We start from the raw sequence: 288,358 nt of genomic DNA on the forward strand, positions 1-288,358 counted from the left end.
GAAGTTTTCATTTCATTTAATTGAAATACTTAAAATTCTTGTAACAATTGCTAAAACATTAACTTTTCAATGCCCAACCTAAACTGATTGTGTAACATTTGTACATGTGGTGTGCATTTGGAAAAAAACCAACATTTAAGTCCTTGTATTTTGAACTAAGTATTGTTTTTTCATAACAATACAATGCATGTGCCTTTTCATGATAATTATGTATTTGTTAGAATTTAGACATTCTTTGTACATTCAACAAGGATAACTTAGTAACCCTTTCTTAGATTCGAGATATTGCAACTGCCATTAATGTTTCCTTGTATTGAATTGCTTTTCATCTTGCTTTTATTGGATTTTTGTTTAATGACTGTGGAATTTTGGTAAAAATTTTCAATAATTTTTTTAATTTTTTTAGATGGTAAATTTGTACAATGTGTTTTGTATGGTGCTACCGGTATTGCTAATGATGAGACCACAGTCATTATCTGTATATATTTGTTCTTGTATATGTGTTTTATTTTTTTTTTATGTCATTTTTTTGGGAGGAGGGGGTCATTGAGTAGATACATAGCTCAGATGTTGAAGAAAGACAAACATTAGTTTTGGTTTTCTAATGTCATTTTAGTGAACATTTTTAAAATTTAGTTACTTGGCTCTTTGAGTATACAATGTCTTTTGTATGGTGCCAGATGAATTTTGCTCAGTATTGATAATGAGGAGACCAAACTCATTATGTGTATATGCTCAGGATTGATTATGATAACACACTCAATATGTGTATATGCTCAGGATTGATAATGATAAGATCACTCTCATTATGTGTATATGCTCAGGATTTATAATGATAAAACTCTCATTATGTGTACATGCTCAGGATTAATGATAATGAGATCACTCTCATTATGTGCATATGCTCAGGATTGATAATGATGAGATCTTAGTCATTATGTGTATATATATTGTTGTCTTTGTTCGTTTTTTTTTTTGGTAGATATGTAGGTAACAAGTTGATGATAAAAACATTGTCTACTTCTGTACATTTTTATATTTGTCCTTTTCTTTTAATTCATGAATTTAGTTTTCCAAGTCCCATACATGTAAAAAAGACTCAATTTGTATTTTTAAAGGTTAACTGCATGTTCAAGAGATTTTTTTATTTGTTCTCTCAATACAAAGTTATACAGGTTACATACATGAACCAATAACAAATATAATGTAATTGCCTGAACTAAGTACTTGTTTGTAAAATGGCAACTATGTCCTCTTATTACATGAACAAACTAATCTCTACTAAATCTACAAATAAAACATATTGTAAAACAGAAATTCATTTTTATTTTGAATCTTAACCATGCCTTTGAAAACAGTGTAATTTTGCCCTCTTCATCCACAAGAAACTACTTGCTTGAATTTAACAGAAAAAATGTAAAAAAAAAAAAAAAAAAAAAAAAAAAAAAAAAAAAAAAAAGAATTTCTTCACATTTACTCCAATATATGTGATTCTGCCATTTTTTTTGACTTGCATTTTTTCTGTTTGATTACTATGAAGATAATTTTGTAAATAAACTGTTTAAAAAATCCTTTGTTGTAGTTTTTCTCCTTGTTGCAAGGTTAAAAGTAATAATATGGAAAACTTACCTCTCTTGGCAATTATTAAATGCAGTATGTCAAGTTGAATAATTAGTACAAGATCTACAGCTGTAGCTAAGTGTGTTCTCTACTTGAACAAAAAGTCTCTTAATATTTATTTCCCTTGTGTTGCACCAAGCACACATTATTGTTAAAAGTCTCTTTTACAACCGTTTTGATACCCTCTACAAATTAAACATTTCATTGAAGTGTAATTTGTAACCTTAAAGCCCGGCTTTCAGTACTTTCAGTACTTTGATTTTTAATAAAGTTTATTACATAACTAATTAATATATATCTTATTAATATTTTTGTAATCGATGAAGTAGTATATTGGATTATTCAATGTGTGATACGTTTGTTAATGTCTCTTCAAGAAGTCATGTACGAATGCTGGTGAACCCGGCACATGGTGAACTCGGCACCGAGAATAGTGAACTCGGCATCCGGTAAACTCGGCACCTGGTAAACTTGGCACCTGGTAAACTCGGCATCTGGTGAATTCGGCATTTGCATAGTATTCATTTATCTTTTTGTTTCTAGACACACATTTTTGAAAAAAAAACATTTATTACACAATGTATACGACTGTATCTTTATCATGGAAATGTCTGTTTATAAAGAAAGGTGAGTTTTTCAATGTAACTTACTTACGACCACATTTATCAACAGATACGAAATAATTCACTAGCAACTGGCTTAACATATATTTTGAATTGAATGAATTGATATAAATTATGTAAGAATTAATCTTTCTAAATACGAAAATTTTATGAACATTTGCACATTTGGTTGTTATATGACCAGTTTAGGTTCATCTTGGCGCGATGTTCTTCACATTCATCAATGAGCATATCAGAGGCGCTCCCAAGCTAATTACGGAGAAAATAGGCCTAGTTAAAAGATGAATTGAGGCAATTAATCCATATAACCATATTATTGCTAAATGTAGTAAAAAAAATTTTCAATAATTACTATAGGCAGAAATAATTAAAGGAGACAGATTGAATATTAGAAATGAATATTTTGTGGTTTTTAAATCATTTTCTTATCATGTCCTTAATTTCTTGCATTGTAGTATGTTTACTACATTTTTTTATCATTAAAGAGCAACCTTTTCACTTGCCACTGAAATTATTGATACTGTGTGAACTATACTATTGCTTGTAGTTGTATATTCAATTAACTCATTTATAAGTTTGTCTAATTTAATTCATTAAAATCCTTTCAAGAACAACAACGATTATTATATTCTTAGCTACATCCATCTTTTATTCATTATGAATTTTAAACATAGGCACAACGAATAACAAAAACAGTAATAGAAATTTTGATTTAAAAAAAAAACTCAATAAAACAAATCAATATATTTTAAATGCAGTGACAATAACAAACATACTTAATAAGTTAAAGACATTTTTACATTACAAGATGTACATTTCACAAAGGGGCACAGCTGTCGGTATCACGATATCTGAACGAATCACATATTCAAAGCTGGTGGTCCATAAATAGAAGCACAGCCCTTTAACAGTTCACTCGCAGTGATCGATCTTTCACAGTAGTTGTTCCACAGTTTGAAGACAGGACCTTCTACCTGTGATGTCCTCTTCCTTTGGAATCTCTGCATATTCCCGTCAGTTACCATCTTCATCTGCACTTTCAGATACCATCTTCATCTGCACTGTGATGTTGGTCGCTTCCCGATGCAGAACAAGAAGATGGTAAAAGGGAACCGATCCCTTGGTGGCAACACTGGTGTTAAGGCGGTTGTACCATCCCTCCACATCATTGTTCGCCCGGATGGACGTCATGAACACACTCCAGTGATGGATCTTGAAGAATGAATCCACGTCCTGTAGACATCCATGGACAACAGCATTGCCATACCAAATTGCTAAAAACCAATTGCTAACATATTGTACCTAAGAAATGCTATCTGTGCTGTTTACAAAATGTATCAGATAAATACTGAATTATTAATTAAGTTTTACCTGTAGGAATTGCATTCAAGTGCATTAGAATTTACATTTACCTGACGTCCGTGATCCTGGACTTTCCTAAATACTGCCTGTGTCCAGTGGAACACACAGCCTTGGATGGGTGTTCCAGGGAACCGGTCCTTTAAGGCCTTCCACAGTGCTGCTTCAAAATCTGCAACAAATCCCTCCAAAGCAATGCTTTCTGGGAGTTAATGGTCAATGAACCGCAGCACCTGCAACATGCAAAGAAAATATATAGCCTCAACTTTTAAGGTGTGTATTTAATTATATTGTGTATTGTTATAGAAAAAAATACATATTGTCATCTTTTGAAGCCATGGTGGGAACTCTGCATAGCTCTATCCGGGTAGAAGAGCGTAAATATTGGTTTTGCAGAAAGTACAATCAGAGACATTACCTGGTAGTCAGTGGCGTAGCTGCCGTTAGGCACTTAAGGCACGTGCCTACACATCATTTTAAGACCAAAAATTAAAAATGTTAAAATATCACATTTAATTTTTAAAAAAAGCACACGGCAAATATCTTTCTTTTCCCTATTTCAAAACTCTGATTGTTTGAGGTCACAAATATGTGACATCGATGATGCTAATTATTGCGCAGTCAATCAGTGAAAAACATGTCGGGCAATAAACCAAAAGTAAGACCACTGGATGAAATGTTCAAAATCATATTCATAGATCGAGTCATATTGCGATCTCAACTATCATTGTCAAATTTGCGCTAATAAAAATGGACGCCTTGACTTCGTGTAACATCATGTACGACTTAAAAAAAAAAACCAAAGCAATATTTCTGTTTTCTTATTACTATCAAAATTTAAAATAACCATTACAACTGTTTTTGAATCATGACATTCAATTACAAAGTCTTAATGATTTCCCTTTAACAGTAAACTAAACTATAGAGACAGATAATAGCTTTAGCGTAAGAAGATGGGTGGAGAAGGCGTGTAAAACCTATGCACGGACGGAAAAGATACTGAAAAATTTAAATATCAATAAATCTGATATTTTTAAAAAATATATTCAAAACAATAAATATTTAACATATCCTCGATTTTTAACCTTTTTAAAATATGTTCAATACTTGGACTTTGTTGACTCAAACAGGCGTATACGTATATCAAAACTTCCAAAAGTGTCATTTTTTTACAACTTCAAGATCTTTTCTTTTTTATACCGAGTCTCTGCTCCATAATTTTCTCATAGTCTAAATAAGGTTTTATGGAAAACAAACCGATTTCAATCAACAAAAACGTGGAGAGATGACCCACTATACAATAAAAATTTCATTTTGTATCTCAGCAATTGAACGTTTTGAAAAAATAATTCGTCCGTAAATTCGTGGCCAAAGTTCAAGGCACTCGTAATATTTAAACAACCTTTTTTGTTGTGTGTGAAATTGCTCAGAGGTTAGAGCACCAGACATTAGCTAACCTTATATAAGAAGGGTTTTTATGTTGTGGGTTCGATTCCACCAAAATTTATGGTAATTTTTTTTCTTTCTATCGTTTGTTAAACATAATAAAAACTGAATTTATTTAGAAATTGTGCTTTTGCAAACTTGTATTATCATAAATTTGAATTGATTTAATTGATTAAATAAATTCAAAATTGTATTTTACGATGAAACCGAATGGGCATTTGTCCTATCTTATTTCCCCATCTTCTTCCCGCCATTCACTTTGATAACGCTTAAAAAAAGACTGCTGGTGAAAGCAATGTTGGATTGTATTAAAGGGACTTGGACACGATTTGACTAAAAATTTTCAAATTTTATTTTTCCATTTTCAATGTTTATACTGATAAATATAGAAGTTTATAATGCTATGTCAAAATTTCAAAGTCAAATATCAAGTTATAAGCAAGATACAGAGTTTATAATTCTTTGTTTTATAAACAAAGCTCGAATATTGTCATTTTTATATATGTGTTGTATTTGCGTAGGTTTCAATCAAATGTATCTATTTTTGTTTATAATAGTATTTATGAAGATACTGAACAAGTTTAAAATGTTTTTTACATGTCATTTTGTCTAAGAAATGGTAATTCTCTACATGACATTTTTGTAAACAACTTTAAGACTCGAGCTTTGTTTACATAACAATCAATTCTTACCTTTGTATCTCGCTTGTATCTTGACTTCAACAATCAATATTTTGGTCAATCATTTAAAATGCACCAGTAAACCATTTTGTACACAAAAAATAAAAATAAAATTTTTGATCTTAAATCGTGTCCAAGTCCCTTTAAAAATGTTTTTGCCTTTTTACTACGAAAAAATCGTTTAAAAAACTCAAAATTGTAAGTGCCTTAAATTTGTTCCTGTGTGTTGTATAAAACATGAAATCCGTTTTCCGACGGGGGGCTTCGCCCCCCTGAACCCCCTACCAGGGCGCTGCCCTGGACCCGCTGACCCCTCGCCGTATTTGGTGCCTATACTTCATTCTAGCTCTAGCTACGCCACTGGTAGTAATCCTCCTGGCTATTTCCTGACAACCTGCTTAATGTGCTGCCCAGACTTTACAAATCCGTGGATGGAAAACATCTGCTTCCAGGGGTGGTTCACACAGCGGAAGGTGCCGTCCATACACCAGGTCTTTGCTTCAGCCAGAAGATCCAGCTGCCTCTCGGTGAAGAAGCTCAGATGTCTTCTGTCCCCAACCAATAGGTCCCGGCGCAGGATTCCTGGAGCATGCCTCTCAAAGAAGTCCATCTAACTGCAAAAAATAGTTGATTCATGAACATATTATTTAAATATTGGTTAATTTGATTGGCTTGCAGCCAACCTGGGGATTTTTGGTATATAGAGCATAAACTATTCCAAGTGATGTAACAATTAATAAATTCAATTTCACCTTGTGGTGAAAGATAAAAGTAGAAGATATGTCTTGCCTGACCTTAATTGAGTAAAGCATATAATTATTGGATAACATTGGTTATGATTTTCTCAATGTAACCCACCTCTTCATGCAGGTCAGATGGGTCTTTGGGTCTGTCCATCTGTCGAACTCTGTTGGCGGTTCTAACCAGGTACCCTGGGTTTGGCCTGCTGCCAGCTGGTGCTGATATATCTCCATTGGTCGTGATGGCTTTTTCCACAATGGACGAACTTCTCTCCTCAAATTTAGCTTGCCCTGTTTGACCTTGTCGATGTAAATCTACTTCCTCCCGAATCCAATCAGGTAAGTCTTTTCTCAGAGGAGGAGTTTTTACAAAATCTTTTATATTTAATTTTTGTGTTATTTTCTTCTTTGATTTACTCTTTGCTTTACTCTTTCTAGGTTGAGCAATTCTCTCTTTACTCAGATTCCATTTCAACAAGTGACGAATGATCACCCCACCTAAAAATCCAGCACCTCCTCGTTTCAAAATCGCTTTTAATCTATTATCATCATTGACATGTTTATTAGCAATGACGCTCAAATCTTCTCGATGTTTATCGATAAAACGTTGAGTCTGCTTATCAATAGGAATAGTCCCTTTCAGCAAATTCTTAGCCCCAATCAAAAACCATTTCAATAAAGTCTTACGACTTAACTCGATGATCTCTTGTCTCTTTTCTGGATCTTTTTCTCCCTGCAAAAGTTTCAGAAGTCTCAAAATTTTCTTTTGTCCTGCCATGGTGTTCCAAGTCAAAATGATATAAATCGTACGTCACCTTTTATTTATATTTCTCTTGGCATGTACACCACTAAATTCTCAAACATTTGACTTCTCAATCTCAATTCATCGGGAGTCTGTGAACTCAAATCTACTAACAGATATCCGTGAGGGATGCGAGTAGCATCTAAATAAGCCGACATTAAATTAGGCATATCTATTTGTCGACTCAAAACCGTGATTTGAGATTTGTCTCTGGGATTTTTAAACAATACCATATAATGAGTATTCAAACTAATCGTCCGGTGTTGAACGGCTCGATCAAATACATTCTGAGTAATGTAAATCACACTGGTGTTACGGTGATGAGCTTTGCGAGAAAACCAATCGACAATAGATTCGATGGCTTTCCCTCCAATCATATCATCATAAATTAAAAGGTGACGAAGACTAAAATCACTCACTAATTCCTCGTCGTTTTCTGGTATATCGCGAATAAACTTAACTTGATCTTTTAAACTTTCATAGGCCGGTTGCCATTCTCGATAACACCAAACTATTCTGTCTGGGGGAGGGGAGATCCAATGTTTATTTAATATTAAGTTTTTTACAAATTCTGTTTTCCCCGATTTTGAAGGACCCGCTACCACCATAGTAAATTCGTGTTTCAATTGACAAGGAGAGAGTGAATCGTAAGAATACATGATTGGGTATGAAGGAAATGTGACTGGTGTTTCATATTTTATTTCTATTGTACTGTACTAGATAGCATCTTTTCGAAAAATATGGGTGGCCCTGAAAAGGGCCGTTGGGGCTAGATGGAATTAGCCTGCCTGGAACTGCTGGATGGTGCTGCTGGTCTAAAACTCTCCCCGGAATCGACACATCGGGCAAGGGTTGATGGACTGGTATACGCCGACAACGCATATACAGCATACACGCATTGTGCCACAGTTCTGACACCTGATCTGGAGATGTTCGTTCTCCCCGTAACAGATCACACACTCTCCAGTAATCTCCTTCTCTGCCTTGATTGCCCAGCTCGGAATGATCGTCAGGTGACTGCGGTCATCGATGGGAAGCCGGCCGTGCTGATACAGCTCCAGAAATATGTCCGGAGACGGGGTCCTGGATGCCGGAAGGTTGGCAAGAGGCGGAGACGGGTCCCTGGGAGCTGGAGAGGGAGTCCTGGGAGGCTGAGGTGACGGAGTCCTGGGAGGCTGGGGCACCGGCGGAGGTCCAGGAAAGGTTCGCACCATGGGTGGAGGACTTTCAATGTTCGGGATAAAATCCCGGAGCAGGTTCCTGGCACGGACAAAGGCGGACTCCTGAGATGGAATAAGTGCACGGGGTCTAAAATCCGCCAACGGGTTTCTGGCACGGGGTCTTCCTCGTCCAACTGGATAGGGGCCTCCTCTACCACGTCCTACAGCTCGGGGTGGAGATGGCGCTCTCCTCCGGATTGGTGTCCTTTGAGGCTGCGGAGTGGGCTGGAGGGGCGGATTGGCTGGTGAAAAGGGCCCCGCTGGTCTAGCTGGCTGATTGTCCGGGCAGTCCACGGGCTAAGCGTACTGGTGGTCCTGCCGTGCCACAAAGTAGGACCGGTCGCAATGCAGCCTGTTTGGTGAAAATGGCGGCGGCGAGGGAGGGATCCTCTTCGTTGGCGTATCCGTCGGAGAATAGGCCTTCGAAGGATCCGGACTGGCTGGCGACTCTGGAACCGCTGGTGGACTCACCGGAACTGCGATGATCGCGGGCCTGGGGCTGGCACCAAAGTTGGGCGGTGGCGGTCTGGCAGGGGGCACAATAGCCGGTCTAGGGCTCCTGGCATCGGGTACCATCCTCCGCTGAACATTCTCTGGCAACTCGCTGACCATGATGGGGCTGGGCCGGTAAAACTCTCCATCAGAGGGGTCCTGGGGATTGGCTTCATCTTCAAAGAGATGCAGCGGTCGAAAACAAACCCGTTCGTACTGCTGCCGGACCGGGTTCCTTTGGTAGTCCCATAACTCTATCACTTGTCTGGTGAACAAGCGAGGGTAGCTATGGCTAACAGGCACTGTAGTGTTCATCGTTGAAAAGCTTCGTGCAAGTACTAGGTAACTAGTGAAGTGCGGGGATAGAGAACGCGGCTATTTACGATAAGAAGGCGGAGCTTAACAAAAGGGGCGGAGTTTCAATCCAACTAAATGACAGTTGTCTAGGAAATCAGAGTTCACAATAGTTCATGTACCTTGAAATCGACAGTTTCAGCACGCGCTGTGACTGTGACGTCATATCATTGGTTTTAACTCTTTTGTACTCAAGATACACCATAGAAAAAAACAATTTTTTTGGTAAATTAATTTTTATTAATACCAACATAATAACTCAAATACAAACACATTTTAACTCAGAACACAAAACATATTAAATCAACTTCAATTTCTTTTCAATTTTCTTAATCAAACGTCCAGGCAATTTTATGCGTCTTGTTATAGCACTAGAAAGTTCGTAACCGTTGTAAGGAGTACGCCAAAACCAGGTATACAATTCATAGCGTTTTCTTAAAAGCGGATCAAGGAGATGGCTCATCTCTTCAATACGCCGTTCAAATCGAATCCGGTCTACTGCAGCGGTCATCCATTCGCTCGTCCGATCCTCGTTAGGAACTTCGTAAATTTTCAATTCAGGATCAAATCTTACTTTTTTTATTGGCTCTCTTGTTTTAGCACATCCACGTCCGGGACAACGGCTTCTTCGTCCATGGGTCGAGCGTTCTCGCTCTCGTCCTCTACAATCAAACATTGAGGCATGTCCAAATTTCTCTTTAGTTTCATGTACGCAAACTCCAGAGCCGCAATTTTCATTTGATCGATCTGCCGAATTATGTGAGTACATTCTCTTCCTTTTCGGGTAAACATTCTCTTCATACAATTCCAACTCTGATATTCTTTTAGAGTCACCCCGGTTAATTTCTGTAGCAACCCTGGTTTGGCTCCCTCCGCAAACCAATAAATCGTCGTTAATCTTCCGGGATTCGGGTTTTCCGCAACCATTATCAGTACTTTCTGAAGCCATCTCAGGTTGTCGATTTGTTTGCTCATCTCCACGATCTGTTTCAACTTCTGTCGTTTCTCCCCGGTCGCCAACGCGTTCCATTTCGTCACCAACAAATACCCTTCAAAGGAAAATGAAGCAATATCAGACATCATAATTGCTCTAGTATCATTCTCTGATTTTTAAAATGATAAAAAACTCTCTATTATATACCCTCAGACAAACATGTTTACGAACTTTTCTCAAGGCCACTACACACCTGCAGGTGTTTACGTCAAACTCACAGATGTTTTTTTTAGGTCAAACAGCTGCAGAGATTTTAACAATAACAACTTCAGTCATGTAAACAACAAGGGTATATAAGACAGGCCTTTTTATTAAATAAAATCATTCTCTAAAAAATCATGAACTATGATCCATCTCTCTTGACCCAGTCGCAGGACCCCGTAGCCTTAGAAATGGCTGCATTAGAAAGAGGGGCATATGATCAAGAGGATCCCTCATACATGAGCAAGGAAGACTTCGGAATTATAACTACCACTCAAGAAGGAATTCTGAATACCATGCAAGTCATGAGCAATGAAATTGCTAATCATACCGACGTCATCTTGAAAAAAATTCAAAAAGGAATTCTGGATATCCTCGAAGTCATGAGCAGTGAAATTACTAATCATACCGACATCATCTCGCATAAAATTCAAGAAATACAGCAAAAAAAAGGAGGAATGACTACCGTTTATAAATGCTATACCGCGGAGAGGAAGGACACTTTTCACCCAAATGCCCTCACAAAGAAGAATACCAAAAGAAAAAAAAAACTAACAGCGCCAAAGAAATCAAACCAAAATTTACCTGCTTCACTTGCGGAGAACAGGGACATTATTCTACCAACTGTCCTGAAAAAGAGAACGTAAAACCAGCACCAACTAAATCCAACAAATGCTTCAATTGCGGGGAAGAAGGACACTGGGCTAATAAATGCCCACACGAAAAACAGAAAAAGAAAACAACAGCACAAAAAAGAAGCGCTTGCTATACTTGCGGAGAAACAGGCCATTGGACCAAGGACTGCCCAAAAATCGAAGAAGTCATTCAAACTTCGGACATAGAAGATAATGAACCACCTAAAAAAATCGTCAAAAAAGAGAGAAAAAAACCAACCAAAAAACCTAAAAAAGAAGACTGGGACGAGGAAATGAAAATCGAACAAAAAATACCGGGGCGAATGAAGAGAATCAACAATCAAAAGATGTTCGTGGAGGAACCCGACCTCGATTAAAAACCGAAATCCGTGAAAGAAAAGGATTATTTCTTCAATGTAAATACGTTGAATAACTTTAACTTTAACGGTTTATCATTATTGTCTTGTTCTAATTGCATGTTTTCATTCAATAAATTCGTTTTCACTTTATACTGCCTTTGTTTACCTTTATTCCGACGCCATTTTGGATTTGACCTAAATAATATTCGACGCCATTTTGGATTTGACCTCACTTGACCCCCCTATCTAGAGGCCTTATACTACTATTACTGTTTTATATAGGAAATAAATTAATATGTTTACAAATCTACCCTTTTTCTTCGTTTTTATATTTAATTATTATATTCATTCATTCATATATATTAATCATATATATACTCTTTGCAGTTGGTTGTTTTTAACTGCTTTTATTCACGGAATACGTGAAATTTTTATTTGTCACAATTGCATCATGGTTTTGTGTTTCTCCGATGTTTTTTTTTTTATATCTGAGTTATGATAATAAAAAAAATAACGAGGTTTTGTATTTCTTCTTTGTTTATTTATAGTTATGATAAGAAAAAAAGATCGAGGTGCCGAGATCAGCAGATTCCTGAAGCCGAGTTTACCAGGTGCCGACTTCACTATTTACGCAGGTGCCAAATTAACCAGGTGCCGAGTTCACTTGTTACCTCATGAACGTAGCTTTATGATATTGCCACTGACGTAAGAACCCAGCTTTAGTTGTCCTTCAGAGCGTATGTCTTCTATCTATCTAATTCATTTATTAACACGACATGCTTTTATCAGGTATTGGAACCACGTTTAAGGTACCCTGTTTACTCATTCTCAGTTTTAGGTTGATATATCAATTCCAGTACATTTTTAGTGATTTCTATCCATCGAAGCAAACAATGCATCGTATCACTATTTGCATGTCTAGCCCTTATATCCCTTGATCTAGAAACAAAAGGCATTGGGTAGATAACAGAAATCAACAGTAACGGTCCCAAATTTTTCAAAACAGTTAGAACAAGTTAATAACATATCTGTTTTAAAATATTGTGTTGTTTGGGGCATTTTCAAATTTTTATGCATGTAATTTATTCATATATATATATATATATATATATATATATATATATATATATATATATATATATATATATATATATATATATATATATATATATACAAACCTTAAAAAAAAACCTAAATTCATGACGCGGCGATGTCACGTATATATCATGCTTTAAAGTGTTCAACAACATTTCATAAAAATTTTAATTCGAATTTAATTTTTGAGGGGGAAAATGTGGATGTATCTTTAATCCAATACAGCGCCAATGAGAAGCGCGGTGCATAGTGTGACATTACCTTTGGATCAACCCCTGTATTTCTTTAATGTGTTAAAAGTGGCACTTATAATATTGTGACGTTGAAATAATTTTCAAGATACGGTGAATTTCTCTTTCATGGACAATTTGTAAGGGCTTTGCTCTCTACCTATATAATGAATTCATTGCTAGTCCTGACTTTTATCCTCTTTCATTGCGTGGACCCTGAGGTCCACGCAGAAAATATATAAGCGAGGTTAAACCGGATGCTATGGGGAAAATTCAGCCTGCGCATGAGCTAGTCTGGTTCCTGTGCGTAATGGGTAGCTCAGGGAACCAGGCTAGCACACGTTTATCTGAATCGGGATCGGGATTCCATGCCATATGCACACATAAGTTCAAAGGCGCTGTTATTGTAAAGTTGTCGGTAAACAGTACAGAAACAAAGTAATGATCGGCATGTGATATGAACTGTCAATATTATAAAATAAGTTAATGTTATGTCGAAACTACAACATGCATCAAATAGCATAATTTGCAATGTTATGTTGTTTTCCGAATACACATGTAACTTAACTTTACTTTTATAGTAGGCGAGGCTAGAGTACTTCCCGATTAAAATGTTTAAGCATTTAAGTATGATTGAATAATTATGTCACTGTATAAAAGTTTAAATCTCAAGAAAGATGCATCAAAATATGAAATTAATTTATACAAAGCTGTCACTGCATAGTTATCAAAGTATTACAAATCGTAATGTGTGCGCAAATAGTAGAATTCGCCAAATGCCTGATACTTTACATGTACATGCAAACTTCATTAATAGATATATCATAATTATCTTAGAAGTATGAACACTTTCAATTCTGAGATAAAAAGTCAGGGCTATACATATACGTAATACAACGTACAAATTTAGTGGTTAAAAGCAGGGGGCTAGAGTGGGTGGAATCTCTGATAATCTTAAGACTTTCTCGTTCTCGTTAAAAACACATGCAAATGGTCCACGTATTGTAGTCATTTTTTAAAGGACAGCAACTTGTTTTTAACTATTAATTAACAAGACTCGGTCTGTTTTCTAATGAATAAGGTAATATGAATAAAGCCAAATTTTTGTTTAATTCGACCCAACTTTACTTAATGGCTTTTTGTATATCCTGTTACAGTACGTACATTTATATAACTCATTTTCATGTTGACAATGATAACAGAGATGACGTACAAGTGTTATCAAAAAGTAGTGATATTCTTTTATTAAGATACCGTGGCTACTGGCACTGTACCAGTTATCGGCTAAGACCAGTTATCGGCTAAACTGAGGTTTTGGGTTTATAGCACGGGAAAATCCAAGATTTTTTAATTCAGTCGTCTTTTTCGAATAAAGAAAAGTAGGTTTGCTTGAAAACTTTCTTGAATATGTTTTAAACATGAGCTTATACGATCATTGTTTACCGCTGATTTTACATCTTTGCACTTTCAGCAGTGGGGAAAATGACGTAATAAGTTAAAAATATTACCTCTTTGTGATAGGTTATTATATCCCTTCTTTGATTTGACATATAATATCAATATTTATACCTTGTATAAACAAAAGGAATTCATTAATTTCCGAGAGATTCGTAGCGCAGTTGAACGCCTGATTGCACAATTATGTATTGAATACGTGTACGATTTGGTGAATTACCGTATGATAATAAAAGAATAATTAATTGAGTTTTGTTTATAATGTATCACAACCCCGACTACTTTAGTCTGACCCCACATGGGACATAATTCAAATTTCATTTAGCAGAGTATAAAATCAACATGTACAGGGATTTTACTTTGTTATTATCACGAAGCCGATAACTGGTACAGTAGGTCGTAAAAACTCGGCAAATTCGGGGCCAGATAAAAATCACAAAACAAGATGTTTGCGGTTCTAAAAAATGATATAAACTAACAGATTGATAAATAAGGAGGTCATTATCTAAAATATGGCAAGTTTTATCCAAAAATATCAAGAAATAAGAAAATACGAAAAGAAAACATTAAAATTTAGCCGATAACTGGTACAGTGCCAGTACAGCTGTAGGAGTGGTTTAGTTGTATTTGAATTAATGGTTACACATATAGAATATTTTCTATTATAACTATTGTGTAGTATACATAGTGACGGTAATTAGCTGATTTGCAGAGTGTCATTCGATTATATTGGTTACAATTCCAATTACCCTAGCCCAAATTCTAAATCCTCACAAACCAAAGTCGCAACCGAACCCCTTGCCCTAATCCAAAACACTAACTTACACACACCCTAACTAGCAATAATCTCTAACCTTTATTCTAACCCTAACTAATGTTTATCCCAAAATTAATTTATCTCAATCCTTGCTTACCTTTATCCCAATCCTAACTAACCATATACCTAACTCTTATCCTAACCCCAAATCCTAACTAATCCTACCTAACCTTACCCTTATCCCAAATCCCAAACACTAACCAAAACCATAACTAACCTTAAACCCTAATTAACCCAAATACCCAATTCCCAGCACTGACCTAATACTAACCATGTACTTAATTATTAAATGTCTTCAGTAACCATTGTAACATGGCATAAATACATATGAGTAAGTTGACCATTGTAACCAATGTGGTTACAATTGGAAAAGGTTAAAAGTCGGAACTACTCTATAACAATATAGATAAATGTTAAGTAATATGTAGAGAACAGTTTACGAGTGATAACTGTATTTATCTAACATCCCCATTGGGGTGGGACGAGTTGCGCAGCAACGAGTCTCGCCCAATGGGGATGTAAGATAAATACAGTTATCACGGGTAACTGTTCTATAAATAACTTGCATCATGGTTAACCCCGCCTACCTTGTGTTAGACTAGCTTGATTCTCGAGGCCTTCCGATTGTGCTTAATGCCTCGGTAAAGTACTCTAGAGTATGTAATGAACTCTAGAAAAGTCTGGAAATTTCTTTTGGTAACTCCGCCCACTATGGCAAAGCACTGTGGTATAGCGCAGCTGGCGAGCAGACGACATTTTCTGCAGGACAACGCAAGATGGACGACGTCTTTGAGACCATCAAGTTTGATGAATTTGACTGTTTGCAATTTACCGAGGACGACATAACTCTTTTACAGATTTGTGATGCAATTGAAAAAGAACAGGAGCTCGTTGACGGTATGCTTAAAACAGTTTTGGAAACGAATTTGATATGAACATTGATATCCCAGTGTCGCCACGTGCCAAAATGCAGAATGTTGATGTTGAAATGTTTGGAGACTTTGATTTGGACGGAGATAGATCTACTACCACTAATGATTTTGAAGAAAACAGCCATGAATCAAAGTCGCGTTTTGGAGGAATTTCGGATGTCGAAATTGAGATGTTGATTTCTAGTCAAGAAAATCAAAATACAAAGAGAAACACTCGTTGGGTATTTGGTGATTTTTTAGAAAACTGGCGCCAAGAGAAAAACAGGAGTGTGTCACTTTAATTAGCCGTACCCGACCTTCAGCGCATGGATGTCTCAACGATGAGCTATTCATTGACGCGCTTTGTATGTGACGCTCGTAAAAAGGACGGAAGTGAATATCCACCAAAGTCGGTTTATTATCTGGTCTGTGGATTATTGAGGTATTTAAGGGACACGACATTAACTTTTTCTCAGACTTGAGATTTGCAGATTTCAGAAAAACTCTACACGCTAAAATAAAGTCTCTCCTATCTAAAGGACTAGGCACAAAAGTGAAACAAGCAGACCCAATTACTCCGGGAGATGAGGAGTTGCTATGGGAGAGAGAAGTGCTTAAAAAATAAGACTGCAGAAACTTTGCAGTGTTTTTTTACATGTGTAAACTTTTCGCGCTGAGGGGATTTGATGAGCATAGAGACCTGACTTGCGCAAACGTCACCACTGGAGAGGATGGGCGAGGTAAATTTGTACATTTTGTCGGCGGATCTAGCAAGACGTTTAAGGGAGGACTAGCTCATTTAACTCTGCAGAGCAAGGATATTCGTCACTACTGTCAACCAGGTAGGTCTGGCAAAATATATTTAAAAACGTTAAAGAGTTTAATTATGTTGAAATTCATTTTTAAGGTCTAATATGATTTTTTTTCAATTCCTTATTAATTTTTTTAAGGAAAGAGATGCATCGCCGACTATTTTTAAGCAGTATCTCGATGCGCTTGGATACAACGGAGAGTTTTACAGACGCCCGTTAGCTGGGAACCCTATTCGATATGGTGCGCAAGTTGTTGGTGTTAACAAAATAAAGAGCTTCATGAAGATCATTTGTAAAAAAGGGTGGTCTCGCTGGAAAGTTTGCTAACCACAGTGGCAAGCTTACTTGTGCCAGTCAGTTGTACAGCGCTGGGATGGGCGAGCAGGCTATTATGGAGAGAACGGGTCATAGGTCAGAGCGGGCGGTCCCTAAGTACATGCGATCTTGTCTAGAAGTATCTGAAAATGTGAGTAAAATTTTGGATCCTCCTGCACCGAAAGTATTGAAAACGAAAACCGCAGCCCCTGTGGAGAAAATACGCACGTCCAAGAACCTGCTAGTGCCGATAATCTGTGTGAAACAAAATTGGAATCCATCGAAAAAGCTGAGAAAAGGGTAATGACAGACTTGGCCAATCGTGGATTTAAATTTGATAACTGTAATATTTCATTTAATTTTTAAATCGAAGTCATGCATGATTTGTATTATCATTTTTGAAAACGGAACATTAAAGTCATTTTGGTTTCGGAACATGCATAAATATATATGACATTTTGCTTTCTATTTGTTTAAATAAATTTGTAGTTGTTTTCTGTTTTTATTTTGGAATGTGCGATAACAAGTTAATGCACACCTAAGCTCCACCCCCTTTCATTTAAACTTGATTTATCAAGTTCACAACTTCAAAGAGAAAATGCCGCATCCATGATACAATTAATTTTATCAGAATGGAGAATTCTGAAGGCGTTTGAAAATTAAGAACATTGTGACGTACGTATCACACTAGCTGATGGAACTTTAATGTGTGCGCATTCATTAGTGTTGGTACTTTCATACCCGACTAATTGGAAATTGGAGCAGTCGGAAGGAAAACTATGAAGTAAATTGCAGTGATTTTTCTACAGGCCTTACAAGGTCAATGATTTAAGTTTCTTTACGAAACAGATATCGATCTGTCAATGGAAAATGTACAGGACATTCTATAAATTTCTACATCATTCCTAATTTAAAAAAGAAGCGTGAAGAGTTTTTGCTCTCTTCAATGTCATCTTGAATATGGTTTTTAGATTTAGTATAGAAAATGTTTTGTCGTCTGCATTGTCATTTTTTGACAATTATATAGAAAACATTTTGTCTATCAGAGAAAATGCCGAGTTGTTTTGTGCATTTTATAAAGATCTATTTATTCTTTTAATCAAAAGATACTGAATGTGCATTCATAAAGAAAGACTTTCAAATTTGTTGCTATGTGACTGAATTCTAAAAATAGAACTGAACCTGTTTGTTGGAATACACTTGTTCCTCACATTAGAATTGGAAGAATTTCTGTTGATTTTTTTTATAGAAAATATCGTTAACAAAAATGTTATAGAAAGTGATTATGCTTTGAAAATCATGTTGTATACGATCTCTTTATCGACACAGAAAGATGTTATTAATCCAAGCGCTAATCGTTTACGTAAATGTTTTTCACATAATAGCCTTATAGTGAACATGTTCTTTTTCCATAGTCCAAACAATACATGGGAGTCGGACACCATTAATGGTGACCGAGTAGCTTGTTCTTCAGATTCAGATGTTAAAATGCAAGGAGTTATTTTGTTTGGAGCCAAAAATTGCTCATTGTCTGTATAAGTCATCCTTTTTTCTGATGGATGTATTAATAATCTAAAAATCCGAGAGAAGCTTCCAGATGTTTTTGAGTTTCCAGTTTTATTTCCAACTGTACAGATAAGAAAAAACAAAATTTATACCATTGTTGCAAATGTGTGAGAAATATCTTTTTTGGGGGTCAATGGAGTGGAATGTGTAACAACCATGAGTGACAGGAATACAAAGACTACATTTATTTTTTGACAGTGTAGGTAGTAAAAGACAAATACAAAAAGAGGTCAAACTAAAGGTTTAATTTGGTGCTAAATTTAAATGTTTGCTGAGAGACATTTTACATGTTTATGGTCACTTAACTTTGTACATTGGTTGGATGTATGTTTTCATATTAAATTAACTGACAGACAATAAATATTAAATCTGTAACTTGGCTTCTAAATTTTACCTTTTTTTATTGAAGAGGATAGAGAGATGGTGGGGAATTATGAAAAGAAAATGCACCGATCGATGGATTCATCATTTTAAGGATTGTAAAATACAATTTAAGTATTTTTTATCCATTCTTCTTGTAAAAGATAAAAGCCAAAAACTGACCATTCTGTGAGAGAAAGAACTGATTGAGTCAAGGTTTAGTTTTATGAATCTTTTTCCAGGGAGAATTTTGGTTGGATGATCGACAATTAAGTTTAAGATTATGAAGAATATGATTTTCATATAGAGCAGTGAAATTTGTTATAGTCTATATTCTGATCATATCTGATGTGATCTATTAATATGATAAAGTGCATTAATTTTGATTCCTGATTCTGAAAAATGATGTAGATATAAATTATACTGGATAATGTATTCTACTTTTTTCTTTGATGTATCATGTTAGTAACTGTCTCATTCCCAAGGTGTTAAACATTAAATATTTTTATTATTCCCTCGCGGAACATGTTGCGAAGGTGATATAGCATCGCTGCTGTGCGCGTGTGTGTGTATGTGTGTGTGTTCAGCTTGGAATCAAGTTTAGGAGAAAACCCTTGCACGGATATTTATCAAACTTCGTACACTTTTTTTGCATGGTAAAAGAACAAATCATGTTAATTTTCAAGTCAATTTTTTCAACTTTTTAATATATCGTTAAAATAACAAAATATTAAACAAATTTTATATACGACTTGACAATAACTACTTTCGCTTCTCTTCTGTGAATTCAAACTGAAAGCTCAAATTAACAACATGATATATTTTGGATTTGATTTTGTACAGGTAAAGAAAATATAGTTTGTGAAGTAATGGAGGGTTAGTAGAATGTCTCCTATTTATATTTACATAACTAAATTTTCCTAAATAATGCATCCCCAATACAATTACTCGCGAGGGGATGCTCCGATTAGCGGTGCCCTTGTTTGCAAATGTGATGCCTTCTTTCTTGCTTCAAAGTGAACTGTAGCCGTCCAATAAGTTAACAGTTTTACCTGTCTCTGTCCATTATTTTTAAGAATGGACAGTTTTACACCATTACTTTTAAGAATGGACACGTACAAGTAATTTACTGGATTGTTTTTAAATTTAGAAGTATTTTACCTTCTATAAAAGCTAAAATAAACATCGGGTTTTGTAACAAAATTGTTTTAATGTGGGAATTGAATTTAAGCAATTTTGTTCTGCTTTTCAGAATATACTTTTCTTATTGTTTTCAGGAATTCAGGAAAAATATGGTCATTTTACAATTAGTGATTACCTTCACGTGTAAATTTGCTTTTGACTTAGAAATGCCAACATATTTAATAGGTGAACTATTCAATCACATGAAAAAGTTGGGCTTCTGGAGCTAAGGTATAGATAATTCTAAATATCTACGCAAGGTAGCAGTCATAGGAGTCTCAAATTCTGATTATGACGTCAAAACGAATCTAAATGTAAGAATGCAAACTTGAGACTCTGACATGTCAATCTAAGGCCTCTTGGTTATATCCTTTTGTTTCCTAGGACTTTGTCATTTGCTAACAGTTTGTCAGTCTATCACGATAATAGGTGTGGTTTGATATCAGTATTTGAAGCAGATAATAAATAAATCAGATCCCTGTTTGAAGCCAAGAAACTAATAACATCAAGTTTCATTTCAGAACTTTATAGTTCAGTACTGCTACATGCAGCTTATCAGAGAAGAATTGGAGGAAGTGAAATTTTCCTGGAATCACCACATAATCAGAAAACAAATATCAGGTGATTGCCTGACGTCATGACGTCAGGCATATCTAAGGTTTAAAAGTGACAATCTCCGAAACAGTGTAGACAATGGGACAAGCAATATCATGATATTTCACAAAAAAGATTAACCGATGCATGTTTAAAATGTCAGCATTTACGTTCATAATTGATGAACATGTTATATGGCATGTAATAACAACAGCGAGCAAGAGTTTTCAAGTAAAAGGGGCGGTCACCTTGCAGAGCACGTGTGTAATCCTGCTTTAAAAATAGATCAGCATTCCACCATATTTGAACGGTGAAAAAGGGGGAGGGGGTCATCGCAACAAGTTGTAGCATATTGTCTATTACGGTACAATGTAAGAAATAATTGGTGTTGGATTATCATTATTACAAGAGAGTCATCAGTGTGGATTAAAACAAATATATATTTATAGAGCTTGAATGTTTACTGGAGGAACTAAATCGCCAAAGCGGGGTGTGACCCCATTTTCTTTTAGTTGGGCGATTTCATTTATCTTGAAAAGGGAACATAACTCGCGTGTCTTACTAAATGTACATTACCACATTTAACAAGAGGCCCATGGGCCACATTGCTCACCTGAGGAACAATAGGTATGATAAAGTCAGCTTAATGGAGTCATAATACAATCTGGACAATGTACATTAATACATGTAGATCCTGTATAAATAAAATCCATTTTTCCCCCTTGGAACTCGGATAGCCCTGATTGCTGAAAATATTTACAAGAGCAGACTTTAATCACCGCTCCTGCACATATATAGGGACTCAACGTTATCCAGGCAGGGATGACTGCACACCTACGCAACTCAACAGGTACCAACGTTAATGCAAGCAGAGATAACGCAAGCAGGGATGACCTCACACTTGCGCCAACAGCTCAACCTAACGCAGGGAGTGCCGCACACTTGCACTAGAAAGGCCAGAACACCAGCAGGGATGACCATACACAAGTGCTCCGCCGCAACCACCACCAATACAAGCAGGTATGACCGCACACTTGTATCAATGCGATACAGGGCAGAAATGACCGCACATTCAGTATCGTTGGTTAGAAAAACACGAAGACTAGAAAGAGAAGGGATGTCAACACCCTCAATCTCTCCGTACCTGTTCAAGCTTAACCCCAAACAGTCACTCGTTGCAATGCAATAGACACTGTCCCTATATATGTGCCAGCCTAAAATAATTCATAGTATCTAAAAATTGGAAATCAAAAATAAACAAACTAATCCAGCCTAACCCAAAACTACTTATGCAGAACAACTTATATACATTGAATATTTATTATTGTATAAAAATAATCATCACATTAATTGGTTAACAGTGGATGCATTAATTAAAATAATCAAGAATCAATAAATCAAGGGCAATAACCCAAAACAGTAATACAAAAAGATTCTAATGAAAAAAAAGCTGCCTGCTTCAATTTTATAGTCATATCACATGTTGAGTATTGCAGTTCTCAAAAAGATCCTTTACAATTGTTTATATATGGGATATTTAGCTACATCAAACTCTGAACCTTCTTGTGAGGCCGAAGAATTGTCCTGGAGCCAAAGTCTTAACAATTAAAAAGAATCATCTTGCTGATTAGTTTCTGAGAAGAAGATTTTTAAAGATTTACTCTTTATTCCTATGTAAAACTTTAACACCCCCCCCCCCCCATGTGGCCTCACCCTACCCCCAGGGGTCATGATTTTCACAACTTTGAATCTACACTACCTGAGGATACTTCCCACAAGTTTCAGCTTTCCTGGCTGATTAGTTTCTGAGAAGAAGATTTTTAAAGATTTACTCTATATATTCCTATGTAAAACTTTAACACCCCCCCCCCCCATGTGGCCTCACCCTACCCCCAGGGGTTATGATTTTCACAACTTTGAATCTACACTACCTGAGGATACTTCCCACAAGTTTCAGCTTTCCTGGCTGATTAGTTTCTGAGAAGAAGATTTTTAAAGATTTACTCTATATATTCCTATGTAAAATTTTAACACCCCCCCCCCCCAATGTGGCCTCACCCTACCCCCAGGGATCATGATTTTCACAACTTTGAATCTACACTACCTGAGGGTGCTTCCACACAAGTTTCAGTATTCCTGGCTGATTAGTTACTGAGAAGAAGATTTTTAAAGATTTACTCTATATATTCCTATGTAAAACTTTGACCCCCCATTGTGGCCCCAACCTAACCCCAGGGGTTATGATTTTCACAACTTTGAATCTACACTTCCTGAGATGTTTCCACACAAGTTTCAGCTTTCCTGGCTGATTAGTTTCTGAGAAGAAGATTTTTAAAAATTTATTCTATATATTCCTATGTAAAACTTCGACCCCCCATTGTGGCCCCACCCTACCCCTGGGGGTCATGATTTTCACAACTTTGAATCTACACTACCTGAGGATGCTTCCACACAAGTTTCAGCTTTCCTGGCTGTTTAGTTTCTGAGAAGAAGATTTTTAAAGATTTACTCTATATATTCCTATGTAAAACTTCGATCCCCCATTGTGGCCCCAACCTAACCCCAGGGGTTATGATTTTCACAACTTTGAATCTACACTACCTGAGGATGCTTCCACACAAGTTTCAGCTTTCCTGGCTGATTAGTTTCTGAGAAGAAGATTTTTAAAGATTTATTCTATATATTCCTATGTAAAACTTCGACCCCCCCCTTGTGGCCCCACCCTACCCCCGGGGGTCATGAATTTCACAACTTTGAATCTACACTACCTGAGGATGCTTCCACACAAGTTTCAGCTTTCCTGGCTGATTAGTTTCTGAGAAGAAGATTTTTAAAAGATTTACTCTATATATTCCTATGTAAAACTTCGACCCCCCATTGTGGCCCCAACCTAACCCCAGGGGTTATGATTTTCACAACTTTGAATCTACACTACCTGAGGATGCTTCCACACAAGTTTCAGCTTTCCTGGCTGATTAGTTTCTGAGAAGAAGATTTTTAAAGATTTACTCTATATATTCCTATGTAAAACTTCGACCCCCCCTTGTGGCCCCACCCTACCCCCGGGGGTCATGAATTTCACAACTTTGAATCTACACTACCTGAGGATGCTTCCACACAAGTTTCAGCTTTCCTGGCTGTTTAGTTTCTGAGAAGAAGATTTTTAAAGATTTACTCTATATATTCCTATGTAAAACTTCGACCCCCCATTGTGGCCCCACCCTACCCCCGGGGGTCATGAATTTCACAACTTTGAATCTACACTACCTGAGGATGCTTCCACACAAGTTTCAGCTTTCCTGGCTTTCTGGTTCTTGAGAAGAAGATTTTTGAAAATTTCTCAAAATTTTTCATTAATTTCTAATTATCTCCCCTTGAAAACGGGTGTGGCCCTTAATTTTCACAAGTTTGAATCCCCTTTGCCTAAGGATGATTTGTGCCAAGTTTGGTTGAAATTGGCCAAGTAGTTCTTGAGAAGATGTTGAAAATGTGAAAAGTTTACGGACAGACGGACAGACGGACGGACAGACGGACAGACGGACGACAGACAAAATGTGATCAGAATAGCTCACTTGAGCTTTCAGCTCAGGTGAGCTAAAAATTACTAATCAAGTGAGTTTCTTAATTCGATAGATTTCTTCCAAAACATCCGATCCAAAGTATAATATACATATATGTAGCTGTTACAAAACAAATGTCAAAAAATTCATCTAACCTTTCCCCCCATGGATCTCTGCCAATGGCTAAGTTCATTCGTTGCGTGAACGGTAAAGCAGGATTTCGCGCCAAAATGTCTCATTCATAGTTTTTGTGCGTTGATTAGTTGACGAGTCTGTTGGGATCATGCAAATACCCCAGGGCATGCAATAATAAAAAGTTCTGCAAATGAGGAATTCTAATTAAATTGGAGTTATAGTTAGGTTTTTTTTTTTCATGAATTTGAGAATTCAACCTTTTTTAATCACAGGATGAATGACCATCTTTAAGTCCTCCTTAAAGATGGCTTAAAGGTGTTTAAAGGTAGCTTAAAGACGATCTTTAAGCCACCTTTAAGCTACCTTTAAGCTATATGTATTGCTTAAAGGTGGCTTAAAGAAAGCGTAAAGATGGCTTAAAGGCAGCTTAAAGACTATCTTTAAGCCACCTTTAAGCCACCTTTAAGGACAACTTATAGGTCCTTAATGTCCAAACTTCTTTAAGCCACCTTTAAGCCACCTTTAAGCTACCTTTAAGCCACCTTTAAGCCATTAAAAAAAATTTAATTCAATATTGTGCTTAATTTTCAACAAAATGTATTAACTTTATGAAAGAAAAGGTATTAAAACGGTTTTTTTTCTAGAAAGAAAAATGAAAAAAAAAAAACACAAAAAAAAACCGGCCACGGCGAGAATTGAACCCGGGGCCCTTAGTTAACTAGCATCACCACACATCCTCTACGCCACGTCAACTTACATACAGAAGAGCGTTTTTATATCCTATATGTCAGTGGATATTGAATCACTGTATTGAATGTGTTTACTTGAAAAGATTTTGACAAACCATTCAGTTGGTAACAATCAATTATATATCCGAATTATAAATTACATGCATGCATGTATTTAGAATGAAATACGGAACTTGGTCTTCAGTGAACAAAAATATATTATACCTAAATGGAAACCGTTAGGTTCACTATAGTAGGCTTTCTTAGTTAATAAATTTAAACCGAGTAGATATACGTTCATCTAATTTATAGCTATAAAAATGTAAGAAAGAAAATGAAATCATTTCTTTTATTAAATGCATTGATACTGTTAGGGTATTTGTTCAATTTCCCGCAATTTCCCGGTTTTCATGATCGCGGCGCCGTTCCAATATGTTTAAATATTTACATGTAATTGTATGTACATGATTTTTAAACTATTAATTCTATAACAAACAAAATTACCAATTACCGGTGACGTATTTACTGCATGTGGCAATTGCAAATGACTTGTACATACAATTGTATGATGTGCCAGGCCGGGTATATTTGACATATTTATCCTAAATACATATATTTAAATAATCAACCCCTATTTATGATCACCGGTACATTAATTAATTAGCCTCAAGATTTTACTCTTACATACATGTATCGTTAATTTGTAGACGTAACATCTTTGAAACCCAGAGCTAGGAAATAATACTTTGAAAATGAATTACAAATGTAAATTAACTTTTATTCATTAGACTTATCGTATACTCGTACATACTAAGATTCAACGCCTTTAGAAACCCTGACGTGCACCTGGGCACACGACACACCTGTTGTGTATATCTTGTATATTCTGTGTTAGTTCCAGGGGTTTTCTTAAGTTGGACAAACAATAGACTTTAATTAGATATACACAAACATGCACCTGGGCACACGACACAACTGTTGTGTATATCTTGTATATTCTGTGTTAGTTCCAGGGGTTTTCTTAAGTTGGACAAACAATAGACTCTAATTAGATATACACAAACGAACAAAACTATGTCTAGACAACCAAAGCAGTAATATCCTGCCCGATATAACAAAGGCAGTTGAGAGTCTTTTCATCTTTAACATGTATCTAGCAGATCTAGAGTTAGAAATAATGAAAATTGAAAAAAAAAATACAAACCTTAAACCGATTAACAAATTAAATCATGAATTTTTGGTTCATTATCTTTATTTTGTTTAATAACCGGATGAACTGAGAGAGAGAGAGAGAGAGAGAGAGAGAGAGAGAAAAGAGAGAGGAGAAAGAGAGAGAGATTTTTTTCACCGATTAATTTATAATGGGAAACAAACATACTTTAATTAGTTTTATGCACATATTAAGATACAGAGACTGCGCTCATCCCTACAATAATTTTGAACCCCCCCAAAAATTATAAAGAATTTTATAACGGCAATCTGTGTCCATCGGAGCAGTGCTGATGATAGCGATCTGTGTTTAATGGAGCGACGATTAAAACCGCCTGGAACACCCCCCCCCCCCTTCCTTGGAAATTATATTATCACTCGGATGACCCCCTCCCATATCTATGAAAGAGCTTTTGCATTTAATATATGTTTTTATTGTTCAGCTTGATCAATATTGAATTAAAGGCCACTTAAAGACAGTGTAAAGGCAGTGTAAAGAGAGCGTAAATGCCACTTAAAGATGCTTAAAGGTGGCTTAAAGGTGGCTTAAAGAAGTTTGGACATTAAGGACCTATAAGCACTTGCTTAAAGGTGACTTAAAGGCGGCTTAAAGGTTGTATCGCCTTTAAGCTCCTTTAAGTCACCTTTAAGCCACCTTTAAGGACTTGCTTAAAGATGGTTTTTCGCCCTGTGAATTGTTTGTCAAGATGATTTTAATGAAACTGCCCACACACATTCAAACACAATACGTGTTTGTATACCCTCTCATCTTTCATAATGTTGGAAGTTTAAAAAAATGCCCTTCAGTTGATTTTGCAATTAATATAACAAATACAATTTGAAAAAAACGACTATTTACTCTCCAGCTTTCAAACTTACATGTACTTATATGATATATCCTATGTGTTCATTCCTAAAAAATTGAATTAATAAAATAAATGAATTTTAAGTGATATATATGTACATGTTCTAGATGGATGAAAAGACTAACATTTCGTCTTAAATTTGCACGTTCCATTCATAAATTTATGATCAGTAGCGAAAATAAAAATTCATTTCTGATAAGATAGCCTAATTGATACATGCATGCTTCCATTGAATAATTTTGTTTAGTCAGGCAAGCTTTTTGGAAAGCTATTGCTTGTATTGTTCCTGGGATTCCTTAGCTCCGTTATCAAGTTCCTGAAATATTAGGTCAATTTATTTGTTTTGATTCTGGAATCATTTACAAAGCGATCAAATTAGGGCTCACATATTGATTTGCTGAAAGTAAAAATGAGTTTGCATTTGAAAGTTTTTTAGATTTATCATTTCAAATGTAACTCTAATGGACCCTGTTAAAGGCTACATTGCTGGATCAACAGATTTTTGTACATTTATTAGCTGATTTTTTTTTGTCCCCCGCCGCAACGCGAAGCAGGGACATAGAAATGCCGGGCGTCCGTCCGTGCGTCTGTGTGTCCGTCCGTCACACTTTTTTGTAAACGCTCTCATGCCTACAAATTTTGACGGATTTTCATTAAATTTATACCAAATGTTTATACTACTATTACCTTGGTCAAGTTCGAAAATCAGCATTGGTCGATACTTTTTGTTGGAGTTATGGGACTTTGACCACAATAATGACTCCGTTTTATCCCAAAATTCACCTTGTAAGCGCTCTCATGCCTACAAATTTTGACGGAATTACATGAAATTTATACCAAATGTTTATACCACTAATACCTTGGTCAAGTTCCTAAATCAGCCTTGGTCGATACTTTTATAACTAGTATACTGCTTGACCGGCGGGGGACCCAGGAATTCTATTCTTGTTTCAATGAAAATTGTGTTTAAATGAACTTAAAGCAGCTTGGTGCAATTTTCTATCATTTTTTGTGAAAGCTTTTGAAACGATGGTCATGCTAAGTATGTGCATAAAAAAACATATTGATGTTGTTTTCGTGGTCAATTAAGCCATATTTCAATGGAAAAAAATGATGAACAAAATTTGTTAACAAAACAAATGACATAAAGAGGTACCGCATTATTTCACCTCATATCAACATTTGTCCCCGAGGTCGAGGTGCCTGTGATTGTATTACGACTTGGACATCGCTATATATAGAGGCTTTAGTAATTTGGGAAATCAAAAAAGAAACCTATGTACATTTTGTTTATTAATATTTCTAACGTTTATTTTCTTAATTACAGTCGATGCATAACACGCAGGTTGAATAAACCTCAGCATTTGGGGGACGAAACCAAACGGTCCCCTTTTCTAAACATTTTGCATAATGCATTTTGGTTTGTTCTTCTGTGTGCCCATAAAGAAATTATATTATTTACTTTAAATATTCTAACATTAAATGCAGACCAATAATGCTGGTGTTGATAGGCGAAAAACTTTTTAAGATACTTGGTTTGTATGGAAAATTATATGATACTGTAAGAGCGAAAACATAGGACCATGCAGCCTCAAATTAAGAAACTTCATCATGGGTTTAAAAAAGCTATATCACACATTTTCTCATTCCTCTTTTGTAAAAGTTACATGTATTTTTCTACAGTAATACTTAAAACAAGGTTAAGATGTGGCCCCTGTCAGTATCTTTTTGTAAAAAATTGGTTGAAAATAAAAATTCATGAAATTTAAAGTCTCTTTTAAAAGATTATTTTGTTGATGTATACATATACTACCTCTTAAACCCTGAAGGAAATTGAATGATTTGCTGTATAAGACTTTTATAAGAGAAAGTAATTGTAATTACTTACCTACGTCCCAGAGATGTGAAACACGTCATTTAAGAACAACAAGATCACAAATGATTTAATAAAGTTTTTTCCTGTGAAAATGTAAAAAAAATTCAAAAGGAATTTTATTGTGAAAACTGAAAAAAAACATACTTAAGTTAATTGTGTATTATGTTTTATTTCATTTTTTATTTCAGGCAATCCACAGTGCCAAATTATCTTCATTATATTGATGTAAATGGCGAATGGTTTCAGTTCCTTCAATCTCAATGCTGTTTTCAAAATGACTTAGATGATGACATTAAGTAAGCTTTTGACGTCATCTCAAACTATTATCGTCCTTCAACAATCTTAGAAGTAAGAACTATGAAAATTGCACTCAAAGATGTATTGGAACATTATTTTTTTTGTTGCTTTTTAGGGTATTTTATATCCTTATCTTATAATTAATGATATATTCTATTAATCTTTCCAGGTTGTGTGTTTTAATTATGTACATCTGTTTACACACACCAAGTACTGAATTCTAATGGGAATTGTAATACATGTATTAATAAAAAAAATATATATATGCATGTAATTTTAATTAATTTTATCCATTAAAATATCTGTTAATATATTTATTTCCGTTATCCGTTAATATATTTTTATCCGTTAAAACAGTGAATACAAAAGAGTCCTGCAACTTACTACTATGCCTACCAGATAACAGTTTCACATCTTGTTTTGACAATGTGACACTACTGAAGAGTGCTTTAAAAGTTATGTAAAGAACTGAGGACGGCACTTTTAACGTCAACCAAAATTTGAACGTCAGTCGTCGAGTCGTGATATACAATGCCCACAATTCTTTTTTATGTAAACAAAGTTTAATATGTTTTCATTTGGGATTTTCCAGGTTAAACCTAAAATGAATCCGACAAACGCTAGGAACTGCTTATTTTTATTCAAAACTAATCAGAAGAGAAAAGATCATTTTACACTATTCTGAGGCCCAAAAAAAATATGTGTGTTTCCGGTAACATGTCCCCCAAATTTAGGGTAGGTAGGTAGGTAGGCAATTACTTTTTTTTTACTTTACTTTTTATTTTAACTTCACATTATATTTAACTGGGTTTTTTTAGGTAAACTGTATTTTACAATTATATTAAGATGATAAACAAGTAATATTTTGTTTTTTAGACCTAGATAACAGAACCAATTGCAAGAGATTGAATTACAGAAAAAAGACATTTGAATTTTAATCACAATTTAATAAATGAAACTTTGTCACCTTTAACAAAAAAAAAAGTAGAATAAAGAATTCAAGATACAGTCAATATTAAATACATAGGAACTGAATTCTTCTTTTTTATGTCAGAGGCACAGCAGCTATGGATTTAAAAATAACAGGGTTTTTTTTTTCAAAATAAAATCATTTGTTTTAAGGAAACTGGAACAAAAATCTTTACTAAAGAAAGGGATATTAAAACTCAGACTCTGCTCAATCTACAATGAGAGGCAAAGAAGGTCTGACTCAGTTTTTTCCATATGGCCTTTGAACAATCACACTTTTTCCCGAGTCTTTGCATTCATCACACAATGGTAGGACTGTTTTATATCGCTTCAAAAGGTATGTGCTTACGTGAACTGAATTTAAACCGCAATGTGCACACAGGTCAGCAAGTCCTAAGCCACTGCTGTAATACTGGAGGTCTCCAGGACTTTGACATGTCATATCGGTTCGAGTCATAATGTTCTTAAACATTGGATTTTCTGGCGGAAGCAACATAGATCCACAAGTATAATCATACTCACTTAAGCCTATTGCAACTGAAGTTTGCTGTCTCTCTGTAAACCTGTGACGCAAGTAAATTGCCCTTGGTTTGCTACTTTCCACACATGAGACGAGGGATCTTGAGTTCTGACCTGTGCACAATCCAGGGTCATAAGAAGATGTAGGTACCTGTATATCGTTCAAGTTGGAGACATTCTCTGTGACAGGCTGTGATTCTGTTTCTTCAGTGTTTGGCCTTACTGCAGGACAGCAGGTTTTCTCTGTCTCTTTAGTAAGAGCTTTTCTCTTTGTTGGCTCTTTCAGAGAAGGACAGTCATTTTCTGATGTTTCTGTTCCATTAACTTCTTCTTAGGCATTGTCCTAAAACTGGATCTGGTAACCATTTCATGTCATCTTCAGAGACAACTGGCTCAAGGCAACAAGCACGGTCTTGACATTTTCTTATCTGAAAAACGTAATGGCTTGCTTTGCAGTGGTTTTCCATCCATGCTTTGTATGCTTCAACTTTTTGTGTGTGAGATTTCTGAAGTTTCTGAAGATTAAGTTTGGGAAAAGTTCCCGAAGATGCCATTTGATGATATCATTATCATCAAGTGAGCAAGGACCTACAACTTGAATTGGTTCAGATTTCAGCTTCAGACGACGAAAACGAGATGACACTAATGATTCTAATGGTTCCACAGATTGAGTCCAACCTTCACGCAGAGTGGCATTTGAGGAACATTTCTCTCTGATTTTAGACATTGAATTGCAACCTTTGAGTAGCATTTCGATCTCTCTCCCAGCTTCTTTTCTTTCCAATGAAACATTCTGAAGACCAATGTTAAGAATACTCATTATTCTCTCAGCTGGATTAGTCCAGCTATGCCCTGGGGCACATCTAACATGAATCAACATATCCAAGTTCATTTCTCGAAACAGGCATATGTTTGCACAACGTACGCTTTCTAAGTTGTTCCTCTGATCTGTTCCGCCATCTGTTTATTTCAACAGGATAGGTTTTCTCTCTTCTCTGTTAGCAAGAACCTTCGCTGTGAAAGCTGCATGTCTACATGGAACAGCACTCTGAAGAACTGAGTCGTTAACAACTGTGAAGACTTTACCACGAACAAAGGACGTGTCAATGCTGCTTGGTATTTCACACAGATTTACTGATGGTGTGAGAGATCCTCTATTCATGTCATGGTCAATTCCTACTTAAGAAGTTGCAGTTGGAACTATCGACTTCTTCCCACGAACAGCAGTTGATACAGGCGCACCTGGCTCTCCAAACGGCACTTTTGCCTTGTCATCGCTACACAGAAGTACTAATTTGTCCTGTAGTTCTATGGCTCTAAGTTTAAATACTTAAATTGAGCATTACAGAAATGAGCATCCATGTGAAAATTTTTCAGCTGTCTCTTTTGAATTTTATACTGAACATTTATCTTTGAGGTAAAGTTCAGAGCTGCATGGCAGTAAGGATTCATAGGAGCAAATTGTAATCTGACTAAACTCTTTGAAGGAGTTGGAGTTTCGGGATCGGCACAACGTTCTTTGATCTTCTGCATGAGATCTTCTAACGATAAAAACTCAGTTAAGTGAGCTTCACCATGCCTTTGTTCATCAGCAGCTGTGATTTCTTCAATAATATTTCCCATCACTCCAAAATAGGTGTCATACTTGTTTCCTGGTCGACCAGGATTTATGTGCCTAAGATCTGCAATCAAACTTGTGTTTCCTAATGTAATTAATCGAAGCCTTTCTTGCTGGATGAATTGCAACAGAATTGTCCATAGCTAGTTCTTGTATATGAATTCAAGTAGTGCTGGTGACAGTTTTGCAATAGTGTTTAGTTTGTCTTTGAACTGGGTTCTCTGGGCTCTAGTATGGTATTCTTTCAGAATTGGCCTGCATGTCTGAAGTATCCTGGCTCCTTCTACCAGTGAGTTGGGAACTGATTCTACATCATGCACTACACGCACAATACACAAAGTTGACACTGTAGATCCACCTGGACTGAAGAGAATTAAATAAATGGGCAGGACAGCCTAAGCTTTTCTATAAATCTGTAACGCTGCATGTTCGTGCAGAATGGTGAGCTGCAGTGAATTTTTTCATCAAAAAGGACAGGCTCTAAAATATCCAAATTTGCAAGTTTTTCATCAAGTATTTTATATTTTTCATTTACAGTTCCTTTCACAGCCCCTCTGAGCTCAATGGTAGCATCAGCAGCTATTGTTCTAACTGGATGAAGCAGGCTCTGATTTTCTTGTACAGCTTCTTTCTTCTCTAAATATCTACCGTATGCTTCTAGACAATCTGCAAGTTCCTTCAATTCCTCTGCAACAGACTTCCAAGCACAGCTGGAGTTCATGATAGGTTTCATCAGCAAGCTATAAAAAAAGGAGTTCATGATAGGTTTCATCAGCAAGCTAAAAAAAAAAATAGAGAAGTTTCTTTTAAGTTTTAAAAGTACCATTTGAATTTTTTTTTATTTGGCAAACACTCAAAATTTTACTTTTTACTTTGATTTTTGTGTGCATTAATCAAAGAATAGAAACCTATGTAAAGTCTGCGAATGACTCTTAAGTCCCTGGCAATCAAGGGGGAGACTTTTGGTCCTTTTCCTCTTGACCTCGTTATACCCTTGGAACCGCTCAAAGATGATTGAAACTGGCATGACCTCTTTGTACCTGTCGGAGGTTTCGTTTATGGTTAAGTGTTGGTTTGTTATGTACCATAAACAGTTTCATAAGACCTGAAAAAAAATCAGCGTAAAATTTTTAAGGTAGCCTAGTAAAAATACATATATTTTTTTCAAAATTATTTATTCTGTATTTAGTTGATACAAGAGGTGTTAGGGCTAAATACAATTACTACATCTATCAAGAAAGACAAAGCACACCAAAGTTTTACAGAAGCCTACTATGAAGGTTAAAATACACCACCAAAACATTGCAGAATATGTCAGCATTCAGAATTCTAGAAGTTATTAATGCATAGATGTGCAAATAGAGAAATCAGTACTGGTACTCGAGCAATGTTTCTGTATATTGTATTCATCAAGACTTGTTTTACTAAGTATATCCATTTCAGTAAAATATTTATAAAATACACATATAGTGATTTCTCATGGTATGAATGGTACGCTAGCATATATATTCGTCGAAATAAATGATTTAAATTATGTACATGTATTATCAAATATATATAATGATTAATACAGAAAGTACCACATCAAGTTTCTCAATTTGCACATAGATTTCAGTTTACGTAATTTTTATATATATATTAATGGTATAAAAAGGGTATTTTTACTGATAAAAAAACAATTGACTTTATCGAATTTGGTCAATTCTCCAAGAAGCCGTAAATTCTCGGGAAAGGGACAGATGATATTACACTTGCGATTGTTGATATGGTTGTGTTAGAATACATGCCGTTACAAATAATCGAAGGCAAAGGATTTAAAAAACTGATGTCGATCGTCGCACCAAACTACAACATACCGTCCCGTAATACTATAATACTATCGTAAATCCGCTCTGTTAGGAGAACTTGATGAAGATGATACTGTAGCTCTGACGACTGATACTTGGACGTCAAACGCAACAAAAAGTTAACTTACAATTACGGAACATCACATTGATAGCGACTGGAATTTGATGACAAATGTTTTACTAACCCACAAAATGCCTAAAACATAGCTGAAAAATCTCAAAAAGTATACTTGTTCATATTTATTTACACTTTTACCGAGTACCCGGGTACTCGATCGGAAAAACGTCCGAGTAACCGAGTACTAAAAATTGACCGATTTGACATCCCTACTATAAATAGTTCAACATGTTTTAATGAATGAAGGGTTACTCCTTGAAGGCCTAATTTGGAGGCTAAAGATTCCAAATGAACCAGTTTAATCTGTTTGATATGTGTTTACATTTTACTTTCAATTTATGAATTGAATAGTAATGCAACCATGCACATGTGTATACCTGTGTAATATATGAGCCCTCAGATGCAGCCATCGATCGAGGAAAATCGCACTTTCTCCCCACAAAGAAATGCTCAATAATGTCTTTGAAAAGCTCATCCTTCCTTGTAGTCCTTCTCTGATACCTGAGCTAAATATTATAAACATCTGACCCTGTATTAATTTGTTTTTTAAACAATTTTGGACATATTTAATATGCTTCGTTTTGACAGTATCCATATCAGAATAAACCATTCAAACCTTTTAAAATTTTTCAAACTGTTATTTACATAAGTTTTTTTCATTTGAACACATTACCTATTCCGTTTGAACTCCGGGTATGCCCTACCCCCTGCCATTAGCAACTGGAATGCATCCACGGTCTTCCTTGTGGTTTTTTCAACTACGTTTTCCAAGCCTACTTCCACGTCGACATCATGATCATTACAGGTGAAGACAATATAATTAATGCCCATTTCTTTTACGGACGAAAATGTCAGGGTTCCGCCGATGTTGAACGTAATGCCAACCGACATTATGTCCTTAAACCCACATGCCTCGAACGTCGATCCTTTGGCTTACCTTGCTTCAAAATTATGAATTTCTCTGTATAAATTCCCCAAAGTCCAGTGCCCCGGAAAGCTGTTTATTGCATTAATTTCGGGTGAATGTAGACATTTTCTTAACTTAAACCCCATGACAACATGTGGTGGACTTGGGGTTGCGATTGCCGCCATGTTGTTAAGTATCTACACATGTGAAATCTTTCAAACGCTTGAAAAAACGGTTTTTAATTCATTTGTTACAATCGTCTTTTTAACTGCGCGTGTTTTGAAGACTAGTTTTAGAACAAATTAGGGTACGTAATCCGGATTTGCAATAAAACGTGCTAGGGTCGGCGCGTAAAATTTGGGTCGGTCGGGTTACCGGAAAGACACATATTTATTTTTTTGGCCTGACCCAATGGAAACAATAACAAGGCCCGAGCCTTGTTTACGCAATAGAAGAATTTGACTTCTGAATGCATTACATATACTATTTAAAACATTGTGAAAAAGGAAAGCAGAAATATCAAGGGTGTTGTATTTTAATCATGTACTTTTATCCACATTAAATTGGATTTAATGGAAAATTCACTTTGGGGCGATGGAGAAAAAAATAAAGGTACATTGCTTATGTCTGATCTTAATTTATTTTTAATAGTTCTTCCATCAAGATACCCATTTTAAGATTCAATTTGAGGATAAACAGTTGATCCCTGATATAATAAGATAAGATCATTCCAAACATTAACCTTCTCTTTATTTGTTCTATCAGTGGATGATACATAGCAGCCATATTGCTGTCTATGGAAAAAAAAACCTCTGCTCATAATGATATCAAATGCTCAATAATGAAAGATGGTACTCTATACAAATGTGACAGAGAAAAATTGCTACAAATGTATAGTCTCTTGTTACATGGGAACATCCCCGAAACCAGTGAAAGTTACTTCTGCTGCAAAATACTATAACAGAAAAAAATTCCTCATCTAATTTCATTCATTTTTTTTTATCAATTCATTTATGAGCATAACGGTAAATTTATGTCTATTCTCGCAAAAGAAATTCTTGCTCGTGTTCAGTTTTCACTACAAAATGATAAAGAACCATACTATGTGATAGCAATATATAAACTTGGAAATGCAATTTCCTTCTGGGCTTTGTCAATGATGGCTTCTGAAATACATAGCCCTTCACGCAGGTATAATATCTTTTGGCAGCTTCCCTACATTTACTTTAAAGCTGTTCTGTAGTTCATAGATGTGGGGGCAATTGCTGTTAGAGCAGTTGCTGGGTGTGCGACACTCCAAGTGGAAAACAGGGGGAAGAATTTCTGGATCGACCTCCTGCATAATCCAGCTGAAAAGAATATAAAATAAATGTAAATAAAAACATGCACAGCTTCTTGTACTTTGTGTTGATTAGCACTGCATTACTTACTCATTATAATACAGTTAGCCTTGCAAGAAAGTTAAATATTTAAAATAAATCATCAAATCTATTAAACGAGTGCAAACAGGGATCATACAAATATAATTTATTGAAAGGGCAATTTAAAGCTGAACACTAGTCGTAAAAGGGCACCGTCACACAGATATGAGTATAACCCCTTCAATTTATTTACATTTAATTGCATACCTGAAAATCGAGGTGAAGTATAAATGTGGAGTATTTCCTCTGCTGTCTTTGGATTTTATGCATTTAATTCTTTTCTATGTACGGCACATGTTCTTTTTATAAATAATGCATTGACCTGGGTTTTTTTGTTAGTATACACCTGTCATGAAAATAAGGCGTAAAATTTGATAATTTCATCGCGACCAAGTCACACAGCGAGGCAAGTGGTACATCAACACAGGTGAGACCTCTATAACAAAATACTTAAAACTGTAAGAGGTCTGCTGCTTATATGTGTGTTGTAGAGATAGCGGTAATAAAAAAGAAATATGGCGGTCAATACCTATTTACAAACAGTGTTAAGTTATAATTAGTGATATGAAATTATTAAACTCTTCATTTCACATGCATTGCTTATCAACGTGTATGAAAGTGAAAATTAAATAACTTGACGATTCCTTGTGTGGAGGGGGGGGGGGGTACCTAAGACCTTAATTAAAACATTACAATCACTATAAGGTCTTCCTTAATGAAGGTAAATATGTCTTTATTCAAAGCTATAAAGATAAAACAAATATGTCTTTATTAAAAGCAATTTGATATTTTGTTTGATGAGCCGAAAGAGGTGCATTGCCCAAAAACATCATGTTGTAGTGGTAATTTACCATTTGTCATCTTTCTTGTCACGAGACCTTTTCTTTTAATGTTATTTTATGAAGTATTAAACATTTTTCAATTTTTCTGGTACACTTAGTTGGTGAAAATGGTATAACACTCCTAAGCTGATGTAAGCAGGTACAAAATATTATGTGCTGATCATAAATGAACATTAAGTACTCAATCTCTTTTGGGTTTGATATGAATATCTTGACCATGGTGTGGTAATCATAAATAAACATTAAGTGATTGATATCTCTTTTAATGACATAGATTACGTGGAACCCCATGGCATAAACATCAAAGTAATAATGAATGTACTTTCATCTATACATTTGTCCACTACGATATGAAGAAACATCGCCCATTGTTTCCTCGGACGCGTTTAATACCCGTACTTGGTCAAGAAGAGTTAGTCCTCAAACCACCACCAGTGAGGAATGTTCCGACGTGCAAAGACTCCCGGCTTACCCCGCAATCGGACAGTGACTTTAATTCTTTTAATCATTTCTTTGTTTCCAAGAACAATTGATTATCAGTGAACTATAATTGGACTGTGATATTATATCAGAACTATTAATCATACGAAATATTATTATTTTTATTATTTGTTGCATAACTTTATTAAACTTATTTGCATTAGTACTCTATTTTCTTTGTGCTGTGTTACAGCATGGGATTTTTTTCTTACAGACGTACACAGGTTCCTCGGGGCCAGTCATTCTTTTTATGGGTATAAGAGTTCCATCAACAGCACCAGTGCAGTTAGGCCCATGTGCAAATTGATGAAAATCAGTTTTAATGGAACGCATTTCACACACCCTTTGTGTCATTTATGGTTGTATTGATAGCATAGCAAACTGAAATGAAAAAAAAATATATAAAATTATATCTAAAAACTTCACATCCTCTGTAGTAACAATTAATGATCAAGTAAATGTCATTACAAAATGAATTCCCGTGAACACTTTATATCTGAATTTATAGATATTAGAGGATAGATATAAAAACACCAGGTCACTAACACTATCAGTAATGTAATAAAGGGTGTCCAAGTAGCGTAGTTGACAATACATACGTTTCTCATCGCTGCGAACCGCGTTCTATCCCCTATATCAACGTATGTGTATGTATGTGATAGGGCACGGCGGCCACTAGCTTGGACACATGGGTACCATCCGGGCACTCTGGCTTCCTGTCATGTCAATTGTGCTCTCGTCAATGCCAACGAGAGATACATTAGGTTGTTGAACTTGATTTTGAGAAGTTTTAAAAAGAAAATAAAGTTCAGTTTAAAAAAAACTATAAATCAGTCAAAAGAGGGTTACGGTTAAAGCTGTTGTCAATAATCTGATTAATGTTATCTATTCTTAAACGATTAGATTATGATCTGTATTTGGATATCGATTTCTGAATCCTTATCTTATCAAAACACCGACTTGAACAAGTTTTCCGAGCGGGTTCGGTATTTTTGTACTACTCATGAATGTATAAACTTTCAGAAAATTACAAATTTCTCCATTAAATAAATCTAATTATTTCATTAGAATTAATAATCACATATTACCTATCACATAAATACATCGCACGTGTTACGGGGTCAGCCTTCTATACTATTACGCATGCGTATTTACTGTAAACGAAACACGTGCTGGGCTCGCGATGATTCTCCTGTACATATTTGTTGATAAAAATATGTCTTTTCTACTTCTCCAATGTAATAGTTGTTCAAAGTTTTTAAAATAATCACAATTATAATTTTGTAAGCATGTGTTTTGCGTGATTATCATAGGAGTTGACTACAAGCTAAATTTATTTTTGTAAGTGAGGCCCCTTGAGGGGTTATTTGACTCACTTATCTTTGTGCATTTTAAAATGAACCGAAATTGGAAAACCATTAATAGATTATCGAGAAAGTGATCATGTGTTCCGTATAGAGAGTCCTTTTGTACCTCGTATACCACGATGATCGGAGTCGGGCGAATATCTTTTAGTTTTCAGCACGTGTCAATTACTGTCAATCAAAATCCACGTGGTACAACTAGTCGATATAAGATTATTCCGGTTTGTACGACTCTTAAATTTCCGGAAGCTCATAATTACATTAATTAGCTACGAGAATGGGAATTTTATTTAGTTCAACTGTTACAATCAACGTTATTTCTTATTTCCTAACGAAACAATGGGTAAATCTGAAGTTATTCACACATGTGTTTTCAGCTGTACTGTCTCTTTAAAAGATTTGATCACGCTCGACCGTGTGTGATCATCTCATAATATTCAAATAACGAATAATTAATACTTTCACAATTTTATTTTATAATTTCAGCAATTGTACGATTAAATATCAAAGTAATCATTGAAAAATTGTATTAAACGATACATTACAAAATCGATTTAAAATGTTACCACAGCCAAAGACACTGGAAAATGTTAATGTATTCTAGACAAAATACAAGAAAGTTTTTAAATTTGTGTTACGTACAGTCTGCCATACATCAGCAACAAAGAGATGCGTTAATCATCATATTGTGTTTATATGTGTAATTTTTCAGTATCAAAAACATATCTGGAAGGAACATACAATTGGCATTGCATGTGGTGTTTAGTCTTCTTAATTCATAAGCGTTGAAAATAAAATGTAGGAGCGAAAACCGAAACTGATACTAGAAACTGGTTAGCCCAGCCACTGTTTGTCACTTAATACTTTGTGAAATTGGTTTATTAGACATATATTAAAAACACAGATTAATGTATCATTGTCTTGAAATTGATTTCAAATAAATATGCATGTAATAAATGTCCCATCTCTACTTATATTATAGATTTTTTTAAAACATGTCTGCGTCGGTTGTTATATCCAACTTCCTTTAATCATAAATATAGTCTCGTGAGATCGGTCATATTTTATACAATGAAACTGTCCATATATGTTATATTATATTTTGTTTCATTCTTAACAATTCGTAATTACAATTTCAGAATACGTTTTAAAAGTTGGCACCAGTCAAATTTAAATTTTCTCATTCTCTCTCTCTCTGTGCTATTTATTGTATGATATGAACTTCTTTCGATACAATGCTGGTCCAAGAAATCTACACAAATGTTAGTGTTAGTATCTTCTTAATATGCAATAAAATTGGATCTGATTAAAAAACAAATTATTTAGGGGAAAAAATCATCAACATTGAAACCAATTACGGGCGCGCTTGATATTCCAAGAAAAGTGAACACCGTGGACTCTTAATTATAACACATGGAGTGGTAAAGCGACTAGGTGTTAGGTGTAGGAATGAAATCAATATGACTACAGCAAACCTCAAATAAAACAAACACAAATTTACGGCTATAACGAATTTTTATTCCTGTTCCGGCAAAATTATTATAAGAACTATAGAAAGTTGCCGTAAATAACGACCACGGCTATAACGAATTTATTGTGAGACCCCGCTGTCAAAATTTTAACGTTTTTTAATCATTCATATAACGAATTTTGTTTCATTACAAATTTTATTGAAGATACATCAAATTTTAAGATGTATATTTTAAATATTCAAGTATAATACAGTGAAAAAAATGTAAAGGTTATATTAATATATTTTGTAGATTGCTTAATATTGATTTTATATAACTATAATAGTTTCTTACGAATTCGCTAAAACACATAACAAATTACGGTTATAACAAAGTTTTTTCTATGGTCCATCGAAATTCGCTCTGACGAGTTTTGCTGTAGTAAATTTTTATACTTGTCCTTCTAATTTTCCCTACACTACAGCATTAACATGCACTCATTAACACTACAAAATGATTACACATCTGTACATTCAGTTTCGCCGAACTAACATGACTGAAAGTGTTATTTATAGCGACAGCAAGGGAAAACGAAAGTAAGGTATATGTTCCCCAAGGCATTCACATTCACATAAACAAGCGACAAATAATAAAGGAATGGAGCAATAACATACCGATTACATGTGATTAATAACGACGGGTTTTGCGCCACGCCGCTTACATCCATAAACCTTAATGATATCATGATAACGTGTTTCTATTCAGTGTGTGTGTGTGTTGGGAGGGGTATCAAAACAGTGTTGTAAATTCACCAATAATTGATTATTCTTCTTTAAAATAAATGTGGTAATGAAAAACCGTTAAAAACATGTTATATAAACAAAAAATAAATGCATCTGATTTTTAATCACAATAACGAGCATTTGTGGTAGTTATTAAAGCTTGCGACTTTTCAATATAAAGAACTGATAACTATAGACTGAAAGACAATCTGGGCATTTAAACCGACAAAAATGCCTTAGCGTTTTACGCTATTCAAATATTGATAAAAAGGTGAGGATAGCAGGAATGTCGATTTAAATAATACAATAAACTGACCGCATTGACATATAAACAGGAAATATTGATGTGGAGTTAAGTACCTAATGAACACGCGTTGTTGATGGAATTTCTACTCGGCAATGTCTAAATATAAAATACTTGAAATATTTTTACGTCCTTGTAAAAAAAAGAAAATAAAAGAAGTGTGATGAAAAATATTTTTAATGAAAATTAAAATATAAGCACTTTGTCTGTATAACCCATGTGTAAATACTTAAACCGTGAAATATCAGGGAAATCAAGTTGCTAGGTTATAAAAATAATAATATTTAACAAAACACACCTTATTTACCGGAAAATATCCTTTATCATTGAATGTCTTTAAATTAAATCATATTACATATGCATAACATATTTTTAAAGGCCACCTAATTCAAAAAGCTACGGGACCCGACATTTCCAAGAAAGAAACAAAACGCTAAAAATATCATTGACCTAAGAAAAATTACGGTTGTTTCACAGAAGCTGTTATATAAAAAAAAACATACGACTCTGACATGACAGTCAGCGTTACATCAACTGAGAACATAGAGGAATAAAACAACCTCCTTTAATATATTACAACTTGAACAAAGTATTTACTGTTGTACACAATGTCGCGGTACGATTTGAATTCGTTACAGTCAGATTTGAGGAAGGAGCTGGGCAATGGTTTGACTGAGGAGAATGTAAAGTTAGTGAAAGATCTAATGTCTCGCTATAAAAGTGACCCCATGGACTGGAAGGACAAGGAAAAGTGGAGCGATGTAAAGTAAGTGAATCCTTTATACAAAGCCAAACCGATATGCTATACTTTTAGAATAGATTTAAAAGGTACAAACTTATCAATGTGAGGAAATTGGTAGACAGCTAAAAATCTCTGTTGAAGTATAAAATGAAATGTGGGGGCTTTTAACATATTTTGAATGCTAAAAAGTATTAATATCATATTTAAAAATTATTTACTCCTTATGCTTTGATAATAAATGATTGAGGAGTTTCTATGAGTTGAATGCCGAAATTCACTAACTGCGTTTTACATGCTTGTTACTTGAGTTGATTCGTTATTTATTCAGTTAAGTAAGAATTTCACACAGAATTTCAATCATATTTGAGTCAATAATTGTAAAAAAGTTAATTATACGTGACGTCTGTATACACCTAATTTACATTTATAGAACTGACAAGGAACTTTTTCACTGAAACTTTAACGCTGCGTTTTTAAAGCTGCTTAGATTTCGGGTTTAGATATTCAATGCAGTTTAATTTGTGGAAATATAAGGAGATTGTATTTTTTTTCAAGGTCGTATATAAAACCCTGTATGTCACATTAATTACATTGTTTAGTTTTATGGAAAAAAAATCTTTTTATACGAAATTATTCTTTAAAAGAACATCGATACACAAACAGATATATAACCGAAAAAAACGTAGCCGACATGTTTATATAAAGCCAAGTTTAATTTTCTAAAATGCGTAAATTCAAATTTTTGTATTTATCACTTCTCCCCTTTTCTGTGTGGCAGATAGCAATAATTATTGTTTACTTTATAAGAAAATAGGTTAAAAAAATCGACTTTGCGTTCAGTGATGTTCAGAATACCAGAGAGCGACCATTTAAATTCAAGAACATTTGGAGGGGGTCGGATTTTCTTACAATCTATTAACTAATTACTTTGTTGCCTTTTAGGTACACACGGACTTTGCTGGACAAAGGTAACGGCCATTACAACCTGATGATTCTGTGCTGGAACGTTGGACAGGAGAGCCCCATACACAACCACCCAAACTCACACTGCTTCATGAAAACACTAGAGGGCGTGGTCCACGAGGAGCTTTACAAGAAGCCGGATATGACGTCATGTCAGTGTTCATGCGGATGCAAGATGGAAAAGATTGACGATAGAGACTACGCAATTGATAATGTTGCTTTAATCACAGGTACATCTTTCACGAATTTTTAAATGTTGTAATAAAAAATCTATCTTTAAAGCATAAAATATAATGTAGCACCTATGATAGAAATACCTTTTCTTTTAAGCATGTATATCATATTTTCATAAATTCATGGATTATAAAATTATAAATTATATCGTTTTTCCTCAGACAAAGATGGCGTGCACAGAGTTGGAAACAAAAGTCACGTGGACAAAGCCGTGACGCTACATCTCTACTCGCCGCCATTTACCACGTGTCATAAGTATGACGACAACACGAGTAAAGAGATGGAGGTCCCCATGGGATTCGATCAGGACTTCAGTGTTCGGTGTTGTGGCACCTCATGCTGTAGTTAAACATTTTATATTAAAAATGATGTTCAGATTTTTTTTACTACAACATTTTATCTATGTACGATGTATAGAAATTTATGGACCTGCTAGGAATCTCAATGTTTTGTTTGAGTACGCCTTGCTAAATGGTATTTATTGTAATACTGAGAACGCGTGGTGAAAAAAAACATGAAGAGGGATTGCATGACAATTTGATGTATGCACGCAGTTTTTGTTAAATTTATGTTCTATTTTAACACTAGTCACTAAAACGACGAAACCACATACTAGTAGACGACACTAAATCCGACTGACTATAACAGACAAAAACATTAAGTCATAATACATATATAAATTGAAATAAGGTATTATCAATGTTTTCAATATGTAATTTGATTGTCGTAAATCAAATAAATTGTAAAAGAAATGAACACTTGAAGGTTTCAACTTTGGCATGTTATCTTTTTAGAAATGATTAATGTAGAATAAATATCACTATATACAATAGTTTTTACATAAATCATTTAGCATTGCTGTGATACATGGAATATTAAATCTTTTTCTTGTTTGCAAAGGATAGACCTAAGGAATGATAGTTGGGTTTTTTTTCTCAGATGTTAAATCTCAATTTTGAACTTTTTGTATTTGAACGTTTCTTGTTTTGAACATTAGTTTAAGAGATGATTTTGTTGAGACTCTGTGAAAATTTTAGTTGCAAAAATCATTATGTTTTATGGTTTTCACGTATTCATGACCATCAAAAACACGTTGTAATATCCTGAAATAAAGTTAAAACACATTTTGTTTTTTAAAAATATTTTTAACACTTTTATAAAGAAACATATAGTGTAAAGATATTATATTTGTCCCGCTTTTTTTTGAAAAAAAAATATACATGATTTATTCAATTATTTCAGAGTAAGTAAGATTGAAGACAAATAATCATTCAAAATTATTTCTATAGATATCAATATAACTTATTCAGTCTCTTGCAGTCTATTTATACAAGCCTCTAAAATACAAAATATTCCCTATTGTTGGCATTGCGCAGATACTAACATTTGAAACCCTCATTAAAACTTAATGCTCTTTAATTTAGGCATATTGTATATCAAACATTTCATTTTAATAATATATTTTGCCCAGTTAAGAATATAAGAGGGCTGGCTATCCTCCGTATGTCATTGAAAATGAAAGTTTAAAACATGCTTTTCATGATGTTTACAAAACATTTTAGCCCGGGTACACCTATCAAACAAAGCTATTGTTATGAAGCAGCATTAAAATGTATATCATAAATTTTGTAAGCCTGTTGGCACCTTTTATTTACTAGATCTTGATATAACCAAGTATTTATATGCGTCCAAATATTTTTTTATTATTTTTTATGCTTTTGAAATGAGAGTTTCAAGCAAGCTAATACAAACGTTTAAGAAGCGTTGCGTACCTTTTCATATATCTAAGATAGACGATTTAAATTAGTTTTTTTAAGGCAAAGATTAAAAATTGTACATTATCTACTAAGCATTTGAATTAGAATAAGTTCGTCTGTGAACAAATACTGACTTATGCTGTCTAATCAAGACATATTATCGTTCAATCAGTGCAAAGATCTTTAAAACTTTGTGGAATGTAAACCTCTGGCGTTTATATCTACCTTAGACTTGTTAAAAATTTAGTTTTGTTGAAACCTTGGTACTTATCTCGTAACACATCACAGAACTTACTTTAATCAATAGGCAAATATACTGACATATGTATTCACTGGTTTTAACCAATAGAAATAAGAATGGCAATCAGTAAAGAGCATAGGCGGTTAACCTGTTAGCTGCAGTTCATTTACTTTGAAAACCGGAAGTTATGAGTTTTATTAGTGTTTTAATCTAAAAGGAATGCGAAATGGCATCGTTTTTAGGATTTTGTAGTGGAGGTTTTACACTGCTAGAAAACAGATGAAGAAATTCCTAGGTTGTTTTCTGTTCACACACGGTAAAGTTTATCTCCTTTCGTGTATTGCTATTGATTTTAGGCTGGAAATATTTAAGCTTCCGGGTTTATCTTACTAGAATGATTTTAATTTTAAAACCCACACATCCAAAAAATTTAATAAGGGTATCTCACTACTCATGTTTTGATTTCATTGTGAGGATGATCATTATATTTTAAATGAATATTATTTTATTTATTTGTTCACCAAAGAAAGATCAGTATTTCATATTTACACAACATTCATAAAGAGAATCCATTTGAATTCAAAAAGCAAACAAGTTTTTTAAGGAATTTATTTTCGTGCGGAAGGGTTTTTAGACGGAAATGACAGAAAAAAAGCTTTTCAAAGAACTTTCAATATACTTTTCTTTTTATTATTGAGTGATAGACGTTTAACATAAAATAATGCAAATAGATAGAAAATGTGTGAATTATTCAAACCAAATTTTGCAAGAGTTTTAACTCTGAAGCCATATATCTAAAATTTCATCAATGACCCCAATGTTTTATTATGTCAAAATTATACTGAATACATATCCAGGCAAATTGGATTAATCTTATAAAGTTTTGGATATTCAAAATGTTTTTAATTCATATCAAATTGTAACTAATTCATATAAAATTGTAACTGTTATAGAAAGTGTCTATTGTAAGTTCAAAAAGGCCACAAAAATTATGAAGCTTCGTACAATTCTTTTCGTAATCCTTCTATTTATTGTGACCATTGTGCATATATAAAACAATATTTGAAGAAATAGCTTTGCTTAATCAAAAATACTGACAACAAATACTAGTCGGACTGAAATTACATTTTAGGTGCTAAAAGGTCAAATAAATTAACCATAACTCAGAGGGATGAACACTGACCTCCCATTTTCTTTGAATTTTTTAAGTATGTTTTGTCCGCAGATGCCAATGATATACTTCTCAAGAAATGCTTGATACAAGAACATTGAGGAGTGGGATACTTTAACAGAATGATAAATGAAGTCATAGATGAGAAAACAATAAACTAAACTAAACTAAAATTTAGATAATATATATTTGTATTTTCTTTCTTCTAAACGGCTTTTTGATATTCCTGTGTAAATTCGATACATTAATGTACACAAATGGAATGAATACTGAAAAAAATTGTGGAATAAAAGTTTTTGAAAATGAAATACAGTGTCATGATGAGAGGAGCAATATAGTATGATTATAAAGATCAATATAAAGTCTGCCGATATAAGGCATACAGTAAGTTGTTAACACGCAGTCTAAACACAAAGTTAAATACAGAATCTATGATGAACAGTAAGATCCATGCGGTGAAATGATAGGCATTGAATAATGAAGTAACTTGTAATATTTTAACAAGTTGTAAACAAATGATACAAACATTATTGTGAAAAATTAAAAGCGTTGTGATGTGAGGACAAAGGCGGTATTTTAAACTGAATTTCAAGTAAATATTTTTTGGTATTATAAACATTCTTAGCGAAAACAAAATCATTGGACAAATTCTAATATTCTAACAGTATATGATTTTATACATTCGCCCTTAGGAAATATGATTTTTCTTGGTGGAATAAATCTTGATAATTCTCAAACATTCATGCAATAATAGTTTTATGATACCGAACAACATGTGATAATGCAAAATACGTCGATTTCTAATAATTTTTCGACTTATGCGAAAGCAATAACGTCGTGATTGTTTATTTTTGTTATTGTTTCTCTTTTCTTTTATAAATTCGAATCAAATGAAGTAAGACACGACGTTTTGTCGCTCGAACACGTGACTCTCTAGACCAATCAGGTGACATGTGATATAGAATAATCACATTGAAGTATTATAATATGTTGTATTGCTTTGAGATTAACCTTAATGCATTGTCTCCCTTTCCAGTGACAGCAATCTCCATAATCAACAAAGACATAATTGACCAGGGATTCTGTCATAATGAACACGTCAAGTTAGAACTACCTGTTGAATGTGGCTCCAATTTCACTGCAAGTGTACTTCATTCCAATGATGGGAACCTCATTTTGCAATGCCAGCACCCCCTCCATGGTTCGTTGAATTGTGGCGTTGAGAATGTGACAGGAAAATACAATGCATCAACAGATATATTTGAGATTGACTTTATATACAACGAGACCGTCCACGGTGGTCAACAATATAACATCAGTATTTCCTGCAATGACTCGTCGCAAGCAATACAAATTCTTCTCAAACCATGTCGTAAGTTTCATAAACCTTAATAAAGCTTAATATATGTTTGAACAAACATTTCAAATGTTTATTTACTATACAAAACACACTTACACACTTACATCACTGGCGTCAGAAGCAAATTGAAAGTGGGAGGCTAGACTGGGGGGGGGGGGGAGGGTTACCTATACTTCCGAAAATAAATTGTCCTACCCATTTTTTTTTTTACCTCAAATCATGAAATTCCTAATTGGGGAGGGGGGGGGGGGTGCTCGTATGCCTATTACTCCAACTTCTCAGTCTTTAAAGGTAAATTTAGGAACAATGACAAAAGTGGGGGGGGGGGCTAAACCCCCTATGATGTTATGTGCCTAATGGTTAAATCTAACTTTGGAAAAAAAAGGGGGCTAAGCCCACCCCCCCCCCTAGCCCCCCGGTTCCGACGCCTATGCACATAACCTATTGCAATTTGCTTTCGATCAGCGTCGTGCGATAACAATTGAACATCTTCTTTTAAAAAAACTACGTGCAAAATTCTTTTTAAATTGAGTGTGTATTTTTAAGCTAAGGGTGACCATAAACTTTTGCTTCTCTGATTCTCGACCAATAGGGGTCCTAGGGGAGGGGAAAATAAATAAAAAACAATTCGTAAAATTGTCTTATCGTCTCCAACAAATCTGATTCATGATTATGTAGACCAGACATCCTTCTACCAAAATTGTAAATTTCACTTACGGAGTACGGGTTTTGACTCTAGAGCGGGACCGAAATAGTAAGTAGTGTTTATGCATATAAGGTTTGAAAATCTTCTATTATGTAGACCAGAAATCCTTCTACCAAACTTGTAAATTTTACTTCGGGAATGACAAAACAAACCATGATTTTTTATTAATTGAATTAGCTTATTAGTTTTTTATGTAATATGAAATCTTTGTAACAATTTTTTGTTTTATAAAAATAAAATGGATAAAAACATGTGAAAATTATCAGTATTGTGTTATCGATACTGCATTGCAATGGACTGCTTCGTGAACAATTGCCTTTTTTTTTTGAAATGTTGATGAGTTTAAAGTGCCTGTCGTTATCGTTTGTTTCTTTTACTTGAGACTCTGTTTTAAATTCCATTTCTTCGTAGGTTTTGACTCTAGAGCGGAGCCAAAATGGTCAGTTGTGTTAATGCATATATTGTTTGAAAATCTTCTATTCTACTCGCACAAATCTGTTTTAAAAACTGAATTCATAATTATGTAGACCAGAAGGCCCTATATATATCAGAATTGTACATTTCATGTAACCCTGAGAAGACGTTAAATATATTGTAGAGGCTTTTGCCAAGAGTTCGAAAGGTGGGAGGGGGCAGTTTATGGAGATTGTTCATTTAATATTTATTCATTGTAAATAATGAAATTAAGAAAAGTGGTTTTTATTATGATAAGATAAATTTTGACATTGGTCCCTGTATGCACAGGTTTGCGGGAGTTATCGCTCTTTGCACAATGCAATGCGCAATTTTTGCAGTTAAGTTTTGGCGCCATATATATGCAAGCTGTTCGGCGAGCAGCTCTTTTTTCTCTCCATGCAGGAGGGTAACCCATACGATCTTCGTTCCAGAGACCGGGCTGTTCTTGAATTTATAAGATCGTGTGACGACTCGTCAGGCGACAGCCATGCAGAATTAGAGGCTTCCGGCGGCTTGGCAACAACGGTATCAACAGAGGAAGTTCAGGCCACCACGCCGCGGATACATGCAGTCCTAAGAGCCCCAAATATATCTAGTGAAATACTCGTTTTAGAGAAGGAGCTCCAGACCTTAGAACTACATAAACGAAAGATGCAACTCCTTCAGAATATTGATGCTTGCAAACAGACTATAGCGGCAATGCAAGAGAAAGACAGCCCTGGCCAAAGCCCAAGTTCAACTCGCGCACCTGAGAATCATGCGACTGCTTCTGGAGTTGAGCCTACACCGAATGTACAACCCCCGCAAGGTACAGTTGACCTCAGTAATCTTATGAACTTGTTCCCCTCTCATGTTTCTACTGCATTTACACAATGCCCATCCAGTAATAAAGGGAAAGTAAGACTCGTTCATAACTACGTTTGGCTTGACCCCATTATGCAACAAGAGAAGGATGATCTTCTCACACTTACCAACACTGGAGTGAAGATTAACAAAAAGCTTGATTGTGACTATTATAAACTGTCCATTGAACAGTGGGGCTATGGTAATGCTGCCATTATGCAGGAAATGATCATTAATCAGGAACTGGATGACCAGGGAGTGCGCGACTACCTGGAGTATACCAAGTACATTAATCGCTTATTCAACAAGTATGTCAAAGGTAGTGTCCTTCTCTTTGACCGTGAGTACAGAGAATTGCAATTCAAGGAAAAGTTTCGATGGGGTGCATCTCGTCCTCACCTTCAGGATTTTCAACTGATCTCTAAACCCAACAGCCTTACCATGCAGACCCTGCAAGGATCATTGGGAACAAACGCTAAGAAGGAGGGTACCTCCAAGCAGAAAGGAAGTCGACGTGGTCCATTCACACCTGACGGCAAAGAGATTTGCAGGAAATTTAATATGGAAACATGTGACTTTACCAACTGTAAATTGCAACATTGTTGTTTTGTTTGTTATTCACAAACTCATAATGCTCTGTCTCACCCAAAAAACTAGGGAATGGGACAGGTTACTGCTCTGACTCCTCCTCAGGGCTAAAGTATTCTGTTTGGGAATTTTATTTACAAGATGATTTTGATCGCCACTTTCTATGTGAGGGGATAAAAGAGGGCTTTAGAATTATTGATGAGGGAGCTGAGCAGCGACTTGTCCCATGTGAAGTCGATAATTATCAGTCATGTTTTCAATGGCTACTTGTGTCAAACCTACTATTGTTAGTGCCTTAGGAGCTATCCCTAAATCACATTCTAAGGTTAGGCTTATCCATGATGCTAGTCACCCGTTGCATATGTCTATTAATGATTATGTACAGTCGGATACTTCATGTTCATACATGGATTTACGTGTTGTTAGTAAGCTCATTATTGAAGGTTGTTATCTTGCAAAGATAGATCTACAGTCTGCTTACAGATCAGTCCCCATTCACCCTTCTAACTATTGGGCTACTGGGTTAAAATGGCAGTTTGTAAATGCTACATCGCCAACATATTTGTATGACACTAAGCTTCCCTTTGGCGCTGCTAAAAGCCCTCAAATTTTTCAACGGCTTAGTAGTGCAGTCTGTAGAATTTTAAAGAAAGTGTATGGTTATACTGCAATTGCTTATCTTGATGATTTTTTGATTTTTGGTAAAAACTTTTATGACTGTTCAAGAGCATTGTATACCCTTCTTAGGCTACTTAGAGAGCTAGGTTTGCTATTAACTGGTCCAAGGTTGAAGGTCCTTCTCAGCAGCTGGTATTCCTGGGGGTGGTAGTAGATTCAGTGACAATGACTCTATCCTTGCCATCATCAAAGCTACAAGATTTCAACAATTTACTGGGAACTTTTTCTCGGAGAAAGCGAGCTAGTGTTAGACAGTTAGAAACACTTATTGGAAAGCTCAATTGGGCCTCTCAAGTGATCTGTGGTGGTCGTACCTTTCTCCGTCGAATTTTGGACTTGAAGAATGCTGTGACTGAGAGACATCATAAAGTGTTGCTCACTGAGGATTTCTTTGCAGATCTTCAGTGGTAGATATCATTTATGTCGATATTCAATGGCACGTGTCGTATACAGGATCCACGCCCCATCACCTCACTCCAGACGGATGCTTCTTCTGAGGGAGGTGGAGGATACTACAATGGAGACTACTTCTACATTAATTGGCCATTAGATCTACCAGCTTGTGCCATGGCCCATATTAATGTTAAAGAATTTATCGCTATTTTCTTGTCTGTGTGTAGGTGGGGTAAATACTTTGTGAATAGTAAAGTGATCATACATAGTGATAATTCTTCTGCCGTGTCGTGGATTAACAAAGGAACTTCCAGGATTCCCCTTGTACAGTTCATGTGCCGCATTCTGTTCTGGATATCTGCCCTGTATAATTGTGTTATCAGTGCTAAATACTTACCAGGCAAACAAAACATCATTGGGGATGCATGTTCCCGTCTCCATGAGCTGGGTCAACTTACAAAACTGTATTCCTTAGTGCCTTCCCTGCAACACAATAACTTTTCTATTGCAACATTGTTGTCTCATATGTCATTACCATTTATCTTTGCCAGGTGGATTCACTGTACAGTCCTTACAAGACCAAGCATCTGCTTTGAAAAGAAAGGCATGGGCTAACTCAACAACTTCCACTTATCGCACTAATATGAAGACTTACCTGGATTTTTGTGACCATATCAGTGTTCCCCCACTACCAGCAACTTCAAAAACATTACAGTTATATGCGACTTACTTGGCCAAAGTGAAGTGTTTCAAATTTTGTTCAAGTCAGCAATACTTGAATATTATACCACACATGCACAAACTTTGTAATCTTCCAAATTACCAGAGGATTACCAGTTGAGGATTACCAGTTGAAATATTTGCTCATGGGTATTAAGCGAGAATTGGGTAGCGCCCAATTTCCTGTCGATTCGATAACATCATCACATCTTCTCCGGATGAGATCTTTCATTGACTTTTCATCAGTTGAAGACTTGGGCTTTTGGTGTGCGTGTTTGGTAGCCTTTTATGGTCTGCTTCGTCCAGGCACCATTGCAATTACAGGACCTTTTGAGACATCACAACATGTCAGAAGAGTTGATTTGATGCCTTGTTCATGGGGCTACCTACTTTGCTTACGACATACAAAGACAATTCAGTTTCGAGAAAGGGAGCTTAATGTTATCCTTCCTCAAGTTACTGGGGAAATGTGTCCGGCATCAGCCGTTCAGGCTTACCTTCATCTTACAAGAGGAGCAGATCTTTTTGGGTCTCTTCTTCTCACAGGAAAAGGGGCCGTTTTTACCTACAGCATTTTCCGCCGAAAGCTACATTCCATACTTGTACAAGCAGGAATTGATGACAGTAACATCAAGGGTCATTCTTTTCGACGTGGTGGAGCCACCTGGTTAAGTCGGATTGGTGTGCCGGTAGATCAGATCAAATCGATTGGATACTGGTCGAGTGATGCAGTGCTAAGATACATTGACCCTCACATATTCTTTAATCATGTTTTACGTGTATATGCGTTTGATGTATTTTTTGTCAATAAATTTTACGCCACTTTGATTACTTGTTCTATTGGTAACAGGACTTGAGTCAAAAAATGATTAAAAAGTTACACAAGTTTTTTATTATATAAAATAAAAGAACCCAAACTTTTGCAAGATTTTAAACGAAGAAATGGCCTTGTTAGGAGAAAAGTAATATTTGGTTTGCCAAAAATACTGATAAGCGGTACGTGTACAAATGCCAAGTGATGTTTTGTATAAAAGGAATAATACAGAACGGGTGAAACATGAGAAGTGAGAAAGAAAGCAAATAACATTTTTTTCGTTTTAATGATATAGGGGCGAGATTCTGTCTGGCCAATGAGGATGGAGCATTGGGTTGATTTAAATAACACATGTATACTATTAGTTTTTAGTTTATCTCTGAAAACGCATACACGCAAAAGCTACATCCAGGTAATAAAGTTGACAAATATGCGAAATTTTCAGTATTTGGCCATGTACTCTATTATCTTAAAGTTATTCACCAAGATTGTTGGTTAATAGTCCTTGTTGCAAAATTTAAAGTAGGAAGGGGTGGTTATTGCAATATTGAATGCCACTTTTAAAATGCATATATGGGAATCCTCAACATGTCTGTGTATGGGCTATGGTAATCAAGTGACCGTTAAGACTTGTTGGCTTCTTGTTGTATTTCAGTGTGTTATAAATATGCTTCGAAATTGTCATTATAGGAAAGAAAAAAAAAACAACAGGAAAACTTATTTTAAATCGTAGGTTTTGTCTTATTTAATATACTTGAAACCGCTAACAAACTATTTTATAGTTTCAGGATTCGCAGTAAATGCGACTCTTCTCAACGAATCATCCATTATCGTTGATTGCCAGCATTCGTCATTCAACTATTCAAGAACTCCATTAAGTATCCAACAAAAGGAAGGGAACGAATATGGAACCGGCTCAAAAAACTATCACACACCTGATTGTCTTAGTAAGATAGATATATAAGTCATTTTTTCAACATCAGAAATAATTATCTTCTAAGTTTATTAATTTTTAAAAAAACAATTGTAAGAAAAGAGTGATAATTTCAATAAAGGAATTGTATATTTGTCTAAATGTATATTGTACATTAGCTATAAAGACTTATTTTGTTAAAAAAAAAAACTCGCGCTCCAGCCAGCGTTTGTACAATTAAAGTACATTTTTCACAAAATATATTTTGTATTTTAAAGGTAGTATGGGACACATCCATGTTGTGACCGAATATTTATGGAAATAAACACTAAAATTTAAGTGTAATTTTATAAATAGTTTCTTTTCCAAACTTGTTACATGTACCCAACATCGTAGCACAGTAGGTTAGAGGGATCTGTTTACCATGAGGTCGAATCCCGCTGTAGATTTAAAGATTTTTGTTTATCCAGAAATGTTTAAAAACGTATTTTTGGGTTAAATATTGTAAAATTCGAACATTTTAAACCGCTTAAACTTTAAGAAATATAATGTACCTAAATCCGAATTAATATCGATATATGTCCAATACAATTTTCAAATGCCTGTTATAATTTTTTAGCAATTGCAAATTGTAATAATTTTTTTAAGCTCTACGAAACGGTTTACGATGTGTGGTACCATACACACCCGGTAATGTATACCAGTGTTACTTGGGCAGTGCAGTGTACAACATCGACAGCATAAGTAATCAAACAGAAACAACACATTTAACAAGAAACACAACTTACGCAACAGGAACTGCAGCCAAAAGTAGGTTAATTTTTTTAGAGTAATAAACTACAAAATCAACGATTTTCCGAATCGTCGAAAGTACCTGTAATAATAAATGTACTGTAATTTGATAATGTTGACTTTCAAACGCCTTTGTGATATTTTTGTATTTCTTTGAAATAGATAATGCTTGTCTTATATAAAAAAATGTTTTCTTAGGTAGGTAGTACGAATTCATGCATCTGAATAATCTGGAAGGAATTCCAAACAAAAAGATTATAATAATTTTCGTATTTCACAGGTATTGGCTTTGGCAACACACGATCGATGCTGTTTGCTATGTTCCCTGTTGCTCCTGCCATATTAATCGCATCTTGCTCAAGATGAAAAAGTGTGATGACTTATCAGTATTTATGACCTTTTTTCCTATATCATTCGCGTTATTTGGGTATTTACGTCATCGAAACAATAAATCGAATATATTAGGTGTGTTTATATGATTGTTTTTGGTCTGTGCCATCGACAGACTGAATTACATTAGTGAGTGCTCGGGAATCAAGAACATTCATCTATTGTATGTATTTTAATTAGATATTGATTCTTGGTATCTTGTCTTAAGTGGCATAGTGTCTTTTGGACTCTTTATACATCATTTAAAGAATGAAGTCTCGAATATCAAATATGCATACCTGTAGTTCTCTTTTTTTCTCACAATAAGAATAAAATTATTTTTCTTGAAGATATTCATTTTTTCTATAAAATTGCAAAATCTCTGTCAATTCTATTAATGAGGTGTCAAATATCTACGTAAAACAACAAAACAGAATAAACTACTGCCAAAATTATTATTAATAAACTGTTTGCCTGTAATTGGATAATGAGTTGTTTAAAATATTAACCTAAATTTATCTGATATATCTGAATGTGAATCCGTGTAAATAAATGTAGTGTCATAATACATTTATCACGCAAAGATTGTTTTATTTCAATAATAGCTGCATATCTACTACTATGGGTTGACATACCACAAGCAACTAGAATTGTCAACCAGAGCAGACTACAGGGCTGCATTTTACAAAAGTACTTACGACAAAGTCGTAAATATTTACAGTCTCATAAAATGATCTGTAATGAACAGAATTGTCATAAAACCATTTGTTTACAAATATTTCAATTCTTATAATCATGTTTTCTAGCCATAAGAATAAACTATTGATTAGTTTGTGATTAACTAGCATTTATTAATTCAGTCGAAAGTTCTTTTTGTAAAACGCAGCCAAGATCGTTAGATCTTTACCTACGTTTCATAATATATACGGATCGTTTATGTATGCTTGTCACTTAATGAATCTAAATTATTTAACTTTAAAGCATATGTGTACATGTGTTGAGTTTCTGCTAGGAATAGGAAAACTGAGCAACCACGTAAATGTACCCCCCCCCCCCCCCCCAATTTATACAGCACAAAGCTTGGGGATTAGGATAAATTATATATTATGAACTCAAAGTGGTTTTTAGAAATACTGGTGTCATATGTATTTTAATCTGAGAAATTTACATGTATTTTCCTAAAAATAATTCTAAATAATGAATTTCCCTCTACAACAAGTCATGTCGCGAGGGGATGCTCCGCTTTGCGGTGCCCTTGTTTTCTTTTTAAATGCAAATAAACCATAGTTCGGTTACTTTGTATGTTTTATAATTATTATTGCACTTTCGATGACTGTATATCTAATTTAAAGTGCTTGTAATCCCATTGGTCGCAATCTATTAGCATCAGTGTTTTATAATTACTTTTACGCTCTTAATGACTGTATATCTAATTTAGAAGAGTAAATCTAAAGCTTGCGTATATATCCATTGATCACAACCTTATAGCGCCGTGAACATATCACTGTGAGGGGGGCGGGGGTATTGGGTTTTGTTTACGTCGATCGATGTTACAATCAAGATTGTGAAGACATGTTAAAATACAGAGATCAGATAAAAAAAAAAAAACCAAGGCGATTCATCGGGTCATTTAACAGTTTAACTCTAGAGATATTACCTTTAAAGATTTCATGTTGACGTCTTTAAGTGCATGTACACATGAGTGAGCAGGTGTATTGAATGATCAATTAGCCAGCCATCGTAGAGTTTTCCCACATTCTTTCTTTTCTTTGTGCAACAATGAAATATAGTAGGCCGTAACACTGAACGAAAGTAGGCCTACACATTTGTAAAAAAAAAAACAACAACAACCAAGTCTTGCTTGCAAACGGTTTTTATTCATACACAATAGATACATTTCTTATATAATGTTTGGTGAATTATACATGAATTATTTCCCAAAAATCATTTAATTTTACATAAAAAGATACATATATCGCACACAGATTGCGTAACATTTCGTACGAGATATTCAAGAAAGTTAATGTGATTCGTTTTCATAGTTTGCTTTTTAATTTTAGTAAAGTTTTTTAGTTTAGCCAAACATTCCAAGGTTGGTAAGATTTCCTTGGGTATCAACTATGGGTAAATTCTGTTAGTGTAATGGGTGATATTCAGTCTCTAACTGTATCAACAGATGGGCCTAGTAGACATAAACTGAAAGATCATTGGGATTGCGTAATTTAATTTTTTTGTACTAGAACAGCAAAAGATGAAATTTATCGTCCAATGAAATGTTTCTTTTCTTTTGATTGGCATATATCGCTTAGTAAGTATACAGTGGGCAAACAATTCTAAAGTCATTCATATTAAAAACTGTGGCGTAAATGGCCGGTACAACAGGATTTTACTATGTTTACATGCTGATAAAGGACTATATCCTTTCTCTTGAAACTCTCTGCTGTATTAAAATGTCTCAATAATTCGACAAACACATTACAAATAAGGTGTATGTGCCACGTGCCTTTGAAACTACATAGTTCTTATCTTGTTTACCTGTATGCAAGTTAAATGACATTCAAATCAACCATCCGATCCTCGAGCAGGTATTTCTCTGTGAGGAGATTTAAAGAACGATGAATCTTGGACACGGTAAGAATGATTTTTTAATTTTTTTTATTTAAAACAGATAAATTATTAAATTATTTATCGAAAGATTCAATTCTGTTATAATATATTAAAAGATATACCTCTGGGACCTTAAGTTTTCTACAATTCTATGATTGAAATCACTTTGAAAGAGGTAAAACAGATACACAGGTATGAGCTACAGTGCAGGTATTGATACGCAGTCGTAACGGTCTGAGATTTTCTTATATAACGGTATTTCAGTCATTAATAAATAGACTCAAAGTTAATAACGTGTATCAGTGTATGATATATTATCTCAATGTTGTACATCTTTTAACTACACATAACGAATATGATATAGATGTATATGCATACATCATCCACGATATCAATCAGTGCAGTAGATACAGAACACAGACAAGGGCAAGTTAGCGGACTAATATATCCGGTTCAAAGTCAAAAAGATAATCACTACCAAAAAATAGTCTGCTTTCGCATTTTCTGCATACTACACCGTCGAATATTTAAAACTATCACCTTTTTAGCTCACCTGAGCTGAAAGCTCAAGTGAGCTATTCTGATCACATTTTGTCCGCCGTCCGTCTGTCTGTCTGTCAACTTTTTACATTTTGAACTTCTTCTCTAAAACCGCTTATCTAATTTCTACCAAATTTGGCACAAAGCATCCTTATGGGAGGGCAAACATAAATTGCAGAAACAAAAGTCCGATCTGTATTTAAAGCGGAGAAAACCTTGAAACTGTAGAAAAATGGGGGTGCATTTTTAAAAATCTTCTTCTCAAGAACTACTGAGTCCAATTCAACGTAGTTTAGCATAAATTATCCTTAATGGAAGGAAAATATGAATTGCAAAAATTAAGGGCTAATTCTGTTTCAAATCTGAGTTATTACGAAAATAATAATAAAGGAAAGGCGTGTTTCAATCAGTATAAAAGCTTCGGGTTCGGCATCCGGTAAAATGGGTAGGCAAGACTTGGCCTGGGCAAAACAAAAGATTGGCAGTTGTTGATCTGCCAATCTCATTAAAATTTCAGGATATTTGATGGACCAGTATATTTGTATTCGCTGTAAATATTGTTGCAAAATAATGCGTATTTGGAATTTACGATTGCCGATTTGCCCCGCCTTTTATTTTGCCATGGCCCGGGTTTGCATACCCATTTTACCAAGACTCGTATTCCATACTTCTAAAACGAGGTTCTTTGTTTAAAGCAGCAGGGGACGGGGGGGGGGGGGGAGAACGAAAATATAGGGAATTGGAACATAACAGTGTACCCCTACCAAATGTTTAGTTTTATATCTTGCGTAAGATTTTCTTATTCTGGTAAAAAAAATAGTATTTCATGAAGGTACAATGTCAAAGATTACGTGTATGCAAAAATAAGTGTAAAAGTTGAATACTTTACTATATTTATTTTTTGTTATTCTACCGAGGGACCATATGGCACAATATCTTTTGAACGCCCATTGTTACTCAGGTGAGCGATGTGACCCCTTGGGCCTCTTGTTGAAATATATAATAACATGTCCGTTTGTATAAACTAGTTTGAATACTCTGCGTTGCGCACTTATCTGTTAAATTTTGATATTTTAATTGGCCTATTTTGACAAAGAAGATGTGACAAAGAAGGTAAATCGGTTATATACAAACACTTAAAATTGAGACGAAATAATAAGTTTGTAGACATTGCAGCATAGAATTACATATTTGAAGGTTGTATTGAATAACCAGCTCGTTAACCAAGACGAATTACGTAATACTTCGTCTTATACTATAACATGAATAACAGTATAAACAACCATTCAACATTCTGGAAATCCATTAGTGCAATAAACAGAAATAAATGTAACGATACAAATGAAATATATGCAAATTGCCATTATTCATGCTTTACATTTCTTAGAATGCTTTAAGGAGGTATTTTGTATTTAATTTACTGATATCGACTGATGTGCTACAATTAAATACGTATGAGGTAAATCAATTAAAGCGCTACATAAATAGACGTAAACATGATATCCTGGGGGGGGGGGGGGGGGGTGTTGTCATTTAAGTCGACAATTACTCTGTTTTTATAATAGCACAGGTGTGTTATGCTAAATGAATCGGATCGATAATTATTCTCCGCTACAATTATAACTTTGGGTTAATCTGACCCGTCCAACCCCCCCCCCCCCCCGCCCCCATCTTCTCTCTGTAACCGTGCATGAAATTAAAAGAAGAGCAGAATAGAATACAAATCAGCTTGAGTTTTTTTACATGTACATTTTCAGTCAATGATGTACATATATCTATTGATGACGATACCCGATGTAGTTCCATCGATATTTAAGTAGAACTCAATAGGAGATAAATGCTTAAAACATATGTTTGAAGAGTAAAACGTGTGCTTGAATGATAGTTTCTCTCTCTCTCTCTCTCTCTCTCTCTCTCTCTCTCTATATATATATATATATATTTAGATCTATTACATATCATATAAAGTGACAATGTGTTATTATGTAATTAATTAATTCAATTTTTTCACAATATTAAACTTTTCAGCTCCTCTGCAATACGATTTCGAGATAATGATAACGCGTACATGAAATAGAAGTACCTAAAAATAGAGTAGAAATTAAAAAAAATGAAAAAAATATACTGCCCCACCACTTTTATAGAAAAAAAAGGAACCAAACCAACATACATAACTATAAACCATAAATATTCGATAACCTTACTAAAACCAGGAAAATGTGAAATACCCCGAGAGCAGCGGATATAGCGTAAAAATTGCTTTGCAAAGAGCAAATCACTGTTAAGGTTTTCTAAACACTTATGAACGGGTTTTCTAGCAGAGTCAGTCTAGCTAGGTATAAATACACGTATCGCAATTTATATCAGCATAATTAAAGAGGCAATCAATATTTCAGTTCGATAAAAAAATGCTCAATCTGTACAGTTAATCTCCTGATTTTTTTATTGTTGATTTTCGTTATAGACAATATTTCGGTAATGATAAAGTCTTTACTAAAAGTATTAATGCATGATTTGTAAGGTATCATAAGAATGCAAACTATTTGTACAATTTTGTTACTTAAATTTTAATTCTCGCAGACAAAATATATTTGCATCAATATATTAATAACAGTCACGAGTAATATGTTGTATATCGCCATAAATTAAATTGTCGATTTCACTGATTTACATTCAGAATTGTCTATTAACTTTGATTACATTGTAGAACCAATGGAATCTGTTTTAAACTTTTGCACCTTATTGATTTTTTTTTTAAAGTATTCAATACGCAATACTTATCTGATAGAACAGGTAGAACATGTGTTGCGTCGACAAAACGAAGCTAGATATACTGATACGAGAGACCCACCAGTTTAATACATAATACTGTTCCGTGTGTTTGCAGGTCAGTTTAATGGTGGATAGGATTCATCAGGAACCAACGCCTCTCTTACAAGCATGTTCCGGATACAAGTACTGTTATCGATTTCTAAGGCTTGAATTTTATGACAAAAGGAGAAACGTTTGTGACTTCGTAAAAAACACTTAACTTGTTCAACGGAATTCCAATAACGAGTCATATTCATTTCAAAATGTAGGATTTCAATTTAAAAAAGACGGTTCATAAAGAGTTGACCTTAAATGAAACTTGTTTACTATCCAAACGTAATTTTAAAAAACCTTGTGACTTCAAATGAAAGAACGTTACTATTGCCACGGAATAAGGCTTGTTCTGTGCAATAAGTAAGGAACAAATGATAGTAAAAAGAAAAATTCTGGATTCACAGGATGATCTAATGCCAGATGTTTAGGATATTAGCCTTCGCATTTGTCGCCCAAGGTAATGCTAACTATGTTTTAATCATAACTCTTATTGAAACCTACATTATAGATGCATGCACTAACATTTCAGTCAACTGGAAAGTGAATGAAAATTATTGAAGCGTGTGAATATGTCAGATTCTTGTCAGTTAAATGACTCACAGAGCTCTCTGTTGTTGAACATGATTAATTTGTCAATGACCTTAATTATTTGTATTCAACAAGAAAACTTTATACTTTAATGTCGTTTTGTTTATGTCATTCGTATCACCTGAGATTGTTATAATTTTAACTATATATTAGCCAGAAACGCCTAAAAATTCAACATCGCCCCCTCCCCTCTCCACACAAACTAATAATACATAATATGTAAATGAAATAAAGAATGATGTTCTCTGTCCAAAGGCCATGGGCAGATCGATCCAGAAATTTTTTTTAAAGGGGGGGGGGGGGGGATTGGCCGAGTGATATTTATGTTTGACATGACATTGCAAGGGATGTTTTCAGTAATTTATAACGTAAATTTAAAAAAATAGTTTTTCGAGGTGGTCCGGACTCAAATTTTCCCTCTAGTTCCAGGCTTGAAAGGTTTTAATACGTTCGTATATCCTATACATGAAAATGAGAAGTTGGATAAAGATAGTGACTGTTGTATATGGTGATGTTTATAGCTTATCATGAATTGTGAAACCCCCCTCCCCACCACCACCACACACACAAATATACAAAAAATCAAATGAAAAGTAATCTCATTAATTAAACTAATTGTTGGAAATATATCGAATATAAAATCATAAAAGAGTACCAGAAATCGGTACTAATTACATTCTTATACATGTTTAAACTAAGTTCAGTAATGCGTAGACATCATCGGAATAACATAATTTTATGCGAATAGATTACGCAAGTCTAGGATCGATTATTATATCAAATTGATACTTTAGATCAGGCACTTTCATTAAAGACAAATTTTTGTAGTTTGAGGTTTTTTTTACCTGATATCCGAAGTTAGAAATAAGAAGAAAAAGGTAGAAATTGTAAGATTGGTATTCTATCCCTAAAGTAAGCAAACGTACTTTAAAACGTTGAAATTGCATTATATCAGCGGAATATATAACAACAATGTGATTTTAGTTTTTTTAATAGTTAAATACTGACAAATTAAATAAAAATAAACCTTTCTTTTTCGTTAAATTTTTGAATCAATTGACATGTTAAAAAAAGCTCTATTTTTACATTGATTCTAAAATAAGTTCAGGGATTTTTCAACATGTTATGAATAGCTTTTAAAAAAAACCCATCGGAAAGTCCCTTTAAGATATTGATTTTGCCTTTGAAAGAAATACAATGGCTGTGATGCTGTCAAATATTACTCGATATGATATATTAACAAAACAATAAAATATTGTTCAAATCAATTTATTGTTGCCAGTAAGAACATGTTTAGTAATTAATTTCAACCGTAATTGATGAAGTATGTCTTTCTCTGCAATAGGGTTTTAAGAGTGCAAGGTCTGTATTAGATTACAGTACCCGCGTCTGTTACAAATATTACAAAATCATTGTTAAATGCAGTCGATGAATTCTACTAGAACTGGTTTGGATATTTTCACTTTATCAATAAGACTTTATCTATATCCACATTGTAAAAAAAAACCATGGATTTAAATAGCTTGGGAATTTCCCTTAAATTTTGAATATAGACTTTTGCAATTACAGATATATATTTACCTGTTACCATATAACACAGAATAACTTTACTTCCCTCTACCATGATTGTTTCGTCATTTATTTATGAGTTATCGATTTTTCGAAAAATTATAGGACAATAATATATATAGGATTTGTACAGCAAACCTAAAGAAATTGTTTTAAGAAAACTAATAAATAAATAGAAAATAAAACAGCTTTTGACAGATAAAAAAGAATACAAGTAGCAAACAGAGTCCAGTTTTTAGAGCTGCCGTGTAGTCGGTAGTTTGCCCTTTGTAATAATAGCCCACTTTGTTGACTACACTTTAAGTAACTTATATTTTAAACTTATGTTTTAAAATTTCGCATTCCGTTGATGGCTTATCAGACATCTATATGTTTTGATAGTGCTGAAACGAATACCATTAATCAGTATTCGAATATTCGTGAGTGCTATTTTCACAATAATCGCCGAAACATTTGGTGTACGGAATCCTGATATTTTATGAAACTAGAATGATTTACCAAGGCTTTGAGTAATGAACATTACCTTCGTTGACAGTTAGACAGGTCTCGTTTTATTTTCCGTCTCAGTAGAGTTTTGTATTTAGTCAGCATACTACTGCAGAGAGAATGATTCAAGGCGTTCATATTATATGCACTTGTAATCAGTAGTTATTGATTGTAGTTTAATGATCATTTTTCTTTACATTATCATTTTTTAGATGCTTCATTCAATGTTCCAGAAAATGTATAGACCTTTTTATAAAGCTGTTTACAACTTTTAAACATAATACACTTAACGTGGAAGATAAAGGAACACATTTTATAAACCTTAGGTATGTATTTGTATTTATTAATGATATTTTTTATAGTTTCAGCATTCTTTATCTACGAACAGAATGTGATTGACCGGGGGTTTTGTCACCAACAAGATGTGAAGATTGCAGTTAACATTAACTGTAGTGCCAGTGTGAATGCTTCCCTTTTTGTAAGCGTAATCAAAGATAGAACACTTACTGACCAGAACTATAATCTTCAATGCCCTTATAAAATAAGTAACGAATTGCAGTGCTTCGACGGAGATATGAAGGGAATACCTAATGCTATCAATAATACATTGGATATCAAATTTACATTCAACAATACCGTGTATGCTGGACGTTATTTGCGAATAACTGTTTTATGTAATGATAGCAAGAAAGTGCAGGATATTCTCTTGAAACCATGTGGTAGGTTATTAAAATTTTTGTGAAATATAATCATGTTATAAAATTAGTTCGTTAACCAAAATAATAAGAAAAATAATACCACGGTACGCTTGGTAAATACAATGATATAATTTTTCGTTATCCGATCGCGATCTCGCGTTAAAAATTAATTTTAACGTATTCAGTAAATATTTGCTGTACAGTTGATATAAGTAAATAAATGTTAGGGTACACTTTACGTTATGGCTATCAAACACATCTACAATGTACTCATATAATATTCTTTCGACATTAAAGCTTATGACGAACAAATGATAGTTAATCAAAACAGCTGATACTAGGTGTATTGTGGTTTCAATTACTGCGATTCTGTATTATTACCTTGCTGAAAATACTGTTTATTGTAAAAACATTGGCAATTGAAATCCGAGACCAATGCTGTTATACCTTAAATCTGCACTGAAAAACAATCAACAACAGTTGCTGTATTTGTAGTCTCAGGGTTTACATCGAGTGCTGTCTTTTACAACACCATAACCGTCAGTGTACGGTGTGACCATTTGGACTTTAACTATTCGAACACACCATTGAGGATGATAGAAAAAGGAGAGAACGATCATGGGTACTGTTTGAGAAACAACAGCTGCACACCCGGTTGTGAAAGTATGAACGATTAACATATCATTTACTTTTTATAGTCTATGTTTATTTTTTGAAGTTATGTTACTTTAATGAATTGCAAATAACATGTTTATTCGTAATAGAGAGAGATGCATGTATCATATTATGGGGGATTGTCTTTAAATTGGATCGTTATCTACATAAAAAAAAAACCAAAATAAAAATCAGGGTAACATATGAAGTCAATTTCTTTCATATTCTTGACTTCTTGTTTAGTGACTGTTTATTGTTTTCTAAAACCGGTATTTTTTCATTGAAAGTAGGACAACATTCGCTTAGAAAAAAACCGGCTAACTATCCAAATAAATTGAGTTAGATATCTTTTGATTGAATATAAGGATTATGTATCATGCATGTGTTTCAGTAATAGATATAGTAATAATTACAGGGTTATCGAATGGTATGCATTGCTTTGTGCCATACACATCTGGTATAATATATCAGTGTGAATTGGGCGGTGCAGTGTACAACATTACAGATGAAGATACTGTGCCAACACCATTACCAGACACAACAACAACTACACAAAGAACAACAACAACTGTTAGACCGACAGGAACAACTACACGAAGAACAACTGTTAGAACGCATGGTACTTCTCATAAAACAACGAAATCATCACATGGGAGTACAACATCATTACAGAGTATGATAACTACGTACCAAATTATGTTGAAAGGTTGAGAGATATATAAATGAATATAAAGAATTAAATTGAAGTTAACATGATTTCATATCCTCACTACTTCTATCCTATTTTCATATTATTAGATGAGAGATTTAGGGTATGACATAATTAGTAAAACCCTGAAGTGTTTGGGATGATGAGTAGTGAATATTTCATTGCATAAAATTAAAATTGTCTTGAGTTGAATTCTGATCTCCAGATATGTCTATCACAAGTACACGTTATTGATTCTTAGCATTTCAATCTTTTGCAGGTACTGGTGTAAATAACATGGCATCGATTTATGTTGTTGGACTCCTTATTGCTGTCTTCATCTGACTTCATCTGTAAGAAATGTGATACTCCAGCGAGTATTATCTGTATTTCCTAACAACATAACACATGTAACAGAGACACTTTCTCGGCTTCATTATCATTAATAATTGTTGAGTGAAAGATATGGTATGAGAAGGTTGCAGGTGCGCGACGCAGGCATTGTAGCCCTGCTTCCCAAGAGTATCATTATAGCTTGTTAGGAAAGTATGAAAGAGCGAACATGTGCCTATTATTTTAAGTTAATCTCTGTAGTTGTCATTTGTTTAATGTGCATGCCAAAGTTCTGAGAGATGTAAGTGAGGAGTTGATTCTAGAGTCTGAGGAGTAAGAGATAATTGGTAGGCCTTACCCATGAACACGTGAGAGAGAGAGAGAGAGAGAGAGAGAGCTTGGATGTCATCGAGTACTGACGCATTTTGGGTATGCGAAGATTTTACTTATGATTGATATATGCATTTTGTTTGTTGTAAATTGTAAATATAAACAATATTTATCAATCAGTGCCGGTGACATGGAGGACCCGCATCACACCCAGTTTAAACGTCGATAAAAGTGTAAAATATTGGAGATTGTGCAATAAGTTTTGAGTTGTTTTAATGTGTTAATTTATAATGTATATTATGTGATAACTTTATTGAGTGTCAGATCACCATATTTTTTACATTGGGGAGAAACTAACTCTAGAGAGTAAAAGAAGTATCTTGTTTCCTCCCTTCGGTGTTTAAACATAATAACTTTGGTATGTTCATTATTGTAGTGAGTGAGTTGTTAATCCCAGTAAGCAAAGTTAAAGAAACAGCATATAAAACGCTTATTCTGTGTGTGCGCATTATTGGAGTGCCCTTTCCTTGAATATCTAAAGTAAAATCTAATTAGAAAAAGGCAAATCATGTTAACTTAGGTAATCTGCCCATATGTATCCCATCCTAGACACTACGTGTTGTATAAAGAAATATTCGAACATAGTTGCTATTAAAACAGAGTGTGCTATACCAATTGTTATTCTATACCTCCATATCTATAATTTTCTTCATACGTAAAATGTAAAAGCAACATATAATGATTTCATTCCATGTCATCTAAGATCTAACACAGAAGTCTCATGGGTCATGGATTCAATAAGTAGATACCGTTTATTTTTGTCTAACGAATTTATCTAAAGGCCTTTGTCATCATTTAAAAAAAACGACGAAAGTTTCCCTACTTGATATATTAGAAACAAAAAAATGAAATTAAGTTGATAAATTAACCATAAAAACCCACCTATTTTAAAAGTTTTAATGTAGATTTCATTTTTTATAATTGAGGATAACACGAAACAATGCTTATATGTGCTTATAATATTAGTAGAATTCACATGTTATTATCATCAAGAATAAATTTATATATATATATATATATATATTTCAAATATATTTCGTATAAGTTATAAAGTGTGATTCTTTTAAAATGTCTATCAAGTTTGCAAGTAGGATTATACTTGACATATCTTAAAAACATACGTAAAAAATAATAAGGAATAATGGTGTTTTGCATGCTACTGTTGATATTCTGAAAGCATTTACTCAAGTAAAATCTAGTGTAATGTTTTGTTACTACATGACGTTTTGTGCAGATAATTTTTTCGAGAATTTGTTCATGAAGCTACGAATGAACCAAATTTGTTTATTAATACTGTTCAATATGGTGTTACTTGTAAATTTGAATAATTATTTTTATATATCTAACAAAAGACAGATGTCTTTTTTGCTAGTCACGGAAGAGTTATGTTTCATATGAAAGTAGGAGAGAAAAGAAAGTTTGAAAAATAAAGACTAGGAATTTACCCTGCTTTACAGCTTTTAACTAAAAATGAAGCTTAGGAAATTACCTTGCTGTTAAGCTTTTAACGTGTCATTGATTACATGACAATCATCTAATCATCGAACATAATTTTAACCACAAACGGTTATATATTAGCAAAAGAGCTCAATGCTTTTGAGTTAAGACACAATATACTTATATAGTTTCAAGGAAATTAGAATGTTAACCGAACGACCGTTCGTTATTTAAGAATGCCTTACTTTAAAAAAAAACATCATCCTTGACTTTTGTTTTTGTCTTATTTAACAATATCAATATGCCAAATATGCAGTCGTTTTTGAAGCCAATATTAATTGTTTGACTCATTAATATTATGAACATATTTACAAAAAGTACATGAACATGTTTATTGTATAATGCTAAGTTTGTTTTAAATAATAATGGCATCACGTTATAGTTCTTTGCTTGAGAAAAAAAATTATTATCAGTGCAACGATAACGCGATTTTTAAACATTCAAGAGTAACCTCCCTTGATCTTCAACAAAAGAATATTTGTTTACGACAAACAAACCGCAATAATTGTTACGAAGACATCAATTATGAAGAATTAAATAAAGTCTTCTTTTGTACAATGAAAAAAACTGTAAGAAAATTCTAAGTTGATTTATACATTCGTTATTGCCCATTAAAAAATCAGCCTTTTAACCTACTTTTAATTAAATTCAACACTTCTTTTTAAATCAAATTTGATACTTCTGCCAAACATATATTTTTCATTAAATTAATATCAAAATCTACTACAGTACTTTTCACCCTTTGTGTATATTTTATTTTTTGAGTAGGCAGGCATAGCATGTAGGTAAGAAGATTATTCAAACACTTCATATTATCAGCTCTTTATTCAGTCACCACTTTTTAATTAGTAGAAGAGCATATACGAAATAAAAAAAAACAAAAAAAAACAAAAACACATAGCATTGCCTTCAAACAACTTTCATTTAAGATAAAAGTATTTTTCAATCTAGATAATATTGACACGAAAACATATCAATATTACAACAAAAATGACGATTTCTGTTAACAGGATTAAGGAGAAATTGCCAAAGGGTGAATAGAAAACACAAATTGAGAATGTTTGATAAGACTTTCTAAATTATATAGTTCATAGGAAAAACATAGAAGAGTTATTAATGACAGCATTGAATAACAGAAGTTAAGCCAACTGAGCATATAATGTCTTATTACCCATGATAAATAATCAAATTATTTGCAAGTAAGCGCAGCTTGACTTTATACATAGTCACCTTACCTAACTTATGTAGCAATATCCTTTATCACTAGCTTATTAAGTTTCTGTATCTCATTTAATTCGATACGCAAGGACATGCTCTACGTATGAACAATTTCTAAGGCGAGGAAAGCTACTGGTCGCAATATGACCTTTTTCCTACTTATTGTTGGACCATAGTTAATTGGCTACGGACCTTTCCGCTTTCCCCGACTACGACAATGAACACACGACGAATGTGGCCGGTCAGCAGAGGATGCTATGGCACCAGTCTCTGACCAGAGGTTGTGTCACACAAGCTTCTCTTACAACTTTGTTAACATCGGAAAAAAAGTTTATCACATAATCAAAACAAGCGTGGCTAGCATATGACATTGTTGATTCGTTTTTCCTGTAAAATCAGCTTGATGGGAGTATTTTAACGAGCACAGATTTTGTTGACAAGTTTAAAAATTATCATAGGGGATGACATTAATGCTGATTTGTATAAAATAAACGATGAATCGGGAGCGTGCAGAAACTAGTTTTTCAAAACTTTTAAATACTGTTAAACTAGATCATGAAATCAAATTTTAATTTTTACTTTCGAGAAACAGTTAACCCAGGAACTTTATAATAAAAATGAATAAGAGTATTAAAGATTTAAATTGAATTATTTAAAATCATATTTATATATTTATCATATACTAGACTTTGACCCATGCGTGCACGGGTTGACATTGCAAATGATATCGGACATTTACGAAACAGATACATCAACACACCGTTTTGTTGACATTTACATAACCAAGCTTTATTAAAGCCACAATCATGCTATTAATTTCACTACACTCTGCTTAGTTAGAATAATCTAACTAATCCTCGGGACAGGCCATCGCCACAGTTAAAATGCCTCCCATATACCTGTAATGTAGCAAACAATAATCGCTCCAAAACGATTTTGGAGAAAACTAATGAAACTGCATTGGGAGTAACAATTAAATTATTCATAAAAAACTATTTTGTAAATATCTTTCATCTAAGAATGTAATTCAAATTAATGAAGAATTCAACATTTTTTACCAACGTTTTTTACTCGCTTCAAATTTACACATCATGTTGAAATGCTCTGAGTAAGAGTGATATCCCGTATTTCCTTTAATGTACAGAATATGTTGAACATTTTTATTAAAAATTTACATGTATTTGTTATATCGTTTCTGGGTTAATCCATGCAAATGTGATATTGTAGGAACATAAACTAAAGAGCTTGAATGTAATGTGCATGCGCAAGATGGTAAAACTAAAAAATCCAGATTATTTTTTTTTTAACTTTTCGTTGATTATTAATTAGTGAAGCTTGATTGAGAAAAAATGAAAAACAAATTGGTAATCTTTAAGTACAAGTAATGTTCAAAATATATTAAACAAAATACAGTACTCTTCCGATTACTCGGTATTAAAGCCCCAAAATTCGAGTCTATTATTTTAATATAGTAGTATAGATTCAATATCAAAAGTACATGCATTCATTTCATTTAGACTTTGTCTGTCACTTCAGTTTTTACAAGAAGCTTGTACATCGGGCGTTGACAGAGATGTGAGCGTAGCTCTAGTAATAGAATGTCATTGCACCTGATCCTAGCTCTAATGTATTTAGTGATCCGTGTTTGTTCTGCTCACAGGGGCATGCAGCAGACAGCGGTTTTAATGGGATAAAAATGCTTTTTACCGAGTTTATTAAGAATATATGAGTGTGAACGAGTTTTTTGACAACATTTGCAACATTGTGTGGGAGGATTTGCGTAACATTTGTCAAGTAAGTTGTTTTTTGACATTGTTTACAAAACGTGTCCTACTTTCGATTCTTCCCTTGTGTATTATTTATATATATGTCATAGAGTGTAGAGCGGATACGATGCCCCTGTGTTCTGCTCTTGTTTTGTATTTTTCGTTTGGAATTTTGATTTTTGACACTTTTCGTTATCTGCACATGTTATTTTTATAGTAATTTAATAAAACCTCAACATGTTTTCAAATTATATGTTAAATATTTTACCTTTGATTTATGAATATTTATAGCTATTTTCAATTCCCAACAAGGTTTATGAGCACATTGGTAATTGAACAAGACAACTCAATCTACAAAGTATCACCAAAACAGGAAAAAATGAAGATTTTACACAGAATCATAGGAAACATATAACTAATATATTTAAAAAATCTGGTTGGGAGCAGGGATTTATACCTTGTCGATATTTCCAATCTTATTTATACAGGCAATTTATTTAAAGAAAAAATGAAGAAAAAAAAATTCTTAAGTGTTTTGTCTTTAACAAAAAATCTCTCTTATTTAAAGAGCTACGACTGAAAATAGAAAGTACATTTTAGATTCATATGGGAATATCCCTTTAGATAAGCTTACAACTGAAACAAATTAGCAGTGTTTAGACATTGATCAAAAAAAAAATTTGCTAGTTTATTTTACCATTTTGACTTAAACTTTGCTAAATGCTGACACTGTTTTCTAATTATATAAAAAAAAAATAAAATAGGTAGTTATTTGAATAAATGTTGAAATACGTCAAAAATTTATGTTGTTCTTATCTTTTATAAGGTGTTTCCCTCTCCCGTAGTAACCCATTCAAGTGTTAAGTAGGATGCCTTGCAAAACGAGGAAACAGTATCAGTTACGCACTGCGGAGATTCAAATAACTCAGGAGGAGTTATGTCAATATAAGGTCAAGTGCATCACCACTAGACACAAGATTCTGAAACGGAAAATCTTAATAATCAGTTATATGCTTTTATCTCACACCAGGAAGTATTTACTTAAGTGTTATGATTTAAATAATATACCAACTGTACATTCATGAAATGACAAAATGTCTGTATTATCAACAGTTTGTTTTCTATCGATATTCTATGCACGAACTTTAGCGTATTGTAAGTATTGAGTTTGATTGTAGATCAATATTAGTAATGAGCCTGTAAGAAATATTAGATAATACATTGACTCTTAAAGATCTTATGTTTGTATTGCCTTTTGCGTTATGTTTTGAATGAATCTGATATGTTAAGTATCCTTGAATTTTTTAAAAATCAAACATAGTACTAAAACCTGTTTTTAGGGTTTTTTCTTTAAAGATTCCGCTTTTTTAGACAGGTATAAGCTATTAAAAATAATAAGCTACGGTTGTGTGCGATTTCGTCTTTGTTAGTTTTCCCCTCAAACTACCAAGTAGTTTTTGGCCAATATTAGATTATATAGATCTCTTCAAGAAAAAAAAACCAACCTCTATATATAGAAAAAGGAACATAATTTGAATTTAATGTTAACATCTATGGATTCGCCTCAAAAAGATAGTATATTACAGCTTAAAATAATATCTAATGTTTTAAACTAGATCGGATAGGATACCACCCAGCCTTCTGAATACCTATTTTAGAATCAATACGGGCTATCACGATTTATCAAAATTTCAAGTAACTACGGTACATACAGTTAGGGTTTGGCTTCGACTTTCTTTTTCAGGTTTGTGTTAAGTGTCTTTGAAATATTTTCAGTATCTCATCTTATTTTGCGACACGCACACTGTTTTGTCAAAAGATAGTCTTAAAGATATTAAAAAACAAAGAACTAAAGTACTAACGGGAGTTGATTTTATTTATTTTAGAATCAACGATACGTTATTTTGCATGGCAAGTATTTTCTTATACATGTATGTATTTAAAATATGCGCATTTTTTTATAATACGAATGCTAGGACTTTTCCGAAAGAATTTCGAGAAAACCCATATGAATCATGTCGTGTAATATTTTAAGATACTATTAATTCCATCAAGGTACGTATCAGTAATCAAAATATTTGTTGAAAAATGTATGGTTCGAAGCAATATTGAACTCTAGTTTCGTTCAACCAGACGCTTGGCTGTCTCCATTGAAATCTGACTATTTTCAAGGTATTTATAAATAAGTTTCCTTGAAATACAGTGCTTCATTCATTCATTACAGCGAATTTATCGATTATTTCCGAGAACTAAGTCTTGTCAGTCTTGTCAGCGGTAAGGATTTGTGCTTAGGTCCAAACACTGTTTCATTTCCGGTTTGCCAGAGTAACTGCAAAGCAGAGTTTATTAAAATCAACACCCAAAAAGTGATTAACGTTTAAAATAAATATCTCCATCTTTATCTACTTTATATTTTATCAACCTGAAAAAAAGTAAAGTCATCATGCAGTATACAGATCAATTTTTAAGTTTATAATTTATAGATTTTAAAGTATAAATCTCAAACTGTATGCAATCGGTCTAAACGTGTGATTTCTATTTAATTCCGGCTAAAGCTTTGTTAAACTCAGTAAAAGCAGTGAACAATAGACACTGCAGTACAACACTTTAGTGGTGTTTTTTAAAGAGGGTTCGATGGTTGTGGGCAATTTTAGACTGTATTGATCTCTTTTAGAACAAGATCTCTATAAAGGAATATAGAAAAATACCAAAACTTGAAAGGTACATTATGTATAGATTTTTTAAGTAGTGTTTCTTAACTCATAACCACAAAAAGATCTTTGCATTTACAAACTAACAACAATACATCCTAATTGTCCTTATTCAAATGAAGACCGTTCTCAGTTGTTTAAGTATTAAAAAAATTAAGGTGTAGAACTTCAACTGTTTGAAGTAATCGTCACGCTTAAGCCTTCTTTATTTACGTCGGTGTGTAGTTATTGTGTAAGTTTTTTATGGGGTAGAGGTTGGCTAACATTGTTCGATTTCAAATAAAATCAGCTATATACAAGAGAGACTTTATTCAAAGGAGAAACTATACAATTAACTATACAATTAACGTAAATATAACTCGAAAAAAATAATTTCCAGGATTAAGACGGTTCAATCTAATTTATAAATTTCTCATAAATATATATATATATATATATATATATATATATATATATATATATATATATATATATATATATATATATATATATATATTATACATTTACATCTACCAAGCATAATTTCCTCTATTTCTTACGGAAACTTATAGTTAATTCACAGCTCTATAGAAACAGCCAGACTGAAATATACACGCCCTATTTATCGATTGGTCGAATACAGCGGCTGAAAGTGACAGGACTGAAACTGACACGCCCTGTTTATCGATTGGTCTGAACCTACAGAAACCTTTGTAAAATCCCGGACTGCACGTAATAATCATGACGATGCCAGACTCAAAGTCTCACAGGAGACGATTTGGCTGTTTCTTTTAGAAAACGTACTTTTGTATACTACCAGTAATTTGGTGAATTTTACTAACTTTTCATAATCAGTTTATTAATTAGTTAAAGAAAGATGTTTATATAAACAATAAAATGCTGTCTTTGATGATTCATGCGGGTTAGGAGGATAGCGATCATTGAAGGAAAAATTTACATAACCCGCGGGTTATGTATTTTTCCTGCAATATCGCTACCTTCATTTCCCGAATGAATCACCAAAGAAAGCATTTTATTGTTTAAATAATTTCTAAATATTTAAAAAAGCGATTTTTTTCATTTTCAGCCCAATTTGTTAACCATGAAACCACAGCGTCCAGCAGTTCTACCTACCATAATCATTTTGCACCAAAAACTGTAGACGGAAGTTTTGATCAAAATCTCTCCAACTGTTTGCATACGGACGTTAATCGTCAATACAGAGACGCTTGGCTTCGCATCAACCTTCAAAAAGTGTACAGTGTCAAAAGCGTAAAGTTTTGGTACAGAGGAGACCGTTAGTTTAAAACTAAACCTAGGTATCAAACAGTACAAAATATATTGAACAGTATCGTTGATATTCAGCAATACCGTAAGTAACAAAGTCAAAAATAAGTATTTAACACAAAAGAAAGTAATGAGCACAAACGTAAGTATTGAGCACAAACGAAATTATTTAACAGAAACATTAGTATTGTGCACAAACGAAGGTTTTTAACAAAAACGTTAGTATTGAGCACAAATGTTGGTATTTAACAAAACGTAAGTATTGAGCACAAACGTTAGTATTGAACATAAACGTTAATATCGAGCACAAACGTTAGTATTGACCACAAACACGTTAGTATTGACCACCAACGTTAGTATTGAGCACAAATGTTAGTATTGAACACAAACGTTAATGTCGAGCACAAACGATTGTATTGACCACAAACACGTTAGTATTGACCACAAACGTTAGTATTGAGCACAAACGTTAGTATTGAACACAAACGTTAGTATTGAACACAATCTTTAGTATTGAACACAAACGATAATATCGAGCACAAACGTTAGTATTGAACACAAACGTCAGTATTGACCACAAACGTTAATATTGAGCACAAACGTTAGTATTGAACACAAACGTTAGTATTAAACACAAACGTTAGTATTGAGCACAAACGTCAGTACAAAACACAAACGTTAGTATTGAACACAAACGATAGTATTGAACACAAACGTTAGTATTGAACACAAACGTTAGTATTAAACACAAACGTTAGTATTGACCACAAACGTTAGTACAAAACACAAACGTTAGTATTGAACACAAACGTTAGTATTGAACACAAACGTTAGTATTAAACACAAACGTTAGTATTGAACACAAACGTTAGTATTGAACACAAACGTTAGTATTGAGCACACACGTCAGTACAAAAAACAAACGTTAGTATTAAACACAAACGTGTAATAAACACAAAGGTTAGTATTGAAAACAAACGAAAGTATTACCCCCCCCCCCCGAAATTCTTGAGCACAAACGTAAGTATTGAACACGCACATTAGTATTGAACACAAAAGTAGGCATTTAACACGAAAGTATTAAATATACGTGTTAGTATTAAACGCTAAAGTAAGCATTAAACACTGGCATTAATTGTTTAACATCATGCTGATTATTTTTATTTAGAGCATGGGTAAGGACCAATGCATCTGGTCAGTTAAAAAATAAAGTATGTCTATGGGAACGCGTTTTGTATGAACAGTTTGATTAAGAGGTTTTTATTTCTTATTTTGAATGAATATTGATGATCAGGAAATTCATAGACAAAAAATTGTCTACTTCCTCATGGATGATATTATATCATTGCTACACGATGTTCCAAGCAAAACAACGCATCTTTTTGCAACTTTGACCGATCTGTCAACATAAATTTTTCTCATACACAGTTACATCAATGATTTAACTATTACTTGCTGAAAAAAATTTGTACATATGATGATATTATAATGCAATATTTCATATTTTTCTAATCCTTTATATCTTTTTCTTATACATTTTTTCCTTTACATTGCTTTTACTGTCTGAAAATATTGTTATAAAATATTTTTAAAATTATATTTAACGCAAAAGTCTAGGAAACAATTGGAACAAATCATGTTTGTTATAGTATCGCCATTGCCAAACCTTACTGAAAAAAACATGGTCTGCTTTCTGTGTCCGGTCATTCGTCTCTTTTGGGCTGCTATGGCGGACCAGATCCCACCCAAAGCCGACCCTAGGCCAATCCAAAAGTAGACTCAAAACGGACATAGAAAGCATTTCCCGATTTAAAAAGCAGACCCTCAAAGCGTTACTAAAAATGACCAAATGTATCAACATGTGTGCTTGGTATAAACAAAGGGCTGGTTAACATTCGATAAATTAACAAATCAAGTTTAAATAAAGGAGAACAGTTTTACAATAACACAGCACTACTTCATTTACTACTTAAGTGGATCAAATTATAAAAACACTGTCCGACTCCTTAATCATTAAACTTAAATACTTCTCATAAAATCATTACATAGGGGGGTCACCTTACAAGAACACAGAACGACTCCGTGGTTACTCCCTCCGTGTGTCCAATGATACCAATGTACCACCTGTAGAGTCCTCGTGTTACAATGACAAAGGAATCGTCACACTACCCACCATTGTAGAGGAGGACTGTGAAAGAACAACTCGATACATCTGGATCCATCAGACAAATAAAGGAAATAAAGATGAATGGTGTCCGATGCTAGAAATATGCGAAGTGCAAGTTTTCGGTGCGTAACCATGTACAACTATGAAAAACTGATAATATGCACAATAGTATTATGAAACAATAGAAAATCTGTCAATTATACAGCAAACTGGGTTTTGTTTTGTGTGAACAGTAGTCATCTCTTTGTCAACCCTAAATTGATGAACACTTCCTATCTAGAGAAATGGGGTACTCTATTTGGTTAATTTTGCCAAAAATGACTAAGTTCAACAGCTGGTATTTCTTTTTACTAATAAATTATCAGGAACCAGAATCCTTGCAATATGCACATTTAAGATATTTGTATAATTGCTCTGCAAAACAACAACTTCCTATCTTGAAAACTTTAGGACGAATAATCCCGCCGGAATGACCACCCCCCCCCCCTCCCCCCCGGCCTTTTTTCAACATTTCAATAACGGGATCTTTTCTTTTGAAAATCCGGGTATAACATATTTTGAGAAACAAAAGTGTTAACTTCTAAAACATTTACATTATAACACTGGGTAACAGAGAAGAAAAATAACTTGGACTATACTTTGTTTTATACTGGCAAAATAAGGTTTTATAACGAGAAAAACTATATAAAACACGTTACTTGTTTTACATTTAATTAAATCGCCCTCCATTGTAAAAATATTCATATAATTAAATACAATCAAGTAAAACATTAAAGCATTCAATCATTACAAAAGTGGTTGGCAGAAAAAATAGTGTATACTGAAAAACAATACCCTTTCCAGGTTTTAGTTTAAAGATATGGGAACACTCTCTCTTCAGTATACTTTAATATAATTAAACCTTCAATTTCACTGCTTACTACCTTATTTTCAAATCAATTTACATGGTCCCATAAAAGAGGGGGGGGGGGGGGACTCCATGTTAATTCATTTTTTTCAATTTTATTTTGTACCTTAATACTGAATCTTTGATATATGATATATTTGGCCATAGTCTTAAATTAAGATAAGAAAAGACCCAAATATTTTAGCTGTAAAGTTTCATCATTTTCTTGTTTCTTTTTTCAGAGCTTCATTTTTTCTATGATATTAAAATACCATACTCTCTAACAAATAACAAAGAAAACCGCTTATGTTTAAATTAATAATAAATATGTAACTTTACGCCTTAGAAAAATCATAAAATGACCATTCTATGAAATATTTTCTAGACTTTTGCACGATGCATAATTGGTTTGTATAGAAGTGTGAAAACTGCAGCTTGTATTTATCAACAAATGACTTTACTCCATAGAAAAATCGTCAAATATATTCTATTAAATATCTACTGTACTTTTGAAGGATGTATCGTTGGTATGTATGGGATTAATTGTGAGAACAACTGTAGCTTATATTGTGCGTACGGTGATTGTGACAGAACAACAGGCACTTGTTTGGACGGCTGTAAGAGTGGATACATCGGACGTTTCTGTAACAAAAGTAATGCTTATATAATAAAACAAGTATAAACTTCCCAAATATGAACTATTCTAAAGTTTTTAAAGTCAACTGAGTCACTTAAGTGTCCTTTTGCTATGGTTTTTTGTCCATCGTTGTTCGTCGTACGTCGTTCGTCGGTTGTAAACTTCTGAACTTTTTAAGTTTCTTCTCTGAAACCATCGGACCATTTTCAACTAAATTTAGCATATAGTATCTACGTGTAAAGGGGATTAAAAATTGCGAAATACATTGCCACCGTCACCTTGGGGCCTGACGGATGGAGGTAAACCATTAAATGTAACGCAATCTTAAAAATAATCTTCTCTACTCCTGGATATCAAGCAGTGAAACTGCTGGTATAATTCTAATAAACTTTGAGCTCTCTTTCGAAATCCTGAAATCCATTGCAGCTGGGTCAGGGATTCTGGTGTTAGGAAGGGGATCTAATGATTAAACAGTGAAAATACTTTAACTCTTTGAAAATTTTCTCTTCTGCTCCCGAGTTTTAAGCCCATGAACTAAGTATATAGTTATGAAGACGAAGTATGCCTCTTCCAAAACTGTGAATTTCTTGGCCCCTTAGATCAGAAGTTATGGTGTTAGGGTGGGTTTATATGATTGAGAGAAATCTTTTCCTCTGCTAATGGATATCAAGCTCAAGATCTAAGCATATAGTTATGATGAGGAAGAATGCCTCTTCCAAAATAGTGATTTAATGGCCCCAGGGCTTTTTGTGTGATGGTAGGGCTCTTATGATTATAAAGTGAAAATGCATTAATTCTTTTTAAATCTTCTCCTTTGCCCCTGAATATTTAGCAGATGAACAAGTACAGAGTTATAATAAGGAACAGTGCCTCTTTAGAAATTAAAGTTCATTGCCCCTAGGGGTTCTGGTGTTAGCGTTGGGATCTAAGTGAATGCAGTTATTCTTTGAAAATCTTCTCTACTACTTATGTATATTAATCTGATCAATTAAGTACATGTATATAGTTATGATGAAGAAGCGTGCTTCTTCAAACATTATAAATCCTATGGTCCCTTGGTCAGGGGCTCTGCTGTTAGGGCAGGGCTTTAATGCTTATATATGGTTAGGTACTATAATTTTGACCGATTATTTTTTTGTACTTAATAAAGTCAATTCAGTTATGTCACTCTATGTTATGCTACAATTTTAAAATAATTTTTTAGAATACAGAATGTTTATTGGATTAAACAATCCCAGACTATTAATATGCTTTCAATAGCCCTGTAATTGTAATGAACATGAATATACATTGCAATAGCCATACTGCATTTACTCCGATGACTGACGGGCCTCTTGTTTAAAAGTATCTTATTTTTTTAATGATATTACTGATTGCGTTGTGAATAAAGCTTCAGATTCTTACTTTAAACATAAATATATAAAAAAAAATAAGTTTCATTTATAAATGATACTAGTATTTATGTGATTTTCCAGCCGTTATTGCTTATTGTTGAAATTATTTATGCAATAACGTGTATTATTTTTTCAGCTTGTTCCGTTGGTAAATATGGCAGCCAGTGTAGTGAAAGTTGCGGACACTGTTCAAATAACTCCACTTGTTATCATGTTGATGGATCGTGTAAGGCCGGATGCGAAGCTGGCTATAAAGCATCTGCTTGTAAAACGCGTACGTTATTATTTCAACTCTAAACTTATAACACTTAAACAAACTAGATGTACTGTGAACAAGCTCACAAATGATACATGTACCACTGCTGGAAAACATAAGAACAAAGTACCGGTACTTCTCTATTGGAAAGAAATGGATTATTTTCATATAGGGACTTTGAACTTGAATAAAAGAACGATGCGCAGGATCATGAGATATTTACAAATCATAAGCAGTCTTTGAGCCAGATTTTAGATTGCAATTATTTCCTATTATATGAAATGGCCTAGAAGGATTTATGCATTTTTGACAATGACCTTGATCTCGCATGACTGAACCTGGGTCAAATTCATGACACACCCTCAGGTCATAAGTAGTTTTTGATGTAAAGTAGGTACGTCCAATATTTTTCCAAAAGAAAGGTACAGACCTGACAAAATTGTCAACTTTTTCTTCCCAATGACCATGAAGTTGCTCAATGACCTTCGGTCAAATTTATAAACCCATAGTCAAACAATGTACGTGAATAGTGGATATTTGTTATTTTTATCATCCTCAATAGTTTGCAATACCTATATTTTTTTGGGTGACAATTGATTTAAATAAAAATAAATGCCGATGGATATATAAACATGTGTACGCGAGATTTTTGTATTTTGCTGTAGTTCATTTGATTTTTTGAAAGGCATAAAAGCTTTTTGAGAGACCAAACATTTACTAGTTATAAAAATGATTTCATACTGGTATAAGATCGATCTCTTAAAGCCCTAAGTGTAAAATTGAGGTTGATGACTTTGCATGCTTTAAGTATGTTTTAGTTGCCTCTTCTGTTGTTCAATTTTAGCCTGTGACGACGGAGAATATGGACAAAATTGTCAGTATATGTGTACCGGGAACTGCATTAACGGGGAAGCGTGTGATAAAGCTAGCGGACACTGTCGATCCTGTGTAGAAGGGTATCAAGGTTTTAAGTATGACAGAGGTATGACATTTTTCTTAGATACGAAGCATCAGTTTTGAATTTTGAATGGAAAGGGAGGAAGGGGGGGGGGCTTATCAATTTTAATAATCGAAAAAAAAAAATCGAATTCATTTGACAAATACCAACTTTCTTAACTCTTAATTATTTGTGTAGGGTGTTAAATTGTATATGCGAACTTTATCTCATGTTAGTTAATGGTTTCATTTATAATATCAAAATAGCTCCTTGCCATGTTGATCGTTCTGTTTATGTATTATCCTAGTATGTATAACAAGAAGATAGTATATAATACAGATATCAGGCAATCTCCAACAAGTTCGGATACAAAGAAAAACGACGTTGATGATTTGAAGATTAATAAAATGATCCTGGAAAATGAGAAGACACACGCAAGACAAATAAGGCAACACATCGTTTTGATATGCTAACGAAGGGATAATGCGTTATGACGTCATAATATACGCCCCGCCTCTGTATTACCATATATAGAACATATACCGAAAACAGCAGTTTAAGCATAAAATACGGCTTATTTAATACTTCATAAGCAAAATATAACTACAGATCACTCATGTGTGTTTTTATAAGTTTACAACAATCAGAATATACGAAGAATTTCCATAACGCATCTGTCGTATGGGTGTGAATCTGCGTCCCAAAAGCGCTCGTCAGACGATGTAAACACGTGTAGCTGGTATTCCCGATGATGGCGATCTTTTGATGATTTATCAGGTATGTAGAATAGACATACAGTGTATTTGTAATATACCAGATAGCTCAATAACTATTTTATTGTGATTTTATACCGTTGATGCATTTCTGATCGACTTAATATGTTGTTTCGTTCAAAACATGAGGAGAGACTGCATTGTTTACATTTAGGCCTATACAATGTACATTGTACATGTAGCTTTATTGCCAGTCCGTTAAATTGTTGATCATTTTCACCAATCGACACGAATCAGTTCATGGTACTTGTACTGACAATATTTAGCTTTACACAGTTGTTTGTTTTTATTTCAATTTGTAAGTAAACAATACAAAGACTGTGTGAAAACAGCTGATTTGATTTTCTGAAAATCAGTACAGTGCAGGCTAAAAATTGCTGATTTCATTTCCTGGAAATTGATGAAAAGCTTATCAATAACACCTTTCTACTGTGTTCAAAATTCTTCCATGACAGTTCATTTGTATTTTTTACACATTCATCCAGTTGATATATTAAGATGTTTATGCACATTAATTCTTAATTATTACTAGTTTGTTTTTAGAACTCAGTATATTACTACCATAACACTGTTTGAAATCTTGTCACCTGGGTTCATACTTATGATGCTGTACTATTGGTAATAAAAAGAACCCAAATGATAATAAACAAATGACTGCATGTCTCCATCTGATTTTCTCCGAATGAGGAATCTACATTCATGGTCATATATATGGTATTGTTTGTGTAGAATGTGCATATGTAACTTTCAAATAAAATTTGAAGTGTTGGTCATTTTACCCATCCATGCATAATATATGTAGACTTTTCACAAAAATGTTCAAATTACTGTTGACATGTCCTTATATGCATGTAAATTAAATTGTATGACTTCTTCTGATTATTCTATGAGACAATTCAATTTAAAAAAGTATTTTCAAGTACGAATGGTTTCATTTAAAGTTTAAAAATGATTGATATAAACCTATGTTATTTATTAATCTACAATTTTGAATATTGCTCATCAACAAATCAACAATACATGGTATGTTTTAATTCACACTGACTGCACCAGCATTTCTGTATATGATATCAACCAATCAACTCTGATTCAGTTGTGTGTGTGAGAGAGAGAGAGAGAGAGAGAGAGAGAGAGAGAGAGAGAGAGAGAGAGAGAGAGAGAGAGGTGTGCATTTTAAAGGTCAGGCCGGGTAAAATAAAGGGGTGCAATTAAACTAATATCATGCACATATCAGGGGTGAGGATGCGAATAATTTCAAATCGATCGAACTGAAAAGCTGTATTTGAATTTGTGCGAAATTAAATGCATATCTAAACATAATGAAATGTTTATTAAGATAAATAAATTCCATTGACTATCAAATTGTAGAAAATCCTCCATTTCAGTCTTTCAGCCATTTTGATAACAAGTTAAACTTACTGAAATATATATAATTTTCATTTTAGCTGGTACCTGCTTTGTCTTGAGATTTACATAAATGATGTTCTTATTGGTGATCATTTACCCGCACCCTTATCCTGGTGTCATATACAAGATGAAATGATGGAAAGAAAAACCTGAACTTTAGGAACAGGAAGACTGTGTTTTTGAAGAGAGAAGAGGACCAGAACTAAGAAGTCATACAATAAACACATTGACATCATAAAAAGAAATTGCAATTTTGAGTTTGCATGCATATGTCAGGTTAAAATGTTGTCACAGAATTTTTTTTCAGAAGGTCCCTTTATCTTCTTGAATTAATAAAACAAATGAACCAAATATAATTGTTTCTATATATGTAATTTTGTTTGAGAAGTGGAAAGGGGATGGTATGTAAATGGGCGGGAGAGAGAGTCTCTCACATAGGATAATTCAGACTTATTTAAATTCAATATATTGATGTGAACCAAAAATGGCTTTTGATTGCCTTGTTGCAGGATTTACACACTCTCTTTCCTTTCTCGGTAATGAGAAATGAGCGTTTAGAATTTATTTTGTGAATGAATAGATATGCTAACCCTCCCCCTCTTCTTAATCTTAATCATTCTGCATGTGTTGAATAAAAATGAAAGTCAATTTTAATGAGTGTTTAAATTACAAGTATAACATGTGTAATACAAAGGTGAATACTGTTGATTGCTTATGGGGGATGGGAAAAAGGCCTCTTACATGGGCAGATCTACATGTATAGTCCCCCGTGGCAAATTCTAATTTAATTCACAAGTTACATAGTAAAACACCATGGTACCTGGCCCCTGGCAAACAGAATAAAGTTACCCCTTTGAACCCCCTCCTCAGAATAATATTAACAGACCCAAGTAGTGCTATAGAATATGCAGTCATTGGGCAAAGGCTGCATATAAATAATGAAAAAATACTCCATATCTTATTTTTTAATATATATTATGAGAACAATTTAGTTAGTATATTAATATCAGGGGCTTCATTTGTCTCTGTTGACATCTAATCCCTCAAATAATTGTGTACAATTAGCTCTTATATATTTTTCTCCCATTACTAAAAAAATATTAAGAAACCAATAACTCCGCGAATGCGGTTAACCAAGAGAACTGATACATAACGGTTTTTTGTTTACATCCATGATACAACAGAGGAAATGCGGACGATTCATCGTAACCATCTTGTCTCTTTTAAAATAAATAAAACAGAAGCACTCTGTTTAAATCACCATTTACATAATGTACTGTTGAAACATATCTTAAAATTAATTCGGATTATGTGATAAAATGACATCGCGCCTATATCAAAAGAGTTATCGCTCAAAGAGTACCTCCCCTTTTGGGATCACTTGTGCGTTTGAAATGTGTATTGATTTGAGAGGACTTCTAAATTGAGAAATTAAATGCAAAAGTTCAAGTGCAAGACGGCTATAGATATTTTTAAACTTGGTATGATTTTCTTCCCTTTTACGAGTTCTTTATAAAAATTGATGCTCATTTGGTGAGAGATGAAGGTTTACTTTGTAATTTTAATGAAAATATACAAAAATGCACTATTTTAGGAACAAGTAGCCAGTTTTTAAAGAAATATACATAACTAGTAAACTTTACAACTGAGTGAGCATTGATTTCTATGATGTATGGATAATTTTGAATATGTTGCCATATTACTTACTCTTAAATTTCTTTGCCTTGCCCTTGAACTTTTTGTCTCATTTTAGCATTGACGATTTTTGTCTAAAAGACGCCCACGTGACCCTAAAATGTCACGTGACCGACACATTTAGACATGGTCAAGTAAAGGAGACCCATATCTTTACAATGACACCCAAAATAGTTTAGAACTATTCATAATGCAGAAATGAATAGACAAAAGCAAAACGACCTCCTTTTACTGCTGTTTAAAAGCAAAATGTTGCATTAACTGTCCTGCGCAGAAAGAGATTCAGAAGTCGGAAGCAGAGATAGAGGTTCTACGTGTTAGAAAGAACGTTTTACTAAGACTGCAAGGAATACTAAGCGAACTCTCTCAAGTTGCAACTAAACTGCTGAAAGACAGTTAATTCTAACGAATGTGCTTCCGAACGATAAACGATTGCTTGGTTTTATCGTATAAGTGTACTTCCTAAATACTGATTTTTTCTGTATTTATTAAGTAAATGTGTGAACCTTGACCATAAACCGTAAATGATCCCTAAGATTAGATTTGCTAATGCCAATCATGTACGTGGTTTGTGGATAAAGGTCAATATCTAGTAAATGAAAAATGCGTACAGGTGTATAATTAATAAAATTCAGTTCTCCACTAGATCACAGCCCGCGCAAGCGCAGGAATTAACACTTTACACATTATCAAAACATAATGCTGAATATGGTGAACCATTTTTGGGGGTTCATTTAGTACATACTTTGCCGGATTTATTTCTTATCTTATTTTTTGATATTGAAATAAAAAACAAACTTAATTGTTGGATATTTAGAGAAGCGGGCAGTGATGAAAAATATAAATTGAAAGGGGTAATATATACATGTACGTGGCCTTTTGTGAAGTCAAAAATAAAAAAATAACTAGACACGATCTCGTTGCGAGCAACGAGGAGGTCTTCCGTCCGATTTTTAGAAGAGGAAATGACCTTGCCTTTTATCTTACTCAACGAAACATATCAGGGAATGCAGATTTGATCTAAAAGAGGGATGGATGAAGGATTATACACCCCGTTGGATCCCTAATTTAAAGGACTATCCCCATATTTTATTTCATATTAAATAAGAGGTCTTTTGACCTAATAACAGGTCTAATGACCTGTGATAAAAAGATATCGAAGAAAAAAAATAGGGTCTGCGTTTGTGAACGGAAGACCCTAATAACAATAAGAATAGAAGGGTCTTCCGCTGAAGACGGAAGACCCTAATGATAAAAAACTGTTTTCTAAATCTTAATTGAAGAGTGTTTTTCAACTTGTACTACAGTCCAACAACCCTTTTATGTTGAATATTTTAGTTAGAAAATTAAAAAGGAGAGAAAGAAATAGAGAGAAAGAACAAATCTTGGCTCCGGCGAGATTAGAACACATGTCTCAATTTAAACATGGCCGACGCGAAATAATTCCCGAATTTGTCTTTGAATTTGGGGCGTTTCCGCCCGGGAGAGGAGCTGAGTTTTTGTATGAGATGAATAAGATCGTGTAAGATGTCTGACTATTCAGGTTTGGAAACAGTGCGAGGTCATTTGAAATATTGATGCTTGTTTGTGTCTGGAGGGGGGTGAAAAGACGCGAGCTCGATTTTCGTCGTAAATAAATCGAAAATAGAATTTTGAGGCGTGAATCTCGGATTCGGTTAACAACAATTAGGGCAAATCCTTAAACAATGACTGATGCATTTTACCCATGTATTTCAGTATTGAGAATTTTTTTTGTGACGTAAACTATTATGTTTGACTGTTTTATTTCAACAGGATTGATAAAATCTTTATAAATGTAGAAATAACGAAATCAGTAACACGTAAATTTTTTCGGTAAAAATTTGATGACAGTAATTTCCACAGTTCTAACATTCATAAGTAGTTCACACGCCATGCGCGGATCTAGAGGGGGGGTCGGGGGGTCCCGACCCCCCCTGGAAAATGAAAATTTATTAAATTTACATAGTAAAATTATCGCGAAAATATGATTCGGACCCCCCCTGGCAAACACAATTATCCTTCGGACCCCCCGTGGAAAAATTTTCTGGATCCGCGCATGCACGCTATCGTAGATACAGACAAAATGGAAATCAAGAAATATACATGCAACAGAAATATTACGCAGCTGCTTACATCCCTTGTACTGTGTAAATTTTAAGTCCCCGTACAGGCTATACTGGCCGTTTGATCTCAGGAATTTCCTCTTAATTGTTCAATCCGCTGCATATTTGGCAGACAATAAGAATGGGGTCCGAGATACATTTACACAAAATTTCATTAGGATTGAGTAAGGGGCTCGGGAGTTAGAATTATCTTCTACAGTACATGTCAACTACGCCAATCGAAACTCAAATGCCCAAAAAATCATAACTCTCTTAAAAATGAACGAATAGGTCTGGTCATTAGAACAGTTATCTAGAATTGAACTAGGTTGAAAAAAAAGGTTAAAGATGAAAGATCCAGTAAAATCAGGCCAGAAAAACCAAATGAATTTGTGAATAGGAAGGAGGGGGGGGGGTCGGTGCGTTTACTGTGTAAATTTAATTTCCATGTATAGGCAATAGGCGTCGTTTAATCTCAGGAATTTCGTTTTAATTCTTCAATCCGCTGCATATTTAACAGACGATAAGAATGTGGTCCGAGGTTCATTTTCACGAATTTTCATTAGGATTGAGTGAAGGGCTTGGGAGTTAGAATTTTTTTTACAGTACATGTCAAACACGACAATTGAAACTCAAATGCCAAAAGCTTCATAACTCTGTTATTAGTACAAGTAAAATCGGGCCAGAAAAACTAAATGATTTTATGAATGGGGGGGGGGGGGGGGGGTCGGTCGGTGACTTCTATATTAAACGTAGATTATTAAATTCTAAATATCACATATTACACATGTACAATTTCTAAATAAAATAAATATGTTAGAACAATGTATAAGCGTTGTTTGAAAGATGTAACTATTGATTTTTTTTTTACATCTGTTTATTCATAGGCTCAAACACTCATAAACGGGTGGTCAATTTTCAAACCTTGTCGCAGTCACCCGTTAGTTTGTATAGTTACGTGTATAAACTTCGGAGGTTTTTCTTAATCCCAGACAGGCAACAGATTTGTATCAGTATATCGACATGCACAAAAAACAGAAAGAAAAAAGTACACCATCTGTAATAAAAATGACTTTTTAGCGTTGGATTCCAATCAGTAAGAAGACAATCATTAAACAATGAATTTCAAATTATTTGAATCCATAGACATTATCCCGTAACTTAAAATAAATACATGTATAATTTGTGTACGTAATGTACATTTAGCCTCTATCCAATTTACTGCATGTTACTTGTATTAGTTCTTATTCAAATGCTAAAACAGTTGTACTTTAGAGAGAGAGAGAGAGAGAGAGAGAGAGAGAGAGAGAGAGAGAGAGAGAGAGAGAGAGATTTCATAGTGTTTTATAGTGTTCAGGAAATCAATATATAAGCAACCTATGTCAATAAACGCATGTATTCATGCATGCGTTTATCTATATAATTATGTAAATAAATACTAATCAGTCCTCATTTTAAAGCCATGTAGAATAACGTTTGTGCATTGTTAAGTAAATGTTGTGTGCATACAGTCAAGGAGATGGCGGCTTTTCTTTGATGCCGGCAAAGCGACCCAGTGAACTCTAATGCAGTCGTACTGCAAGGGAGCTTCGGCGGCATGTCTTTGATGCTGGCGATGCGACGAGCGTCTGAATTAAGCCAAATGCCGACAGAAACAAGCTCTATATCTGTACTAAAAAAGCTGTTATCTTTATTTATTATAAAAATAAAACGGAAAACAATAAAAACCATCATTTTAGAGAAAAATCGTTAAACAAAACAAAATTAGGGAAGAAAAAATAATCGGCACTCGGGGATGGAACCCGGGTCGCCTGGGCACAAGTCCACCACTCTAACGACTGAGCTACGCGGACTCTCGCTTCAGAACTTTTGAACTCAAAATCTCGGGAATGCCTGGATCGATTTTAACACGAATTTCATATTCTGAAGTGTTTTAAGTGTCTCTATCGAATAGTAACATAAAAAAAAATCATGAAAAATTAAGGTTTTTCATTTCCTTCCGGTGACGACCGGAAGTGACTGCGGACGTTCGGATATGCGAAGGGCACTGCGGCTGTTCACTCTCTACCTTCTCTGAAAATTTGAAGGTTCTATCGTAAATACTTTTTGAGAAAAATTGTGAACAAGCAAAAACGTAAAATCTTTTATATCTCGGTACCGGAAGTGACGACCAAAAAAAGCCCGTGTACTTTTCTTACAAATTTTGTCATGAATAAGATCTGAAAATTTCATGAAAATTGGCTGAAGCATTTTTGAGAAAACGTGACAGAAAAAAAAAACAATAAAAATAATAGTGAAAAAGAAACAAAGCAATAACAATAAGGTCTTCCGTTTCCAACGGAAGACCTTAATAATAGAGGAAAAGAATCAAAGCAATAACAATAAGGTCTTCCGTTGGAAACGGAAGACCTTAAAAAAACTGAATTGTTGGATATTTAGAGAAGCAGACAGTGATGAAAAATCTACATTGAAAGGGGTATTATATATATACATGTACGTGGCCTGTTGTGAAGTCAACCTTTCGTAAATTCTATGGTCGATACAACGACCTCGTCAGCAAATATAATCTTCCACTAGGTCGCATGCTGACTGACGTTTTTCAGCCTAATTGTTAGACCATAATTAATGATTTTATTGTCTATGGACTTTTCAGTTTTCCCCGATTAGGACAAATTGAACACGGCGGGTGTGACCGGTCAGCAGAGGATGCTCGCTCTTCCTGGTCACCTTAACCTACCTCTATCTTTTTAGAGGTCCGTGTTCCTCTGCTTTGAATTTGTATTTTGTTTAATGGATTGTTAAGATGGTTGACAGTTTGCTATTGTCATTTTTTATTGAATATTACCAAAAGGGAAAATCGGTCCAGTGGATCAATTCATATTTTGATACTTTCTACGACAATATAAAAGTAAAATATGAGAGATGATGTTCATAAAAATTTATTTATCAAATATGAAACAGCTTTATTTGAAAAATTAATATAAAGAACATCCAGAAAACTACGAAGAAAGGTACACTAACACATATGAAGGCAAAATAAAGAAATTGTTTTCCAAAAATTAACTCATTTACAATCGACAACATATAATACAATCAATTTAATGGAGTGTTTTTCCATGTACATATGGTAAATATAAAATGGTGTATAGAGACCAAACTTTATTCACAGGATGAACCTCTGCCATTCGCTCAACTAAAAAGTGACTGAAAGGTGACTGAATGGCATAGCTATGCCATTCAGTCACCTTTCCAGACCATTCAGTTAACATTCAGTTGACTGAATGGCAGAGCTTCATCCTGTGATTAAGATACAATATGAAATATGACAGTTCTCATTTTAATCATGTACGTTGTAATTTCTGTGGAAAAATTCAAACAACAAACATGCAACAAACTACCAATTAAGTGTAAACAACAATTGGTAAACCATAGGTAATGCAAGGCTATCAAAGCACAATTAAAACGTGATTCGCCTTTAATCGCAAGTGCGTAATACCATTATTTACTATTAACAGGTTATATTTTCATTATGTCATTGGAATCAAAGTTGTTCCACAAAAAGGTGTTTTATTTCTATGGAGGATATAGAGAATTGATCGACACATTATATACATCTGCCACTCACTGATCATTATCTACCCTTTTTTCATCGGTAACTGTTGCTGATTGGGGTAACTTTATTTCACAACTCTAAGGGGCATGCATGCACATATATGTATATGTAATATTTTGCTATTAGATAATTAAATCACTTTCAATACATATTCATTGAATATGTTTAACTTCAAGAGCAACTTTACATGTATATTCTTTGCCATCTTTTTTTTTAAATTTCACTTGCCCAAAAATCTTGCAATGTAACATTTATTTACAAGCACATTCTAAACTAATCTATTTCACTAATGCGTTTCAAATTTGCTACCAACACCCTGGAATTAATGGTCTTGATATTAAGTTATCAGTTTATCTGTCAGTGGTCGAAGTTAAGGTCAATGTTAAAAAAAACAGAAATGTTAAAAACTGTTAGCATAAACAAAATTCCAAGCCATGAAACATTTAAGGTAACTCCGTACCGATAAAATCATGGGTTCAAAGTTAAAAACTTAACTTTTTTTTAACTTATTGGACTTGAATTTCATCAAAAAATAAATAAAATATATATGTATCCATACTATTTAAGATGTAAGGTAATAAAAACCAAAGGCTGAAATTATCATCTGAAAATCACACTTTCTTTTGTTTAAAAACTAAATATAAGTGGATGGATACTTGCTTGTCTATTTAAATTTTATTGCTTACTTTGCCAGAAAACTAAAATTAATTAAAAAATAAGAAAAAAATTGTTTACATTAGAAAAATTAATGCATTTAGATATATCACTTAGAGATAAGTAGAAAAGAGTTATTTCCCTTTGTCATTATTGAATTATGTCGAATATAAGGATGAAAAATGTTTATTAAATATCTCCAAGTAAACAATGATTTGAGTTTTTGATGTGCACCTATCATAACATAGAAATTACAAATCTACTTGCAAGAATTTTAATGAATTTATGGTTTATGTAAAATGTATGACGTCACAGGAGGGTGGATTTACTTTAAATAAAAAATAGTCATAAGGGTTTGGTAGAGGTTTGAATACACTGTATATGATTTGAAATAAAAGAACACAAACAAGAGGATGTAAGACGTATCTAGAAGGCAAAAGCATGCTAAACTGTTATTGTTTAAAGGTCTGAATGTTTTAAAATACCTGAATAGGGATGCTTTATCAAGATAACCAAAGAATGTGGGAGCTTAAGATGTAGATTCGGCAGGAATCTGGGCACATAAGGAGAGTGAACATTTTATCAATTAATTTTGAATATTTTTCGAATTATAACCGTTATTTGGTTTCAGTTGGAAGTGAAATGAGTGGAAAAATATTTGAAATGCAAAAGGTTTCATTATAATATTGGTCTAAATATAGCAACACGATGCAATTCATGCAAAATCCTACTTATTTACAGCTGTTTTTCAATGATTTTGTTGTCTCTGGGTCTTCTCTCCACAAATTTGAAACGTGTAAAGATAACATATTTCAACATTAAAAATGTCGCTTTTTAACAAAAGATGGAGATATGACCCAGAGATGACTAACTTTTTCAATTTATTTTTTGAAGGATAAAAAACTAAGTCCATTGATATGACAGTGTTGTTTCAAAGAGTACTTTATAGAGCATATATCATGTATATTGACAAGTCTCGCATGGCTCAGTGGTTTCGTCCTGGATTAGTGAATACAGACATTCAGAGTTGTTTTAAATGTTTGTTATTATAACATGATGTTAAATTATAATATACCGGTATATTTTAATTTGTTGTTTTTGATTTCTAGATCTGCTGTATGAACACTATTAAAACAATTTTTTCTTATTACTAGTTTTTTAGGATATACACAATATAAGTTCATTAAAATATGTTTGCATTAACATTTCCAACTAGTTATCGGTTTACCTCTCATTGCCATTTTTGAAAGCTTTGTGAGATTTTTAATAACCGGAATAGCCATGTACTTCGACTCTCAACATAATATATTTTTGTTGAAACCTGTACATAGCCTTTCAGGGTTATAGACTTTTAAATCCCAATTGATTCGTGTCGAGGATTCCTGCAAACTTACAATCTTGTGCGCTCACTTTCTTTGCATAAAATTGCTTACAGTCTTGCATTTATGCACACCAAAATTAATGGTGTAAAGTATCTGAATTGTGAGTCAAACACCCTCTTTTCTTCATGACCTTAGTTGTGTATTACTTTTTCACAGATAGGGATATACTTGTCAGAGCATGTAAGGTCACTCCAACCATTGTAAGTCAACACCACACAATTTTCAATGGTTCCCCCGTTCGGTTGTCCAGGATTCCACAGTGGATTTTGAGGGGCACTTCGCGAGTGAGACCAGAGCCACGTTCCTTCATTTTCCTGATCTGCCAAACCAATCCAATAGACTCCATAATCTGGAACTGGTGTAATAAAGCATTGTTAACCTTCTTGAATTGAAACAATTTTGTCATTTATTCTTCGAGAAAAAAAATGCGCAGCGCTGTTAAGACGGTAAATAATGAAAAGTGCTTATCAAAATGATTTTGATTGAAATCACTGGCTATACGTTTTTTTTACTGTTATGTAGGAGTTACGGTCTGCATAATTTAACAAAACTGCTATGTTAGAAGCTTAATTTACTTTAAATAAAAATGCATTTAAATGTTTAAGAGACCGACTGTTGTTTTCAAACTCCATTATATTTTTTCTTGTGTTTCAACAACACTTGTGATTGGCGTTTATCATGAGTTTAATTGTTATTGATTGACAACTTACATGTATTCATATAAGTGAAATTTGTTCATTTAATGAAAAATATTCAAATACCTTGCAAACGAGGCGTTTGCAATAAAATTCGATCACAGGTTCTTCCTATGATCAATTACATTAAATACACACATACCCTCCTTTTAAATAGCTATTTTGTGTAATATTATTTTAAAAGTTTATCTGTGTTGTAATGACAGCTATACTGTTTCAGGAAGTTCAAAAGTACTGCATATCATATTTGCTGCATTTGATACTTAGCACTTCAAATTATGAGAGAATATTAACATTCAATACTAAATTATTCAGTATAAAATAAAGTATACCAATCGTAAAAAAATGTTGTAAATATATTATAGCATGGACATGTAAGTAACAGGATTTCGCAAAAAAAAAAAAAAATTAAACATTTCTGAAATATTCAGCCTTCCAAATTTTCATCATTTTTGTACCTACATATATTCTTTGTGTTGCGTACTTGTAAGAGTTGCGTATATTCTGCATTATTTGGGGGGATAAACATAAGTCGTTTTTTAGGAATAATACTCACATTAAAATGATCTTAACAAAAGGTTTAAAAGATTAATATCGGTATTGGTATGCATTAACGTGTACTAGTCGTTAGTTTTTATAACAACTACGGAAAAATGTGGGGATGTGATGGTCAAGGCCAGAGTTAAACAATATTTTCTCATTTAGAGTAAAGAGCTCTATACTGAAGACGAGACCAGAGGCGACATCACTCACCTGAACAACAATTGCAATAACTCTGTTTATATCATGTTTTAACATTAGGCAAAACAAAAAAATATGTTTGTTTACTGTTACATGCTGAAAAAAGGGTCGGTAGGTAGGATTTTTTTTTTTAATTTTATTTTTTTTTACACAACTTCAGATTTACGTCACATATCCCTTTTCCCTTTTAAGTGACAAATTTGACGAAAATTGGCATAAACATTGAAGAATCCAAACCAAATAATTAAACAAAGTAATATTGAAAGTTAATTAAATATTTTGTTTACGACGGTAGATAAACAAGTCAGTGGTCGGGGTACCTGGCGCAGGCATAATTTCGGAGATTAAAAAACTTGAACATCCTATATCAAAGTGTCCGTAGAATTACAGTTAATGATAAAAGAAATCAAATTAAATATGTTCATTTTGCTATATTTTGCAACTAACTTTTGATTACGTTTCACTAATTTTCGAGCTGAAATACGGATATGGTACAAATACATTTACCAAGCTTTGGAAATATGACAACGACATTACATTGAATTTTGACCTCAAGACGGCACAGCGAATATACATCAAACTGGTGGAAATCTCAGAAGAAGACCTTTAAGGCCACGCAATTCCTTTAACCAAAATTATACGATAACCAGGGATACAGAGCTTTAGTTCATCATATTTTTTTCACTGACTGTTTAACTAGAATTAAGACAAATAGACTAAATATCAGGTACTGTTTACCACTAACTGTTGTCAACAGTTCTAAAATAAAAACAAGCAGGAGACATTCACAGTAATTTGATTTTAGGGTAAACAGAACTCAAAATAAAAATCAAGAATGAGAGAAAATGTTAATGATGACATCTTGAAATCAAAACAAAAGATGAGAAATAAAAAATAATTCTTATTTCCGGTCGTTTGTAAGGTGTTTAAACACAGGAGCAATGAGAAGCGTTAAAATGACGTTGCGAAAAGTTTGCGGTTGCGCTGGGTCACTGGACGCAGGCACGTTGATCCACTTACCAATAATGATCTATTCATGCCATGGAAAAGAAACTTTTTACATTGATAAACTCTATTCTGATTTACATTTTCGTGAAATTTCAAGGGTTTATCTCTTTTCCTAAAAGAATAAGAGAAAATGTCTCAATAATTTTCGAACAACCCTCGTAAACTGATAATACAAAACTGTTTTGCCATTGGGTCAGGCTTACTTTTGTTTGCCATATGCACCCCTGCAAATGTTATTGTCATTTAAATTTTGGACCACGTGGTTTTATTTGACCCTTTCAGTTTCGCAGTAAAAATCGTGCCTCGTATTTAAAGTCTATCTTATAGAATCTAGGTACCTGTAATCAATTATAAAATCTAGAGGTTTATTGATTTTAAACTTTATCTTCATTAATTGGTGGATAGAATGTGTTCTAGAAATAAATAAGACAATACAAAAAAATAGTTTATGTCTGCTGTTGCAACAATTAACATGCTTAGTAGAGATCTCCCCTGAGGATTAATTTTCGATTTGCGCCTGACCTTGTAATAGTATCAATAGTGCAACAGACTATATATTTTTATGCAGAATGTTCCTTGAAAATGGCTCGATATGCTAAGTTTTTATACAAAACAGACACCCATTATTTTAAAAAAAACATGATATTGCATACCACAAGCATCAAACATGGCCATGATCGAGATGTGCAAAAATGGATTTAAAATGATTTTGGAGGATAATTTTAGGGAAATAAATGCAAGAAATTGATAAGATAACACCACGGATGTCTGGTGTTTAATATCGGTTGGATAACGAAATAAAGAAAATCTAGAAAACTCATTGCCATCCTGTCGCTTCGCTCGCTACGCTCACGAAGCTCACTGGTAGGATTTTGCCTGTTTCTCATTTATTTTCAAGAAATTGATAAAATCGCCGAACCCTGTGGTCAAAGCTATCTTGCCTCTATGTTGTTTGCCTCGTACTTCAAAATCGGGAACCTTTTCATTTCCCCCATGTTATCGATCGAACACCTAGATAAATGTCATATTATTCGGCAATACCAATATCAACTGCATTTGCTTTATGTGTGCGCATTCTTTTAATTGCAGAGAACATGTGGACGTAGATATTGACGCCATGTTTTTTTTTCACTTTCGATTTCGATTTCAAACGCTTGACAGATTAAGATGAATATAAAAGTTAAACGAACCCACGTGTGACTTCCGGATTTTTAATGATGGATAAAAACAATTAGGGTCGGCGATTAAATATAGGGTCGGTCGGGTAACCGTAAACAAACATATTTTTTTGTTAGGCCTTATCAAATTCAAAATATCTGGACAATAAAGTACATTTTTATCCACATATTTTATGGTAAACTTCAGATTCCTTTTGTTCATTCAGTATTAGTAAGAAGATCTTACTCTATTTTTAATCAACCCCACCCCACACCCATTTAGCCCCCACACTACTCAATAATATTCGGACTAAATTTTTTCACTAAATATTAATTTCCATATCCTGTGGTTTTCCACGAGTTTCGGCATTTTTGGCTGAATGGTTTTCAAGTAGAAGAATTTTTCTATATATTCATACATTTATGTCTATCCTCTCCTCCAGTTTATAGCCTGGCCCTATCCCCGAGGAGATTATGATTTGAATAAACATGAGTCTACACAACATGAGGATGCTTTCAAACAGGAAACAGCTGGGGGTTTTACACGATGTTTAATGATTTTTATCCTTTTTTTGATATTGTGTCGATATTTCTCCTGGGGATCTTCATTTGAAAAAAAAAAAACCTTGAGCTTAAATTTACACTACCTGAGGATGTTTCCACACAGCTTCATTTGGAAAATGGTTTTTAGAAGAATATTTTAAACGGTTATTCTATCGTTTATGTCAACATTCACCCCCCCCCCCCCATTTAGGCCCCAGTCCTACCCTACACTCTCTCTTAAGTATACTTTAATATACTTTAACCTTCAATTTCACTGCTTACTACCTTATTTTCAAATCAATTTACATGGTCCCATAAAAAAGGGGTGGGGGGACCTCCATGTTAATTCAATTTTTTCATATTTTTTGTACGTAAATTTTTGAAAATCTTTAAATCTTTGCTGTGCCTTAAAGGGGAAGGGGAGGACCCCCCCCCCTCCCCCCACGATGCTACGTGCCTGATACAGTATTAGTGTAAGAATATTTGACTGCAATTCTTTACAGGATGTAATGTAGGATATTATGGTGAGAACTGTCTGATAGATGCGACCATTGTAAAAACAACGCTATATGTGGTATACAACAGGGTGACTGTGATGACAGTGGATGTGTTAACCCCGGCAAACAACCTCCACGATGCAAAGGTTTGAAAAAGAATAGAAATGGAGACAAAAATAAATTTCTCCTCATTTCTATTCACCTCCTGTTATTTTCGACCTCGTCGTCAGGAATCGAATTTAATCATGAGCGAAATTAAATACAATGTATCCCAAATACCCAAGTATATTTTCACACTGTGATGGGCAGACCGAAAATAACTCGTATATAGCAATTTTTATGATTAATAACAGGAATTCTAATAAAGATTAATATTGCATTTTTTTATCGTCTAGAAAAAAAAATGAAAAGAAGACATATAAACTGGAAGTTGATTTTTAAAAAGCGTTAAATTACTGAATCTTTGATATATAATATATTTGGCAATAGTCTTAAATTAAGATAAGAAAAGATCCAAATATTTAAGCTGTAAAGTTTCTTCATTTTCTTGTATCTTTATACAAAGCTCATTTTTCTATGAGATTAAAAAACCCTTGATTTTTGAACAATGCATAATTGGATTGTATAAAAGTGTGAAAATAACTGTAGCTTGTATTTATCAACAACTAACTTTACTCCATAGAAATATCGTCAAATATATTCTATTAAATATCTACTGTATTTTTGAAGGATGCATCATTGGTATGTATGGGATTAATTGTAAGAACAACTGTAGCTTATATTGTGCGTACGGTGATTGTGACAGAACAACGGGCACCTGTTTGGACGGCTGTAAGAATGGATACATCGGACGTTTCTGTATCCAAAGTAATGCTTATATAATAAAACAAGTATAAACTTTCCAAATATGAACTATTCTAAAGTTTTTTAAGTCAGCTGAGTCACTTACGTGTCCTTTTGCTATGGTTTTTCGTCCGTCGTTCGTCGGTTGTAAACTTCTGAACTTTTTAAGTTTCTTCTCTGGAACCATTGGACCATTTTTAACTAAATTTAGCATATAGCATTTACGTGTAAAGGGGATTAAAAATTGCGAAATACATTGCCACTGTCACCTTAGGGCCTGGCGGATGGGGGTTAAACCATTAAATGTAACGCAATCTTAAAAATAATCTTCTTTACTCCTGGATATCAAGCAGTGAAACTGCTGGCATAATTGTAATAAACTTTGAGCTCTCTTTCGAAATCCTGAAATCCATTGCAGCTGGGTCAGGGATTCTGGTGTTAGGACGGGGATCTAATGATTAAACAGTGAAAATACTTTAACTCTTTGAAAATTTTCTCCTCTGTTACCAAGTTTTAAGCCCATGAACTAAGTATATAGTTATGAAGAGGAAGTATGCCTCTTCCAAAACTGTGAATTTCTTGGCCCCTTAGGTCAGAAGTTATGGTGTTAGGGTGGGTTTATATGATTTAGAGAAATCTTTTCCTCTGCTAATAGATATCAAGCTCAAGAACTAAGCATATAGTAATGATGAGGAAGAATGCCTCTTCCAAAATAGTGATTTAATGGCCCCGGGGCTTCTTGTGTGATGGTAGGGCTCTTATGATTATAAAGTGAAAATGCATTAATTCTTTTTAAATCTTCTCCTTTGCCCCTGAATATTTAGCAGATGAACAAGTACAGAGTTATGATAAGGAAGAGTGCCTCTTTAGAAATTAAAGTTCATGGCCCCTAGGGGTTCTGGTGTTAGCGTTGGGATCTAAGTGAATGCAGTTATTCTTTGAAAATCTTCTCTACTACTTATGTATATTAATCTGATCAATTAAGTACATGTATATAGTTATGATGAAGAAGCGTGCTTCTTCAAACATTATTAATCCTATGGTCCCTTGGTCAGGGGCTCTGCTGTTAGGGCAGGGCTTTAATGCTTATATACGGTTAGGTACTATAATTTTGACCGATTATTTTTTTGTACTTAATAAAGTCAATTCAGTTATGTCACTCCATGTTATGCTACAATTTTAAAAAAAAATTTAGAATACAGAGTGTTTATTGGATTAAACAATCCCAGACTATTAATATGCTTTCAATAGCCCTGTAACTATAATGAACATGAATATACATTGCAATAACCATACTGCATTTACTCCGATGACTGACGGGCCTCTTGTTTAAAAGCATCTTATTTGTTTAATGATATTACTGATTGCGTTGTAAATAAAGCTTCAGATTCTTACTTTTAACATAAATATGTATATATAAAAATAAGTTTATTTTATAAATGATACTAGTATTTATGTGATTTTCCAGCCGTTATTGCTTATTGTTGAAATTATTTATGCAATTACGTTTATTATTTTTTCAGCTTGTTCCGTTGGTAAATATGGCAGCCAGTGTAGTGAAAGTTGCGGACACTGTTCAAATAACTCCACGTGTTATCATGTTGATGGATCGTGTAAGGCCGGATGCGAAGCTGGTTATAAAGCATCTGCTTGTAAAACGCGTACGTTATTATTTCAACTCTAAACTTATAACACTTAAACAAACTAGATGTACTGTGAACAAGCTCACAAATGATACATGTACCACTGCTGGAAAACATAAGAACAAAGTACCGGTACTTCTCTATTGGAAAGAAATGGATTATTTTCATATAGGGACTTTGAACTTGAATAAAAGAACGATGCGCAGGATCATGAGATATTTACAAATCATAAGCAGTCTTTGAGCCAGATTTTAGATTGCAATTATTTCGTATTATATGAAATGGCCTAGAAGGATTTATGCATTTTTGACAATGACCTTGATCTTGCATGACTGAACCTGGGTCAAGTTCAAGACACACCCTCAGGTCATAAGTAGTTTTTGATGTAAAGTAGGTAAGTCCAATATTTTTCCAAAAGAAAGGTACAGACCTGACAAAATTGTCAACTTTTTCTTCCCAATGACCATGAAGTTGCTCAATGACCTTCGGTCAAATTTATAAACCCATAGTCAAACAATGTACGTGAATAGTGGATATTTGTTATTTTTATCATCCTCAATAGTTTGTAATACCTATATTTTTTTTGGTGACAATTGATTTAAATAAAAATAAATGCCGATGGATATATAAACATGTGTACGCGAGATTTTTGTATTTTGCTGTAGTTCATTTGATTTTTTGAAAGGCATAAAAGCTTTTTGAGAGACCAAACATTTACTAGTTATAAAAATGATTTCATACTGGTATAAGATCGATCTCTTAAAGCCCTAAGTGTAAAATTGAGGTTGATGACTTTGCATGCTTTAAGTATGTTTTAGTTGCCTCTTCTCTTGTTCAATTTTAGCCTGTGACGACGGAGAATATGGACAAAATTGTCAGTATATGTGTACCGGGAACTGCATTAACGGGGAAGCGTGTGATAAAGCTAGCGGACACTGTCGATCCTGTGTAGAAGGGTATCAAGGTTTTAAGTGTGACAGAGGTATGACATTTTTCTTAGATACGAAGCATCCGTTTTGAATTTTGAATGGAAAGGGAGGAAGGGGGGGGGGGCTTATCAATTTTAATAATCGAAAAAAAAATCGAATTCATTTGACAAATACCAACTTTCTTAACTCTTAATTATTTGTGTAGGGTGTTAAATTGTATATGCGAACTTTATCTCATGTTAGTTAATGGTTTCATTTATAATATCAAAATAGCTCCTTGCCATGTTGATCGTTCTGTTTATGTATTATCCTAGTATGTATAACAAGAAGATAGTATATAATACAGATATCAGGCAATCTCCAACAAGTTCGGATACAAAGAAAAACGACGTTGATGATTTGAAGATGAATAAAATGATCCTGGAAAATGAGAAGACACAGAAAGAGATTCAGAAGTTGGAAGAAGAGATAGAGGTTCTACGTGTTAGAAAGAACGTTTTACTAAGACTGCAAGGAATACTAAGCGAACTCTCTCAAGTTGCAACTAAACTGCTGAAAGACAATTAATTCTAACGAATGTGCTTCCGAACGATAAACGATTGCTTGGTTTTATCGTATAAGTTTACTTCCTAAATACTGATTTTTTCTTGATTTATTAAGTAAATGTGTGAACCTTGACCATAAACCGTAAATGATCCCTAAAATTAGATTTGCTAATGCCAACCATGTACGTGGTTTGTGGATAAAGGTCAATATCTAGTAAATGAAAAATGCGTACAGGTGTATAATTAATAAAATTCAGTTCTCCAGTAGATCACAGCCCGCGCAAGCGCAGGAATTAACACTTTACACATTATTAAAACATAATGCTGAATATGTTGAACCATTTTTGGGGGTTCATTTAGTACATATTTTGCCGGATTTCTTTCTTATCTTATTTTTTGATATTGAAATAAAAAACAAACTTAATTGTTGGATATTTAGAGAAGCGGGCAGTGATGAAAAATATAAATTGAAAGGGGTAATATATACATATACGTGGCCCTTTGTGAAGTCAAAAAAAAAAAAATAAAAAACTGAATTGTTGGATATTTAGAGAAGCAGGCAGTGATGAAAAATCTACATTGAAAGGGGTATTATATATATACATGTACGTGGCCTGTTGTGAAGTCAACCTTTCGTAAATTCTATGGTCGATACAACGACCTCGTCAGCAAATATAATCTTCCACTAGGTCGCATGCTGACTGACGTTTTTCAGCCTAATTGTTAGACCATAATTAATCATCTTATTGTCTATGGACTTTTCCGTTTTCGCCGATTAGGACAAATCGGACACGGCGGGTGTGACCGGTCAGCAGAGGATGCTCGCTCTTCCTGGTCACCTTAACCTACCTCTATCTTTTTAGAGGTCCGTGTTCCTCTGCTTTGAATTTGTATTTTGTTTAATGGATTGTTAAGATGGTTGACAGTTTGCTATTGTCATTTTTTATTGAATATTACCGAAAGGGAAAATCGGTCCAGTGGATCAATTCATATTTTGATACTTTCTACGACAATATAAAAGTAAAATATGAGAGATGATGTTCATAAAAATTTATTTATCAAATATGAAACAGCTTTATTTGAAAAATTAATATAAAGAACATCCAGAAAACTACGAAGAAAGGTACACTAAAACATATGAAGGCAAAATAAAGAAATTGTTTTCCAAAAATTAACTCATTTACAATCGACAACATATAATACAATCAATTTAATGGAGTGTTTTTCCATGTACATATGGTAAATATAAAATGGTGTATAGAAACCAAACATTATTCACAGGATGAACCTCTGCCATTCAGTCAACTAAAAAGTGACTGAAAGGTGACTGAATGGCATAGCTATGCCATTCAGTTACCTTTCCAGACCATTCAGTTAACATTCAGTTGACTGAATGGCAGAGCTTCATCCTGTGATTAAGATACAGTTTGAAATATGACATAGTTCTCATTTTAATCATGTACGTTGTAATTTCTGTGGAAAAATTCAAACAACAAACATGCAACAAACTACCAATTAAGTGTAAACAACAATTGGTAAACCATAGGTAATGCAAGGCTATCAAAGCACAATTAAAACGTGATTCGCCTTTAATTGCAAGTGCATAATACCATTATTTACTATTAACAGGCTATATTTTCATTATGTCATTGGAATCAAAGTTGTTCCACAAAAAGGTGTTTTATTTCTATGGAGGATATAGAGAATTGATCGACACATTATATACATCTGCCACTCACTGATCATTATCTACCCTTTTTTCATCGGTAACTGTTGCTGATTGGGGTAACTTTATTTCACAACTCTAAGGGGCATGCATGCACATATATGTATATGTAATATTTTGCTATTAGATAATTAAATCACTTTCAATACATATTCATTGAATATGTTTAACTTCAAGAGCAACTTTACATGTATATTCTTTGCCATCTTTTTTTTTAAATTTCACTTGCCCAAAAATCTTGCAATGTAACATTTATTTACAAGCACATTCTAAACTAATCTATTTCACTAATGCGTTTCAAATTTGCTACCAACACCCTGGAATTAATGGTCTTGATATTAAGTTATCAGTTTATCTGTCAGTGGTCGAAGTTAAGGTCAATGTTTAAAAAAACAGAAATGTTAAAAACTGTTAGCATAAACAAAATTCCAAGCCATGAAACATTTAAATAAAAAATAGTCATAAGAGTTTGGTAGAGGTTTGAATACACTGTATATGATTTGAAATAAAAGAACACAAACAAGAGGATGTAAGACGTATCTAGAAGGCAAAAGCATGCTAAACTGTTATTGTTTAAAGGTCTGAATGTTTTAAAATACCTGAATAGGGATGCTTTATCAAGATAACCAAAGAATGTGGGAGCTTAAGATGTAGATTCGGCAGGAATCTGGGCACATAAGGAGAGTGAACATTTTATCAATTAATTTTGAATATTTTTCGAATTATAACCGTTATTTGGTTTCAGTTGGAAGTGAAATGAGTGGAAAAATATTTGAAATGCAAAAGGTTTCATTATAATATTGGTCTAAATATAGCAACACGATGCAATTCATGCAAAATCCTACTTATTTACAGCTGTTTTTCAATGATTTTGTTGTCTCTGGGTCTTCTCTCCACAAATTTGAAACGTGTAAAGATAACATATTTCAACATTAAAAATGTCGCTTTTTAACAAAAGATGGAGATATGACCCAGAGATGACTAATTTTGTACTTTTTCAATTTATTTTTTGAAGGATAAAAAACTAAGTCCATTGATATGACAGTGTTGTTTCAAAGAGTACTTTATAGAGCATATATCATGTATATTGACAAGTCTCGCATGGCTCAGTGGTTTCGTCCTGGATTAGTGAATACAGACATTCAGAGTTGTTTTAAATGTTTGTTATTATAACATGATGTTAAATTATAATATACCGGTATATTTTAATTTGTTGTTTTTGATTTCTAGATCTGCTGTATGAACACTATTAAAACAATTTTTTCTTATTACTAGTTTTTTAGGATATACACAATATAAGTTCATTAAAATATGTTTGCATTAACATTTCCAACTAGTTATCGGTTTACCTCTCATTGCCATTTTTGAAAGCTTTGTGAGATCTTTAATAACCGGAATAGCCATGTACTTCGACTCTCAACATAATATATTTTTGTTGAAACCTGTACATAGCCTTTCAGGGTTATAGACTTTTAAATCCCAATTGATTCGTGTCGAGGATTCCTGCAAACTTACAATCTTGTGCGCTCACTTTCTTTGCATAAAATTGCTTACAGTCTTGCATTTATGCACACCAAAATTAATGGTGTAAAGTATCTGAATTGTGAGTCAAACACCCTCTTTTCTTCATGACCTTAGTTGTGTATTACTTTTTCACAGATAGGGATATACTTGTCAGAGCATGTAAGGTCACTCCAACCATTGTAAGTCAACACCACACAATTTTCAATGGTTCCCCCGTTCGGTTGTCCAGGATTCCACAGTGGATTTTGAGGGGCACTTCGCGAGTGAGACCAGAGCCACGTTCCTTCATTTTCCTGATCTGCCAAACCAATCCAATAGACTCCATAATCTGGAACTGGTGTAATAAAGCATTGTTAACCTTCTTGAATTGAAACAATTTTGTCATTTATTCTTCGAGAAAAAAAAATGTGCAGCGCTGTTAAGACGGTAAATAATGAAAAGTGTTTATCAAAATGAGTTTGATTGGAATCACTTGCTATACGTTTTTTTTTTTACTGTTATGTAGGAGTTACGGTCTGCATAATTTAACAAAACTGCTATGTTAGAAGCTTAATTTACTTAAAATAAAAATGCATTTAAATGTTTAAGAGACCGACTGTTGTTTTCAAACTCCATTATATTTTTTCTTGTGTTTCAACAACACTTGTGATTGGCGTTTATCATGAGTTTAATTGTTATTGATTGACAACTTACATGTATTCATATAAGTGAAATGTGTTCATTTAATGAAAAATATTCAAATACCTTGCAAATGAAGCGTTTGCAATAAAATTCGATCACAGATTCTTCCTATGATGAATTACATTTAATACACACATACCCTCCTTTTAAATAGCTATTATTTTGTGTAATATTATTTCGAAAGTTTATCTGTGTTGTAATAACAGCTATACTGTTTCAGGAAGTTCAAAAGTACTGCATATCATATTTGCTGCATTTGATACTTAGCACTTCAAATTATGAGAGAATATTAACATTCAATACTAAATTATTCAGTATAAAGTAAAGTATTCCAATCGTAAAAAATGTTGTAAATAAATTATAGCATGGACATGTAAGTAACAGGATTTCGCAAAAAAAAAAACTTAAACAATTCTGAAATATTCAGCCTTCCAAATTTTCATCATTTTTGTACCTACATATATTCTTTGTGTTGCATACTTGTAAGAGTTACGTATATTCTGCATTTTGGGGGGATAAACATAAGTCGTAATCTATGAATAATTCTCACATTAAAATGATCTTAACAAAAGGTTTAAAAGATTAATATCGGTATTGGTATGCATTAACGTGTACTAGTCGTTAGTTTTTATCAGAACTACGGAAAAATGTGGGGATGTGATGGTCATGGCCAGAGTTAAACAATATTTTCTCATTTAGAGTAAAGAGCTCTATACAAAAGACGAGATCAGAGGCGACATCACTCACCTGAACAACAATTGCAATAGCTGTTTATATCATGTTTTAACATTTAATATCAAATTCAAAATATCTGGACAATAAAGTACACTTTTATCCACATATTTTATGGTAAACTTCAGATCCCTTTTGTTGATTTAGTATTAGTGAGAAGATCTTACTCTATTTTTAATCAACCCCACCCCACACCCATTTAGCCCCCACACTACTCAATAATACTCGGACTAATTTTTTTAACTAAATATTAATTTCCATATCCTGTGGTTTTCCACGAGTTTCGGCATTTTTGGCTGAATGGTTTTCAAGTAGAAGAATTTTTCTATATATTCATACATTTATGTCTATCCTCTCCTCCACTTTATAGCCTGGTCCTATCCCCGAGGAGATTATGATTTGAATAAACATGAGTCTACACAACATGAGGATGCTTTAAAACAGGAAACAGCTTGGGGTTTTACACGATGTTTAATGATTTTTATCCTTTTTTTGATATTGGATCGATATTTTTGCTGGGAATCTTCATTTGAAAAAAAAAAACCTAGAGCTTAAATTTACACTACCTGAGAATGTTTCCACACAGCTTAATTTGGAAAATGGTTTTTAGAAGAATATTTTAAACGGTTATTCTATCTTTTTATGTCAACATTCACCCCCCATTTAGGCCCCAGTCCTACCCATTTGAATAACTTAATAATGCTTTGTAATAAGTTAAGTTTATATTGGTCCAATGATTAATAGTAACAAGAGGAACTTAGAAGAAAAATATGAATGAAATAAAAGGAGAAAAAAGATAGATTACTTTTACTTAGTGAAATTATCCGACTTTGCTCCTCAGCACTTTCTATTTCCACCAAATGCCAAGTATGTCCATGACAATAGTCCTTTAAAAAGAAGAAACATTAAAATAACTGACCGTTGTATTTACAACATTAATTCTTAAGAAGCGAAGACTAAAAATGATGTAGCGGTTGGCGTTAAAGTGATAAGAATATTCTTTCTCAACCGAAAATTTTCGCAGCATAAAAGTTACTATAAAGGTCTAAACAGAATTTAAAAAAAAAAATAAACTATTGTACATACATGACCATATAAGTGAATGGAAGTTTTTTTTTTTATCGAATCATCGGAAGATTTATATTCTGCAATTCTTCCCATATGTCGTCTTTTTTAATGTAGAAAAGTTTACAGTAGGTGTTATATTCGTTAGTTTATTTGATAGTATAATACGTGTCAGGGATGACTCCACTGGAGGGTTGAGTGACAAAGTATCACTGTATATTTCCTAGTTTGTTGCACCAGTTTAAAAAAACAAACAATATCCTTTAAATTTTCTATTCAGTCTTAGCTGGTTGGACTTACAGACATGGGTTAACACTTATTATCAAATAAATATTAATATGTCGTTTATTTGTGAAACGCCAGAAAATCTGTAAGTTGAACAGTATTGTTTGTTTCATTTTCCTGAGTATTATGTTAATACAAGTAGTAACATTCCACGGTCTTTGTATGTCTAAAACGTAAAACCGATACTCTAGTGCATTTGTACGCTACATTAATAATCCTGTATTAATCCTACAGTGAGCGAAGAGACAAAACTACCATTATGATAAACACATATACCCCCTTTTTATATCTGTCAAATAAAATATCAAAAACAAACCTTTGCCGCTGTCCAGGTGATGTAATGCTCAACAAAACAGTACATTTTCCCACCGAAGCTGTGTATTCCTCCATAAACGCAATCTGAATTAACAATGTATTTCAAATTTGGAACACCTCAAAGACTGCTAGAGTTGGGTATTCTACAATATTACCATTATAAAATGATGATTTTAGAGTTAAAGAAAAACTGGGTACACATATTAACCCCCCCCCCCCCTCCCCTATAAATTAGAGCTATCAAATTTTCTATTATGAATTTCCTAAGAAACACATAGTACAATAAATCAAAGATCTGTTAAAAAATATACTAGATATATATATCGGCTCATTGGGTTTTGTTGTTAGGCCAGTAACTGATACGCACTGTTGTAAATAAACGCTGTTTACAGTGTTGAGTCCTTAGAGGGGACATTATCTCAGTTACACAGTGGCAGTAGACATTGGTTCGCTTAATGGTACTTCATCTAGTCTATGACTCACCGCCAAGTTCAGTGGATTCAGAAGATAAGATAAAGCCATATGACTTCAATTAGAACTTAATTCTTCTGAAATAATTCTGTTTAATTTACATTATAATACACACTTTCCCTCCCAAATAATACAATTGATAATAATATTAGGTCTTTCTTACTAGGATTTCAGATGATTTTGTATTTCCCGTTTTAGACTATTAAAAGACAAAGTTCATTTTTTCGTACTGTCTTTCTGATATGGATGTAAACATTCTTTAAACTTGAGAGTTATCTATCCTAAAAATGTTAAAAGTAATATTCCCATTTTATTATTACTCCTTTCCGATAATTCCAAATGAATTATATTAAATTGAATGAATTGCAACACACGTCAAAATCTGGAACTGCTCTCTTAAAGTACCGATATTTGAAAACAGAAGATTAAAGAAGCGCCAAAATTTAACGATTTTATTGAAATATTTCTCTATATTTGTGCGATTTGGTGAATCTATAATTCAATTTAAAAGCGTATGACGAGGGCTTCGTTTCAAAAATCAATAAAATACAATTGTTGTGGTACCTTGTTACGGTAAATTATTAAACGCGGTAAATAAACTTTGTTCAATGTAAATTATTCCGTGATATATAGGATCACTGGTTTTTCAACAAAAGAAATGAGCTATAGGGACGGTATTAGTTTCTATCTTTACAAAAAATATCGTTTTCTGTTCCACGTCTGAAATTTTAGGCCAAGCACAGTAAACTCTTAGGTTCTAGTTCTCATAATGTATAGTGATTAAAAGAAAGTTTAACAGTCGTTGTCCGAGCATTTTGGGTTAGGGACCCATTCATTACTTTATTTCTAAATTTTATTTCCAGTATACTTTCTATAATACGATATATGTTCTTTATATGCGTTTTTTTTTTACAACCAAGGACATATTAGCCACTATCGAAAGTCGCGAGTGACGCGATTTCTGAGGTCGTTTTATGCACCAATTTTCTTTTGTTCTATTGAAAACAATGACACAATATGTTTTAAAAAATGATTAATGTGCTATTTTACTTTATTCCCGCATATAGTCAGAATTACAAAAAATTAATCTCTCACATATGCCGTATCCAAAATGACGTTAAAATCGGTTAATTCCTAATATCTCATTCAGTTTTGACCATGATAATCAGAAAAATATTCAACAGATTCGTATCAACACTAAATGTTACAAATGCACATGTTCTTCGCAAAGAACGAACTGCATCTACTTTGCAGTACTTCTCCCACAAGTGAACCATTTCCTATAGATGATCTGGAAAGGCAAACGCAACATGATTTGCTTTGTTTTTTTACGTGGCACCTGTCTCGAGTAACATAGAGTGAATGATTCTTTTCTTCAAATAAAGCGCGCTACATACACTAATGTATAGTTACGGTTGATAGCTTTCAGTTTAGTACATAATTTTTCATAAACGACTTAAAGCTGACATGAATTCATAAATACGCATTATTTCCCTGTTATCTCCGACTACCACCATATCAGTTGTCGATCTCTATTGTTCTGCTCATTGCTACACACCCCCTATATAAGGCCGAGAGCATTGTTCATGCTTAAACGCATTCAGGTATTTCATACACCCGAACACGTTATCTTGGACGAGTAGACGTGTAGAAAGCGTTTTGAACAAAAATAATATAACAACCACTGCACTGGTAAGGTATATCCAATAAACGACGAAATAATACAGACTAAAATCCATGCACAGATACTTAAGAAATTCCTCGAAAATTGTAGACCGGTGTTTTCAAAAAGATGCAGACGTTATGCACTCTGTATGAACAGCACACGTGTTCGATGTGCATGCCAAGTAATGCAGCACTGTCTGTGCAAAATAATACGGATTCGTTGGAAATTCTTTCAAAGAATAAATATATTTTGTATTTCATTAATTGTTGTTTCCATTATTCTCTATTGCAAACATTTTACTACAATGTGTAGTTCACACATTTAGAAGTCTGAATGCCTCGATCGGAAAACAACCGACCGTAACTTTCTCAACTGGTATATATACCCAAGTGGCGGTAGAGGAGCGATCGAAACTAATATGGCGACCAAATGCTTCTATGAATTCACGTCAGGTTTAAATTTGTAAAGCAAACGTGCATTAAAGCAAGAAAATCGAAGTAAAATACAAAATGCACAATAAAAAAGGGTGTTTATCCAAAACGATAACTTAAAAAAGAAGAAAAATCATGCCAGCAGTTTGAATCGAACCCAGAAACACCCCAAAAAACCGTTTGATATGCGGTAAGTAACAGCGGTGAAACCAATTGGGCTATTCAAACCTTACAGGTGTAACATATATATTTAGACTACTTTATCGAAACAAATAATTGTAAAACTTTTTGTAGGTTTTTGCATATTTCGACCTCAGGGCAGGGTGCCCCTAAACAATCTTAATTTATTCTTTTGATCAAAACCTATCAGAATATCTTGTGCTTTTTAGGAGCAAGCCTGCTTTGATGGGCTTTAGGCCAAAGTCATGCAGAAATAGACCGTTTTACTACAAAAATGATGTTCTAGCAAACTTTGATGGTTAATTTAGAAATTACAAGCGCAATGTGCTAGGTTCTAAATAAAAATTCGAAAAATTTATACATATGTACCGTAGAAAATATCTATTGAACTTTAATTTTGAAATTTGATTATTTCCGGGAAATCAATCTCCCCATTAGGTCAATTCTTTTGTTATATACAAGTGGTCCTTTTGACATCTGGTATTACGGATGGTTTGGCGAAGTGCTACGTCGAAATTAAAATCTCAAGTAACCATTTTAAAAAAACCTTTTGCAAAATCATCTGGTACACAGCTATAGACTGGTGTTTTCCACATCTTGCCAGGCACACAGATGGAAGTGTTGTTTCCTACTCCGGTGTATCCAGAACTACAGCCGTATGTCACTGATGGTGGGGAGAACGTCTTTTGAGCGATGTATGCATTTGGAATTTCTGGTACAGGGTCAACACAAACTTAAAAAAAGGAAAACAACAAAAGCTCAAGTAGAGAATATATAGTAAACTTTCACATTTTTCTAAACATATTCTGAAGATGAACGTTGGGCTCATTTCGTTGTTTTAGTTAAAAAGAAGATTTTACCGGTTTTTTTGCATTAATTCACTCCATTGTGGCCCCACTCTATCTCATCTCTGGGTTGATGATTCGAACAAACTTAGATTTACAACAAATTAGAATACCTCCACACAAGATTCGGCTTTTCTGGCCATGTGGTGTTAGAGTATAAGATTGTAGATGATTTGATTTTTTTTGCATTAATTCACTCCATTGTGGCCCCACCCTACCTCTGGGTTGATTATTTGAACAGACCTAGATTTACAGATTTTGAAAAGAAGGTTCTAAAAGATTGTCTCTATATATTCTTATGTAAAAATTCGACTCCCCAGAAGTGACCCTATTCCCCACCTGGGGATGTAGAATCGAACAAAATTGAATGTTCACTACCAGATGATGCTTAACCACAAGGTTCAATTTTTTGTTGCCAAATGGCATTAAAGATTTTTTTTTAAAAACTGATTTCAGTCATTTAAATTATCTCCCCTTTTTGAGGGAGTGGCCCTTAGTTATAACAAAATTGAATTTTTTAACCAAAAATGCGTTGTGCGAAGTTGAAATCGACCTAGGGGTTTTGGGAAAGAATATGAAAATTTATAAAGGTTTACAACAACTTTTGATCAGAGAAGCTGAGTTGAGCTCAAAAGTGTCAAAGCTCCGAATACTCCGTTACAAATGTTAAGGTATATCACTTTCTTTTGTCGTATCAATATTATCTCCAAAAGTATATTAGAAAAATAACATACTTCAAAATACATTAAGGGGGCATGCTCACGATTTCGGTCAAAATTTTTTTTTCCAATTTTAAAATTTTACAATGCTTCAGAAAGGCATTTTTAATAGGCAATCAAAATTTGAATAACATTTGTTGAGTTATAAGTGAGTTACTGAGCTTGAAATTCTTCGCTATGTAAACAGAGCGTTTGTTTACATTTAAACGTTGAAGTAAAAATTTCAGGTGTAAACCTAAAATAAATTTGCTAAACGTTAGAAACTGTTTATCTATGCTTAAAATAATAGATAGACAAATAAGCTGGAAAAAGATTTTTACTGGTATATTGAACCTATGTAAACAAAAACAAGGCACGAACCTTGTTAACATGACAAAGAAATGTGAGGCCTGTATCTTGCTTATAACTCTACGAATGACTCTCAAATTTCATTTGATCATTAGAAATGCATTTCTAAAGCATTGTAAATAATAAAAACCTACAAATAGTATTTGACAAAATCGTGACCATGCCCCTTTTTATAAAAGTGTTTACCCTTCTGCCTAAAAGCGCGTGTAATGTGATCGTTTTAGCTCTTTAATGTTGATGACCTTCATTGCTACTATTTTTCACGAAGCATGTATCAAGTATTCTTTACAAAATTAGCACGTAAATAAAACAATAAGAAATTGAAATTAATTACACATTTTTAGTTTTTGTTTTTGATTTTGTGTCACTGGGCATTACATGAATGTAGGATATGAACCCTGAAGAGCAATCACGAATCTCCTGAACTAGATATAATTTTTGATTTTTATATGCGTTTGACCCATGTTATAATTAGTAGTCCTAACTTTGAATAATGGCATTGCACCATTTGGAAGACTTTACAATTGCATTTTTTTTTCTGTGATCTATCCTTATTATGAAGTTAATGCCACCTTGGTCAAGGTTTTAAGGCAACAAAGCGGGGCTATTTGGCCTTATAGTTATAATGTGTTAAATTCTGAAGAACTATTTTTTCTACTCCAACAACAAGGGGAGATAAACTAAAAGATTGGTTTTGTTTTCGTGATGCCCTCTACCCAAAATATGATGACCCCTGGTAAGGTTTGAGGTGTTCATACCCTTGCATAGGGCAATTATGATCAAATATTGAAAAAAGTATAATATTTTGTAATATTTTCATTTGCAAATATAAGTTGTGCGAAATATAACTTATGCTTGCTTATAATGTTCGTGAAGCCCTCTAACAAAACTTAAAAAAGCGTTACCCATTAGGCAGGGATTATGGCTTTTATGGACAAATATGAACATCCAATGTAGTTTTTGTCGGATACTTGAGTGACTGGGGCAAATCTACTGCTTTTATCTCCACCCTTTATGAATAAATGTTTGTAAACATTAAGAATTCAGAGATAATAGTAAGAGAAGACTCAAACTTGTTTAGACTACAAAATGAAGTTTGAAATGCATACATGAAACTTTCATACAGCTTCATCTAGGGTTTGTGGTATTCAAGGTCTCTGGACCTCTTGTTCTTTTTTAATATAAAATAGTCAATTATTACAAAAACAAGGATTATCGGACCCCCTTTTACATTATTATAAAATATTAATAATAAATTCTGTAATAGCAAAATAATAGTTCTATTACAATTTTCTTTTTTTACAAAAAGAGCATTTTCCCCTTGTCCTCCTCTGAATAAATATAAGTTTATATGGGTCTTTTAGAAATATTTTTTTTTAACAATTATTAGATACATCAAAAATAATTTGGTGTGTTGGGCCACCAAACAGTCTAAACCAAAATTTGAAAACTATTTCTAGACCTTTCTGATTGCAACAATTTTAGTTATTAAAAGAATATTCGAGATTGGCATCCGAAAACGAAACTCACAGATAGGCATACACACAAACTGATCGAACGTTGTGCGGATACACTTGGATTGTAGATTACAGGTCACAGCAGTTCCACACGTTCTGTTTTTCTAGGTTGAATAAAAAACAAAAAAAGAAAGTTACAGTAGAATCAAGATTATTGATTTAATACTTTTTGAACGTAATTACTTTTTGCATAAACAAAATATAAAATAGTTATAACACACAAATTACTTTCTTTAGAAGTTGACGTGTTTGAATATAACAACGGGCTATAGATTACATTTATGGTAGCTAAATCAAGGCTTATACTTTTATTAACACAATACTAACATAAAATTCTCATAAAAGTGTAGAAAGTCACTGCAGTTATAACACTGTAACACATGCAGGGTACTAAAAAGGTAAATACAAAGTTTTATTATGACGTCACAAACGTTGAGCGATGTATAATGCAACGTCACAACCGAAAAAACAAAATTCACACTGGTTGCTGTTCCATTTATATGAAGTTACCCTTGGTATAAAATAATATTTTAAAGGTATAAATCACATCTGCAGACATCGCAAGAAGTAAGAAAAAATGTTTATATAAGCATTAAATCATTTTTTTTAAAGGTATAGTAGTTTTATAACTGCAACAGTCTTTGCATACAAATTGAGTAACGCGCGTTTTATCTTTAAAAAATGATTCAATGCTTAAAAGTCACGTAACGGCGATTCAAATAGTTTGCTAAAGTGTTTGTACGATTGATTTGTTTGAATACCACCGTATCATAATCGCTCAGTAGTAGCTCAGAGTATTTGGCTTCTGAAAGGCAGGTCTCGATGTGTTCATATTTTATAGTAAATTAAGGATGACGTTTACTCAGAATGAAAAAAAAACCCATTGATGATAAATAAAAACCATCTAGTGTATGTTATAGACCTTTGATTGTAGTATTATTTTTCACTTTCAAAAAAAGTCAATGACCTACTTTTTAGGTTAATGGGCATTTAATATTTTTTGAAAAACCAAGAAAAATCACATAAATTTTAAACAACAAATGAGAATGTCTAATTGTAAAAATATTACAACACTTTAAAAAATGAAATACAGTTTATGAATGGTAGTGGCACTAAATAGATAAAAGCATGAAGATTTCAGCAACAATTAAAAAAAATTCCCACTCCGAATTTCCTTTATCAGTTTTCAAATTTCTACCAATTTTTGACCCACTTTTCAAAAAAGAAAATGAATGATGAGGTCGATGATTTAAATTTTGAGATCTGGTGTCTTTTTAGTGGTTTTTAAGCATCTTTCAATATTTTTGCAACTCGTGCCATACGATTTGTTAATGAATAAATGAGGCAAAGCAACAGAAAATGTGTAAAATTTTATAGACTAAATTATAAAATTTTAACTTTCGATAGTAGAGTACTGCCAAAAATGTTTAAGCGGAACACATAATCTGCAAAATTTAGTCCGATTTTCTCTGTTTGGCTAAACGTCTATTTTTGTTTGAATCTATTTCCATAATAAAATTAAATAAAATATCGAATGCTATGTCAAAAATTATTCATTTCATTTATACATTTTGTGTTTAGAACAAATTTTAGCGATTATATTGAACTTTATAACGATCCAAATTTGAAAACTAATACCCTGAGTAAATAACACCCTTAAATTTTGGAAATCATATTTTCCCTTCAGCTTCCTTCTTTCAGCTTATTTGATTGAATATTTCACATGAACTATTCTACCTTTTATACTCGAGTGATTTCCTGCTGGTTTGGGAAAAAAAATATGAAGAATTTAAATTAACCTTCCACATAACTGAAAGACAATTCATTGGCGACATATTTATGTAAATTCAAAACAGATTAAATGTTACTAATTCTTCAACTTTTAAGGTCATCTATAATATTACATCAAAAAAGGAAGGGAAGAAAATAGGAATTAAATAAGTTTAAAAAAGCAAACTTGTTATCACTCTTTGAGTAATACACTGTAAAACTCTCGTACCGGGTGTACAATTTCATTAATAATTTTTTTTTGATAAATTTCCTTAGTACCATCAAAGGGTGAAAAAACATACCATCAGAGATAGTCGCTGCAAATAACACCAGAGACCTTTAGGTCTCAGGTGATCACATGTAGTGTGATGTACCATAATTTATGATTATTATTTTAATCTTTTATATTTTGGTAAATTCATGCACACTACATTTGCCATTATAATCAACTAGTTGATTGTGGGCATTACAAGACAAAAGCAGAATCTTTCTTACTACATATTTTTTTTTATATTTTTTATAATACAACGGATATAGAAGAACATGGAGAAGATGTGAACTCAACAACAGAAACTGAAACATCAAACAACACCAGCAGTGGTAACAACATATCTATACAAACAGAAAAACCTTGTAAGCATTCAAAAATTTCCAAGTTACCTAACTTAATTTTGTACTGTTTGTTTAGCAAGAAACGGCTTTGCATAGGTTTTGAAAAAAAACACACAATTTTTCCAGCATAGTGGTCATAAACGGAAGGTCGGGCTGTATTCTCTCCACAAAGATATCTTTCTGTGTGAAAACAACAAAATTACAAAATTCACAACCTGTGATCTTGAGTTGGCCCTGAATTTGTGCATAATGTGCATGATTTTTTTTCAATGTGATTTCATTGTTTTTACACAAAATGAATTCTCGCTCTTTCTCGCATGCTTCCGCAATTGTCATATTCCTAGCAGAATATGAACATTTTATTTCGATAAGACCGCAGTGACCATTGTCGCACACTTTACCATCGGGAGTTGCCCCTAAAGGGCAAACTCCTTGTTAATAACTAGCCCACAGGTGTGGATGTGCCTAGCTGGAAAGTCATTTAAGTATTTAGATTTTGCATCCCTTTCGTGGATTTTACCATATTCTAAGGAAGGAGCGGAAATCTTTTACATGTTTAATATGCTTCCCAGAAAGTTTTCATTAGGGGTCGACTTTCTTTGCAAAATTTTCCCAAAATTAGATGCAGTCAAACGATTCTTTCTTTCATTGAACCATTGTGCTGAATCACTATGTTCTCGTGTATGCTATTCAATTTTAATGGGATCACAATCTTTGTATTTCATATTCAAATCCATATACATGTACTCTTGTGGCAATGGTAAAGGGGCTGGGTGGAATACATCAGTATTGCCATAACCATATGAGATGGGTGGCTCAACCTCCTTAATGTTATTCGTCTGGAAAAAAAACTCCACTCTGTATAAAACTGAAATAAGTGTAAGTAAGTATCAGATTGAAATTAATCTTTTATTTTTTTAGGGATTTCTCCATTTGAGATGTTTGCAATGGCCACTGAGCTACACGTGTTAAGAGAGAAAGAGAAGCAGTACGAAGCTACAATCTGCACTCTGAAAGAGGAAATGAAGGATTTTAAAGACAATCTATCATCTGACGATCAAAAGCCATCGTTTGGAGTCGAAGAAGTGATAAGAAGAGAGGAAAAATTGAAAAATTTGTTCAAATATAACACTGGCATTGTATATAAAAGATTTGCTGGTCTTTTGGCATTTTTAGTCTCTGATGGATCATCAGTAAATTATGAAAAAGGTCGAAAAGACATTAAAATGTTGTCACTGCAAGATGGACTCTTTTTAACTTTATGTAGACTGAGACATAACTTTGGTTTGAAAGATTGGTCAGTTAGGTTCAACCTATCACTGCAGTCATCTTGAATTGTATTTAATACATGGATTTCATTGATGTATTATAAGTTGGCCTCATCGTGATGTAATTATTAATAACATGCCTTAAGATTTCAAAAATGATTACCCTACTACTTTGGTAATAATTGATGGTACTGAATTTAGAACACAAGCACCATGTGCACTTGGTTTGCAAAGTCAGCTTTACAGTGATTATAAATCTAGTACTACTTTGAAAGCTTTAATTGGTTGTGATCAAAATGGTTCAGTGATTTTTGCATCTGAATTGTTTACAGGATGTATATCAGATAAACAAAATTGTAAACAGTCTGGATTTAACAATGTTCTTGAATCACTTAAATTAGAAGGTTACGTAAAAGATGGGGATGCTATTATGGCTGTTAAAGGGTTTACTATTAGAGAGGAATTAAGTAATTTAAATTTGGTATTGAATATTCCACCAATGGCTTCATCTACATCCCAGATGTCAGTCTCAGACACTCTGCTTACTGAGAAGATTGAAAAACATCGTTTGCACATTGAAAGACTTATAGCAAAGGTTAAAACTTACAAAATGCTTTCTGTTCGCATTCCTACATCGTTATTTCAAAACAATAACAACATTTGGTCCGTATGTTGTCACTTGACTTTATTCCATGATGTGTTTGTCACAGACAGTAAAAATTGTAGTAAATAACATTATTTATTTATTGAAATCTTTACAGAAAAAAAATCAAATTGTGACCATCTTTCTGTTAGAAGTGTTGAAGAAACTGAATGCTTCATATGTATAAAGAGCAGTTTTTATCCAATGAGAAGACGTCTGGGGTAGCTTATATATTATATAATACTGTATAATAACATGATATTGATAGTCTTGTACAGGTGATGCTCCAATTCTGTAATCTGTGTAATATGTCAATACATATGTTTATGTGATAATTTTTGTACCTGATATGACAATATTGAGCCTATCTGCACATCACCAAGGGGGATGTTTACAAGTGGGTGATCTGCTGATATTGTATACTCTAGAGGGATTCCCTTTAACATACTCAGCTGCATTATGTCAGTTGTGGACACTTTGAGAAGTTTATTATTAAAATATAATAAATGAATCAATATTTGTTTGTTTTTTTATCTTATAATGAAAACTTATCATTCAACTTAATATGTATATATATTGTTTTACAATATCTTGAATTGTATCTACAGCAAAACTTATAACGAATTTCAAGGGACCATAGAAAAAACTTCGTTATAGCTGTAATTCGCTATAAGTTTATAACGAATTCGTTATAAAATAATTAAGGGTTTTTTCCGGCTTACAGTTTTCTAAACTATCGTTTGTTATAAAATTAGTATTACCGTCATTTACAAAAAATGTCAATATAACCATTTCATTTCAATTTTTAAAAACATTCCGTATACTATTTGAATTTGAGTATTTTATATATGCATCTTTAAATTGCATGTTTCTTCAATGGAATTTGAAATGGAAAAAGTTCGTTATAAAACTGATAAAATAGGTTAAAATTTTACCAGCGGGGGTCTTTAAATTACTTCGTTATAGCCGTAAATTCGTTATAGCCGTGTTCGTTATATACATCAATTTTCTATAGGTTTATATAAGAATTTTGCCGGGACATGAATAATAATTCTTTATAGCCGTAAATTTGCTATATCCGTGTTCGTTATATTCGAGTTTTGCTGTACATGTAAACAAGTGTAAAATGCAATGGCCAAGAACAGAAAAAAAAATTATCTAGGATTTCACATACTCTTAATCTAAGTCAATCTGGCATGTGACATGTTTTCTTTTTCGGGATTCTGTGGGCCTTGCCACCACTAAATGGTTAATTGGATCAGGCTTAATTTTAGAACCCCTGGGCACATGCCACTGCTGTGGTATACTTGTACAGCTTTGCTGTTCGGGTACATTGGAAAAGTTATGAAGTTTGAATCCCTGCAAACTTTTTATAAGGCAAATTATATGATAGCAGTGACCATTTAAGCTGTAAGAAAATATATCAGACTAGCATGAATATTTGTCAATGTCTATAAAAAATTATGCATGATTTGTCTACAAAAAATGCTTTGGCAACAATTAAAAAAAACTGGATTAGTCAACTGTTTCTGTTTAAAATCATGACCTTATCACAATAAATTCGGTAATATATTTACTAAAAATTGCACACTCGAATCAGGAAATGAATTACGAAATGAGACAATAAATTGTTTTATTATGCTGTATTACATTAAATGAGTTTTTCATCCATAACTCTTGCAACATCTGTCGTAAAAGATTGCGTCACTACAGTAATGTTTACATTTTTTTCAATACACAACTGCCGTTTCATTTGCATAATGTCCTTGTGAAATACGTAAAAAGTGAGTAGTACTTGTAATTTATATTGAACACATACCCAACTTTACAGGAACAATGTGACTTGTTGATTGAATCATATTTGATTTCCAAATGAAGTCGATGCGGAAAAATCAATCCCTGCATCGATCTCCAGCATCGTGCTGCGGCTTGCACGGACTCATCGGAGTTAAAAATCTTAATATCATGAATGTACCCTTGCGTAAAGTAATTTAAACCCTTTTGCAAGACTTTTTCTGACAAATTTGAGCTATTTGGCAAATATTTCACACACAAATCATCTGGAATAGACTTCAGGCTGTCAGTCGCGACATTCGCTGATGTACCCGGCATCGCCATAATGTGGGACTTAGTAACAGTTACTAAGGTGGGCGGGGCATCGGGAGACGAGTCGGACCTATGAATTAATCGTGCAGCCTTAACATAGCCGCGAAATCAAAATTCACGCTTGTGTTTGATACAGTGGCTGTTCCATTTATATGAACTTACCCTTAGGATTAAATAATATTTTGAAAGTATAAATCACATCTGCATACAGCGCAAGAAGTAAGAAAAAAATAAAAGTATAAGCATTAAATCATTTTTTAAAAAAAATGAAGTAGTTTCATAACTGCAGCAGTCTCTGCATACAAATTAAGTAGCGCGCGTTATATCTTTAAAAATATTGATTTAAAGCTTAAATGTCACCTAACGGCGATTCAAATCTTTTGCGAAATTTTTTTTGTACGATTGATTTGTTTGAACTCCACCATATCGAAATAGCTATGGGGTTAAAGTATTTGGCCTCTAAAAGGCGGACCAAGAGGTGTTCATATTTTATAGTTAATCAAATTTTAAAAAGCATATTCTCCCTACACCTTCTTTTTCCGGCTTATTTGATTACACGTTCCATATGCACCATTCTATCTTTCATAATCTAGTGATCTCTTGCTGATTTGAAACAAACATTCTATTTAAGTGTAAATTCATTTAGTTTTACAGTTTTTTCCTTTTCTGAAGATTTTAAATTAACCTTCCACGAATCTCGGAAAAATGCATTTGCGACACATTTATATAAATGCAAAACAGGATAAATATTGCTATTACTTTACCTATGAAGATCATCTATAACATTTTTTAAAAAAAGCGACCAAAAATAATTTGGAATTAAAGAAAAAACTGAAAAAGAAAGCAAACCTGTAGTCACTCTATGCATGAGTAAATACAATACATACCGGGTGAAATATCTCAGAATAAACATAATCTTGGTCGGTGATCAAGGAAAGGGATTCGTTCTGTCCAACGCTGTTTAATTCACATTTCAAAAGTTTACGATAAAAGTTTATGGAATAGCACAAAGAAATTGCTTCACATTCTTTGAGACACATCTTCATCCCGAAGTTGTCTAACACCATAAAAGGTACCACAGGTAACTTTTTCCCATGTTCAAAGGGACTTTCACCTGCTTTAGATTGGCAAATATGTGAATTTAAAATAAGAAGAAACCCTGTAATTTTCAGCAATTTCATCTTCCTTTTTTTACATTCAGTCGACCCTACATTGGTAGATAAGTATTTTAGTACTCCTCTATCGATAACGTTATCATCATTTGTCTGTTGTAACAAACATGAGTTTAAATATACATCTGTTATAAATAATTTACATTTCATGATAAAGCGTGAAACTTATCATCGATTTGCATCGGGCTCCATTGACTTTTTTGTACAACACTGCTTTTTCAGATTATAAATTCATGAAACAATTGTTTAATTAAAATAAAGAAAAACAAATAACCTTTTTCTCTTTATTTGTAAGACTGGAGCTTTTTATAGTTTTATTTTCAAATACTGGTATTCATAGAACTTAAAAACAATGAAATTATAACTGTTTTCGACATTTTGGTATTATTTCGCAACTTTTGATTGACAAACATGTGCCATGATAAGAAGAAAGTTGACAATGTTTAGTAATCATTTTTTAGTACTCGTTATTACAATGTGTCTTTTGTATCAAGTTTGAGTGTATAGGGGCATGGTCATAATTTTAACCCAATGTTATTTTTCTAATTTTTATGTTTACAATGCTTTTGTTCGGCATGTTTAATTGGAAACCGAGATTTTTAGTGCCATTCGTTGAGTTATTAGCGAGGTACAGAGCTTACTATTCTTTATTATGTAAACAAATGAATGATGATCAAATTCCAGTTTAACAAGGCCGGGTCTAATTTGTTCCTTTGCCCTAGATTTTTGAATAATTTTTTTTTACATGAATTTCTACTGATATAATTATCTTTTTAAGATAAATAAAGTAAGACATTTACCACACCGTTTGTTTAAGGGGTCATTTCAAAGTTTGTTAATTTAACATAGGACCCTGTTGGATTTTGCTTGAACTGTATCAATTTTGGACATTTTATATATATATTTTTTTTAATTTCTGCCCTAGGGATTTCTTTTCTGTTCTGCATATTAAAGTTATTGCTAAAAGGCATAAAATGGTCAAATAAAAAACGCTTTTACCTCCTGGTTTGTTCCAGGGGTCTTATCAAAGTTGTTGTTTTGTATGCTAAATTTCCCAGATATGTCAGATAGTGGATATTTTTTTATCTGACAAAGGTGGAAATGGTGATCTTTATAGTATTATTAAAACATTCAGACAAATTTAAGCAATATCAAATATATAACATCACATATTAAGGGTCATTAATATAAAATACATGGTTACTGTCTTGAAATATATGACTTAAGCTTTATTTAGTCAGGTTGCTAGGCTTGCTGAACCCTCTTCAAGTTTTCGACCCGAGCCCAAATATAGCTTATACTTCGAGACAATTATGTTTATTTCACAAAATAATATCAATTTACGCATCAAACGAGCTATTTTCAACCAATTTCGCTGAATATCTGCAGATGAAACTATCACATAATGGCGTCAACCAAGCAAAAACATGACGTCACAATTCAATAAAACGCTGCGCGAAAGCGTGCGTACTCGATCTGTACTCTGCTTTGTTAAGACACAAAATAAATGTGTCAAACGTAAGGAATTGCTTTTTGTGCTTAAAATGAATAAGAAAGAAAATTCAGTTTGAAAAGAATGTTTACTGGTATATTGAACCTATGTGAACCAAAAAAGGCACGAACATTGCTTACATGCGAAAAAATTGGGAGACCGGTATCTTGCATATAACTCTACGACTGTCTCCTAAATTTCATTTGATCATTAAAATGCATTTGAAAAGCACTGTGAATAGCAAAAACAGAAAAAAAACTTGATCGAAATAGTGAACATGGTCTTTAAAAGATGAAAAATTATGATTGTTAGCCATGTATCTTGCTTTAGTTATAACTCTACCAATGACTTTAACGTTTTATTTGATCATTAGAAATATATTCTGTAAGAATTGTAAATAATAAAAACAGAAAAGTAATATTTAACATAAATCGTGACCATGCCTCTTTAAATATATATGTGTTATACATATTTTCAAATGATAAGCAGAACAGTTGTCATGAAGTTGCATCAGCTTTATCGATTCCTTTGTTCATTTCTTTCTTTTAGATGATAAAAAATTCACAAAATTAATAATAAAAACAGACAAGTAATATTTGACAAAAATCGTGACCATGCCTCTTTAAATATATATGTGTGTTATAAATACTTTCAAATGTTAGCAAAACAGTTGTCATGAAGTTGCATCGGCTTTATCGATTCCTTTGTTCATTTCTTTCTTTTAGATGATAAAAAATTCACAAAATTTATAATAAAAACAGACAAGTAATATTTGACAAAAATCGTGACCATGCCTCTTTAAATATATATGTGTGTTATAAATACTTTCAAATGTTAGCAAAACAGTTGTCATGAAGTTGCATCGGATTTATCGATTCCTTTGTACATTTCTTTCTTTTAGATGATAAATAATTCACAAAGTTACTGAACTAAATAATAGGGTTTTGTTTTCATGTGTATAGGCTGACATTTTTAAATGTTTATATTTTCGTTAAATATGCATACAACCCTTAATACATGATACGGTAATGACAAAGGACTTTTTTGATCAATTTAACTTATTGTTAAACATGTGGTCGACAACCTTAAGCCGTGACGGCTGACAATACCATAACCAGTACACTATGGTTCACTGATACACTATTTGAATCTCATGCATTTAATAAAGCTTTATACCTATCTATACCTTAGCCCCTACAAAAAAAACTTAAATATAAAATATGACAATGCATCCTTGCCCCAACCTCAAATCTTGCCTTTACTTATATTTCGACTGATATCTTCAATTTTAGTTAAGGGTGTAGTTTACTCAGAATGATGAAAAAGATCCACTGATGATAATAAAAAAAAACCATCTATTGAATGGTATAGACCTTTGATTGTAGATTTTTTTTGGAATTTCAAACAAGAGGCCAATTGGCCTTAACGGTCACCTGAGGAGCATACAACACATACACAAACATGTCGAAGAGTCTCATATTATACAATTATTTAATGCTTGAGCAGTCAATACACCCAAATATTTTTCCCGAGGTGCAGGGAACAGCTCAGTATGATCTATTGCCCGAGGCCAGCGGCCGAGGGCAATAGATCATACTGAGCTGTTCCCTGCACCAAGGGAAAAAATTCTGGTCTATTGACTGTTCAAGCATTAAATAATTGTTTTATTACCTATTTTCTTTTTTAGTTTTCGGGGTTTACAGTTTTGCAGATGGTTTTCGTGCCATTATGCAATATACTAAGATTTTTTTTTCATCTTTTATATGCAAAAAACTTGTTGCATGCATTACAACATGATTACATCTCAATTTAATATTAGTTTACACAAAGAAGGGGGAGTCTTCAACCCATTAGATTTTAAATACATGTAGTCTTTTACCTTATATGAGGCTTTAAAACTGTTGATTATTTGACACTCCATTTTAATAACTTTGAATTTGGTTTCACCAAATACATGTACTAAAAACAGAGTCTATGTAAAGGAATATACATTCCCTGAGAACTATCGAAAGGATGTAACATTAACATACCCGCGTTATGAAATACGTTGCCGGTCCAATAGATCGCAGTCTATTGACTGGCGGTTCAATAGATCGAAGTCTATTGACCGGCGGTCCGATAGATCGCAGTCTATTGACCGGCCGTCTAATAGATCGCAGTCTATTGACCGGCAGTTCAAAATAGACGCAAATATTTCATTTATAATAAAACAACAAAATCCCTTTGATTAGGTAATAAATGCAATTATTTAATTAGGTTTCATTCTGTAGTAGAAAAATTATAAATTTGTAAATGACGACCACCTCCCTGCCTGAAATCTTTCAAAAAGAACTATGAAACCTATAATTTTGGTGAGAAACTTTAAGATCTGGTCTACAAAATCATGAATTCAGTTTTCCATTCCGGTGTGTGGGAGTAGAGAAGATAATTTTTAAACAGTATGTGCATTAACACCAATACATCCATTTTGGCACTGCCCTAGAGTCAAAACCCATACTACAGGGGACATGAAATTTAAATTTTTTTTAAAGATTTTTAAACATAATATGCATTAACACTATATTGCCCCCCCCCCCCCCCCGGTCCTGAACACCTGACCCAGGAGCTATGAATTTCACAATTTTGGTAGAGGAGTAAGTGGACATCATAACAATGTATTCAGTTTTTTGCCAACATGTGTGGGTGTAAAGAAGAATGTTTTTTAAAGATTTAATACATTTTTACTATATGGCCATATTGGCCCCACCCTAGGGCCTGAGCCCCTGACGCAGGGGTCATGAATTTCACAATTTTGGTAGAGGGCTTCATGGACATCATAATTATGCATTTAGTTTTTAACAAATTTATATGGGTGTAGAGAAGAAGATTTTCTTTTTTTAAGATTCAATACATTTTTACTAAATAGTAATATTTGCCCCACCCCAAAGCCTGAACCCCTGGTCTGGAGGCCATGAATTTCACAATTTTGGTAGAGGGCTTCATGGACATCATGACCATGCAACCAGTTTTTTCCTCACATGTATGGGAGTAGAGAAGAAGATTTTTGAAAATTTGGCTTTTTTTCTTGCATATCTTGCCCCACCTGTGGTGCCCCGGGGGTGGTAGGGCCATGAATTTCACAATTAAGATTCCTCTAACCATGGAGATGCCTCTCACAAAAAATTGTTACAATTAGCCTTGTAGTTTTTAAGTAGAAGTTAAAAATGTAAAATTGTTAACGCACGTCGCTCGACAATGGACGAAAACGGATAGAAATTGGTCACCTGAGTCTACTCAGTATAGAATTGAACTACGTATATTGACCTTATTCTGTTGGCATAACATTTATATGAGGTGAATTATCAAAATTTTGAGATATGGTGTCTTTTATCGTTTTTAAGCATTTTTCAATATTTTTGCAATTCGTTCATACGATTATCTTAATGAATAAACAAGGTAAAATCAATAGAAAATATGCAAAATTATATAGAATAAAAATGTAAAATCTTCACTTTCATTATTATAATACTGCCAAAAATATTTTGGCGCAAAACAAAATCTACTAAACACAGTCCAAATTTTCTCTGTTTGGCTAAAAAGTCTATTTTTATTTGAGCCTAATTCCATATCGAATATTTTGTCAATAATAGTTCATTTCATAAATGCTTTTTTTAAAACAAATTTTGTTCACTACGTTGAACTTTACAACAATCCGAATTCGAGAAGTTAAAACCTGAACAAACAACACCCTTAATAAAAATACGTCCACACTTCATTTCATAACAACACATATTAAAAACACCCTTTAATTGCTTTGCAGCGCACTTTAATATGCATTTGTCAATAAAAAATTGTAAATAATTTTGTTCAACGATGACATCTTTACATTTCAAGGAACTTAGTTCGTCAAATCTGAAAAAACCCGCAAAACTTATCAAAATCATAGCTAAAATTCGAAGCATAATAACACCCGTAGTATTTGTATGCAAAACGAACAGTGTCTGTAGCATCTGACGGTCGACGGAATCCTTTCTGCGCACTGGTCTACCCGTTAATCGTTTAGCCAACTCTTGTAGTGATTTCACAAAGGAATTATCTGTGGGATTTGGATAACCACGCAGCTAGGTTAAGGACGCCCATGGATTGCCGTATGAAATAAATACACTAAAAACGGACTTTATTCCAGACAAAGTATACAAACTCATCCAAATATTCCAATGATAAAGTTTATACATCATGATGTTACTACCGATCTCCCCTACATTGTTCACCGGAACACAGTCACCGCATCAGCTGTTTATCACGTGATACGCTAAAAATAGAGCAGCTACATATGACTTCATTTATTGCAAAAGTTCAACGATATACGAATAAAATATTAAATTGTTGTTTACATCACTTAAAAGAAAATTACTTGCTTAATCTAAAAAGTGCTAGGAGCAACTATAGCAGTACCAGCAACATGCTTAACTTTAGCATTGATCGTTCAAGTTTAATAATTTTTTTCGATAACCGAGTTAATTCACGTGTTAAAAAAAGGTTTCCTTTCTAGCAACAACTTGCTCCCAGCACTTTTTACAATCACTGGTATTTGATAAAAATAAACAAGTTAAACACAATCCTTAAAATTGACGGGATATCGTCGAACTTTTGCAATTTTAGACAGATGTATATGATTTTTTGCAAATTAGCCGATTTTCAAACGCACTGATGATCAGGATCAAGGGCAGATAATCTGGTGTTGTGAAGCGCGGAAAATTTAAAGATTTACATTGTTAATCGTTGGTTATTCCTTACCTGCACATTTCATTAACCTTTTAAACCTTTCAATTCGTAAAATACACAAGAATATTACCAATTTATTATTTTTTGTTCAGTTTAAACAGAATAGAGTGATAGATTCGTCAATGCACCAGAACAGAATCAGATAACCCCATGCGCGGATCTAATGTCTGGGGTGGGTGCTGGTTTTCTATAAATGTCTTCCTTATAATTTTAGACTAATTAAATTGTATATATAACAGGCTAAAGAAAAGAAAATAAGAAGCCAGATCCACGCGTACGTAGGATCGTTTTTGAAAGGGGGGCAGACAAAAAACCTTGACAAGCAAAGAAAAAAAAATCAATATTTCTTTACATACTCTCGAAACAGTTGGGGGCCAACTCCATGCATATTAATTTCTTATATGTAAATTTAAGAAAAAAATTTTCGGCAAGAAAAAGCAGGGGGGGGGGGAGGGGGAGGGGGGTACGTATGCTACGTGCCTGCTTCAATCTACCCCTGTTTATTAAATATGTAATTTGATATTGTTATCAAGTGTGTCCATGCGCGGATCTAGAGGAGGGGTAAGAGGGGTAAGAAGATGAAAATTTATTAAATTTACATAGTAAAATCATCGCAAATATGCCTCGGACACGACCCCAACCCCCCCCCCCCCCCCCCCACAAACACACACAGCAATCACAATCATCCTTCAGACACCCCCCTGGAAATTTTTGGATCCGCGCATGGTGTCTCTGCCACGATATAAGTTTATCTTGCTTATAACTATAAGAGTATCTCTACCATATTATGCTTTATGATAAAGTCAGAATATTTTTTTCATCATATTAAGATACAGAATTCTTTTAAAGACACACTGAACCTCATATTTGTCAAGATTTTCATAAATAATGGTATAAAATTGTCATAAAAAATAGTGCATATGATATCAAATGAATACAAAATAAAGGCATCAATATATACTTTTATTGAAAAGCAAAATTTCAAAACTCACAATTGTAATTTTTTTAAACAGCTTTAATTTTGTTTTTAATAATGTCTTCACACATTCAAAATACACCAAAGCATGATGATGAGCACCTTTTTATCCATCATGTTTATGCATTATCAGATTATTTTTTTAATTAAATAGTCTGTAGAACACAGGGAATATGTGGGTAGGGAAGACAGGGTAACCTCAAGAGTTGAAACCACAAGAATCGACCCGCAAAACCCATGTCGCCAGGTGGTAGCAGAAGTCCATGTTGGGCTGAAATAAAAATTTTAAAAAATCAATTAGCTGTGGGAACATATGCATAGCAAATGCATGAATATTTGTTACCAAAAAAATACACTGACCATGCAGTGTCATATGTATGAAAACATGCGCGGATCTAGAAAGGAGGAAGATTTTACATTGTAAAATTAACGCAAATATGCCTCAGACCACATGAAAAAAACAATTACCCTTCGGACCCTCCCCCCCTCCTGGAAAAAAATTTCTGGATCTGTGCATATGACAAGATGGAAGTACAAAAACCAAACCAAATAGCTTAGGTCTAAACTATTAACACATATCAAATTGAGAGAGAGAGAGAGAGAGAGAGAGAGAGAGAGAGAGAGAGAGAGAGAGAGTCTGCTTTACTCAAAGTGTGATACATGTAGTAAATATTTAATTTCTTTTGATATACTATATATCTCTTCTCGAAATAATCTTTGACATTATAATTCCATTAGTTTCATTTTTTTTCTATCAATGAATTGTCCATAATGTCACACATAAGCTGATGTATCTGAGCACAGTAACAATTAATCCAACATACACATGTATTTGTTATCTCAAAATTGTTTGTATACAATGTACATGTACATGTGCTATGCATGAACACTTTACCGAGAAGTGAATCAATATGTATTTACATAAAGATAAACCATAACTCAAAACAAATAACAATGATTCTGTAAAAAAAAAAATAAATCCAGAAAAGACTGTATTATGAATATCAGGGAATATAAATACCCTAAAATTCTGACCTTAGGGTAATGTATATATTAAGTTCTTTTCAATTTTAAAATTAAAATCTTCTTTTAAGAAAATACATAAATGAATTGTAGAATATAGCATATAAGTTTAATTTACATTGGTTAATTTAAAAAAAAGTCTGCTATTGAAGAAATGTATATGTATTGTATGCATGTACATATGGATAAGGTAGAGAATAATAATAACAAACCAGGTTAGTTTAAAGCTTGTGCCCCTCGAATATTATATAGCCACTATGCAATCTGGTCTCAAGCGGCCGAGTCTGACCACCACATATGTTAGATTTTACTGGCTGGGGTTTATTATCAGATTATTATGAAGCATAACTGCACATATTTAACACATCAAATATATTAATCATATAATTTTAATGCAGCACATACAAATTAAATATGTAGTACAAATCTTTCTGAATTTTTGAATTCATAAATGAAGCTGTGCATGGATGGCAATATGATACAAAATTATTAAAATAAAGTAAAGAAATCATGATGCAAACATGCACTTGATGATTACATCATTCTACACTTGTGTACCATGGGACTCACCATGTTTATATACAGTGTATGCTACATGTATTATGGTGTGTATATACAATATTTCAATACAAACCCAAACTAAGACACACATGTACATACGGTATGTATTTATAGCATAATAACAAATAAGAATTCAAAACAGTGTTATAGATATCTACTGTAAACTATACCAGCAAAATGAATTATATCATCTAGGATCCAAAAATTTACTGAAGTGCAAACCATGTGTATAATCACCATGCAAACATGCAGATGCACTTTGTAGGCCGTAATGAATTCTACAATTGTGTACCCTTGGAACCCCACCTATTTCAAGTGCAATGTTTACAGTGTCTGGTGTGTAGTTCAATACACAAAAGAATAGCCTAGTAAGAAATAATAATTCAAAACAGCGATGATGTGCAAAACAACACGTGTGTAGGTACACTGCATGGACTGAAAAGAGCAAATGATTTGAAAAGAAGAGGTCAACACTACATATCCTGTATTAAAACATACCTTTATTATCTCTCAAACGATGGTTGAGCTGCATTTTCCACTCTCGGCGTCTTGCAGGCCATGCATCTTATGAAAATGTTGACACGCCGCTATCAGCTGTTCGCAACCAAAACAAGGCGAGTGAAAGCGCTGTGTTGACGCGGATGGTAAGCAAACGACAATGTAATTTTAAGAAATAAACACCTTTAGTCACATATTTTCGATACAATATTCTTTAAAATAAAATTCAAAATGATTATTTAAAGCAGTCATTCGATAAATTTTAACAGTGATCGCTTTATTATATCGAAAGTAGGAAAAAGATGAAAACATGAATAATGGGCGGAGCTAACGTCATGAAATGTCACGTGATATTCATGAGGTGAAATCTATGGGAGGCCTTAACCTAGCTGCGCACTGATTTCTCACTGTGTTCGTGGTCATTTATGAACTTTTTCCATCGTTGAAAACCATGTTTGTAGGTCTTGTTGGTACTGTCACTCTTTGATGATAAAAGGTACCCACACATGTGCTCGCTGAAAGTCCCTAATTTGCTGTCCAATGAAACGCCGCTATCGGTAACTGCTTTGTTTATATGTGACTGTACTCCTAGACCTTGAAAAAATTAGTCATCACCAAGATGAAAAACATTTTTTTTTTAAATATTATGAACATGTTTTTATTTCTAAAACTGTATTCTCAATACCAACATCTTAAACTTTAGTGGAAATTTTGCAAAAACTGATTTTATACTCTTGCCATGCGTTATCAATTTTTTGTCACGTAAATAATAACAAAAAATTACAAAACTTTTAGAACATGATTACTTTCATTCCGGAATAATCAATGTACCTGTAGACTTCTCTGCTATCATTTTGTTAATAACTCTGGGTATATAACTCGGCGGAGGAACTAACCAGTTATTTTCACTTACCCAAACCTGGGTAAACGCATCAACTACCTTTGTACCAGGACACACATATTTAGAATTAAACCTTTCACACTTTTTATTGTAATGTATAGCAAACCTATCAACAGTATGCATACTCCATAGTTTTTCGTAAATGTTTAACACATCATATCTTGGCTTCCATACATCACTTACTTAAGTGCTGTTTTCGGTGCAAGTTTCAAATATCTGGCTTGCAATGATTTGTAAATATGGTTTTCTGCTTCCAACTTGCATGATTTTTGCAACGTTTTTACTGTCTGATATAACATTTAAATTTGAATTTCTTATACTACTGACTTTACTTTTCATGACCCTGTTAACAGTTTCTCATTCTCTCCATGTTGAGCTCTGCATCGCTTCTTCTGCTGTCCAATTTCCTACTACACTCCCCATAAAAACATTTTCATTGTTATCATTGATACATTCAAAATAACCACCAAAGCCTACATCCGAGGCGTCACAATATAAGAATAAGCTGCATACATCTGATGCACATACAAAATCAATGGAACAACCGTTTCTATTCAAAATTAAAACACTTTTTTACCAAAATCCAATTTTTCTCAAAGCATCTGCTGTTATTTTACCAGAGCTTCCCAGCGAGCCTTGCTTGATATGCAGTAATACAAAAATATACAAAGTAATACAAGTAATACAAAATGTTTTCATTTTAACAATATCACCCAAAACAACTTTCATGGAAATAATTTGACCAACAATTTTTGCTAAAAATTTTGCACGAAAATACAATATATTTTTCTGTACCTCACCATGTATTGTATCTAAACACAAATTTAGACGATAATTTCTGTCGTTGCTGATGTGAATTTTACCTTTCTCTGTATTCCAATGCAGACTTAACCAATCACAGTTTTGACTTGGAATCCAATTACATTTGTCGTCTGAAAACAAGAAACCCAAATTTTGAAAAAGCATTTTTATTGAATAACTTACGTTTGATGTCACTTCGAAACTGCTACCTGCAGTTATACCGTCGTCTAAGAATGTTATAATGTTTATTCCGTCTAATCGTATGTGCCTCACCGGTTCTCTAAGAACTTTTGAAAAAATGTACCTTGCTGTAGAAATTCCAAAAGGTAAAACATTGTATATGAAATTTTGCCATTTTCTTCTCATGAGAAACCTAAATATTGTCAGTGTTCCTCGTTAATCTCTATATGTTGATAAGCTGATTTTAAGTCAAAATTAAATAAAATCTCCCATTTTAAGCATTTCTTTTGCAGTGACAGCATCTTCGTATCTAAACTTAAAACTTGCGCAAATGATGATTCACGTGCCTGCAATCCAGTACCAACCTTCGCTTACCGTTTCTATTTTTGGCCAACGTCAAAGGATTTACAACTGTTGGTTTTTCCCTTACCCGTGACACACATCCCTTTTCTATCAAAATCCTTATCTCACCTGTGACGAATTCGGGTTCATCTCTCGCTGACCTATTGTTGTTTAATTCAATAGAAGAAGGATTTGTTTTGAATGGAATTTTATATCCTGACTTTATAATATCTAATATTGTTTTACCTGTCCCAATTTTCTCCCATTCGTTGTAACGTTATCTTAAACGACCAACTGGAGATATGATATTACTTATATCATTAAAAAGCGCCAATTTTGAAATAGGCAAATGTTTTTTTCTAAATTTTCACTTATCTTGTTTACTGTGTCATCTTTCTTCGTACTATACCGACTCCAATGTCCCTTAGCACTGCTCGTTGATCTTTCATCTGTCTCCATGTGGGTGACGGTCGCCGGTTTCTTCTGATAGGGTTCGAATCTCTGACGTTTTCTCCCGTTGAAAACTTTGCGCTCGGCTCTGTACATCTTTTCATCATCTGAATCGTCTGCTATGGGGTTGGCCTGATACTCTTGGACTGCTGAGACGAATCTTCCAACTTAATCACTTTCTGGCGATTTTTAACCATTTCAATACCTTTAGCGATGCTGCTCTTTGTCGACTCCACTCCATCGACGCTTCCGCAATTTAAATGTTTCCTGGCCTTCTCTAACTTCGTGAGCACTCGGGCTTCATGCTTATACTGATTCTCGTGTCCTTGTTTACGAAACACATTATGTTCATTCGAACTGTCCCCAATCTTGCTTATTTGAGACGCGGAAATTTGTTGAATATTTTGCTGAAAAACTGATAAACAACTGTCCATCATATTTTGCAAACTGCTTAACAATTCAGACTGCTGACGTGAAACAACTCTGTTTACTTCTTCTGAAATTGAGCTTTGTATCTGTCCGGCGTCCATGATGAAAAACACGACTTGCTCGGGACGGCGTGCGCTAGAAAGTGAACCTTAGTGACAACCCCTGAATCAATTCGAACACGTACAGTCAATACTGAAATTTCATTGGCTAAATACTCAACAACAATGTAAACTTGGTAACCCCACACTTTTGTAATTGTTTACCTGTCGTCAGGACAATTTTTTTTCGCTATACTTCGTAACGCGAAGATATTTTATTATATAGTTATCTCTCTTTGCTTCTCTTCAGTGTTGGAGTTGAAAAGGGTACAGTTATGCTCTACTGTGTGAAGAAGGTCATGAAAGGCGAATATTGTGTAAGAAAGAAAATGTAGTATTTTGGAATTAATATATATTGAACGTGTAAATTAATGTATTTCATAATTGGAGATATTCATAGAAAACAGTCTTAAATGCAGTTTTTCCTCATTTTTACCTATCGAAAATAAGTGTGCCACATTGCCTTATTTGTTGATATGCTGCTCCTATTGACTCGGGTATATATGTAATACAATATTATTTGTATATTGGAAGTTGCTGATGTCATGTTAAAAATAGGATAGATTTTACATAGTTGTTTAAAATGCAGACATAGCAATCTATGTATTAAATTTGTCACCCCTATATTAAAAGAACTTATACATATGTTACATGTATGCAGTAGGTTATACAAAAATATTTTACATAATATATTGATTTAGATACGGAGCAATGCGTGCAAAATGTCTAAATGTATCACTCATGTATCTTTACTAAATGCTTGATAAAAAATAATTAAATTTATCCAGAAAACAATAAAAGAAAAATTAATTTAGCTTATTAATATATTTCTTTTATGATTAATTAAATAAAAACATGTTTTAGGTTTATGAAGTAAATGAAAAAAAATTAACTCGGGGAATGAAATTGTGCGAGCTAAGAAATGATATCTATGTTTTTAACACAAATTTATTATTGGACTCAGTACACGTAAGATAGACTAGTGTAAATTCCTTAATTAACGAGGGTACCTAATTCTGCGATTCACCCGTGTTTCAGTCAACCGCGAGAACATATCCATGTAATCGTGAATGCCGAATTCAATCATAGTTTCATGTAGTTTACATATGTCCAACAAATAAAAGTGAGATTTTAAAATTCACGAGACGTGCTTCTTGCGATTTGACGCGGATATTAATTCATCGCTTTTAATTTGGAATCTTCATTATGCCCGCTTTATGATCGTTGATTTTCTTCATTAATAAGACGTAAACAGAGAAAAAAAATTGTCTTTTGGTCATAATGCTCACCGTGTTGACCCAAGTAACCCTGATAGCATGACCTAAGTAAAGTGTTTTTCGTCACAACCAGCACATTTTTTTTTTTATAGATTTAGGACGCATTAAAGGTCATATGAAACGATTTTTAACACTATGGTTTTCTTTCATAAATATAAAGCTTGGTATAAACAAATGTTAAAATACGTCTTGTAAGATTTTTTTGCCTTTGCATTACTGAGAAATAACCGTGAAAACTGAGCACCTGAAACAATTCTTCCCCGCTTATCGTTCTTGATTTTGTGGATTTATGACGTCACACAGACCCACCGATGTAAACAATGCATTAAAACTAGTGTAATTTTAAGGAAGTTTATCGATTAAATTTTAGTAATTTTTGCATATATGAACGTGTCTTTCTTTTCTCATGAGATCATTTGATTTCTTAGTAGCCTACAGATGACTTAGTTTTAATTGGTCGTTAATGAATAAATCTAATATCAGCTTCTCACCAGAGTAAAATCATGATGAAGATCCCGTACGGCAGTGGAAATTTAACGAAAGAAATGCTCCAACATTAACAGCTGATTAATGAATTATCCTTATCCTTTTGAAATAGAAACATCATTTTCTTCTTCGGTACGTAATATGATTGAGCAACATTTAAAGGGAATTAAAGCATTTTAACTGATTTGATTTATTTTATCACATAAAAAGTATAAGACAGGCCAATGAAAATGTTTGCGGCATTGTGTACATAGTTTGTATTTAAGAGCTGCTATAAACTGCCGCAAAATTATTCTTAAATTTTATTTTGAAATAATATAAATTTTTGACTTGTTGATACATACATGTAGCAATATCTTTATATTAGAAAATACTTTGTGTACACGTGTATTAACGTTTTATTAAATTACATCGCGGAAATATGGCATTTAAGGATTTAGAAATGTATCGGTAAAATAAATCGGTTGTTTGATAAAAAATAGTTGTGAACGAATGTGAAGATAATCAACACATTTTATTAAGTACAAGCATCAATAATGATAAAAAAACGAAAGAAAACATTGCAGAAGAAAGTGAAATAGAAGGGATCTGAGAGTAAACACCGCACATACACGTTGTAAAATCAAAACACCGCACATACAAGTACACGTTTCAAAAACAAAACATTTGAAGATATTTCTCTTAGACTAAAAATAATTAAATGGTAACATATTTGTGAATTTGAAAGCGAAACAAACAATATAACCGTGAAGCGAATGAGGCACCACGAGGCCTATAAGTTGTTTAAAAAAAAATCCTAATGAATTGCATGAACGTGCAAATGGGAAAAAACGATCAGTTATTTTTTGATTTGTCAATTTCATTAAAAAGATCGAAATAAAAAATATATACACGCATATATTAAAATTATAATATTATACTTGCATGTGGATATATGAAGAAAATCATTCATTCTCCGTGCAGTCTCGAAACTGAATATGTACACACTATTAAATATAAACGCACACGATTTCATTTCTTGAGAGAAAAAATACTGACATGGTTGATTATTGTAAAATTATACAAGTTTTTATATAAAATTGTATTTTTTTTCTTTTAAAATGCTGCAAAATGACATGGATATTTGTATTCACAACATAGCATTATAAGGCTATTGGGTCTTACTGACGTCATAAGCAAGGGAGGTAAGCCGCGTAAGTCAATGTTCCTTTTCCCGATTAAGTGATTTTGATCGACTGTGGCGCTCACACTTTGCATAAAATATCCAAAAAACAATGTCAGTCTTATTAAAAAGGCACTTATGAACTCATTCCCGTATATAACTCAATATGGTCAGGATATCGTTATATGGCCTTTAACAGCGTAATTATAGTGAAAGTCATATCTTTAAATAAAGGAATGAAGAAAATAATCAGATTCTTATATTATTAATCAGTAAAAATAAGCCACATATACCTATAGTTTTACTTCCTAATCTTTACGGTGGTTTTGTTTCACCTGCAAATTAAAACATATTGATAAAATGTGAAGTCTTTTTATATTATATTACATATTTGATGTAAGATACCTATAGCCTTTCATAAAACAGCGCGACATAGTAAACATCACAAAGAATCCTCCATAGTTGGCTGCTCGAACAAGAGGTAAACAAAGTTCAAAAATTAGTATTCTCGCTACATGTCGCGATTGTACACCAACATATATTTTGTCTATTATGTCTAAAGTTTATGTAGAACAAAGCTAGCTGCAGGTCTGTAGCTCCCAGTCTGAATAAAAATTTGGATAGACGACCTGGGAGCTACAGTGCCACACACTAAAAAAATGTATTTATTGCGCGCAAAAACCTTCGTTAATGAATATATAGTGGAGGGATTACCATTACTTACACGCAAATGCAGTGAAAACAAGTAGTACCTTAGATTCTTCATGCAATGTACTACTAATACGTCTTTTCTTGTCTCAAACTTTCTCAGGAACACGCTACCTTTATAGGAAAATCATGTCAAATTTACATCGAAATCGAGAGTCGCTATAATTTACTTGTAAACAAACTGGACAATTTTACCTTACGTAACTTGTGATGATGTTTAAAACACTACCAGATCGGTTCATTAACTTGAAAATTGTCAGTGAAAAATGACCTTATTTACCCAATAAATGCATCTACATGGACATAACATACATATATTCGCTAAGTGAATAATTATCGGGCTACGATATGAGGTCATAGTTCTTACCGGTAGATGTAGTTGGATATAGCACATTTCAAGGAAAATACGAAGTCAGTAACCTTGTTGTAGTAATTGTTGTAGTAGTATATATAGAGGGGATTTTATTAAGGTCTTCCGTTTCCAACGGAAGACCTTACTATTATTCTGAAAAAATTTCAAATTTCTTATTAGGGTTTTCCGTTTTCAACGGAAAACCCTTCTGTTATTCTACGGTTTCTTTTTCTTTATTATTATACTTTTTTTTCTTTTTCTGACTTTTTTGGAGCGTTATTTCTCAGAAACTATTCAACCGATTTACACCAAATTTTTAGGAGTTATTAAGCATCAATGTCGCTACTGATTATTAAAATTTCAAATGATTACGTCACTTCCGGTTTCAGATATGGACGATTTTGTAAATTTTTAAGGGTCATTTTGTCCACGCATCTCCTCTGAAACTAATCATGATAAAAGCTTGAAATTTGCAGGGATTGTAGATGAATGTCTGTAGATTTCCCTCCATGCCTCCAATTGCGAAAAATGCGCAAGGCCTAGAAGCTCGCCTGAACCTGAAAATTAGCACCAAATTTTTTCACAAAATTTTCGCACATTTTCCGTAATATCTTTTGACGTATAAATATTTTGTTAAAACATGTAATGCAAAAGCTGTTTCAATTTACACGGGCTTTTATTTGATATCAAGAAAAAGGGACTAGCCCCTCAAATTAGGGGCCAAGAGGGCTCTAAAGTCTATTTGCAATAACTTTTTAGTGAACAATAATTTGTTATCAGTTATAGAAGCAAAAATGTTCATTGTACAGCTGTTTATCTATACAGTACCATACTTAAGTCATATATTACGTAATTAGGGGTTTCAAGGGGCCAGAAGTTCAAAACTTTGATCATTAATATCTGAAAAAGGAGAAATATTTTTAAAAGCAATGTAGAACAAAAGTTGTTCAAAATAATGTTTTGTACAATATGCTACCTTAAATGTTTTTGTTTATGACCCCATTTAGGAGTTAAAGGGTCGGCCCCTAAAACACATTTGTACAGATATCTCAAGAACGGTAAACATTTTGTGAACACTTGTTAAACAAAATATGTTTATATTTACAAGACCTTTTATTTGATGTCAAGAAAAAGGGGCTGGCCCCTCAAATTAGGGGTCAAGAGGGCTTAATGTCTTCTCACAATAACTCTTTACTGAACAATATTTTGTTATTAATTATAGAAGAAAAAATGTTCATTTTACAGCTGTTCATCTATACATTACCATACCTAAGTCATATATTACGTAATTAGGGGTTTCAAGGGACCAGAACTCAAAAACCTGATCATTAATATCTGAAAAAGGAGAAATATTTTTAAAAGCAATGTAGAACAAAAGTTCTTCAAAATAATGTTCTTAACAATATGATACCAAAAATGTTGTTGTTAGTGGCCCCGGTAAGGTGTTAAAGGGTCGGCCCCTAAAACGCATTTGTACAGATATCTCGAGAACGGTTTACAATTCATGAATACTTGTAGAACAAAATATGTTTATATAAGCAAGACCTGTTATTTGATATCAAGAAAAAAGGGGCTGACCCCTCAAATTAGGGGCCAGAAGGGCTACTAAGTCTTTTCATAATAACTCTTTCCTGACCAATAATTTGATATTAATCATAAAGCAGCAAAGAAGCTTTTATTAAGCTTGCTTTAAAACTGAAACCCGTTTTAAAATCGGACGATGCATTACAGAGATATCGGGGTTTAAAAATTGATTTTTCCGGAAATTTTGATTCCGCGTCCTTGGTTTAAAAAATAGCGTAATGTTTAAAGTGAAATTAACTCGTACCAAAAATAATTGTTAAGTCGTACTTAATCCGAACACATTCGGATTTTTTTTGTTAAGTCGTTCTTGAAATCGGAAAGGTGTTTGTTAAGTCGTACTTAAAATCATTCGTATTTTGTTAAGTCGTACCAGGAATAATTCGATTTTTTCATCTTTTATTTTAAAGTTGTAATTGGTTTAAGAGCTCTGCTTCTTACAGGAACTTCCAGTTTTACTTCCGACATTTACGGAAGACCCACTCGTTGCTTTGCAACGAGCTTTGCTCTAGTTATTTTTTTTTTCTTCTAGACGCCAACTTTGATCCTTAATATCTCGCTCGTTTGTTCACCGATTGTTTTGAAATTTTCAGGACTGATAACATGCCGCGTGATGTTGTCGTTGCATATTTTAGTTGAGGAAAATCCCCATTCGGTTTTGAGTTATTCCCCTTTTAGTAAAATTTAACGACTTCTTTTGTCCAGGGGGGTTTAGCTATAACGATGGCTGGCAGAGTCTCAAAGATGGGCTGGTTTGGAAGCTAATACATTGAATTTGTGCGAGATATATTTTATTTATTATTTAAATGCAAATAAAAGGGGTGGTATAGATGTTGAAACAAAGGCAAGAAAAAAATTCAAAAAAATTCGCGTATTTTCCGTGTTAGTTTCCTACCTGATAAAAATTTGTTATAACATGTATTTTAAAAGATCTTGGTCTTACCAAGACCTTTCATTCGGTATACAGAAAAAGGGGCTGGCCCCTATAATTAAGGAGTTAGATGCGTCAAAAGTTTCTTGTCAATAACTTGTAAAGGAATAAAAATTTCTAATGCATTATTGAAGCAAAGTTGTAAAGAAATTAATTTTGAATCCTTCCGTGGTATTCAATTAAATGTTTTCGTAATTTATAGCCAGTATTTGCAGAAACAATTGTTGTCAGTTCGGTCCATTTTTGTGGGGGTGCGCACGTTTAGGAGGTTATGAAAGGGCTTTTTGTAATGCACTAACTGATACATGCAGCGCGCAAAAATAATTCTACATTAAATTCCCAAATGTTTTTATTCATATGTACATATTCATTTCATAAAGATGAACGTCTTTGACCTTATTTTTGTTGTTTGTTTCATAACTGTGCCCCTTTCTATATTTAGATGCATTACGAGACTCAGGTAACCGATCGATAGAAGAGTCGCTAGCTGTATTCAGGCCGTCGCCTTGACGACAGTGCATATGCTTGTAGAGCTGGACGTACACATGTTTAACGCCCCACTGTGTTACTGTAACAGAGACATTTTGAATTGTTTCAGTACTGGGAGATGTGTTAATTAAATGGTTCGAATGCATGGTAATTAAACTCAACTTTTCTACAGTACGCATACACGGCCGTCATATAAAGCACAATGTGTATTACTGACATGACAAATGTACGCTGACAATTTAAACGAACGCGGGATTGCTCCCGATAGAACATTTCTTTTAAAGCAAAACAAAATACTGATTTCCGATGGATGGATATTATCATCGTGGAGATGATTTTAAAAAGTGAACTTAATATTCGTATACGATAATATTTGAATCCAAAGCCGCTATTTTTAAGTAACGGTTATTAGGGATACATGTATTAATTATGACTTGCCCCGCGTTTCACGTTTTTTACTTGCAATGCATCTACAAACGAAAATACCAAACAACCTTCGGCAGCAATTTATAAATAATTTATTACATACTAGTACACAATATTAAAGAGATAATTAAATAAATTGTGCTTTATAATTGTACTCGCTATCTTCCGTGGAAATAATGGCATGGAAAAAATGTTGTTCAATGTTCATCAAAAACGATGTAGCCTTAGCAATCGAAAATAATTAACAAACTGTATATTGATAGATTGACACATTAACAAACTTTCAGACCCGCAATGTATTTTTTGCAAATTCTATAAAATGTAGACTCAATAAGTTAATTTTTCCGTTTGGGGTATTTTGAATCACATGTGTACGCTATGTGTACATGTACATATAGATTAATAGCCATATAGATAAACACTTTCAGTGTTGAATTTTTAAAAGATATTTTGTACATGCAAAGCAATCCAATGCAAGGGCTATTAAATTCGAACAATGTACATACGATAGGGATCGAACTGATACTGGTTCTGCTTGTTCTACAAACAGCGAATGAAATGCGAAGTATTAGGGTGTTATTTTTTAAACAAATAAGTATTGCTCTCTTAAAACCTTGCATTACTAAACAAAGTATTTCATCGGAAGCATTATTAGTTACATTAGCTGCATATATGTAGCTCTCCTTCTGGAAAAATTGAGTACCATCCGAAATTTTTCATAGCAATAGCTTTCCAAAAAGCTTGCCTGACTACCCAAATTTATTCAATGGAAGCATGCATGTATCAATTAGACTATCTTATAAGAAATGAAATTTAATTTTCGCTGCGGATCATAAATTATTAAACTGAACGTGCAGAGTTTAGAAGCAATTTCAATCTTTTTCTTCGATCGAGTGCATGTACCTGTATATCACTGGAAATTAAATCATTTCATTATTTTAAATCATTTTAGGAATGTACATGTATCGAATAATCTCAAACAGCCAAATTGAAAATTGAATTTGTTATATATTAGATGCAAAATCAAAGACATTTTGTTATTTCTAACCATATAGGAAAGGATATTCAAACACGTACATGTAGCATCGTTAATTGAAAGTGTGTGTGTGTGTGGGGGGGGGGGGGGGGGGGGGTTAGGTGGGCAGCTTCATCAAAAAAAAATCTTGACAAGGAATTTAAAAAATGGGGAATTTTGAAAATCCTAATCCGTAGGTGGGAGGGGGTATTTACATTTTAACTTCAATTTAATTCAATTAGAATTACTTTATTTTTTGGTTCCATTTATTACATGCTCCGACAAAAGTGAAAGATCCATGATATCTCTATTTATTATATGACCAGTTAAGAAAATAGAGTGGGTAAGACCATCTACACATCATGTGCTCTGGCGTAACTTGGACTCGCCCACTAATCGGCGAGCCAAAATTATGAATGAGACGTATTATGGCGCGAAGTCTTTCTTTACCATTCACGCAACAGCTGAGATCTCAGATAGATCCATCGGCATAGATCCACTGGGAGGGTGTCAACTAATAACTACATATATTATACTTTGGATAGAATGTTTTAGAAGAAATCTATCGAATTAACATACACACTTAATTGACTAGCAATTGTTAGATGTACATTTACATTTGTACACGCGAGTGAAACCCTTTTCCAGATGAATGAAATCGCCCAATTGATCGAAAATCGGGTCACACGTACCCCACTTCGGCGAATTACTTGTACGTAGCCCCTCCAGTAAATATTCCAATTATATGAATTTATATTTGTTTTAATTAATCCAAACTGATGATTCTTTGTTAATGATGATAATCCAACACCAACTATTACTTACATTGTACTACTTAGACAATGTGTATCATCTTGCGATGACACCTCCCTCTTTTTTTTTTGACCTTTCAAATATGGCAATCTATTTTTAAATCAGGATTACACACGTGCAATGTGAAATGCCCTTTTAATTGAACACTCTTGCTCATTGTGCTTATTACATCCCATATAACGTTTTCATCAATTATGAATATAAATGTTGACACATTAAAGATGCATCCTCAGGCAATTATTAATTCAAGCTTGTGGGCCCCCCCCCCCCCCCCCCCCCCACTTTTTCTCACAGCAACTAATTTTTTTAAAATTTGCTTATAAAAAATTGAATTATCAAGGATGTAAAAAATTTATATAAAAATAAGGAAATTAGGATTGAAATTGGGAGTTTTTTTTTTTTTTTTGCTTGTCAAGATTTTTTGGATGAGTCTGACCCCCCCCCCCCCCCCTACACTTTCAAAAAGGATGCTACGTGCCTGCATAAAGATAACAACATTCAAGGGCCTTCCGTCATTTTCAAGCCATGATAAACATGATAAAAAGGACTCTCAAAATAAGAAAATAGACGCAAAGTAAACTGCATTCATGGCATATGTTCACATTGTATGATGTGTCTCAAAATTCCTATTTTGGACTCGTCCACTATAACTACGAAAAAATTAATGAATGAGACATCCTGATTCTGGCGCGGAGTCTTGTAAATGAAATTTCCATTGATCTGAATGGATTTTTCCGTGAGGGTCGGGGTGCTAGGTATAAAAACAAATTTAATCGTTCAAAGTTTTGAATTGTTAACAACGATATATCAGATCGAATGTTTTAGAGCGATTTATAAATCCAAAATACAGTCATTTTTAATCTGTTGACGCGTGAGCATATGTATTAAGTAGGCGGGCATCCCTACACCCTATTAATTGAAGACAAATGAAATCGCGTCCAGCAGAACTCCCTGGCATTTTAGTGTTTGTTATTATAAATTTATGATTTTGTTTGTTAATAACAATTCAACATCAATTATTAATTAACAATGTACACTCTAGTACGCTTATACACAGTTTTGTTGCGATGACCCCCCCCCCCCTCCCCGGACATTATACCTATTTTTAAATCAGGATTACACACGTGCTTGCATGTGCAGAAGACAATCTGGAACTTAACTGATAACTATATCATCTCTTTGGAGATTTATTTCTCCGTAAGCAAATACGTGTAGTAACTGATACATGCAATTGTGAAAACCATAGAGGAATGCATAATCTGCGCATAATAACTAACTGCTTGATGCAATATTTCTTTTTTCCAACATGTTTTAAGTCAATGATAATATGAAAATATATGCTTGACTTCATATCGGAAATTACTCATTTTCTTTATTCCCCTTTTCAATAAACAAAACAAACCAACAGACCAAATTGATCCAGATAAATAAATTATCAAAAATAAACCTAAAAAACAAATATTTAAATTTTTTCTTGGATTTATTTTGATGTAAATAAAAAAGAGAAGAAATTAGTTCTATAATATATATGCGATGTAAATCTTTTTTCCACGCAATATTTCGTAGAAAACAACGAAGAGTAGTATCTTGAAACTTCATTCAAAATTTGATTAGACCTTTAAATTGTAAAATGCTAACATTGAAAATTGTGCCCGATTTCTTTTTTTTTAAGATAAAACTTTATTTAAAAAACTGATTCTTTGAAACAAAATAAATAAACATAATCAGTTTGACATTCTCTAAGTGCAGTTCTGTAGCTCTTAGTCTGAAAAAGAATCGGATGGACGACCTAGGACCAAGATCGTCCATCCAAATTTCTTGAATATTGCCATTTCTTTCGTACGCGGACGCATGTTGGCCGAATACTCACCAAGACTAAATGGTTCGTATTTTAAGTTTTAACTGCGTTTAAAGGTAATATTGGAATTCCGATAATTTTGAAAATGATTAATTAAATAAAAATGGTTAAAATTACCGTCAAATTACCGGCATCGGCCTTCCCCATGCGCGAATCAAGAAGAGTAGGGTGAGGGTTCCAGACCCCACCCCAACCCCCGCAAAATTTCTTTCCATTACATGTACAATATAAAATTACAAAAATATGCCTCGGACATCCCAAGGCAAACTCAAATAACCGTCAGACACTCAACCCCCACCCCAGGAAAATTTTTCTTATCTGCGCATGCCCCCTCCCCCCCCCCCCCCCCTCAAAAAACAAAATTATTCTTCAGAACCCCCTGTAAAATTTCCAGGATCTCCGCATACATTCTAAAAGATTCATTGGCCCTTGCTTTCGATAAAAAATGCGAGTAAAATGTTTGGTCTGTTTACGTTCATACCGGGCATACCCACTGTGTGATTATAATCGTCGTCCATATTCTGTGTATATTGAGTCAATTATGATGATTCGATAAGTTTCTCAAAATAAAATGCACATGCAAAAAAAACAACATGCGGCGAGTCAAACTTCAGACAACTTTTAAAGATCTGTATTTGCTTATATACATGTACTTTGTTTCTTTTACACAGTGTTTATACATCTAATATTGCACCATGGTCAGGTATCAATTTTTATATTACGTCACAAGTATGACGCAGCTACGACGGAAGACCTAATCGTTGCTTGCAACGAGCTCGTCTCTAGTTTTTCTAATGTTTCTTTGTCGTAATTTTTGTGCAATGAATGTAGAATCATGTTTACATTATAGTATAATTATGTACATGTAATAACGGATTTTATGAAACTTTCATGTTAAATACTGAAATCTGATTGGCTTAGACGCAGTTGATAATCTGTTCTATCACCCTCAGCGTTAGCAACGCACTTGGCCACTGGTAACACAACGAATTGTTACATGCGCGTAAATTGTGCGCGTACGGTTCGCCGAAGAATTCATGTCATTTTTAAAAGCAGGAATATTTTCTCTAAAATTCAGACATTCAATATAATAAAATAATTAGTGCCTGTTTGGGAGGGTAACAGTTGAAATTGACACCCCTCGAAAACCATTGTCAACCTCCGCTTCGCGTTGGTTGACAATGGCTTTCTCGGGGTGTTTTTTATACTGGATATTCTAATGTTTATAATCAAGTCTATTTTCTAATAGGATGATTTTATATCTTTATCATCTATTGAGCATTGCAGTTCTCATAAAGATCCTAAACAATTGTTTATATATGAGATATTTACCTACATCAAACAATTGTAAAATTGGAATTCTAATGTGCCCCCACCCTACTCACCAAGATTTTGATTTGAAAGAATTTATTTCTACATTATCTGAGGTTGCTTTCAGTAAAGGTACAGCTAGAATTTTTTTTTTACAAACTATCAGAAATCAAAATCATCGCAATATGCAACCTCTAATATGTGTACAATTGATCTGCAAAAGAACAACTTCTTATCTTGAAAACTGTAAGAGGAGTTATCCGTACAATAAGGGTACCCTATTTGCAATATTTTGCCAAAAAAATTAATAAGTTCAAAGCTAGTACTTTTTTTTTTTTTTTTTTAGAAAATATCAGAAATCAAAATCCTAACAATATGCACTCCTCTGATATATTTACAATCAATTTGCGAAAACACAACTTTTTATCTTAAAAACTGTAGGAGGAATTATCCGTACAATGAGGGTATCCTTTTGGCAGCCGCCCGCCCAACCGCTATTTTCACCATTTCAATAACCGAATTTTTCCGTTGGGAAAACCCGGTTAAAAATTAACTCTTTGTAAAACTTCGACCCCCCCCCCTTCATTGTGGCCCTACATTACCCCCAGGGACCATGATTTGAACAATTTGGAATCTACACTACCTGAGGATGCTTCCACACAAGTTTCAGCTTTCCTGGCAGATTAGTTTCTGAGATGAAGATCTTAAAAATTAACTCTGTACATTTTTAACCCCCCCCCACCCCCCCCCCCCCCCGTGTGGCCCCACTTTACCCCCGGGGACTATGATTTGAACAAACTTGAATCTACACTACCTGAAGATGCTTCCACACAAGATTCAGCTTTCTGATTAGTTTCTGAGAAGATGATTTTAAAAGATTTACACTATATATTTATTCCTATGTAAAAGGTCAACCTGCCATTGTGGCCCAACCCTACCCTTGTGGGTCATGATTTTCTTAAACTTAAACTTAAAATTCACACTGCATGAGGATGGTTCCACACAAGTTTTAGCATTCCTGGCTGATTGGTTTCTGATAAGATTTTGAAAGATTTACTCAATGTATTTCTACCTTAGTTACCTTGTTTCAGAACAAATATGCATATAGAATCCTTGTTGTCCTGTTATACTAAAGAAACGGGTTTTGTACAGAATTTGAAGCATTGTAAAACTTTAAATTAGGGAGTATGATTATTACATTAGTCGGGTTTTATTTGTAACTTGTTTACAGGTTTACCGAACTGGTAAACGGAACTGTATTCTTGCCATATAGACTCAATAGAACTTGTAAGTGTTCACCCAGTATAATGTACTTCATATATAAAATAAGCACATTTGTTTGTCTTGCCGTCAGGGTGAGAGATTTCCACTTAATTTTCATATTGATAAGAACGATGCATTGACATTGCCCTCATGCTGCGACTAGAAATGTTTATCTTTGCTTAATTTCACACTTTTGTTTGAATTTTGCTTAGAGGTTTTAATCTGTTTTTAGTTGCCGATGAAAATGATATTACGCTTACGAAATTAAAAAAGTTATTTCAAAAAATCGTTTCCTTCGGATTGCTTAATATTTAAAACAATGTCGAGGTCAAAACCAACAGCAAATTTAAAGTGAGTGCACTCTCTTTACTTAAAGACTGTTTACAAGCTTCACATCAAACGAAAACATTAATGTGCTCTCCATTGCTTACAATATGCACTGAGTGACCCCCCCCCCCCCCCAATCAAGCCTTCGTAGTGTTTTATGGGACAATGAGCAAAACGTTATATATTTGGTGAAGCGTGACAGAAATTCCGGAGGTCATAACTCCATCAAAAATGCAATAGATATTATTGCAATATTAAAAAAAGTCCATTACCCGGGTAGAAGAACTGTGTATCAGGATGACGGACGTATAATCATTCTGTGTGACCTGAAAGAGAACGACGTCTTAGTAATTTTAGACTGAACAATGAAGTACTTGCCACAGGTATATCATGAGAAAATGAAAGACTTTTTTGATCAGAAATGTATGTGCTGCAGTATTCAAGGATCAAAATAGAAGCTTGATTGAAAGCTGATTTATAAATAATGCTTTTGTACAAAATAATTAGCATAGGTCTGGCAAATAATTGTCAGTTTATTTGCCCACACTGCTGGATATATTTCGTGTGTATGACATTTAAAGGTTTTGTTGTTTATTTTTACTCTTTTTTACTTGTAACACAAGACTTTAACTCACATAACGAATTATGTATATCAAGAATTCTTTGCTGGTCCTTTATAACTAGAACATACACAAGTAGCTACTAAACATCTGCCATCCTATACACTAAAAATAGAAAAATGAATTATGACTAAAATAGTGATCTCGCCCCTTCTAAGTATGGAAAATATAAAACCATTTATGATTCCTTTAATTTTTTTGTAATTTAATTGACAATAAAAATATTTTGAAGAAATAATTACATTTCTACCCTTAGTATTTGCAGACAAGATTTTTTCGAATTATCAAAGACTGTACTGAAAAAGTACTAAAGAATTTTGATAGACATTTGAATAACATTGAAGCTCTTTGCCGCTAACATCGAAAATCAAAGTACTGAAGTACGAAAAGCCGGCTCTATTTCGTGTGTCTTTATGCTATTGTGTAGTAAAGGCTGAAACTTTTCTCTCTCTCTCTCTCTCTCTCTCTCTCTCTTTCTTTCTCTCTCTCTCTCATGCTTTTAATGTCGGCAAAGCACCAGAGAGCGACAAATTTTGTACGCAGCTATAAAAACAAAAATATGTCTGTCTAGTAGAAAAAAGTTCAACAGTTGCTGCCTTGAATTTTGCAATAAGAAAACTTAAAAAGAAAGGCAATTCTCTCGAAATTCAAAGAAAAAAAGAAATGCCAACACTTGTGACAAAACGTGGCTCTTTGTGTAACTATTTGGTAAAGTGGAAGCTTTTACTTTGACCCTGTTTGGTTTTTGGTTTACTTTTGAAGTTCTGCTATTTAAAGTAACCTTGGCGATATGCCTGCCAACAGCCAGGACTCTGCTTTCAGCAGAGCCCGGCTAAAAAAAACCTCATCATGCCCTAAAAACGAGCGCAATAAAGATGCAAAAGTTTTATTCTCAATTAAGCTTAAGAAGACCCAAGACAAAGTGATAGATTCCTTTCAATATCCCTTCCAACATTACACGCAAGAAAAGGTGTTAACGAGCGTTACATCGCTTCATTTGAAGGTACATATGTTCGCGCGCTCAAATTTTCATCTTCAAACGAAGCTTGGCTAAAACGCGTACCCAATATAAAGATAAACAGACCCCGAGATGATATTTGCAAAAGATGCAAAGGTCATAGGAACCGTAAATGCAAATGTCTTAGAAAACAGGTCATCGATACAGTGACTTATGAGAAGCTGGCCGCGACTGAAATGTTTCACAAACATTTAAAAGATGAGAAGAAAGAACCAAGTCACTACAACACTTGCATTGAGAATTCAGTGATATAAATGTCAAACTGGAAGGAGGCAAGAACTAAACTTTGACTTCGCACAACATTTCTAGTCGCCACATCTCTCCTCTATTGGTTGAGGATTCGGGATCGATGATCATACACAGATGGATAATGTAATTAGGTAGATCAAGGTAAGTCTCTAAATGTAAATTATTTTCATCATAGTAACATTCATCTTAAAATGTAGTCCTAATGCTCATCACTAGAAAAAAAAACCACCTTAAAATTGTGTACTTATGCTTTGTGCAAACTATGAATATTTGTTATTTAAGGACAGCATGGAACGTTTACAAATGGACCGAATGCTCATTAAAATGTAATATATATTGTATGAATTATTTTGAATAATTACATTTAGAAGTAAGCTTTCAATTACAGATTTAATGACAAGTCATGCATGTCATCTGTCCAACATGCAATTGATTATTTTCTTTTCAATGCCGTTATTTATTTTACCAAAACAGAACAAAAAACAAAAACACCAGTACATGCAAGCATATTTAGGTTGGCGATTGACGGCGAATCGGCATTCATAATATGGATATTTCGCGCAAACCCCCGATCAAACAAGATAAATTCAATCCTATATTGTCAATGAAGCATTACATTGTCATTTAAAAGTTGTAAATTATTGTGTTTTCTCATTTTAGATGTCGTTTAGACGGTTGGTTGGCACATATTCGGAAATTTTTCAAATGTCAGATGTTAATTCTCTTGACCAGTTTCACAACTTGATCAACAGATCGACAGCTACTAATAAAGTTTTCTCTTTCTAAAGATGCTTTTATTTTGAAAGTGAGGAAACTGAAAATGTTTCTGACCTTACCGTACAGTCAACAAAATCAGGCGGTTTCTTCTTACGGCAGATGACCCTTGGACAGTGCATTTGAAGGAACGTCACGTTTTAACGGTGAGGAGAAATCGATGTAAATTGAGAAGAGAGAAGCAACTCCTTTTGATTCTTCGGAACATCCAGAAGAGATTATCCCACTTGATTTACACTTGAGAGGCAACAATATTTGTTTATCTGTACCGGACTGTTCGTCCTGATGTTTGACATGTTGCCAGGAAGAGTTATGCCTATCCCCAGCAGAGAGTAGACAATCAATATCGATAGACTGTTCTACTTCTAAAGTGAATTACACAAATAATGAATTGATAGAACAATATATTGTTATTTTATTATCTGAAGTCATCTTAACAAATGCATATGTTATAATGATATTCACATTTTACAAGACATATAACCGCCTGCAATTATATCACAACACGCATGTAAATGGCTAAATGTTGTAATAAATGTTTACTATCAATATTTTTAGAGCATATCAATTTCAAATCGAAGAGAGTAATCGCTGTAGGTCATAGTGTGTAACACTGGTGTATATTATATATATATATATATATATAATTTTTAAATCTATCCCCTACCCAATACCAAAAAAAAAACCAAAAAAAACGACTATCCGACGTAGATTTTGATTATTTTTGGGAGTTGATATTAATCAACTCTACTATGCACTTACGCGGGCAAACCGAAAGTGATACAGTGTTTGGACCTAAGCACAAATCAATACCGCTGACAACACTATAGCCGACAAAACAGAGAGTCTCTCTTGCTTGTCGGAGATAAACGGAGACAGCCGAGCGTTTGGTTGAACAAAACAAGAGTTCAATCTTGCCTGGATCCATACAATTTCTCAGAAATATTTCGATTACTGATACTACTTGCCATGCAGAATCACATATCGCTGATTTTAAAATAAATGATAATCAAGAAAATCAACTCCCGTCAGTACTTCCGTACTTTGATTAACTTTACGGAAATCAATAGCAAGATCTCTTTATTCGTAAATCGGGTAAAACGGAGTTTATGATAATCATGAAAATTCGCAAGGTTTTATTAGGAATTTTGCGAGGGTTTCTACAGATCGTTAAAAATTCGATGCATTTTTTGTTGCATTGTACTTACTAAATGTATTTTACTTTCTTTACATTTTTGTGTAAACACACGCCAGAGATTGAAAGCTTTAGTTACAAGTATATATTTAGATATACTTGAGTGTAAATACAGATCGAGCGGGGTTTTACATGTATTCACTTGATATAGAAAAGCCAGAAAATTTCTCATTTAAAGCTTATTTTTAAACCCAACGCAAAAGAACAAAAACGGAATTTGTCTATTCAGATACACTTAAGTTTAAGTATGTGTCCTGTTAATAACGCAGTATTTATGCTATACAAGTAGCAACGTCTCAAAATTATCACTTAGGACGACATGTGTTTTTAAGATAGTGTTATACGCCTTTGATAAAAACCCGGAAGAATTTGCCGAATGGTAGAATGCAGTGATGGGAAGTGTTGTCACTTCTGCAGTATATTGAAAACATGGTCTGGTTATTGTCTTTGTGTATTTTATTACATTTTTTCCATGGAAGTCTGGCTTTTAGTAAGTATTAAGTTTTCTAAAAAAAATCATTTTGAAAAATACTGAAAAATAGGACCACTTTATTATTTTATTGGAAACCATATAAGTGAAGAGCCTTCTATCATGTTGAGTTAAGTATTTTTGTAGAATAAAGTAACAACATTTGAAAATCTAATTTTCAATTTAACGAGGCCGAGTACAGAACGAGTACGAACGCTTTCGCGCAGCGTTTCATTTGTATGGTGACGTCATCTTTTTGCTTGGTTGACGCCATGGTGTGATAGTTTCAACTGCAGATATTCAGCTAAATTTGTTGAAAATAGCTCGTTTGATGCGTAAAATTAATGTTATTTTGTGGAATAAACATAAATGTCTCGAAGTATAAGCTATATTTGGGCTCGGGTTAAAAACGTGAAGAGGGTTCAGCAAGCCTTGCCCTCTGTCACGTTTTCTTAACCCGCCAAAATATAGCTTAATTCATATATTTCAAGAAAATAACCATGTATTTTATATGAATGACCCTTAATATGTGATGTTATAAATTTATTTATTACTTAAATATGTCTGATTGTTTTAATAATATTATAAAGATCACCATTTCCGCCTTTGTCAAAAAAAAAAATCACAAGATGAATCAGTTTACTGAAAGGTGACTGATAGGTACCTTAAATGTGGCTGAATGGCATAGCTTTGCCATTCAGTCACATTTCCAGACCATTCAGTTATCATTCAGTCGACTGAATGGCAGAGGTTCATCCTGTGAATTAGTCATTATCTGACAAATCTAGGAAATTGGGCATGCAAAAATCAACTTTGATCAGACCCCTGAATCAAATCAGGAGGTAAATATTGGGGTTTGTTTGACCATTTGATGCCTTTTATCAATAACTTTAATATGTAGAACAGAAAAAGAAATCCCTAGGGCAGAAATTTTGACACAATTGACAAAATTGATACATTTCAAGCAAAATCCCATAGTGTCCTATTGTAAAAATTAACAAACTTTGAGTTGACCCCCTAAACGGTGTGGTAAATGTCTGGGGGTTTTTTTATCTTAAAATAATAATTATATCAGTAGAAATTCATGTAAAAAATTTCATTCAAAAATCTAGGGCTGAACAAATTAGATCCGGCCTCGTTAAGTAATTGGTTATGAGAAAAAACACTTGATTACTCTATAGTATATGCGGTTTTATATAGGTGTCGAAAAACGCTATTGTTTAAGATTACACTGGTCTTACGAATCACATTTGAAGCATGATTACAACAAATTTATATGTCAAAGTATTTCAATCAAAGAAATTATGTTCCTTTTAGTTTGCTGTACGTTCTTTAATGATATTTTAAAATATTGATGTATGATCATTTAATCATGTAAGATATTATATGATATTCCGCACTAGCGCGGTTTACACATTAATATAATACCATGCTTAAAGTGATGAACCCTGGTGTGTGGTTTTTTTTTTGGGTTCAATTTTGTTCATATTGTCCGTATTTTTCTTGACTGCTTTTTCAGCGTTTTCTTTTTATTCGAAAGAGAAACACAGCTGCATGGCTGAATATTAAGAGGAGTATCGCAGCTAACTGAAAAAAAAATTACAAACTTTTTTTTCATTTTTATTTCAAACAAGTGAATGTGTATTTGGTGAGTCATATCTTTTAATTTTGTTCGTTAAGTCAAATTTCACTATTATTTTTACCACTGTACCGAAACAAAATTTCAGATAAATCAAAAACTGTTTTATGCATATACAACATTTATCCATATAAAAAAATATGTTCATGATTTACAAATTAATGTATAAGGTTTACTTCTCTACCAACCTGTCGTGCTATGAAAATATATGAAATCAAAAAAAGATAGTGTATGCATATTTATTTCGATATTCTAAACCAAATTTGTCAGATCCAAAGTATATGTCCGATGGTTAGCTTGCCTACACTTTCAACCATGACGTAAGGTAGTCAACCTGCGTTCCTAGACACCCCATTCTGGAAAGTTCTTTCCATCAAAATCAAAATCGCATTAAAATGTTATATTATATTGTAACGTGCGCCGAATTAGAAATCTAAAATTAGCCTAAAAACTTTCCCCAATTCTAAATATAGCGACACTTACAAAAGACACCATTCAAAACGATTAACGTTTACACATTTAATAGATTACATATATCTCAAAACACACAAACGATAAACAAATACAGAATCAAATAATCTTAACAAAGTTTCACAGATACTCAGCTGATTGAATGGCGACAGGACGGTGCAGTTTTACGGGTCGGTACGCGCACACGGACGAATTACATTCACAGGAAGATCACAGTTAACAGACGGATCACAGTTCACAAAAAGTTAAAGACGGTCCAACAGTCACAGTTAAATGTAGATCCCGCACGGCATGGCCGAATTACCGAGGATTCCTCAATGTCTTTCCTCTCTGATCCCTGGCGTCTCTCTAACCTCGCAGACGACACTACACCTCCTGTCGCGCGCTATGACGTGACACATAAACATAAACACAAAACAGCTGATCATCATAACATCTCCCCCCTTAAAGAAAAGTTTGAGTAAACGAAAACTTTTACATATTAGAAAGTATACACAGAAAATGTTACACAATAAAATTTCAATCTACAACAATTCTTGACAAAGCATCAGCAATAATGTTTTCTTTCCCTTTAATATGTTTAATCACAATGTTATGCTCTTGTAGTTCTAAACTCCATCTCATCAATCTCTGATTCTTATTTCTCATTTTGTTCACAAAGGTGAGAGGGTTGTGATCAGTAAAAACAACTACTGGATGAGCAGACGAATATAAATATACATCAAAGTGTTGCAATGCTAGTAACATAGAAAGGCATTCTTTTTCAACAGTTGAATAGTTATGCTGACATTTAGAAAACTTTTTGGAAAAATATGCTACAGGATGATAAACATCATCTTCATCCTCTTGTAACCATACAGCACCACATCCCATATCATTTGCATCAATTTGTAACACAAACTCTTTTTCAAAATCTGGTGATGAAAGAACTGGAGAGACCATAAGAATGGCTTTGACTTGTTCAAATGCCTGCTGGCATGCTTCATTCCAAATAAATTTAGAACTCTTCTACAAAAGACGGTATTGGCAGGTCCCGTTAACTGAGAGGGCTAAAGAGATTTCTGCTTTCGTTACTCCCAATGGTTTTTATCAATATAAGGTCATGCCTTTTGGTATGAAGAATGCGCCTGCGACCTTTCAAAGAATGATCAATCATTTGATTTGTGATCTGAATGAGAGTGAAGCGTATATTGATGATGTGATTGTGCATAGTGATACTTTTGAAGAACATTTGCTACATATTCGAGCATTGTTTGTGAAATTGTCAGATGCAAATTTAACTGTTAGTCTTGTGAAAACAGAATTCTGCCATGCTATTGTAGAATACCTTGGTCATGTTGTAGGTAATGGCCATGTAAAACCTGTTCTTGCAAAAGTTGATGCAATTGTAAAATTTCCAGTACCGCAATGTAAGAAAGAACTGATGAGATTCCTGGGAATGGTGGAATATTATAGGAAGTTTTGTCCCAATTTTTCAACAATTGCAAACCCTTTTAAAAGGTCGTATTTACTTACATATTTGGCACAACCAATCTTGTCAATGCAATCCTCAATTCGAGGTATAGGGTAAGAATCTGTCTGTTACTGCATTTACCTTGCGGAAGTCAGTGCAAAACCGAAATGAACCATCTGGCTTGGGAACAAGAATACAAGGGGAACTCCAAGGACTATTGCTATGTTCAATAATGTCATGTTCTAACATGTAAGCTATTTCTTAATGACAATGTTCTTGTTTCACAGGGTTCATTCTATAAGGATGCTGTTTAATGGGAGGTGAATCTCCAACATCTACATCATGATATACCAAATTTGTCTTTTGGGGTACATCAGGGAACAAGTCTGAAAATTCTTGTATAAGATTTGTAAGCTTCAATCTTTCAATGTCTTCTAAGTGAGCAAGTTTTAGCTTTAGATTGACTAAAATGTCAGAGTTCTTCAACTTTGGTGTAGACTGATCATGACACCAGTTCTGATTTGTAGTATTGGTAATTGAAGAATGTGATGCACCTACTTGTTCTGATTTGCAATAGTGTGGATCTTGTCTGTCATGATATTGTTTAATCATGTTAATGTGGCAGAGCTGTTTGCTCTTGCGTCAACCTGGAGTTTTAATGATGTAATTAACATCATTGACCTTTTGCTCGACCTCAATTGGGCCAAAATACTTAGCACGCAATGGTTGACCTGGAATGGGTAATAAGACAAGGACTTGGTCTCCAGACTTAAAAACTCTAGATTTACTATGCTTGTCATACCAAGTTTTCATTTTTGTCTGACTTACCTTTAGATTCTCTCTTGCCATGGTCCAGGCTTGGAAAATTCTCTTCTTGAATTTAGACACATAATCTAACAAACTTGTCTCAGTTTCTGGACCTAACCACTTCTCTTTCAAGAATTTTTAATGGGCCACGCACAGTGTGACCATATACAAGTTCAAAGGGACTCAAACCCAAGGACTCTTGTTTAGCATCCCTAACAGCAAATAATAGATAGGGGATCCCCTGGTCCCAATCTTTCTCATTTGACAAACAATATGTACGCATCATAGTCTTTAGGGTCTGATGAAACCTTTCAAGAGCCCCCTGGGATTCTGGGTGATATGCACTTGAAGTGTGATGTTTGATACCTAACTAAGTCCCCTGGGACTATCAGAATTCAACTTCTTTCTCTGTAATGCCCAACATTCTGATTTAATATGGCCTTTTCTCTTGCAATAATTACATATTGACTTGGTAGTCATGAATTGTCTGGTAGCCCACGAGAATAGTCATTATTTGAATTTCTCTGTTTTGTAAATGACCCTTTATGAGTAAGTGCATAGTCATCAGCTGCAGTAGCAGCCTGCTCCAAGTTTTCAACTTTGTGAAAATTAGCGACATCAATCAACCAGACTTGTAAGGGATTTATTAGGACCCGTGTGAAAATTAGCGACATCAATCAACCAGACTTGTAAGGGATTTATTAGGACCCGACACTCCAAACCACAAAGATAGTGTAATGTTTTGCAAAAAAGCAAATTGCAATTTAAAATATGCAAGTACTAATAGTTGTAGAGTGTTTCGGCAGTTATGAGCCTCATCAGGGGTCTGCAAGAATAGCTGATGTTTATTTTAGGTGAGACCTGATTATCTCGTCGCTAATGTTTTTGTGCTTGCTGAAAGCTATAATAGGTCGAACATCAAAAGAAGATTTGCATTCAGAATTCCTAAGTACAATATCCCAATACTTTAAAATTCGCTTTTTGAGTCCTTTAAGGCAAGGATTGAATTTAGTAACCAATACCGTAGGGTTACGTAGTGCCTTCTTTGGAGTCTTATTGAGGATGAGTTTTGTTCGATTTGTGTTTGTTGTTTCTTGGATAATTGGGTCGATTTCTTGGGGAGAGTAGCCCCGCTTTGACAGATGCGCCTTAAACTCATTGAGTGTAGCATTCAGAATTGTAGGGTCGGTAGTATTTCGTGCATGTCTAATGCATTCTCCTTTAATGAAACCTTTAAACACAGATGGGCTATGAGCGCTCTGTCTGTGTAGATATTGAAAGTTGTTTGTAGGTTTGATAAATGACTTGATGTCAAGCTTGTTAAAGGTTTGAAATCTGGGGCCTTTGTAAACTGTAGTATCAAGAAAATTCACAGAAGATGGTGAGACTTCAAACGTAAATTGAAGATGCTTGTGACAATGATTGCCAATTTGAAAAAAATCCTTTATTTCCTCTGTGGTGCCGTTGAAGATAATAAAGCCATCATCCCGATATCTTCCATAGAACAACATTTTGTTTGCATGACGAAATTGTGTAACAATATGCTGTGTGATTTGATACATTCTAATGTCACAAATTTCTGGACTTGGAATTGCACCCATGCTTGCTCCAATGATTTGCTTGTAGAATTTTCCGTCAAATTCAAAGTAATTGTTTTCTAAAACGCATTTCAATAAAAGCGTTAGCTCCTTGGGTGTGGGATAAGGAATGTCTGATTTAATTTTATTAGCCTGCGTGTAAGTCTCGTGCACCGATGAAAGAAGTTCATTGAATTCCATGTTTGTGTACATGCTTGTCACGTCATAAGTAATTAATAATGCGTTAGGTGACGGCGTGAGACTTTCAATTTTGTTGATAAAGTCCGCAGTATCTTTAATATACGTTGATTGTTTTTGTACGATAGGGACGAGAAAGTGATCGCAGTACTGTCCTATTTTCCTTGTCGGCGTGTTGCATTGCGCGATAATTGGTCTACCAGGTGGTAATTTTCTGATGCTGCATTGACCGTTCATTAAAGCGTTGTAAATGTGTTCAGGAATTTTGTGGGTTTTTGGTAGAAGATAAAGATGACCACATTTTAATGAAGGTTTATTGTCATTCAGAAACTTGTAAGTTTCTTTGTCTATTGACCCATTTATATGCATTTCCGAAAGTACTAGTATATTTTGAATATCATTATGCAGCTTGAGCATGTTCGGTTCAGGTACCTGCATATAGTGTTTGGATAACAGTTGTCGATGTGCTTCTGAGACATACTGATCTATGTTCATAATGACAATGGTATTACTTTTATCTGCTTTTTTTTATAACGATGTCGTTGTTATTTTTAAGCGATAAAATAGCCGCACGCTCAGATTTAGAGATATTCGATCTCGTGTTTACAATTTCCATTGAGGAAAGTTCAAGTTTTGTTTTATCTATGTAATCCTCGAGTTCTCGGCAAGCCAAAGGCGGCATAAACCCAGACTTTGTTTTAAAGGGGTGAATCGGCGAGTTGTCTCCGGTATCAAAGTGGAATTTGCATTTGAGTTTTCTTGCAAATTCGTCAAAGTCTTTGAGAAGTAAACGCTTAGCGTTGTTATTTTTTGGCGTAGGAATGAATTTTAAGCCTTTGCTCAAAAGTGAGAGCTCGTCTTTGGATAGCGTGTGCGTGATAGGTTTAACACGAGCTTGTCTCCTATGGCCGTAGATTTTTTACAGTGAGCCTGATAAGCCCGTAAATAATTACACGTGCGTTTCACGGTTTTGTTTTTTTAATCCGTCTATTTAATCGTCGAGCCATTTAAATAGAGGAGCTGCGTGTGTACAATAACAACAATTAGTGTGTAGGTTAGGTAGGAATCCGTCTAATTACCAATGTGTGTTGGTAGATTAGAGGATACTGGTAATGTAACGCAGTGAGAACTGATAGCCCAATTTATAGATTAATTGCGGTCACGTGAAGGCTGCTGTGTGCGATCGCGTTAGTCAAACCCAGTGGGTGCTTAATGGGTTATGAATTGTAGTAATTGGTTCTTAATAAAGCACCTACCGTCTAATATACGCTATGTCGTAATATTAGAGGTAAAAATGAGAACCCGTTTTAGTTTCAATTGTTGATCATGGGTGGATTAACAATGCAAATGAATGAAAAAAATAAAACAAAAACATAAAAGTGAATCAAAAGTCATGAACTATATTGAAGCAATGAGACAGAAACTTGGTCTCAAATGATATGGTTTAATACTTAGGCTCTTAGTGCCAAAGCAGTAGGTGCACTATTAATGGTGCAAGCAGGCGTTATACAAATAGCACAGAATATATGAAAGTTAATATGGTTTGCTTCTCTGAACATAGCTATGTCCTCTGTATCGGTAATGTCCCACATTCCTTTGTTGTTTGGAATGACCTTTGTGGTTTGTGGACGTGTACGATGCGTGGCCCGGTCTTGTAGGTTGATTATATAACGAGAGAAGTTTTTGACGATGTTCTTGTAGTTCAGTCTTGTGCTTGGCCGTTATGGCTGTGATGGCATCGTCTAACTTTCTTTTTTCAGTGGCAAAGGTATAGCCGTCGGTTTCAGCTTGCAGACTTTTTAAATGTTCTTCCCCTAATTTGTTACTTTCACTTTCTTTTTCACTGATCAAGCGCTCTAGGTAACTTAGAATAGAGTTTCCGAACGCCGAGGTAGTTTCTTTTTGTAATCCAAGGAGAAAAGTGCCAAAGTTGTCGTTATCCTCTCTAGGGAGGTTTAACTCACAATGGAGTTTGCTTCCGAACCACGATGGGAAGCGGCCCGTCCTTAATCCATGAGAAATACTCTCTTTACGTTTGGCGTAAAGTTGGCGGGTAGACAGAATGGCTTCAGTAGACTCCAAGACTTTTGATTTCGTCAATGCCGATGTTCTATCAATATCTGGTAGATTGATAGACATGTCCAAGTCCTGTATAGCTGCTTCTGTGTTTGAAGGAACTTGGTCTTTCATGATGTCCATGTAATCAACTTCTGACATTTTCGTAGAAGATTTCTTGAGGGAGAGCTTGTTAAAATGCTGGTACATAGTAACAGAATGAGGGCTGATGCTGGGGTTGTGCATATTTGAATAAACCAATGTGTTTGATTTATAAGAGAAGTATAATAAACCAACTTTGAAGTAGCAATCCAGTCCTTTACATATTCAAGTTAATTTGGTAAAGGAAGTGATGGTAGTAAAATGTCTCAGAAGACAATAGAAACAGGTGTGGTTTGAGATGTTGGAAGACCAAATAAACAACACAAGTCGATCGCTGTCCAAGGGAGGGCGATGCACGGGATGATGCCGGTGGGACATTGTCCCTAGTCAAAGTGTGAAAATTAGCGACATCAATCAACCAGACTTGTAAGGGATTTATTAGGACCCGACACTCCAAACCACAAAGATAGTGTAATGTTTTGCAAAAAAGCAAATTGCAATTTAAAATATGCAAGTACTAATAGTTGTAGAGTGTTTCGGCAGTTATGAGCCTCATCAGGGGTCTGCAAGAATAGCTGATGTTTATTTTAGGTGAGACCTGATTATCTCGTCGCTAATGTTTTTGTGCTTGCTGAAAGCTATAATAGGTCGAGCATCAAAAGAAGATTTGCATTCAGAATTCCTAAGTACAATATCCCAATACTTTAAAATTCGCTTTTTGAGTCCTTTAAGGCAAGGATTGAATTTAGTAACCAATACTGTAGGGTTACGTAGTGCTTGCTTTGGAGTCTTATTGAGGATGAGTTTTGTTCGATTTGTGTTTGTTGTTTCTTGGATAATTGGGTCGATTTCTTGGGGAGAGTAGCCCCGCTTTGACAGATGCGCCTTAAACTCATTGAGTGTAGCATTCAGAATTGTAGGGTCGGTAGTATTTCGTGCATGTCTAATGCATTCTCCTTTAATGAAACCTTTAAACACAGATGGGCTATGAGCGCTCTGTCTGTGTAGATATTGAAAGTTGTTTGTAAGTTTGATAAATGACTTGAAATCTGGGGCCTTTGTAAACTGTAGTATCAAGAAAATTCACAGAAGATGGTGAGACTTCAAACGTAAATTGAAGATGCTTGTGACAATGATTGCCAATTTGAAAAAAATCCTTTATTTCCTCTGTGGTGCCGTTGAAGATAATAAAGCCATCATCCCGATATCTTCCATAGAACAAAATTTTGTTTGCATGACGACTTGTGTAACAATATGCTGTGTGATTTGATACATTCTAATGTCACAAATTTCTGGACTTGGAATTGCACCCATGCTTGCTCCAATGATTTGCTTGTAGAATTTTCCGTCAAATTCAAAGTAATTGTTTTCTAAAACGCATTTCAATAAAAGCGTTAGCTCTTTGGGTGTGGGATAAGGAATGTCTGATTTAATTTTATTAGCCTGCGTGTAAGCCTCGTGCACCGATGAAAGAAGTTCATTGAATTCCGTGTGAAAATTAGCGACATCAATCAACCAGACTTGTAAGGGATTTATTAGGACCATCTAAATATGTTCTAATTTCTGGATGAATGCAATTTTTGAATTCCTCAATCAAAATAATTTGCTTTAACTTTTCAAAATTTGAACCCACATGCTTAGATGAGCACCATCTTTCAAACAAATTCTGTTTTTTCTCGAGAAAATTCAACATGAGTCTGTTCATTGAATTTCTTATAGTTGCGAAACTTTTGTCTGTAAGCTTCTGGCACAAGTTCATATGCTTTTAAGACATTCTCTTTGATAATATCATAATCTGTACTTTGGTGCAGAAACAATGCCCCATAAATTTCACGAGCTTTCCCGATAAATGTACTTTGAAGCAAGAGTGGCCATATTTCTTTAGGCCAATTTAAATTTTGTGCCACTTTCTCAAAATGAATAAAATACTTGTCAACATCTTTCTCTTGAAATCTAGGAACAAGTCTTATATTTTTTGCAACATCAAAGTCAGGTTTAGATCCAGCATTTGCCTCAGCTTCTTCTCTTTTCAATTTTTGAGTGTCAAATTCTAATTGCTTCATTGCCAATGCATACTCATGTTCTCTTTCATTCCTCTCTTTTTCATACTCTCTCTCTTGTTCTCTGGTCAATCTCTCTTGTTCAAATTTTTCCCTTTCATATGCACGTCTTTCTCTTTCTTGCTCTATCTCTAATTGTTTAAATTGCAACTCAAATTCATAATCTTTTTTCACAGGCTTTTCTACTTCAACAACCAATGACATAGCACTTGACTCTAAAACCCATTCTTCTACCAAATACTGCACAACAACATTTCTTATTTCTGCTTTCCTAGAACTACGTTTCACATTCAAGCCAAACTTTGTTACAAACAAAAAAAGTTCATCTTTTGTCAGATATTGAAGCCTGCTTGCGTCAGGCGATTTCAAAAAATCCTCTAAGCTAAAAACCATTTTGACTGGCGTTTAAAAAAAAAAAATTCAACAAATTATACAAAGTTAATCAAAAATATTCGAGATATCGACCCCTTTTAGTAATTACCAAATAAAATGCCGAATGTTCAATATCCCGGACGAGCCCCCAATTTGTAACGTGCGCTGAATTAGAAATCTAAAATTAGCCTAAAAACTTTCCCCAATTCTAAATATAGCGACACTTACAAAAGACACCAGTCAAAACGATTAACGTTTACACATTTAATAGATTACATATATCTCAAAACACACAAACGATAAACAAATACAGAATCAAATAATCTTAACAAATTTTCACAGATACTCAGCTGATTGAATGGCGACAGGACGGTGCAGTTTTACGGGTCGGTACGCACACACGGACGAATTACAGTTCACAGGAAGATCACAGTTAACAGACGGATCACAGTTCACAAAAAGTTAAAGACGGTCCAACAGTCACAGTTAAATGTAGATCCCGCACGGCATGGCCGAATTACCGAGGATTCCTCAATGTCTTTCCTCTCTGATCCCTGGCGTCTCTCTAACCTCGCAGAAGACACTACACCTTCTGTCGCGCGCTATGACGTCACACATAAACATAAACACAAAACAGCTGATCATCATAACAATATTTAATAATTTTTTTTATATTCACCAAAGATGTCCAGTACAAGGTATCTCCCAATAATGCTTGATGCATCGTCCCATACTGACTATTCACCATGACGTTAATTAGTCTACCCGCGTTCTTTGTTACCCCGTTCTGAAAAGTTATTTCCAATTTTCTCACCAGAGGTCGTGCTTCGCAAGCGTTCTATCCATCAAAACTGAAATTGCGCATTCAAGAAACGAATTGCCTCGTTTTATCTGTTCAACAATTTTCAAATTTTAACTTCTATGTATACTCTTAATAAGTTACCAATAAATATATTCGTTCTTTACGTAATATTTCAATAGTACTAGTATTTCATTGTAAGCGTATATACCACTTTACTTTTGTTTTTGCTATTTTATCGAGCTGGTTTATCGAAAATAAAAGTAGGTTTTTAATTAATTTTACAATAACTACTAATCTGGTAGAATTCAATTATAGTTTATGGACATCATTTGTCTCGCGTTGAAATGCCAAAGTTGTAAGCAGTTAATCTGGTGCAGGCATGTTTGAGTTTATTGGCAAATTTCTTAATTTATAAGTATAGATGATAACTGATTATCAGGAAAACTTCAATTATAGCTTACGGATATCATATGCCTTGTGTTGAAATATCAAAGTTTTAAGTAGTTACTCTGCTGCAGGCATGTTTGAGGTATTTTTTGCAAAATGTCTTAAAGGCCAAGAAAATAAGCACCGCCTTCAAATTTACCAGGTCAGTGTACCCCTGTCAATCAACCGAATTGAGGCCCCAGATTGGATGTTAGAATATGATTGACATTCGTTTACTCGTACTGCGTATACCATGTCTAGCGCTCGCGACGATCGTGCAGTTGACTTTTGTCTTTTGATGGATACCGTGACGATAATACGCCATGTCGTTTACAATCATTAGAAACTACTGTTGACAGCGACTAAATTGAATAAAATTTTCTGCTCTTGACAATTGCGAAAGATATGAATTAAAAATATACTCGTACGTGGTTTATGTAAAACAACAAACGCGCTGTTCACCTGTCAAAATCACGAGGCGCCTATCATCTATGAGAACTTTCTTTTATAAATATAATGTTTGTGAATAGTTGAGAATACAGAATTGAATTAAATCAAATATTGCGACCACGATTCTAACTTAAGTAATCATATTTCTTTGAGAATTTCCACGAGCCAAAACCGAAAAGAAACAAGTACAGACAACTCTGGAAAATGCGCAGCAGGTAGAATCGTGCAATTTAGCAGCTGATGGTAGAAGTAATACAAACGTATATTGTATAAATGTTGCATTAGTATTTGAGTACGGTACGATGATAACATATTTCATAAAACATTGGATAAACTCTCACTAGATCCCGTCAGAAACTTGTTTAAACAAACGAAAGATTTTGGCCATGTCGCTCGCGGTTATTTTCTGTTTTTATATTCATCTCAATGGTCGACAATTTGCTTTACCAAGTACATAAATACGATATTTTTCTAGATCATTCAAAAAAACACTGTTGAGAGCATTTTAACACCCCCTGTGTATATACATGTATACACGAGCTATAGTCTGTCCCAAGATATCTTGGATTCACATTTTGCTTAATTGCTTGATATTTATACATTGTAAATACCTCAGGGTTCAAACGATGTTCATTCAAAAGTATAAAGAAATTCCAAGATTTCTCAGTCGAAACGCCCCTGTTCGCGTATCAGGTTTCAATACAAAGCTAAAAATGAGATTTCTACGGAGATTTTGTATTGCAGCAAGCCCGGATGATAACGTTGAAAAATTGCGCGATGTATTCCGAGTGTATTCCGAATGGAGTAAAGAAGTAAACATTCCCCATTATAAATCTCTGTAAGGAATCTGTTTTCGTTCCTGTGAATTTTTCTGAGTGACAGTTGATAATGTGTCAATGAAATTATCTTAGAAATTATCCCTTTCAACTATTTCAAGTGCGCTTTTTTCACAGGTATGTGTATTTTTTTTAAAATTCGTCCAAATGTGCTGCATAAATATCTTGGAACAGACTATAGTATGTTACCCCGGGGCTTCACACATTTATCGACATAACCTCCACCCCCACCTTAACTTTCCTGAGCTAAACCATCCGGTTAAAAACCCCGGCCTTATATTTATAAGTATAGATATTCTGAAACATTTACTATAGACGTGAAATATGTTACGGTGTTTAGTATTAAGACAATTTTTCCCGATCATGAAATAGTGAATAGTTTGCTTTAATAGTATAAGTATTATCCTAGCGATTAAAGCACCTAGCTTGACCTCTATGCAAAAAAAATATTTGCTGTTACGACGTCAGTAAATAAAAAAGCAAGGAAAGACATTTTTGTTATTATTTTTCGCTAATTATTTGAAATGCATTATTATGTTTGATAAATTCAGAATTGCTTTGTAGTATACAAAAAAAATCGTGATATCGATTCTGAAACTACAACAATATATCAAGTAAATATAAAGGTATCATGACGTTAAATGAATACTACTCTTTTTAGCCCAGTTTGTTAATACCAACACAGAAGCTGTAAGCAGTTCAACTTATCCTGGTTACGTATCATCACGAACTGTGGACGGTGATATTGATCAGAATCACACAAGTTGTTCTCATACCGATAATTTGGGAAGTATCACAGAGGCGTGGCTACGTATTGACCTTGGTACAATGTACAGTGTCAAATCAGTCAGGTTCTGGTACAGAGGGGACAGTAAGTATCAATAAAAATGAGAAACTCAATTATCTATGAAGACCATCTTTAACTTTTCAAAAGGGTATTACGAATATTTTAGTGTGTTTTGACCACCAATTGAAAAAAAAATCCTGTTAGGCCGAGATAAAACAATCTAATGGCTTACAACGTAAACTATCATCTCCGTTGAACGTTTAGAATAGTAACTGTAACCACATGCGAGTCGTATAGGTAAAATATTCCGTAAACAATTAATGACAAACATGTATCTGTATATTACTACATCACCTATTAATTAATTGTAGTTAATGCTTTTTATCATACTTCTCACAGAAGGAAGTACAGCCTGAATGTCATTATTTCTAAGCTAGACGATATTCTAAGATATTGAAGTCAGCAGTGCATTAAGAAAGTTGATAAATTGCGATATAACTTCTACAAAAAAAACCGGGAATTCTGATGTCATGATGCAAATGTGGTTTAAAAAAAGGCCTATTTCATGTTTTAAAATCAATAAAGTCTAAAAGCTTCGTCTTCAAAACCCACTTTTCCTGATATTTATTGAGAAACATCGATTTGATCTGAGTGTACATGTACCTATGCAAATATTTATTTTTAGTTACTGTTTTGTTTGAATTTAAAAAAAAATACCAGTTGTGAAAAAAATGAAAACCATATTTCTTTATAATAAACAATTATAGGGGGATCGGCGTACCACAACACAGAACGACTCCGCGGCTACTCTCTCCGTGTGTCCAATTATACCTCTGTACCACCAATAGAGTCATGTTACACAGACCCAGGAATCGTCACACTACCCATCATTGTAGAGAAGGACTGTGAGAGGACAGCTCGATACATCTGGATCTTTCAGTCTAATAAACCAAACTACGAGTCGTGTCCAATTCTAGAGATATGTGAAGTCCAGGTTTTTGGTATGATTGAATTAAATCCATTATATTTCTACCTGTTTTTCTACTAAAAATTGACAATTTATAATGTCTATGTACATTTTTATAAAATGTAATATTGTGGAATATAGACAACTTTAAGTAGGAGAGGACTCGTATTATTTTACAAGGTACAAAGCAATTTAACAAATTTGAAAAACAAAAATGGCATATCTCCTATCTGATTAAAATTAATTGCAACATTATGGTGGATCTTGGTACAGCTTTAGTTTTAAAAACACTCGAACTCTCACGTGTTGGCATTTGTCGATATATTTTAAGGTGATTATTTTAACATTAATTACACGTTCACATGTCATGTAGATGCTTATCAAATGATTCCTTTAATGTTCAGAATTTGACTTTCCTGTACTTTTTCAGAAGTAGAATGTATTATATTGATTTACATTTATGCATGTGAAGAAGTGTAAGAATGATGCCTTATAGTTTTAAGTTATTGGGAGTTGATTTTAATCAACTCTCCTATGCACTTACTCGGGCAAAGCAAAAGTGAAACAGTGTTTGGACCTAAGCACAAATCAATACCGCTGACAACACTTAGTTCTTGAAAATAATCGATAAATTCGATGCTATGTATTCTGAAGCATTGTTTTTCAAAAAAAAATATTTATTGATACCATGAAAATGATATGATTTTAAATTGTACAAACAGTTTAGATTTTTTTTAAAGTCGTATGTATTCCTACGCTCGAGTTCAGTGTAGTCTCGTTCAACCAGACGCTTGGCTGTCTCTGTTAATCTTGCCTGGATCCATACAATTTCTCAGAAATATTTCGTTTACTGATACTATTTGCCATACAAAATCACATATCGTTGATTTCGAATAAATGATATTCGATAAAATCAACTCCCGTCAGTACTTCAGTACTTTGATTATATAACTATTAGAAAATTACAAATAGCATGTGATTTGATTTTCACCTGTCCTTTCTTTAGGATGTGAAGTTGGATATTATGGCGAAAACTGCTCAACGACATGTGATCATTGTAAAAACAACGGTACTTGTGGTATAAGAAATGGAGAATGTGACAGTCTGGGTTGTGCAACTGGATATCTAAAAAAGAGTCCAGATGAAACCTGTAAACGTAAGGCAATGTAAATACTGCAAGGATAAACTATTCAAATAGTTCAAATGTTGCCGGATGTCATTTACTGACATACCGCGACCAAACCACTGTGAGACTACTGGTGTCGGTATTGTGTTACCCCAATACATTGTACATGTATCTGATAAGTTCAGATCCCTTCAATTTTAGAGTAACTAAGATTCGTACTTGACCCGTTCTTTCTATTGGTTAACCTGACTTGACTTAGGATTTACTGGCTTCTTCTTTTTAAAAACCAGCTTTTACAAATAAATGGTGTCTAAAAAAATATATATATATTTGTCAACGTACGAATATCAGGATGTTGTTAGGTTAAATAGACAAGGGTTTGCTCAGGACTTTTATGTGTGAACTCAGGTTGTTCAAGAGTACATTTAATTGAGATTGTGCACTGGATAGAAAAACTTATAATTTAAAAAACATTTTTAAAAAAATACCATTTGATGTTTGTTTAGTAACATTTTGATTAAAAAGCAAGAAAAGTAGGCAAAAAGTATTTCTTTGGTTTATAAAAATGTACATATAAAATCTGTGTTTAAAGTGCACTGATATATTCAATGAATTAAACTGCAATACATCATTAATTACGCACCCTAATAAGTTGCATATAATAGAATTGAAAAATCTTACTTAATGTTTCCTATATAGACTAATCCTCGATTTTTGTTAACGTAAATTTATTACAACGTTCTTAGGTTAGATATGGTAGACAGACTCAGTGGTATAACCAGGGTTTGTAAGTGTAAACTAATGATGTTCCGGACTACATTGAACTGTGTTGGGACACAGTATTGTTAACTAACAATATAAAACATTCATTAAACCCATGGATGATTTATAATTTAAATGCATCGAAAAGCCAAAAACTTCAGGTGAAGTCAATTTCTTGGTTTATATACTTTTAAAAAAACCTGTGCACTAAGAAATTCAAGGAACTGAACTTAAAATATATCATATTAGTGATATATATTGCCTCTTAGAAAACAAACAGTTAGAACGGGGTGTTAATATCTTTTTTTATAATTGTCATAATACATTTATAAATAGCGTAGAATAATGCAATGCCATGTATAACACTCTAACATAAATCGTGTGTGTAGGTTGCCAACCCGGTTGGTATGGAGAAGACTGTAAATTAAGGTGTGGTCATTGTCTTGGGAGAGAACCTTGTCATCACATTAATGGTAGCTGTCATCGGGGCTGTCAGGATAATTATATAACAGACTGGTGTTCCACGTGTAAGAAACATGTCTTAGGTTCTTTATGTATTCATGATTTACCAAAATATAATTTTAGGTTTTACCATAAATTAACTTCAGTTATTGAGATATTGCTTTTTAAAAATATGTTTATCTTATAAAGAAATTTTATTTTGTCGCGGATGATCTGTAAAAATGATGAAGATTATACATGTAGTTGCTGTTTTGATAATTTATATATCGAAACGTCTTAAATGCAGATAAAAAAAATAAATAATGGGATTTTCAAGGAATTATTTTGGTAAAGCATATTCTTTTTTGGAACTTAATGAGATCTACTTAGAGGTGTTTATTTTTTTATTAATTATAATGATTGTAATTACAACTGACCTTTATTCAGATAACTTTGTATATTCTTTGAAATTTTCAATTGCAACCTGGAAGCTATGATTTAAAATAACTTCACGTGTGTGTTGTAGATTTACTCAATGTTGAGGTTTATAATGACAGTACACCAGATCTCACCATTGTGTTCCTGATAGTGGGTCCTTTCGCTGGTTTATTGGTCATTGTGCTCTGTGTCCTTACTCTGACGTGTTTATTGAGGTAACAGTTCATTCTATTCATTGCAATCTAAATGTCTGTTAAACAGAAGTTATAAAAACAGATTCCATTCTCAGGCGGGATCATAAAAGAATTTTACATTTAAGTGTTAGGTTTTTTTTGGACATAAATGCTTCATAATAGCAAAATGAAGTTCGGATTTGCAATAAAAGTTTTGCGGTGTCGCGTAAAGTAGCTTTATGTCAGTCTCAATCTATACTAGAATATAAAGCAAATGATGAATAAATAAATATTGAACTTAAAATTAAGAAACTATTCTGGTTTTTGACCTCATATTGTTTATGCTATTTAAAAAAGCAGTTCGAGTACATGACTACGTTATAGGGTCATGTATGGTTATTTCGTGTGACTTCATGGTTATTGATTTATTGCATCGAAAAAAATAATTATTCTTAGCATGTCACCAAATTGTATAATATACTTTCTCATTTGTAGGCAATCAGGCAGGAAAGGAGGAAAACAAAATAATGACATTTGTCAAGATCTTATAGAGCAAGGTTGAATGCTTTCAGTTCCGTCAATTAGTGAAAAAATCGTAAAAAATCTGAATTTAATATTTTAAAATGTTTTTGTTAACACAGACCCAGATGATGACGAGTCTCCAGAAACTTTAGACGACACCATACTTTACACAACAGTACAAATCCGCTCTAAAAGCGTAAAGACAACTGATCTTCCCTCCGTCATCAAAACGTTAGAAAAGGATACCGATAAAGGCTTTACTGAAGAATTCAACGTATGACATAGTGCTCTATTTTTTCAGTATGATTTCTTTTAAAAAATGATACGATCAGAAAAACTGTTAAAAAAATAAGATTAAATTAAATCCTATGGCTTACTTTACATTATTTTATTGAGTGTGTTTTTGATAAAGTTTGTAAAATATTATCACTTTTAAACAAATTTTACCCTGAGATTGATTTCCGTTATAAAAAAAAAAAGAAAAGTAAAAATAGATCAAAGCAAAAAAATACTCTTACTAACAAACATGCCAAAATTCTGTGATTTGCGATTTTACTATGCAAACATCCTAATTCAGTGTAGATTCTAATTTGTAAAAACTGCGGTAATTTGATTGATTCTTCAAAACTCATGTTCTACTAAAACCTTTATTTAACAATCTAGTATATTATTTTTAAAACATAATAATGTGAAATGTTTTGGCAAGTCTTTTATTAGTCTGAATGTTAGGACTCAATTAGAGGTCCAGGTTTTTACATCGGATTGTATTAGGGGGAAATAATTATAATCTTTGAAACAACAATACACAGTGAAAATTAAATAATATTATCTTGATGAAGATTGAAATTTAACATAAATTTTTTTTTTACACTAAAAATTTGATGTTACGGTGCAGGTATAGTTTATGTGTATTACGTGGCTGTCATAATTGAACGTGACGTTATTGAAAAAAGTCAACCAACACGATTTAAATGTATATGTATATGACAAATGATAAAAAAAAAAGTCTTTTAACAATTTTTTCAATTGTAATATTTTCAAATATCGAGTATGTAATACATGTACACATTTAAAGGGTAGATTTTAATTTTGTTCTCCAATCTATGCAAATGACAATCATCCAACCCTGCGCCGTTTTCGAAGCTAAAGTTTCACTTTATAAATAAAAAAAAAATTAGAGCTGTTGCTTATCTGAGCCAATGGGCCTCATGTTTATTTGGATTTTTTTGTAGTCTATACCTTATGGGGAGCAATCTGACATCAACTGCACAGTAGGCAAACTTCTACAAAATATTCCAAAGAATAGGTTCAAGACAACCTTTCCGTGTAAGTATACCTTATGGCAAATAACATCTAAAATCTTTAAATATTAATGCAGTTAATTTTCTTCAGAGGAGCAATTAACATTTGATCTTTTTAGATGACCACTCTCGAGTTGTTCTCCAGTCATCAACAGATGGAGATTATATCAATGCCAATTACATTAAGGTTTTAAACTTACCCTATATCTGTGATTTGTCATAGTTATTTTTTTTAAAAGTATAACAATCTGTACATTAAAAAAAACTATTGTTTCAGAATACTGACGACGATGTAGCTTACATTGCATCTCAAGGTCAGTTGAAACCAATATATGTGTTAGATCACTGATATTGAAAGTTAAAAAAAAATGGATATGTATTGAAATAAAATGACGAAACATTATAATTACAGGACCGAAACCTAAGACAGTTGGAGACTTTTGGCAAATGGTATGGCAGGAAAATGTGTTTGTCATTGCCATGGTTACCAACCTAAAAGAGGGAAAGAAAGTGAGGAAACGCAAATATAAAAAATAAAAAATACCATAATTCATTTGTATCATGCTGATTATTCAAGTTGCTCTTGGTGGATCCATGCACATATTTTACATCAAATACCATAAATATGCATGAATTATGTAAGCTCACAATACACATTTTATATAATTATACTGCAAAACAAAGCATTTGATTGTGCATTCTTTATAACATTACTAAACTGAGCATGTAGTATTTTTTTTCAATCAGGATCAAATGTCAGTTGATTCTTTTTCCAGATATAAAGTCCATCGTTTTAATAATTTCTGTTAAATTGATGCATTATTCGGCATTTTAAAAAAAGGATCCCAATGACGAGAAAAATTTACATAACAATTCTATATCATTGCACCTTTAAGCTGAACACCGTTCATAAATAGGCACCGTCACTCGGGTACCTGATTTATAAACCTTTTGATTTCCGCACAACCGATTGCACACCTGAAACTCGCGGTCGACGTGTAGTATTCTTTTTGTCTTTGGATTTTATGCATTTTATTCTTCTTCTATATGCATATTATCTTTGTAAATTTTATGTTGACTAGTTTATTTGATGTTAGTATTCTCCTGGCTTGAAAAGAATGCGTAAAACTTGATAATTTCATTGCAAACGATTGCAGACGAGACAAGATGTCCGCACAGGTGAGACCACTAGAGCAAAATACTTTAAACTGCTAAGTCTGCAGGTTATATAGGGGTTGTAGGGATAGTGGTGATAAAAGAAAAATATGGCGGACAGTGCCTATTTACGAGCAGTGTTTAGCTTTAACAAAGTAAACACGTTTTGTTAAAAATGTTCATCTGTATGAAGATAAAAAATTTTGATTAGAAAAAAAAAATAAATACTTACTTCATCGATAATAGTGTTTATATTAATGTTATACAATGCCATAGTACACAATAGCATAAGGAATGTGTTTGAATTTCTTATATCCTAGCATATGAATGCTACAAATTATTACGTACAGTGTATCTATCTATAAATAAAAACATTGAACAGCATATACTATCATAACATATCACAACATTGCACAATGTATGCTTTGTATATATTTTTAACTGTAGGAATGTTACCAATAACGGCTTGTGCTAGTGTATCACTACCAAGTACCGAGTTTTTGTTTTGAGGATCTATTGTTTTATTAAACTGTTCATTTAGAAAACCTACAGGTGAGCTTTTTCACAACGAGCTTGCATTACGGATCACTTTCTTCTAGCATAAAGAAAATTGTTAAAGCATCGTCTAACATATGTCTAATTAAAGTAGATATTTTACTGCAAACTTATATATTAACATGATTAACATTGTTTGACTCAGTTCTTTGTTAATAAGTGATAATTTGAAAATATACATACAGTGGTTTTAGCTCGATGATAGTATGACCTGATGTAAAATTGTTAAAATGAAGGTAAAACATTGGAAGTCGACCTATAATTTACGGAAATAAGACCCTTTCCAGAAGGATTCAAAATAAGAATGGCATCATGCATAAGTCCGATTATAATTTAGTCAAATCATATGCATCTTATTTCAGATCAAATGCGAGAGATACTGGCCACTTTCTGGAAACAACAAAATGCTGCTAGAAACATTTACAATTCAAATGCTGTCTGAGAAAGCATATGCCAATTTTGCAATCCACCATCTTAAACTGATTAACAGAAAAGTAAAGTATTGAGGGGAAAATGGATTAATATTTGTTTTAAATAATGCATCATTGTTTGTATCAAATGTTTATTCAGCAACTGGGTTTTTTTTTATTGATTTGAAGGTTTTGTGTAAAACTAAGGTGTAAAAAATTGATAAAAGAAAATTATAAACTTTATTAAGAATAACAAACATGATGTTAATAATAAACGCTTCGTATTTGCTTAAAACAAGCTCTTTAATTCATTTGACAAAAAACAGTGATCGTACTTTTACTTTAGACCCAGGAAATCCGCCAAATAACACATCTACAGTACACGTCATGGCCTGACCATGGTACTCCTAACCCTGTGGAACTACTTGAATATTATCGTTATGTATCAAAGGCTATGGAACAAAATTCCAAAGAGAAACTGATTGTGCATTGCAGGTTTGATTTTGCCTATATATTTTGTTTCACTGTATTCTTGCCATGGTATCGGCCATTTTTTTTTTATATTAAACATGAATAAATTGTCAATCTATGATCACATGTGTTAATGTGTTTCATACATTGTTTTCAAACGTCAGACATCAAGTTGTTACTTGTAACAAGTACTTAAATTACTGTACATGCAGGATAAGATGTCTTTGATGTTTAAATAAATAAAATATTTCAAAAATTGTTAATAAAGAACTTAACAGTTTAACGATTGTCTACAATTCAACATATTTAAGGCAAACATTTTTAACTAGAAACAAAACAGTTGATGCTACATGAATTGTGGTTTCATGTAGTTCATCGATGATAATGCTGTAAACTATCAATTACAAAAACCCAATCTATGCCATGCCGTTATAAATAGTTGAAACTTATCGTTCAAAAAGTTTCAAATCAAAAGAATCAAAAATTACAAATGCTGTTTTTTTAATAAATTTTAACCGGCATCATACTAACATATACATTATCTTTTCTGTAATTTTAGCGCTGGTATAGGACGTACCGGGACATTTATCGCCCTTGATGCTCTACACAAACAAGGGGTCAAGAAAGGCAAAATAAACATTGTGGAGTATGTGCATACCATGAGAGAAGACCGAATGAACATGATTCAAAACCAGGTACACTGTATATAAACTTCTGTTATGATCTAGCCTATTTTTTTCCCATGAACTATTGTAGGCTTGAGACTTAGCTCATCCTTGTGATTTTGACTATTTGCCTAGTCTGTACATTTTCATACTAGCCTTTAACGTTTGAACAAATGAATAATCGTTAGGTTTTAACACTCTCAATATATTGAATTATATAGTTTTAAGATAATGCATTTGTCAAACCTATTGTAATCTATTACGTACATAGTGTTTTGTTTAGTGTTTGATAACTGATAAAAATGATTTATAATATTGATATTCCAGAACATTGATACATCAACATATACTTGGATAACATTTTTTTTTACATTTTACAGAGCCAATACAAATTCCTTTATCGTGTTCTGTACGAAAGCTTCCGAACTGGAAGTCACCTATGGCCGAGAAATAACTTTGTTCAAGAAGTCGGAACTGAGATGCAAACAGATAAAGCTGTAAACTTATCCAACTTACGAAGAGAATTTAAAGTACAAAGCTTGCATATGTTTTAACATTCTTTGTTACACAATCAAATAAATTATATGCATCACCTATTGTCCATTATGAAATAAATCAACTAATAATCAATTATTCTTGCTTCATTTAGACACATCTATATTGATTTTCATGTAAAAAATTTATGAATATATTTTTCGTGCGTTAAACAGAAATTGTATTGATAAAAGAGGTACAAATTTTGTATAAAATTCGCTTTCAAATTTTTAAAATTTTAATTTTAAATTCACAAAATAACAAATTAAAGACGGTTATATTTATGGCAAAAAAATTGATATTTCATTTATTTATTTATTTCATACAGGATTTGGAATCTTTGAAAAAGACATTTGATGAAACAGAAACACAGATTGGACTCCAAAACTCTTATTTAAATATGACTCAAAATGTGCTACCAGGTAAGAATTTCGATGACCAGAAATATCACACATGCTGTTGAACAGGACTTTTACAATCTTATACTAATAAAAATTTACTGATTGATTTAAGCCGACAATATGAGAACCATTTTATCTTCCCCAGCAACAGGTCGAGGTTCCTACTACAATGCTGTTCCATTTTCGGTAGGTTTCCATGACATCAGTCATGAGCTTAAAACATTTTACGAAGTTAAACAGAAAATAAATGGATTATTGACAATTTATTGTGAGCTATTGATAAACGTTGTTCACAAGAACACTTATGTTCATAATCATTCATTTAAGAGCTTTACAACAAAAGGCTGCATCATAGCCGGTCAGTACCCGGTCCAAGGGGCGGGGATTGATTTGATCCGCCTCCTTGTTGACCAAGACTGCAGTTCTCTGGTCTTAACATACCCACTGTCTGAAATACCACACGTAAGATGATACTCTTTTAATGATTAAATAAGCAAATAATATACAAAATAATAACATCTTCCGAGGTTTAATTATCTGATTCAAAATAAATGATAGTGATACATGCAAAAATTCCTAAAAAAAAATCTTTGTTTACCTTTTTTTGATTTTGAAAACTTGCAGCAAATCATATATATACTAATTTGGAAGCATTAACTGATCATAATTTTAGCTTATATGTTATATTGGGTAGTTATTTGATTTTGACCCAAAAATATTTGACTTTTTTTAATGAATTTCTTATGACAATGAACATGGTTTAACATGACGCATTCTTTATCATTTCTAAATTAGAGTGCTGAATGGTTTCCTAAATCATCGATAAATTATCGGGTGGAAATAAGTCCTTCAACGAAACTGACTGTTGATGTTAACAAACAAACAATCAAAATAAAGGACCAGTCCGTACGTATTGTGTTACACTTTATTTAATTTACAATGGTACGTAAATATTTACATACACATTTAACTAATCCTATTTCAAATCTAGATAAGTTGTAATAAATCTTTGATGTTTGAAACTGAAAGGTTTAGAACGAATCTTAATAGTATTTTATGTGATAAAAAGAATACAATTTCATTGAGTTTCTAAGTCTCAGGACCATTGTTACCAATCCCATATTCATATTTTTACAAAGAAAGTTGTCTTCCGCTCCTTATTTGTAACGTCACAAATTCAATAATAACGAAATGCTTCTGATTGTTCAATTTAATAAAATTATACTAAATATTTAAAAAAGTACTCTTGCTAAAAAAACCGTGTAAACATGAATAGCTATGAAGACATAATATATGACTAGCTGCTCGTATTGTTGTGTAAACAATTCTTTATATCTTATTTATGTCATACTTTATTTGTCACTAATATTTTGATTCATAAAACATAATACACTCGTGCAATATTTACTAATTTGATTACATCTGTTTTTTAAAGAATGACAGTTGGCGCAAAATTTCAATGTACGAAATAAAAGCTTGGAATGAAAACCTACCACATGTGTTACTGTACACCATCGGAAGTGTACGATCGAGGGACCATGTCGACCAAAATAACAAACTAGTCGTTTTATCCAGGTACTCAATGCATATATATATATATATATATATATATATATATATATATATATATATATATATATATATATATATATATATATATATATATATATTTATATATATATTGGCATCATGTTTTTTGTTCCCCATGTTTCAAAAATTGTACTAGCCTTGTCTAATGCCATCTTGATAATAGCAATATTATTTTTAATATTTAATATTTCAATAATAAATAATATTCGACTCCGTTTATGAATGAATGATTTCACAAAACTATGTTCACATGGAATGAATACACACCTAAATAGACAATAAAGACATTTTATAAACATATCAAACATGTTCTTATCCACTTCAGGCATCAAAACTATGACAAAACCGCTTAAATGCTTTGTAACTTAAATTCTAATAGAGTTATGGCCGATATCAAAGGTCATTATTCTCCGATTTCTTTGAACGTCATCAGTACATCATACGATCAGAAAAATCATTTAAGTACAGATTTAAAACGTGACAAACTTTAAAGAAAAAATTAAACCAGGTCGATCTTACGTGTTAGTTCGAATAAAAGCGATTTGTATTGCGTTAAATGTTCTATGAGCTTACTACTGCTGTTCCAAGGAGCTCACCACCATATTTTTGATACGATTAAAAAGAATCATTTATTATATAATATACGTATTAAATAACTTTTTTAAATTTTGAGGAATATGATTTGAAGATATTTCATAAATTATAAAGGTGTTTATGTGATCAAAGAAGAAATATGTCACTTTTTTATATCAGTTTTATCAATAGCTGTACTATAGCAGAACATTTAAAGTTACGAGGAACAGTAGTCTAAATAACAAAGTCTCTCTTTAGGAAAAACGATCAGTGTAAAATCAGAGTTTTAAGCTGAATACAAATAAAGTTCTTGTAACCGTGAATATTGAAAAACTAAACCTTTAGTAAAATGAAAAGTTTAAATTGGTTTAATACAAATAACTCAATTTTTGCTTTCTACTTTTATTTATTTTTTTTATTCTTCTACATGTAAGGAATATACACAAATATGAAAAAATTAACAAATTCAAAACACTTTTGTTTTCTTCAGGGATGGTGCGTCCAGATGTGGGGAGTTTTGTGCTGTGTATAACGCCATACAACAACTACAACAGGATCAGGAGGTGGACATGTTCACCATTGTCAGACAGCTACAGAGTCGACGTCCGGAAATGATTTCTGATGTGGTATAACTTCTTTCTTTTTTTCAAACTTTCATGTACAGATTATTCACATCTTCTTATATGTTTAGTTGACAGTGCATACACATCACATATTCACTTCATTTGAGATTTAGAATATAAGTATAATATAGACACAGTCACATACCAAAGATAAAAAAGCACATGTACAGACAAGTGTATACACCGACAGACAGACATATATATGCACAAACAATCTCGAAAACTTGCTTTTATCACCTATGAGTTGGGGGGGGGGGGGGTGAAAGGGGGTGGAGAAAGAGTGGGGAACACTATGGTATAACTTTTAATATGTTGATCATAAAGTATGAATTCAACATAAAAAGCAACAGAAACATTCGAAAGAAACTAAATTTTAGATAAGCTAATTCGCACCAGTTTAAATGTAGATGTTATTTTTTTTTTTAAATGTAATTGATAAAATTTATATAAATGCTAAAAACTTTTTTAAAAGTTAGTGTAATCTTGAACTCTAACCTATTTACATCCTATATAACTAATACGATTTTGTAATTTATAGCATTTAATGTTGAATAAGAACCATTTGAAGTGTTACTTAAAGTGTATTTTCAGTGGAAAATAAGTAATATCTTATCATCTGTAATAAAAATAAGGTCTCACTTGCTAGTACACAGCAAAGAAGTACGAAATTGTCATATGGTATTGACTTTTAAACAGACCGTCAACGTATGTAAAAAATAGATCATTGTATCGATGTTGCATATCTATATTACAACGGTAGCGCTAATGGGTGTATTTACATACAACATTTATTTTATTGTTTTATTTCTTTTTAATGTAAATTAACCTTAACTGTGCTTATATATATATATATATATATATATATATATATATATATATATATATATATATATATATATATATATAAAACTTAAATAAATGAAAACACAAAGATCGAGTAAAACATAAGCGCTTTCATTTTCTTCAGATGTTTTACAATACTATATATATATATACCCGGTAAATATATATTTATTGTACATGTAGGATGATTTTAGTGTTGATTCATTTTCTGGTTGTTTCAGAACGAGTACTTGCGATGCTGTCAGATTGTCGCCGATTATATAAAATCAGAACCAGAGGACACCGAGTGTAAATCAACAATGAAAGAAGAAAATGTATATGCAAACACTTGATTGTATTTACTTGTGCAACAGCCACAGCAAATTAAGAAAAGAGTGGTTGGAAATAGATCTCTTGTGTTCCGTTTTTTTAAAATTTCAGTACTGATTGTTATATATTACAATTTAAATCTAAGATTTACTTTTAGCACCAAAATATAATCATAAATATTATATGTATTCTGAAAATAATAGATGGCATTTTGTGTAATATTATCATGATCATAGTACCGTATATCAGGTTTTTTCCGTGTGTATCCAATTTTCGCTTTGTGCGCGACGATTTTCGAATCGCGAAAAATATATCGGCGTAAATTTGATGCAAAGTTTTGTTCTTATAGTATTATATAATAGTTCTCTGTTTCTTTATGAGGTAAACAGGTATGTAAAAGTACAATGAACTGTGTTCAGTAAGTTTAGAGGTAGAAATTGTGAGATATGAGGACAAGTGCCAGATAACAGGAATATAAGCATCGTAGTATATTTAATAATCCATTGACAAGCTTATTAAAACGGTCACTTCTCTTCTGTAAACCGATGTCTAATTATACCTGAGCTACTGGTATATGTAATGGTACATGATCTTTTTATTTAGGACTGTTTGCGTCTCTGAAAATAATAATCGGAAATTATTTAACATTAAGGAAATCGTGTAAATGGTTTAATTGTCCAACTATTTCATTATAAAGAACAGGAACTCAGATACGATTACCCTCTAACTTCACAGGTTTAAACAATCTTGAATTATATTATATATTGACTCGCGTAAATCTTATATACCGTTCTTGGTTCCACATCGCGGAAAAAACATGACGCGGAAAAAAAAACCCTGGTATACGGTAATTCAATTTTCTTTAGCAATATTGCGTCTGTATCTTTGATATACTAATATTAACATATATATGCTCAAAACTGCAATTACGTAATTTACTCTATTTAAAATTGTATACATTGCATGATGTACCACAATTATAGCCAATATTGGTATTAGGTAAAAAAGAGTACTAAAATTTTCTTTTAATGGTACGAAGTGCTATATTTTAAATCATTAAATTCAATGTAAATTAAAAATTCAAGGTTTTCAAAGTATTAATATTAATTGATTTAATTCATATTACATAAAGATCCGATGAATATTACTAAAAAAATGAACATTAGTAGGCTAACATTTAATCTTCAAAAACATAATGTACGGTTATTGGTATGGAACATGTGTCTAAAAATTGTGGGAATATTTCTTAACAAACATTAGAAACATTGTATACCTCTACATCAGAATTGCTTCAGCAACTGAATGGAATGCCACTGGCAAAATATTTTGGTACAAGACATTATTTCTTGTTTTCAAAATTTTACATGGATTAACTCTAAACTATCTAAACGTTTCAAATCAATGAAATATACACAAGATCAATAGATTAAGCCAAAGTAATGCTTGTACATTGCCAATAACCCCCCTCCCTTAAAAAAAACAAAATAAAAAAAAAACAAAAACAAAACAAAATCAAAACACATACAAGCAAAACAAAAACAAAAACACTTCCCCCCCCCCCCCCCCCCCAAAAAAAAAACATAACAAACAAAACAAATGAACAAAACAAAACCAAATACAAACAGAAACAAACTTACACAAATTGTTTAGATCTTGTATCATATTTTTTTTTCTCAAAACTGGACATTTTTGAATATGCTTATTTTAGATATTATTTTTATTTGATAATATTTGTATTTTACTTTAATTGAGGTTTTTGTTTTGCATGTTCATTTTTAGGCACATAGATTAACTAACAATAAATGAATATTTATCTCTTAAAAATGCTTATATGTTCTCTCGGTTTCTTTTAGAAATATTAATTATTACCTTCAGAACCACAAGTTGAACTAGATAAGTGACTAATTGTCTTATTCAGTACAAAGGAAGGACATACTATTTCATTTTTATATCGACCACATTCTATACCTTGTAAATAAATGAACCGGTTTTTTTACTTATTTTATCATGCTATTTTTTGAAGGTCGCATGAAATTAAAGTACTCACCCAAAAGAATTTTCATTGTTGGTTATTGTCCAATTAATTGCACATTGAATGAAATACGGAGCGTAGCGAGAGGTGGGCTAAGCTTAAGCCCTCCTCGCGAAGGGAGGATTAATGGTAACTTGTTATTATGTAAGAAATTCAGTATAAAATGAAAGTTGAATCATGGGTACTAAGGCTAAAAAAACTTCTTCCAGTCTTGGCGCCGCCATATCGGCAGCCATTTTGTTTTTAAAAAGTTATTTCGGTCATTGATTTACTGGTTCTTATCGATATTTATTGTCCCTAAACTCGAATTAAATGCTTCAGTGTTTAAAGACACAAGTTCTCGAGTACAGTGCTTCCCCAACGATGGTGTAACCAGATCGCTTTAAAAACCTATATATTTTACTGGGATTGACCATAGTTCTACAAACTTGTCAAGGTTCGCGTGATAGCATGGGAATTAAACACGGCGAATGTAGAAGTTGCCTACCCCGTTAGTATATACATCCCTGTTGATGGTTATTGCTATTAAAGGTTCAGTGAGCTCTGTTTTATTTAATTTCTTTGGTCCGCAATATTCACGACAACGATACCTGATTTTATGGCATGAAAGCTTTCATATAAATCGGCGACTTTTTCACTCCCGGTACACTCCCGGTAATTTTCAGACAAATAATAAACATTCAATGCTTAAATATCCTCTCCACCTCAAATATCATTTCAAATTTATTTTATTCTTATCTGTACAGAATTTTTTTTCACTACACGTAAAGCATTCTTATTTAAATTTGAATATTAACAGATGTGCTTTCATGTAAGAGAGCAACCATAAATAAAAATCACCCTGTCATAGTCACAACATATTTACTTGTAAAAAGGTTTTTTTGCACCGTTATTAGTTTTGCTTTGTTAAATTTTGCTAAACCAGTTTGAAATTATCACGATGTGTGCATTATATAAATAATGCCTTTGGGAGGGAAACAGTTGAAATTGACACCCAGAGGAAACCATTGTCAACCGACGCGAAGCGGAGGTTCAAAATGGTTTTCGAGGGGTGTCAATATCAACTTTTTTCCTCCCAAACAGGCACTATTTGTTTTATTATACTGAATGTCTTAGTAAGTTTTAGAGAATTTTTTACTGCTTTTATATAGAAATGACCTGAATTCTACGGCGAACCGTACGCGCATAATTTACGCGCATGTAGCAATTCGTTGTGTTACTCGTTGCTTAGTGTGTTGCTAACGCCGAGGGTAATAGAACTGATTATCAACTGCCTCTAAACCAATCAGATTTCAGTATTTAACATGAAAGTTTAATAAAAACTTATGTTACACGCTCCGTCGACGCTTCATAAAACATCGGCTATTACATATATGCAATATCAATGAAACACTCGCTACCCGGAAGAATGGGTTAAGTACAGGAAGAGTTTAATGAACATTTCCTTTTTACTTGATTTAGTGCATATATACTCCTAAAGTGGAATCTTTTGCTGTTATCAGTCAACTGCCACATGTTCATTACTAGACTGTTGAAGGCCAGAAAGTGTTAATGTAGTAAGTTTTAATTTCTGTTTCTTCTGATAATGGTGTATAGTTGAATGATAATTTACTTTCACTGAATATTTTTTGCAATATTTAGAAAATAGGTTCACGTTAATTTACACATTTCAATGATGCGGTAAAGAAGTCGGCTTATACAGAAAGGTCGGATCGGAAAAGCAAGTACTTCTTACTTTCCTACACCATTATAGTAATTGTATTTAACAATGGTGATTTGCACGGATACGTACGTACATATGTTCACATTAAAATGACTTCAATCTTTATGTTGTTATTTGAATGCAAAATTAATAGCATTTTTTTTTTACATTTTTAAACAATGCTAAAAGAAATATAGACTCTATTTACTTGGAATAATACAAATCAAAAAATGCATAAGTAATAAAACATTCACTACCAGGAAGAGTGAATTCAGTAGATCTAACGACTGATGTCGTTAGCCATTAGAGCGACACAAGTCAACGAACGCTTTAAAGTAGGTTCATCCTTGTCACTTCTCTACTTCCTTGTTCGAAATGGGATCGTTTTTAAGAAATATTAACTGCATTGTTGGACATTTAGAGGAGCGGACAAGGATGAAAAATCTAAACTGTAATGAATAATACACACATTTGCATGTATCTGGCTTAATCCGGTTTGTTGAAGCTTACTTGAAAAAAAAACAAAACGTCTTTATTGTATTTATGTCAAACCAGTGAATGGGTATTTATTTTATCTCTCTCTATATTTGGTTCTTTAGGTCAATTTTCAGTATAATTTCTATTACTGTCCCAATTGAGATTTTCAGAAAAAAAAAACAATCTGGAGAGGGGAGGGGGTCCCATTTAACTTTCCCGTTTTATTCATTTATCATCTTTCCATATATACGCGCGTAGAATGAAATAATCTGTTAATGTTTACAAATTAATGTTTAAGGTTTACAACCAATCTGTCTTAGTATGAAAATGTATATATAAAGTTAAAACACGCTAGATTATGCATCATTATCATTTTGCATGGAAGTTTTAAACTAAAGTTGTCAGATTCAAAGTATCTGCCCGATGCATGGTTCGCCCTACACTTTCCACCATGATGTCAATTAGTCAACCCGTTCATTGGCACCCCGTTCTATAATGTTCTTTCCAATTCGCAATAATTTTATTTTATTTATTAACTTTGGTTTAATCGAAGTGTTTTCCAAGGTATCTGCCCGCGATGCCCCCTCCTCCGTTTCAGATCCCAATTGAAGGTCTGTCAAAGTAAGGCTGCAATAATTTGAACCCTACTTAAATTTCTAATTAATTGGAGAGGGGGTCAACAATATTATGGCTGCGATATATTGAATCCCCTTCTACTTCCACTTGCTATTGGAGAGTTGGTTTCACAATATAATAGCCGCGATATATACGAACCCACTTCTACTTTGTAGTCCCAATAAATATTATGGCTGCGTTTTTGGCACCATTTACCCCCCCCCCCCCCCCAAAAAAAAATGAATTCCAAATTGGCCTATTTATTGTATATGTATGCATGAAGCTGGAATGAGAGTGGGGTTCAATGATCAAAATTAAAACTAAGAAGGGGTTTCAATATTTCATAGATATAACATATCTTGAACCCCCTCTTAAATAAGCATCGAAAATCAAGAGGTGTTGGGGAGGGCAATTATTGTAACTTCACAGCCATAAAAGTTTAAACCCTCTCTCTAATATGGATAACAAATTAGAGGAGGATTCAATATTTTGCAGTCAAAATATTTTGAGCCCCCTTATTACTGTCATTATATATTAAGGATACCATAAAGGCTGTATGGGAATTGAATGTTGACCAACCCTCTGTATACACAGTACACCAGTTTAAGCCCCCTTTTCGCCCACCTGAGAACAACCATAAAGTAACAATTAATTCAATCAAGTAGCTATATCCTATGCTATGGTATGCAATTTTAATGATTTGCTTTGAAATTTCGATGCAACGCTATAAAATTTGCATGCTTTGAAAAGTTGAAATTAATTGCATAATGATATGGTATGAAATTAATTGCATAATGATATGGTATGCTGTGCATTTGAGCAAACACGCCTCTATACACAGAAAAGTTCCAAACATTTTGAATTAAAATGATAAGAAGCCGAAGTTTACCACCAATCTGTGTACAGTTTACTCTTTTAGATTAGAGCATAAAAACTGAGTTAAAAATCATAGTGTATGCTATGCTATTGTATGATATGACGAATGAGAATATATCAGATTGTATGCTTTGATATGAGATTCCAATGCTATAGTACCGATCAGACCCAACCTTAGACCAGAGTAAACCCCAACTTAACCCCGGTTTTACTTTTTAGGTTTACTTGGGGTTTACTCTGTGTTTACTATTTGAAAATGTTGGTCTACTCGGGGTTTACTTTGGGTTTACTCGGGGTTTAATTTGGGTTTACTTTAAAATTGTTTTTGAGGTCAACTGTATGCATTGAAGTGTGAGGCAAACTCGACTTTTATGATAATCTAACCATCCTACTGCCTGTAATTCCTTGCATATTCCGAATACAGTAAGCGTCTGCTTTCAGGCGTATACTTCTGGCATGGTTAACTCTCTGTGCCAACTCTGGAGTTACTTTAGTTTTATCCGGAATTACTCTGGGTCTACTCTAGTAAACCTGGAGTAAACCCAGCGTAAACGCAGAAAGTACACCCAGGATTAAGTTGGGGTTTACTTTCAGTTAGGTTGGGTATTATCGGTACTGTATTGTAAGAGATGCTACGAGATTTCAAAGCTATGCTATGCAATGGTGTATGTAGTAAATAATATGTTTGAACTGACTGTAAAAAGATATATGGGTGTGTAAAATATTTCACAGACTTTATCTTGACCCCCCCTTTTGCAATAGGAAATGAAAGTGGATGTAGTTTATTGCGGCAAATCTATTTTAAAACCAATCTAAATAAGAAATGTAATTAGAAAAGGGAGGGGAGGGGAAGAGATGGGGGTGTTGTATTGTTCAATATTTCGCAGCCATTATTGTTTTGAACCCCCTTTTCAACAGCAATGAAAATTAAAAAAAAAACAAGGGGGGAGGTCATTTATCGTGGCAATACTATTTTGAACCCCCTCTTCAGAAAGCTTGGAAATAGGAGGTTATAATATTTAAAACCCATTATCCAGTGAAATAAAGAATAAGGGTTTTCAATTTATTGCAACCATAATTTTTAGAAACCCCTCAGCAATGGAAAATGGACAAAATTATGGAGTTAAATATATCCTGGCAATTATTTTGTATCCCCCTGTGCAATTGGATCGGGTAAAGGAAGGGGTTTAATATTTCGCGTCCATAATATTTTGAACCCCGTAAGGCATTAAAGAGCAGTGGGGCGGAGGGAGTAGGTTCAATATTTTGCGGTCAAAATTAGTTGTACCACATCTTAGGAGGAAATTAGAAACTAATAATAATAATAGTAATAATTAGATAATAATTAGAGCTGGTAATAGGTGGGGGTTCAATATATTACAGCAATAATATTTTAATCCCCCTCTCCTATGAAAATTAGAAAGGGGACGGGAGTTCAATATTTAGCGCCCAAAATAATTGAACCCCCTCTTCAATCGCATAGAAAATCAAGGGGGGGGGGGGGGTGTCAATAGTCAATATTTTGCAGCCATCATTATAATGAACCCCCTATTCAAAAAGCACGAAATTAGAGGGAAGGTTCAATATATATTTTGAACCCCCTCTCCAATAGGATTTGAAATAGCAAGAGGTTTATAATACCATAGCCATAATAATTTGAAAGAAGGGTTTAATATTTAAAAGGCAGTTCGATATTTTGGAACGCTGTATTAAACCCGGATTCATAATCTTGCATAATATATTAAAACCGAGTTCAATATTACGCAGTACCATAAAATCATATGACAACAGTATACATGTAGGTAAAGGGGTTCGAGCCACTCATGCACTGGTAAAACCTTTTTGAATCTGATCTCAAATTGTATATTTATTCCATTATTTTCGTCGTGACCAAATTTCAAATAACTTTGTCAAGTGAATGGAAACCAGAAATAAATTTCTTTCTATTTCATTCCATTTATAAAGTCTGAATAACAACTAACATCTTTATGATCGATATAATACTCTTAGACTGAGGGTCGGTGAACATTTATCAACAAAAAACCGATGATCTAGAATATTAACGAAATTAAGATGTTTTTATGGATATGCTTTATAAACCTAAATGATACTATTCCGAAATTAAATTTTAAACGATTGACCTTTATTGCGGAAACATATATTTTTGATCAGCAATTGTTAGATGTTTTATGTTCACAGATAAACGCTATCCAGAAAGGAAACAGTTTGGTATAAACGAAGCTACTATACACCGAAAATGGGCTTGTTCCTGGTGGTATTCATGGCTTATTTGTTTATCGTAAAAACTACAACTTACAGTAAGTAATGAATTGAAATTGATTTTTATACTACAACATTATGATATATAGAATCAGTTTCTTTCAATCCATACAACACCAAATTGTTATTTTCATATTTTCTTAGTTCTCTTAATACTATTTTTCACTAACACAGTAATCAATCAACAATATTTTGTTTCAAGGACAATCGATTGCAGCTGTTTATTTAAAAAAAAAAAAACAGTATACAATGGTTTGGCAGAAGCTATATTAAGTTCTAAAATGTGACTTTTTTATTTTCTGCCTTAGAGACCACACAGTACACGATAATTTACAGAATGCGTTGCACATGTACTACAAATATCAGCAAATTAAGTTTCTAGATAAATAGGTTTTAAATAAGGTTAAACGATGTTTTCTATTACTTACTACCGTGTGCCTCTGAGAAAAATCCACACCGTTCCTTGAAATATTTTAGAATATCATTTTTTTAATATATGAATAAAACGCGTTTTTGGACGCATTTTCTCTTATTTTACAGACATTCGTTATATCTGTTAACATACATCATGTTTAATTTTGTATGTGTGTCTTTATATTTGTTTTTGACAGATCAGTTTGTTAGTAAAGGAAACACACTTGCGACAAGCAGCTCACAATTTGGAACTTTTAAAGCACAGTATGCAGTGGACGAAAATTTCACCCAAAATATCATATATTGCTCTCATACAAGTGATGAACGCAACATTAAGGAAGCTTGGCTTCGAATTAACCTTAGAAAAGTGTACAGCATCAAGTCTGTCAAATTCTGGTACAGGACTGACAGTATGTACTGTTTTTAGTAGTGCATGCTATATTAAAGAAATTAATCAATGTTTCAATATATTTAATTAATACTATATACCTTTAAATATTTAAATATTAATATCTTAATACATAATAAGTATGGGTTACATAGATTTCAAATTTGAATTTAACTTAATTGTCTTGATGTTACAGATTTTAATTGCATTTCATTATTTTTGAATAAAAAAAAATTAGTTATAAAAAAAGTAAAATCGAATTTAGGTGTCTATACTATGTAAATGTTTTTATCAATATTTAAAATACATAGTTTATGTATTGGTCCACAAAATAAAAACCATTTTAATTGACCATAGAACTACACTTCCGTCTATACAATAACAATGTATATTCATTGCGCACAAAAACTTGTCTTGTTAAGCAACTTTGAAAAAATATTCTAAAACGTTTTACATCAAACAACATTAAGTAAATTTTATTATATTTCCTCTAAATATCTTTTAAACACCCTCACAAGTCGCGTAAAATAGATGGTGCAGATTTTTTACAAGTAAAATTTGCGACTCTCGACTCGACGTGAATCTAGCACGCTTCAAAAAACATATAACAAGAATTTCTTGGTATAAAACTATTAACAAAGACTATGTGCGGTTTTATGCATTTTTTGCCCCCAAAATCAACGTTTTTGAAAGAGCTGTAAAATAAGGTTAAAGATAGTTAAAATCATATTGAAAATAAAGGTCTAAAAGGTTATCACCACAGTGACGTCAAAATGTAGAAACGGCGTCATGAAGATTGCATTATTTTGAGAAATTTATGTTTGGTAGCAAACTATGGGTGTTTTCCGATGGTTTTTTGACTAGGAAACATCGAGCGCAGGCTTGCTCAAGTATAATTTTTTAGTATAATGTGTATAACTATCTGAAGAAAAAACATATGTTAAGGTGGGTAGCGGGTTTGCTTTCGTAATCAAATTCTGTACTCAATTTAGACAACTCGAGAGGCTGTTTTGTGCACATTTGTTTATGACATCATAACGGAGACATCTCAAAGTTTCACATTTTCTAACGTCAAAAGCTCTTAGTTATAATATAGTAATTCGATTTAGGTTTATAGTGTAAATACTGTAGTAGTAATTCATACCAAGTCCTAGTTTTCATGTAAGATTCGTAAGTTAGAAATGCAGATTTGAAGCAATACATCATAACTACGTAGATTATTATCAAGAACTGAAGCGTTACTTTTTAACTCTATGCGAAAGTACATAAAAGCTAAGTAATGACAGTCATGAAGTCTCGAACTTTTAGAGAGAGAGAGAGAGAGCGAGAGAGAGAAAGAGAGAGAGAGTTGTCTGTATAATAGTTTAGGTCGGTAATAATTCTTCAAATAAAAGTTTACAAGCATTAATAGTAAGTATATCGTAACTATTTTGACCGAAAAAAGGGAGTAGCAAAGCTTGGAATTAAATTTTCTAAATTAGTTGTGTAGATTTTGATAACCAAAATAAAAGTCCATTTCTTACGAATATCATCCGTTTTCTAGATTTAAGACTATTTCATATATTTACATTAACATAACATTTCAACAAAAGAAAGTGGAAATGGGGAACCCACTTTAACGTTTGTACCACCCTTTCCTCTAAATTTTAGATATAAACTATATTATGCTCTGCATTCTCTGATTTAGAATAAGAGGACAAAAGTGGGCTTTTTAATTTAATACCTTTAATAGCAACTAAACAAATCATTATAACTTAAAAAAAAAGAAAGAATGTTTGTATAATACAAAAGCAAAATTAAGAATTATTGTTTATTACGGGCCAATGCTAATCGGGAGTACACGAGGCCTTATAACTTCGAATTCATAGTAAAGTTATGTTTTTTTTAATCTCTGTATTATTTTCTTACTCTCCAAAACTGCCTTTTCAGAAATGTAAGCTACTAGTTTTAGCTTTAGAAGTCTAAACCTGATTATTAAGTTATCACTAAACAAGCGGAACGGGTTAAAAATTAATGACGTCGTACTCACGACGTCAAATACGGAAAATAAGGCAATTTTTGGTAAAATTATCAAAAATAAAGAAAAAATAGCAAAAAATCTAGCGAGAACACATATAACTTTTTTTACATAAATTTCTTATAAATCACTTTTTCTTTTCGCACAGAAACAGTTGATAAATTTGTCTAAATTGTTTAAAAGTTACTTGCAATTATTTCAAAAATAACCCAGTCTCGAGAAATGCTCATTCTCCTATGTAATCATTAGAAAAGCGTCAAAACAGCACCATCAACAATACCAAATTCTAGGCGGTATTGCATAAAAATAGCATAGGCAAATTTGATAAAAATCTTATATAATAAACTGTAAATACTACAGAACGATTTGACAAATTTTCAGGGTATGTTTTCTGGTGAGATTTTTTATGGGGTAAACCCGCGACCCAGCCTAAAATCGCACTTGAGCAGACCTGCTCTCTATACTTCCGAATGCAAAATATAGAGCAAAAATGAGAATATTTTCTTTTCTTTGCAAATTTGCGGGAATTAGGTCATTAAGGTGACGTCATAGATAAACAGCGAATGAGCAATGATGACTAAAATCAAGATTAAAGTTAAAGGCATCCTCTATACAATGATTTGTGAAGATTTGATTTTTATACGATACTATTTAAAAATTGCTTGAAATCGGGGGCAGATATTTGACCATACCACACATGGTCCTTATCTTCTTAAATAGTCTAATAGTCCAAAACCGCGCGCGGCCTTTTGTGCGCGATAAATAGTGCGTTTTGCATGAATGGAACTGTAGCTCAAAAATCCGTTCATTCAGAGCTACACGACTTGTTTTTTCGCGATCTGTTGCAAACATGAATATCGAAAAATGACGGATAAAACGTTTAATTTTTGTGTACATCATTCACCGTATCTTTGTAAATATAAGACTTACTTACTTACTTTTCTCTAACTGAAAATATGTTTGTTTTGTTTTTGAATTTAATTTTATTTAAAGGAACAGATGGGAAAAACACGATACGACTACCCGGATATTCTATACTTGTATCTAATGAGTCTTGGCCGAATTCTTCGTGCTATAGAGATCCAATGAGTCCTAACCTTCCATCCATTAATGAAAACGAGTGTCTGGCAACAACTCAATATATATGGTTTTATCAGTCGCACAATTCGTCAGAAGATAGGGTGCCAATGCTTGAGATATGTGAAGTACAAGTTTATGGTAATATTTTTTATCGATAGTTACACAATTCAAAAATAATATCACCTTTTTAAAATTTACGTTATTCACAAAATTAGCAGAATTAAAATTCTTTTTATTTCATCCAGGGTGTGATGTAGGGTTTTATGGTGAAAACTGCTCCAAAACATGTGGTTTGTGTAAAAGTGGAACCTGTGATATCGTGTCTGGTCAATGTGATGAGTTGGGGTGCGCTCTGCCAGGATTGCAGGCTTCAGCATGCATAGGTTCATTGTAAACTATAAATAATACGCTACATCTTTGTATTTGTATGAGAAAATATTTGTGGACAGACGATCATTACATGCTTGTATATAATAGAATGTTTCCAAAGGATTTAAAGTTCACGTTAACTACCGTGATGGTTATCATACAACAAAGCAAGATGTTTCCAAAACATTAATATTTTTATGTGGTATTGTTGATTTGGCTAGGATTGATAGAAAAAACATAAAACATGGTTTTGTGTATACACTGCCATTCATTTTTGCTAATAAGAAAAATCAGGCAATAATATCAATTACAGTCATGATAACCATTACCAGACATTGAATGTTAGTTTTAAAATGTGAGCAAATGACCTCCCCCAGATTAAACAAAGATCTATACAATATCTACTATACCAAAAATGCATACAAAAAAAATATTTTTTTACAAAAACAGCCACCAAAAGCAAAACAGCAGGTTTGCACAAAAGACCCCACACAAGGTGGACTAGCCAGATCATGGTAGTCAACAATTTAAAAGATGGCAGTACATACAACATATATTGCAAAGACTAATCCATGTCTTATATGGCGATATAAATATTAACACACCATGAAGGCACATATCTATATAAACAAACCAGTTATTAATTTGAATACCATTAGGAACATTTTATCTTTATCTTTGCAAACATAAACATATCATTTGACTTCTGCCCTGTGTTTATATAACAGTATAATATACATGTAAAAAGTTTCTTTACTATCAAACATGTTTTAAAAGACATATATAATCAAACATTGCCAGATGAGCCAGTAGGCACATGTAACTCGAATGACAAAGTCACACAACAGAAACAATGGTTCAAATCTATTCAACTATTTACTTCTGACCTGTGTTACATGTATGTTGTGTGAAACAACATTATATAGATAAATGTTATACATGGATCACACTTTGAATAATGTCCAATGTAAGACAACTGATCGGGAATTGCGATGAAAATAGAATTTTGACATGCAACTAATGTATACATGGAATTAAAACACAGGCAATGCATATCAGATATAATTATAATACACAACAGTTAATTTTTGAACTGTGTAAACCTTCCAATAAAATTATATATACATAGCATTTGCTATACTATTTAAAGTGTAAAGCTTGAAAAACATATGTATCTGCGAATAGCATCAGAATTCCATCTTCCCATTTTTTAAATGCAGTTTTCAGAATAACCAAAATGTGTCGCATGTGTGGGTGCCCCTATCCTTAAGCTGTGACCCTTGTATGGATCGCATTGTTCAAACCAATAAAATCAATAATGCTAGTAAGATTGCGGTATTTACAAACATGTTGACAGTTAAAATGACGTAGTCGAAACATCGCGCGACAAAACGCCGCCTCTGATTGGCTGATGAAAACAAGTACAGAAGATCAGCTAAATATTCAAAAATTACAATTACCATTATATTTTGATATTTTTTGGTACTGGCATAAAAATAACATATCACAATTTACATAATTGTTATTATTTACAATAATAATGTATTTTAATGTTCCTAATGTTCTTCAATGTATAATAAACAAATTATAAAAGCTCAATGGATTAAAAAATGGTAAACTTTTAATCAATGCAGAATGCAAAGCTGGTTTATATGGTCCAAACTGTGAAGCGCCATGTAGCGAATATTGTAAGAACAACATGTGTGATGGAACTTCGGGCACCTGTTTGGAAGGTTGTATGGACGGATATACAGGAGACCACTGTAATGATAGTAAGCAAACACTTTAATTTTATAAATTGTACTACTACTCCTTAATATTACCTAATATATGTAATACATTGTCGGATAACATCATTTACTAATGCATCATTTACTAATGCATGTAATGATTTTGAAAGGAGATGTTATATTGTTTTCCTACTCTTTCTTTCATGTGTCCAAAAAAAATATTGCAACCCGAGTATTTTCTTTTTTGTAGCTTGTCCACATTCTAAGTACGGAGGGAACTGTTCGGAAACGTGTGGAAACTGTTTTAAAAATCTAACTTGCAATCACGTAAATGGAACGTGTATAAAAGGTTGTCAGAATGGATTCAGAGGTCAATTTTGTCGAAGTAGTAAGTCAATTGCATCATATAAATCTATGAACGGAAGCGTCCACTAAAATTTATGTGTATTGCATTATTTAATCAAGGAACAACAACAAAAAGTAATTCAGACATCTTATAAATTATGGATTTTGGTACAACTCAAATGTTTTTGAAAGTCTGCTGAATATTAATCTTGTCATAAAAAGACCATGGCCAATTATCAGTATAATCTATAGCAGATATTTTGTAATTGAATATGTGTTTGTTTGTTATATCACTTATCTTGTATCTTTAAAGCCTGTACAACTGGCACTTTTGGTAAAGACTGTATGCAGAACTGTAGTGGAAACTGTTTAGATAATCTACCGTGCAACAGGACGAATGGAATGTGTTCCCAGTGTTTACCAGGATGGATGAATGATTTCTGTACCGAAAGTAAGTTAAAGAGAGCACCCTTATATTCTACTTTACCATTACGACTAAAATAAGATACATGTTTGTTCTACTAGTTTTTCACTTCATTCTTGCGTTTTCGTGCAGTCTTTATTATGAAAAGTGATTTCCTAAAAATTACACCTATTCGAGTTTTCGTTTACAAATACTTTGAGTTATACAGGTAAACTGTGTTTCTCCGCTCATTATTATGATAATAACCTGATTCATTCTAGGATTTATCTCTCGTGAACTACTTGACAAAGACGGAGGTCCAAGCTTAGTTGTCACTGTTGGACCAGTAATTGGTCTAGTTGTAGTCATAGTATCTTCGATTGTGTTCATAGTTATTCTGAGGTATAGTTATTTTGTATTGTTATGATGTGTAATGCATTGTTAGTCGTTTTCATGAGATACCATTTTGGATATTGTTTTTACATTTGTTTGTTTAATGTTTAGAAGACGCCATAATGGAAGCAAAAGAAATCGAGAGGTTAGTCTGCAGGAGATTTGTGAATTAGGTACGTATCTATGTTTTCATGTATCATGGCTATAACATCTTTCCTTATGTAAGTACAAGAGAAAGATAAAACTAAATGTTGGTGTTTATTAGTTCTCACTTTTGATTTGAGGATCTATGTGCAGTTCTAACCTGAAATTTGTTTTGAACATTTAATATATAGATGATGATGAAGATATCGAGTTAAAGGAAAATGAAACTGAGAATGTATATTACAACCAAACCCAGATTTGCCATAAAGACATCAAAATCTTAGACATTTTTGCCTCTATTCAATGGTTGGAAAAGGATTCAGATAAGGAATTTCATAAAGAATTTAAAGTAGGATACGTAGCATAAAATTCATTCCTGACAACAGTAACAACATTGAATGCTGTAAATTACAACATTTTTTAAACAAAAAATATGTTGTTTCTAAAGGATACATTATATTTAAACAAATTATATTAAGTTGATCAACAGTTAGGAATGTGTAATTAAATTAGTTTTTCATGAAAAATACACTTCTAAATCGCTTAACAGGCACTGACTACACTTGTTGTTTTTTATATGTTAACAGTCTATTCCATATGGCGAACAGCCCGATAAACTTTGTACAGCTGGGAAACTGCCGGAAAATATTCCAAAGAACAGATTCAAAACAACCTTTCCTTGTAAGACATCGACTGATAATTATATACATTAATACCAAATTATGATTAAAGCATCAATTAAAGAAAGATACATACATAGATACATGCAGATCAATCGATCGATAGATAGACAGATAGATAAATTGATACTTGTAGATTGAGAAATTGTATGCGTGTAATACATGTGTTAAAGACAGTGATTAATTATGATAATTATTAATGATAATAATACTTAATGATTAATAAGAACAACATCTTATTTAATGATTAATGCGTTTTTGCGGATGCAATATATTTTACTTACTGAATATCAATATTGATTCAAGATGACCATTCAAGAATTATTTTACGGTACCAGGATAAATCACAGGATTATATCAACGCAAATTTCATAAAGGTGAGGATTTTCTTCTTGTACTAACTTAGTTTCTGTTTGAATTTCGATTAAATCACCATTCTTAAATCTGTATATAAAATGATAAACGAAAAGGTTGCAAGTATTTAACATTTTATATCCACAAGTTGGTAAAATATTTGAAAATAGAAATTTAACTATTTAAATAGGAGGTACAAGTTTATATGAAGAGCCAGTGTTGCTCAAATATTTGAGATTATTATATGCGTTAACAAAACAACACGATGTATTAATTCAAATACTAATTATCGTGATTAATGAACTGAATAATAATTACTTATATGTATCTGTTAAAAGTTATAATTTTAATTCTCAGTCTTATATTTGATATCTTTCTCCTTTTGATGCAGAATACGTACAAAACACCGGCTTATATTGCGTCCCAAGGTAAGACCAAAGCTGCTATAGTGATACTCTATTATAATTAAACAATTAAACCTTTACGTGACTTCATGTTATTGCATTGCTACTAATTAATATATCTATATATTAACATACACTGTATTATATACACTGTTAAATCAACACAAGGGGTGCAAACCAAAGGGTTCTAACAGAAGCTTTATACTTATGCATGTATATTTTTTACCGCTTGATGCTGTGTTATTTTCTTTTCTTTTTTCATGCATAATGTGTTTAAAGTTGCATATAGGCCCGATGGAACGGGTGTTAAATCTATGCTTACTGTTGATATTACACTTGAAAATATATACAAATGTTAATATTGATAAATAAATTACTAAATTACTTACTTATGAAAAAACTAATCATTACCTCTGAAATTGGTTTCCAGGCCCTAAGTCAAACACAATAGATGATTTTTGGCAAATGGTCTGGCAGGAGGATGTCTATGTTATTGCTATGGTAACAAGTCTTTTAGAGGGAGAAAAAGTATGTTTTCTTTTATTTTTTCAAAATTTTGTTATCATTAATTTTTATTAATAATTCTATATCAGGTAAAGAAATTACGTTTCGTAGACTAGTTGATTTATCAAATGTATACAATCTATGAAATATATTGATGCTTGTAAAAACAATCATTTTAACAGTTTCTTAAACAAACAATCTTTACAATGTTATTATTTTTTAATAAATCAAATTTAATTTTTTATTGGGATGTTAAACTATTTTTTTATTTATCAGGTTAAATGTGTAAAATATTGGCCGGAAATCACCGGAAGTCAAACCAAAGCCAACAAAATGTGTATTCTCCTTGAATCTGAGAAAACCTACTCTAGTTTTTTAATTCATCAACTTCGACTTAGAAACGAAAAGGTAAAAGACTAACATGTTAACATGTAGGGTCGTATTATCACCCCTGCGAATGTTATTGTCATTTAAATTTTAGATCACGTGGTTTTAATTGACCCTTTCAGTTTCGCAGTAAAAATCGTGCCTCGTGTTTATAGTCTATTTTAGAGAATCTAGGTACTTGTACTCAAATATTAATTCTAGAAGTTTATTGATTTTAAACTTTATCTTCATTTATTGGAGGATAAAATGTGTTCTAGAAATAAATGTGACAATACAAAAAATAGTTTTTTTTCTGCTGTTGCGAAAATTAACATGCGTAATAGAGATCCCCCTAAGAATTAATTTTCGATCTGCGCCTGCCCTAGTAATAACATCAATAGTGAAACAGACTGTACTATTTTATGCAGAACGTTCCTTGAAAATGGCTCGATATACTAGGGTTTTATGCAACACATTCAACCATTATTTTTTTAAAAACATGGTATTGCACACCACAAGCATCAAACATGGCTATGCTTTTCTGAAGCAACCCAATGTTTATATCATCAACCACTCTACATGTGCTTAAACACCAACGATAACTCTGTTCTGAGTAATATCGTTTAATTTAAAAAAAAAACCGCTAGCTGGTGAAATAAGACATACATCTTAAAAGATGTTGATGTGTTATATATATTCATATATGATATGAAAATCGAACAGTACTTACGTATTTTGAGAATATTATCCGAACACTTATACTTCCGCTTGAAATTTCACAGGGACTGAACAAATCTCGGTGAAGTCTCGTGAACTTTCATTCGAGCACCTCTGGATTTATTACATACTTAGCAACGATAAAGAAAACATTCCGGACACATTCGCAGGGGTGTTATAGCAATAAAAAAATTTCGCCATTAAAAGCCGATGATTAAAAATTGAATGTGGTCCAACATAGAATATTACATATTTCATGAAATTTACCTTATTTCTTTTTCAAATATCATTTAGAAAGTCGGGTTTACACAGAATTTTCATTTGTCTGTCTTTGACAAGTCTCTTGTGTATGATGGATATTTTCTTGGAATTTTGTTTTCAAAATGGAGTCATGCATATTTTTATTTTTTATTTAATTGATTAGATAACATGTGAAATCAATAGAGAATATCTATATTGTGTGATTTTATATTTGCTTTAACCAACGAGTTGAGGTTATGTATATACTCAAGGCTATACTTAAGAATAAATAATCATTTCAACGAGTTGGATGAAGCAAATATAAAATCACACAATTGTAGATGTTCTATTTATTTCATATGTTTTGATCTATATCATGAACCAAATCAATAATGCATCGTTGTGTTATGCGGTTATTGTGACCTTGCACAATAGAATTAAGTACGTCATTTTGGAGGTAAGTTTATCTGTTTAAACGTGAAGATTCTCTTGACTTGAATAGCCAAGTGTGTTGACATCCCAAAGTTGCGAATGTTCACCTAGTTTGAATTGACTCGAACAAAGAATTGATGCTTTATAAAACAAAAAACTTATGATTCGAAGTTGAAAATATTTAGTGAGAATGCTTACTGGAGGTGAAATAAAAGTCTTTGGAGGCATTATTTCGGTAGGTTCTTGTAAAGAAACACAACCAAAGCGTTCTGTTTTCATCACGTCGTCAGAATGAAGTCCGTGATAGCAAACGTTGTTTGGAGTTTCATCAACAACAAATTTATACGTTTTTCTTCACATTTATAACTTATATCTTCGACAAATTCAATTTTTGATAGTAGAAATAGTAGATGTAGTATATACAGGAAAATCTTTAAAAAAAATATTACTCAAGCGTTGAAACGAAGGTCTGTGTCAAAAATAGTTCGGATCGGAAGTATTTGATAAGACATCACCCGTCTAATAAAGACAAGGTTTATCACATACGCTGTATACACCACACGTATTAGATTAATGATAATCGTGAGTAGTTTTCTGGTAAGATAAAAGTGATGTATTTCTCTTAGGGAAGGAGTCTTCTCGTTATCAAACAAACTTCTTATAATAAGAAATTCATGAAATTTTGACAGTCAAAGGGATCATATTACCAAATGATTCTATCAGTTAAATCAAATTTGACATTTTTGTTTTTACATAAAAGTCAGGTCAAGGTCACTACCTTTTCCCTCAACGTAAAGGATGATAAAAATAAGTGTAGCTCTTTCTAGTTCTGTAGACATTTGTTTTAATTTGATGATTCTATTCTTCAATGAAATGATAGAATATTAAAATATCTATTAGCTTAAACTACTTAATTGGAATACATATTTATACTAAAATTAATATTGCATTGCCTGTATGTATTTCCTCTAATTTTCTTAAATTTTGATTATTTTTTTTTATGCTTCTAATAATGAAATATTTCTGATTTTTATGTATAAAGAAGACTTTATATAAAGATATAAATTGACAGAAAAGCTAATATATCGACCATTTAATGAGAGAGAAAAATGATTTTAGTGATTGTTTCCACAAAAATCCATGTATAGAATGGGCGCTTTAAAATGGTTATAAATATGTAATTTGATAGGCAAATCATATTCTAAAAACATATTCTAAAACCCAAATATCATATCATGAGTTCACATTAGTAAAAAAAATCCAACATTAATGTTATTGTTTTTAAAATGCGAAAACAGTCTCTTTAATCTCAGCAATTCTGAATTGCGAAACATGTGATATTTTTACGCCAAAAAGATAGTTCTTGTTAGATTGTAAACATTTATTACTTTTATTACTTTTTCTATGCCAAGTTGTATGATCATAAAAAAGAAAGAAAAATATACTTTTTTAAATTCCTTTCATCTTGGTTTAATAAACAATGAATCAAATTAACGTTTGACAAGTCGAAAACCAGAAAAGACTCCTTCCTTAAGCCTTTTTTGTGATTCTACAATATTTTTGCGATTCTAATTGCAGACCAAAGAAAATCGCCAGGTTACTCACCTACAGTACACAGCGTGGCCGGATCATGGCACACCTAACCCTATGGAACTCCTTGTGTATTATCAGTATGTGACAAAGGCAATGGAAGAAAAACCCGAACATAAACTACTTGTTCATTGCAGGTAAAATAAGATATTATTATAAGTGGTATATAACGAATATTGAGGTATACACCCCAAATATTCATCAACAAATATATTTGTTCACTTTTACAAATATTTTTTTTTTATAAATTAACAACACTATCGCATGCCCATACCCATAAAATAGGGCAAAGAAAGACTTTATGATTAAGATTTTGTATTAAATGCTAAAAGATTCTGAAATTATATCTACAGATATTGAGATAGAAATAATATAATGAATATAATGCAAAAATACATTTGTTTTAAAATTGTGCTCTTAAAATTTTGGCAATGATCATGAGGTCAATTAGTGACCTTTTCATTATTTTTAATTCGGTAATAATTTTGCTCTTTCCATTATTTCTTATAAAAAAGTAACCGTTTGCATCATTTATGCCTATTATCTATTACAATATTTTTAGCGCTGGTATAGGACGTACCGGGACATTTATAGCCTTAGATGCTTTATACCGACATGGAATAAAGGAAGGCAGTATAAACATTGTGGAGTATGTCCACACGATGAGGGAAGACCGAATGAACATGATCCAAAACCTGGTAAGTTTTAATGAAAAAAAAACTGTGTGTATACCATGAAGATTCAAAACATTTTTTTAACGCTAACAAATTATCTACATGAAGTGTCTGTTATATCTTATGTTTTTAACAGGACCAGTACAAATTCCTTTATCGTGTGTTATATGAGTCGTTCCGGGTCAAAAGCTATCTACTTACGAAGGAGAATTTCGTCCTTGAAGTTGAATCCCTGATGTCATCAAATAAAGCTGTCAATTTTTCGAGATTAAGAACGCAATTTAATGTAAGACCACTGTGATTTTTTATTCTCGGGAAAATCGGAAGCGAAATATCATATGCTATACAATGATATGCTAAAATATGCTTGACCTACACACTTGTGAATATTTCAGGAACTAGAATCTTTAAAGCCAGTATTTCATGAAAATGAGAAGTCCTGTGGACATGAAAATATTTCTCTGAACATGGACAGCAGCGTTTTGCCAGGTAGGTACATTTACCAAAACTTTTGATTTGAAAATATAGAATAAAATTACTATACAAATAAATAAAATCATAAATTATATTTTAAGTTGGGCACAAATTGGAATAGTGCATTTTGTTAAATAAGCAACATTTTTAATAAAAATAATGCTGCTATTAAGTAATAGATATTGCAAGGAAAAATTTATTAGAAATCATTTGTTTTAAAAACAGAATTCGAAACAACAAAAATATGTCTCAGCCTGTAATTATTGACATCTTGCTATTATTGATTAAGCAAATACAATGTATGCCTGTCTTTCAGCTGACAAGATAAGAATCATTCTTTCATCACACGTAAAAGGCCGAGGGACATACTACAACGCCGTCCCGGTATCGGTAAGACTCCTGGCATTATATATGAACTTAAAACAACATTTGGACCGCATTCTGCAAACATTGAATTAATAAAGAACATATTTTTGTGGTGTAACATTTAAAGGGGCATGATCACGATTATGGTCAAATTCTATTTTTATGTTTTTATTATTAACAATGCTTCAGAGATGCATTTCTAATGATCAAGTAAAATTTGAGAGTCATTCGTAGAGTTATAAGCAAGATACAGAGCTCACAATTCTGTGTCATGTAAACAAGGCTCGTGCCCTGTTTTTGTTTACATATGTTCAATATACAAATAAAAATCGTCTTCCAGCTTATTTGTCTATCTTTTAATTGTAGTTTAAGCATAGATTAACAGTTCCTAACGTTTAACACCTTCGTTTAGGTTAAAACTGAAATTTTTACTTCAACGTTTAAAATGTCAACAAACGCTTTGTTTACAAAACGAAGAATTTCAAGCTCTGTGACTCACTTATAACTCTAAAAAAACACTCAAATTTCGGCTGCTTATTAAAAATACCATTCTGAAGCATTGTAAATATTAAGATCGGAAAAATAATGTTTGACCAAAATCAGGACTATGCCCCTTTAAATAGTAGTATTATACATGTACTAATCAACCTGACTTCTTTTTAGGAATAGTAGAAAAATAACAACGCTGTTGTTATCATTATGCTGACTGCTCTGTATTGATGTTTTTCAAGAAAAGTACCGATCACATCAAACCTAACATCAGAGCAGACCCCAAATTTACCCCAAGTTTAATTGGGATTTACTGTTTTTGAAAATTTGCGTTAACTCAGGGTTTACTTTTGGTCTACTCTGGGTTTGCATCTGGAGCCCACTTTACCTACTGAAGTGTGAAGCAGACCCGTCTTTTGTCTTACCATTTTACTGCCTGTAATTCCCGCTTCTTGTATATTCCAAATACCCCGTCTGCTCTCAGTGTACACTTCTTGGTGTAAACCCTTAAAGAAAAGCAAGGTTCATGTGGGTGTACTTCGTGTTATGTTGGGTCTGATCGCTGCTGTAGCTTTGACGTTTGTGTGTTGTCTATAGTCCTTGAACTAATCATATAAAGAATTGAGTAAGTTCTTATTATTTTTATAAACAAGTTGCTGCAAAACGGTAAACAACCCGACCATTTGTTTCCTACATGCATCATAGGTTTGATAGTCATCAACGGGTTTCATGTATATTTTGAAAGCAATTATTTGTAGACAAAATTATACTTTTTTGTGACCGCAAACTTTTACCTTTAAATCTTTCACGTTACAATTATGATAAAGGTTCCGTAATGAAATTTATACGACCTCTTTTAAAACCGCCATCTTTGAACAGTTAATCTTCCTCTTTTTCTCAGTTTGTCAAAAAAGTTTCTTTCTCACAGTCCAATTCTGCTATTTTTCAATTACAATGTAACGTAGTCCTGAAGTAACGTTACAAACGTTGTTAGTTCGTCATAATTTGAATAGCGTCTGTGTTGGCGACATACCATCGCACTTTGGCAAAGATCTTTACTATAGCTTGACCGCTGGACCTTGCTGACAAACTGACTGAAAGTATAAAACTAGTGAATAGTGCAAATCCATGTGAGGAAATATCTTTGATGCAAACGTTATTCAAAGTAAATGAATGTCATGTAAAACATTTTTACAGACCTTCACGATGAGGGACTGTATCATAACAGCTCAATACGCTGTCCCGGGGGCGGCGGTTGACCTGATTCGACTCCTTGTTGACCAGGAATGTAGTACTTTGATTTCGACAAGTCCACTATCGGAAGTACCATCGGTAGGTTTTCGTCCAAAAAATAATTCTTTTCAAACTAGCTTTTCATAAAAAAATGTATTACTTTTAACCTTATATCAGTGTCCAAGTTCACTTTATGATAATAGGATCTTTCAACAATTTAGATATTATTTGAAAGGGTGTTTATAAATATGATGCTAATAATTTTCTTACATTTATTCACGCATAAAAAACTTACTATTTTTATTTTCGTATCAAATATCGCAATAAATTTATTAGAATTAAAGAGATTTATGTTGTTTGATTGTAATAAATTACATTCATGTATCAATATAGGCATTGAACGCTGCATATAATGAATTTCAGAGTAACGAGTGGTTTTGTTCTCCCTCTGGAGGCCGTACTATTTTCCAATACGAAATTCAAGTTGATAATAGTGTCCGAGTAACAGATAATATCATAAAATCCAATATCAGAATAAAGCCACCAGTGGTATGGATCTGTTTTTGCTTTTTTCTTTCCTGCATTTTGCATGTAGAAAAATGGTTATCATCAACAAAACCTATTTAATTTCAAGACAACACCCTTTTCATCTATTGTTTTAGTTTAATAATTTATTCATTTATATAGGCTAACTGCTGGCACGATGTGACCTTATACGAAATGACGTCATGGAATATAAAAGACGACCTCCCACGTAATTTTCAAACATTGTTAGATCTCACTGCAGTCTTGCAGCGAAATGAAAACGTAGATGCTGAAAACAAAATTGCTGTTCTATCCAGGTACGCATTATTTGTTAACTTTTATTTTTAACAATTTAAATCTTAACATGTATGGAAGAATTCCTTATAAATTATTGTGACATTGCCAGTATTTATTATAAAAACTCAAAAAAACCTTCCTAGTTTCCTTTTCGAATGTCTTAAAGGGGCATGGTCGGGATTTTGGTCAAACATTATTTTTTCTGATTGTAATGTTTACGTTATCTCAGTTTGGCAGTTTTAATAGGCAACCAAAATATGTGTCATTTGTAGAGTTATAACCAAATAACATAGCCTAAGACTCTTTGCTATGTCAACCAAGCGTTTGTTTTGATGTGAACATTTCAGTTTTAGACCTAAAAAAAATATGTATTAAACGTTCAAAATGTTTATATTAAAACGAATCAAAAGATGGACAAATTAGCTTGAAACAAATACTTTTTAATCTTAAACTTTTGTAAACAAAAATAGGACACGAGCCTTGTTTACATAACAAGGATATTTGAACTCTGTTATCTTGCTTACAACTCTATGGCTAATTTTAAGATTTCAATTGATCATAAGAAATGCATACTTTAAGAATTGTAAATGATATAATAAAAATATAATTTCACTAAAATCGTACGTATGCCCATTAAAACTATAACACAAGGCTAATTTCTTTTCAAGCTCCAACGAGGTTAAAGGTGATTCCAAAGTAATTTTTTATCTTCAACAAGTATGTTTTTATCGGGTTTATATAATCTTTGTTGAAGAGATGGAGCATCCAGATGTGGAGAGTTATGTGCTGTTTATAACGCCATACAACAACTACAACAGGATCAGGAGGTGGACATGTTCACCATTGTCAGACAGCTACAGAGTCGTCGTCCGGAAATGATCTCGCATTGGGTACAGATTATTTAGTTTTAAAGTATTGCTATATAAAAATCCTGAGAAAAATAACATATATATACGTAAAATATTGACTTTATAGCAATCTTAGTAAAATTAGACATAAAATTCCGCTCCTCTATGAAAAGATTTAATATATTGAAACGTAGAGGGGCGAATTAACAAATCCAATTTTAATTAGGTTGGACTTGGAGCTTTTTTTTATATAAACATAGATAATGATATTTTGGGGGGAACAAACTGATATTATTGTTGATCAACACTTCATTTAAGGAGGACTATATGTTCTGCTGTCAAGCTGTCCTGCAATTCATCAAACAGACCCCAGAAGAAGTATACATGAACTATCAGAAGACGGAAGAAAATGTTTATGCCAACACATGATGTGTCAGAAATATCATGTAATCTAGTGGGTTTTTTTCTTTTTATGTACATTTATATTTCTTTTAAAAATGTTTTTTGCAACTTTGCAACTAATACATTATACATTTCTTTTTCTTTTTAAAAAACTTGAGAAAACTAGGCAGATAGTACCTTCGAGTTAAACGATTCAAATGAATATATGTATGGTTTTTTATGCAATTAAACCATTCTAAAAAAATAATCACCGGAAAATTGAATTGAAATGGTAATTAGGTTTATATACGAATGATACCTGTTAAGTCCATTTACTTTTACACAAATAGAACAGACGTTTTAGGACTAACTATTCTAATTTCGGTTTTTATACACAAATCAGGACATATTTTCCCAGTTTAAGTTAACAATTAGAATTAATGTAAAAACTGGTCCAATATTTCAATAATCTATGTCTAGGATATTTTGCTGCATTGAAAAGAAAATACTGTGTGATTTACGTGATATGCGAAATATATGTACACCTCATCACAACTGTTACCAATGCAAAATGTACTTGTATTCCATTCTAAATGTTATTGTACATGTTGTGTAATTGTTAGTTATATTATATTATATGTTTTTAGATATAAACAGCAATCTGTAATCTGTATATCTAATCCCAATTGTAAATTAAAAAAAAATATTAAAAAATATGTTCAAATCAAATCAACACTTACAGTATCATTTTTAAAGCTAAAAGAATTCAATACAATGAAGTAAGATAAAACTTCATAAGATTTTGTAAACACAAAATAACGAAAATCTGTATATACAGGTGTCCCATAAAATCGCGGTACTTATTTTTTCCCTTGAAAAAAATATATACCAAGTTGTCATTTTCACATGTCATTAAAAGTTCAATTGTATCGCGGCATTTAAAATCTGGAAACCTAGTTCAGTTACAATGGACGGTTTTATTTTTTCAAAAAAATTAAATTATGATTCATTATGAAACTTAAACTTGTTCGGGAATGAAATTTGAATTATATTTTACTTTTTTATTTATTTATTTTTTTTACATAATAATGCACTGTGGACTTTGAACTTGCTTTCTCTCCGTTAAAACCTTTACTTGTAAGAACTTTGACACAGCTGACAACCTTTTTTGCACTCATCCTGAAGTTGATGCATTAAATATATGTGGAAAATTGCGATATACATTGTAAAACAGGAATGCTATTTTTTAACATACCGCGATACAACCGAACCCGCGATACAAATAGAAGAGAGATTGATTTTTTTTCACTTGAAATAAAAAAAATAATACCTGCTTATAAATATAATGTGAGTTTAATACGTTTTGCAGTCTTATTAAACATAACAAAGAACTAAATTTAGAAATGCGCACACCACTGTTTTTAAATCAGTATGTAGGTTTGATAACGTATCTTTCAGCGATCGACTGAGTAAAAATTCCTCTGATTAATATGATTTCACAATAAGCAGCATGATGTCGTACTTACTGAAGAAACATGCCAATTTATTCTATATTTCTGGTTCAAACTATAAAACCTACAGGCGTAAAATGTCACAACAAACTCTTCAAACTGACTATCTCGAATTCTCTGTATTACGAATCATTATTATTGTTGGCGTCACAAGTATGTTTAAGGAAAATCAATATCTGGAGACTAATCATCGGAATGCAGTTAAACAATGCGGAAATATGACTTATTTAATACTGATACCCATGTACTGGTTGAGTTTCAGTTAGGATAAAATCAGGATAATACAAATATGGATATTTTGCCTTATCAAAGAGCGTTATAAGATATGCAAATAGACAGTTATATGGTTTCCTCTGTCAGTGTGAACACAAAAGGCAAAAGTGTAACACAACCCCGAATTAATTCGTTTTTTATATTGCTAAACTTATATTTACATGCATATATAAAAAAAAAACCTTTTTTATTTAATCACATATTTAAAACACGAACAGTAGCTGCAAAGGGAAACAGGACAACAAGAGCAACGTTTGCGCGCTAAAGTAAGGCATTGACACTAGGTTGCGTTTTTAGAGTTATTACGGCGTTGTAAATATTATGGAATCACCATAGGATCGCTAACTATTTAAAAAAAGGTCCAATTTTAATAGATTTGTAAGAAGAAAAATCTTTATGGCGCCTTGTTGCTGACCAAAAGCGTTTCATTTTAACGCACAAAATTGCGGTAAAGATGCAGTTATAAGTCTATTACGCTTGCACAGAGACATATCTGAGTCCTTTATGGCACTGTGTCACAACTGCGCTCTTACTGCTCATCCACAGCGTTTGAATGTGTTGCTTTTCATTCGTTGCATTTACATAGCGACCTCAATAACTTGTTTTCTTTGCTTTCTTTGCGTTTCTCCTGCGTTCATTAGCTTCTAAAACACGCCTCCATGGTGTGTCCAGTGCGTTGTCAGCCAGACCACAAACACTTTAACACTGGCTTTAATACAAAAGCAAGCGATATAGTATTATCAAACTTGATATTGTAGAACATATAAAAAGAATAAGACTTACGATTATTCTAGGACCTATTCAATGACTTATAATCATACGCAAAACAAACCAAATTTTTGTAAGACTTTATTAGCAGTGAAAAAAATATAAAAAACCTCGATTTTGTTTATGTTAATGATATAGACTGTACATGTACATGAAAAAAACCTCGATTTTGTTTATGTTAATGATATACATGTACATATTCATGTACATGTATATCATTAACATAAACAAAATCGAGGTTTTTTATATTTTTTTCACTGCTAATAAAGTCTTACAAAAATTTGGTTTGTTTTGCGTATGATTATACAAATTAAAACTGATATCCCTGTAAGAAGAGGATGTCTTGTGCACGCAATCGGCGCACTGAGCACACCGTTTTTTGAGTCTGACGGATACGAAGCTAGAACGCAGGCAATCGCCAAGTGGAACTCTGTGGAATGACTTCGCCGAAGCGCCTCGGTCGCTGCCAGCATCTTATCAAATAAAACTGCACATTTTTTAATGCGATTTTGCGATCCTACGGCGATTTCATGAGTATTACTACGCCGTGAACACTCTCGGAGAATGTAACTTGGTTTGGAAAGGCCTTTACTAAAAGATTTTCAGTTATTTTTCGGCCACATAAATACAGTTTATTAGTGCTACTTATATCTAAAACAATTATTCTTTATTTGGTATATCAGATGCGACAGGACTAAAGTTTCACTAAAAGGCGTACGCCCGGCGTAAGCTTTCGCCTGTCGTAAGTCCGGACTTAAGTCAAATATATGGACTAAGGTCCGTTTCACTAAACTTTGCGCCCGCCTTGAGTTAAGCCCAAAATCTACGCCTAGCCAAGGGTAGTCGTAACTTATGGCGTAAACAGGAATTCACTGCTAATTCTGTTGCAGAGAATATCATTGCTGACTGTAATGTTAAATTGTACAATTTGTCATTTAAATTTTATTAATTTCATATGAATTTAAGAAAATAGAGAGTTTTGATAGGTGGTACCAATGCTCGAATAGAAATTGTCTTACCATGTTTTATGCACATTCTTTATATTTGCACTTGCCGTTTACATGTTAAAACGACATATTTAGACAATCGATATATAGTTTTCATTCGATTATTTTTATTCAATAATTTGATTTACGTTTCATATATTTTAGTAGATTTGGCAATTAATAATGCAGAAAATATACATACACGATGCACGTGTAGTACGAAGGTATATTTGTTAAAGAAATGTGTAGCATTTCAGGCATTTCATTTTCCCCCCAACTTCCACGCAAAATATGTGTGAGCAGGATATTTTGCAATTTAAAACTCTATTAGTGAATTATTGACTTTTATTTTTTCCTCTTTTTTATGTCACTTTTGGTGAGTAAAAGGTGTCATGCTTAGGTAGTTAAAATAAGGTTATTCACAAAAGTATCTCCAGTATTGTAAAAATGTAAATACTAAAATATGATGAAAGCTCCAACTGTGTTTTAGAGTCGTCAAAAGTCCTTAATTTTTTTTTTAATATATCATACAACCGATGCAAAACACCGACTCCAGGTTGAATAGATTTTTTTCGTAGGTTACATACACCTACTCTATATTAACTTAAAATTTATATGGAGCCTCGTTCAATATACTAATTACACTTGTAAGTGTACTTGGTTAGTTTATGATGAGTTCATCATATATCGCACACATACATCTTTACCTTGGATCGGATAACTTTGGATAAACATTTACAAATTAAAGAATGCATGTACTTATGGTTTGTTTAATTTTTCCTGAATTAGAGCTGATGAACTTTAATTATCACGAATTTGACTATCACATTGTCAAAGAAATAGCAATATAGGCATTGTAAAATACGCCACCATTAGAAACTTTGTAACACACATTTTACACAAAGGTTATTTGAATATTCGGCATTTGAAAGAACCAAGTAAAAATGTATCCTTTCACTTAAATAATTCGAATAAAACTAACTTCTGAAACAAATTGTGTAAAAAAAATTAACCTTTGATTTCATCAATTATTTCCTCGGTCACTTTTTGCTCCACATTTTACACTGACACAAATCTAAATATGAAAGTACTAAATATATTAATCCGAAACTCTTGGGGGTTTTTTTTATGAAAATTTCGTTATTTTTAATATCTACTGTATGGTTGTCCAATGCTTGCTTAGTATTGTCCGATCCATGGATAAAAAGCTCATTACTGCATTAATTCGCTGTATTTTCAATGTTTAAACAAATTCACTAAATTGTTTTTTCAATGATTAAGCAAGAGAAAACCAGAAAATTTAATGAAACATATTTATTCTCGGGCCATAACTGATGCATGATCAAAAGAAAAATTCCAAGGGTGTTCGAAGTATTATCACCAGGGAAAATAAGGTGTTTCTATATATCCGGCGACAATAAAACTAAAATGCTATAGATGGTAAAAAGCACTTTATTTGAATTTTAGGTCGGTATGGGTGATTTCTGGGAATCCAAAAACTACACCCGAACAATCCGAAACCTAATTCCTCTCTCACGACAATGGTGTATAACACAATATAAATAAGAATTGAAAACAATAGAAATAAGCACTTAAGCACGAGTGACATATGTCATAGAGTAAAACTTCAATATGAGTGAGTCAATTAAATCAAAGGTGAGGTGTAAGTGTTAATAAAATAATTAAGCAATTATAACTGAAGTGAATTATTGTCTTGTACAAAGGGAAAGGTATATTTATTAATAGATAAAAGTTACTCAAATTTCACTCCATGATAACTCCCTCGCGCTTCGAAAAATGAGACGTCTTCGTCTAGAAGATCACCGGAATGATTTGTAGGGAATGTTCGGTCTGTATCTCAGCGTCGTTTGCTTAGGTCTTGGCCGGAATATGCAAAATGTGTTCTACATTGCGGAGGTACACAACTGCAACACCGCATTCTGGGCTGAACCATATTTAAAACGAACCTTTGTCGTCGGACGCCACACCAGGAGAATTTTCCTAGGATTCGAATGCAATAGATCGGTCGCTTAGAAGAACATATTAGCATAATGGCAAAGAAATCCACACATGAAACACGCAGAACGAGAACAAGTGTTCGCAGGGTGACGTCATCCCGCTCTTGTAACATGCTAGATGGAATCGAGGCGTAGAGTATGTCCGTACAAGTCCTGGGATGTCCAAAACTCGAAAAGCAGCGACGTTGGTATATGGTCGTAACAAGCGGTTGAATCTGCTTTTGGGTTGCAATATCAACGTCTGTTGATGCTCTTGGAAAACTCGCTCGGTTGCTGGTACGCAGGATCTAACTCCTCTAAAGTATATGTAGCAGCCCCGGGTAAAATAGCCTTAGGATATCTCCACCAAACTATCACTGGGGAAAATAAAGTGTCTCTATATTTCCGGCGACAATAAAACTTAAATGCTTTAGATGGTAAAAAGCACTTTATTTTAACTTATTAATTTAATTATTATTATTAAAATCAAGAACCCCCCCCCCCCGGATGCTTCGTGCCTGACTCCATCTTCACATTTTTTTTTCCAGATGGAAAACGCATACGACATATAACATTAAAACCGGCATAGAAAGGAGGAAGTGTTTCAAGTGTACTTTAGGTGACTTTGAATGAAACCGTTAGATAATGCGAAGTGAAAGTATTACAAAAATGTAGCTTCAGCTTTATTTTTAATCATAACGTTTGAGGAGCAGATGATGATAACTTAAGCTAAAAGTATAAAACAAATCGTTAGAAAAGGAAAAGCTTAAAAAGTTATTACATAAAAGGATGATTAAAGGTTATGGTTCGCATGGTGATATCGTTAAATAAGGCGAGGACGATAACGTTTGATAGATTTAAAAGGACGTCATTAGATAAAGCTCTGATGTAACGTTAGCTAAGCTGTGGAGGATCACGTGTGTTTATAATATAATAATTAAGTTAGATAAGGCAAGATAAAAAGCGATATGAGTGTTAAGTAGGTGAAAAGATATTAAAATATATAGTGACAATAACGTTTGATAACATTAATTCAATTACAAACATATTTAATTGAGATTGAGTAACAGTAAATTCCTATGCAAACTCTTTCTGAGATGATTAGATGATGGGAACAAAACGGTGGAGGAAATGAAACAGGAAAGATAATGTATTTTAGTCGCAACGAAGGTCTTCCTTTTGAGTCTACCATAAAGTAGACTATAGGAATAGTTGTTCTTCTCTATCATATCTAAACACGCCATCAACTTCCATTTCACCCTGTACTGGAAATTCAAAAGACATATAATTATACTTAAATTATACATTAAAAATTCGCTTTTATTTCGATTTTTGATAAAATTAAACTGGAAATAATAAAAATCCATGATTTTAAATATAAAATCATAAAGCTTAACACAATTAAAAACGAAATAATTTTCGGCACTTCGGAACTGAACCTGGTTCGACCTGGACAAAGGTCCACCACTCTAACGACTGAGTTACGCGGACTCTCGCTTCAAGACTTTGGAGCCGAAAATTTCGAGAATGCGTGGACTAATTATAAAACAAATGTCATATTCGGAAGTCTTGAGAGCGTCCCTTTACATAAAAACATTAAAAAAAATCAAGTCAAAAAAAATTAAAAATAAAGGTTTTTCATTTCCCTCCGGTGACGACTGGAAGTGACGGCAGACGTTCTGATATGCAAACGGCACTGAGGCCGTAAACTATATACAATCTCTGAAAAATTGAACTTTATGAGAAAAAAAAAGCACAAGCAAAAACATAAAATCGTTAATATCTCGAGATCGGAAGTGACGATTAAAAATATCTCGTGTAATTTTAAAGTAATAATAATATATTAATTTTTCTATAAATTTATTTGCAAAAAATTGAATTGAGTTGCTCCCCATCCACTTTTATATAGCCATGTAAGAAATATAAGATTGAAGACAAAAACATATCATAGCACAACTTGTTTGTGTTTTCTGAGATTGTTCCTCTTGGTTCAAAGCTTGTTTAAACAAAACTAACAATATGAGACAAATTTTACTATGCAATGAACAAAATAGGTTAGCGTGTTCAAAACAAGAAGTTCTATCACGCAAAAAATGTCCGCATTGCTTCAAATTAATCGTTTTTATAAATTTAATGCATAAGTCAGAAGAAAAGCATTTTTAAAATATGTGTTTCGTCCTTAACCTGGGCAATTTATTATATTTTCAAAATCAGTATTGGTTTAGATTTGCCTGCGTGATCAGTGAATATTTGACGTATTTTTCTTAGGTGTGTTTATTACCTAACCAACTATGAAGGTTTATTACATCAGTATAAGGTAAAAAAGAACAGCATTAATGATTGATCAAAATCAGATTAGTGTCCAAATCAGTAAGTTTCTTAGCTGATTTGATATTAAATGTGTCTTGGATTTGATAACGTTAAAAATTATCACAAATCACCTTGGACATTTAGCAACTTTGCCATTTAAACTAACAATTAGTTTTGTGTTTTCTTAATAAAGTGATATATATATATATATATATATATATATATATATATATATATATATATATATATATATATATATATATACGTGTGTGTGTGTGTGTGTGTGTGTGTGTGTGTGTGTGTGTGTGTGTGTGTGTGTGTGCAATTTATCTTTAGATTATTCTAAACTTTAAAAATGTACAATTCAATTTGTAAAAAGAAAGTTTAAACTCATTTTCTGTTAAGAACAGCGTAAAAATTTTTTTCCACTTTTAATAAAACTTTCATTTGTCTGAAACAGTAAGTGTTTTAAGTAGTTACATCTATGTAGGCCTAGAACACAATACTAACGATATTTAGATGCTTTATGTTGTGAAGAGTCGTTCGTAGGCACGTGTTGTATATCTTGATCTAAAGTGGGTGTCTGAACAATCTTTAACTTTCTTATTGGTTTATTTCAAAAGGAGATGATTAGCAAAGGATAACAAGTGTAGTGTTGATCCTATGAAACTGAAGACTTGTAAGAATTTGTGCAAACGGGTTTATCAAATTATATGACTAATAACTTTTAAAAAACATGTGTAGCCGTTGTACTGAATTTTACTTCCCTGCACGTTATAGAAAAAAAACGTGATCTATGGCTGATATTTATATGGCATAAATTGTAGTGTTATTCTCTGTAAAAAATTTTTGTTTTACATGTCATTAAGCATAAATGGACATTGAACAATTGATGACTTAATACGTTTTTCAGAGCCGGTGAACTGAAATCCAATTTAATAATCCTAAAAGCGTTGTCGGTGGTGTGTCAATCTTTGGCTTAGTGTTAGTGACAAAACACAATCATGTCATTTCTAACAAAAAGAATGTTGCCTTTTTGGCAATCAAATCCGGCCCTCATATGAAGATTAGGTTTAGAAGAAAATTGAAATGAAAAGTTTGCTTTCTTTCTTGTTTGTTTTGGGTTTTTTTAATTGCGAGATATGAGAGAATGTGTTGCTTAAATAATCTCACATAATCAAAAACAATATAAACTTCATTTTTCTTAAGAGAGTCTAAACTTTATTTACGTCTAAGAACACTTACGCTCTTCATATAACTTCTATTTACCGGAAGATAGTATTTGGTTAAGGAGTTACAATAAATGATGCACACCTATCCCGGAACGTGAACGTTTGAAAATGTATGAAATTGTGAAGAGTCATTCGCTTAACATCTGAATGGTCATGCGCTTTTATATTGGCTGAGAAGGTAAAAAGTGGTTAAAATCAAAAGAACACGGAAGTTTTAATTAACTTGAGTAAAAGATTTCACATAATTACATGACTGATAACTTTTTTATAAAAAACACGATACACATGTATGTAGCCATTATCATTTAGTATGACTTTTTTACTGGCCATTGACGAAAAAGGAAAAAAAATAACGAGTGTGAGTTTTATATCTGTCTGTAACATTATAAGCAGAAGAACAGTAGTGTTGGTCGTATGTAACAGAAAAATTGTAAAATTCGAGCAAATCGGTTTATGAACTTATATGATTAGTGTTTTTAAGAAGTTCAATCGTTCTCATTTCATACTTTAAACATATTTATTCAATTAATTCAATCACAGGAGGAGACTGTGCCATTCAGTCAACTGAAAATATGACTGAAAGGTAACTGAAATGTAACTGATTGGCATAGCTATGCCATTCAGTAACATTTCCAGACCATTCAGTTTAGATTCATGTGACTGAATGGCAGAGATTCATTCTGTGAATAGGATTGGAGAACAGACATCACCTACGTATACCCTCTCCTTGTATAATAGGTTCTGTTATATAAAGTTCTCATTAGAAGAAAGTGCGTTTATTCTTTACTTCGACTTACGTTAATACAAAGGACAAAACAAATATAGCAAAATAAATTTATATCTGTAAAAACAGCTAAGTTTATCTTCGGCTGATTTTTTTTAATATTAAAATTTCTTTTGTTCTTTTTCTTTGGATAATATTATTACCTTTTTATTTACAAGTTTTACAAGTCACGAAACTTAATAATCAGTATGGTTTTTGAAAGCTCATTTACCTAGCTCGATTTCGTTCTTATTAAAAAAAGGCTCTAAGAAGAAAGACACATTAAAAGTTTGATGGAATAAGTTTAACTACTTTCTTTTACATTAATTAACGGACCATTATTTATCAAAACTGCAAATACCAACAACAGTCCTCATTACATCTAAATACATGATGAATTAACCAGGAAGTTTGAATTAAAAGAAAACTAGCATCAAATTAAAAAAAAAATAAGAAACTTAAATGTGACACAAGTAGAAAATAAGTACTCCTTTTCTATTAATATCACTTCCTTGTTACAGCCTCCAGCGCTAACGTTGAGTAAGTATTTTCTTTATATATTTCTATTCAACATCTAAATAATGCACTAAATAGATACAAAGAAAGATAGCCGACCTTGGATTAAAAAGTACTAGCATAACGATTTTTAAATGATTTGAAGGTTTGTTCATTTTTTCTTGCACAAAATGTTTGGTTTTTTTTCAATTTGTCGAGCGTTTTCTGTCATCATTTCACGGATTGATAGTTTGTTAACGATGAACATAAAACACATAACCAACAAAATATCGGATATTAGATTGAAAAGCGGTTTTAATAAAGTTGTTGTCTACTTGAGGAAGACGATTAACGAAAATTTTAAGCGGAAAAGAAAATAAGTAAATGATGAAAATGAAATATAAAAATACATCTTTCTGAAACAAGAGATAATCGTCTCCTTATTTTGATGTAATCGTGTAACATATCATTTATCTTCCCTTCATATAAAAGTTTTTGAAACAATAAATTTAGAATATAAGACAATCTTTGTTTCTTAAGGCGGTGTTACTCGAAGACATACGACATTGAATGTTGTTCATGCATTTGAGGCTATACAATATTTGTGTATTTTTTAAATAATTATTTCATATCAATTTTATTGACCTTTAACATTAACTATAACATTGAAGAACCTTAACAATTTTCAAGATATGGATAAAATTGAAATGCTATTTGGCTTTTATCTTAAAAAAACCCAATGATGCATCCTTCGAAAAATCATAACGTTCGATACTTTGTTATGATAAATTTAAGAATCTTAACAATTTTCAAGATGTAGATAAAATTGAATAGTTATATGGCATAAGTCCTAAAAAAAACCTTGCCAATGATGTATCCTTTGAAAATGCATGATGTTCGATACTTTGTTAATGACAAATGAAATATTGAAGCTTACTTTCTTATCTGGACGTGTTTCAAATTTATCTGTTAGGTATGTGGCGAATATTTTTTGTTCTAATCTACATGTTTTTATTATTCATAATTTAAACGAACAAAGAAGATGTAAATTTTATATTCATTTGACATTTAACAAATATAGCATCAAAAGCAAAGTGTATGTGTTATTATCAAAAATATGACACTGGAATTTGAACTTCATATATGTTCACACATTTGGGTTTTTTTGGTTTTTTTTTTTTAAAACTTCCTTACAAATTGGTGAAAAGAGTAAAGATTTGTTTATGTCTGTCACAAGAGTGTGACCGGATGTACAATATGGAAGTAAAAAGTTTTTGCGGTGGTAAGCTTAACTAGACACTTTCTCTATGAAACGCGCCTTGAAACGCGCCTTGCTCTGAGATAGTGAACGCAACCAATTATGACAATGATATTAAAAGAAATAAAAAAGTAAAGAACGTAAATTAATAGTTTGGTGTTCCTTCGCATCGTAATCATTTTTAAAATTAATTGGCTGATGTACACAACTTTTTCTATATGTCTGAGAGTTTATTTTGTTCTTATTTCTTAGAGCATTTTGATGATAAGATGTATATTAATGCAGTATTATTCTACACAGTGTCGACAAAAGCAAGGCTCATCTGCTGTTAATATACGTTCATTATGGATGTATTCCTCGCAGTTATGGTTTACTTGGTAGTAGGACAAGTCACTGCCTACAGTAAGTATTCAGAAATCTTAATTCCTACAACTATAAAACAAGATAATGATACAATATTTAACAATCACTTCATGATCATAAAATATACATGTATTAATGAATTGTCTTTGCTCTCAATTTTTCTGATTACCAACGATTTCTTTGAATCATTATAAGAAAAGGTATCGTTATGCTGCACTACGCTAATAATTATACAAGTATTAGTCCTCATTGTTAAAACACCGTAAAAAGTAGATATTTACACAAGTCTTAGATGCATGCCTTATCTTTAAACGATATCCGTATTTTCATTACTAGTACATAACCTTCTAAAAGCTTATTAGCAATTATCAATTTTACTAAACACGTATCCACTCAATTGAACTAATTAGTTTTGCTTAATGTCATGGGCCAGACATTATTGTCAAGTATAAATTTGATAAAAACCTAGAAATAATGGTATTTTTACAAAGCCATAACAAATAGTATATTGCTTAAAAAAACACACACATATATAGTGTACTATTTATATAAGAAATTATTTGCTATTTAAATACAACCAGTTTGTCTAAAATTGTCTAAAAATAGAAATGTATGAAATTTAATTTTTATTGACAAATCAGCATTTAAGTGCGTTTTTAGTTTACATTCTTATGTTCAAATTTTCTTTATTTTAATAGAGCAGCTTGTTCAAAAGAGATTGACATTAGCAACAAGCAGCACAACATACGAAAATTTTGGCGCATCACGTGCAGTTGACAAAAATATCAGCCAGGATATAAACCACTGTTCACATACAGATGATCGATGTAACATTAAAGAAGCTTGGCTTCGTATTGACCTGCAAAAGGTGTATAGCATCGCATCTGTCAAGTTTTGGTACAGGAAAGATGGTAGGTTTTGCATATATTTTTGTATAAGTACATTTCCGATATCAATTCTTAATACGACAATCAATAAATTAAAGTGTCAATATTAAAAACAAAATACAAAAAATGATAAGGACACACACACACACACACACACACACACACACACACACACATATATATATATATATATATATATATATATATATATATATATATATATATATATATATATATATATATATATATATTTATATATAAGCACAAAGCTTTAAAACATTAGGGGTCAGCCGACATTCGTGATTTTGTATAGGCATTCACTTCAAAGCCTTTGTTTATTGTCAGCCTAACCAAGTACAAACTTGTTGAAAAGACAACATACGCATTATTCTTTTAAAAGAACTCCTGTGAAAATAAGAAGTTTGTACTATATTAGGCTGGTACCTAAAATTTGAAAAACGTATGAAAACAAGGTTTTTACTATGGCAAGCGAAAGCTATTACCTGCGTGACCCATGTTTAAACCCACGCCTGGAATAAATTATTTCAAACAATCACGTGGGTTCTATCCGGGTAAACGTTTGTCAAATAGCTCACTGTAAAACATTGACACGTTTTAAATCACTTTCTTTCCATCATCTTTGTATGGTCAGGAATGTTTGTTTGGTCACTGTGGTAATATGCAGCTTCAAAGCATTATTTGTTTTTTTTTCAGACGTAAAATAATGCATAAAGTATAATTCAGCAAACGCGCAAATCGATCCCCCAACGAGCAATGTTGATTTAAATGTCTCCTCCTTCTGATTCAAATAGACAAAATTAGATTAGGTTCGGTTCGATTTTTCCGGATTAAGAGTATTTATAGGCATTTAAAATGCTCATTTTTTTAATAACTGTATGCTAATTTTGGTAAATTAAGCGTGCATATTAATTTGATGTATCCATCAGTGCTTAACTATTACGAGAAAAAAGCAATACATGTTGATATTTTCTACATAAAATGGCACTGAAAAAGGGGCTCATTTTCTATAGCTTAAGTGCACTTGTTCGTTACATACTCAAGTACTCAAACTTTACAAGATGTGATTTTTACACTGTAACTACTGTAAGAATGTCTATGTCCTTAAAAGTCTATGGTGTTTTTATCTTGCTTAAAGCTGCTTGGTCCGATTTATTTTGTAATTACAATATCAAAATGTGTTCCATACAAATCATTTATCTCAAAAAGTTATGGACTTTCTCCTATTTACATCAGCAGAATCAGTCTCCTTTCAAAGTTAGAAATATTCAAAGTAAATAAAAATAATTTCTCTTTGGGCAAACGAAAAAACAAACCAAAATGCATCACGGGAATGTTTAGAAAAGGAAACCGCTTGGTTTCGTCCCCCGAATGATTGGGGTTATTCAACCAGCATGCTATGCATCGATTGTAAAGAAAGCAGACTTAGGAAATATTAGCGAACAAAACGTACACATGTTTATTTGTAATTTGTCTGATCATTTCGACCTTTATTTAGAGTGATGTCAAAGTCGTAATACAACCATTCCCGTCTCGTCGCCAGGGGTGAAATTTAACATAAGGCGAAATAACGCGGTACCTTTTAATGTCGTTTGTTTTGTTAGCAAATTTTGTACGTATTTTTCTTCATTGAAATTTGGCATAATTGACGGGTAAAACTACTGCAATGTCTATTATTATACATATATTAAGCATAGCCATCGTTTAAAAGCGTGCATAAAATTTGATATAAAATCGGACCAAGCAGCTTTAACAATCTCTGTAAATTCTGTAATCATAGTACTAGAATAAACACATGATAGTAGTGACAAACTGAAATGACGAGAACTTAAAAAAAGAGAGACAGGGAAGTGAGATAACTCATGCCATTGTATTTCTCAAATCAGCTTCAGTAGTCATATATATATAAATATATATATATATATATATATATATATATATATATATATATATATATATATATATATATATATATATATATATATATATATTTCACATGTTTTTAAGAAACCCAGCATACTAAACGACTGCCAGGTTATTCCATCCTTTTCTCAAATGAGTCCTGGCCAAATTCCTCCTGCTACAGAAATCAAAATAGCAGTGGTATTAGGACTGTCAACTTTAAAAAATGTAGGGCAATAACTCAGTATTTATGGTTCTACCAGCAATACAAACCAAACAATGATTGTGCCCCTATCCTGGAGATATGTGAAGTAGAAGTTTTTGGTATGTATCTTTTCTTCTCTTCGTTGTTTTTTGTTTGTTTTTATTTATTTTTTTTTGCTAATTGACCAATTCTAAGAAATATTTTAAAAGATAAATGTGATACATGTTTTCTCTTCGTTGACATTATATGTCTATATAAAAAGTATGTCTATTAATATTTCATTATCTTATTTAAAATCAACCTAGGGTGTGATGTTGGTTTTTATGATAAAAATTGCTCACAAATATGTGGCCTGTGTAAAAGTGGGTCATGTGATATAGAGACTGGTCAGTGTGATCAGTCAGGATGCGCTCTCCCTGGATTGCAGACTCCAAGTTGCAAAGGTACACTATTTTCTAACCTATGCATTTTTATAAACAATATCTGTTGACAAAAAATATATTTGAATTTTGAGTACAATCTTTATGTTAAACACATTAGGCTTTCCTAATCAATTTTGCAGGTTTATTTTATACCCCCCCCCCCAACCCCAATCGGTTTAAGGGGTATATAGGAATCACCTTGTCCGTCTGTCTGTCTGTCTGCTCGTCTGTTTGTGCAAAATTTGTGTCTGGTCCTTATCTTTCTTACAGAAAAACATCGGAAGATCTTACTTCACATAAAGATTGTTTATGACCTGGGGGTGTTTCATGACTTTGAGCTAAGGTCATTTGGGTAAAGTCAAGATCACAGACAGAAAAACTGCAAAATTGTGGTCTGGTTTTATATCTTTTTAATTAGAAACATTAGAAGTTTTTACTTCACACAAAGTTTGAGCACTGAAGGTGTGTCATGACCTTGACCCAAGGTCATTTAGGGAAGTTCAAGGTCAATTATTAAAAAATGCTTAATTCCTGTCCGTGTCATACATGTATCTTGTATCAGTGGGAATGATTAGAAGGTAAAATTTGACACCAATCTTGCTTGTGTCAGGCATAATATTATTATTTTTTATATTCCAATCCTCACCCGTCCCTCTATAAAAAGCCCGCCGCAATGTATTTTTGGGGGAAAATGAGTGGAAAAATTTTCGGAAAAAAATTGGGCTTGGTATGCTAACAATTCAAAACATTTAATGGCTGCTTGACATGTGGTTTATTGTTTGATTCCAGTCATGTTTGTTATCATAAGGATGCACATGTATTCATGCATTAACAGTAAATTTTAAAAAAAATGGAATTCAAGGAATAGAAATGGGTTTTTGTACCCATCTTAGCATTAATATATTTAACAATTTAAAAAAAGAGCAGTTGATATTGTTAGAGTATGGACTATTCAAAAATAGCGAACATCATTTGCTCTAATAGAAAAATACTTGCGTTACGATTTTTTGTCTTAGCAGGGGCATCATTTGTTAACTTGCTCAAAGTACCTACAGTTTAATGTTTAATTAAATACTATCTCATAAACTAAATAAACATGCTATCGATTTAAAGCCCACAACGGTATTGTCCGCATATAAAATCTGTAAATAAATTCTTTTTTATGTATATAATAATTGGATTTTGATTTTTAACAATAATGAAAGATTTTTTTTAAATCATTCAGTTTATGTGCATTTACAATTTTATTTAGCAAATGTCCCTGATCAGGCTGAATCCACTTTTGCCACAAAAACAATTAAAAATACATATAATTGTAATACGTTGACTTTACTGAGTTGCAAACATTGTAAAATTTAAAGCTGAATATACTCAGTCGCGATGAAATTATCAAATTTTACATACTTCTTCCAGGCCAGGATAATTCTAAAATGAAATGAAATTCATTTTTACAAACATAATATGCACATAAACTGTACAAAATATACACGTCAGCTACAGACATAATATGCACATAAACTGTACAAAATAAACACGTCAGCTACAAGCACCATGTGTACAATGGGCTGTAACAACACCGAAGGGTTTGTATACCTGTGTGACGGTGTCTATCTACGAGCGATGTTCAGCCTTAAAAAAAATTCGTAACTTGTTTTTTCGTAGTCTTAATGTTTCATGTACTTGATTTGTTACATAATGAAAAGTGTAATATGTACATATATTGCAAATTTTTTTGAAAAAATTAATGATAAAAACTAAAATATTTTGATCCAAATTGTACTCTTTGTTTCCGTTTTAAGATTGTTTACGTGGTTTTTATGCTGAAAACTGTAGCAGAACATGCAGCGAGTTTTGTAAGAACAATGCATGCAATCAAACTTCGGGCACCTGCTTAGAAGGATGTTTGAAAGGATATATTGGCGAACACTGCAATAAGAGTAAGCTATATAATGACTGCCATCCAAATCAATACAGATAATACTCTGGGCTGGGATTCATAAAGATACTTTATAATTAACAGTACTTAAGTGTAAGAAAATACTTAAACTCATAAAAAATACTAAAGTTACGCTAAGAATTTATTTTTAACTTAAGTTTTATTCATAAAACAACTTATGCCTAAGAAAAATCTTAAGCAATACTTAAATCTAAGAGTCCTCTTGAGGTGTCTTAAAGTTCTAAGAAAAACTTAAGTTCAAAATCAAAATGGCTGCCTTCGGAGCACAAAGAAGATGTTTTCGAAAAAGAAAAGACTGTTTGGTAGAGTACACTGATGCTGAGCTTGTTGAGAGGTATAGATTTGATTCCGCTGGTATCCACTTTTTAGAGGGGTTGATTGGAAATGAACTTATGAGTGGTTCACGAAGAAACTGTGCAATTTCTCCACTGCAGAAAATTTTACTAACACTGAGATTTCTAGCCACCGGGAAAATGGAGTTGTGCAATGAATACGACATAGGTGTCTCGCAGCCCACCGTTTCTAGGGAAATTACTGCCACTCTTAGAAGTCTCTTTGCTCCACAAATTTGTGCCCAGTTTATAAAATTCCCACTTAATGTTCACGAAGTTCCCAAAAATCAAGAATAGTTCTTCAAAATCGCCGGATTTCCTGGAATTGTTTGGGCCATCGATGGCACACATGTACAAACTATCGCTCCTTCTGACTACGAAAACGAGTATGTCAACAGACATCATTACCACAGCATTAACACACAGGTCGTCTTTGATCCATTCCACAAGATAATTGATGTCGTAGCGAAATGGCCAGGGTCAACACATGACTCAAGGATCTTGAACGAGAGTGGACTCAAGTCATTGTTTGACCAGAACAGAATCCCTCTTCACACGCATTTGCTAGGGGACAGCGGGTATAGGGTATCCTTCAAAGAGATGGCTCCTAACTCCATTTTTGCGACCAAACCAAGGTTGTCAAACAAACTACAACAGGTACGTTTCATTTCACATAATTCTCTGTCAGGTACATGCTAAGATATGTCTTATACACATCCATCCTGTCCATACATGATACAACCAACACTGAAAAAAAGGAGCAAATAAAATGGCCATGCCGTTCTACTTTCATTTTCCTGATAAGCGCCCTCTGGAGACAGCAGTGCTAAATATATTACATAACATTCCATCAAAATTTTGTTTCATTCAGAACTGTCGTTGTACAGAATATAACAGGATGATATGGCATGTTGTTGGTTGATCTAGATCACTGTTTCACCCCTCTCTCCTTTCTCTCTCTCTCTCTCTCTCTCTCTCTCTCTCTCTCTCTCTCTCTCTCTCTCTCTCTCTCTCTCTCTCTCTCTCTGGTGGGAGTGGGGGGGGGGTAATATTGTTTGGTTAATTTGGTTTTTAAATCATAAAAAAATTATTTTTCTTGTGTAATTTCAATATAAATACTTAAAAATATGCTTATGCTATCATCAAATATTCTGTCTTTATTAGTACTCATATATAGCCTACATATAAATTGAAAAGTGCATGTACATAATTGCAACATGCATATAAAAGTTATAATATCTTTATTGGGGAACCTATCTAAATTTGAAAAAAAATTCATAAAAGAATCCTTGAATCCATGTGAGACCATTCATTTAATCCGGCATGGGTTTATATGAAATTTTTTATATTTTTGAATCTCCAAAACCTTTATAGGCTGAGACAAATTAGAAATATAGTACATCATCATGTTCTGAATTTCAAATGCATGCACCCTGCTGGTGATACCATATAGCTTAATTGATGGGAATGCTCAGTAGTATTTAATGCAAGGATGACAGTACCGGTACATGTAATTAGAAGGCCGGTGGCTTACAGTAATTCTAGGCATTTAGCATTTGTTGGGTAGTATAATTAAGCTGCTTAATTGGTATAATTTATGTTAGCGTTCTTACATGTACATGTATGTATATTGAATTTGATAATTTTTATAAGTCAAAAATGTCCATTACCTCTTCATCTTTTAAATTTCTTTGTAATGTAAAATAACTGATTTTTTAAAGGTATTTTATAGGGCTCATAAGAAAACAAGAAGCATTGTGGAGAGAGGCATAGGTCAGCTGAAGAGACGGTTTCATGTTCTGCATGGAGAGATTAGACTGTCTCCAGACAAGACATGTCAAGTTATTGTTGCTTGCTGCATCTTGCATAACATTTGCAAGGACAGGCAGATCCCATGTCCCCTGGATGATGGTGACCTGGATGACAATCAACAGGATGATGGTGATGGGTTGAATGTACAAATTGGCCAGAATGTCAATGATGGAATTCGGTACAGACAATTGTTTGCTGAAACTCACTTTTGACAGGTAAGCAATAATTACTGGTAATTGAAAACAAATATACATGTTGGAAATATATTTCATTTGTTCAACAACAACAACAACAACAAAAACAACAGCAACAAAAACAATAAAAACAATATGAATGAATGTTCATAGAATATCACATGAAATAACTTGATGTAGATTATCTCTTCAAGAATATTTAAAATTCTTATTACTAAATTCATTGATTCAAGAATTTCATCATGTCTGTTATATAAATTTTAAACATTTTAGACCTGTACATACATGTACTATTTAAAACCTTGAACATATTAAGTTTGGTTACATATATTGACAAAAGAATTGGTATAAAAATTTATTCTAACTTTCAAAACTGTCATAACAAAATAATTTTTAAGCCCAGTCTGATAGATATACAACCATACAATACCAGACAGGTGAAACAAAGAAACATACTCATGTAATTTCTTTTACCGATATAGTCACTTATTTATCCAAAAAAATGATAATATTAAAACAAAATTGAAATAAATCTTCTATGAATTTATATAATACTAGCTCAAAATACATTAATTTAATATAAACATGTACAGTGTATATGCATCTTTCTGTCTTATGTACATGCATTCTCATAATGTTGTTAAATAAATGACACATAATATATCTATATTACATAATTCACTTCAACTTAATATACAGAACTATTATCCTTAAATTTGTACTGGTAATATTTCTGAACATCTTGTATAATTTGATATGATAGTCTCATTTTAGATGTAGGTTACAAACATTACTTATCTGAATTATGTGTTTATAATGGCAATTATAATTTTATTCATAAAGGATTACTATGTTACCAGGTATACTTGTCAAAAAATATCATTCCTATTAATGAACAATTTTTTTTATGGATGACAGATGGACAGTGAATGATTCAATTTATTCCTCTCCCTTTAACTTTCTTATTTTCAATTGCAAGTAATCAACTTCAAGTTCAAGTTTGTTTACAGTTAGTTCTTCAATTCTTCTTTTCAGACTAGTGCTACTGCTGTATTCAGCATGAGTAGCTGGCGTTTGCTGGGACGCTGCTGTTCTAGCAGGGGGCGGGGAAGTTATTGTGGCTGCAGTGTCTTGTGTAGTGCCTGTGGAAATGATGTGTGGCTCTATGTCTGGTGGTCCTTCAATGACATGTATTCCCCTGGAAATAGAATATTTAAGTTAAATTATGACTGTTACCAAAAATGTTAATTGTACATGTATTTTTCACTGGAAAATAAAACTTTGTTGATGTTACATTGAAAAAAAAAATAAGCCATTCACTTGATATGCAGCTTGGCTGATATTGTGGTTCTACTTCAGTTTGAGAACAAAATTTAAGATACATGTACTAAGTGTTTCAGTGCAACAATTACATCAGCTACTTACAGTCCAAATTGTTCACTATCGCCCAGCATCTGTAGCATGGAAGAGTCAATACCGCCATCAATGCCACTTAAACAGGCATTATGTTGACCTACAACATTCGATACCGTTTCTGCAAAGGCACTCAAAGGCCTTGGAGGGGGGCCGCCACCTGTAAATTTGTTGTTCATAAATTAGGCAAAATATTTCATATCTGGAAGTTTTTTAGAACTCAACTACACTGTACATGTACATGTAGTATAACAGAAAAACCTTGATCTTAAAAGTTTAATGAGATACAACTGACATTCAGATCTATAAGAATGTTTGATCTGTTTGTAATTAAGATATAAGGTATTAATTTTGGATGTATATCAGGATATAAACACGGGTTGGTTACGTGATCAAATCTCATAGCGCCATTTACATCTGTTTCTAATTATAACAATAATATTGCTCAATACTTTCTTTTTGTGATGACCTAGAAAGCCGCTTCGATTAACATGACGTATCAAAAAATAGTTCAACAATGTTGCAAGTGTTTGATTATCATGATAAATAAATAAAACACTTTTTTTGATAAGACAACGATTATTTTATTATAATAAAACGAAACAGTATTGAAAATTCACTTAGAGAATGAGAGAAAATGATTGAAGCTTGGCGGAAATATACCGCTTCTGTTAAAGTTGCAGAGCGGTCAGAAATTTGAAAACAAAGCGATAGAAAGTCGAATTAGAGTCTACTTAGGCATTTTCAGAGGATATTCTATCGCAGAATCAGATCCAAGAGCATAGAGTCTAATGATTTCCCCCCGACATTATAGATCTAGGGGCAAGCTTTTTTTTTTTGGAACAAACCCGACAGAGAAGCAGGAGTTAAATTTTACCGTGAATGGACTAAACACGAAAGGTCTGATAAGGTTTTTTTTAAGTTCGTGCCTAAATTATGTTTTCATTACGATATTAGGTGTGTTTTAGCTCGGATAGTGTGAGTACATGGAGAAAATGGAGAAAGTAGTGCCCTAGATTATTAATGTTATGCAGAAATAACAGCTGATTGCACAAACCGTGTTATATAAGGGAAAATATTTGCAAATGTAACTATCGAAATTAAAACATTTTGGAATATATTTGTGATTATCTATCATTCTAACAAATATAGAGCTTAGTGGAAAAAAGAAGTTTGGAACGTACGTTAAATCTACTGTAAGCTTTATGTAACCGATCAAATTTATAGCACTGGACCAACTGACCTGTGCCAGAAACTGTCCTCCTATAACTCGAAATCTCGCTCTTGGAGTTTGAAAAAATGTTGTGCCATTTTTTCTCAACTTCAGCGGGTGTCCTGCTGGGCCCACCTCCCATCGCGCACAACTTCTGCGATACCTCGCCCCATGCTCTTGTCTTCATGTCAGAAGTTAAGGAAGGACTAAGCTTTCCCCGTAGAATATGCTTGTAGTCATCGACAAGTGATGCTAATGCTAACGATTCGTCAGAGGTCCAGTTTGGCTTCCTTTTCTGTTTCCCTTCCATTTTGTCACTAACAGACGACTTTGTTTACATTCGTCTGCAGTGTTACGTAACACAACAAAATTAACCTCCTTTCCAAGAGAGCGCTCTTTGTTACTATGACGCCGAACTTAAGTACGAAGCTTTTCTTAGATATGTACTTAGTTAAGAACGATGCTTAGTATTTTTATGAATTTGTTCTTAAGTTTTTTTCTTAACTAAGAATTTATTTAGCACTTAAGTGCATTTTTTAAGAAAAATCTTAGAATCTTTATGAATCCCGGCCCTGGTATATCTATATCTACTGTTCATCAATGCAATAACAGAATGAAACAGTATCTCTTTGTTTCACGGTTTGATTTAAATAGAACAACATTTTTTTATAATCAAGTTCTTAGAAATTATTGATAAAAAATAAATAGCATACTTAACTCATGTTATGAAAATCCCTAATTGTAGCATGTCCAAGTGGACACTATGGGGAGAAGTGCTCTGAAACGTGTGGGAACTGTTCACAAAACCTGACTTGCAATCACATAAATGGAACTTGCAATGGCGCTTGTGTAAAGGGATTAAAAGGTCAATTTTGTAAAACAGGTAAGATGTATTCATTGACGATGTCTTATTTAATGACAAGACGCACATTGATAAAGAATACATCGTTTTCAAACATATTAACCTCATAATATAACTTATCAATCAAACGTTTGTTAAAAGTTTTTAGTAGTTACCTTACAGTGAACATTTGATGGTTTATTAACATATCTGAACCTTTAAAATTGTTTCCAATTTCTTTAAACTAACCCATACCAATATTTTAATGATCAGTTGTGTTAAATAAAGAAGACAATGAATTTTTGAAGTAAGAAGAAAATGCTTAAAATATATATTTTTATGAGAAAAAGCAACATGAAAAAAAAAAACAAATTTAGATTTAACATTTACATTTAACATTTACATTTAACCTTCACGTTTATCATTTTAAAAAAGTGCAAACATGTTAAGAAAACATATATAAAGATTAACTCTCCATCAAAACAGAATGTTTCATCAATTAAAGTTGTGTTAGATTTTTAATGAAAAGATACTTTTTTTATTAAAATAAAATGTGCAGAGAGCAAATTCGGAGAAAACTGCCAATATAAAGATTAAATCTCCATCAAAACAACTTTTTTCATTAATTAAAGTTGTGTTAGATTTTGAATGAAAGCATGCTTCTTTTTTATTTAATAGAATGTGCTGAGGGTGAATTCGGAGAAAACTGCCGAAACAACTGTAGCAGTCATTGTATCAATAGATACAAGTGCGACAAGGTTAGCGGTTATTGTAACCCATGCTCACCTGGGTTTGAAGGCTCAAGATGCAACTTAAGTATGTTACTCTATTGATATCCAATTAGTTTGATCGCTAACTTTAAATTCATTATCCTTTTAGTCAAACACCTTTACATCTTAAAGAAATGTTCAAAAGGAGAAATGATTTAATGTGAAGGATGTTTCCTATGATCTAGAATGTGCAAATAAGACCTATGGAGAGAATTGTTCAAATACATGTGGAAGATGTCGAAACTCCGTACCCTGTACATGTAACAACATTAATGGTGTATGCCCAGCTGGATGTGATCCGGGCTGGCAACCAACTGATAAATGTGACATCGGTATGTAGTTCATAAAACATGTGATTCGTTTTCTCCAACATCTGTTTCAAGAGTTTGTCTACGATATGTTTGATTTAGATCAAAAATATGTAGATACATAATATTTAAACAACACCTTATCGATTTCTTGTAAAAATTAGTTGCAAAAAGTTTTGTAGCTTATATATTTTTCTTATTTCTTTTGATGCAGACAGTCCGGCAAAAAAAAATCTAAATTATATGTAATACTCCAAAGCCCAAGGTGACATTCTTATCTAAAGCCAGTTTAAATAGTCAAACTTTTAAGTGACAATGGTTAAATGATTAAATGGTCAATTCGAATGATGAATACAATTTGTGATATGACATTTTGTTTCAGAAAAATTGACTACATCAAATTAAATCTTTTCTCTTTTTTATTATTCTGTTTGACAAAACTCATTTTGTTGCGGTTTGCAGGTTGCAGAGATGGAACGTATGGGATAGACTGTTTAAAGAACTGTAGCAGTAACTGTTTAGACAATATTCCTTGTAACAAAAGGAGTGGAATGTGCGTTTAATGTAAACCGGGATGGAGAAATGATTTTTGTACAGAAAGTAAGATCGACAAAACGTATAGCAACATCTCGATAAAAATGATTTAATGACAAATCCGTTAGAAAAAAGAGTTGTTTAAAAGTAATATTTTATCATTTGTTGATCTATTATGAAACTCAAGAGCGATCTGTAGTTTCTTAATAGGGCGCCTTAGTCACTCAGGTGACCTATTGCAATTGGTTTTCAACCGCCTTCGTTCGTCGTCGTGCGTCCTAGGTGGTGTTTTAACGATTGGACATTTCGAACTTCTTAAAAATTACATAGCCATTTCTTTTTAAATAATAAATGATACATCTGTGGTGTAAGGGGAACCTGATTTGTCCCATAGGGGCCCTAGGGGCAGGGCAAAAATGGTCAAAACTTGAACATTTATCAAAATATTTCTCCTCGTACTCGCACACATTTGTAAGACAAAATAAATTCATAATTATGTAGACCAGTAAGTACTATACCAAAAAGTGTTATGCCCCCCAAAGTAAGGATGTTGCTTTAGGGCGGAGCCAAACTGGTGATATTGTGTTAATGTAAACATTGTTTAAAATCATGTTCTCTACTCCCACTCTGTAAAAAATGAATGCAAAATTATGTAGACTATTTTTTTAAATTTCATGTCCCACGCTGAGAGAGTATTGACGCTAGTGGTCAAATAGTGTTAATGCATATTATGGTGGGTGGGAATGGGCTGTATATTATGTTTTTAAAAAAATATTGTTTTATTCCGCACTGAAGAAATGAGAACATGTTTAGGAAAGAGAATGAATGAAGCTCTCTATCAAAGTTAGATAGGAAAGCCTTTGGCAGGAGTTCGGTTTGGGGGGGGGGGGGGGGGGGTTAACAGTGAAAGGATTTATCTTCGCTTGTTCTTTCATATTTAATAATAATCATTGTAAATAATGTAGATAAAAAGTTGATTGATTAAAAGAGTTATACAAGTATTTTATTTTATAAAATAAAGCAACAAAAACAATCTTTGAATTTTCTTTATACACAAATAAACTTGTTAATAGTAAAGTAAAAATTAGCTACTGATATCCGGTACATGAACAATACATTTTGGATGAATGCCATTTATCTTTGTCTAAAATGAATAATTGAATAAGGTAAAAATTGAGTCGCGAGAAAATGAAACGAATAATCTTTTTTTTTTTTTAAGTTTAATTGCCCTACGTTAAGAGTTTCAATATGGCCCTTGGGGAAGTGTGTGTGTGTGGGGGGGGGGGGGGGGGGGTTGCGGGGGTTGTTTTAAATAAATAAAACATGTATTCTAGCCATCTTCAGTTTATCTATGAAAGCATATACACGTAAAACTTTCTTGGAAGTTAACAACTTATGGTAAAATCATTCCCTATAAGAGTCTTGCACCTTTTAATTAATTAGTCATGCACTTTTATTCCAGAATGAAATCTAATTAAATGCATATATGAGAATCCTTGACAGATCTGTGTATGGGCTTATGTGACTGGTAATGTCTGTTGACCTCTTGTGTTTCTCATCTTTGAGTTATACGTTAATGTTAAAATCAATGTTCGAAACCATTACGAATAAAATCGGTAAACAACGTAATGACAGAATGACTGGCACGCAGTGATAGAGCCTATAGCGCCCCCCCCCCCCCCCCCCTTCCCAATCCGGTATCACTAAAAAGGACTAATATAGGATCTTATTCCCGTTATCACCTTGATAGAAATATTGCTTACAGCATTTATATCACTGTATGTTCATCGTTGTTAATATTCTTAATATCAGAAAAGGAAATATATATAAATGGATGCATGTTTAACATTTCAATTCTAATGAATAAAAGAGAAAATGAATATAAAACTTTTTTAAGCAATATTATATAATTGGTTTCAGAATACGTCCCTTCAAAACCATTTGATACATATGAGGGTTCAAACCCAATATTAATTATTGCACCATTGGCTGGCTTTGTTGCGGTTCTCTCTTTCCTTGCGGTTGTCTTATTTGTTTTCTTAAGGTATACTATTTTATGCATTTTTATGAATTGCAAAATGTTATACAGTTGTTTCTCGTTTTCAAAACAAATGGAAATTTATTACTTTGTGTAACTTACAATGACTAACATTTACTGTAATTTGTCAAGAAGACGCCGAAATAAACTTCGCAAAAGAAAAGATGACGTGAGCCACCAAGAGATAATTAATCTAGGTATGATATGGTATATTTTTACTGTTTTAACTTTATATATCTTTTTGTTAATTGCTGACCCATCAAATTTTCTGGAAAAAGAGAGCAATGAAATAAATAAAAATACTGTACATATTTTACATGTAATATATTAACTTTTGAATTGATGACAATCGCATGGCTGTACTAAAATTAGCATATTTAGATGCTGATCAGGATAAGGCAATAAAAAGTAATGCAACTAAGAAGGAATATAGCAACACAGGAAATAGTAATTATGCAGGCATCTACGTTTCAAAACTTATCGTCGCAATCCACTGTCTGGAAAAGGATTCGGACAAGGGATTTCTAAAGGAGTTTCAAGTAAGAGACTGCATTTTAAAAACACGCTCATGCCTTTAAATAAAAAAAAAACACGTCGCGATTTAGACACATAATATTTAAACAAACATTGATTAAACATTTTATAACTTACTTGATATTGATGCTGTGTTAATTTGTTTTGAGACAAACAGATGATTTAATAACAATTCATTGACAATTCTAACATAAATATTTTTTAAATCAAATATGCCCTATTTGTTTGATATATTGTACCTGCTTATAGTCAATACCCTATGGAGAGCAGCCAAGAAAACCATGCACGGTTGGCAAACTGCCAGAAAATATCCCGAAGAATAGATTTAAAACAACTCTTCCATGTAAGACAAATGTTCATTCAATTAAGATACTAGATTAAATTCTAATGACTAATTGATTCTGCTGGTTAGATAATCATTTAATTGATAGGAGGTTTGTCAAAAAATAGCGTAGACAGGTGGCGCTATTCAGATAATCAAAGACACAGATATATTTAACTTGTGTCACAAAATTTCAAATAATTTGCATTTAAATTAGGTTTTGAAATCAAATATTAAGATAAAATTAGTTTTAAAAGCATGGTAGATCAAACATATGACATGCGGCACAATGTTTAAAACGTAAAGTTAAAATCAACATATGAAAATTGCGAGGAATAAAAATTAAAAAAAAAATCAAATAAAAAAAGGTTTAAATTTGTTAATATTTCTATTATTTACCCATTAAATGTTTTGGCTCTCACAAAACTTTTAAGAATTTTATACCGCGTTGTATGACAAGTTGGACTGTTAACAAAAATGACGACGTAAGGGTTTAAGGCGGTGCGCTGGTAACTGATAAAATTTTGTAAAGACATTGAAACAGATTCTAAGCGGCTTTTAGGGTAAAAAAAAATTAACGTAATCACTTAGAAATGCATTTTTTGTGAATTAGTAGTCTAGCAGCATTGCAAATAATGAAAATATAAAAGAAACCCCGACCGATAGAAATGGACGCCAAAATGCTGAATGACACATTTCGGTAACACGGACTTGGACAACAAGTAGTACAAGGCAGTTGTGGAGTCGGTAGATCGTTTGTACATATATAAAAAAAAAACCAGAAATGTATTTTGAGTGTGCACTCAGGGTATATGTTCAAAAAAGTATTTTTTTCCAAGACATTTTCGGAAATAAACGTGAATGTTGTTTGTTGTAAACGATAATGATTTTTTTTATTATAAACAACATTAAGACTAGAATTTTTTGACGTCGCTTATTGCGCCGCCTGGCAAAACTTGTCGTTACTAATTCATTTTCTTTAAGGAAAAAATTTAATATTTATTTGTTTTATACGATATGAAATGATTTGGGGCAGTTTACGCTTTATAAACTGCGAAACCATTTCATATCGTATAAAACTAATAAATATTGAATTCATTGCTTATAATTTAATTTTTTTACTCCTCATTTTAGATAAAAACGACCTTTAAAATGACGTAAAATTGTACAAAATTCAAACGTAACGTCAGGTGTATTGATACGTTTTTTGACGTTAGTCTTACTATGACGTATGACATTCTTTATACGATATAAAATATTTTTTAACCAATCAGATAGCGCGTTACAAGAATTAAATTATTAAGAAATAAATAAAGCACAAATTTGAATTGTTCAGTATCGTTTTTCCAGAGGGTCATAAAAGAAAACGTAGAAGTCTAAATAAAATTGGAGTGAATAGATTTTAGATTTGTTGTTGTGCCTACACTCTTTTACCTTTATGCTGCCTAGTTTTATCTGAATTCGAATAATGCAATTTCTTTTTAATATGCATTTAGATGTGCAAATTTTTATGAAATTTTGAAGTAGTATTATTCATCTGTGTCACAACCGAACCAATATGTTGCTACCATTTAAAATATAGAATAACTTTAAGTGTGATTAAGTGACAAAACGTAATTTTTATACAAAGCAACACACATATTTGTGATACTTCCTCTAAAGATTACTATTTTTTTAAATTTTTGATAAATAGATTAAAACATATGTTATTTTGAAGATATTGTTGATTGACAACAGGTAAGCGTCTCGTGCATCTTGATATATTTTCAATGTAATTGGAAGTTTAATAATCTAATTCAAGATGACCATTCAAGAATTATTTTACGGTACGAAGAAAAGACAAAAGATTACATCAATGCTAATTTCATAAAGGTAATTATACATTTGTGTATGTAATTATACAATCAAATAGTAATTACATATATATTCGTTATCACATAAAATATGATAACAATATTATATAGAAATATAAAAAAAGATAGTAATTACAATTAAAAAGTTTGAATATAAACATTCATATGCAGCATATACAGCATGTATTTCCATAAAATGAACAAAATTCAGTTAAGTTTCTTTGTCCAAAGAAACTGACAGAAGTATTTGTATTGATTTAACAAAAGTATTTAATGCTTATGTTCAATGCAAGCGTAGTAAATAACTGAGTTGTATAATTACATGTTAAATGTTGAGCTTAACTGAAAAAAAGTTTAAATCTAGTAGATTTATCTCACAACAAGGCAAGGGTATGGTATGAAAGTTATTTAACAAAATATAACTCTGTATCGTAGACTTGTATCAAGATTCATTTTCACATCAAAACAAAGGTTATACAGTTTATAACAACTCAACATTGTAGAAGACAGTCATTAAAATATTAAATGCTGATCATCAGTAAATGATAACATGGTACTTAACAAGGTACTAAAGATGTCACTGGTACAGTCTTATTGCCTTTATTAAACAATTGTGGCGCACATAGTTGTTCAATTATATGACTTTTCACACATTTTTTATCGGTCTCTAATTTAACAGAATACCTATAGACAACCGGCTTATATTGCGGCCCAAGGTAACAACGCACTTGTTGTATTTATATTTATACTTATCAATTTGTGCAACTACTGCTTCATCCACACAATATTACATATCATATAATTCTTCTGAACTGTGTTACAGGTCCCATAGTAAGCACGATTGAGGATTTCTGGCAAATGGTTTGGCAAGAGGATGTTTGTGTAATTGCTATGGTTACCAATCTTTCGGAAGGAGGAACAGTATGTTTTTTTTTTAGAATCTAAATCCTTATCATTGTTTTCCCTATTTTAGTTTCAATAATTGCGAAAAGGCTAGTTTCAATATGCCAAATATGATAACTTACTTGCTAATAATTCAATGTTTTCTAATTAAAAACATTACGTAAACATCGTCAAAACCTTAGACATTTCGAAGGATTGTATAACAAAACCTAGTTTGCTTTTTTTTTTTTTTAAATTTTGATCTGAATCTAACATTTATCTTTGATATTAGATAAAATGTGCAAAATATTGGCCGGATAACACAGGAGATAAAATCAAGATAGACATATTTGGTATTCAACTTGATTCGGAGAAAACCTACTCCAGCTTTTTAATACATCAACTTCAACTTACTAACTTGAAGGTAACGTAATGGAACGTAACTATATTTATGTTATATTTCTTTTTTGGCATGAAACGAATAATTGGTTCAGACAAACACCAAAAAACGAGATGCAATGTAACATGATATCGTTTTGAGCAAATAGAAAATATTCCGCCCAAATCGGAAATAGGAACTGATCTTGATTAAGGAATTTGTCAAAAATACAGTAGATTTCTATGAAAAACGGAAGAGGTAAAAGTTCTAAATATTTTGTTCTTGATTGTTGTTGTAAAGAAATAGATCCGAAGGCTCTCAGAAGGCAAAGCTATGATCATATATAAATAATGAAATATTTAAAAAATATATACATTTCTTATCTTATTTCTATTTCAATACTTAAACATTCATAACATCAATTTAAGACCAAAGCAAGTCGCCAGATCACTCACCTACAGTACACATCATGGCCGGATCATGGCACACCTGATACTTTGGAACTCCTCGTGTACCATCAGTATGTGACAAAGGCAATGAGAAAACATCCCGAAAATAAACTCCTTGTTCATTGCAGGTAAGGGAGAAGTGTGATGAATAAACAAAACGCACTACCATAACTTATATGTACACAAACGGAGAAGAAAAAGAAATTGCCAATTTTGTTCTAAATGTCTTTACTCTCTTTAATAATATATTAGCTTTAGTACTACTGACATATGAGAGGTATATTTATTGGTTATTGAACGTTTTTTTTATGTTTTTTGTAAAGAAAAGTGGTAAAATTAATATTTCGATTAGCCATTAATAGGATAGTCAATATGTTACATTAATTGCATCATATTTCACATAAAACATACATTTCACTGTGTGAATTGATCATTTTAATGACTTTTTATCAATGACTGGCTTTTGTAGTACGTATTCATGTTAAGCATATTTTGAGCAAGGAAACAGTTCGAAATTATTGAATCTACTATTTCTGCATACAATTGATGACTCTGCAGTACGTTTTTTTTTTATATAAATTAAGCGCTGGTATAGAGCGTAATGGGATATTTTTAGCCTTAGATGCTTTATTGTGTCATTTATGCCTATTATGTATTACACTATTTTTAGTGCTGGTATAGGGCGTACCGGGACATTTATAGCCTTAGACGCTTTATACCGACATGGAAAAAAGGAAGGCAGTATAAACATTGTAGAGTATGTTCACACAATGAGGGAAGACCGAATGAACATGATCCAAAACCTGGTTAGTATTAAATGATTATTTTCACGTTGTTCATTTAGCTGTACGTAATAAACGCATTAAGATTAAAGTGAACGTTGTTTAGTTTTTAGTTTTTTTTTATTCTACAGGATCAATACAAGTTCCTTTACCGTGCATTATATGAATCTTTCCGGGCCACAATTCATCCTATTTCAAAAGAAAAGTTCCTTGATGAAGTTAAATCGGTTTTGTCATCCGATAACACAGTTAACTTATCGAATCTGAGAATTCAATTCAAAGTAAGGCTCTCAAGATAACTGTATTAGAGTTATGAAATATCGCATTGTTATTATAAAAAAAAACTGTCACACAATGATCAGCTGCAGTGTGTTTGAACCATATACTTGCATTTTAGGAGCTTGACTCTTTGAAACCAGTGTTTCAAGAAAATGAAAAGTCAAGTGGATTTGAAAACATGACCCTGAACATGACCGGAAGTGTTTTGCCTGGTATGTGAAAAAAAAGTTTGATAATTCCAAAATTAAAAGAAATCAAAACAGAATAAATATTTCATAAATTTTATTTTACGTTTCATATCCAATGAAAGTGAAGTTTATGTGGGTGGTTATTAGCCTTTATGGTCGTTTTACTGGGTTGACTATTATTTTTTATATTGTATCAATAAATAAAGTTATTACTCACTGCGTTTACTTTTTGTTCAACAGATTAGTCTCCAATGATTTTAAAAATCAATTAAAATATATACCACTGCCTCTGAGTTCTTTATCTGATGCTGTTAAGAATTGTACATAATAATGAATTTATTTTACGAGGTCAACAAAAATTATTACGTTCAGGAACTATAAAAAGAAGACACTAAGTAAAATATATTGATGCAACATTATGTTAATCCATATATATATATATATATATATATATATATATATATATATATATATATATATATATATATATATATATATATATATATATGAAATCTTTGGTACGTATCCTTAACATAGTCTTCATCCCCTTGTATCCCTTTAAATGCTTGAATATATTTTACAATCAGAATGAATTACCATTTCTATTGGACTGATAACATTCTGTTAATAATTTATGTTGACATGAACAAATAATGTGTTGTAGTTAATAATATAATGATAATATTGATTAATTTACCTAAAACTATGCTTGTTTCATTTAGCTGACAGAATTAGGATCATTCTATCGTCGCATGTAAAAGGCCGAGGTACATACTACAACGCTGTCCCGGTATCGGTAAGATTCGAGTTATTTAAGATGAACTTAGATTAACAATTCTGCGTATTCTACAAGCACAGTTTACTACTAATAAGAAGATGGACGCTTCGAAGATGTGAATGAATATGGTATGCAGATATATATTTACAATGTATGGTTGTACCATATAACTTATTATCAAATGTTATGCAGTCATGCTTAAATAACGTTAAATCTTATATCAGACCTTCACGATGAGAGACTGCGTCATTACTGGTCAATACCCTGTCCCAGAGGCGGCGGTCGACCTGATTCAACTCCTTGTTGACCAGGAATGTAGTACTTTGATTTCGACAAGTCCACTATCGGAAGTACCATCGGTAGGTCTTTGTTTATAAATGATAAACCTTAAGTTGAGAATTAAAATATCTGTTTAAGATATGGCCTAGAGATTTTATACATGTTTATTTTAAATTAGCCGTGAATGAACACAAATTTTCAACTGAATGAAAATTTCAAGTTAAAAGAGTCAATATTTTTTTTCGACACAAATGGCATACTTGAAATTCACTACGTTATTCTCCTTAATTAACAAACAAACAACAGTCTGATTATTTCAAAACAGAAATAGAACGTGTTACAAATCGTTACGTTATATTTTTTTCTTTTTTCCCCCAAACTTTAAGTTTACAGACGATAACAACTTTGCCGCAATATTTAATAATGTAGACATTTTCGGTATTGACTTTCGTTTTTAGAGCAAAGAGTGGTTTTATCCTTCCCCTAGAGGGAATATGATCTTCCAATATAGGGTCCAAATCGATGAAGGTGTCAGAGTAACAGATTATGTCATCACATCTACCATCCGAATAAAGGCATCTTCGGTATGTACAAGTTTCAAACAGTAGTAAGCTTTTTACCCTAGTTTCTGTTAAAAAAAGCTTGTCACTGTTCATATCTTTCGAAAATATTCGGTTTGGCAGGCTACAACCGTGAACTTTTATCCCTGACAAATACTCTACCAAACGTTGTTTTTCTGTAAACATAGAAATTTTGCTAGGCGGAACATCGTGATTAAACACAAGTATAGTATAAAAAGTATTGTTACTTTGAAAATCTTGTGAATAAAATAAATATTTAAGTTTTTCAAAATACATTTTATTCTGTTCATCTGTGTCGTCCGAGATGAAATGCTATAATTATATCATGTTGATGTCATTTTCAAATGTCTTAAAACACTATTGTCGTATCGTAATGTGAAGGGAACGGACATATGAGGTGATTTGAATACCGTTTTAGGCCAATGACTGGCAAGATGTGACGTTGTATGAAATGATGACATGGAATACAAATGACAAACTTCCACTGGAATATCGACCATTATTAGATGTCGTTTCACTTTTACATTTAAATGAAAATGTGGATGCTGAAAATAAAATTGTTGTTCTTTCAAGGTATTTGACGTATTTTATGATTTTTTAAAATACTTCTGTTTTACGGTAAAATTCTTTACAAATGAGGCGACCTGAACCAAAAATAGAAAAACAAGTTAAAAGCTATTAAGAACTGCGCTCTTAATGGAATAGATGTAACGGCTACAAAAATGAAAAATAAATGAACTCATATAATATTTTTTTTATACTATGGACATGTCTGGTGTTCATAAATTTGTAAACAATTTTGCATGCTTATTTTACAGTGATAACATATCGAATATATGGATAAAGGTTTATAGGATATGTGTAAAAAATAAAAAGTTATCAATCTCATCTTTTCCTTGTACTTTCTTAATGATATTTTTCAAGGGATGGTTCGTCCAGATGTGGAGTGTTTTGTGCTGTGTATAACGCCATACAACAACTACAACAAGATCAGGAAGTGGACATGTTCACCATTGTCAGACAGCTACAGAGTCGACGACCAGAAATGATATCAGTTTTTGTAAGTATATATCTATATATTCCTATACTGCCTAAAACACATAATCAATGATTTATGCTCGCTGCTAACAATAAGAAAACACACCACAAAACTGTTCAATGTAACTCAAGGCTTTAAAAATAAACAGCTGCTTTTAGTATCAGTGACCATGTATTTGCTTTAAAAAATGATAAACAACTTCTTTACTTGCTTTTAGGAAGAGTTTATGTTCTCTTGTCAAACTGTTTCCCAGTTCATTGAACAGAATCCAGACGAAGTTTACATCAATTACAACCATGCTTTAGTGGGTGAAAATATTTATGCCAACACGTGATGACAGTTATACTTTTTGACATGAAAATCAACAAACTTTTTTCTTTTAGCATTTACAAATTAAGTCATTGGTTGTATAAATTATTTATTTATAAATTGGTGTATTATTTATTATTTCTGATGTTATTTTTCTCTTGTATATTAATATGGTCCATCAGCTGATTGTTTACCATATGGTGGTGGGAGAACCACCATACTTAACAGTTAACGCTTGTAAATTGATACGATTTACTGTGGTTTCATTAATATTCAAGGGCATCAATTTTCGTGGTTAAAGTGAAATTTCAATTTCAAGGATACGTAAATTCATTGCCAATGACCCCATCAATACAAAATGCTTGTAAAAATTGCACATCAATGAACATTTAATTTCGTGGATCAACTAAACAACGAAATCCATGAAAATTGATATTAAACGAATATTGATGAAATCACAGTAATGTACTGGTACATGTAGTGAATGAATAAAATGTCATTTATTTTTTGTACATTTAACTTATTATCAGTTCGACTTAAATGCAATGCTATATTAAACACTACGATTTTATAAGATACAAACAGGTCATACTTTCCTCTTTGATTTCTGTTAGGTGCCATTTTTCCGAAAGCATGAGAGGATTATTATAATCGTTTATCATAGCAAAAAAGCTTAGTTACTAAACAAATAAATATAGAGCATATACGGGATCGAATCATTTTATCACCCTGAAAGAGTACTCGTCATTTTAAACTTGTTTTCACGAAAAAAAACCCTTAATTTTTCCCTACGAAAGCCCAATGTCTACTGAAAGTGGTTTTAGTTATTATCATAATAACGATTTGCTCCTACCATTTTAAAAGGACAAGTTTTTTGTTTAAAACTTATTTTATGCCTGCATAAGAGTTACCGATTACATTATTTCAGTGCTTGTGATGTGGTATCCGTAAACTGTAAATACATTTTATATGATAAGTTATGATTGTTTAATTAATTTAAAAATAACTTTCATTTTCGACTTACAAGCCCGAAATAGTAAAATTGAGATTAAGATGCACGACACAATCTGGTGGATCCAAGTCAGTGCAAGTTTAAGTGCAGATTGGCACTTGCAATGAAAGGAAACATAAATAACGAGGCAGAACAGCGTTAATAGTTTTACTAAAAATAAAACTTAAATTTCACACACATATGAAGTAAGTGTTACAGCGATGGTGGTTGCAACATAACGAAAGGCAGTTGGTGAATCTGATCTAAAATAAAGCAAATTAGCAATGGGAATATTTCCACTTTCGACACTTGATGGCAGGTAAGGTAGTGGGTTTCCATCATCTCCGACCCAAGGCGAGGATATACTTGCTCTGGAGCCTTGTATGAATGTCCCAGGTGGATTTAGGGCCTCATTCTCTGTTAGAAAAGAATGTATACATACGTTAGGACAATGATTATGTAGTAACGCCTATGGCCGGAGGAATATGCGCTATTCAGCCAACTGAGATATGACTGAATGGCAGAGCTATGTCATTCAATCACATTTCCAGACCATTCATTTAACATTCAGTAGACAGAATGGCCCAGATTTACTCTGAGTATATTTAGTTAACATTAGTCTTCTAAAATAAAAAAGCTGTCTTATATCGTAATAATAAATGTTCAAATTTTTAAGCTAAACAATGATGGTATAATTTGTTTTAAATATGACAAAATCTTGCTTTCAAAGTATTATCTTAAAAAGAATTATATCCAATTCCTAGTCGGTTTTTTTTTATTTATCCCCCCTTGGAACCATTGGACTTTGAGTAGCTGTGTCGGACAGCATTATAGGCCTGTATTTCATGTTTGTATGATATCTACATTCTCTTGTAAGTATTCTTATTATAACGATTATAACAAGTTTATAGTTAAAAAATAAATGTTTACATGCGTAAGTTTAACCGCTCACAAGTTTATCTTTTTTTTAATGATCCTTATATAGTTTCAAATTGTTGGTAATAGTGTATACAAATCTTTACTTTTTTTTAAATGTGGCCCACGACAATGAATATCGAAATGCTCACATAAAGAAATATATCGCAGAAACTTTTAATACTTGTATTAGTTGTTTACTATAACGTACTATATGTTATGCTCTACACGATTTTTTTAAATAACGCTCACGCTTATCCACGACTGTTATTATGTGTTTGATTTGTCTACTTGCTTCGACGAACAGAGCTACATGCTTCCGTTCGGGAGGTGTGACACAACCATTTGTTAAAACAAGCGTACTTTATAAAATAATGTGTCTTCAGGTTAAAAAACAAAGACAGGATGAAAGGCCAAACAGTTGCCTGTCTGCAACTACGCTTGTATTTCTGTAACAACACCTTGTCCATCTAACTTTATAATGATACGTTGTATACATGTAAATTTAATTTGATATGTAGCTACATGAACTCCTTCTTGTACATATTTTGTTAATAAATGTAATTCAATAATATCTTTGGAAATGTGAATGGTATTAATTGAAACCTATATAACTTATGCAAATATTTAATGGTTCATTTGATGATGACCTATTTTTTTTCACTCCGAATAAAAAGGATTTTCTAAAAGACGTACATACATATGTACCCGTATGCTTTTGGGAGTTTTTACATCGATAGGAAACAAAAGAGCTTCGTGCATATAGACCGCAAAGCTATTTACATATAAAATACATTCCTTTTGCACGCTTTCGATTAATTAACATGTACAACAAGAAATCATATAGACACACGCGTCAAATGGGCCGCAAAAATATAAATGTTGGATGCATCATCATTGGTTGTTAACATAAAAAACACACAACAAAGAAGAAAATAACGAGTTGGATGAACTCATGATAAATTTTAGTATATTCTCAGCAACACGTTTTGAAGTTTAACATTTTACTACTATTATTAAGAATCGAGATCGTTACTGTAAGCATTTCTAACGGTCATTGTATGATCATTGCCATAGTATAAATTAATATCATTTATATAAAATTTCATGTCATTCAGGTCTCTTGTATATCAAGTCTTTAGTATGTTCTGTATACAGATCCCAATTTGAAAGAAAAACCCCGAAATTTCCCGAATAGATTATAGTCTCGATAAAAACGCATATAACACGACAGACATTACATTTACAAACAAAACAAAAAATGTTCAATATTTTTTAATAGCATAAAACATATTTTTAAATTCAAATTTACCTTCAAATTATAAAAATAAGCACCATGGTAGTATCAGTTCTGTAAACAAAAAGCTACCCCGCAGAAACGCAGTTACAATATTTAAATGTATATCAGATAACGGACCGCCTTCTGGCGGCCCGTAAAAAGACGTGAGGCAATGAGATTTAGCAATAAAAGACTCAGAATTAATAACATACGGATAAGTGCATTGAGCGCGTTTGCCTCTGCTTCAGAGTTGATCAGCTGCAGTCTCCCTCCATCACTGGCACACCCTTGTATCGCCTCGGTCTTAGTAACTAAAGTATTGCCCTTTACTAAGCGATAACACCCAAACAATGGATCGTCCGTGTACCCCGGAGCTGTACACGAGTCTAAATTAAAATGTACAGAGAAAGGATTTATTTTATGTTTGTATGTTTAGATCGTATTTTTTTTATATGTGTGTTATTTTTACCAGTGATACTGTCAACTGCCAACAATTTCAAGTGTACGGAAGAAAATCTTACTTTGCACTGGCTGATGTCTAGGGAAGATGATAACAAGGACAGCGGTCGTCAGCAGGGCAAGTTCAGTGTCACTGAAGTCGTAACTTTCAGCTGAATACAACACACATGTACATCCATACAAATACTGCATTAGACCAGTGTTTGTTGGATATATTGTAAAGATTAATACCTCTTGACTGTGAAATAATGTTAACACTACGAAAGACATTGAGGAAAAGACCAGATCAGAGAAAGAGAGAGAGAGAGAGAGAGAGAGAAAGAGAAAGGGGGGATTAATGAGGCATACGCACACACTGAGGCGGCCAGAGCAGTCCCCACCAACACACTGCTCAGCAGTATACGGTTGTTTGTCGTCACTGCAGCAGTTGTTATCACCATGTTGATTACAACGATGTATAACAGGACAAATTTCATCATCATTTTACAGCGCTGTCTATATATCTGCAGGTACATTACATGTTGTTTAGTAGGCTGTTCAAAGAATAACATTCAATAATTTAAAGCAAGCGTAAAAACATTTATTTTTTATTTGAACTGAACGGCTGAACGAATTTTCTAAGAATTTTATAATAAGATACACATATGATATGTATCAATATCTTATTTAAGCATCTTGAAACAAATCTATGTTAAACGGATTTTAGAAAAACCTTAACACTATATATGTGTAAACCTAGGCTTTTAAAACACAATCTTAGTTCGTTTTTGTGGATTTGTTAAAGTGTTTGTATCTAGGGATATTTTCGTGCTGAACTACAAAACAATCTGAAGTCAATTATTACATGTGCATTATATAAATCTTGACGTCATATGTAAAATACACAGTAGTTAATATACGTCATAATATTTATATTCCAAATATTTTTTGCATGTAAAGTGAGTGAAAATATACTGCAGTTATAAGACCGTTAAACACACAGGGTACTCAAATGATAGAATGACTAGTTTAGTTATAACGTCACTAACGTTGAACTGTGTAAAATGCAACGTCACAAACGTGAATCAAAGTTCACGCTGGTGGCTGTTACAGTGGCTCCTCCATTTATTTGAACCTACCCTTAGGATGGAATACTGTCAGATATTTTGACGTATAAATTACATTTGCTGACAAGTTAAACAAATGTAAATATAACTGCAGCGGTGAGTGAAGCAAGAACTAAAAAGAATGTAAATATAACTGCAGCAGTTAGTGCAAACATGTTTTCATAACGCGCTAGCGCGCGTTACTCAAATCGTATGCACACCGCTGCAGTAATAAGACTATATCTTTCAAAAAATAACTATTTAATGCTTAAATATATCTCACTTTTATCAATATGTTGGCTGCAAAACGTACTTTTTTAATAGACGTCGAAGCCCTTTCACTTTCACTTTAAAGGGGCACTGAGTGCTCTTCTTATAGACAACACGTATATATAAAAGCTATAAAAATTATACCCGTATCTATGAACTAAAACAATATTCGTATATGGAGGAAAAATGAACCGGTTTACTCGCAAGGACATCACTGGGGTCCATGTAGAATTTCTAATTTTAACTAATTTCAATTTAGTGTTTATTGTAAGATATGTTAGATGAGTAATGAATATTATATTCCTATTTACTGGTTATTAGAACGATATTAAATCGAGGGGACAAAAAACTTGTTATTGTTAACCTAATCAGCGATAAGATTAAGTTAGAGATGTTCCGAGTTTAAAAAGGAGGCAAATCGAATGCCGCCGATGAATAGTTTCGATGAATATCACAGGATGAATCTCTGCCATTCAGTCAACTGAATGATAACTAAACGGTCAAGAAAGGTGACTGAATGGCACACATGTGCCATTCAGTCACATTTCAGTCACCTTTCATTTGACTGATTGGCAGAGACTCATCCTGTGTATTCACCATGTCAGAAAGCAAAGAAACTTTTCACGGTTAGAGAGAAGCATTTTTATTCGTTGTGATTTTTTCTTAAAAAATATTCACAGTGGTATAATAATATTCAAAGATAAATTGTTCCTTATTTCTAAATACCGAAGATGCTTAACCTATTTTCAATTTTAAACACCACTGGGAGGTTTGATGTCAAATCATAATCTAAAAAACTCGTACCTTGATAAATTCGTAAGCAGAATTCAAAGTTTTCCTCAAAACCAGTAAATAACATAAAATCGTTACATCTATACTACTATATTAAAATAATAGACTCGAATTTTTTAGCTTTAATATCGATAAATCGGAGGAGTACTGTCTTTTGCTTTATATATTCTAAATCTCATTGGTACGTAAAGATCACCAATTCGCTTAATAATAATCAACGAAAATTCTTCAAAAAATTCGGGAAATCATCTGAATTTTTTAGATTTTACAATCTTGCGCATGCGCATTACATTCACGCTAAATCACGGGAGGCTCTTTATTTTATGTTTCCACAATATTACATTTGCATGGATAAACTCAAAGACGATAAAAAATTGCGTGTAAATTTTCATTGGATTTTTTTATTCTGTTCATCAAAGAAAATACGGGAGATAGCTCTAACACAGTGCATTTACTATATAAAATCTCGAGGAATTTCAACATGGTGTGTAAAAAAAAGTTGTTGAAGAAATGTTGAATTCTGCAATTATAGAATTAAACTTTTCGAAGAAAAGTAATTACCTCTTGAAAATGGTTTGTTATTAACAATTTGACTATTTTCAATGCAACTTTATTATTTCTCCAAAATTGTTTTGGAGCGATTCTGCAATTTTCTGCTACAAAATGGGTATATGGGAGGCATTTTAGCTGTGGTGAATGCCTTTCCCCAGACACAGTTACATTTTTCGAACTCAGCAGAGTGTAGTGAATTTAATAGCATTATTGTAGACTTAAAGCTTGGTTATGCAAATGTCAACAATATACGGTGTGTCGATGTATCTTTTTCGTAAATGTCCGATATCATATGCAATGTTAACCCGTGCACGCACGGGCAAAATCTAGTACATGTAAATATAACAGAAATAATATAAAACGTTCAACAAACATTCTTTGTGTTCTGGCAACCGACATCCTCAAAAAGACATAATGTATGCGTTTGTGTTTTGTATTTTTAAGGTGTTATATACAGTAAATGTTCTCCATAGTTTTGCCCTTGCAAGCTAGTAAGCCATTTGTGGTTGAAAACGTTTCGATAAGAAAAAGAAAACCCACAGCAATATGTGCAGATTCTGATAAAAAAAAATCTAACGGGGATAGGGTCCGAGAGATATTTAAGTTTGCCGGTCGGAGGAGGAGGGGATCCCGAAGCATATCTTCGATAAGTCTACAATGTAAATTTATACAATTTGAATTTTCAAGGAGGAGGGGGAGGCAACTCAACCGGCGCATGCACTAAACTCCATGCAAAAAAGTATCGATCTAAGGTACACATACATTAAGAAATACGCTAACATGCTGAGAAGTTAACTTTGCCGGATATCCTATCTACAAATTAGAATATGATGACAGGTTTGATAAATCGCATATAAAGAATGTCATCGATATATGCAACTCGTTAACTTGTGAGAAAGTAACATTGAGTGAGAAACATTACACGGCCAGCATTTTCTCAATGAATTGGAATTTAAAAAGGCATCAGAAATTTTTTATAAAAAAGTAACATAAAGTGTAAAAAGATCTTACCCTTAACTTTGGACAATATCACACCAGGCAATCATCCAAAAAATGGTATTCAACAGAAAACTGACCTGACTTATATATGTGTAACCACCCGTTTACGACAGAGTGCCTAAGACTTGTTAACCCTGAGGTCTTACGGGCATGCGTATTTCGGCACTGATCGGGATTACTTGCCATTAAGAGGCATCTGGTTATATTACCTTTCTTGTAACGAAATATAACATCCTCTACTCGTTCACACATGATGTATATATCTACGAATATTATGAAAGTCATGCCCAAAGAAACAGAAAATATGGTGGAAGGGTGGGACTCTTGATAAAACTGTAAACCTTCTTTTTATCTTTACAAAATTTGTATTTCCTTTTTGACTATTTGTTGCAAGTTATAGCTCTACATGTTTTAGATGCATTGTAAAAAAAATCATAAATTTACTATTGAAGGAGGTTGTTTTGGTCTTTTTGGGTAAAAACAACTATAGCAAACCTCTTTTTTTATTTTATGCTATTTTAACTATTTCTAGTTTAGTTAAAAAGGTTTTAAAAAACCTTTACTTTGGTTCTTTTTAGGACCATCTGAAAAAACCCATACACATTTACTATAAGAATATATAGGTAATTGTCATTTTCCGCAAGTAGTTTGAACACTTCGAAGCAAATTGAAATATACTGCAAAAGCGAGTTTCTTTAAACAGAATAAAAAAACTGTGATTAGCAATCATCTGTTTTTTTAACCTTTGATGTAAAAGTACTAAATTTTACCGCCTTGTTTTTAGTGGGAGTCAAAATATCAACATGCACCCAATGTTGCTATACTTTAGGAGTAATTGGAAATGAAGAGTACTAGTGGTACTGTGGATTCATTCCAATTTAAGAAAAATAACCCTGTGGATAGGATTATTCTGAATGTAAAGGCGTATATATCTGACATTTTCTTAAACACTACTTTATATAAACAAATTTTACATAGATTCATTTCATCATAAAGTCATTAATGCACAATGGCAAAGCTCAACTACTGATCAATAGAAAATTCATTCAAACAAGATTTTTATTATCCAAAATCTTAATATTTTTATCTGTATTTTGTTTTTTGTGATTTATTATTTAGTACAAATTGTTTTATAAAAAGTATAAATACACCAATTTACTATAATGCGCGTAAACATTAAAAAAAAAAACCTATAATGGTCTCCTACAATCTTTTTGATTTATTTAATTTAACAATATATAAATAGTGCCTGTTTGGGAGGGTAACAGTTGAAATTGACACCCCGAGAAAACCATTGTCAACCGACGCGAAGCCATTGTCAACCGACGCGAAGCGGAGGTTGACAATGGTTTTCGAGGGGTGTCAATTTCAACTGTTATCCTCCCAAACAGGCACTATTTATTTTGTTATACTGAATGTCTTTTTTTAAAATTTTGAAGAACATTTTACTGCTTTTATATAGGAATAACGTGAACTCTACAGCGAACCGTACGCGCAAAATTTTCGCGCATGTAACATTTTTTAATGTTACCCGTTGCCAATTGCAAGTGCGTTGCTAACGCTGAGGGTAATAGTAAATATTATTAACTGCGTCTTAACCAATCAGATTACAGTATTTAACATGAAAGTATAACAATATAAAATTATATACCTATGAGGCAGTCAACATTTTTCTTCGTTTTTTTTAATGAGAAAAAGAAATGTTTATAAAGATAAAATGAGGGGGGGGGGGGGGTTGGAAGGGGGGTGTATTTGCTGTTTTCTCTGTTTTAGTTATTTTTGTAACAGTAGCAGGTAGCACTACTACATTTCACTTTACACTTTCTAAAGATTCGTTATGTATGTAAAATGCAACGTTAACGCATCTTGCACTGCATATTTTTTTTATCAACTTGCGTGAGAACAAGTGTTAATCGGATCAAAATATGCCTCGGGGCATAGATGTTACCGACTGACGGCTCCTTCACATAATTATAAACACTATTCAAAACAACTGACCTACGTAGATCTAAGTGATTAAAAACTATCGTTTAAGGTAATATTTCTTGAACCAATCTTAACTTGTCTATTTATTAGACTATTTTTTAGTGAATTTGCTGCAAATAATGTTTTTCTACTGATGAACATCAGATACATTTAGTAGACTGAAATACGATTGCATGGATGCCAAGAATTTTAAATATAAGTAAAACATATAAAGAAAGTAAAGTGTTCTTGAAGACAGATTATATATTTCACTGGAGTAGAAAACATGGAATACGAGAAAATGTTACTCTTACCTTGGACGGGCTGATTCCTGGGGAAGTTGACAACAAGGACAGGGGTCCTCAGCAGGACAAGATCCGTGTAACTGAAGTCGTAACTTCCAGCTGAATACAACATACATACATGTACTGTGTTTGGACAGCTGAATAGCATTGTAGAAATGTGTCAAAAGCTACGTATCTATACTAGATACTAAGTACAAGTACCAAAAATAATTACAAATAGAGAGAGAGAGAGAGAGAGAGAGAGAGAGTAGTTTGTCTGTGGTACATAACACACTGTGGCGGCCAGAGCAGTCCCCACCAACACACTGCTCAGCAGTATACGGTTGTTTGTCGTCACTGCGGCAGTTGATTACAACGATGTATAACAGGACAAATTTCATCATCATTTTACAGCGCTGTCTATATATCTGCAGGTAAATTACATGTTGTTAATTATGCCAAATGAAGAAAAAAATCAGCATTTTGGAGCAATCGTAAACGCAGTTAAAAGTTAGAAAATTTGCAGGCATTAAAAACATCAATGACTTAAAAACTCATGTTAATGCATTACACATGTCACAGACGTAATATTCATTGACAAAGCAATGCCAGACGTACATATTACACAGGTATATTGATAAACTAGGTCTTTTGCTCGGAATTAATGAAAATCGATTTATAGCTTTACAAGTGTTTAACGTATATACACACAAGCATTATCGCCTCAAAGATTAATCACTGAGACTTCAGAATTAAACGAAGTGTATAAAAAAAAATATGCCTTTTAAATTATCAATGAAGCGGGACGCTTAACATTGCATTTTTGTGTTAAAGTTATTGCTTTTCATTTATTGATTTTTAATAATGTAATGAACGTTCCCAAAATTGTCCAATCAATTAAATGATCTTTGTTTACAGTGAAAACAATCAATGTAAATAAAGTGTTGTACATAAGTAGTATGGGATTAGGTCGGATTATTTTTTTATTATCAGTTATAAGATACTATAAATTATTCCAGGCCGAAAGTAAGTCGCAACAGGGAGGTATCCTATACCACCTTACCACATTCTGACAGGAAATCATTTTCCGGTTGAATGCACACAGTACACGTTATTCGCGGCGGCTAAGATGGTCGGTCTGGTCAAGGGACCATAGCAAGTCCGTGTACTAACGTGAGCGATAGTGATGAAACTTGTGGCTATTCATTGTTGCTTACATTCACGGTATTGCATATTATGTTAAGTATGGACCGTAATCATTGCTTGCACATGCAAGGCGATATATAAACTAAACAAACTGAATAATTGGCATACACTTCATAGGCGTTGAAACCAGGGGCTCGTAACATTAAGCGTGCTAAGAATTTGACTATAGTAGGGTCATAAGTAGGACTTAGGCGGAATCTTAGGACATGCCTAAGTCCTTCTTAAGTACGTCTTAGTCCGTAATATAAAGCAAACTTAGCAATGTCTTAGCTAAGTCATGCTTATGTGTAAAAGTCATTATGAATTGTCCATTTCTTTTACAGAAGTTGAGTGTATTTATGATGAATTATCATAAATTAAAGTAGATATGTGGTTTAAACATTGATACAAGTATTAGGTGTCGTTGATATTTTAGATATGATGGTAAAAGACTTTGTTTTATAAAATGTCGTTAACTTCAGCAATGTCAATAATCTTGTTAAAATGTATATAACACAAGCTCATGGTGATATGAGTTCAGTGGATGAACGTAACATTTGTTTACACCGACGCATCCAGTCTTTTGTTGTAAACACTTTATATTGAGAAAAATACTGGTAGTCACAAGTCATTGTGGCAGACATGGCACGGAAACCAAACTACACCAATATCGAAATCGAAATTCTAATCGAAGAAGTACAACATAATAAGGATATTTTGAATTCCGCCTTCTCAGATATAGCCACAAATTCCAGCAAGCAAAGAATGTGGACAAGTATTGCTTCAAAGTAACATACTTATATACCTATATTTTTTTTTCACAATGCAATACAAGTTCATTGATTAATAATTACTCATTTGCTTAGATACATGTATATGAATTAATCCCCAACAATTAGAACATTATTTCCTTCTTGTTCTTTCTTTTATACCACATAAAAATACTAAAATAAATCACCTTAATTATCATAATTTCTATTATGATAGGTCAGCGCCGTCAGCTGCGGTGTGGAGAGGTCGGCGGAAGATGTGAAAAAGAAATGGAGATTGAAACATTTCTTGTGACACAAAGAAGAAGTTATCAACTGCCCGTAAGGAAGCCAGAAAGACCGGGGGAGGAGTTTCGGCGAGAGAAAAACTCAGTCCCATTCAACAAAAAATAGCTGAGACTATGGGCCAAACAGCCATTCAGGGGATCCCCGGCGGATACGACAGCAGAGATTGTACAAGCACCATCACACAACCTGTTGAGCATGTACACGGGGAGGATAGGTACAGACCCTGCAACGTGCTACTACACCTCTAAAACGAACCGTACCGTTCTGTGCAAGAAACGAACCGTACCGTTCACAAAACGAAACGTACCGTTCACAAAGCGTACCGTACCGTTCACAAAACGAAACGTACCGTTCACAAAGCGAACCGTACCGTTCACAAAACGAACCTTATCGTGCAAAAAGCATGCAAGATAATTTATGCAAGACCCTCCTCCAGCGAACAAAAAAGCGTACCGTACCGTGCAATAAGCGTGCAACTTCCATATACGGCTTATTGACCTAATGTCTTTCGATGAATACGGACGGAGATTATCGCTGACCAGTTAAGTTCAATATTTTGCAAGATTTTTTTTATACTGGATTAGAAATCCCATACTAAGATTAAAAAACTGTTCTTCTTATTAAACCAGTTACGAAATATTTTAATTTAATTTCCTTTCTAAGACCGTAATCATTTCAAAACTTGCATCGCCGATTTCTTAAACATTGTAAACTATTAATGTTCACACAATTCGTTGTTATACTATTTTGATTATTTTTATGAAATGTTTGAAACATTGGGTACATACTGGACCTTACATAGCTTTCAATGATTCTCAGGAGAGGGAGAAAGATGACTGAGAGAGAGATGAATGAGAGAGAGAGAGAGAAACAGACAGATAGACAGAGAGAGATCGTTAACTGAGACGTTAAAAAAATAGCGTATGTATAGAAATAAATACATTATGACTAAACAAGGGTTGGAATTTTCAAATTAAAAAAAAAAGAATACCGACTTAAGTTACGCGGACCCTTAGTCTTGTTAATTAATCTACAGCTAAACTTTAAACCAATTAAAAATGAGAAAAGAAAACATTTCAGATCATATTTTTAAATATATGTGGACGTGCTGTAGTAAATGACAATCACATATTACCGGTGACTCGGGTGATTTGTACTTCAACTATTAATGTAGCAATAAATAAACAAAAAATCACTCTAATATGATATGTTTTACATGTAGATAGATACATGTACACAATCTTAGTTAATTAAATGCAAGTATTGAATGAAAAAAAGTACACACATTCCATAAAATAACAGTCAACTTTATTTCCCGCATAGCTGGTAATGGCGACGTGATTTCACATGAACCAAAATCACTCGTGCGATATATGTGTACAGAAGCTGATTTGAAACACAACAGCGTCTTTCATCTTGGGTTCTATACACAACAGGTGTTATTGTTTTGGCAGTTATTGTACTTTACAACTAACTCTGTATATTTGGACGCTTAAATAGATGTACACGAGATACCGGTATTCACACCTTTCCACGGACACCTGTTTGGTAACTCAGACAAACCTGTCGTGTGTATAGTCTGAATATATCTTACTTCTACTTTGTTTGTTTCGTGGCTTTCCTTAATCTCTAAAAAACAAAAGAACTGTCTGTAGATATGTACACAACTACACGTAAGACTATCGGCGCGTGGATCGGTAGAACAATTCAGCGACTCTATACATGCGGGATTTTCACAAATATTAACTTGCAATAAAATATCATTTACCGGGTACATTAATGTACCAAAAAAAACTGATTAAATACATTGTAAATAGTTGAATGGAATTTAACATTTTGCAAGAAGATGTAAGCACAAACACAGCTCTTTTTAAATTTATTTTCAATCTAATATGTGTGATGTGATATATAGCGTCAAAATTTTAACCGTCGCGATCAGTCTGAATACATCGTCTACTGTACAAACTTTTAGAGAGAGAGAGAGAGAGAGAGAGAGAGAGAGAGAGAGAGAGAGAGAGAGAGAGAGAGAGAGAGAGAACTTGTGTGTTGATTATATTACTTAAATTTAAGTTTTATCACTGAACTATATTATTTCGGTTTGGGTTTCTATAGTTGGTCATTTGAGCGGGATTTTATCTCAGGACTCCACGTGCTTCGCCTGTTAATCAGTTTAGGTATAACAGTACAAGGCTGCGTTCAAGATCGTAGCTGCTAGCCTAGCCGCTAGGTCGTAGATATCTAGGTCTATTGAACGGACCGCTAGGTTAGCCGCTAGGTCTCAGACTTGAAGTTGGAAATATTCAACTAAAGACTTATTACATTGACATAATTTATTAATTTCAAGCTGAAGTATACATGTTAAGATTCATTATAACTTAAAGGAGGAATAAAATATCACTATATAAATAGATTTCGGGTTTGTTACAAAGTGGTAACTAAGGTGGCCATCTTGAATTCGATGCTTAGCATAAAATATTTAGGCTACGAATATCTACCTAGCGGCTAGACTAGTATACCGTTCAACAACGTAGCCGCTACGTAGCCCTACCTAGCCGCTACGATCTTGAACTTAGCCCAGATCACGCCATGTGCCGCGTGCTACTTGGTTCCTCCTATATGGCTAGAAGAAAATTATCGAATGAAAAACGTGTTTGTTTTATGTTTTCTCACTCTATTAAAAAGAGTGTTTCTATTTGAAATTATTCAACAATAATTTCCTTCCGACTTTATGATTACATATTTAATGTACGGGCGATAAGAGTCTTTTTCCCTCGCTGTCGTATTATTGTTGTTACTAGATAAATTCATAATATTTTTATCACTTTAAACATTCATTTGTTGATTACGGGGTATTTTTCCGTGACCTGTTTACTACAAGTATGTGTGTAAAATGGTAAATAAAATATAAACAGGTTAGTCAGCATCTGTAAATCGTCAGCTAAATCGCATGCATACAGTGAAGAGCGGACACTTGTTCAATAGAATGATAGCTATTGACTTATGTATATCCAGTTGCAAACATATCGAAAGAAATATGTACATTTATAGTTTAACGGAATTAAAAAACTAATAGTCATAGTTTGACTATACACGTGGTCTTAGTTCAGATAAGAGAAGCGATGACGGGTTACATGTAGGTATCATCTGTGTATACGAACAAGTGCAGAAAATCATAGAATCAATATTTAAATGAATAAAAATTCGTGTCAAAAACTATTTAACAGTTGATTTCAAGATTTCTTATCTGAAATTCATTGTTTATCTTATCATTAACTACGTGTACTTTTACATCGTCTATTCACTAGGGCAATTTGATCGGCAATAGTACTACAGTAATACGCAATAAAGAATGATCATACTGTACGAATTATGAATAAGGAAAAAGAAAAATGCTTGTAAAAATAACAACTAGCCGAGAATAAAAAATAACAACTAGCCGAGAATAAAGACAACAATAAAGGAAACTTAAGAAATATCGGAATAAAGTCGGTGCAATTTTTTATAGCAATTTTAAATGGATTAGAAATATTTAATGACTTCAATTCAAGTACATGTATAGAAATAAAAACTTAAGATGCTTTGTAAAATTATCGACAGCTCGCTGAATTAACAAAAATATATCGGATAAAGTCAAACAGTTCTTTTAATCTATCTTAATGATGACAATTATCTAAAGTTAAATACTAATAATAACAGACTAATCAAAATAAAAATTACCCCCCCCCCTTCCCGGTTGTCACTGAGAACACGTTTCACAAAAAGCGTATCAAAAACAGGGGAACGGATGAAAGTTCTGATTTTAAATAGATTGAAATACATTTGTAAAATATCATATAAATAAACAAAAAATTTAATTATCATATGTCATAATTACCACCTTGCTGAAGTAGAACAGGCAAAAACTAAACGAAATTATATCGAGAAAAATCAAAGCGTTCAGGCCACGCCTACCTCTTTAATAAAGCGCACAAACCGTTCACAAAGCGTGCAGCTATTTTTAGCAAAGCGTACCGTGCAAGAAGCGAACCATTCCGTTCACAAAGCGTACCGTACGCTTTCACAAAGCGAACCGTACCGTTCACAAAACGAACCGTACCGTTCACAAAGCGAACCGTACCGTTCAAAAAGCGTAACGAACTGAACCGTGCAACTGGTGTAGCAGCACGTTTCAGGGTCTGTAAATTGCAACCTGCTATAATTAACGCCACAATTCTTTTCTATTCCATATAAGGTTTAATTTTCCATATTAAGCATAATTTGAAACAGTTGTAAGTATGTTAAGCGATTACAACATTAAATATGAGTCAAATTTCTTATGTACAGAGAGGTAGAGGAATATAAATCCAGTGAGTCCACGCAAATATCTCATGTCCCATGCAAGTATAGGAAACGGAAGAGATCTTCCACCCTCGATGAAGAGCACAATCTCCTGCAGATAGAAAAAGAAAGATTAGAGGTACACAATAGATATTGTTGACGTCCTATACTACCCGGTATATATTGAAACAAAATGACTCAATGTATTTTACATGTTGATAATTAATATAAAGTGTAAAAATTACTAGTAAATTTTTTCGACACATAATTTTAATTATATTCAAGTGCGATTTTAAAAACGCACAATGTCTTATTACATAATAATTATTACTTTATTACATTTCACATCGTATGCAGGTAGAAAGGAAGAGACTGCATTGACGAAAGAAGACTCGAGTTGGAGGAGAGAAGATGTTATTTAGAGGAAGAAAGAGGCAAACGAGGTTATATTATTTGTGATGCCAACAGAGTGCCGAAATACTATGTTTCACCAGCAGAATTCTCTAATTTTCAATAAAATCATCGTAATCTTAGTGCGAGATTTTGCCTTGTCTCTCTTCCATCATTCGCATTTCCATCGTAAACTATGTCGTCATTGCTATGAGCAGCTTTCTCATTTTCCGGAACAGGGATTTTTTTGTTAATGCACATATTGTGCAACACAGCAGTTGCAACAATAACCTGAAATTCCAGTACATATTATAAAGTATATTATTTGTACTGTATTATTTTATACAAGTAAACAATTTCTATGATTTATAGCATGCAATACCTTGCACGCTTTCGTTGGATCGAATACTAGAGGCCCACCAGTTGTATCCAAACACCTAAATCTACCTTTCCACACACCGAAACAGCGTTCTATGATGTTTCTAGCCTTTGCATGATATGTGTTGTAGCGAATTTCGCTTGGGGTAGATGGTTGTAAATATGGGGTCATCATCCAAGGTCTAAGTGGGTAAGCAGAATCTCCTAGAAGCCAACCTTCACCTATTTCACCTACATTTATATACATGTATATTATCGATATTATTAAATAAATACATACAAAATGTATTTGATAGTGTATAAGTTTATGTAAAATGTACACTCTGGTTTCAAAATAATGATACTAAATTATGAAGTCTATTATAGCTATGAAAGAACTTTATCAAACGTTTAATAAATTAATAATCTATAAGCTTTCAGAACTTTATTTATTAATCAAATAATAGAATAAACATACCACAATCAAACTTCGTTGAAAGTGCAGAGTCTGTCCATATGAACGAATCATGTGAACTGCCTAGCCACTTCGCTACTAAATTTGTGAAGGTCGCAATCGCATACACCCTGTACATTTATTGAATGAAAGTTCTTCCTATTGATAAATAAATGTTCATCCTTGCATGGTGTTTTAATAGGAACTTGAGTTCCATCAATACAACCCAAAACATTCGGAAATTTCGACAACTCATAATATTTTTGCATAACACTAATTTTTTCTGCATTTGTGTAAGGAAATTTGATGAAGTCGTCTGCATGATTTGCAATACTTATTGAGATGTCTGATATAACTCAGGAAACAGTCATTCTAGACATGCTCTGAGAATCCCCTTATAGGCTGAAAAAACTACCAGTGGCGTAATATCTCAATGCTGTAAGAACTTGGGAGGACACACATAATGCGTGATTTCTCTTTGTTTCCTTTCAACATCTAACCTCACAAATTCACACACTCTGAGAATTAAAATCTATCAAGTCTATACCTTGAAATGATATAATCGTCGTCCATTTCATCACATAGAATTTCCCTCTCTTTTAATGTCCTTCTCTTTCTCAAATTCCGCATGTGGAAATATATCGCTGCCATTCTTGGAATACCAATTACTTCTGTAACGATGAGCAGTGTTTACAAACTATTTAGTAGCCCACTTAAATGTGGAAAATGCTCACCATCATAATTATTGACAGTTCATGCCATTAACTTTTTTTATACACATGTAAATATGTAGATATTTACTTGTGTGCTTCATATCATATTAAATACACTGTATTCACATTTTTAATTCTGAGGGAATTGCATTAAAACCTCAAATTATATGTAAACAATACTTAAGACATACTTAAGTCACCTCTACCGGCTGCCTAAGTTTTGGGTAAATTGCCCTAGCTAAGCACTCCTCTAGTTACGGACTTAAGTCTAAGAATGTACTTAAGTCCTACTTAAGCACTGTCTTAGACTTAAGTACCCTTTATGTTACGAGCCCCTGGGGTTATGGGGTGGGGGGGTGGGGTGGGGTGGGGGGGACCATTGCATATTTTTGATAGTTCTACAATGAAAACTAATAAATTTTGCGTTTTCCAGGAGCAGGGGCACTTCGTTCATGCATACATGTATGCTTGCGGAATGAAACGTTTGCCAAATATCTCTAATGCTGATTATCATATGTTGAATCAAGATGAATAAATAACACATAAAAAATATAATATATTTAATATAGCCATAGTTATGAGAGAATAATATTGCGTTAGAAAAATACAGTGTCAATAAAGATTTTTTTAAAAATACATGAGAAACTTTATTTAAAAAGGAATAAAGCTATAATTTGCGTCAATTTCGAATGACAGTGAAAACGCGTGTTTGTGTTTGTCTACCTATAAAAGTTACCTTTATTCTGTAAATTACACTGGTAAATTCCATCTCGTTACAAAGATATAGATTTTTAACTGTTTAATTTCCTGCCAGGAAAGTATCACCTTCTCATGAATATTGATGACAGAAGAGCGAAACCGATCTCATTGCGTATGTCCGCGGGAAATCAGGTAGCAGTTATTGTTTGCCTAATTAAATATCCGACTTGATTTTTAATATGCTTAGCAGTTGTTCATTGGAAATATATACATGTATTATGAGTAAAATACGTATGTCATTCACGATACCCTTACTTTTGCATTAACACTTACAGGATCTAAAAATAACACATAGGGGAAACACATAGGTCTAAGTCATTTTTTAAAGGAAGTATTCATTGATATGTATTTTTCCCTTTTGTTTGCACTTGTTTATCAAACAAATTTATGCTTTACTGAAAATACCATTTCATTTGTTAAACAATTACAATTATAAAGATGTTCACCCTATAAATATTTTTTTATTGTTTAATATTTGATATTTTTGTTACGTGATCAAATTGGGCATTATAATTAACAGCATAAAAGTAACTGTTGTAAGTAATCAAACACATACATTTTCACCGTTATTCAAAATTGAATATAATGTGTATATAGTGTGTATAGCTTTAAGCTGAACAGATGTTACCTTGAATATATTTACCTGTGTACGACAGAGCCCCTAGGACGTGTAAACCCTAGGTTTACACACATAATTCGGCACTGGTCGGGTCCAGGCACCTGGTATTATTAATTTTCTTATTAGGTCATTTTACATCCCGTATTTATGTACACATGAAACATTTACCAGTATTTTACATTGCATGTCCCAACGGTCAAGGAAAATGGTTAGAAGGGGTAGGGGATATGGTCTTTCCGAAAATATGTATTTCAGTAGGGGTTTCCCAGCCAATTTTGGTATTTATAGCCATGTGCTTAAGATGAATATGTCTACAATTCTTAAATTTACAATTTAAATTTTCTTGAGTTATTTGGATAAACCTAAACCTATACTTGGAGAAAATCACCACACCTTTTCTGTGGGTGCTTTTTTTTTAAAGAAGAGTATAAGTCCTTTTAGTGAAAAATCTCCATACATGTATTTTTTTTTCTTCATATTTTACTAACAATCCTCAATAAAAAATACACGTTTATTTTATTTAAAGCGGATGGCAACTGATATCGTTATAATTCTGCTACATATACAACATTGTTTATTTGTACTTGTAATTTCCATTTTAGTGCAACCTAGTCTACATGTTGATGATTTTTTAAGCATGCAAATTTACCACCGTATCAATTCTCTGAAGATTCACATTTCAGCCATTTACTATCCAGAATTGTTTTTTTATCGGGGTGGGAGGGGGGATCTTTTGCTTATGATATCATTGATAAATTGTATCTTAGGGAAATTTGTTGAAAATATGCCAATTGTTAATTTTTTGTTCATGATATTTTTATGTAAGCTGAAGGGATTTTATTTGTTGTAATAATAATAATATAAATAAGAATGAAAATTTGTTAAAAAGTAATTAAGAGATTAGATTTCGAGAACATCAAAACATCCCCGTTTTACCTGTATGATACGACTGTAAAAATTATACTCATTTCAGCATTTATTTAATTAAATCCTACATTGTAATTTAATTTATGGAAATCCATGCACCAATAAAAGATTAGTTTAAAATTTAGAGTTCATTTTTCCTCAGAAAAAAAATGCAGAAACGTATAATCATATCTCTTTATACTACTGTGATTAAAACCGAGAGTAATATTATTGAGATCGGGCTCAGGATTTGAAAAAAGTCATGTGATCAGTTGCGCAAAATCGACAGTTATATGGCAAAAGGACTACGCGTGAAGTGTAATATTTATTCACCAACAAGGTACTTTTCATGCTTTAAAATAATGCCATGAGCAACAAAACCAGTTAGAGAATCATACAAAGAACAAGGGTCAGAAAGTACTACAAATGGCCTAGCTATTTCCTGAAAAATAAACTATTTATTCTAAGTTTGCTATTTTTGATAAATAAGAAGTGTACTTGGTAATGCTAACTGCCTAATCCTATTTCGGTTTTTATTTTTCCGGATATTTTCTTTTAATTTGCAAACTTCTACCCCCGATTTGAAATGGGGCGCATTCCTCTCAGAAAAAAAGTATTAAATAGAAAATCAAGCATTACTACCAAAGGTTCGTTTTAACATACTTTTTATTTTCCGACACGAATTCATCCCATACAAAAAATATATATTAATGAAAATAATAAATTGTCGTCTAATCACCTGGAGCGTGCAGAGTTCGAAGATGACAGCACTGATTACCTTCTTTGCAATATTTCGATCTGCTTGATTACAACACCAGTTCGCAATTCAATTTCAAGGCATGAAAATTTATTGTTAGTCACTTTAAAAGAAATAATATATTTTTTTTAGATTTAGTACAGTAAGCAATATTTAACATTACAAAAGACTGTCAAACTAGTAGGCTTATAAAACATACTTTATAATGTGTACTGTTATGATATTATCATCGTGTAAAATGTTTCCGACTCCAGAATATTGTCATAAGTTTGCAGAGTTAAAAAAAAAAAAACTTTTAAAACGCATTCCGACTTGTACATTTTCCGTGGGTCACAATATTGTATGTGATCTGTCAAAATATGCGTATTGCAATTTTTTTTTCCAAAAGAAGGAACAATAAAAGGAATAATTAAATTTCTTATTTAACCGATACGAATTTTTCAAAGCCACTCTATTATATGCCGAAAAAAAAATCTATATTGTATATATACTATTTCTTGTTTATTTCATATGGTCTCTTTCTCATCGACAAGTTTGAGATCTACATGTATCTGTTCGACACATCGCATTTTAAAATATATACAGACCCTAAAGAACGATTTTTAAAAAAGAAATCAACGCTATAAAAAGTTCATTTCTTATTCCACATCCAATGATAAATGCGTTTATAAATGAAACAAGTAACACGTGTTGAATGTTGTTGTTATATAATCTAATCTCTGACTGGTTGTAAATTAAGTTACTCAGGCGAATTGAAAGTTACCTGGGTACGTGCTTGAAGTAGTAGAAGTTATTTGAGAACTCGCAGCTTATCGTGCAACAGACCCCCACCCACACACTCAATTTGTTATTTTGGTATATCGATGTTGATAATATGTTTTTTTACATTGTAGAATGTTGAAAGAAGGGAAACGGAAAGTTGATTGTACATGTATATGATGTAATATAAAAGAATGTTGCACTCCCGCAGGCGAGCTGTTCCTATATATTGGTGTTTTGAGTTTTAGTTTATAAATATTTTATGTTCGGTTGAACGGGTGAATTAGAACATAATTCTGACTACATGTACATGAAGGCATAAAGCGAAACGGGAGGCGACTCAGTTATTGATTTAGCAAATCAATCCATAAGGTAGGTCAGAGGTCACCAAGCCGGTAAGTCGTTGTTGTTTTGGGCTCCGGTGAAAATTTAAAAAAAACCCTAAGTCTTAAACAATTATAAGAGACTGTATTTCCGCATATGCACCAGGCACGTAGCATCAGGGGGGCCAGGGGGGGCCTGCCCCCCCCCCCCCACTTTTTCTCGCAGCAACAACATATTTAAAATTTACATATAAAAAAATGAATTATAAAGGAGTTGGCCCCCCACTTTTTTGGAAGTGAGAAAAATATTGGTATGGAAATTAGGAAATGATTTTTTGGAAGGGTCTGGCCCCCTCACTTTCAAAAACGATGCTACGTGCCTGTGCACATGCCTTGTGAATGAGAATCCAACTCTGTTAAAACTACTGGATTATTTAACAGGTAGGTTGTATACCTATGCTATCAAACACTTCCTATACATGCATCTATTTGTGTGTGTGTGATTGTGAGATCAACTCACTCACATCTTGTTTGAGCCACATTGTAATGTAGTAGTGCAGCGATCCGTGGTCTCCAAACCTGTGTCCTGAAACTTATGTAGACTTATAAAGACTTATGTCTATTTGTACAAATGCAAATCATTACAAACTAGGATTAAAGTGAATTACTATAACTGTATAATGTCTGAAATTTCTTGAGACAAGTCACTCAATCATATATGGTCAGCCAACAGTAAATATTCAGGGTGATGTGACTTTGGAATCTGTACATACCCTCCTACTCCAAACGAACACAAAACTTGCGAGCATTGAATTAAAAAACGATAACCTAAATAAATCGTTAGAACACGATTGAGGGAGAAAATTTGTCTTGAAGAGAAATTCGGGGTTCTATTGACGCAATGGAATCCCGCGCAAGGAAGTTAGATGATGATGTGAAAAGTGTGAAATTCGAATGCAAAAATCTAGAATCCAATGTGAGCTCCTTAGGAGAAGTCTTCGATTCAGTTAAGGAAACGGCAGAAGCAAACAGGGCCGTAATAAATAACAAGAGAAAAAGTTAAAATATCAAGAATTTATAGACTTAATTACTAATTATGGTCTGCTAGGTCTTACTGAAACCAGAACCGACGACTGTGATTATATTCAAACACCAGGTTATGTAACATTCATGTAAAACAGACGCAAACTTACATATACCCGCTCTGGTAGAATAGTCATAGCTATTAGGGATAATTGTTAAATATATAAAAATAATTAACACAGACTGTAAATATGTGTTTTGGTTTAAATTAGACAAAGTGATACCAAACTCCGCTGACGACTCATTATGCGGCGTTGTTTACATACCGCCTGAAGGTAGTAGATATGCATCACCCATCTGTTTTTAGAAATAGAATAAGAGTACTGCACACATACCTCTGAATCTATACTACATTTGTAATTATTTATAAACATGTACCTCATGTACCGTCACGTTGACGGTTTGAGTGAAATAAATTGAATTGAATTGACATAGTAATTTATGAAAAGCAGTTGGTACTATTCAAACACTAACTAGGTTCTAATCTTTGAATTTTGTTTTAATTTTTAGTTATTTCAGAAAAAAAAATGTCTGAAGGTCAAGCTGGGTTTGATGTTGGATGTAAATATATCGTCTATCCTGACAAACAATGACTAATTTCACTTTTCACTTTGACCGATAATGGCTTAGGAGTGGCAAAATACTTTCTGTATTAAACAAAATCCAACGTGTATCAGAACCACAAACACCAACATATCTACGATAAATTAACCCCCGTGTGGAACAGACAACATCTAATTGGTAACCGGATGTGTATTGCTACAAATAAATTGTGCACTTATATCAAGTTATAATAATAAAATGCTTTAAAATCTAAATAAGTTCAGTAAAATGCAAAAATTCGTAAGCTTTTTTTTTCACAGTGAATTTAACAAATTATTCATGCTGCCTATGTAAAAGACCAGACCGTAAGCTTGTTGTGGTGCCAGTTGATGTGAGGCATAGACTAGTCATATCACACGAAATAATAATACCTGCTGGATCAAGATGCTGTCCAAATCACTTACATAGGAACATTGAGGATGTGAACCTGACTTCAGCAACAACAACAACATTGAACATGTACTCAGTTACTCAGTTGATCAGGTTTCTACACTCAGAGGGATTGCGAAATGAGAGATTAAGACTTTACTTTGAAAGCCAGCCACCTCCAAAACAAAGATTATATTAATATTCTAGGCATTTCAAAGGCAGCTTTTGATGACATGATGAAGCATGTAGAGGGCAGGGTGAAGCCAACCCCATCAAGGAAGTGAGGAAAGTATGACCATATTTCTGATGAAACTGAGAAGAGGACAGTCAAACAGAATATTGTCTACCTTGTTGAACATCTCCAAATCTGGTATGTGCAGCAGTATCAGATATACTGATATAGAAGTAACCTGGTACACTTTCTATGGTAGTAGGTAAAAGTATATTTTTTATTTACTATTAAAATCTTAAAAATCAGATTTGTTGTGTTTAAAGCTTCATATATAAGCCCGTGTGTGCATTACAGCAAGACGAAAATCTTGTGTATTAGACACCCCTGCGAATGTGTTCGGAATGTTTTCTTTATCGTTGCTAAGTATGTAATAAATCCAGAGGTGCTCGAATGAAAGTTCACGAGACTTCACCGAGATTTGTTCAGTTCCTGTGAAATTTCGAGCGGAAGTATGTGTTCGGATAATTTTCTCAAAATACGTAAGTACTGGTTGTTTTTTATATCGTACCCTACTATGATTTATGTTAAAACATGACACTCTTTAAAGATGAATGTCTTATTTCACCATTTAGCGGTTTTTTATATTAAACGATGATATTTAGAACATAGTTATGGTTCGTGTTCAACCACGTGTTGAGTGGTTGAAAATATAAACATTGCGTAGCTTAATAAAATCATATCTATGTTTGGTGCTTTTGGTGTGCAAAACCATATTTTAAAAAAAAAAGATAATGGGTGTCTGTATTGCATAAAAACTTTGTATATCGAGCCATTTTCAAGGAACATTCTGCATTAAGTGGTATAGTCTGTTTCACTATTGATGCTATTACTAGGTCAGGCGCGGATCGAAAACTAATCCTCAGGGGGATCTCTTCTTAGCATGTTAATTGTTGCAACAGCAGACAAAAACTATTTTAGCCATATCTTAATTTTTTTTGTATTTTCACATTTTTTTTAGACACATGTTTTCCACCAATTAATGAAGGTAAAGTTTAAAATCAATAAACCTCTAGATTTTATATTTGACTACTAGTACCTAAATTCTATGAAATAGAATATAAACACGAGGCCCAATTTTTACTGCGAAACTGAAAGGGTCAAATAAAACCACGTGGTCTAGAATTTAAATGACAATTACATTCGCAGGGGTGTAAGATAACGGCAGGCAGACCGCTCGCTAGTCCAGTCACGACCTATTTCCTCGGCCGCGGGCAAGGGTGTTCACATACACAGCTCCGAATCCAGCTAGATTTTTTTAATGCAACTCAAAGGCATTGCAAAGAATTAGTTCCTTTATCCATAATGGGTTTCACTAGTAAATACCTTTTTTTTTAAAATGGCGAAAAGGGGTTTAAAAATTATGGAAACAAAACACAAGTGCGATTATATCTCGTAGGAGATAAAACATATTTAATCTACGTTTGCCATAAATACAAAATTTTATGATAAGAATATTTAAACATTTAGATTTGCTGATGATATTCATTTCTCGTCATTGTTTGGTGCCTGATTTGAGATAACAACGTTTCGAGGTATAATGAGGGGATGACAAACGATATCGGCAGTCTTACTCCCGCAGTATGCTGGATCACGGCCTGAAAATTCCATAATCTAATTATGGCAAAAAAATGTGAATTTATTTATAACCAGACTCAACGGTATAAACTGAAATAAGTTGCTAGTTTGGGCCTATATTCAAAGTTGTTTAAATCAATAGCATCGACAGAAATAGTTGTCGATAATTGAGCATTAATCACCGATCGATCGATAAGTGGCCGGACTACGGGAGATAACTCTCTTTAATTATAAGCAGTCGTTTTTTTCATCGCGGCGGTTTACAGAATAAACAGGATTCGAATTTTTACCAGCGAATTTATTGTATTGTATTGTTTATTGGCTAAATTCAAATGAATTATAAGCTGTTGAAACATATGTACATAATTATAAATATATAATGCTACACTCTATCCAATCAAAATCAAACAGTTCGCTATTGACGTTAAACAATATTCTAAAAAAAATATTATTCATACATGTACATTCATAGGAGGAGAGACCCTATAAATCAATAAATCAAATGATTATAATAATGATAATAATGATAATAATAGTAATATTAATAATAATAGTGATAGTAATAATACATCAGTTGGATGTACTAGTTATCCGACATCCCGTTTTTTACCTGCCTCACGCAGAAACATTGCGAGATGGCACAATTGTTTGCGATTATGAATGGCAAGGAGTTGAACTAACTTAAACATTGAAGGACGAGACCAGTAATATTTTTTTAAATACAATACCCGTAGACTTTTATAAAATGGACAAGTATGAAATAAGTATGAAATGGAATTCATCCTCGACTTCACCTAAATTACAATATTTACAGATACGCATCGATCTGACAGTTCCATTATAACGGCCTTGCTCTACCAAAAGCATATGCGATGACAGTCTATATTTTGTTAAAAGGACAACAAGGTTTTCCGGAATATTTTACTCAAATAAAATTGTAACGAAAAAGTGTCAGGCAGATACTTGTACAATAAACATTTAGAGGATGACTCGAAAAATGCGTCTCTTTCCTGAATAAAACAAGAGGCCCATGGGCCACAAATCGCTCACCTGAACAATAGTCCTTGTATCATTTTATTTCGAAAGGGTTTATTATGAAAAGAACTCTGAATAAATATTGTAAAACTCATATATTTCAAGATTTTGCCATACATTAAACAATATATAAAAAGAAGAAACAATTTTATCTTTGGCATGTTTTTATTCATAGTTATTTTACATATCAACTGAGACTGAATTTTAAGCTCTAAAATATCCATCTGCAGTAAAAAAAAAAAATCCAATTTCACTGAAAAAATTGAATTATATTCATTAAATAATTAAAAGATGATATTGGCATCTGTTTTGTATTTCAATCATTAAAAGCTTCTTTATCGATTCATCAAATAAAAATATTGCAGGTGTGATGAGGACATTAGGCATGTTAGATTTTGCATTTTCATCGACATACTTGCCAACTGACCCGATTTCGTCGGGTCACACCCGATTTTTCAACCCCTCACCCAATTATTTTTTATGACCCGGCGGGTCATGCTTTTCACCCTATTTTTGTCGAACAACCCGAAAATCTCCCGATTTCCGGATTTGGTTCGTAAATTACGTTGCGCGTTTGACTTCCAGTTATGAACCCAAGCTGAGCTTGGATTTCGTAACGCGTAAACAATGCCGATGGCTATAACAGACACATTAAGTGTAATTATTATCATGAGTTGTTTTGACTAAGCGAAGGTTTAAATCATTAAGTGTGATAGCTTCCAATAAGAAAAGGTCTTCATCGGGGCCAGCGGAATCAAAACCAACAAAAAGAAAACGATATTTTTGTACCTATGAACATATCTGGGAAAATGAATTCCTATAGGTAAAACAAAGTAATCGAGTACAAAACGAGGCTTTTGCGTTCTATGTATCGCACATTTAAATATTGGATTTTGTGCCCAAACTGATCTAACTAAACATTCAAAAACGCTAAGTCATGTATAGAATGCTTTTTAATACACAAAAGTCTTCCAAGTCACTTACAACTTTCTACATGCCATCATTTACAGAGTTCAAAAGCAAGGATAATGTAGCAGAAACTCTTTTTGCATTTTTTTTTTCAGCTGAACACAACCTACCATTTTCTGTGTCGGATCACTTTACAAAATTCAAAATCAGCAACTGTTAGTTAAAATGCTTCTTTGCAATAAAGTATTACACATAAGATTTAACACATATTTCTATTGTATATACCTATGAAATGCATGATAAATATGTCGTGAATGTCGTTACGCGCTATGACCAGATTTTTTACTTTCCAAATCTGGTCATGACCAGATTTTCACATGTTGGAGGTTGGCAAGTATGTTCATCGATCATCTGTCTTATAGACTAAACTCAAAAAACATGGAAAGTCTATATATAGTTGATAAAGTCTATCAATGATTCCTACTTTTTTTCCATATCTTTTGTTCCTTTATCTTTCCTAACTGTGTGTTTGTGAATCAAAACTTCGTAAAAACTAAGATCCACACCTTTTTGAAGTTGTTTGAATTTATGATCTTTGATCCCGATCACTTGAGTTATTGATGTCGGGATTGAAATTCCAAAAAAACAAAAAACTAGTCGATAAACATACACATGTGTAACCAGATAATTTAACGATGATAATCTTATCATGGAAATTTCTTTTTTTTTTAATACTTCTTTTAATAAAACATGATTTAAACAATTTAGAACCTGCACTATCTCAGAATGATTGCACAGTAATCTCACAAACTGTAGCATTGTAATTCTTAAAAAGAAGAGTTTAAAACATTTTCCCATTATATAAGTCTATGTTAAACTTTGAACATATTTTGGAGCCGTATGTAGTATTAGTCCAGGGATCACGGTTTTCACAATTTAGAATCTACACTTTTAGGGTACTTGTATATTAATCTCACTAATTTTAGAACTGTAGTCCTTGAGAATACATTTTTAAAAACATTTCCCCCCATATATTTCTATGTTAAATTTGTCTTTTTTAATCAACTTTGAACCCCTCTTGGGACCCCAGTATTGACCCGGGGATCGCGATTTTTACAATTTAGAATCTTCACTATATATACAAGCTTTGGTGTATATATTGGTATATCTGGTGTAGTGGTTCTTAAGAAGAAGATTTTTTAAGACACCCACCCAATTTTCGCAGTTTCGCAATTATCTCCCTTTTAAAAAGGGTTGTGACCTTTATTTTAACAATTTAGAATCCCCTTCTCATAAGGATGCTTTGTCTTAAGTTTGGTTAAATTTGGCTCAGTGGTTCTAGAGAAGAAGTCAAAAATGTGAAAAGTTTACAGACGGACGGACAGACAGACGGACGGACGGACGGACGGACGACGGACAGCAGGTGATCAGAAAAGCTCACTTGAACCTTCGGTTCAGGTGAGCTAAAAATCAGACAACCTCTGCTTTACAATTTTTAAGAAAACATTAGTGTTAGCCACATTTTGTGAAAGCCAGACTTCATGCATACCCAGAGATACTAATAATTCTCTGACATTAAAACACCATGTATTTGGTATCAACTGTGAGACCATTTCCTCATATACATTGCGTAATATACAATTTTCTGTTTTAATCAATTTCAACCAATACTTAATGATACGCAATTTACGTATAATACTCATAGGTAGACGACCTAACTCTGAATAAACCATAAAGTTTGACGTACATTTTTTAACTTTCAAAATTCTTTTACAAAAATTTGTGTGAACTCGTTCTATTTCATCACCAGAATGAAAACCCCATATTTCGGAGCCATAGTTAAGAACGCTAGATACATAGGTGTCAAAAATGCTTAATTTAGTCTCAATAATTAAATAAGTTTCATTACATAGTTTTAGAATACCAAACATACATTTCCTACCCTGCATTGCAATTGTTTTCTGTGTAACATTAAAATTCCCATTAAAATTCAAATTGATTCCTAAATAATTGAAACAATTAACAACCTCAACATGCTTTTGGTCATAGGTCCAAAAATCATTTTTACACATTCTACCCGCATGTCGAAAAACAACTATTTTTGTTTTATCTGTGTTCCCACCAATATTCCAATCATTACTAAATTGATACAATTGATTCAACATACCCTGTAGACTCTCCCTTGAATTAGCTATTAACACAGTATCATCAGCATACATTAAAAGAAAAAGCGAAAGGTCTCTGAAGTCAACAGGTTCACAACAACTTCGAATACAATCCATTTCAAAATCATTAATATATAATGAAAAAAGAAAAGGCGACAAAGCCTCTCCTTGCATAAGTCCAGTTGTTGACGAAAAATAATTTGACAGTTCAGACTTATATCTGACACATGATTTTAACTCACAATAAATATGCTTAATAATACTTAACAACTTTCCCGTGACTCCATTTGTAGCAAGTTTGTATAATAACTTGTTTCTATTCACACTATCAAACGCTTTTCTGTAATCAACAAAACAACAATATAATTTCTTTTTCTTTTTCAAATATAAAGATACTAAACTAGTAAGTGCAAAAATGGCATCTGTGGTACTATGACCTGGCTTAAACCCAAACTGCGCATCGCTTATGATACCATTGTCGTCAGACCAGCGAAGTAATCTATAGTTCAACACTGTGGTAAATATTTTTGACAGATTACTAACAAGAGTTATTCCCCTGTAATTGTTAACATCATTGGTGTTACCTTTTTTAAGAAGTGGAATTATTACACCTATAGACCAGCTCCTTGGGAAAGTACCTGCATCCAAAATTTTATTAAAAAGTCTAACTAAAACTGGTAAAAAAAACTCTTTAAATTTAACAAAATATTCATTTAACAGGTGATCTGTTCCGGCAGCTTTACCACATTTTAATTTTTTTAATACTGAAAGTAATTCCTCCTCATCTATGGCTTTATCTAATTCACTAAAAACAGTATCAGTACTCCTCTGCTCAAAAAATGGACTTTCAATGTCTACAATATTTTCATCTACATTACAAACACTCTTAAAATATTGATAAAAAGCATCTAAATCTAAAGAGCTTTTAATTGTTTTTCTTTTCTTGAAAATCTTGTAAAACTGTTTTGGATTGTGCTTTCTTAAATAGTTGAGTTTATTACCTTCGTGTCTGACAAACCTATTTCTAGTTCTAAGTACATGCTTTTTGTAGACACGTTTGTTTTCACATAAAGTGATACGATTTTGAACAGACCTTTCCCAATTAAAAATACGTAAGGAGCTTTTATAAACTTTACGGAGTTCTTTACACTTGTCATCGAACCATGGCTTATTACTACTGGAAGACTTAATGTCAATAGACGAACCACCTAAAAAGTTGGATACACTACAAAAAGGCATAAAAACACTGTTTAATATACTAGTGAAATTATTTACAACCTGATCTATACTAAAGATCCCACAGTCCATTTTTTCAAAAAGACTGTAAAAATCAGACACTTTACTGTGTAAGATAGATTTTATGGACTCAAAAGCTTCCTCATTCCATCTGTACACACTGCCTGCCGTTACATTACTACAGAAAATGTTATGATTGTCATAGCGTTGGTAGTTTTTAACATTATGAATACACACTTCAACTGGAGCGTGGTCTGACCATTCATTAAAATCTTTAACAGTAAAACTCTCGATGGCATCAAAATCATCCTTACCAACTAAAACATAATCTATGACACTCGAACCTAAATGGTTAAAAAATGTATATTTGCCCCGCGTGTCCCCGGAAACCCTGCCATTACATATTCTAAGACCAGAGGCTCGACATAATTCGAGAAATTTACGACCAAAATTATTGACATGTTTGTCTTCCGATCTACGTGAACAAGTATAATCCTTATCATATGACAAAAATGCAGGCATGTTATTTAACAAATTGTTAGCCAAAATATCATATTCAACATAATCTTTTGATTCACCCACACGACTATTAAAATCTCCAGCTAATATGATAACACCCATATCACTGTACTTCGCAATATCGCATAATAGAGTGTCAAAAAGGTCAATATCATAAGTAGTATAGAATACACTGTTTTCATGTGCAATGTAAACAAAACAAATATAAACGTCATTTCTATATATACCTGACAATTTTACCCATACCATACTGTCACCAACATATTTACAAACTGAAAAGTGAGCTAGTAGTTCGTCTCTTACCAGAATTACCATTCCACCCCCTTTGCCTCTGGTACGTGGGTACATAAAGGACGCATAACCTTGAGTAAGATGAGACAGGTCTAAAGTAGACTCACTGTTTACCCAACACTCTGATAAAAATACAATGTCATACGAGGAAAGAAGTTTACAAAACTCATGTTCACCTAACTTCTTTTCCAGACCTCTGTTCACGTTCCATGACACGATTCGGAGCGGTGGTCTATCCTCAGCGTCCCCCTAGCTCTGGGTGGGTGTCGGCGCGTCAGTACTACCTTGCGCGATTAACTGGTCCTCGCCTTCCATGGGTTGATCTTCAGGTGTACCCTTGTCCATATTGCCGATCGGTGGCGCAGGCACAACGTGACTTCCAAAATACGTTGGATCCTCTGTAGGCTCTGTCTCGGGGTCGTAACGCTGACCGTTGACGTAAAGCGTATCTCGAACCATCTTCACATTGTCGCCACGGCTCCTATGATACCGCATCGCGGGGTATAGCTCCCTCCGACGCCTCTCAATAGAGGTGGGATACTGTTCTCGGATTCCGTAGCCCGTATTGCGCAACCTGTGCGACCTACTCCTGACAGCGATTAAGTCTTTTTGGTACAATCGGTCTATCTTGACCGCGGACGTATCTGCCAAACCGGTGGACGTTTCCGAATTGAATATGCTCGTCGATGCCTAGCTCATAATACAGAAAGGCGCGAAGCTTATCTTCCGTATCCTCATCCTTGGTCTCCCCTCCGATGCCAGTAAAAATGAGGTTCATCTTCATTGAACGACACTGTAAATCGGTAATCGATGCTTCGAGAGCTCTATAATCCCGTCTCATACTGTCTAGACTTTTACATAGCGACTCTATTGTTTTCTCGTGTCTCTTCAGGTCTCTCTCGTGATCGGTGTTCACCCCCTGGTCTTCTAGCTTTTCAACTCTCGCTGAGATTGCAATCACCGCCGCCGAGTTTTCCGTTAGCTTTCTTTCAACATCACTGATCCTGTTATTGAACTTTGCAACAGTCTCACTCACTTTTTCCAGTTTTTCTTCAATATGATCGATTTGATCTAATTTAACTAACTTTTGCATAATCTTATCAAGTTTATCATTCTGTTCATTTAACTGAGAAATAATATCCCCACTAGGTTTTGTAGCCGCTTGAGTCTTTGGTGTCGAGGTGGTGGGTCCCAGGTGATCCGTTTTATTGGCTACGTTTGGTTTAGTAAGTATCGGTGTCCCGTAAAGAACGTTGCTGGCCACACTGATGATGCTGCTTGACATAGACGAGTCATGGCTTTCCTGATCGGGCACCTGTGAACATTGCTCACTGCCGCCATTCTCACTACTGTCGGAAGTTTTACTTTTTCTTTTCCTTTTTTGTGTTTATGTTGCCCCATTACACTTAAATATCAATGTTAGCACCAGCCAAATCAATAATACTCACTTAAGAGGAATGTAGATATGGAAAATAAAACTCCTCAGCCGACAGGAAAGGTAAACTAGCTCCGACCCGGGAGCTACTCAAAACACGTCCGACCACCTCGACGACCTATTGGAATACAGAATAGACTTGGCGAAATTACAGGAGATGAAAGAGTATTATTTTACCTATTTCCTATTTAATTTCTATATCAACTATATAGTTTTAATTTTCTCTGTTCTTTTATCTCTGATTAAAGCATGACATCTCGTTTACAATAGCTCTGAAATAGTTGTGTGCTTCGAAGCTCTCATAGAATAATACAAACCGGTAGGGGACGTGTATTGCTTATGCAATACTCTCAGAATGCTTGTTGACGGATAAAGATCCGCCCTATTACTTGTTAGTTCATTGTTGGGGAAATGATATTGGTCAGGAAGACAAATGTGTCGCGGGGAAGTAGATCATTTAGTCTTGGAGAGAGCTAGAGTGAGACTTAATAGCTGTATAGCTACTAACATTCTCGAATTAGGGGCAAATATATCAGACATCCGGAACTTCAGGAGTCAACCCCTTGCTTGTTTAGGGATAAGGTCTATTTTAATTCCTTTGGCAATAGCTTTTTCCTGCATAGAATTCAGCAATCCTTGCAGGATTTCCTGGCTGATGTCAGAGTAGTGGTGACCCCAAAAGCTGACGACCATGGGCCATGGCTGCGATATGCTTGATTTGCTCTTATAGTAACTACCTGGTTATTTTTGGGGTTAAGTAAATACCTTGCCTATTTCACTTTTTATCAACTCTGTTGAGTTACAAAGTTATTGAGGTATATATGTGCTCAAAGCTGTTCACAAGGTTTATGTCATGATAATTTTCACCTTCTAGTTTATGTCAACCCCCCCCCCCCCCACACACACACACACACACACACTTTTTCAATTTAATTTTACCACTTGGTCTTGGTGCTCAATGAATTATGATGTGAATCAAATGTTTGCTCGGGATGCCCTGAAGCAAATTGTGCTGGCTCCCCATTCACTTTTATTCGTGTCTATTTTGAAGATGCTCACTGATTGATGACGTAACACCCACGTGTACGAACGGAGGAAATTCAAGTTGAAATCTGCACATTGTTCAAAGAAAATTTTATGAGGCCACGTGAAAACGTTCTACTATCCCAGTGATCCTTTGCGGTGCATAGCAACATAGTGGAACAGAAAGTGTTTCTACGGAAAATTCTTACCTCTACATCGCATACATCATTTTCATTTTACAATAAAAAAAATCCTTCTAAAAACATTACAGTAAACAACACATAAGCTTACGTAAAAAAAACCCTGAACTTTTGCTGACATATGACGTCATTTCCTTCTCCGAATTTGTCCGACAATTTACGAAAACTGTCGAGCGCAAAAGAATGTTAACTATGACGTCACAAAGATCTCGCGTTTTAATTTCCCGCGATACATTTAAATGGTGGATCAAGCATATGTACTGGATCATGTAGGAAGTACTCATTATCAGTGTTAACGGTGACTCTTTGGCTGATTAGGTTTGTTTTGATGATTTTTTTTTTTGCTTAGAAAATACACATGCTAAATTTATTGTCATATTGATCCAATCATATATTCATACGTTTGGCAGTGTTAGGTAGGTGACAAAAAATTATTAAGAAAGAAAAGTCTAATCAATATTAGATCTACGTGCAGCCACGTCATTTTGTAATGAATAGATAAATGAAAAGAATTAAACTGTTAAAATATCTACCGGTACATGTATTTGTTATATAGTTGCATATGTGGTCAAATAATATTGGATATCACACACTAAGAAAGGGGTGAGGGCACATGTCTACAACGCTTATATAGCGTACAAAAATTAAAAAGATTTAAAACAAAATTAATGTCACTGAGGAAAATAATTAAAACACGGGTTACAACAAGGAACAAAATGAGAAATAACAGACAAAATTCATTTTTACTGATTTTAATGATCATTAAAAGGTAAAGAAAAGATAAAACATAATTGTATCTACATAAAAAAAAGCGGCGTTGTGTTTATCAAAATATTTTAATACAATATAAGTCTGTTTAACATTTTATGAATGCTCAGTGGTAGTTTGTTTAAGTGTATAAAACTAGGAAGGGGCCATTGGAATAAAAGTTTGATAATTTCGGGTTCCTTGCGGTGGTAAAAGTTTTCGAGACAAAGCCAAAGATTTTTTGTCAGGGCAAGTCCACGGGTTGCATGCATTTAACAATGATGACAGATGTGTGGTTCCTTCTGCGCTCGCCCCAACGGTCACACCGTAAAACATATTAGGTGTTCACTGGTTCTAATTTTGATTGCAAAACTTGGTATCAATTTGTTTTTGTACTTTGTGTGTTTATTGATTTTAGTGGGTTGGCTCTACTGGTGGCGCAGAATATTTCAGCTAACCAGTAGTGCTCACATGGACTTTTAACGGTTTTTATTATATGTTTTAGTATTAATGAATCGGGTATATTTTTTTACGGGTGAACAGCTGGTCCCAGGGTTTAACTTGTATTCTGTATTCATTTTAATATCAAGCAGCCGTCGCCATTATCGCCAATAAATCCATAAACTTGACATAGAGTATTTTGTTGTTTAACTCTTTCATCACTTGACATCAATGTAAGCAATGTTTTGTCTTTGATTATTCCCTTCACTGAAAATCTGCATCCCATGCCCGTATTAAAACATTTTTTGGGGTAAATTAAAACAATTTTTCACCGACATGTTGCAGGTTTTTAACCGATCCATCTAGAATCAACAGAAGTGAGGGTTTATCGCAAGAAAAATCACTCTGCTCATAAACAGAAAAATTCCGAGTTTACACGAGAACAATGAAAAGGTAAGAGATTTACGAAATTGCATGGCAAACTCGAAAAAAGTAAAATTCAGTAGAAGTATGAATTCTAATAAGCCTTGAAGAACTGAAACTTTTTTATCATCTTGGGTACGGGGAAATCTAAAAGAAGGCACTTATACTGAGTGTATTTCAATGGAAGACATAAAAGAGAAAATTAAAAAAAAACAAAACAACATAGTGTTACGAGCTATCTACCTTGCGATAAACCCTTACTTCCGTTGATTCTAGATGGACGAAGTTAGCAACCGTCTTGTATTTTATATGTAGAGGGTCTGTTTTTTTTTTTAGATATTTGTTTTAGCTAATTTTGGGCAATTAATAAATAAGTAAGATTAGAAAAATGTAATACACATCATTCATTTAAATAAGAAATAAACAGATGTGAATACATGTAATGGAGAATTACACCGTTAACTAAACGTCTGAAATTTTACCCTAAGATACCATGCATGTTATTTTATATGTCGACTTAGCAATTTTTTTTCTACAACCCAGGAGTTAGTCGGCAAAGATAAACTTGAAACAAAGGAAAATAACCGATGCATTAAAGAACCAGAATTTTAAAGACAATCAATTTCCTTAACCAAATCGATCTCAGATCTCTCTCTCTCTCTCTCTCTCTCTCTCTCTCTCTCTCTCTCTCTCTCTCTCTCTCTCTCTCTTTCACTATAGAATGTAGCGTGTGGCATTTTATATGTCTTATTTTTAAAACATATAAAAGTCACAAGTAAAACTACAAGTTAATGATTTTAAAAAAAACTGCAGAGCTAGGCATATTACAACCTTCCTTGATTTCGATCCTTTTATTTCTGGCTGAATTAATCATATCGTTTAATATGTCACTGATTCATGATGTATACTGCAGTTCGTGTTATTTTGTAAATATTGAATCCCGACATTTGCAATGTATTATCAAATATTTTAGTTAAAAGAACTAAATATATTAAGTATAAAGTCGTACGCTAACTTCAAAATGGAACCGTGTTATCAAACAGATAGTCATACTTGGACATTTGTACACCAGATACAAGCATTGATATATCTCTAGGATTCTGTGTAATTTGGCTTATTAGTTTTAGGTGGTTAAAATACAACCTACGAGATACATGGATCTAAATATAGAACCACGGTCTTTTAGATTTTGAGAAAAGATTTATTTTTTAAATCAATAATACATTGGCGTACAGAGAAGTATAATGCTTATCAGTCTCCTGTACAGTGACGTACAGTGGAACAGTGAGGTACAGACAATGTACAGTATATGTCAGACAATGTGAGTCAATTTTTGGATTATCAGTGGATTTTGAATTCAGTAGTGTTATGTTCTTAGATCTTTATATTGACTAAACATATTCAGGATGATAACCTTCATGTTTGAAACGAATGTTCATGATTAGAAATCAAGTACGAGGCGACGAAGCAAGATATTTGAGCATATGATGAACATTGGTTCAATAGCAGGTATGATTATGTGTCCCAATGGGAGGTAAATATATTCCTGTCGGTTTCTGTTAACTGCATAAAACAGATGGTTATGTGTAAAGCTAATATAACTGCTTCTAGAAAAAAAATTATATAGTCCTTGTAATAGGCTTATTTTAGTAAGGACCCGCAAGTAAAACGTGCTACGCTGTATTTAAGTTTCGGCTTCTATATTAACGGTTAAATCATACATGCGCTAAGTGTGAATTGAGAAGCACATATACTACTACATGTGCCTTGATCACAGCAATATGAATAGGCGTCGGGGGGGGGGGGGGTAGCATATTTTTTGCAAAGTAAGACCTAACCATTAGGCACATAGCATAATAGAGGGTTCAGCCCCACCCCCTTTTCCCCCACGGATTAGGAATTTCATGATTTGGGAAAAAAACATTTTGGTAGGTAAGAAAATCTTTTCGAACTATAGGTCCCCCCCCCCTCCCACAACGGATTAGGATTTTCATGATTTGGGGAATTGGGTTTTGTCCAGAATTCTGAGGATTAGTCTACACCCCTTCCCCCCCCAAACACACTTTTAATTTGCTTCCAACGCCACTGATATGTTTTCAGATGACAAGGATCATTCTCCAAAATACTTACTTATTGATAACCTGAATATTATGGAATTATCTTGATGCTGAGTAAACAAATTTAAGGTTTGAGTACATGTTCACCATTTTGGTCGAGGATGCACTAACTCCTTGCCTTTTAACTTTCTATTTTTTGACTACTTTCTATTGCGTTTTATCAGTCCTCTGTTTTAACTTATTAACATTGAAATATATATTGCATGTGTTATTGTAAAATCTTATTTTATGTTTACAATGAAACAACGCTTTCAACGTATAACAACTTTTATTTGCAACCAAATTTCAACGTTGATTGGAAGAGTACATTTTATTTGACAACTTTTCAAATTTGCTGTTCCTTTTTATCTTTCTTCAGAATGATAAAGGATAAAGTAAATCGTGCTTTTGTAGAGACAAAGTATCAAATACATCAATTTCTTTATCATTGCTTTATTTACATTTTTTTTTACTATGCTTCAATATTTTGATATATATCATTTTAGCATTCAAAGAATACTATGTTTATATTTATCATATTTCAGAAATGAAGTTCTGAACAATTTGTTGTTAATTAAGAAAATAAACTTTTTAGGATAATCATTCAGCATCTTCTTTGTAACATCTACCATAGCATGTTCATAAAGAATAAGAATACTAAAATGTCCTTTCATAAAATCAAATTTGATAATACGCAGTAAATAATAGTTGTGTTTGCTCGGAAAATACAATGTAAGAGTTTGATACATTATTTTAAAACCTTAAATATACATTAGAAACAAATTGACCTGTAATCAGTTAGGATTAAAAATAAGAGAAAAATTTAAAAAAAATAAACAAACTAATAATATATGTGGCGTATTTTTAGTGAATAACAATAATAACATTTTATTATTTGCTTCATTAATCACTGTATTTAAAAACAAGACGTTCACATAAATAACGCTGTATAAGTCATTTTAAAACATGTGACAAGAAATTAGAAAAATATATTTTTTATTTTTTCGTGCCGGCAAAAAAAAAAAAAACAAAACAAAAAAACAAAAAACAAAAACAAAATATTTCAATAACCCCGCCTTAAATAGGTCACCTGACATACATCTTAGTCTACCAACAACAATGGCGACGACGAGAAAGAGGGTAAAATCGTTAGGTTTGATTTGGCAATAAAAAACTAGGAACAGACTGACAAGATAGCAACAAAGGGACGATCGTCAACGAAGATCATGTGGATAAATGGAATAGGAGTTAAAGCCGAATTAAACTTTAGTTTCCATTATGAAGTTTCAGGAACTTTGCTAGACAGGTCCACGTGTTCCGTGTCTTTACTTATAAGTTATAAACCACAAATTGATTTTCTTGTAGAAGAATTTTAGAATGAAGAATTAATAAACAATCTCAGTACATGCATCCCTCAAAGAGAGGAGTATTTACTCTGTTTACCGTGTCAATGATGCTGAAATTGTGTTTCATCTTTATTACACATATTTATATCATATCATATCATATATCATTATCATATTTATCATATATCATTTATATATTTATATACATGAATGATATCGGTATTATATTCATAATGCTAATATGAGAACTATATAATATAAGATATCAAAAAAGTGATTCAAAGAACTAGGTACGGTATATGCCAAAAATGGCCCTATCTCTAAATCGAACGGTATTTAACTAAAAGGTAGACATTAATATGTAACTTCATAAAACAGAAAAGTTTTAATAATTTCTTCATAATTTTTGTGTGTGCCACTGCTCAAATAGTGTGTCATTTTAGTCACGTTATAATGACGTCGCATTTAGCATCGTAACGTTATACGCGTAAGCAACGGAATTCATATGAATCACTTTATAATGGTAACTTTAAATAAGACGGTAAGTTGTATAATGACCATTATGACCATTATTGTATATATACAATTATTCACTTATATCTATTCACAGTAAATAAATAGAGGATATCTATATTGTGTGATTTTATATTTGCTTTATCCAACGAGTTGAAATGGTGTATATAACCATTTCAACGAGTTGGATAAAGCAAATATAAAATCACACAATTATAGATGTTCTATTTATCTCATACAATTTGATTTATATTATGAAGCTTTTGAGACAGTCCCTTATTTGACCCGAATTGGTGGGTTTTTTTATCAAAGATAAAAACGATGATGCAACGTTGTGTTATGCGGCTATTGTGACCTTGCGCAATACAATTTAGTACGTCATTCCTGAGATAAATGTAACTGTTTAAATGTAAAGTTTCACTGAAATAAACCTTAAAATAATTTTTTAGCTCTAAATAATTTTTCTTAGAGCTTATTCACTTGATTAAATGGAAATTCCGATTAGAAGACTTCAATAATCAAGTTTGTTGACATACACAAAGTTGCGAATGCTCGTTATAGTTTGAATTGACTCGAACGAGGAACAGTCGTTGATGTTTAATAAAACAAACACTAGGCTAGCCTTATGATTCGAAATTGAAAATAGTGAATAAGGATGCTTACTGGTGGTAGAATAAAAGTCTTATGAAACAATATTTCGGTAAGTTCTTGTATATAAACACAACCAGAGCGCTCTGTTTTCATCGCGTCGTCAGGATGAACTCCTTGATAGTTAACGTAGTTTGCAGTTTTATTAACTTCACAAAGCAAATTGAAAGTTGGAAGTGGGCTTAACTTATCAAAAACCTTGACAAACAAGAAAAAAGGGTCTTGTGGTTACGTTTATAAATAACTTTGCAAAAAAAAAAATCGGGGGGGGGGGGCGCTAACCCGCCACCCACCCCCACCCCTCACTCACTATAGCCCCCCGGTTCCGACGCCTGTGCTACGCAGTTATGTGTTTTATTTCATATTTGTAATCTAAATCTTTGACAAAATCAATTTTATATTAATTTTTGTAGTACATATAGTTATGTTTAAAGTACTATAGCAAATCTTCGAAAATGGGTCACTGAAGCGTTGAAGCGAGGGGTTGTGTCAAAAATAGTTCGGACCGGAAGTATTTGATAAAGCATCACCCGTTTGATATAGCAAAGGTTTATCACACGGGTAATATACACCACACGTATGAGATAAAGTCCAATATCTCGTGTGTTTCGGGAAAGCTCAAATTATAGTGCTCCATATATAAATCAATGTTAACACATCTGCCTTTACAATTGTCAACCTCCGCTTTGCGGTGACAATGGTTTTCTCGGGTGTCAATTTCAACTGTTACCCTCCCAAACAGGCACTTTTTATATAATATTCCAAGTAAATGAAACTCGAGGAACTAATTTTCGCGTAAAATCACAAGAAGCACATATCCCGGGTTTTAAAATATCGCTTTTATTTTTCGGACAGATGTAAAATAATAAAAACTATGATAAAAGTTTGGCTTGCAATTTTATATTCTTGCGATTTGATTCAAAACAGTTGAGTCGCGGAATATAATATAAGGAATATACAGTATGCACTGGAGTCGGAAGCAAATTGAAAGGGGAGGGGGGTAGACTGATCCTCAGAAATATTGAGAGAAAAAAACCTAATTCCCAAAATCATGAGAATCCAAATTCGTTGGGGAGGGGGGGGGGGGTAAATCTATACTTCCAAAACAAAAAAATCTTATCTACCATAAATCTTTTTCCCAAATCATGAAAATCTTAATCCGTAGGGAGGGGGGGGGGGGGGAGTTGGAGAAGTAGGGGGGGGGGGGAGTATACCTATTCATCTAATAAAAAAAATCTTACCTACCAAATTTTTATTTTTCTTCAAAATTCAAGAAATTTCTTATCCGTAGGGGGAGGGGGGGGGGGGGGGCTAGTATGCCTATGACTCCAACTTCTCAATCTTTCAAACGTACTTTTAGGAACAATTATATTTCCTGCGAAAAATTGGGGGGGGGGGGGGGGGGGAGCTGAACCCTCTATTCTGCTATGTGCCTAATGGTTAGGTCTAACTTTGCAAAAAAAGTGGGGGGGGGGGGGGGGGGTAAGCCACCCCCCCCCCCCCCCCCGGTTCCGACGCCTATGGTATTATGTAGCATAAAATATGAGTTAAAACGGTAAAAACATACTCCTTATTTATAAAAGTAGTATATTCAGTTTATTTATTCAATGAATTATCTGTATAGAACTTTAATAGCATGCAGATTGGTCGGTTATAACAGCGAATACATAGCACGTATAATCATAACGATAGACATACATATTGCTTACCCTTTAATATAACATTTACCGCTATCAAAACTAAAGACATGATCACAAACATTTGTTCTTTCTTCAAGAGAATAATATAAAGTGTCATATAATTACAATGACTTTAAATATTTTCTTTCTATGTGGTGTACATTTTTTACTGTGCGCCGTATAATATTTTGGGTATCGTTTGTTCCAAGAAACAAACAAACTATTGCATTAGTTTTTGATAAATGATAGTCATTTTACTTTCAAATGTGCAATACATTGATATGAAATATTTTTAAATCTTTACAATTAACCATAAATAATGCACACTGTGGTTTAATGATCCATCCAACTAAACAGTTTCGATCCACGTTTTCACCTGTCAATCAAATCAGTCTGCGAGCTGCACCATGTGCTCTTCCATTCTATTGTTTTTTATTTCAAGAAAAATGCATCTATAACAATAACGTATTTTGCATTATTTGTGATGTTTGGTGTCATGATTTTAGTGCCTCTGTGAAGATTAATTCTTACATACACTTACACTACGCTGTTTAAAAGAAACTCTCTCTCTCTCTCTCTCTCTCTCTCTGTCTCTCTCTCTCTCTCTCTCTCTCTCTCTCTCTCTCTCTCTCTCTCTCTCTCTCTCTCTCTCTCTCTCTCTCTCTCATGTTTGTGCAAACAATACAAAAGTAGTAAAATCTTGTTTGCATGGATTTTATTTATTTTGAATACTAATGGTAAGTATAACGCTTTCAACGCATGCCTCGGACTATACGTTTGTAGACTATCATCGGCTTTATCGGTACAAATATTATTTTAACAGTGCACATATTAGAACATAAAGTAAATGAACCTGTGCTTGCAAAAAAATTAAAATCACTGATGCAGAAAAATAGTAAAACTAACAAAATAAAAAAATGTACGTGTGACTCAACGCACGGCATGATCGCGGTAAGGTATGAAATGCTTAGATTAATTCAGCTGACAAGAAATTGATGATAACGATATAAAGGTCCTATAGGCCTACGGTCTGCATTGGCGTAGCTTTCATTGATGTTTTCTTGTGTTATATAAACAAATAGGAATATTATGCGGTGGAAAAATGTGCTACTTTGTTACTGAAGGCGTTTCGAGAGCTCGAGAGTGAAGTATGGCGAATATATACCTTGTTTTTAATCATTTGCCAAATTGGAGAATCGTATCAAGAACCTCAAAGTATGTAGTGTGAATGAGGAAAAAACTATACAAAACTTACAAGTACGGGGAAAACAAAAGGAAAACATCAGTCAACAGTATACGGTAGGCCTAAATACAGTTGACGGTAGACCTATAGGCCATGTGAAAACAAAAATGATCACGTCCAATATTCATTATCATGTTAATAATTTATCAGAACTTATCAAAGATATAATTTTTTTTGTAATTAATTATACGGCGAATTATAACCGCATCTGCCCGACTGAAACCACCACTTAAACTGGTCACAAAACGGGAAATTTAACTATCAGCGCAGGCCTCGAGCAAAATGTAATTATGTTTAAATCTTTTCTCTTTTTAATTATATTTTAATGAATCATGTTTCGTTTTGCTCGAGGACTGCGCTCTATATACATTTTCAAATTTATAGTAAATATTGCCTTGAATATGTTAATTTCCGGTAAACATCGTGCATTTAGCGGATGCTGGTGTTGCTTAGCAACGCTTTGCACGATTATTTTCACGGATTTATCGCTTGCACTTGACATCATATTCGTAATTATGCCTTTGTTGGAATTTTAGGCATTTATACCATTACAACCGTACCTAGTTCTTTGTAAACAAACTGTTCTTCCATCGTGTTTTTAAGCTGGGTTTTCCCACACTCTTGCGCTATGGCGTTATAAATGGCGGAGCACATTAATATTTATCAGACGTACATGTAGCAAAGGTTAAAGACAAATACATGTAACTAAAGACGGACCATGTTTAATGGGGCTAAAGTTTGCGAAACGTCTAATTATAAGAATAATTCCAATTTTAAACGGGTTTTCCGAAGGAAAAATCCGGTTATTGAAATGGTGAAAATGGCGGGCGGGCGGGCAGGCGGCTGCCAAAAGGGTACCCTCATTTTATTGATAAATCCTCCCACAGTTTTCAAGATAAGAAGTTGTTGTTTTGCAGATCAATTGTACATATATAAGAGGTGTGCATATTGCTAGGATTTTGATTTCTGATTATTTATAAAAAAAATACCAGCTTTTGAACTTAGTCATTTTTTGGCAAAATATTGCATATAGGGTACCCTCATTGTACGGATAACTCCTCCTACAGTTTTCAAGATAGTAAGTTGTTCTTTTGGGGATCAATTGTACTTATATCAGAGGTGTGCATATTGCTAGGATTTTGATTTCCGATAATTTATGGGAAAAATACTAGTTTTTAAACTTAGTCATTTTTTGGCAAAATATTGCATATAGGGTACCCTCATTGTACGGATAACTTCTCCCACAGTTTTCAAGATAGGAAGTTGTTGTTTTGCAGATCAATTGTACATATATCAGAGGTGTGCATATTGCTAAGATTTTGATTTCCGATAATTTATGGAAAAAATACTAGCTTTTAAACTTAGTCATTTTTTGGCAAAATATTGCATATAGGGTACCCTCATTGTACGGATAACTCTTCCTACAGATTTCAAGATAGGAAGTTGTTGTTTTGCAGATCAATTGTACATATATCAGAGGTGTGCATATTGCTAGGATTTTGATTTCTAATAATTTATGAAAGAAATAATAGCTTTTGAACTAAGTCATTTTTTGGCAAAATATTGCATATAGGGTACACTCATTGTACGGATAAATCCTCCAACAGTTGTAAAGATAAGAAGTTATTGTTTTGCAGATCAATTGTACATATATCAAAGGTGTGCTTATTGCTAGGGTTTTGATTTCTGATAATTTATGAAAAAAATACTAGCTTTTGAACTAAGTCATTTTTTGGCAAAATATTGCATATAGGGTACCCTCATTGTATGTATAACTACTCCTACAGATTTCAAGATAGGAAGTTGTTATTTTGCAGATCAATTGTACATAGGGTATATCAGAGGTGTGCGTATTGCTAGGATTTTGATTTCTGATAATTTATGAAAAAATACAAGCTTTTGAACTTAGTCACTTTTTGGCAAAATATTGCATATAGGGCTACACCGGGTTGACATAGA

At 33.2% G+C, this 288,358-nt stretch overlaps 10 protein-coding genes, 2 long non-coding RNA genes and 3 pseudogenes across 17 annotated transcripts; 10 read left to right on the plus strand and 5 right to left on the minus strand.

Moving 5' to 3' along the window:
* Positions 1–3,010: 3,010 nt before the first annotated feature.
* On the minus strand, positions 3,011–6,360 carry LOC128173907 (uncharacterized). The gene is made up of 3 exons (XM_052839577.1): positions 6,123–6,360; positions 3,656–3,787; positions 3,011–3,545 (listed from the first exon to the last, which is right to left on the minus strand). Exons 1-3 carry the CDS (start codon positions 6,336–6,338, stop codon positions 3,258–3,260), a joined length of 636 nt encoding a protein of 211 aa, XP_052695537.1. The 5' UTR covers positions 6,339–6,360; the 3' UTR covers positions 3,011–3,257.
* Positions 6,361–15,609: 9,249 nt separating this feature from the next.
* Positions 15,610–17,464, plus strand: LOC128173846 (uncharacterized; annotated as a pseudogene).
* A 25,192-nt stretch (positions 17,465–42,656) lies between these two features.
* LOC128173406 (cysteine dioxygenase type 1-like) lies at positions 42,657–45,223 on the plus strand. Of its 2 annotated transcripts, XM_052839078.1 has the most exons (4): positions 42,657–42,921; positions 43,840–44,090; positions 44,256–44,442; positions 44,485–45,223. In XM_052839078.1, coding segments are annotated over exons 1-4 (597 nt in total). In that variant the 5' UTR covers positions 42,657–42,763; the 3' UTR covers positions 44,486–45,223. The 2 variants fall into 2 exon arrangements, with proteins under 2 accessions (XP_052695038.1, XP_052695037.1); XM_052839077.1 differs by having other exon boundaries at positions 42,658–42,921; positions 44,256–45,223.
* A 128-nt stretch (positions 45,224–45,351) lies between these two features.
* On the plus strand, positions 45,352–55,969 carry LOC128173405 (uncharacterized). 2 transcript variants are annotated; one of them, XM_052839076.1, is made up of 5 exons: positions 45,352–46,408; positions 48,300–48,635; positions 54,610–54,768; positions 55,383–55,544; positions 55,807–55,969. In XM_052839076.1, exons 1-5 carry the CDS (start codon positions 46,372–46,374, stop codon positions 55,890–55,892), a joined length of 780 nt encoding a protein of 259 aa, XP_052695036.1. In that variant the 5' UTR covers positions 45,352–46,371; the 3' UTR covers positions 55,893–55,969. The 2 variants fall into 2 exon arrangements, with proteins under 2 accessions (XP_052695036.1, XP_052695035.1); XM_052839075.1 differs by having other exon boundaries at positions 46,188–46,408; positions 54,604–54,768.
* Positions 55,970–58,243: 2,274 nt separating this feature from the next.
* LOC128172211 (uncharacterized) lies at positions 58,244–67,924 on the plus strand. Its single transcript, XM_052837989.1, has 6 exons — positions 58,244–58,526; positions 61,930–62,364; positions 64,913–65,269; positions 65,744–65,911; positions 66,318–66,575; positions 66,871–67,924. The coding sequence occupies exons 2-6, from the start codon at positions 62,328–62,330 to the stop codon at positions 66,933–66,935; spliced, it is 885 nt and encodes a 294-aa protein (XP_052693949.1). The 5' UTR covers positions 58,244–58,526; positions 61,930–62,327; the 3' UTR covers positions 66,936–67,924.
* An 8,619-nt stretch (positions 67,925–76,543) lies between these two features.
* Positions 76,544–84,627, plus strand: LOC128170664 (multiple epidermal growth factor-like domains protein 10). Its single transcript, XM_052836432.1, has 6 exons — positions 76,544–78,060; positions 79,340–79,477; positions 80,992–81,129; positions 81,956–82,093; positions 82,388–82,825; positions 84,267–84,627. Exons 1-5 carry the CDS (start codon positions 78,030–78,032, stop codon positions 82,519–82,521), a joined length of 579 nt encoding a protein of 192 aa, XP_052692392.1. The 5' UTR covers positions 76,544–78,029; the 3' UTR covers positions 82,522–82,825; positions 84,267–84,627.
* A 16,026-nt stretch (positions 84,628–100,653) lies between these two features.
* On the plus strand, positions 100,654–102,430 carry LOC128170669 (uncharacterized). The gene is made up of 3 exons (XR_008241877.1): positions 100,654–100,840; positions 101,667–101,804; positions 102,098–102,430. It is a non-coding gene; the product is annotated as an uncharacterized LOC128170669 (long non-coding RNA).
* A 792-nt stretch (positions 102,431–103,222) lies between these two features.
* LOC128170662 (uncharacterized) lies at positions 103,223–122,446 on the minus strand. The gene is made up of 6 exons (XM_052836428.1): positions 122,088–122,446; positions 114,815–114,905; positions 111,920–112,105; positions 108,626–108,708; positions 107,765–107,846; positions 103,223–105,880 (listed from the first exon to the last, which is right to left on the minus strand). Exons 1-6 carry the CDS (start codon positions 122,379–122,381, stop codon positions 105,657–105,659), a joined length of 960 nt encoding a protein of 319 aa, XP_052692388.1. The 5' UTR covers positions 122,382–122,446; the 3' UTR covers positions 103,223–105,656.
* Positions 122,447–133,668: 11,222 nt separating this feature from the next.
* On the minus strand, positions 133,669–134,890 carry LOC128170661 (uncharacterized; annotated as a pseudogene).
* Positions 134,891–153,134: 18,244 nt separating this feature from the next.
* LOC128170667 (uncharacterized) lies at positions 153,135–208,787 on the plus strand (annotated as a pseudogene).
* Positions 208,788–218,902: 10,115 nt separating this feature from the next.
* On the plus strand, positions 218,903–243,507 carry LOC128173908 (receptor-type tyrosine-protein phosphatase epsilon-like). The gene is made up of 28 exons (XM_052839578.1): positions 218,903–218,939; positions 219,599–219,811; positions 221,813–222,031; positions 222,218–222,355; positions 224,134–224,271; positions 230,001–230,138; positions 230,775–230,912; positions 231,052–231,198; positions 231,637–231,652; positions 231,755–231,774; positions 233,629–233,752; positions 233,882–233,943; positions 234,119–234,285; positions 234,530–234,623; positions 236,404–236,474; positions 237,135–237,171; positions 237,279–237,376; positions 237,630–237,761; positions 238,145–238,293; positions 238,836–238,971; positions 239,079–239,228; positions 239,345–239,438; positions 240,137–240,210; positions 240,417–240,551; positions 240,930–241,055; positions 241,471–241,625; positions 241,977–242,112; positions 242,309–243,507. Exons 1-28 carry the CDS (start codon positions 218,903–218,905, stop codon positions 242,423–242,425), a joined length of 3,261 nt encoding a protein of 1,086 aa, XP_052695538.1. The 3' UTR covers positions 242,426–243,507.
* Positions 224,384–227,801, plus strand: LOC128170668 (uncharacterized). The gene is made up of 3 exons (XR_008241876.1): positions 224,384–225,280; positions 226,356–226,650; positions 227,665–227,801. It is a non-coding gene; the product is annotated as an uncharacterized LOC128170668 (long non-coding RNA).
* LOC128170665 (uncharacterized) lies at positions 227,141–229,812 on the minus strand. 2 transcript variants are annotated; one of them, XM_052836434.1, is made up of 2 exons: positions 228,055–228,332; positions 227,141–227,827 (listed from the first exon to the last, which is right to left on the minus strand). In XM_052836434.1, the coding sequence occupies exons 1-2, from the start codon at positions 228,219–228,221 to the stop codon at positions 227,569–227,571; spliced, it is 426 nt and encodes a 141-aa protein (XP_052692394.1). In that variant the 5' UTR covers positions 228,222–228,332; the 3' UTR covers positions 227,141–227,568. The 2 variants fall into 2 exon arrangements, with proteins under 2 accessions (XP_052692394.1, XP_052692393.1); XM_052836433.1 differs by lacking the exon at positions 227,141–227,827 and adding an exon at positions 229,286–229,812 and having other exon boundaries at positions 228,046–228,202.
* A 38-nt stretch (positions 243,508–243,545) lies between the features above and the next one.
* LOC128170663 (uncharacterized) lies at positions 243,546–252,293 on the minus strand. 3 transcript variants are annotated; one of them, XM_052836431.1, is made up of 6 exons: positions 252,278–252,293; positions 252,022–252,111; positions 246,397–246,547; positions 246,107–246,196; positions 245,798–245,971; positions 243,546–243,808 (listed from the first exon to the last, which is right to left on the minus strand). In XM_052836431.1, exons 3-6 carry the CDS (start codon positions 246,524–246,526, stop codon positions 243,576–243,578), a joined length of 627 nt encoding a protein of 208 aa, XP_052692391.1. In that variant the 5' UTR covers positions 246,527–246,547; positions 252,022–252,111; positions 252,278–252,293; the 3' UTR covers positions 243,546–243,575. The 3 variants fall into 3 exon arrangements, with proteins under 3 accessions (XP_052692391.1, XP_052692390.1, XP_052692389.1); XM_052836430.1 differs by lacking the exons at positions 252,022–252,111; positions 252,278–252,293 and adding an exon at positions 249,755–249,844; XM_052836429.1 differs by lacking the exons at positions 252,022–252,111; positions 252,278–252,293 and adding an exon at positions 249,755–249,771 and having other exon boundaries at positions 246,397–246,577.
* Positions 252,294–253,818: 1,525 nt separating this feature from the next.
* On the plus strand, positions 253,819–259,068 carry LOC128170670 (myb-related transcription factor, partner of profilin-like). The gene is given in 5 exon segments (XM_052836436.1): positions 253,819–253,963; positions 254,162–254,223; positions 254,225–254,448; positions 258,558–258,706; positions 258,923–259,068. Coding segments are annotated over 5 exon segments (726 nt in total).
* The last annotated feature ends 29,290 nt before the right edge of the window (positions 259,069–288,358 follow it).

This window comes from Crassostrea angulata, chromosome 2 (genome assembly GCF_025612915.1).
Source record: "Crassostrea angulata isolate pt1a10 chromosome 2, ASM2561291v2, whole genome shotgun sequence".
NCBI classification, from domain to species: domain Eukaryota; kingdom Metazoa; phylum Mollusca; class Bivalvia; order Ostreida; family Ostreidae; genus Magallana; species Magallana angulata.

Excerpts from the sequence above, each read along its gene's own strand:
- LOC128170665 (XM_052836433.1), bottom strand. The coding sequence starts at position 229,565 with ATGGAAGGGAAACAGAAAAGGAAGCCAAACTGGACCTCTGACGAATCG. Across the intron at positions 228,203-229,285 it reads GAGGACAGTTTCTGGCACAG|GTGGCGGCCCCCCTCCAAGG; the intron begins GTCAGTTGGTCC and ends ACAAATTTACAG.
- LOC128173405 (XM_052839075.1), top strand. The coding sequence starts at position 46,372 with ATGAAGAAATTCCTAGGTTGTTTTCTGTTCACACACG. Across the intron at positions 48,636-54,603 it reads AATTCTTCTCAAACCATGTC|TTTCAGGATTCGCAGTAAAT; the intron begins GTAAGTTTCATA and ends ACTATTTTATAG. Across the intron at positions 54,769-55,382 it reads TCACACACCTGATTGTCTTA|CTCTACGAAACGGTTTACGA; the intron begins GTAAGATAGATA and ends AATTTTTTTAAG.
- LOC128170663 (XM_052836429.1), bottom strand. The coding sequence starts at position 246,559 with ATGTACCTGCAGATATATAGACAGCGCTGTAAAATGATGATGAAATTT. Across the intron at positions 246,197-246,396 it reads TGCTCTGGCCGCCTCAGTGT|CTGAAAGTTACGACTTCAGT; the intron begins GTGCGTATGCCT and ends TGTTGTATTCAG. Across the intron at positions 243,809-245,797 it reads CGCGCTCAATGCACTTATCC|AGAATGAGGCCCTAAATCCA; the intron begins GTATGTTATTAA and ends CTTTTCTAACAG.
- LOC128173406 (XM_052839078.1), top strand. The coding sequence starts at position 42,764 with ATGTCGCGGTACGATTTGAATTCGTTACAGTCAGATTTGAGGAAGGAG. Across the intron at positions 42,922-43,839 it reads GAAAAGTGGAGCGATGTAAA|GTACACACGGACTTTGCTGG; the intron begins GTAAGTGAATCC and ends GTTGCCTTTTAG. Across the intron at positions 44,091-44,255 it reads TAATGTTGCTTTAATCACAG|ACAAAGATGGCGTGCACAGA; the intron begins GTACATCTTTCA and ends GTTTTTCCTCAG.
- LOC128173908 (XM_052839578.1), top strand. The coding sequence starts at position 218,903 with ATGGTTTACTTGGTAGTAGGACAAGTCACTGCCTACA. Across the intron at positions 239,229-239,344 it reads ATCTGAGAATTCAATTCAAA|GAGCTTGACTCTTTGAAACC; the intron begins GTAAGGCTCTCA and ends CTTGCATTTTAG. Across the intron at positions 240,211-240,416 it reads ACAACGCTGTCCCGGTATCG|ACCTTCACGATGAGAGACTG; the intron begins GTAAGATTCGAG and ends ATCTTATATCAG.
- LOC128170664 (XM_052836432.1), top strand. The coding sequence starts at position 78,030 with ATGCTAGAAATATGCGAAGTGCAAGTTTTCG. Across the intron at positions 78,061-79,339 it reads ATGCGAAGTGCAAGTTTTCG|GATGTATCGTTGGTATGTAT; the intron begins GTGCGTAACCAT and ends GTACTTTTGAAG. Across the intron at positions 82,094-82,387 it reads AGGTTTTAAGTATGACAGAG|ATATCAGGCAATCTCCAACA; the intron begins GTATGACATTTT and ends TATATAATACAG.
- LOC128172211 (XM_052837989.1), top strand. The coding sequence starts at position 62,328 with ATGTTTAGGATATTAGCCTTCGCATTTGTCGCCCAAG. Across the intron at positions 62,365-64,912 it reads CTTCGCATTTGTCGCCCAAG|TTTCAGCATTCTTTATCTAC; the intron begins GTAATGCTAACT and ends TATTTTTTATAG. Across the intron at positions 66,576-66,870 it reads GAGTACAACATCATTACAGA|GTACTGGTGTAAATAACATG; the intron begins GTATGATAACTA and ends AATCTTTTGCAG.
- LOC128170662 (XM_052836428.1), bottom strand. The coding sequence starts at position 122,381 with ATGAAATTGCTGAAAATTACAGGGTTTCTTCTTATTTTAAATTCACAT. Across the intron at positions 108,709-111,919 it reads ACCAGATGATTTTGCAAAAG|ATTGCGTTTATGGAGGAATA; the intron begins GTTTTTTTAAAA and ends TTGTTAATTCAG. Across the intron at positions 107,847-108,625 it reads TCACCTGGACAGCGGCAAAG|GACTATTGTCATGGACATAC; the intron begins GTTTGTTTTTGA and ends TTCTTTTTAAAG.
- LOC128173907 (XM_052839577.1), bottom strand. The coding sequence starts at position 6,338 with ATGGACTTCTTTGAGAGGCATGCTCCAGGAATCCTGCGCCGGGACCTA. Across the intron at positions 3,788-6,122 it reads CTGGGCAGCACATTAAGCAG|GGATTTGTTGCAGATTTTGA; the intron begins GTTGTCAGGAAA and ends ATTGCTTTGGAG. Across the intron at positions 3,546-3,655 it reads TCCAGGATCACGGACGTCAG|GTACAATATGTTAGCAATTG; the intron begins GTAAATGTAAAT and ends AGCATTTCTTAG.